We start from the raw sequence: 274,056 nt of genomic DNA on the forward strand, positions 1-274,056 counted from the left end.
CTCCATACTTCAGCTTAAGGCTAGTGCTCTACCACTTGAGCCACAGCACTTCCAGTTTTCTGGTGGTTTATTGGAGATAAGAGTTTCACAAGGGGCTGGGAAGGTGGCTCAGTGGTAAAGTGCTTGCCTTGCATGCATGAGGCCCTGGGTTCAATTCCTCAGCACCACATAAGCAGAAAAATCTGGAAGTGGCGCTGTGGCTCAAGTGATAGAGCACTAGCCTTGAGCTGAAGAGCTGAGGGACAGTGCCCAGGCCCAGAGTTTAGGCCCCATGACCGGCAAAAATAAAAAAATAAAATAAAATAAAAAAAGAGCCAGTCACCAGTGGCTCATGCCTATAATCCTAGCTACTCAGGAGACTGAGATCTGAATGTTGGAGGCTTGAAGCTAGCCCATGCAGATAAATCTGACATACTCTTTGGGGCTGGGAAGGTGGCTCAGTGGTAGGGCGCTTGCCTTGCAGGCCTGAGGCCCTGGGTTCGATTCCTCAGCTACCACATAAGCAAAAAGAAAAAAGCCAGAAGTGGCGCTGTGGCTCAAGTGGTAGAGCGCTAGCCTTGAGCTGAAGAGCTGAGGGACAGCGCCCAGGCCCAGAATTCAGGCCCCATGACCAGACCCCCCCTCAAAGAAAAGAGTTTCACAGTTTTACCTGCCTGGGCTGGCTTTGAACCATAATCCTCAGATCTCACCCTCTTGACTAGCTAGGATTACAGGCGTGAGCCACAAGCACCCAGCAAGTTGTATATTTTGTATAAAGTTAAAAACTAAGTCAGAGCCAGGCACTAGTGGCTAAAATCTTTAATCCTAGCTACTCAGGAGTCTGAGATCTGAGGATCACAGTTTGAAGCCCACCTGGGCAGGAAAGTCCATGAGACTCTTATCTCCAATTAACTATCAGAAAATTCGAATTGGAACTGTGGCTCAAGTTGTAGAGTGCTAGCCTTGAGCAAAAGAGCTGAGACACAGTGCCTAGGCCCTGAGTTTGAGCCCCACAACTGACAAAACAGTAACAACAAGCCAGGTAGATCGCCTGCCTAGCAAGCACAAGGTCGGAGTTTAAGCTCCCCTTGCGCTACAAATTATCCTTGTCATCATTATCATCTTTCCTTTATTACCATCATCCAGTCATAGTGATGATAAACCCAGCAATTAGAGGCTGAATCAGGGGATCAAGAGCACTAGTCATCCTGGGCTACCAAACCAAACATAGTAAAATATAAACCAAGTACAGTGACTTATGACTATAATCCTAGTTACTTAAGAGGCAATCCAGAGGAGCACAATCTAAGGCTAGCAATGAAAAAAATGCAACATCCTATCTGAAAATAACTAAAGCAAACCAAGACTGAGGACATGGCTCAAGCAGCATAACCTTGGTCTAGTAATTGTGAGGCCCTGTGTTCCAACCCCTGTACTGCCACTCCCCCCGCAAGCCCTAAAATATGTTTATGGGTACATACATAGACAGCAAACCTAAAGAAATGCTTAAATAAATTGTGGAGACTGTCATCAAAGTCAAGTGATGACCATACCTTGCAGGGAAGAGGAACATGCCAGGTGAGGGTTTCTAAGCCAACTGAAGTACTGGCATCATTCCACTATAGTACTTAACCTGTGTAATAGCTACACAGGGGTTTACTTTTTAATGGTTCCTTAAGTATAAAAGGAGAAGATTAAAAATGAAAAAGCAGTCAAAAACAAATTTTTTGGGTGGGTCAGTCATGGGACTTGAACTCAGGGCCTGGTTACTGTCCCTGAACTTCTTTGCTCAAGGATAGAACTCTACTACTTTGAGCCACAGAGCACTTCCAGTTTTCTGGTGGTTAATTGGAGGTAAGAGTCTCATGGACTTTTCTGCTCAGGTTGGCTTTGAACTCTGATCCTCAGGTCTCAGCCTCCTGAGTAGCTAGGATTACAATTGTGAGCTACAGGTGCCCAGTTAGTCAACCATTTTATACTCCAGAAAGCCCAGGGTTTTACCTGTTAGCCAACTGAAAGTAATCACAGGTATGTGGCATTATCTGTAAGACTGCCAGAGTTATCAAATACAAATTCAGAACTACTGCAAATAATTTCTGAAAAAAATGACCATTTTTAGGGTTTCTTCATGCAATATTTGAGTCTATGTAACATCCAGAACATATAATAATCAAAACCATCATACATCTGAAATTCACATAAAATTGCTTATGAGCAAGGCACTGGTGGCTCACACTTGTAATCCTAACTACTCGGGACTCAGATCTGATGATCACTGTTTGAAGCAAAAAACACAAAAACACTGGGCATTATGTATTTTATCTGACAGCCCTCATTATTGGGTAAGTCACATAGACAGACACAGGTTACAGCAGTGCAGGGAGTGAGTGCCCAGATAAGGCTCAAGGAAAGGGAATTGGAGGAAGAAGTAAACTATTAAATGAACCTAGCCCTTCTTTGAAAACAACGTACATGAAGTTTATGAGTTCAAAATTATGTATTAACTACATGATGTGTTGAATAATTTCTATCAACATTATCTTTAAAAATATAATTTGATTATTATTAAGGTGTGATACAGAGGGTCACCATTTCATAAGTCAGGTAATGAGTACATTTTTGTTTTTGGATAATATCACCCCTTCCTTCATTTCCCTCAATTACTCCCTCCCCTCCCTGCCCACAAGTTACATAGGTCATTTTCCAGAGTGTATATACTGAATAGCATGATTGCATTTGTTTGCCTTTACTCCCTCCTTGTGTGCTCCTCTTTGTCCCCCCTAAAAAATAAAAAAACAAAGCAAAACCAAACACTACCACCACCACCACCAACAACAACAAATCCATGTTTCTATTTCCTGGCATTCATTTCAATAAATAATATTTTAAATGTTCAGAAAAGTCACCATTGGGCTCCTCCCCTAGGGTAGCCTCCTGTAGTCTGGCCGTGTGGGAATGCCTAGAGTCCTGTATATGTCATCATGTCCAGTAATATTTTACATCTAGGTTCCATATATAAGAAAACATGCATCATTTGTCTCTCTGAGCTTGGCTTACCTCACAGTATGATTTTCTCTAGGTCTATCTATATCCCTGCAAATGACATAATCTTATTCTTTCTAATGGATGATACTACATTTTATTGATCCAGTTGTAGAGCATCTTGGCTATTGTGAATAGTACAGCAATAAACATAGATAAGAGTATCTTTACTGTACCCTGATTTGTAATGATCTGGGTAGATCCCAGGAGTGGTATGACTGGGTTATAAAAAAGTTCTAGAGGGCGCTGGTGGCTCATGACTATAATCCTAGCTATTCAGGAAGCTGAGATCTGAGGATCTAGGTTCAAAGCCAGGAAAGTCTCTTATTAACCACCAGAAAACTGGAAGTGGCACTGTGGCTCAAGTGGTAGAGCGCTTGCCTTGAGCTGAAGAGATCAGGAACAGTGCCCAAGCCCAGAGTTCAAGCCCCATGACTGACCAAAAAAAAGCAAGTTCTATATGTCGATTTAAAGGAATCTCCAAACCATCTTCCAGAGTTGTTTTACTTGGTTACATTCCCATCAACAGTGCAATAGGTTTCCTTTCCCCCCACATGACCATCAGCATTTGTTACTGTTCAAAATCCATTATGTTGGCCGATCTAACTAGGGTGAGATGAAATCTCAAGATGGTTTTGTTTTGCATTTCCTTTATGGCCAGGGTTGTTGAGTATTTTCTCATGTGTTTATTGGCCATTCTTACTTCTGAGAAGTGTCTTTCAAGCTCCTTTGCCAATTTATTGATTCTATCACCATTATTTTTCAGCAATATCAGCAAATGTTTAAAGGCGTCATCAGTGCATCTCTTAATCTATCTCCCACTTTCTTTTCTTTTCCTTCTTTCTTCTTTCTCTTCTTTCTTCCGTCTCTTCTTTCTTCCTTCCCTTCCTTTCTTTCTCCCTCCTTCCCTCCCTCCCTCCCTCTCTCTCCCTTCCTTCCATCTTCCCTCCCTCCCTCCCTCCCCTCCCTCCTTCCCACCCTCCCTCCCTCCCTCCCTTCCTTCCTTCCTTCCTTCCTTCCTTCCTCTCTCCTTTCTTTCTTTCTTTCTTTCTTTCTTTCTTTCTTTCTTTCTTTCTTTCTTTCTTTCTTTCTTTCTTTCTTTCTTTCTTTCTTTCTTTCTTTCTTTCTTTCTTTCTTTCTTTCTTCTTGAACTCAGAGCCTGGGCACTGTCCCTGAGCTTCTTTTGCTCAAGGCTAGACACATTTCGGCTTTTTCTATTTATGTGGTACTGAGGAATTGAACCGAATGCTTCATGTATGCCAGGCAAGCACTCAGCCACATTCCCAGCCCTTGAGAATGCTCTTTCTACATATAATAATGATTTTCTGATTGGGAGGCAATGATTAAGAGTGAAGTTGCAAGTAGGTTCATTTGTGTGTGTGTATGTGTGTGTGTGTGTGTGTGTGTGTATGTGTTTACTGGAGCCTGAACTCAGGACCACGTGCTTTTGCTTAGCATTTTCACTCAAGGCTGGCATGCACTATCATTTAAACCATAACTCCACTGCCAGCTTTCTGATGATTATTTGGAGATAAGAGTCTCACAGACTTTACTGACCAGGCTGGCTTTGAATCTCAATAGTTAGGATTACAGGTATGAGCCACCAGGCTAAATAGATTGATTTTGTTGTATCCTTTTCTTCTACAAATATTCTCTGACAATCTACCATGTTCCAGGAACTGGCCTAAGACTTTAGGATAGCATAATGGATAACCTAGATATACAGGCTCCTCCTATAGACCCTCAGAGACTATAAAATTAAGGTGATAGACATAGATATAACACTTGAGAGCATTAGCTATCAATAGTGGTATCTGCTGTTTTCTGCCTAGCATCTCTCCTTTTGAGAAACTACACTTCTTTGTTGTTTTATTTGGTTAGAATTGACATGGAGGCCCATTACCGCCATTGATGACTGATTCAAGATTGATTATACAACCTAATGAGAACTGACAAACCAAAGAAGCAGACATTAGCTGGTGTCAAAGCTCTCCACTTCTGCTTCTGCAAGAGGCAATGACAGTAGGGTCTTGGATGTTCAGGTCTGCTTGGACATAAAAATAATGAAGCTTGCCAAGCTCATGCCTATAATACTAGCTACTCAGGAGAGCTAGGAAATTAAGATTTAAAGCCAGCCTGAGTAGAAAAGTTTGTGAAACTCTTATCTCCAATTAAACACCAAAAAGCAAAAGTGGAGGTTGGCTTAAATAGGGGAGCATTAATCATGAGCAAAAAAAAAACCTCACGGACAGTGCCCACTCCTTGAGTTCAAGCCCTAGGACTGGCATACACAAAGTTGATATAAATTGTGCCATAATTTGTATATCGTTTTATATTTCACCACTGTGATTCAATAAGACCTCAAAGTTTACTCATATTTATACATACAGATGAGATCTTCATCATTTTTTTTTTTTGGTCCAGTCGTGGGGCCTGAACTCTGGGCCTGGGCGCTGTCCCTCAGCTCTTCAGCTCAAGGCTAGCTCTCTACCACTTGAGCCACAGTGCCACTCCTGGCTTTTTTCTTTTTGCTTATGGGGTGCTGAGGAATCGAACCCAGGGCCTCAGGCATGCAAGGCAAGCGCTCTACCACTGAGACAACTTCCCAGCCCCCCCCCCCTTTTTTTTTGCTGGTCATGCGGCCTGAACTCTGGGCCTGGGTGCTGTCCCTCAGCTCTGCAGTTCAAGGCTAGTGCTCTACCACTTTGAGCCCCCGCACCACTTCCAGCTTTTTCTGTTTTTGTGGTGTCAAGGAATTGAACCCAGGACCTCATGCATGTGAGCAAACACTCTACCACTGAGCCACCTTCCCAGCCCTGGTAATCTTGAAGTAGGATTCTAGTGTGTGTGTGTGTGTGTGTGTGTGTGTGTGTGTGTGTGTTAGTACTGGGGCTTAAACTCAGAGTCTGGATTTTGCCCCTTAGCTTTTTAGCTTAAGGCTAGGGGTTAACTGGAGATAAGAATCTCATAGCCTGTCCTGACTGGACTAGCTTTGAAATGCAGTCCTCAGATCTCAGCCTCCTGAATAGCTAAGATCACTAGCATGAGTCACTGGCACCAGACCAGGATTCTATTTAGATTATACAACATTGGTTGCCAAGTTTTAAGAGGGGCCAAAGCAAAGTCCAGTTAAATTCAGAAAACATGCTTGGGAAACTGTACTAAACATTATATGGGATAGCCAGATATGTTCATGGGAAGCTTTTGCTCACAGCGTGAAACTGAGTTATCCTAGAGAGCATTAATAACTATCAGGTTCAGGATACACAGTTAATGTGGCAGGTTAGATTGATGTTGCTTTCCTCCTATCTTCTTCCTCCTTCTTTGGAAATAGTGTTAACTTTCTCTTCCTTATCAGCTCAGTTTTAACAGTGTTAGGAAAATGCTAGCTGTACTATAGTTCTGGTTATTTTTTTTTTTTTGTAATATAAACTTAGGCAACCCATTAAACTCTGTTATGCCATCCTCATCTAAAAATAAATTAAAAATCCAAACCTGTAAGATAGCCCGATGTGGCATCTGCTGAGTTGTCCCATATAAATAAGGAATAAATTACAGAAAGAACAAGGAATGTGACAGGTGTGGTAAATCAAGGATGGCCTGGACAGAAACTGGTCATGGGTTGATTTCTTTGGAAACAATCAAGGATAGTTTCTTATTTTACAAGACTAAACTTTATTTTTTGGTAAAACATTTTATAGCATAAAATTAGTAGTGTAAGGCCAAATAATAGTTACTACAGTAGGGACTGGGAAGGTGGCTCAGTGGTAGAGCGCTTGCCTTGCATGCCTGAGGCCCTGGGTTCGATTCCTCAGCACCACATAAGCAAAAAGAAAAAAGCCGGAAGTGGCGCTGTGGCTCAAGTGGTAGAGCGCTAGCCTTGAGCTGAAGAGCTGAGGGACAGTGCTCAGGCCCAGAGTTCAGGCCCCACGACCAGACCCCCCCCAAAAAAAAAAGTTACTACAGTGTTTCTGTACTGTCTTCTGCCTGAATAAAATTTTGCCTCAGGATGAGTATTTCTCTAATTTATATGTGACATTTCCTTTGAAGACAGAAAACAGCCCAGTTTAAATGTTCAGAGGAGCCGTCATTTCTCTTTTCATTATCTCATGGTTCTTAAAAGGTGAAGTCTTTCAATCTTTTTAGCTAGATTTTCTTTCTTTCTGTCTTTCTGTCTTTTTTTTTTTGGTCAGTTGTGGATCTTGAGCTCTGGGCCTGGGCGCTGTCCCTCAACCCTTCAGTTCAAGGATAATACTACAGCACTGGAACCACAGCGCCACTTCTGGATTTTTCTGCTTTTGTGGTGCTGAGGAATCGATCCTAGGGCCTCATGCATGCAAGGCAAGCGCTCTACCACGGAGCACCTTCCCAGCCCTCTACTGTTGTTTTTAGTACTAGTACTGGGGCTCAAACTCTTTCACTTGGCTGTTTTGCTCAAGGCTTGTGCTCTACCGCTTGAACCACTCTTCCACTTCAATGTTTTTGCTTGTTAATTGGAAATAGGAGCCATACAAACTTTCCTGCCTTCTAACCACAATACTCAGTTCTCAGTCTGTGAGTAGGTAGGATTACAGGTGTGAGCCACCAATGCTCAGTTTATATGTCATCTCTGTTAGCCAATCCATTTTTGCTCCCCTTTTTAATATTTTGAACAGAGGGTCACAAAAGTTTGCAAATCAGTTATTTAGAAGATATAACCCATTCAGTGGCTGAGTTGATTATTTTTTAGAGGGTAGAACCTATATAGTGAGGCCTAAACCCAAAGATCTAGATATAATGATTGACAACTGATATTTTAATATATCTTTTGTATTCCTTTTAGATATTAAGGCTAATTTTTTTGGGGGGGTGTCATGGGTTTGGGTGCTGTCCCTGTGCTCTACCACTTGAGCCACAGTGCAACTTCCGGTTTTCTGATAGTTTATTGGAGATATGAGTCTCACAGACTTTCCTGCCTGGGCTGGCTTTGAACCATGGTTCTCAGCTCTCAGCCTCCTGAGTAGCTAGGATTACAGGTGTGAGCCACTGGCACCCGTCTGAGGCTAATTTTTTTTAACTTAAGAAAAATAGTTCAGGGCTGGGAAGGTGGCTCAGTGGTAGAGCGCTTGCCTTGCATGCTCAAGGCCCTGGGTTCGATTCCTCAGCACCACATAAGCAAAAAGAAAAAAAAAAAAGCCGGAAGTGGCGCTGTGGCTCAAGTGGTAGAGCACTAGCCTTGAGCTGAAGAGCTGAGGGACAGTGCCCAGGCCCAGAGTTCAGGCCCCACGACCGGACCAAAAAAAAAAAAAAAAGAAAAATAGTTCATTGTGTTATGATCTTCAAGAAGTGAAAATATTTGCTTAAAACATTGGTTTGGCTGGGCCCCTGATGTGAAGTTTTTTATACTAATAGGCACAGGCCTTTGAGGAAGTCCTAAGTAATCAAAGACAAAAATAATTTTGACAACAGATGTATTAACAAGATCCAAGCATGAGGTAATTATTCATACTTGTCTCAGCTATTACCCTGAATAATTAGTCAGTACATAACTATCTCTTTTGGGGGGGGAGGGTCCTTTATGAGCTTACTATCTTTTGAAGGAAAAGAAACCTAATATAACTCTTCTTTGAGTCCTTAGAAGAGTAATTGCAGGCAATAAACTTAATGACTTAAATTGGTTCTATCATCATCTTTGATAGTGTATAGAACAGTTAATAGATTTCTTTCACATCTGGAAACTGTAAATCAATCCTGGTTAGTAAGATGCTGTCTCCTTCCTCACTATTAAACTCATAGCAGCTGCTGGTTGGTATTAATCTCTTCCTAAGAAGCACATGCTATAAACCATTATTCTGGATGAGATCAATGGTAAGTAATCCATTTATGTGATACTTGTCTTATTCTCCCATAAGCCACAAATGATACTTTACAGATGGTCATACAAAGTATAACAACAGTAGAAGAAGATGGAAGAGTGTCTGGATTGGAGAGCAGCCTCTAAACTAGCTGTATGATCTCACCATGTAACAATCTCTCTGACCCTCAGATCTTCATCTGTAAACAGCCATTCTAGTTATTTCACAAGACAGTAATGATGATTTAATTAGATAACATGTAAATATAAATGTGTGTGTGTGTGTGTGTGTGTGTACTGGGGCTTGAACTCAGGGCCTCAAACACTCAGGTTTTTTTTTCCCCCAGCTACACCTCTACTTTCAGATTTTTGCTTGTTAGAGATGAGTCTCGAATTTGTCTGCCTGGGCTGGCTTCAGGTTTTAATTCTAAGGTCTGAGCCATCCGCACTTGGATTACAGATGTTTGAATCAGCAATGTTACCTTCTAAATATATAGAGTTCAATGCAACAAAGTCCACCTGTCTATAGATAAATATCGTATCATCGTACTGTTTATTCACAATACATGTTATATTGCCTCCTTTCAATCTCTGACGTTTTATCCTTTATTCCATATTTTATCTTTGAGTCAGAATTTCGCAATGGGTAGTAGTTTTTGGCCTCTCAAAGACTTTATTTATTTATTTATTTTTGCCAGTCATGGTGCCTGAACTCTGGGCCTGGGCACTGTCCCTCAGCTCTTCAGCTCAAGGCTAGTGCTCTACCACTTGAGCCACAGCACCACTTCCAGCTTTTTCTGCTTATGTGGTGCTGAGGAATCATGCATGCAAGGCAAGCGCACTACCCCTGAGCCATCTTCCCAGCCCCTCAAAGACTTTAATATGAGACAATGGAGAAATTTACAGAAAAGTTTCAGACCTGCAAAATACCCAGAATAATGGCTAGAATCCTAGACTCCAGGGCTGGAACTCAGAACCTTGTACTCTCATTTGGCTTATTTAGCTCCAGGCTGGCATTCTACTACTTGAGCCACAATTCCACTTCCTGCTTTTTGCAGGCTAAGAGTTGTCCCCCAGCTAACTTCAAATCATGACCCCAGATCCTAGCTTTGAGTAGCTAGGATGACAGGCATGAGCCATCAGGGTGGGGCTAGAATCTTAGACATTTTAAAGAGTCTCAAGGTGTTAAATCCTCCCTCTCTTTCTCCCAAAGTCCATTCACTAAAGGCTTGTGTCAGGTTGGCTCTATTAAAGAAGTGGCCTTTGGGTGGGGCTTTATGGGTCTTTGAGTCATTTTTCTTATCCTTGCTTGCTGGCCATGAAAGGTGAGCTCTTCTGCTCTGCCACCCATTCCACTCATAATGTGCTGCTTCATCCAGGCCCCCAAACAAAAAGACAAATTAATTGATCATGGACTGGAACCTCCATACTGTGGATCAAAATAATTTCCATTTCCAAGTTAATTACACCAAGCATTTTATTATTGTCACAGAAAGCCAGAGCTGAAAAAAGATTATAGAGATCATCCAGCAGCTACACACTAACCCACAGAGTTAATGGGTCCAAAGTTACCCAGCTTTCTAATGAAACATCAAAAGCAGAACCCACATTTTCCTTTAGCTCACTGCACTTTCCAACACACCCTGCGGCTTCCGTAATATGGAGAGACAAAGACAAGCACGTTGTGCTATGTTTTTTTTTTTTTTTCTCATTTTATCTGATTCCCTGAGGACCAGGATTTTGTCATTACTGTAGACACAGAAATAAAATGCAATGAAGGGTAAATAATTTTCCCATGATCCTAAGGCTTATCAGAAGTAGTACTGGAAATGAAATACAGTACTCTAATTTTAGGCTCATGACGGTATTCTCATGGGATCTTTTTTTTTTTTTCCTGTCAAAATGCCAAACTGTGAATTAATCAGAAAAGGGGACCCTGTGGAAGCAGAGTTGCTATGGTGGAGTATCTGGTTCACATGTTAATTCAACCGACAATCTCTGGTTCCTTTTCTAGCATGATGTCACAGTATGTTGTGGAATTAAAATTTCCTCCAAAAGAATAGAAGGAAATAAGTAGAATGGGGTGTTCCTGCTTAAGTCCAAAGCCTGTGATGTTAATTAACTCCAGTGTTTTCACATCTCCCCAGATCTGGAAGGTGCAAAAGCAGATTTTTTAACAGTAAAATGAAAGTTCAGGCAGTTTTCTAGCAGCAGTTAAGTTATTCATTATTCATTAAAGTAATAGAGTTTAGCACTTGTATATTTGAGATTTCTTTAAATAATCATTCCTGCTGTTTTATTGCTAGAAATTCCTTAATGTGAAAGATACACATTAGGCCACATGGTAGCTAGGAGGTAACAACATAGGAACAATTTTATAGACTTTGCATCTACTAATGAGACCATTGCTCTGGCTTTCTATAGAATTTATAGTTTAATTTTGATTCTCTGCCAAAGGTTTTTAATTCTATTTGTTTTTCTGTGTTGAGAATGAAATCATTCATTCATGATCAAGCACCTAACACTGTTTTAGGCAGTGTGCTAAACAGAACAATGTTCCTGTTATCATTGAGCAGAGAGTGTTATAAAATGATAAATAAGTCAGTCACTAGTAATCCTCACATCTGTAAATCCCAGCTGCTCTGGAGGCTGTGATCTGAGGATCACAGTTCAAAGTCAGCTCAGGCAGGAAAGCCATGATACTTTTACCTCCAATTAACCACCAAAAAGCCAGAAATGTAGGTGTGGCTCAAGTGGTAGGATGCTAACCTTGAGTAAAATAGCTCAGGGACAGTGCCTAGGTCCTGAGTTCAAGCCTCATTATTGGCATAAAAAAGTGATAAATGCAATAAATTGATTCTCTTATTTGCTGCTGTTAGAGATAAACATACCTCTTATTATAATTTATGTGTCTTTAGAAAAGAAGAATCAATGATGATGGGTGCTGGTGGCTCATGCCTGTAATCCTACCTACTCAAGAGGCTAAGATCTGAAACAAATGTTTGAAGCCAACCCTGGCAGGAATGTCTGTGAAGCTTAATCACCAAAAAGAGAAGCTATGGTTCAATTGGTAGCAAGTTAGCTGCAAAAAAACTTACAGACAGTGCCCAGGCCCTGAGTTCAAGCACCAGGACTGGTGTGTGTGTGTGTGGGGGGGGGGAGACACACACACACACACACACACACACACACAGACACACACATAGAGAATAATCTTAGGTAATGAGAAGTCTCAAATCTCACTTTTAATATGTTTCTAAAATATTTACCATATTTTTGTAACCTTTATCGCTAATAACAGTAGCTCTTATCTGAATGTGCATAGTTGTTTACAAAGCGCTTAATGATTATCATTCTATTAATCTTTCCTAGTTCTGAGGAATAGAAGATGTGCAAATTGTTGCAAGTTGTCCAACTATTACAAATGGGAGGCAAACAGAGTCATTTTGACTCATAGTTTATTGTTCCTTTTTCATTATTTTATTCCTCTAAACTGGGATTTTACTCTCTTCTCGTTTGCTAGATTATAAATGGCTGATCATGTTCCCAAGTAATTTACTAATTATGTCACCTAGCCGAGATCATTCTATCAGCTCTAACAGATCACATTTCTTCACAGTAGCAGAAAAGTGCCTGTTGGCTCCCTAAAATTAATTTCTCTTTCATTCATAGTAATAGAACGTTTAGCCAGGAAAATGGTCACCCCAAGATAAAGTTTATTTCCTAGAATACTTAGAATGTAGGTGTGGCCACGTGATAAATATAGTGATAGGCAGTAGTTAGCTGCTGGGACCCTTCTTTCCAGTGTTCCCCAACTCTCCCTTCTTCCTTGACCCCTTCTCTGTCTGTATACTACCTGGGGCAGAGAATGTCTCCTGGATGATAAGAATTAGGCTTGAACACTAAGATTGGACCAACTCGAAAGCCTGCTCATGTTGTGGTCCTTTCAAGAAAGTGATCCAACAGGCATCCAGTAACATTATTTAAGCTCATTGAAACTGGCTTTTCTGTTATTTATATCCAAAGAGGTAATTAAAAAATTTTGTGCCAGTACCTGGGCCTTGCACTCTTTGGTTTTTTAATTTTTAATTTTTAGTTCATGACTGGCACTCTACAACTTAAGCCATACCTCCAGCCCTCCAAGATAATCTTAATTGAAGTACCTTCCAATGACTTCAGGATTATATCAGTGTAATGTACATCAAGACAGGTATAGTGGTACAGGCTTTTAGTACCAGCTGCTCAGGTGACAGAGGCAGGAAGACTGGTTAAGCTCCAAAGTTTGAGAGTATAAAAAAGAAAAAGTAGATCACATTTTTTGACAGGTGGTGCCAACTTAACAATGTTGTAACTCAGTTTAACCCATTACTTTATTGTCCTACCTTATTTTCAGAACATTGAAGGATGATTTTGGATAGATGAAATGAATGTGTTGAAATTCTAATGAGGACAGTTTTTCTGGAAAGTTGTTCTTTCTTGTTTTTTTTTTTTCCCCCTGTCCTTCCTACCTCTCTTCCTTTCCCTTCTTCCGTCCTTACTCCCTTGCTTTCTTGGGAAAAGAACACACAACATCTATTAGGAAGTAATAGATTTCCTTTGTGGATTTCTTATGCCATTTCACTTCTCTGATTCTTAGATTGATTCTGTAACCAATCCTTCAGTTCTATGTTTTCCCTGGCTTGTGAAAGGTGGACATGTATGAAGGCATGGTTTGCTTTTCCATCTTAGTTTTAAATTTTATTTGACAGATAAAATTGTACATGTTTCTGGTGTGCTAAATTGAGCTGAGATCGATATTATTTCATAAATATTTTTGTGATGAGAATACAATACATTGTTACTAATGACAGTCACTGGGCTGTACAATGAATCTCTAAATTTACTCCTATCTAACGTTTTGTTTCTTTTGATCAATATCTTCCCAATCCTCCTCCAGCCTCTGCTATTCATGACTCTACTCTTTGCTTCTATGAGTCTGACTTTTTAGATTCCATATTTCAGTGAGATCGTGTGGCCTTTGTTTGTCTGTGATTGCTTATTTCACTTACTGTCCTCCTGGTCCAGCCACATTGTCACAAATATGAACACTTAGCAGTAAATCCCCCAATCTAATCTGCAGTCCTTCTCAGTGGTGCTGCTCGCATTTGTAACTTCAAATAGTTAACTTTTCAAATTAGATCTCCAGCCTCTGTGTTTTGGCCTCCATTTCCACTTGCACCAGGAGGTGCCATGACCACCTACATGCCAAAACCTAATGCAGAAAACCTAACATCCAAAACCACATGTCCCAGAAATTTTCTGTTCTTGCCTAAAAAGATCATTTCAGCCTCTCCATTTCAAAACATTGAAGTCATCTTTATCTTTGACTTTTCCCTTTCTACCATATTTATCCCACAACCACTGTGTAGTTTTCCTTTTCCTTTTCCTTCCTTCCTTCCTTCCTTCCTTCCTTCCTTCCTTCCTTCCTTCCTTCCTTCCTTCCTTCCTTCCTTCCTTCCTTCCTTCCTTCCTTCCTTCCTTCCTTTCACTTGCTTGCTTGCTTGCTTTCAGTTCTGGTACTGGGGCTAGAACTCAGGGCCTGGGACCTGTCCCTTAGCTGTTCACTCAAGGCTGGTACTCTACTACTTGAGCCATGTCTCCCCTTTTGGCTTTTTGGTGGTTAATTGAAGATGAGTCTCATAGAGTTTCCTGCCTGTGCTGGCCTCAAACTGTAATCCTCAGATCTCATCTTTTTGAATACTAGGATTACAGGTGTGAGCCATTAGCATCTGCCTTGGTTTTTTCTTTTGTAATATTTTCTTCAAGGCCTTTGATAAAACCATTCCCAATCTTATGCATGAACTGCCTCTATTTTCTAACTCTTCTCTTTCTTCCCTTTCAGCTCACTTAATATGTGAATTCTGAAATGTTGTTATGTTAAGAACTTTCAAAGACTCCTTTAAAACCCTTGTCCTGATGTGTGTGGCCTCCCAAATTGGCATTTTATGCAGCGCATTAAACCCATCTGTCACTCCTTGTACCAGCCAATGTACTGTACTCATTTCCACCCCAAATGCCACATTCCCATCTTCTTTATAACACCCTTTCACTTTCTAAAATGCCTTATTTCTCCTCCCATGTTGTTTAATCTCCTTCACAGCTAAATTCAAATCCTGTGTCCTCCAAGTGCTAGAATGGGGTATCTTCTCTCCAACCTCCTTTCTCTTCACAGAATCAGACACATTGTTGGCCAACCCTTTAGCAAACCTTCCTCCCAGCCAGGGCAGGAAACACATACAGGTGTTTAACCTTTTCTACATGTGATCTGGTAATTTTACAGATATGCTGACTTGAATTAAGACTGTCTAGAAGTCCCCTCCTCTTTTCCTTTTCCACGGTGACCACTGCCCCCAGAGTTGGAAACTCCAATCTCATTTCTCATTTGCAAGAAACAGACTACAGCTGGCTTGAGAAGCACGGTTCTACAGAGTCTGGAGAAAGGGAAATTTTAAGAGGGACTGCTGGACACCAGTAGCTCACACCTGTAATCCTAGCTACTCAGGAGGCTGAAGTCTGAGGATCGAGGTTTGAAGTCAACCTGGGCAGGAAAGTCTGTGAAACTCTTATCTACAATAAACTATCCCCACGCCCCACGCCCCCCCCCCACAATAAAGCCAGAATTGGTGCTGTGGTCCACTAGTAGACCATTAGTCTTGAGAGAGGAAAAAATAAAAAAAAAAGCCCAGGCCCTAAGCCCTAAGTCAAACCCCAGGACAAGCACAAAAAATAAACAAGAGAGAGCAAGAGAATAAAGGTGGGGGGGGCGGTGGGGGGCAGGGAGACAGAGACAGAGACAGAGATTCTAGCTATAAGGAAAGAAGCTCCTCCAATAAGGGGATGGGGAAGGAGCTGTTGAGGCTTGATCCCAGTGGGAGAATTTGGAGGAGTAGAAACTGATAAAAGGAAACAAGGGAATCGCTTCTGCCTCTCCAGGGCTAGAAGCAAAAGGTTGCTTTGTATCTTCTAGCCCCCCTGATTATGACCTACTTTTAAGGTCAAGTCCTGAGACTACTTGGGAACAACCACAGAATTAGCTTCTCTTTGTTGATGCAAATAGAATGTTTCAGTCAGAATGCTGGCTAGAAATGAGCAATGTGCTTTATGAAGAATTTAATGAAGACATTATTTTCAGAGGTATGGGTACTATTAAGGGATCCAACAAAGTCTGCTGAACTTCCCAGAGATTAGTAATAGGTGAGTCTAGTGCTACTGTGGGTCTGAAGAGACAAAGAAGGGAGCAGTGTCACAAGAGACCTAGATAGCTGGCAACATAGAGACACTCCTTGGCAGTAACTGTGGCCATAGAGTAACAACCTTGGCCAAAGGCTGCACAGGGTGGTGGGAATAAATTTCTGTCTCCTTCCTCCCATTACCAGTAACAATACTTCTGTGGCTATTCCCAGTGTGAAGCCACAGGAAGGGCTTGTTGGAAACGAATGAAGTACTTAGATAACACCTTTCTATGGCACAGGGAATGCCAGAGAAAGAGAAGATGATGGAGCTGAGGTGAGAGTCTGAACTCAGAATACATATCACATTGGGATTATAATAGCAATTATTCTATTCTCTGGACCTTGTGGCACTGCATGTATATGCTTTCGTTTTAGTTTTCAATAAGTATCTCTTGAGTGATTTCTGTAAATACTAGATACTTTAGGATGATATACAAACTAATTAGATATGGTTCCTCTAAGAGCTTAAATCTAGTCTGCAACCTTTGAACACTTAGAACTGCCTACTCTGTATTACTCTTTCCTCTTTTCTCTCCCTCTCTTTCATATTGCTTTGTTTTTGTGGTACTGGGGTTTGGGCCCTGGCCCCATGCTTCCTAAGCAGGCAGAGTCTACTGCTGAGCCACACCAATCAGCCTTGCTGTTTTGCTGGTTATTTTTGAGATAAGGTATCAATTCCTGCCCAGACATGTGTCTGGACATGACCCTATGTTATACTTCCTGTCATAGCTAGCACAACTGATACATAACATCTTGTCCAGCGCTTCGTTGAGAAGGGATCTTAAGAACTTTTCTGCCCAGGTTGGCCTTAAAACATGATTGTCTATGATCCAGCTATAAGTCCAGGTATGAGAACCAGTGCTTGGCTAGCATTTTATCTGTGTGTGTGTGTGTGTGTGTGTGTGTGTGTGTGTGTGTGTGTGTGTGAATTGGACCTTTCTAGATTGTAGGAACAGATTAACATTCCCGTCATTCTATGTGAAGGGAATTCTGTGTCATATTCCATGTAATATGGAATCTTAGTTCAAATACTATGTGGCAAGTCTACTAACACCCCTGTGTCTTATAAACACTGCCTCTAAATTAGATGGGGTTGGTTCTTTGCTGTCTATTCTTAGACTGTCTCCTATTCCTGTAACCCAGCTCTCTCTGCTAGCTGCTGACTCCCTTTGTATGTCTCACTTTCAGATCCCCTGAATGGAAAGTAAATTGGGCCAATTTATCCTTCTCAATTTCTATGAGAGTTCTACAAGCCATTTTGAAGGCTTGTGTGTATGCCAGCAAAAATGATTGGGATTTAAAATATACACTAACAAACACTTTCTCATCAGCTTTAAAAATAATCTCCATTATTTAACGTGGAGCTGCAGTGGCATCAGGATTCTGCTTCCTGTTCCTCAGTTTTAGATGTTCTTGCCCTTATTCCCCAAGCTCTTCAGGCATGTGTTACACACACTCTCCTCTGTTGGAAGTTCTATGGGAAGTGTTGGGTCCTTGAATCCTATCCAGTACTTAGCCACTGTGACTTTTTTATTGGCTGAAGAGACGTCCTTGTGAATTTGAGAGGCATGTACTGTTTCTAGTCCAAGTATCTTTATTATTTTATATTTTCCTTAATACCACACACACACGCACATGCACACGCACACGCACACACACACACATAGTAGGGCTTGAACTCTGAGTTTAGGTGATTCTTTGAGCTTTTTTGCTCAAGGCTAGTACTCTACCCCTTGAGCCACAGCTCTACTTCTAGCTTTTTAGTGTTAATTGGAAATAAGTGTCTCATGTACTTTCCTGCCTAGGCTGGCTTTGAGCCACAATCCTCAGATCCCCCTGAGTTGCTAGGATTACAAAGACCTGGATTCTTGTGTTGTTTTTTTTTTTTTATTCTGGGAACAATATGCAATTTATGAGAGATGAGAGTGCTGTGAATCACAACTCTACCCTCCTCCACCCCCATCCTGGACCTGTAGGTGAAACCTGAAATATTTTATCTAGAATTCTTGATTTGGAAAATTTGTGACAAATCCAGTCTGTACCGAGGAGAGACTCTACATCTTTGTTCACAGAGTGCCTGGGTGCCTCTGAAGACCTAAGCAAAAAATCTGTCATAAGCAAAAAAAATGTCATAAGTGTAGTGACTGTTCTCTTTAGAGGCAGTACCAGCTACATGGCTAGCCTAAATTTCCCACCTAAAAGCAGCTTAGCAGAGTTAAAAACCCTTGAAGGGTTGTGATTATCTTTGTGTGCAGTTTGTAGATTCAAGTTAGGTCTTATGTGGCCAAATCACATGAGACAATTATGACAGCTGTTTTGTATGTTTTTGTTTTTTGCCCATCCTAGAACTTGAACTCAGGGCCTGGGTGCTGATGACAGTTGTTTTGAACATCTGCCATTCATGACTACCCCAAATCTTTTTTTTTTTTTGGTCGGTTATGGGGCTTGAACTCTGGTCCTGGGCACTGTCCCTCAGCTCTTCAGCTCAAGGCCATAGCACCACTTCCAGTTTTCTGGTGGTTAATTGGAGATAAAGAGTCTCACGGACTTTCTTGATCAGGTTGGCTTTGAAACATGATCCTCAGATATCAACCTCCTGAGTAGCTAGGATTAAAGGCATGAACCACTGGCACTGGGCATCTACCCCCAATCTTTTGTACAGTCTTCTATTACTTATCATGGGTCCTCAAAGTAGAAATCCTGCATTCTCAGTGTAGAAGAACAGAAGAAAGAATGCAGGGAATACATTTGCAGGTCCAGATACCAGCCAAGATGGTAGGGTTATAGAACAGATGGACTGAAATAGTAATTAAATGAAGGAGCAGATATCTACATCTGCTGTTGTTCTATATTCTGGGCCAGGCAAACTTTTCCTGACAATGAAGACTTCCCAGAGAGATGCATACCCTGTGCTAAAATGAGAGATTGGGTTGCTGCTACTGGAGAAGAAACATATACATGGTGGCACACATTTGTATCCTAGCACTAGTGAGGCTGAGACAGGAGAATTGTGAGTTCAAAGCCAGCCTGTTCACAGTAAATTTGAAGCCAGTCTGAGCTTTAGAGCAAGACCCTGTTCAAAAAACAAAAGCACACAAACTAAAAAAGAGCCATAGAGCCTGTTGCTGGTGCGTCACACTTGTAATTCTAGCTACTCAGGAGGCTGAGATCTGGAGATTGTGGTTCAAAACCAGCCTGGGTAGGAATGTCCATGAGATTCCTCTCTTTAGTTAACCATCAGAAAACCAGAAGTGGTGCTGTGGCTGTAGCTCAACGTGGTAGACTTCTAGCCTTGAGTAAAAAGAACTCAGCCCTATGAGCAGGAAAAAAATAATGAAATAGATTAATAAGCTAGGAGCCAGTAGCTTACTACTATAATTCTAATCAAGAGGCTGAGATCTGAAGATCACAAAGATCAAAACTAGCCTAGACAGGAAAGTTGGTGAGACTCTTACCTCCAATTAACCACTCAAAACCTGAAAATAGAGCTATGGCTCAAGTGGTGGGCACGAGCCTTGAGAAAAAAAGCTAAGGGACAGTGGTCCAGACTCTGAGTTAAAGTCCTAATACCCCACCCCTCCACACACTTACACAGCTTAATTTAGTTGAGCTACTTGTTGAAGAAAAATAAGCTAAATGTATAGTAAATTAACTGATGATGGTATATTAATTGACTTTTTTTTTTTCTTCCTCTGGTTCAGAGGCTTGAACTCTGGGCCTGAGCACTGTTGCTGAGCTATTTTTGCTCGACTAAAACTCTACCACTTGAGCCACAGCTCCACTTCTGGCTTTTTTGGTGCTCACTTGGAGATAAGTCTCACGGACTTTCCTTCCTGGGCTGGCTTTGAACAATGTTCCTCAGATCTCAGCCTCCTGAGTAACTAGGATTACAGGCATGAGTCACTGGCACCTGGCAACTGACATGCTTAATGTTTATATTAAAAGTTTCCAAGTAAGTGTGAGTGTCACTGCAATTATTTAACAAACCCAGGAAGGGAGAGGCCAAAGCTCTGGCAGAAACTTTGAGTTCTTTCAAAATTGCATCAAGGAAAAGAAATGCATTTTCACCAAAAAGCCAATTTAGAGGTAATTTACCCGATAAATATAGAGCAGAATCTTTCCAAAGCAGATGTAAAGATCAGTCATGCATGTGAAGAACTAAACTCCTATAAAATCGAAACCAAAATTCTTTCAGAACAATTCAGGAGAACTGCTGGCTATTATTAAAGCTAGTCTATTCCATGTAAAAGAAAGGCTCATGGTAATCAATCAGGAATTCTTTTGGCTGAGAGAAACCTTGATAATTTAAGGAGAGAAAAATGCATGCATTTAGATGTTTGGAAAAGGATCCTTAAGTTCCTGACAATTCCTAGGGAACCCTCTGGATGACAGATCCCTAAGGAAGAAAGAACATCCAACTGTAATACCATGGAAATCCCATATACAATGTCCTATATGGATTATATGCTTACTATTCCCCCTCCCACCCCCCCCCCCCCCAATCTGTTTAGAGTCACTGGAAAAGGATCCATCTCTCAGTTCAATCCCACCTTGATTTGGATCCCCACAGAAACAAGAGAGACTTTGTTCCCATTTGTCACCGGAACTGGGAGTCACCATTTCAGGTTGTCCTTTCCACATCTTCAATCAGGGGTCAGAGGGGCAGAAAAGCCCTAAGACACCATCTATTGTGTTCTAATCCTTTACTAAAAGTTCCTCAACAAAAGTTCCTCAATGTGGTGTGCTGGAGTGAGCACAGGAGCTGATAAGAGCCGATTATGCACTCCACTAATTATGCACCTCCACTTTGAGCATCCGCACATGAGTAGTTTGAAATGCACCTTGGTGGGAGAATTTACTACACCATAAAACACTGTGCAAGCCGGGCATCTGGGCTCATGTCCATAATCCTACCTACTTAGTAGGCTGAGATCTGAGGATTATGGTTCAGAGCTAGCCTGGCCAGGAAAGTTCATGAGACTCTTATCTCCAATTGGCCACCAGAAAACCAGAAGTGGCACAGTGGCTCAAGTGGTAGAGCACTAACCTTGAGCTGAAGAGCTGGGGGACAGTGCCCAGGCCCAGAGTTCAAGCTCCATGATAGACCAACACACACACACACACACACACACACACACACACACACACACACACACACAGACAAACCAACAACAACAACAAAAACACTATGCAAATCAGAGCTTCTCTGTAGAGAGCTCACACAAGCCACCAAGCGTCACTTTATCAGCACACCTTGTCCCTGGGCAAAGCAGAGCAGAGACCTGCCTCTGGCATGCTTTTTATTTTTGTTTTGTAGGACTTTGAAACCTTTTAGGAGAAAAGAAAAAGTTTTGATAATTATTCATTTCTTTACATAGAGGCTCATCAACGCTAGCAATATGTAATAAGTTGGTTTTTCAGGGCTGGGAAGGTGGTAGAGTGCTTGCCTTGCATGCATGAAGCCCTGGGTTCCATTCCTCAGTACCACATACACAGAAAAAGCTGGAAGTGGCACTGTGGCTCAAATGGTAGAGTCCTAGCCTTGAGCAAAAAGGAGCTCAGGGACAGTGCCCAGGCCCTGAGTTCAAGCCCCAGGATTGGCAAATTAATAATAATAATAATTGGTTTTGCAGTGAGGCATGCAGGCCAAGGATTTGAGCTTTGGTAGGTGTCCACAGAAAGCACAAGATGGAATAGTATGGGGGTTCTCCTTGGGTGTCATGGCTCCCCACATCCTTCTCTCTGGTTATCAAGTGATACTACTTTGTAACTGATAAGCTTTGGGTTTCTGTACTTTATTTGCATGCAACTCTGTAAGGTATGAATCCAACAGGAAAGGAAGATGATAGGAAGGTGAAAAAAGAACTCTGAGGGCTGAGTGGCAGAGCACATGCAAAGCATGCCCAAGGCCCTGGGTTCGATCCCCAGTGTGCTTATACAGGCTTATACATTGTGCTTATACCCACCCACCCACATACACACACGCACACACATCACACACACGAAGTTTGATATTCTGCCACTTGGCCAGTCGTATGTATGTTCTTCACAACATTACAAAAGCATTTGCTCCTGGAGTTCAAATTCCAGTTGACTTATAAATGCCTGGAATCAGTTATTGTCAATTCAGGGGAAATAGACCAGTAATGCCAGGACCAGTGAAGACGGAAACCTTGACTTCACTCCCTCCACTTAACAAAGAATTATGTGTTTCATACAGTATATATTACATATTCACCTAATCATCTGTTTCAAAAATGCTTAGAAATAAGTGGAGAAAATAAGAGTAAATTTAAGAGTTTTTCTTCAATAATAACCGTTATTATTAATAACCCAGTTATTTAGGAACATTAATATTAATAACTTAATGTTTTTCAAGGGTGTTCACGTCAAAACTCTCCCTAACTTTTCTTGTTTTTTAATTTTTTTTTTCTGTTTGTAGAGCTGAACTCAAGGCCTAAGTGCTGTCCCTGAGCTCTTTTGCTCAAGGCTAGCACTCTACCACTTTGAGCCACAGCTCTACTTCCAGTTTTCTCGTGGTCAATTGGCAATAACAGTTTCATAGACTTTCCTGCCCTGGCTGGCTTCGAACTATGATCTCAGCTTCTTGAGTAGCTAGGATTACAGGCATGAGCCTTCAGCTCCTGGCTCTCCTAAACTTTTCAAGTGAAGATTTTTCATTTGTTACATTCATAAAATATATTTAAAATAAAAAATCTAGGTGATTTGGCAAATAACCATGTATTTATCACTTACATTAAAAAATGTTATTCAGCCTTTTTTTTTTTTTTTTGCTAGTCCTGGAGCTTGAACTCAAGGCCTGGGCACTGTCCCTGACCTTCTTTTTGCTCAAGGCTAGTGCTCTATTACTTGAGCCACAGCACCACTTCTGATCTTGTCTGTTTATGTGGTACTAAGGAGTCGAACCCAGGGCTTCATGCATGCTAGGCAAGCATTCTACCACTAAGCCACATTTCCAGCCTTAATCAGCTATATTTGGTTCAAATGTTTTCTCGGTGCTAGTGGCTCACACCTGTAATCCTAGCTAATCAGAAGGCTGATGTTTGAGAATTGAGGTTTGAAGCTAGCCTGGGTAGGAAAGTACATGAGATTTGTCTCTCCAATTAACTACCAAAAAAGCTAGAAGTGAAATTGTGGCTCAAGTGGTAAGGCACCAGCTTTGAGAAACAAAACTAAAGGACAGCCAGGCTCTGGTGGTTTACACCTGTAATCCCAGCTACTCAGGAGGCTGAGATCTTAGGATCCTGGTTCAAAGCCAGCCTAGGCAGGAAAGTCCGTGAGACTCTTATCTCCAGTAAACCACTCAGATAACCAGAAATGGCACAGTGGCTCAAGTGGTAGAGCGCCTAACTTGAGCTGAAGAGCTGAGGGACAGTGCTCAGGCCCAGAGTTCAAGTTCCATGACCAACAAAAACAACAACAAACAAACAAACAAAACTGAAAGACAGTGCCCAGCCTGAGTTCAAGCCCTGGGACAGGCACAAACAGAAATGAAAAGAAATATAATGTATTTGCTACACAGGAGGTAGAGATAAAAAAAGGTTTTGAAAACCAACCTCAGCAGAAAATCTGGGGTAGCATGTGTCTCTTATTCCAGTTATGTGGGAAGCATAAATAGGGGGTCAAAGTCTATGTCAGCGTGGGCAAAAAGAGAAGCTATGTTGAAAATAAGTAGAGCACAAAGGGCTGAGGCATATCTCAAGCATTAGAGAGAGCATCTACTTAGCAAATGTGAAGACCTGAATTTGATCTAAACTCTAAAAAAAATTACAAACATATTTGAAGTTCTCTTTTGTGCTTCCAATTAAAGTTCTTTCCCCTTCTTTTGTCCCCTGGGGGTAATTTTTATTCTAAAGGTCTTTTTTTAGAAAAATGATTTTACTGAGATTGTGATTACATAAATTTCACAGTACTGTAGGATAGTGATACTTAGTTAAAGTCACAAACCCATTTTAAACCTTCACAAGGCAAACTGTCATTATTTTGGTCTATAAAGTTTGTGAATTCTACAAGCTTTGACAGTACAACTATTTCTTCTATGTTGGGTGATAGGTACATTTCTTTTCTTTTGCTTAGTGTTAGCTGTTCCCTCGTTCCCTCTCCTTTCCTCCCTCCCATTCCTGCCCTTGAGTTGCTTAGCTCATTTTCATCAATGCCCAGTGCAGCTGATGTGGCCCCCTGTTGTATTTTTTCCCATTTCCCTCTGATTCTGTGCCCTCCTCCTAGCTTTCCTCAAATGTGTGTGTGCACATGCACACACACACACACACACACACACACACACACACACACACTATATATGAGGGCAAGAACATGGAGTCATTTAGAAATTATATCACAAATTAAGTAGATATCCTTTGTTTCTTGAGTCCTGTTTGCTTTGTCATATCTCCTTGCATTTTGGATTTAATATCCATATATCAGGGAGACCATGTACCATTTGTCTCTCTGATCTTGGCTTACTTTGCTCAAAATGATTTGCTCTCGTTCCATCCATTTCTCTGCAAATGCCATTTCGTCCTTTCTAATGGCTGCATAGTATTCCATTGTATATAGGCACTTCAATTTTTGGATCCATTCATCTATAGTGGGGCATCTGGGTTGTTTCCATATCTTGGCTATTGTAAATAGTGCATGGAGTTACATGTGTCCTTGTATCCTGGTTCCTGTAGCTCAGGGTAGATGCCTAGGAGTTGTATGGTTGGGTCATAGAGGAAATCTGTATTTAGCTTTCTGCAGTACCTCTAGACTGCTTTCCAAAGTGGTTGTATTAGTGTACATTCCCACTGGCAATGCAATAGGGTTCTTCTTTCTCTGCATCCCCTCCAGCATTTGTCGTTTGTTGAATTTAGGATATGTGCCATTCTGCTGGGGTAAGGTGGTATGTCAGGGTTGTTTTTATTTGCATTTCCTTTATGGCCAGGGATGATGAACATTTCCTTATGTGTTTCTTTGCCATTTTTATCTCTTCTTCTGAGAAGTTTGTCTTTAGTTCCTTTGCCCAGTTAATAATTGGTTTGTTAGATTTGGGAGGGATTAGTTTCTTGAGTTCCCTTATTATAATGGATATTAGGCCTTTGATATGTTGCTGGTAAATACTTTTTTCCAATTGGTTGGTTGTCTTTCTAGTTTGGCAACTATGTCTTTAGCTGTGCAGAAACTTTTCATTTTAAGGTAGTCCCATTTGTCAAGTCTTTCTCCAATTTGTTGTGACTCTGTTCAGGAAGTTCCTGCTTGTGCCTATAAGTTTGAGTGTCTCTTCTACTCTGTCCTGCAGTAGTTTCAGAGTTTCAGGTTTGATGTTAAGGTCTTTAATCCATTTTGAGTTGATGTTAATGCATAGTGACAGGCTGGGGTCCACTTTTAGTTTTCTGCGTGTGGCCACCCAGTTTTCCCAGCACCAATAGTCGAAGAGGCTATGTTTATTCCACTGTATGTCTTCAGCTCCTCTGTCAAATATCAGTTGACTATAGGTATGTGATTTTGTTTCTGGATCTTCTAGTCTGTTCCACTGGTCTGTGGGTCTGTTCTTGTTCCAATACCAAGCTGTCTTTGTTATTATGGCTCTAAAGTAGAGCTTGAAATCTGGTATTGTGATCCCTCCTGTGTTGTTTCTTTTGCCTAGAATAGCTTTGGCTATTCGAGATCTTTTGTTGTTTCATATGAATTTTTGGATTGTTTTCTCTATTTCAGTAAAGAATGTCATTGGGATTTTGATGGGAATTGCATTGAATTTATATATCATTTTTGGCAGAATGGCCATTTTCACTATATTAATTCTGCCTATCCAAGAACATGGAAGGTCTTTCCATTTCCTGGTATCCTCTTTGATTTCTTTCTTTAGGTTTTTATAGTTTTCACTAAATAGTTCCTTTACATCTTTGGTTAATTCCTAGATATTTTCCTTTTGGGGGGGTTATTGTGAATGGGGTTGTTTCCCTGATTTCCCTTTCTGCTTGCACACTGTTGGTATACAGAAAGGCAACTAATTTTTTTGGTTAATGTTGTATCCTATTACTTTGCAAAAGTGGTTTATAAGTTCTAGGAGTTTGGGAGTCGAGTTTTTGGGCTAAGGTATAATATCATGTCATCTGCAAATAGGAGTAGTTTAATTTCTTCCTTCCCTGCATGGATCCCTTTCATGTCCTTTTCTTGCCTTATTGCTCTGGCTAAGGATTCCAGAACTATATTGAAGAGGAGTAGAGAGAGTGGGCATCCTTGCCTTGTTCCTGTTTTTAGGAGAATTGGTTGTAGTTTTTCCCTGTTTAGTATAATATTGGCTTTTTGTCTGTCATATATGGCTTTTATTGTTTTAAGGAATATTCCTTTTATTCCTATTTTCTTTTAACATGAATGGGTGTTGTATTTTATCAAAAGCCTTTTCTACATCAATGGAGATAATCATGTGGTTCTTAACATTGGATCTGTTGATGTAATGGATTGCATTAATTGATTTTCATATGTTAAACCATCCCTGCATCTCTGGGATGAAGCTACTTAATCATAATGTATGATTTTTTGATATGTTTCTGGATTCTGTTGGCTAATATTTTATTGAGGAGCTTTGTATCTGTGTTCATCAAAGAGAATGGTCTAAAGTTCTTTTAGATAGTTTTCACCCACATCTTTATACTTCTATGTATACTTCTAGGCAATTGTGCTCTCCCTAAATGATACCTAGCATTATGTGTGTTTATGTGTTTTGTTGTGTTTTTAAGATTTTATGTAAATGATGACACATATATATCATTGTGCAATTTGTTTTTATCACCTGAACTAAACGTTTTCCAAGAATTATCCATGTTGATAGTTAGCTCTAGATTATATAATTATATAGTTTAAGTGCTGTTTCCTGTTTCATTGTACAAGTATACTTTCATGTAGTCACCTTTGTGTGTGTGCATATACGTGTGTGTGTGGTACTAGGGCTTGAATTCAGGGCCTTGTATATGCTTGCCTAGCACCCTACAAAATGAGTTATGACCCCAGGTATTTTGCTTGAATTTTGATTTTGAGACAATCCTGCTAACTTTGCCTGGGCTGGCTTTTAACATGAAGTCCTCCTTTCTCTGCCTTCTGTGTAGGTGAAATTATAGTTTCTCATGTCCCATCTATTCTGTTTGTCCAGATATTCCCTTTTCTGCTTTTTTCCTCCATAATAGGAGCACATAAAAGGCACAAAGGGAAATAATTTATATTTTCTTAAATATTGTAAAAATGGCTTGTTAAAAACTTTAGTTAGCCGGATGCCAGTGGCTCACACCTGTAATCCTAGCTACTCAGGAGGCTGAGATCTGAGGATCATGGTTCAAAGCCAACACAGGCAAGAAAGTCCATGAGACTCTAATCTCCAAATAACCACCAGGAAACCGGAAGTAGTGCTGTGCCTCAAGCTGTAGAGCACTTGCCTTGAGCTGAAGAGCTGAGGGATAGTGCCCAGGTCCAGAGTTCAAGCCCCACAACTGAAACAAACAAACAAACAAACAAACAAAACCAACACAAAACGCAAAAAAAAAAACCACCCCAAAACTTTAGTTAGCTGGGTGCTCATGGCTCACACCGTACTCCTAGCTACTCAAGAGGCTGCAATCCGAGACTCATGGTTCAAAGTCAGCCCAGGCAGCAAAGTCTATGAGACTCTTACCTCTAATTAACCACCAGAAAAACTGGAAGTGGAGCTGTGGCTTAAAGTGGTAGAGTGCTAGCTTTGAACAAAAAGAACTCAGGGACAGAGTCTAGGCTGATTTCAAGCCCCATAGCTGAAAAAAAATTAGTTATTTGCCAATTCTGCTCTAGATTTTAATTTGACTGACAAATCTATGACAGGGAATAAACAAGAAAGAAGCTTAGTTTGGAATTAAATTTAAAATGATCATGTTCAATTGCTGCCTAAATGAGTATTAAATTGAAAACTCAGTAAAATACAGCTTTATAAATTATCTTTGACAACAAATGTACAAATCATCCACAGTAATAAGGTCCACTGTGTTCCTACGTGCTATCAAACTCTCTTGAGAAAGCCAGGTGCTGATGCCTGTAATCCCAGCTTCTGAGTAGGTCAAAATCTGAGGATTGTGGTTCAAAGCCAGCCTGTGCAGGAAAGCTTGAAAATAACTACCAAAAGCCAGAAGTAGAGTTATGACTTGAGTGGTAGCTTTGGGCAAAAAAGCTCAGGGACAGAACCTAAGCCCTGAGTTCAAGCTATAGAATTGACATTAAAAAAGCAAAAACAAAACAAAACAAAAATTTTTCTCAGAAGAGAATTTAAAAGTCTGTTTACCTATGAAAAGGCACCAAGAATACACAAGCTTGTGGGGAGGCCACCAAAAGATACTCCAGCCTCATTCTGGAGATGAAGTCTCATGGCTGTGCAAGGAAGGATCACCAATTGTCTTTGGGAAGGGTCATACACCTTCACTTTGTTTCATGTATGTGAAATCAACAAATGACTTAGTGAAATGGTATCTTCACCTCTATAGTAAATGATGATGTAGTAAAATGAAATTGTTCTCATGGATCATTCCCCCACTTACTATTCGTCAAAGCTCATATTGGGAGAAGTGTAGTGTTGCCGGGAGATAAATCATATAGCCATACTCTATATAAAACAGCAAAAGTGGAAACAAAGCACTAAGGGACCAGAGGTCTTGGGCATGTCTGATTTGTTGAGGGAGTCAGGGGACAATGACATGGCAGCAGTGGATAAGGACCTGTTGCTTCTTCTCTGGGTGTGACATGAAGAGTGGCCAGAAATAGAAGAGACGATGAACACCAGTTTTACTCACTTTATTCCTTGTATAGCTTCCTGATGGAAGATTAGCTCAGCCAATAATTTTGGAGCTTTTCTTTGTGATGTTCCAACATGGATTTGTTTTTAATCAGTGCACCATTTCCTCCTGAAAACAGAAAATTAAGACCAGGGTGGGCCAACATTCATAATGGCACAGATGTGAAAGCATGTTTTTAGCATTTTTGAGAAGTATTTAATGAATTTAAGAATGGAACTAGTAACCATATGAATTAATCACACTTTAATTTCATTTGAAGGACTGAAAGCTAGAGCTTTGGAAGTACTGGAAATATAATAAACAAAAATGCATGCAACCATGCAAAAGCAGCCCCTACACAGCAGGAAAGGAAGAAACGAACTGAGAGATAGAGAGAAAGGATTCAAACCTATGCTTGCTATCCAGACAACAGAATGGCATCATGTAGAGACCATGTACACATCTAGTTTTTTGGCTAATGGTAACTATTGGCATAAAGATTAAAAAAAAAGATAAAAACACGGGACAGGTGGCAATTATTCATGCCTATAATCACAGCTACTCAGTCTGAGAATAGTAATTTGAACCAGCGTAGGCAGACAAATCCTTGAGACTTTTATCTTCAGTCAACCAATAAAAGCCAGAAGTGAAAGTATGGCTCAAGTGGCAGAGCACCAGCCATTAGAGGAAAAAGCTGAGCAAGAACAGGAGGCCTGGAATTCAAGCTCCAATACTGGTACATTAGTTACATTAGGGACAGAGGCAAGAGAAGGAAATAGAAAGCGATAGATATGCAGCAGCAGTAAAAGTAATGAATGGCAGAAGCCAGGGTAGCCACTGACACTAAGAAACATATAATCTGAGAGTGAAAATGTTGGTTCGGAGACAAGATTACTCTAGGAGCTCTGAACAACTGGAAATGTTTTCTGCTTTATGTTGCTATAATAAAATACTTGAGGCTGGTAAAATGTAACAAAAAGAGATGTATTTGGTTCATGATTATAGAGACTGGAATGTTCAAAAATCCTGCCATTAGCATCTGGCTGAATCACAGCATGGAGGATGGAGTCAGGTTATGGGATTGTGTATGGGAGCACTTACAAGAGAAAACAGAGAGCCAGGTTCATTGTTTTATAACAACTCTCTCTCTGAGCTGAGCTAGTGCACTCCTCTTAGACTTAATTCAATCTGATATGTCAGCTTGATTCCTCCTTTAGGACAATCAACACTCATGTTATTGGTCCCTGTCTCTTAAAGGTCCTCTTATCTTTCAATAGTGTTACATCGGGGACCAAGCATCTAGTGCATGAACCTTTTGAGAACAAACCATATCAAAAGCATAACAAGAACAATCAGATGCCTGTATATGCAATAACTTTATAAGGTCATCATTATGCAGTTTCATTCTTTTTATTTTTTGTGGGATCAAGGTTTAAACCCAGGGCTTGTGCTTGCAAGACAGGCATTTACCCATGTACATGTACCCATGTAAGCCATGCCCCCTGCCCTTTATGATTTAGAGATATTTTTGCTTTTAGCCAGGTTGGCCTTGGACTATAATCTTCTTACCTCCACTTCTTTTATAGCTGGGATTTTACAAATGTGCCGTACCTTGCCCAGCCCAGTTATGTACCTTTGAAAGCATGTTTTGGCTTTGTTGGGAGGAGGTGGCATTTAGAGATAGGCTAACACTTTTTTTTTTTTTTTTTTACAGTATTAAGGACTGAACCCAGGGCCTTGTTCTTAGCACATTCTCTATCACTTGAGCCTTTTGAATGTATTCTGTTTTTTTTTTTTTTTAATAAAGAAGCAACTTTATTGAGAAGGTTCCTACACTGACCGGCCAGGGCTGCAGCACAGGCTCAGGAGCTGATACTGCCTGTATTTTGTTTTGAGGACAGGGTCTTACTAGCTTTCTTCAGAACTCATGGCCTCAAACTCATAATCTGTCTGCCTCTACCTCCTCAGGAAGGATCACCTCTCTCTCTCTCTCTCTCTCTTTCTCTCTCTCTTCTTTCCTTCTTTCTTTTCTTCCCTCCCTCCCTCCCTCCCTCCCTCCCTCCCTCCCTCCCTCCCTCCCTCCCTCTCTCCTTTCTTTCTTTCTTTCTTTCTTTCTTTCTTTCTTTCTTTCTTTCTTTCTTTCTTTCTTTCTTTCTTTCTTTCTTTCTTTCTTCTTTCTTTCTTTCTTTCTTTCTTTCTCTCTCTCTCCCTTCCTTCCTTCCTTTCTTTCTTTCGGTTGTGGGGCTTGAACTCTGGGCCTGGGTGCTCTTCAGCTCAAGGCAAAATACTCTACCACTTGAGCCACATCACTACTTCTGGCTTTCTGGTGGTTAATTAGAGCTAAGAATCTCATGGACTTTCCTGCCCAGAACGGATTTGAACCTCAATCTGTAGATCTCAGCCTCCTGAATAGCTAGTATTACAGGTATGAGCCACTGGCACCCAGTTCATATTTCTTTAATAATGTACATAGTACTGTTAGACTGTGTCTTACTGAAGGCACACAAAAGTACATATAACTCAGCCTTTTCTTAGAAAGGGGCAAGACGTGAGATATGAAAGATCAATGGGGATTCTCTGATGGATGCCAGATGGAGCCCATACAGAGATGTATTTAAAGCCACCATAAATATGTCCACGAAAAATACACAAGGGAAACCCTAATTCTGGCCCAATACTAATTGACAAAATAATGTTTTTTAAAGAAAATGCTAATATTTGAGTTCTGTACTTTTTGAAATGCCTTTGGTATTTCAAAGCAAGACTTGGCATTAAAAGCTTCCTTATGCCTGGTAAGAAAATGTCAACAAATTCCAAAATTGCATAAGTTGCTGGCTTTTTCCAAGAGCTCAATTCAGAGCAAAATCTATTCTTTGGATCATTTTAGCAGGCTGATGTAACTGGGTTATTTTAGCCAGGCAACTCTTCCTTTGCTGGAGTAGCTGCCAATGAATTAAGGTGCATTATCGAGCATAAGAATACTAATGGGGCTGGGAAGGTGACTCAGTGGTAGAGCACTTGCCTTGCATGCCTGAGGCCCTGGGTTCGATTCCTCAGCACCACATAAGCAAAAAGAAAAAAAGCCGGAAGTGGCGCTGTGGTTCAAGTGGTAGAGCGCTAGCCTTGAACTGAAGAGCTGAGGGACAGCGCCCAGGCCCAGAGTTCAGGCCCCACTACCGGACCAAAAAAAAAAAAAAAAAGAATACTAAGAGTGGGCTAGTTAGTCTTATGCTAACTCTTCAAGGCTCCCCAAATTAAAGTTCATTCATTGGAAACTCAAAAGATTTCAAAATGACACATGAATTCCTGCTCGTTTCTTTAAAGAACACAATCTTAATGTGTTCATAGGCAAAGCTTTATATTTTCCACTAATCCTATCAGCCTCTGTCATCACTGATTCAAGATTAGTCTGGAAGCACAGAAAAGCAAAATCATTTTATTAATAGACAATTGTAGAGCTATTCCAAAGGAATAGGTCAGTGTCTTTCACCTCACATTTTAATTTCTACTCAATATATCAAAGTAAAAAGATAAAGTACATACCACTCAGGATGTTTTCAGCTACAAATTTTAAAGCCTTAGAAATTATTTAAATAAGACAATTTGTGATTTTATATGATAAAAAGTCTCAAGGATTGGTTAGATCAGAATCAATGATGTCATCAAGGATGCAGATAATTTCCATCCTTCTGCTCTATCATCATCTTGTATTCCTCTACCTAACTCCTCACATGGACCCAAGATTACAGAAGGCATCAGCTCTAAATATCACCAACTGTAGTTGCAATGGCATCTAATAGCAAAAAAAGAAACGATTGCTTATGAGTTTTTCTCTTTCCTTCTCTTCTCTCAGTGGTTGTTGGTAAATATAATTGTAAAAAGTCTGTAATATATTTCAATGGAAAATTAATGTCTCCTTTTAAGGGCAATCCCCCTCCCACCAGTATCTCAACAGACTTGACATTTCATATTATTGGCTAGAATTATATTATACATCCATGTCAGAGCCAATCACGGACAAGGAGATTGGACTTCACTGTTTACCTTCGATCAGGTCTCAACTTTGCACTGTTGACATTTTGTGTGGGATAATTCTTTGTTGTGGGGGACTGAATATGTTGAAAAGCATCTCTGGCCTTTCCTACTAACAATGTTTTCCTTTAAGTAGGGACATTTGGATGTCTCCAGAAAGAATGTCTCCAGAAAGAGTGAGATCAGGTTTCTCCTCCTTCCACCTCCCAGTTCTTCTGGGGCTTAAACTTAGGGTCTGTGTTTAGTAGACAGGCATGCTACTACTTGAGCCATGCTTCCAGCTCTTTTTGTGTTATTTTTCAGATAGGGTCATTGAAACAGACTCCAATCTCTAACTTCTAAGGCCTCCCTTGCGTCTAGGATGACAGGCACATTCCTCCATATTAAGCTTGTTTGTTGAGATGGGGTCTTATTAACCTTGTCTAGCCTCCTAATCTCCGTTTCCTAAGTAGTTGGGAATTCAGGTATGAATTACCTCAGCCTGCACAGGTTTCTAACCAGGACAAAAAGGGAAAGACTGCACTCTACCCCTTGCATTTTATTTCTGTCTTTTAACAGACAGACGAGGGATTTTTCAGGAGATTGTCCTGGGAATTGAATTCAGGGCCTCACACTTGCTAGGTACTCTTACCTCTTGAGCCATGTCTCCAGTTGCTTTTTGTATGGGTTATTTTCTAGATGAGGTGTTGGTTTATACCCAGGCTAGCCTGGACCACAATCCTCTTATTTGCATTACTCACTTCACTGGGGATGACAGGGGCATACTACTATGTTGTTATTGAGGAAGACTTGTATGAGGTTTGAAGCTCACTTTGGTCTTAAACCATAATTCTGGTCTCTATCTCCTTAGTAGCTAAGATCCAGCTAGGAAGTTGTTAAGGCATATAAAAATGTAAAATGAGTTACCTGGCATTAAGGCAGTCAGCAAGCATAAGGTTTCTGGTTGCCAGGGCAACGGATATGGTTACCAGGATCCCTGATAAGACTGGAGCTGCCCACAAGCTACACGTTCTTAATCTTCAAAGAAAGGTCTGAGATTTATCAAATGATCCTTCAAGTAAGATCCACCAAAAGGGGGCCAATTAAGATGCTGATAAAATTCCTGGGGAAAGATGAGCTGGCATCAGATCAATAACCAGGAGGTTCGGTTATCAAACAGAACCCCAATTTAGTGCACATGCATGGGGAGCAAAGTGACCCTGTGATGACCTCTTAGCCTATGGTGCTCATGACCTTGGTTTATTTGCTCTCCATAAGAAGCCTGCACATTAGCAGTCAAGGCAAATCTGGGCATGCACAGATAAACGTCAAGTGCTTAAACTGTATCTGTCAATCGACTTCTCCATCAAAAGTCTTACTAAACAGAATCACCTACACCTAGTCCTGAATTGAATAAAACACTAAAGCATTGATTATCTGAAATCTTGCTTGACCTCTCTGCTCCCCTATAGTGTATCTCACTTTGTACTTTAATAAACTTTCTAACATTTTCATTATACTTCTCATCTTGCTTGAATTCATCTCATTGAATGAAAAGCTGAGTCGCCAGTAACATTACTCAGTAAATGTCTCTGTATGCGAAGTAATAATATATCTTTGAGATCAGGAGGTGATCTGGAAAGTTTAATCAAGGATAATTTGTGCTGAAGCACCAAATCGTGACTGGCTGGTAGGCTGAGTTCAGATGTTCCTCCTTTGTGTCATTTCTTGAATGCCATGTCTTAGGTTATGACCTTATTTCTTTCTAATATACAAGACTTTCTATCCTGGTTATTTTTACTAGACATCCATTGGGAAATAACATTTGTGTTCTGGGTTAAATCTTTTAACCAGAAAAGGCACCAATGTTTTAATTAACTCAACAGTTGTTTACTGAGTGCCTGTCAAGTTCTGGAAACGGGTTCTATGAAGGAAAAATGACCAGGCTGAGATGCTATACATTGGATAATCAGGGTAGACTCTCTGAGGAGGTGACCTTGTAGCTGTGATGGGAAAAATGGACAGAGGGAGATTTAGAAAGAGACATGTGGTAGGCCACTGGAAACAGTTTCAATTCTGAGGAGGTGGTTGAAGAATTGAAGAGTCTGGGGAAGGTGTATGTGAGGAAGGAGCAGGGAGTTAAGTTTGTATTTCTGTCCTTGGAATGAAGCTGTTTTATTCCTTCTGTACAATAGTGATTACAAACATCTGCAAACCTGAATCTCCCTTTCTGAGAGGTTTTCCCTTTACTTCGTGTGTGTGTGTGTGTGTGTGTGTGTGTGTGTGTGTGTGTGTGTGTGTGTGTGTGTGTGTGTGTGTGTGTATGTATGTCTTGGGTCGTGGGGCCTGAACTCTGGGCCTGGGTGCTGTCCCTCAGCTCTTCAGTTCAAGGCTAGAGCTCTACCACTTGAGCCACAGCGCCACTTCCAGCTTTTTTTGTTTATGTGGTGCTGAGGAATCGAACCCAGGGCTTCATGCATGCAAGGCAAGCACTCTATCACTGAGCCGCCTTCCCAGCCCTCCTTCTACTTCTTAAAACTACATTGGTATTTTGGCTTTTAGTTTCTTTGGAATAATTCCTAGAGCTCTCGGCACTTTAAGAAGCCCCAGCCAGTGGCTTATACTTGTAATCCTAGCTACTGAAGAGACTGAGATCTGAGGATTGGGGTTCAAAGGCAGCCCAAGCAGGAAAGTCCCTGAGATTTTTATCTTTGATTCACCACCAAAAAACTGGAAGTGGCCCAAAGTGGTAAATTACTAGCTTTGAGTGAAAAAGCTTAGGAACATCGCCAAGGCCCTAGGTTCAAGCCCCACAACTGATGGAAAGAATAAAAAGGAGCCCCAATCTCTGGCTTAAGATCACATGACTGGTTTCAGGCGCCAGGATCTATGGCCTTATCCGAACCATCTCTGGTTCTTACTTTACTGGCTATGGAGAACCATCAGGGAAGATCTTACTAGGAAGACTGAGAACAAGATCATCTTCAATTTTTCCTCTCCCTTTCAAAAACTTTTATCTCTGGCAACTGCAGGGCATTAAATGGTTCTAAGCATAGATTGTTGTTCTTGCAGGAAAACTTTTATAGCAGTTAAAAATGTATCATTCAGCTGCTACTCACTGTGTAGTTCTAGAATATCAAACACTGAATTTGGTATTGGGATACAGGGATGAATAGAACTCTGTCCCCTTCCTTTGGAGCTGCCATCCTCAAGGTTATAATAACTAATCGCTGGGCATGGTAGCTCATGTACACAATCCCAGCTACTTGGGAGGACTGGTGTTTGAGGCTGGGCAAAATGAACATGAGACTCTTTCATAAAGACAAACCAAAAGCAAAAGGACTAGAGGTATGGCTCAAGTGATACTGAGTATAGAAAAAAAAAGCCTGGATAGGCCATGGGCCATTGACCCTGGAAGACTTGCATATGAACAGTGGTGGACTGAATGGACTATAGAGTTGTGTACAGATTGGCCACCCAGAGGGGCTAAGCTCTTGCAGGCTGTGTGGAAGATCTGATTAGCTCTGAGGGTTGATATGGCATATAGCTTTCTCCTGAGGACACCTTATAAACACAACTCACCCTAGGTAGTACCATCCCCTTCTGTCTACCATGAGCTCTGCTTATCTCTTCAATAAATCTTTGCTGTTATACTTCTCCCATGGACTCATTCTTTGAGACCAGAGGGACAAAAGACCCAATCCAAGTGTTGCAGTTTTTCAATATCAAGGCTCTAGGTTTAGTTTTTAGTAATGCACACATACACACACACACAGAGCAAGAAGCAAAAATTACCCCCCACACACACACAAATCCAGTCCATTTAGTGATATGAAAGTATCAGTTTTGGAAAGAACATAATTTGGGGAGACTGTATAGAATGACTAGGGAAACTTTGACTCAAGGCATGTGCTCCCAGATGAAGGTAAAATTGAATCAAAAACTGTACTCACCAAACAGATGTACTTAAGTTTTTCAGTTTGCCTCCCTTTATACCTTTCCTCCCTCCCATGTCCTTCCTAAATAATTTGTGGAAACTCCAGTGCTCTGAGAAGATCCTTAAGCTAACACGTCAGGTAGTTTGGATAGCTAATTAGGTTCAGGGAATGGAGAGGAAGCTTCCAAGCTTTGTGATGAAGCAGAGATTGCCTTACTTGGTAGAGGTGTTAAGCAAATGCATTGACTTGTTTCTGCTGTGCTATACTTGAGCTCATTTAAAAAGCATTTACATGATGGGAACATTAGGAATAAACATTGTTCCTTATTTCTACAATTCTAGTCAAAAGTCAAACAGTAAGAAAGAACTTGGAGATCACTGTGGCCTATTAGAATGTACCCTTGTGTGTGTGTTTAGTTTTTGCTATTTAGCCCAGACAGGCCTCATACTTGATCCTCTTGCCTCTGTCTCCTGACTACTGGCATTATGGATGTGTACCAACATGCTGGCTCCAATGTAAATATTGATAAGAATATAAAGTTTGTGGCCTAAATCTTGCACAGAATTCTGCAGCAAAAAGGACATCACCTTTTTCATGTGTTATCAAGAAGTAAGGTGTAGGGCTGGACATCAGTGGCTCACCAGCTACTCTGGAGCTGAGATTGAAGATTGCATTTCAAAGCCACCCTGTGAAGTCTGTGTGATTTTTGCCTCCAATAAACTACCAAAAGGCCAGAGGTCGAGGTGTAGCTTAAGTGGTAAGGCTTTAGCCTTGTGTGAAAAAGCTCAGGCCCTAACTTCAAGCTCCAATACACACACACACACACACACACACACACACACACACACACACACACAGAGTGAAAAAGTGAGTCACATGAAAATTGCCATGGTTTATTGTGGTGATAGAGGAAAGGCCATCTTTTGAATGTTGCTGAATGGGCAAAGGGCACTGATGATAATGACATCTTCATAGGGCTAGGTTGCCTGGGAGCTTCATTAGGTTTGCCATGACATTTTACTGAAGGATGCTGTCAATCATCCCTCCACATGTTCCTTATTGCCCTTTATAAGGCATGATTACCATATAGCAAGTGGACTTTAAAAAGAAATTTAAAAATATTTTAAATATAGCAATATGTACTTTTCGAGGAGATTCTTAGCTTTTAGCAGATTTTCATAGAGGCTCAAGATTAAAAAAAACCCACCTAAGAATGACTTTGTTTTTCTGGCATTTTCCCGGTTTCATACTTATATTTATATCCCTCACTCATATTTATATCCCTCATATTTATATCTCCATTATGAGATATGCCCATATTGGCTATCTGGTGACTTGGTCCTATGGTTCCTTTTTTAGTTCTTCTATTTGTTTGAGTGATATTTTTACTCCTCATGGTTGAACAGCTCCTACCCAGACTCCTACACAGCACAGCATACCACTGTGCTTCATGTAGGCAAAAATCAAAGCTTGAAGCATTGGCGTTGCAGAAGTATGACTTCTCTATCTTATCTTTTTATGTTTTATTTTTTTGTTGGTTGTGGGGCCTGAACTCTGGGTTTGGGCACTGTCTCTCAGCTCAAGGCTAGCACTCTACCACTTTGAGCCACAGTGCCACTTCCAGCTTTTTCTGCTTATGTGGTACTGAGAAAACGAACCCAGGGCCTCATGCATACAAGGTAAGCACTCTACCACTGAGCCACAATCCCAGCCCCTCTACTTTTTTTGACACAAAGTTTCCATATAGGACTCAGGCTGGCCTTGAGGTCTTGATCCTTCTCTCTTTCCTCCACCTCCTGAGTATCTGGCACATCTGGCTTCAAGGTTATTTTATTCTTTTGCTAGTACTGGGCCTTAAACTCAGGAGCCTGGGTTCCTGCTTAGTTAGCTTTTGCTGCCCAAGGCTGGCCCTCTATGACTTGAGCCACATCTGTGCTTTGGGCTGTTGGATGGTTAATTTGAAATCAGTGTCTCTTGATTTTGCCTACCAGGGCTGACTTCCCACTACAATCTTCCAGCTCTCAGCCTTCTGAGTAGTTAGGGTTATAAGCATGTACCATCTACATCAAACTATAACTTCTAATTTCTTTATACTGGCAAGAAAGGAAGAAATGTTATGTTCCAGAATAGGAGAATGCAGTAAAATTTCTATGTCCACGTAAGGTAATTTCTTAGAGCTGTTGCAATGATTATGAAGCTTATGCAGCTGTATGAAAATACTTAAGGCATATAAAAACAGGATGCAAAATTATGCGCACATAATGATTACATTATAAAATAAGATTCTATGGAGAAAAATGCAAGAAAATACACCAAATGCTAAGCATAGTTGTTAGGGCAAAGAATTAAAAAAATTGCCATGTGACTTTTGTTATTGTCTAATGTGGTTAAATTTATAATGAAAATAACGATTTTAAAGAATAAGGATAAGGCCCTCTCATTTGAATATATGGTAATAAAAGGTTATTTTATAACATCATTAACAATCCAACAGGCTGCTAGAGACGACAGCTTGATCTCGTGAACCTTAAGAGATTCCTTTTTTGATAGGCACTCAGGCCATAATTTGTTTGGAAAAGAATGACCCGCCTCTCACAATGCCTACATTTTACAAATCAGAACTGTGAGACTCAGCTTTTCCAAGCCAGTGTCAGAACCACCAGACGAGAGCTCAAATAAAATAGGATATCTAAGTAGTTAATTTCATCCACAGTGTGCGATTCATCTATGAGTATTGTTACACTTTTGTGTTTGTTGACAGAACGGGGGACGGGGGGGGGGGGGGGGGGGGGGCTGGGTACCAACTTGCTTTTTGGCTACCCTGGGGGTTACAGTCCCTGGTCCTATGGTTCCACCACTAGGGGGCGGGCTGGCGCTCTTTCCTACTCTCCTTCCACTTCCCCTGTTCGCTCTCCGAGCTTCCGGCAGGGGGCGCCGCAGCCCCCTCATCCCGTGACCCCACCCCCTGGGCAACCGTCGATTGGGCCGGCGCGTGACGTCACGCCGTTTTAGCCAAACAAATGGGTTTCAGGGCGAGCGTTGGGCTCCGCCGCGCCGCGCCGCGCCGAGCGCTCCGTCCGCCTCAGCTGTGGGGAACGAGTCGGGCCTGCCACCGCCGCCGCCGCCGCCGCGTCGGGCTGGTGCAGCCCGGGGCCAGGCCCCAGCCGGGCCAGGAGCTCAGGTGGGTCGGGTTCGGGTTGGGGTAGGACCTGGAGGGCTGCGAGGCCCTGCCGGCCGAGGCCACCGTGGCCGCTCCCCGCCCCCTCCGCCGCGGCGGCCGGCGCTCCTGGGGTTCGGGGCGGGTGGGGGCGGGGGCCGCCGGCGGGTCCCGGGCGCGGAGCGCCCGCCGCGCGCGGCTTCGGAGCCGGCACCGCGCGGCCCGCGCGGCCCCCCGGGCGCTCCCTGCCCGCGCGCCGGCTCGGCCGCCGGGCGCCCCGCGGGCCGCCGAGGTCGTGGAGGAGGGGAAGGCGTCGGAGGGCGGGAGCGGGGTGTCGGGGTGTCCCCGAGGCCGGGGAATCGCGGATAGGCCGTGAGCAGCCCCGGACCGGCGGGCTGAGGCGGTGCGGCCGCGGCGCCTCGCGCGCGCCCACCTGGGCTCGGCCGCCGCGTCCTTCCCTTGCCCCGGCGCAGGTGAGCGGGCGCCCGCCCGCCCGCCCTTCACCTTCCCCGGGGCTCGGCGGCTTCCCCGGAGTCCGGGTGCCGCCAGTGGACTGCGGGCTCGGCCCTGGCGGGCGATGAAGTCATAGGACTGCGGGTCCGCGTGTGTGTGACGTCAGGGGTCTTCAGGGACGGGGCCGTGATGTCATAATAGGCCCCAAGCCGGGACCTTCGTGGTCGCTAGAGCCAGGAGAACGGGGTAGGGGGAGAGGGGGGTTCAGACGTGTATCAATCAACCCACGCCTGGAATCGCCGCGGATTTGAACCGAAAGTTGCTCGGTGATCGGCGTTTTCCCATGTTAAATGTGGTGGTTAGGTGCTTGGACTTCCCACTTCATCCTTAGCAATCGTTAGGATCGTTGATAGGGAAAAACAGAAGGCCAAATAGGTGTTTTGGGAGGGAGGGATGCATGGAGGTGTTGGGCGTAAGTGCCTCTCAGGTCTGGAAGCTCAACGCCTAGTGGAATGGTTTGTGATGAGAATCGCTGGGGGGAAAAAAAATAGGACCAGTTGGAGTGCTGACAATTCAGTTTGCCTTCCTTTCGGGGCCAGCTGTCTGCTCGCATTTTTATGAGGGAGTGGCAAGTCGTCGGAGGAGTATATCTCATTTATTTATTTATTTTTTTGTGGCTCATTTATTTATATCTCATTTATTTTTCCGGGGCTTGAACTCAGAACACGGGCACTGTCCCTTAGCTTTTTGCACTCAAGGCTAGGGCTCTCCCACTTGAGCCGCATCTCCACTTCCGGCTTTTTGATGTTGAATTGGAGATAAGAGTTTGCTCTACTTTATTGCCCTGGCCTTCAGAATAGCTAGAATTACCGGCATTGAGCCACTGGCATCCTGCTGGGAGAGCATATCTTAAATGAACTATTTTTTTTTTTAATAAAAATAGGCTAACTTTGAATTCATCCAAAATTCTTCTTAAATAATCACCTGATATTCGAAGTTATCTAGGTTGTTTCTGCCTCTCCTCCCATGTTACCATGGATAATTGAAGGTTTTCAGTAGTTTCAGCTCAGCAACAAGCCTTTTTCTTGCTTTCTTAGTAAGACTGGACTAAAACAATATAATAACATATCCCAGGAGTGCCTGTCTCGACAGGCAACTAAAATTTTGTCTGTAATGCTTTCAAATATTTTTTTTTCTTTTTCTTGTTTTTTGGCTGGTCATTGAACTCTGGGCTTGGTCGCTGTCCTGTGCTCTTCAGCTCAAGGCGAGAGCTCTGCTGCTTAAGCCACAGCACCACTTCCGGTTTATTGGAGATGAGTCTTTGGACTTTCCTGTCAGGGCTGTCTTAGATCCTCAGATCTCAGCCTCCTGAGTAGCTAGGATTACAGGCATGGCTTGAACTCAAGGTCTTGGTGCTGTCCCTAGCTTTTTTACTCGGGGCTAGCACTCTTATCACAGCTCCCATTTTGGCTTTTTTGAGGGTAATTGGAGCCGAGTCTCAAGGACTTTCCGGCTAAGGCTGGCTTAGAACCGTGATCCTCAGATCCAGCCTCCAGAGTAGCTAGGATTATAGGTTAGGAGCCACCACTAGGCTGGAGTTTACACAATTTTAAACAGAGTTATCTATGCATATTGTTTTTCCTCTAAAGCATTCCAGAGTACACCTGAACAGAAGCTAGTCACTTGCAAAAACAACTCCTCTGACATTCCAGCATAGCAAGGCTTTTGTTAACTTTGCTATTTAGAATTTGAGCCTGGGGGCTGGGATGTAGCTCAGTGGCAAAGCCCTAGCCTAGCTAGTACGTGACCTAGGTCTATCCTCATTACTCCAAAAGAAGGGAAGATGAAAAAAATGCATTTTAAAAAAAAGCTGGCTTAAAATGGAGGCATAATTTCAATTAGTGTTTTCAGCAGGAAGCTTGGATAGAAGCTTGATTTTTTTCTTTTCCTTACTGACCTTGACTTGTAATAGATTTTTTCCTCTTAACGCTTCCTCCTCTCCATTTGCTCTTCAGAGATTTCTAAATAAAGTACTACTTGTCTAGATTTTGCTTCATGCAAGTGCAAATGGAAATAAAAGCAAATATTCAGGAAATAAAAGCAAAAATTACTTTTACTTTCATTGGATTTATTTTGGAGGGTAGTGATGCTGAGGTTTGAACATAGGGCATCAAATATGAAGCCAGAACTCTACACTTAGTAATATCCCTAATCCTGTACTGTTGGATTTGACTGGAAGTTCAGAAGACAGAGCTTTGGAATAAATCTTTGATTTATCAGGGATTTGATCCTCACTAAAACCTTGGGAATTCACAGCTATCGTTTATACAACAAACTGTTAGATTTTTTTTTCTTTTAAAGAAATCAGTGATGATATAGGGACAGTGATAAAATTTGATCCCTTGGATCTTCAGAGACTGGTAGCCAAATTGACATAAAAGTGCTGATATGGGAAGGTATCCATTAAGATGAAGATGGTCTCAGGTATTATGTAATGAATTGAAGGTATTAAAAAAATACCTGTGTAAGTGTTTACCAAGTGGTGGCCTTCTGAAGTAGGTTCCAAGGTACCATAGAACTTGTGTACTAATATAGATGGGAAGGGAAAGTCAATCTGAGTTGAAAAGCCTATAAATGATCATAATGAAATGCCTGCTCCTTGGCAAGTTCTTTTCCTCTCTAGTTTGCTTATAGTTAATAAGTTAACTAAGTAAATATTTGCTTTACAGAATGAATGTCTTATTGTATTCTGATATGATTGAAAAACAGTGACAGGTATTTTAAAAAAGACAGCTTATGTGTATATGATTGAAAAACAGTGACAGGTATTTTAAAAAGACAGTTTATGTGTATCTTGTATAACAAACCATAACATTTTTTTGTCTGTCGTGGGGCTTGAACTCTGGGCCTGGGCACTCTCCCTCAGCTCTTCAGCTCAAGACGAGAGCTCTACCGCTTGAGCCACAGCACCACTTCCAGTTTTATAGTGGTTTATTGGAGATGAGTGTCTCATGGACTTTCCTGCCCGGGATGGTTTTGAACCATAATCCTCAGATCTCAGCCTCCTGTACCTAGGATTACAGGCATGGGCCACTGGCGCCCAGCTCAAACCATAACTCTTATGGAACATTTTTATAGTCTGTTTTTACTTTTGGCAGGAGGCTTTTCACCCACGCTTTGCAGTTATGGGTCTAGGAAGCAGTTTTTACTTAAAAATGGTCTTATGGAAATTTGAGATTAAGATATTTTGTCTTTTTATTCACTTACAGCATTTGAAGGGACTAAATCAGCAAGTAGCTAGTGAGATAGCATCTTTCTGATGGATAAAGGCAAATGTTACGGAGAGTGAGAGTGAAATGTTTTAGAAATTGTTTAGGATTTGTATGTTGGGTTAATTATTAAGATACACATGTAAAATTTAAAACCTCATTGTTTTACTATACTACCTTGTTTTCTGAACTTATGTTCAGCCAGTTTACTTTCTATGGTTTTGATATTCTGGTAGATTTTAGTATTTGTTGGTGAGAAAACAGAGACTTCATTTCGTGTTACTGTCCAAAATTTGCAGCTGTTTAGACCTAGATACTTGGGGGAAGCCGCTGTGGTATAATGAATGCCTTCTTTGTAGCTTGTGTGTAAAGGGAAAATTCAGCAAGTACATAATCTTCAGTCTTTTGTAAGCAGCAACACAGAAAAAAGCATTACCTTCAAATGCCTTGAATTCCTATTCTTACCTTTGCCTAATTTTCTTCTCCCCTTTAGCTTATAATTATGATATTTTTCGAAGTCTAGGAATATAGTAGTAATTAAAATGTAGGTGTTTCTCAGTGTTAATTTCTCCTTTTATTTACAGTTTTATTTTCTAGATACTTCTTTGAGAAGGCACTAGATCTTAAATATTCAACTTCAGCTTTTTGTGTTTTCTATCTAGCACAATGTAAGTGTTAACCATGAAGCTAAGCATTGTGTGTGATCATAACATCAGACACAAGTTCTCTTCATCCAACAAAGTGGTTAAATATAATTATGCCAGAGACTGTAACACATGGATGAAATGTGTGTTGCAAGTAACATCCCTGTGTCATAGAGAGGGCTTTGGGTCTGAGAGGCTTGAATTAAGTCACGAAAGTGCATCCTTGTGTTACACCACATTGGCCATGTGTTTATCTAAAGGCTAGTTTAAGCGGAATGTTGGAAACTCCAGTAAAAAGAATAGAGAATAGATTATAATGGTCCAGGACAGACAAAAGACCTCAGCTCCACACATTTGAATTATCTAGAATGAATAGAGCTTAGTGAGCAAGTATTTTCTTGGAGGCAAGAAAAAGTGCTCAAGGCCACAAGTCGTCTTGTGTAGGCAGGCTAAAATTAGAGATCCAGAGAAGTGGGACAATCAGAGATCTATTCTTTTCACTCTCAGGCAAGTACATACCCTCAGTTAATCCTTTTTTATAGACTTGGGAAATAACATGAACCTTTCACACCATTCTCCTCTAGTCTTTACTTGCTTTTTCTAATGTTTCATAGTAAAAAATTTCAAATTGTAATTTTAAGATAGTCTGTAAAATATTTTGCTGAATTCCTCTATCTCATGCTTTTGTTATATTTCAGTGTAAGCATACTTTATACCTATATACTTCAGCATGGTTATCACTGTCTCTTTTTTTAGGTGAAATTTATATGTAGTAAAATGTACAAATCTTACACAGTTCCTTGTTTGAGCAAGTTCACACATGTATGCAGCCTGTACTTCTGTAAAGGTAATAGAACATTATCATCACCACAGAAAGCTTCATTCTTTTTTTTTTTTTTTTCTTTGCCAGTCTGGGGGCTTGAACTTAAGGCCTAGGCACTGTCTCTGAGCTTCTTTGCTCAAGGCTAGTACTCTACCACTATGCCACAGTGCCACTTCTGGATTTTTCTGTGTATGTGGTACTGAGGAATCAAATCCAGGGCCTTTTCATACATGCTATGCAAGCACTCTTACCACTAAGCCACATTTCTAGCCCCACAAAGTTTCTTTATGCACTTACTTTTGCTTTTTAATCTCCTGAAGCATTACATCCACCAGTTCTTATGAACTACCTATTTCAAGGACCTACATTTATTAGCAGCAGCACGTTTAGGTGATGTAATGCTAGGTATAAGAATAAAAAGAAAAGATGAGTTCAGTGCCAGTGGCCCATCCCTGCTACTCAGGAGGCTGAGGTCTGAAGATTGTGATTCCAATCCAGATTGGGCAGGAAAGTCCTTGAGATTCTTTAAAATTTTATTTTATTGTAAGGATGCTGCACAGAGGCTTGAGATTCTTATCTCCAATTAATCACCAAAAATTCAGAAGTGGAACTCTGGCTCAAGTGGTAGAACACTAGCTTTGAGTAAAATTCAGGCCCTGAGTTCAAGCCACAGGACACCCCCTCCCCACCACACACACACTCAAAGTGAAAAAAAGAAAAGATGAACATTAAGAGGTTGTTAGGAGGTGGGGGGAATAGTGTCCTTGTGTAAAAGGCTTGAGAAAAACGTTGAGTCTTTATCATGTGAGAGAGTAGCAAGAGGTACTGTTTATGAAGAATGACTGAATACTCCATCACCTTGATCTTAAACTTCCAGCACAGAACAGTAAATGACAGTTGTTTATAAGTGACCTGGGTCACTCATAGTAGTCTGAATGAAAAAAGACAGAAAATGATACATCAGAGGTGGATATGTTGCTGTAACAGATAGCTAAAAATATGGAAACAGCTTTGGACCTGGGTAATGGGTAGAAGCTGACATAGTTGTGGAGAAGATGCTCTGAGAGGAACCCTAAGGATAATACTAGTGAGGGCTCCGAAAAGAGCCGTGAAGAATTGTAATGAATAGATTGTTGGAAAAAATTTTAAGGGCCATGCTCATGACATCTCAGATGGAAATGAGGAACCTGTTGTTGGAAACTAGAGGGAAGGCAATCCTTGCAATCCTTGTAAAGTGGCAGAGAACTTTTGTTGAATTGTGCTCATGTCTATGCTTTGTGGAAAGTAAAAATTGTGAACAATGAAGTAGGTACATTAGACATAAATAGTTGGCAGAAATACCCAGCAAAATGTCAATAGTGCTTATAACTGCTCAGATCAGTAAAAGGAGAATTGAGAAAAGAAGACAATTTATAATCAAAAGGGACTGAGAACTTAAGGATTTCAAAACATTCTCAGCTGTCACATACTAGGAAGAGTGAAAGGTATGTTCAGGCAAAAACATCTAAGGTGTATCCTGGTGAACTTTGAATAAGGAGATTAGTGTGGGTAGTTGGACACCAGGTACTATTCATCAAGACAATAACTGCAGTGGTATGTGGGAAATCTTTAGGGCCGCCCTGCCCATCACAGGCCTCAAATGCCAGAGCCATGGAGACAGAAGGATTTCATTGTGATTTCTTACTTTGCAGTGTATCACCCTTTAGCCATCCTGACTGTGGCTGTGGTGGACCCATGTTACACTGGCCTCTTCCCTGGAGGTTATAGATCTTAACTTCGGCCTTGTCTATATGGTGTGATCTCCAGGGAAGAGTGGATAAACTGTCTTTTTTTTTTTTTTTTGGGTCTGGTCATGGGGCCTGAACTCTGGGCCTGGGCACTGCCCCTCAGCTCTTCAGCTCAAGGCTAGTGCTGTACCACTTGAGCCCCAGCGCCACTTCCGGCTTTTTTTTTTTCTTTTTTGCTTATGTGGTGCTGAGGAATCGAACCCAGGGCCTCATGTATGCAAGGCAAGTACTCTACCACTGAGCCACCTTCTTTGCCCCGATAAACTGTCATAGATTACTACTGCCACCTAGATTTCAAAGGATGCTCTGGAGAGCTTTTGAGTCCAAACAGAGATCTGTCTCTGGGATAGGCCACCATAGAGAACCTCCCCTAGGAGAATGAACAGTGGAGCCTGAAGAACCACCCGCTAACAACTTCAGCTTATAAAGGCTGCAGGCATATGGCTAGTGAGATGTGCCACTTGGGCTGTGCCAGCAAAACCACAGGAATGAAGCTATCTGGATCCTGGGAGCTGGAACCCCCAGCATTGTGTGTCTGAAAGGCATTAAACTAAATCAGAAAAGGTTGTTTTCTGGTGAGACCTATTTCTCCTGCTTTTCGCTTTTGGAATTGTCCCTGACTAACTGTTGTATTTGGAAGTGTATAACTTGCTTGATTTCACAGGCTCATGTCTGGAGGGGAATTTATCTCAGGTTGAATGGATGAATCATATCTTTGATCCTCCTATCTGATTTAGGTGTAGAATCTGTACTTTAAACTTGAGTTGTTGCTGCAATGAGTTAGATTCTTTGGGACTTTTGAAGGATTGGATGCATTTGGAGTGTGGGAGGACATGAAGCCGTACTGGACTAAGGAGTCAGAGAAAAGAACTATTTCTTTGCCTTTTTAAAAGGCTAGTTAGAAGTTTTGTTATAAAGAAACAGTAGTAGATGGGTGGTTGGTATCAGAGTTTGAAGGGAATCTGAATATTTTGTACTAGTTACAATTTTGTGGAAGTACAATTTTTTTGAGAAGCAAATCTTTCAGTTAAATCTTTATCTTGTTTGTATCCTTTATTCTAATTTGTTCTACTCCAGTAGAAGCCTTCTTTATTTTTGGTGTTCTTTTGTTTATTTTTTCATCTTTGTTGGAAGTTTTCTCTTCCAGAGCTAGACTAAATTGTGTTATTGGCCATTTTTGTTCGTTATGATTCAGCCATTATCTTTTACGCTTCTTAGTTATAATTTTTGTCCAGATCTTGCTTAGATCTATACAACAAGCAAATAACTCCTTAGATTTCAAACTATTAACTTCTTTTGTATATATCCCTTGAGGGGTCAAGAATCTGCAGCAAAAACATTTGTAGCATAGGATTTTTGAGAGGAAAATATATGAACTTTGGACTGAATATAAGATTAAATGAACTTGTAAGAATGACAGTGGAGAACGTCCCTCAAGGGGCAAGCATAGACCCAGGACCAGCGTTGTTGAATCAGTACTTGAGACAAGTTTACTACCTTGGATAGCATTGTCATGTTTAGTTTTGTCTGCTTCTGTATCTGAAGCAGGTATATCTGTTTGCCCACACTGAGGTCCTGTACAAAAATGAGTCTGTAGTACACTCAGCTTGTGAAAAATTGAATTAATTTCATTAATTTCCCCCAGACTCCCTTATTGTGACAGACAGGTAAAGTTAAAGTCTTCTATAATTTTGTTTCATCTGTCCAATTGTCTATGAGCTAGAAGCTAGTGAGATTAACTATCACTGAAACAAAACCAAGTCATTTACTGGCTAGCAGTGAGATGTTCACAGGTGAACTGTGACATAGTACTTGCGTGATCAGACCTCACTTTTGCTTCCTTCCTTTGTTTAATAAGCTTACTTTTATGCTGCTGTTCCTTTTGTGGTAATAGTGTGTGTGTCGTTGCTCAAGTCCTGTGTCCTCATACTTCATTCAGAGGGGAAGAAGAGTTCTATAGAAGCTATAGGATAGGGCTCTTAAACATTTTTGTTCCATAGACTCTTTGGCCATCTGAGACCTGTGGGATCTCTTTTCTGAGAGACATTTTAAAAATTAAATACAGAGTTATGCTGCACACATATACCCACACCCACACATTAATTGTGAGATAGTATTATGTGTTGCTTTATAGCATATGTGGAGGCTCACATCTGTAATCCTAGCTATTCAGAAGGCTGAGATTGGGAAGATTCTGGTTCATGGCCAACTGGGCAAAAAGTTCATGAGAATCTTTCTCACCCAGTAGCTAGGCACAGTGGTATATCCCTGTTGTCCCAGTTACACTGGGAGACTGATCAGAAGGATCACGGTTCCAGGCCAGCCCAGGCATAAAAAAGTTAACAGTGGCAAGGCAGTGGTGGCTCATGCCTGTAATCCTAGCTCCACAGGAGACTGAGACTGAGGATTGCAGTTTTGAAACCAACCCAGGCAGTAAAGTCTATGAGACTGTTATCACCAATTAAACACCAAAAAGCTATAAGTGGAGCTGTCGCTCAAGTGGTGGAGCACTAGCCTTGAGTACAAAAGCTCAGGGTTAGAGCTCAGCTCAAGCCCCAGCACTGGCATGTGCCCATTCTTCTCCCCTCTCCCCCAAGCAAAAAAAAAAAAAAGTTATCTTATCTTGAGGGTAGAAGCTGGGTATGGTGATTTGTGTCTGTCATTCCAGTTACATCAGGAAGTATAAAATAAATTGTGGCCCAGGCCTGGGAAAATACTGGAACCCTATCTCAAAAGAAGTAGCACAAAAATGTCATTATGTCTTGGTAGTAGATCCTTCCTAGCAAGCATAAGATACTGAGTTCAAACTCTAGCATTGTCAAAACAAGCAAAAAACCAGTTGTTGTGAGTAATAATTTCTAAATGATAATGAGCATGTTTACTATCTGGAAGTATCTACAACCAATAATCTGTGATATGAAAATACCTGTGATTTCTACTGATGACAGAATGACAGATACAGATAATACTGAAGTTTGTTACTTGAATTCATAGTTGAAGCAAATCCTAAATTTCAGTTGGAGGTTAGTGAAAGTAATCACGTAGGTTTTTTGTTGTTTTTCCTCATATGCCTTTATAGACATCCAGAATTCCACCATAAAGTCCTTAGAGGATCTGTGAGCTAGAATAGAGTTGCCCTTCTCAGATGCCCAAGAGCTATCTTCTTGTGTTTCATTGACTTTAGGTTATATTCGCATTTCTGAACCAACCACTAACACCAGAGAAAAAAAATGTGCTTTTTTTTTTTTAGATCTGAGCTTGTGGAGCTTGGGGTCATTCAAACCCCAAAAGTACAATGGGAGATACATGGAATTCTAAGGAGAAGTCAAGGGCCAGTGGATGCTATTAGAAAATATCAAATGAGGGGCTGGGAAGGTGGCTCAGTGGTAAGAGTGATTGCCTTGCATGCATGAGGCCCTGGGTTTGATTCCTCAGCACCACATAAGCAAAAAGAAAAAAAAAGCCGGAAGCGGCGCTGTGAAAAACCGGGCGCTCCTAGCTACTCAGGAGGCTGAGATCTGAGGATCACGGTTCAAAGCCAGCCCGGGCAGGAGAGACCGTGAGACTCCTATCTCCAATAAACCACCACAAAACCGGAAGTGGCGCTGTAGCTCAAGTGGTAGAGCGCTCGCTTTGAGCTGAAGAGCTGAGGGACAGCGCCCAGGCCCAGAGTTCAAGCCCCACGACTGACAAAAAAAAAGAAAATATCAAATGTACACTATGTCATCTTTAGTCCATTTTTTTTCCTTTACTATAGTCAACCAGTTGTTAAATTTTAAATCTTTTCCTGAAATGTTTATTTTTGGTACTGAGGTTTGAACTCAAGACCTATTGTTTTCAAGGTAGGTGCTCTACCACTTGAGCCATTCCCCTAGCCCTTTAGTGAATCCTTGATTTGTTCATTTTCTATATAATTTCTCTCTTAATATCCTGAGCCTATGTTGTACACTATCTGGCTTAGTTTATTGGATTGCAGAAAAAAGTTATTAAAATTTCAAGTTTTTCATCCTTTTAGTGTTTTTGAGTGTCTTTGAGACTCCTTCAACAGTCCTAGGTATAATTAGGTGATATCTTCAGCCTTACCTTTGCCCATTGTATTTCTCCAAATTGTTTTCTGTAAGAAGCCTGCTTCACAAAATGTCTGTGGACTCTTCAGGCCCTCTCTACCTTTTCCTTTGTATCCCTAGGGCATTTAGCCATGCACATTGCATATTGGCACTTTTAGATATATCTATATATTTGATTGCTAATTTTTTTATTTGTATTAGCCATATTCCAAACTTTTTATCTGTGTCCCTAAGTGGTACAGAATTGAAGATTAAGGCATATATTTAAAGACTTCTTTTTTCTTTAAAAAAAAAATTATTTACTTATTTTTTGGTCGGTCGTGGGGCCTGAACTCTGGGCCTGGGTGCTGTCCCTCAGCTCTTCAGCTCAAGGCTAGCACTCTTACCACTTGAGCCACAGCACCACTTCTGGTTTTTTCCTTTATGCTTATATGGTGCTGAGAAATCGAACCCAGGGCCTCATGCATGCAAGGCAAGCACCCTACCACTGAGCCACCTTCCCAGTCCCTGTCTTTTCTTTATAGTGCTGGAAATCGAACTCAGGGCCTTATGCATGCTAGAGAGTGCGGTTTTAGAATTAAAAAAATTTTTTTTTGTTTAAAATTGTTTGGTTCTGTAGAAACACTCTTGGGAATACAGAAGAGAATTATTGAATATCTGTAGTTTTTGAAGATAAAATTTGAATTTGATAAGGATGTCTCAAAGGACACATTTGTCTTATTATCCTAGAGCCAGGAAAGGCAGTCTTGTTTCCAAAGTAGGGCAAGAGATTTTATTTCAAGTCCAGTCATCAGGATTATTCTCTGGAGGTTCACAACCCTTTAGCCATAGGGAATATGTTTCTGTAGGTCTGGCTGTCACCTTTCCTAAATGAGGAGGTTGGAAATCAGGATCTATTAGCTCTTTTGGTAAGTATTGAAATGTATCCCAAGAATAAGTCCAAAGAGCGCCTCTGTGTGTGTCTGTCTGTCTGTCCATGTCCCCGTGTGTGTGTGTGTGTGTGTGTGTGTGTCCATCCGTGTGTCCGTGTATCTGTGTATCCCTGTGTTCCTGTTTCCCCATGTCCTGGGGGGGTTTGAACTCAGGGCCTGATCACTGGCCTTGAGTTTTTTGCTCGTTTCCCCCCCCCCCCCCCCCCCCCCCAATTTGGGCACAGATCTACTTCCAGCTTTTTTGTGGTTAATTGGAGATGAGAGTCTCAAAGACTGCTGCCTAGGCTGTGGCTTCTAATTGCAATCTTCAGATTTTAGCCACCTGAGAGGCTGGGATTACAGGCATGAGCTACCTGGCCTTTTTTATTCTTTTTTTTCCCCAACATTTATTCTTTTCTTCAACATTTTATTTGCCTACATCTTATTTAATATAATAATGATTAGCTTGATAAAATAGTATATCAGTACTCTGTGTGTGTGTGTGTGTATGTATGTATGTGTGTATGTGTTTATAGGCATGCACTCATGCACTGGTATTGGGACTTGAAATCAGAGTCTAGGTGCTGTCCCTTGGCTTTTTCACTCAAGGCTTAAGCCATAGCTCCACTTGGGCCTTTTGATGGTTAATTGGAGATAAGATTCTCTCACAACCTTTCCTGCCCAGGCTAGCTTCTGTCATTCTCAGATCTCAGCCTCCTGAGAAGCTAGGATTATAAGCAGCTATCAATTTGTGTGTGGAATTTTAAGGCTTGTTATTTTTTTTTTTTTAAGGCTTGTTATTTATATGACAGACTATGCTAATATACTCTTCACTTCAGTTACTTTTTTTCTTAGCAGGTTTACAGATATTATTTATATTCTTGAGCATATAGCAGTCTTTAAGAGTTTATTATTTTTATCCTTTATCCTTTATTATTACTGTGTCACTCCCCTCTTTGCTAAATATGAGTTGATTGTATAAGTTGAATTTGTTAAAGGCAAAATAAATGCTAACTACTGGAGACATCACATTTTTGTTTGATTAGCTAGCGGGTTATAATTTTTTCTCTAATTAAAATGTAAATTAGGGGTTGGGAATGTGGCTTAGCGGTAGAGTGCTTGCCTAGCATGCATGAAGCCCTGGGTTTGATTCCTCAGTACCACATAAACACAGAAAGCTGGAAGTGGCACTGTGGCTCAAATGATAGTACTATCCTTGAGCAAAAGCAGCTCAGGGACAGTGCTCAGGCCCTGAGTTCAAGCCCCAGGACTGGCCAAAAAAAAAAAAAAAAAAAAAAGTAAATTACGTTGCAGTATATTTAAAATAGCTAATAGTTAATAAATAAACAGTAAAAGAGTTAATAAAATAGTTAATAACTAAAATAGCATATAGTATAAAATACTTTAAAGTTTTTAGTGTGAAAGATTTAGAAGTTTATTGGTACTGGGTTTTGGCTTTGTCCCTTCCCTCTCACTTGATTTGCTTGCTTGGTGCTCTGCCATTTGAGCCATACTTATTGCCCTGCTTTTTTTGCTGGTTATTTTAGAGATGGAGTTTTGCAGACTTTTTTTGCTTTGATTGACTTCAAACTGTGATCTTTGGATCTCAGCCTCCTGAGTCGCTAGGTATCCTCATTGGCACCTGACTTACAACTTTAAAAACAATGTGAAGATCTTGTTAAGTGAAAAATCATGTTGATATTTTTTATTTATTAATCTAGAAGATGAATTATAAAAATTTTCTCTTTGAGAGACAATCTCTGAATTATGATCTCAGTTACTTAAGGATACTTTATATATTGTCAAAATCATCTTAGTTTGGTTTTTATTTTGTGTATCTTTCTTTACCTTATGTATCCTGCTTGAATATTAATTGTCCTATTGTAAAATGTAAAGAATGAAGAGTTGTGAAGCTTAAGAATTCTTTTTTTTTTCTTTTTTGGATCGGTTGTGGGGCCTGAACTCTGGGCCTGGGCGCTGTCCCTCAGCTCTTCCACTCAAGGCTAGTGCTCTACCACTTGAGCCATAGCACCACTTCCCGCTTTTTTCTTTTTTTTTTGCTTATGTGGTGCTGAGGAATCGAACCCAGGGCCTCATGCATGCAAGGCAAGCGCTCTACCACTGAGCCACCTTCCCAGCCCTTAAGAATTCTTTTATGAGTAATTAATGGGATTCTACCCCCTCCTCCTTTTAAGGGGTTCATTCTCCTTTATAAGATATAACTAGCCAGTTCTGATAGCCTCTCTTCCAATCTGAGTGATCCCAGCATTTAGGAGGCTGAGACAAGGAGAGGATGAAAGCTTCGTAGAGTTCATGATCATCCTGGGCTACATAGACCGCTCTTGTCTCAAAAAAAGATAAGATTAATTTTGTTGGATAACATAAAATATTACTTTTGTTTTGGTAAAGGTCTGAGTATTTTCAAGTATACTTGCTAAACTAAACATCTAAAACTTTCTGAGGTTTAATGGCTCTGCTTAAATATATGTAATCCCTTGACATAATCTAGTTTGAATTCTAAAGTTTTGGACTTTTGAATAAATCTAAAATGACATTTTGGAGAAACTAGAAAAAAAATCTTTTGACTTCCCACCTTTCTACTTGTGGAGCATTTTAGTCTTACAGGTTCTTGAAGAGTCAGCAGAACTTCAACGTATTGTTCTTGGCAGCCAGAACCTTAGCTTTATTCCCTTTTAGGAAAAAACCACATGAAGTTTTCGTTAGTGAACCTCAATGTAATTACTTAGTTTTGTTTAAGCAGTCAGTCATTTGTATTGTATCATTGTACTGTAGACATCTTATTCAAAGAAATAAAGCTTAGTTTTATTTCCCTGTGCATTGTATTTGCTTCCATACTGTTACCGTTCACTCATCAAATGGTAATTGTGTGCTTACTTTGAGCCTTTATTTGCATGTAGTCTGTTGAACTGAAATGCTTTATTATAGAATAACACTGTATGGAAAGTACAGTCTTTGCCCATAAGAATATTTACTTTGAAAGGAATAATGTTACCATTTGTGTCTACAGTTCTAAAGGACATGTAGAACAAAAATTTCACATTGCTTAGAATTTTTGAAGGGCTAGTAATTTTGTGTGTTATTCTCCAACCCTGTTTGAAATGATTTCACTTTGCTTATTATTTAGTTTATTTTTTGACTTTTAGTACTAGCCCAAGGCTTCATACTTACTTGATGAGTGCTCCTATCACTGAACTATAACTTCTGCTTAGCAATTTGATATTTATGGTACTGTCAACTGGAAGGTATAAATGGTATCTTCTTTATGGGTTTTAGTATATGACTATTGATAGTTTAAGAGGTTATTTATATTTGAGATAGTTCAATACTGGAGGTCTCTACTTTATGATCAAGGTGGTCATGTTCTGGTGTTGGTGCCAGAAAACAGGGTTTGCTGTTCAGTGATTGTGTGCTTAGCATTTGCAGGGCCCTGGGCTTGGTTATAGCAAAACAAAAGTAGCAGCTACAAAGAAAAATCTGAAAATATATGTTTGTTTCTGAGGTAAAGGATTTTAAAAATGCATATTTAGAATACTGAATAAATCCTGAATATTTATGCCTGTAATTAGAGTCATTACATGGAACTAGGGGATATAAAATTGTATATTGCTATTCTATGCAAAAATGAGCCGAGACTTAAATGTTGTAGTTAAGAGTAGTTTTGTTTTGTTTTGTTTTGGAGTCAGGGGTCTTTCTCTGTGGCCCAAGCTAGCCTCAAGCTCCAGATACTTCTGCCTCAGCCTTCTTAGTGCTGGGCATATACTATCATAATTGGTTCAAGAATAAATTTCGAGTAATTCTTGTTAATTGAAAAAGATAGTAGGGTTTATAAATGTATAGTTTGAAATATTCTTGTATAGAAAACTGGCTAAGATTAGTTTTGATACATATTTCAGGTATCACTTGAGTATCTTATCTGTTTTACAAGCTTGAAGTTATTTTGAATTGTAACTCTAGAATATATACTTCTTTTACAAAAAAATGAACCTTTGTACTTGATTCTTTCAATCAGAGAAAAGACTGTTGGCCTATTTGATTTAGTTAGTTGTTCTACACTTAGAATAGATAATAAGAAACTAAAAGATACACAGTACCTACTTAGAGCAGAAAGATGTGCTTTTTTTTTTTTTTTTTTTTTTTTGGTCAGTCGTGGAGCCTGAACTCGGCCTGGGCGCTGTCACTCAGCTCTTCAGCTCAAGGCTAGTGCTCTACCACTTTGAGCCACAGCGCCACTTCTGGCTTTTTTTGCTTATGTGGTGTTGAGGAATCGAACCCAGGGTCTCATGCATGCAAGGCAAGCACTCTACACTGAGCCACCTTCACAGCCCAGATGTGCTCTTTTTGATTATTTTCTTGCCCTTCTAAAGAACTGAGTTATCAGCTCCTTGCTTCTCTTTTTACCTTCCCAACGTTTTATTTTTACTCTTATTATTTTCATAATAACTAGTTGATCTTAGGAGTAATTCAGTGTAAGATCATCTTGAATCTATGGTCTAATGTACATTTGTTTTTTGAGTAGGTAATGTGTCACATAATTCAAAATGTAGTTTGAAGTTTCCTTTTGTCTTTTGGAACATTTTAGAAACAACTAATGTTACTTGCTCCCTATTCTTTCTGTATGTATTCTGTTCTCCCATTTTATTTTTTATTTTTCCCCATCAGAATGTTTTATTTCTATTTTTTAAAAATCATCTTCCTCTGAGAGTATCAGCAGAACTCTTTGTCAGTATTCAGTCCTTCTGTTCTCTGCACAGAACAATAGCTGGCTGAGTGGGCAGCAACTCATAGAGAAAGAAATGGAGTACTTGGTATGGTTTACTGGCACCTCATGGGAAAGGGTCACTGTGTTCATTGTCCATAGAGTGCCTTATCAAGGCCTCTTCTCCAGGCTCAGTGTGACTCTGGGACTTGTCCTCATCTTCAGAAAATGCCTTGTTTTTTTCCTCACCACTGACGATTGTTACCTTGGTTCTGGGGCTTGAACTTAGGGCATGACATTGTCCTTGAGGTTTTAAAAATTTTTTTATTTCCCCACCTCAAGGCCAGGGCTCAACCATTTGATCCATAACTCTACTTCTGACTTTTTGGTGGTCAGTTGGAGATAAGAGTTTTATAAACTTTCCTACCTGGGCTGGCTTTGAACTACAATCTTCAGATCGCAGCATCCTAAGTAGCTAGGATTACAGTCCTCAGCCATTGGTGCCACAGCTGCCTGTCATTATTTTTAAAAAGTAAATATGGACATATACTCCACATATGAATATTGTTCTTGCTTCCACTTAATAGTTATATTTGGTAGGTATATTAAGAATATACTTATATGGTGGGCACTGGTGGCACATGTACACATGCACACATACATATATATATATATATATATGTATATATATATATATATGTATATATATACACACACCAAATGTGTACATGTGTCACACCTGTCAGTGGCTTGAACAGCCAAGTGTTTTTCATGTAAAGATTCAGATAGGTACACTAGAGCTCATACAGCACTTATAACATTGCTTTTTTTTTCACATGCATTTTAAATTGAGGCATAATGAACATAGAAAATGCACAAGTATTAAATGGATAGTTCAGTAACTTTTGGCAGTTGTATGAATATACTCAAAAGTCTTAACGCCAAAGTCAAGATAGCTAAGCAGTCTATTCTCTTTCCCTACCTTCACTTTTCTGATTGTTTGGGCTGTTTTTCCCTCCCTCCCTCCCCTCCTCCTCCTCCCCCTCCCCCCTTTCTCCCTCCTCCTTCATTGTAAAGGTGATGTACCAGAGTAGTTAGTTATATAAGTCAGGTAATGAGTACATTCTTTTCCTACAGTGTCACCTCTTTCCTATTTTCTCCCAGTTTTTCCCTCCTGACCCCCCTTCCCCACAAGTTGTACAGTTCTTTTTCAACATAGTGTCTAGTATCACTCCTGCATTTATTCATTCTTCGTCCCACCATTTCTGTGCTTCCCCTTAACCTTCCTCAAAGCAGATAAACCTACATACAAGACAAAAGGTACAGAAATCCAGTGAAAAACAGTGACAAAGGAGTAAGAAAATCCACAAAAAACAAAAAGCAGAATAACAGAATTACTTGGGTTCTTTATCTTAATTTTACATGTGTTGTTGAGTCCTCATTGACCCACCTATCTGGATCTCTAGCTAACCCACTTAGAGCAGAATGCAAGAAGGAACAAAGGTCAACTTTGTGTGTGTGGGGGGGGGGGGGGAGAGGAAAGAGATACAGGATGACAAAAGGTAGTGCTAGTTTTTTGCCTGGTAGAACATTTAGGTTAAGGAAGTACTTCCAATGTCCTAATATGGTGAAAATGCCTTGAAAACACAAGACATAGTTTGGTAATGTAATGTTAAGTCAGATGATGCACATGCATTGATTTTTCGTTTTATTTAGATCAATTCTAAAAGGATAGTGATGGGCTAGGTGTAAAGTAACCCTTGTAGTAAATGAAGAGGAAGACAAGAGTTTCAAGAATTATCTGAAATAAGCTGAACTTGAGGGTGTGCCTTTAGTTCCAGGTACTCAGGGGGCTGAGATGAGAGGATTGCTCAAATTCAGGAGTTTGCCATCCCTGTGACAAAACAAAAAAATTAAAATTAGAGCATGAAGTTAAATTTAGCATTAGTTTTTCTTTGGTTTTCTATTTTCTCACAAATTCCTTAACATGTAGAAACATGTCTTTAGTTAATCTTTTGTTGCTGCTGCTGTTGCTGCTGCTGCTGCTGCTGCTGATTACTATTACTATAATATCTGTAGCCCAGGCTGGCCTCAATGGTTTTCCTGCCTCAGTTTCTTGAGTGCTAGTTAATTAGCTACCATGCCCAGCTCTAATAAAGTGTCTTTTAACCTAATGGTGAAAAAGAAAGTAATGAAAACAGTAATTTGGTTCCTTTTGTACAGCTTTTTTTTGTGGTTCTTATAATTCTCTTTTTAGTCTAAATTGGTTCAGATAAATTACATAAATTATATTTTGCTAAAGCTAACTTTTAGTAGACTATCAGGTTCTTCAAATGTTATTTTTATACTGGGTGTGTAATATACACCTATAGTCCCAGCAAGTGGGAGGCTAATGCAGGAAGATTCCAGCCCAGGGTACGTAACATCTCTCTCCTCTTTCCCTACCCTTTCCTCTATCCCCCTCCCTCTCTCCTCCATTCTGCCCTTTCTACCTTCTTTCTCCCTTATGCCTTTCTCCCTCCTCCATCCTTTCCCCCTTCCCCACCTTTGTTTTACCACTTGAGCTACACTTTCAGCCTGGAATATTTGCTGGTTAATTGCAGACAGTGTCTTGGCTTTTTCTGCTTAGGCTGTTTTTGAACTTTGCTCCTCAGATCTTAGCATAGCTAGGTTTATAGGCTTGAGCTCTGTCGCTGGCTGTATGCATTTTTTTTTTTTTTTTTTTGTCAGACCTGGGGCTTGAACTCAGGGCCTGGGCACTGTTCTTGAGCTGCTTTTGCTTAAGGCTAGTACTCTACCACTTTAGCCATAGTGCTACTTCCAGCCTTTTCTATGTGGTACTGGGGAATCGAACCCAGGGCTTTATGCATGCTAAGCAAGCACTCTACCACTAAGCCACATTCCCAACTCTGTATGCATGTTTTTCTTATACCAGATAGTAAAGTCTTAGCAAGTAGAGAGACTTTTTAGCTTCCATGGCACATGGTATAGCATGTACTTTGTGTGTTAATCCTGATTTATTTCTAAGCGAACTGAATTTTGGAAAAATGAGAAAAATTACTTCCGATAGCAATGTTTTGGCCCTCTGGATGGGAATGGGGCATTAGATTTAATATAATACCATGTTTAGTTCTTTTGAAATTGTCAGAAGAAAACTCCAAACAAGCTATGAGCAAAAATGAGCAATGAGCCTCTGTGTATGTACCAGTTCGTGTGACACCAACATTTGCCATTCTTGTTTGCATCTTTTGAAAAATTAAGAAGCAAATTCTAGATATCGTCATTTAGTTGTCATCTAAAACTCAAATATATTCAAGCAGAGGTATCATTTATAAGTAACCTTTTTTATTCATATAGAAATACTTATATTTTGCAAATGTTTGACTTTTTAACTTGTCAAAAGAAGTTTTAAACACAAAAGTAGATGGGATCCATGTCGTAAACTAGCAGTTATGAGCTTTCCACTTGTGTGGGAGGAAAAATAATCAGTTCATTCTCTTATTTGTTTTATCTATTCCCCTCCCATATCCCTCCTTTATATTTTCAAGCAAATCCCAGAGTAGATACTATTGTATTTACAGTGTTATTTGTTATTTTATTTATTTTTTCCTCTTTTCAGTACAAGGGCTTGAACTCAGGGCTTTTCATTCTTCCTTGGCTTTTTTTGCTCAAGGCCTGCACTGTACTACCCAAGTTAGCTTTTTTCAGTTTTTTTCTATGGTTAATTGGAGATTAGATTCTCACAGATTTGTCTGCCTGGGCTGGCTTTGAACTATGATCCTCACATCTCAGCCTCGTTAAATAGCTAAGATTATCTACATGAACCACTGATGCCCAGCAAACACTATGTATGTGTTTTTTACTCTTTAATATATATCTATATATGTATAAAAAGCAACCTTAAGTATAGGTCCCTATTCATTCCTTTATGTTATTGGGGTGGTGTTCAAATAACCATATGTAAGATAGTAGTTTTCTTTTGGTAATACTTTTGAGTCAGGATCCATATAAGGTTTCTACCTTGTAGGTAGGTGATTGGTAATAACCTTTAAGTTCCTTTAAATTTGTAAGTTTCATCTCATTTCTTTTTTCTCTTTTCCTTAGTAATTTAAAAAATTTTTAAGAATATGTATTTTGTCTTTTGAATTTCTGAGTCTTGGGGCTGGGGGTTTAGCCCAGCGGAAGGGCGCCCGCCTGGCGCGCACAAGGCCCTGGGTTCGGTCTTCAGCCCTGGGGGGGGAAAAAAAGAAAGAATTTCTCAGAGTCTAGTTTTTTTTTTTTAAAGGTGATCTTTATTTTTTTTTGGCAATTCTAGGAGATGAACTTAGGGCTTGGCACATGCTAGCTAGTTAAGTGCCACTCAACTACATCCTTGGCCTTCAGAGTCTGGGTTTTAATGATTATATCCCCTCCTTCCTTTCTCCCCCTCCCCCCCCCCCTCGCCATTATATGTTTCCTCTTTCCTATTCTTTTCCTTTCTTGAAGGGTGTCACTATATAAACTGACCTCAGACTTGCTGTCCTAGGACCTCTCCTGCTTCTGTCTCCCAAGACATGGGCTACCATAAGCTACCTCTCAGTATGTTTTTATGTGTTTTGTATTTCCTGTAAGTTAGTGATTGAATGTAGAGGTGTTCATTTTAGAATTTTAGAGTGAATGTATGTACAAGATAAAATTTAAAAATGGTTCAAAAGGCTTTATATTGAAAAGTCATTTTTCTACACTATACCTTAGGTATTCCCTATAGGATATTATTCTGTCTAGGATAAGTGATTTAGTTCTATTAAGCTTTTAATCACCTTTGGCCATACCAAATAATTGTAATTCTGAAACTACAGAGGTAATTCTTTGCAAATTTAAAACTTTTATTTAAATATAAAAGCATGGCCTTTTATATAAAGCAGAATTATAAGGTAAAATGATAATTCAAAGTTGTAAACCAGATTCCTTGGCACTGTAGGGATTTGTCTACCTGTAAATCAAGGGCAGTACTTTTTTTTTATTGTGAAAATACTGTACAGAGGGATTACAATTACATGGGCAAGATAATGAGTACATTTCTTATCAAGCATTGTAGCCTTCTCCTTTGTTTCCCCTTCCCACCCCCCCCCCCCACCGAAGTTGTGAAGTTCGTTTTCGACATAACAACTTGTACATCTCATTGTTGCAATGGGTCCACCTGTATCCCTATTTAAACGATTTGTTTTTCCCCTTCCCCTCCACAAATTATACCGACATCAAATACAGTGAAAGCAGGGGTTATACCATGGGGGAGGGACATACAAAGCAAAAAAGAAATAATCTTATAAATGTGTTAGAAATAATCACCTGAAAGAAAAAAACATTTGAATACATATCTTAGGGTTCATTTCCCTAACATCAACTTATCTGACCTTTTCTGCTTGACTCAGACATATACTAGATATTACAAATAAGGGAAAACATGGGACCTATGTTTCTTTGGGCCTGGCTGGCTTCACTTAATATTTTTTCCAAGCCTTTTCATTTCCTAACAAATGGGGCAATGTCATTCTTTCTGATGGAGGCATAGAATTCCATTGTGTATATATACCACATTTTCTTGATCCATTCATCTACTGAGGGGCATCTGGGTTGGTTCCATATCTTAGCTATAGTAAATAATGCTGCAATAAACATAGTCGTGCTGGTAGCTTTAGTGTGGTCTTGTTTGTGAACATTTGGGTAAATGCCCAAAAGTGAATTGCTGGGTCATAGGGGAGTTCTATGTGGAGTCTTCTGAGGAACCTCCATACTGCTTTCCAAAGTAGTTGAACAAGTTTACACTCCCACCAACAATGCAGTAAGGTTCCTTTCTGTCCACATCCCCTCCAGAATCTGTTGTTGTTAGAGGTCTTGATTATAGCCATTCTAACTGGGGTGAGGTGGTATCTCAATGTTGTTTTGATTTGCATTTCTTTTATGGCTATGAGGTTGAGCATTTCTTCATGTGTCTTATTAGCCATCCTTCTTTCCTCTTCAGAGAAATTTCTCTTTAAGTCTTTAGCTCACTTATTTATTGGGCAGTTGTTTCTTTGAAGATTTGTTGTTGGGGGATTTAATTTTTTGAGTTCCAGGTATATTTTAGATATGAGACCCTTGTCCCTTGTATGGCTAGTGAAGATCTTCTCCCAATCCGTGGGCTTTTTATTGATCTTGCTAGCTATGTCCTTTGCCATGCAGAAGCTCTGCAATTTCATGCAATCCCATTTGTCCAACCTTTCTTTGATTTGTTGTGTTTCTGGGTCTCTATTAAGAAAATTTCGGCTTGTGCCAAGACCTAGTCTCCTAATCCATCCTGTAATGTTTTCAGAGTGTCTGCTTTGACTCTGAGGTGTTTGATCCATTTGGAGTTGATTCTGGTGCAGAGTGATATATAAAGATCTAGCTTTAGTTTTCTACAAGTAGTTAACCAATTTTGCCAGCACCATTTACTGAAGAGGCAGTCTTTCTTCCATTCTATTTTTTTAGCTCCCTTATCGAAGATTAGAGGGCTATAGGTCTGTAGGTTCATTTCTGGGTTTTCAATTCTATTCCATTGGTCCTGAGGTCTGTTCTTGTGCCAGTACCAAGCTGTTTTGATTACTATGGATTTATTTGGTATTGATATTCCTCCAGCAGTGTTCTTTCTGTTGAGGATCGTTTTTGCTATTCGGGGTCTTTTATTGTTCCATATGAATTTTTGGATTGAAGGGCAGTACTTTTATTATGTCCTTTGGCATGTCTTGAATGAGAAAGCACCTAACACTGTATGGGAGAGGAACATGAGTGTTAGTTCTCTACTAGCATGACTATAACTAAATAAGCTTATTGGACTTAGCACGGGCTCATCCCTTCACATCTTTTCAATAAAAAAGCAGTCAAACTTCATTGGGTGTGAGATGCAAAGCAGTATGCTTTGGAAGGTAATAGCTGTTTTAAAGTTTACTCTTTAAAAAATACTCGAGGGCTGGGTATGTGGCTTAGTGGTAGAATGCTTGCCTAGCATTCATGAAGCTCTGGGTTCGATTCCTCAGCACCACATAAACAGAAAAAGCTGGCAATGGTGCTTTGGCTTAAGTGGTAGATAGAGTGTTAGCCTTGAGCAAAAGAAGCTCAGGGACAGTGCCCAGACCCTGAGTTCAAACCCTAGGACTGGCAAAAACAAAATAACCCCCCCTAAAACCTCAGAATATAAGATATTCTGTATTTTGTGCTCTTCAAAAGAGGAGATACACAAGAATGCTTTGATATCAGTAGGGATATCAGTCTCATTTGATATCAGTCTCATTTCAAAATACTTTTAAGACATTTCTTTTGTTATTTTGTGTATGTTGGTGTGAGTCTGCCCCAACCTTCTTCCCTCACTGGTGATTTTTTTTTTGTTGGTCGTGAGTGCTAAACTCTGGGTCTGGGCGCTGTCCTTCGAGGCAATTCAGCTCAAGGCTAGTGCCCTACCACTGGAGCCACAGTACCACTTCTGGTTTTTTTCTGCTTATGTGGTGTTGAGGAATCAAATACAGGGCCTCACACATGCAAGGCAAGCACTCTGCCACTGAGCCAACTTCCCAACCCTGGTGATTGGTTTTGAACAGTAGACGTTACACTCTAGTTTGTGATATTTCTACCCTTGGTCTATATTTCAACAAAAAGGCCATGATTGTGGTGACATATCTGTTTAATAGCTTTAAATGTCCTGCTGTATAAAGCAGCTATAAGAATGGGTACCAAACTGGGTGTCACTGGCTCATGCTTTGTAAACCTAGCTACTTAAGAGGCTGAGATCTGAGGACTGTGGTTTGAAGCCTGTCCAGGCAGGAAAGTCAGTGAGACTTTAATCTTCAATTAAGCACTAAAAAAGCTGTTAGTGGAGCTGTGGCTTAAGTGGTAGGGTTCAGCCTTTGGCAAAAATAAGCTCAGGGACAGTGCCCAGGCACTCAGTTCAAGGACCAGAAAAACAATTTTTACCAAATGACTTTAGGAAGATATTTGAACCTAAAGTCTGTAAGTTTGTTTTAGAAGGACTTGTAAACAATTTAAAAATTATTATTAAAATAGCTTTAGGAAAGATTAGTTCTATAGGTTTTGTATGTGTAACTGCCAGTAGCTTGAACTCAGGGCCTTGTACTGTCTACCCACCCATGCCTCTAGTTCTGAAAGAGCCAATTCTGATTTAAAACTTCAGAAAAAATTCAGAATATTTCTTTATACAGATAGCGCTCATTATAATGCTTCCAGTATTTTAGTTAACACTTTATATCTATTTGTGTTAACATAAAATGTGATTATTGTTGTCATTATTATTAGATATCAGAGAATTTTCTCTTCACTTCTTTCCCTCCCTCTCTTCCTTCAGGATTTTAATGTGCAGGTAAAGTTGAGAGCAGTTGCCTAAGGGAGGAGTCATAGGTTATTGGTGTGGCCTTCTGAATGAATATTGGTGCCATTTGAAGAGAAAATATAGAAAGGGACTTGTGTGCAATTTCTGATTGGAGTTGGCAGTTAGAAATAGGTTCTGATGCTCAGTGCAAAGTTTGTGCTAAAGATGAAATGTAGAGGAACTACTACCAGCTTGATGGTACTTGAAGTTACTAATTATTAGGGTCAGGTGAAATTGCCTTTGGAGAGCTAGCATAATAAAGATAGGACCTTTAATCCTGGAAACCTTGAAATGTTTGGTGGAAGAGGAGAAGAACAAGAGGAGTGTCCAGTTGCAAAGGAGGGGCTGGGAAGGTGGCTCAGTGGTAGAGTGCTTGCCCCTCATGCATAAGGTGCTGGGCTCAATTCCTCAACACCACATAAACAGAAAAGACTGGAAGTGGCACCGTGACTCAAGTGGTAGAGTGCTAGCCTTGAGCTGAAGAGCTCAGGGACAGCACCCAGGCCTAGAGTTCACACCCCATGACCGACCCCCCCCCCCCAAAAAAAAAAAAAAAAAAGCGATATTTCAAAGCCAGAGGAGAAGGGGCAGGTGATAGGACTCAGACATGCCTGTCATATGATTGGTGCTCGATTTATTAGTATTTAAAACCCAATAAATTCTGTGCATATTACACTGGGCTGGCTTGAGGTGTGCATATACAAAATAGCAATAATTTTAATAACTAAGTAAATCTCATTCTGTTAAATATGAAAGTAAGTGTCTCAGGAAATCTCATTTCTCACATCTGCTGTTTCTTAGTGTGATCTAGAGTTTAAAGTTTCTCAGTATTAAGCTGTGTGCTGGTAGTTCACATCTGTACTTCTGGCCACTCAGGAGGCCAAGATCTGAGGATTGTGGTCCAAGCCAGCCCAGGTAGGAAAGTCCATGCAGTTCTTAACCTCCAATTGTGGCAAAAAGCCAAAAGTGAAGCTGTAGCTCAAGTAGTAGAATGCTAATCTTCAGCAAAAAAGCTCAGGGACAGCACACAAGCCCTGAATGCAAAGCCAGGACTAACACACACACACACACACACACACACACACACACATACATGAAAAAAACCAGTATTGTAAAACATTTGTAAACTCAACTACTTCATCTAGTGTCCAGTCAACAAACATATTTATATGTGCATGTGGTTGATTACTGTAGAGGATTGAATAAACACAATGATTTGTGTTGTAATCAGCAATTTTTAGGCAAGGATAAGGGTATTCTGTGGGACTCTGGGACCATAGTAATCATTCACACCTCATAAAGTCGGTACAGACTTTATCCTTGTCAATCTAGTTCATGTATTTTTGAGTTCTAGTTACAGGTAGCTATTCAGACATGCCACATACTGTTTTAAAATGCATGTGCATCTGATTTGTCATATCTTCTTTAATTACAATTTATTTATAATTTCCTTATTATCTAATACTCCTTCACAGGACTTTGTAGGTATAATTACTATTACTTTAACTACCATCTTTATTAAAATATAATTTATGTCCACATAATTTATCCACTTAAATGTACATCTGAGTGCTACTCAGAGTTGTATAATTCTCAGGCTAACCAATTTTAGAACATGTGACTAAGTCATGAGAGTATCATTTGGCTATCATGAAGATAGGAAAAATAATCCCTATACTCATGACACTGTCTTCAACCCTCAATCTCTAGTGCTAGGTGACAACTACTAAATATTTCTATCTGTATATATTATGTATATGCCTTAGATATTCATACAAGTGTTTTATATAGTTATATATCTTTTCTTTTTTTCTGGTCATGGGCCTTGAATTCAGGGCCTGAGCACTGTCCCTGAGAGTGTCTATGCTCAAGGCTAGAGTTCTACCACTTGAGCCAAGCGCCAATTCTGGCCTTTTCTGTTTATGTGAGGAACCCAGGGCTCATACATGCTAGACAAGTGCTTTACCACTAAGCCACATTCCCACATTCATCTTTTTTTCATAGATATGTTTAAAAGCTATTTTTTTTTTTTTTACTAAATAGATTTTTTCCCTCATTGGTTGTGAGGCTTGAACTCACGGCTGAGCATTGTCCCTGAGTTCTTTTGCTCAAAGCTTACCACTTTGAGCCACAGCATCACTTCCAGTTTTCTGGTAGTTAATTGGTATCTCATGGACTTTCCTGTCTGGGTTGGCTTTGAACCATGATCCTCATATCTCGGTATGAACCACCTGCGCCTGGTAGATATGCTTTTATATATATATATTATATAAATGCTTATATATAGTTTATATAAATATGTTGTGTGTGCACATGTATGTGCTGGTTCTGGGGCTTGAAGGGCTGGGTACTGCCCCTGCGCTTTTGTGCTCAAGACTGGTGTTCTGCCATTTGAACCACAGCTCTAGTTCCGGCTTTTTGGTAGTTAATTGGAGATAAAAGTCTCAAAGACTTCTGGGCACTGGTGGCTCACGCCTATAATCCTAGCTACTCAGAAGGCTGAAATCTGAGGATCACAGTTCAAAGCCAGCCTGGGTAGGAAAATCTGTGAGATTCTTATCTCCAATAAACCACTCAGAACACCTGAAGTGGCCCAGTGGCTCAAGTGGTAGTGTACTAGCCTTGAGCTGAAGAGCTGAGGGACAGCGTCCAGGCCCAGAGTTCAAGCCCCATGACCAACAAAAAAAAAAGGTCTCATAGACTTTCCTGCCCCAGGCTGGCTTTGAACTTTGATCCTTAAACCTCAGCTTCTTGATTAACTAGAATTATCTTTTATATAATATGCCCTCAGTCTTTCATTTAGAATAATGTTATCAAGGTTTATTCATATTGTAGCATGCATCAGTACTACAGTTTTTTATGACTGAATAATATTCCATTGTATGCCTGAACCACAATTTGTTTATTCTCTCAGAAGATGGAACCCAGGGCATGATGTATGCATGAATCTTACCAACTCCTTTAATTTATAAATTGGGTTTTCTTTGTATAATTGAATTATAAGCATTCTTTATATATATTGCATATGAGTATGTCATAAAGTATATGTTTGGAAACTTTCATTTTCATTTGTGGGTTTTATTCCCTCTTTTTAAAAAAAAATTTTGTTACTGTATTGTTATTGTATATACAGAGGGGTTACAGTTACATGAGTCAGGTAATAAATAAAATTCTTTTTGAACCATGTCTCCCCTTCCCTCACTCTTTCCCAGTTTTTTCCCTACCATTCTTACCCTTCATTTTTTACATAGTGTCTAGTGAGTACCTCTGTTGTATTTGTTCACCCATTCCACCTTTTCTGTGTCTCCTCTTACCTCCCAAAGACAAATAAGACAAAAGGAAAAGGCAACAAAAACTGCAATAACCACCACTACAACAAAAAAACTACCACTTGGTTTTGTTTCTTGGAGTTTTGTTTCAGATTTCATCAGACAATATTTATTTTTTGTCAGATGTGGGGCCTGAACTCTGGGCCTGGGCACTGTCCCTCAGCTCTTCAGCTCAAGGCTAGCACTCTACTACTTTTGCCACAGCGCCACTTCCGGCTTTTTCTGCTTGTGTGGTGCTGAGGAATAGAACCCAAGGTCTCATGCATGCAAGGCAAGGAAGCACTCTACCACTGAGCCACCTTCCCAGCCCCCAGACATTATTTTATATGATCATATGCACATAGCAATCGATCCTTTGTTAAGAAACTATTTTTTATTCATTTGTGGTGTTTGTTTTCTCCCCTCTTTTTTCTTGATTAAAATTGTTACAGTGAAGTCCAGTGGCCTTTTTTCTTCTGTTCTTGTATTTTTCTGTGACATATCTAAGAAGCCATTGCCTGGTCCACAGTCATAATAAATACACGTTTCTAGGAGGTTTACATTTTAGCTCTCATATGTAGTGTGTGTGCGTATATGTGTACATATATATATATATATATATGCCTTTTCTCTTGCTTTCTGTGTGTGTGTGTGTGCACGCGTGCACGCACGAATATGTGCGTGTCCATCCATTCTGTGGCTTGAACTCAGGGTCTGGGCGCTATTCCAGAGCTTTTTTGCTTAAGTCTGAAATCTGGACTTGAACTTGGTTCTGACAGTGCTCATTGGCAGGCACCCTACCACTTGAGCCAGCCATGCCTCCAGCTCTTAAAGGATTCTTGTGTTTTCCTTTGGCAGTACTTGGATTTGTGCTCAGAGGCCCTTGCTTGGTAGGCAGGCTCTCTGCCACTTGAGCCACATTCCCAGCAATAACCATTTTTCTGACTTTCCTGTCATAGCTGGGTGAAGTTTTATCCTTTCTCTCTACATTCCACATTTGAGGATTGTGAGATAATATTTGTCTTGGAGTGTTTTTCATTGTTGGAATAGTAGAGCCTAGATAACTTGATGAAGAAAAAAATGTTTGAGATTTTAGAACCATGGTTCATAGTCAATTCAGACAGCCAAATCCAAGAGACTCTTGTCCCCAAATAACCAGCACAAAGCACAAATGGTGGAGTGCCAGCCATGATTAGAGAAAAAAAAAAAAAAAAAGCAAGGGCTTAAAGCCTGGGTTCAAGTCTCAGTACAAGCAAAACTAAAAAGTGTTTACTTAGGTTATAGTACTGCAAGTTCTGATTAGGACTTCATGATGGATGACATTAGAGCATGTATATCAGGGTTTTGACTTGTTATAGCAGCTTACTCCTAAAGAACTACCTTAATCTTTCTGAGAAAGAGCCCTCCAATAACCTAAAGACTCCCATTAGGGCCCGCTACCTCCTAACCTGCAATACCAGGGATCAAACTTCTAACACATGGACCCTTGATGTATATACTCAACCTATATCTAAATCATAGTAACGTTCAGTAATTATTGTGTATGATTTTGGAAAAATCACCCTGAAACTTGAGTTGTTTGAAAAGAAAATACAGTAAAAAAAACCTGCCAACTGGACTGGGTATATGTGGCTTAGTGGTAGAGTGCTTGCCTAACATGCATGAGGCTCTGGGTTTGATTGCTTAGTTTCATATAAACAGAAAAAGCCAGAAATGGTACTGTGGCTCGAGTGGTAGAGTACTAGCCTTTAGCAGGTAAAAAAAAAAAGTGCCCAGGCTGAATTCAAGCCCAGGGCTGGTAAAAAAATTAAAAAAAAGTAAGTAAATTAAAAAAAACAACAACCTGCCAGCAATTATTTGAAGTCCTTGTAACCAAGATCCAGTGTTGAATCCAGTTTTTGAGTAAACACTAGTGAGTACTTGCTGAATGCTTCTAGGAAAGTCGAGTATATGCTTAAGCATGCATGAGACCTTCAATCTGATCTCGTTTTACCTCTGTTACTTTGGGTGGGAGTTACCATAATTGGTTTTATTACTAGAATAAATTGGGTGCAGGAGATCATAAACCTAGAATCACCTTTTGTGATTCTTCTAAAATAAAAAAATGGACTGAGAAGCCGGGCGCTGGTGGCTCACGCCTGTAATCCTAGCTACTCAGGAGGCTGAGATCTGAGGATCGTGGTTCAAAGCCAGCCCGGGCAGGAGAGACCGTGAGACTCCTATCTCCAATAAACCACCAGAAAACCGGAAGTGGCGCTGTAGCTCAAGTGGTAGAGTGCTCGCCTTGAGCTGAAGAGCTGAAGGACAGCGCCCAGGCCCGGAGTTCAAGCCCCACGGCCGACTAAAAAAAATGGACTGAGAAACCTTATTTAAAAAATTAATATTTTTATTATGTAGTATACGAAGGGATTTTAATTCCATAATTCAGATTATGAATACAATGTCATCACCTTCCAAAGTTTTCCCTCATTTTTCTAACATCTCTACCCTCAAGTTACTTAGTTCATTTTTTACATATAATGTGGTTTGGATATGATTGTATTTGCTCACGCCTGTCCTCTCTCCATTAGTGTGTTCTTCTCATCTTCCCCTACCCCCCCAGAACATGTTTCCGCTGCCTGGTATTAATTTTTTTTTAATTTAATTTTTTTTTGTGAACATACATGGGCAGGATAATGCATACATTAATTTTGATAAAAACCTGAATTCATTAGTTGTTCAAAGGACTTACATCATTGGACTCCTCCCCTAAGTATAACAGCCTAAAGTCAATTTGTTGTATGTATATATAAATCTAACAAGCCTTATTTTTTAAAAACTTAGTTTGAGCAGCAGATTCACCTAACTCAGGTATCAGAACACGTGACTGTAATCTCAGTATTCTGAGGCAAGAGTATACTAAGTTTGAGATTGAGGTCTCAGCATGGGCTGCATAGTTCAAGATTAGCCTTTGTTATCTTAAAACAGTAACAACAACAACAACAAAAACACCCACAAAAGTCGCTGCAGCTGAAATGTGATTTAAAATAATTTTTTTGGTTGGTTGTAGGGCTTGTACTCAGGGCCTGGGTGTAGTCCCTGGGCCTCTCAGTTCTCAAGGCTAGCACTCTACTACTTGAGCCATAGTGCCACTTCCAGTTTTTGAGTATAAAATATGAATCTTTAAAGTATCAGTAATAAGCAGGGTGCGGGTGGGTTATGCCTGTAGTCCTAGCTACTTGGAATGTTAAGATTTGTTAATTGTCCTTTGAAAGCAGCCAGGCACAGAAAAGCAGGAGTTGTGGCTTGTGTGGCAGAGTGCTAGCCAAGCAAGTAAGTCCCCAAGTTTGAGGCCCTGAGTTCAAACCCAACAGTACCTCCAACTCCTCAAAAGATATTTTAGGGGGAAGGAAGGAGTAACACTGTTACTTCATTAACTAATCCCTCTGTATATCAATACAGTATTATTAAAAAAAAACATTTTCACTGAGTTTAGTAGTGGCGTTTCTCCTAACATGAATTTTATCCTCTACTTAAATCAGTGAAGCCTTAGATTTAAAGACTTAGGTATATGACTTCATTAATTTGATTTGTAAAATCATAGTTATCATTGTTAAAGCTATTTTTTCATACCTCTAACATTTTTTTGAAGCTTATCAATAAAGCATTAACCAAACTGATTAGTTTAGGCTGCAAACATTAAATAAAATACTGCTGAAAGGAAATGCCACATTTTTTTTTTTTTTGTTTTTGTTTTTGTTTTTGTTTTTTGGGTCCGGTCATGGGGCCTGAACTCTGGACCTGGGCGCTGTCCCTCAGCTCTTCAGCTCAAGGCTAGTGCTCTACCACTTGAGCCACAGCACCACTTCCGGCTTTTTTCTTTTTGCTTATGTGGTGCTGAGGAATAGAACCCAGGGCCTCATGCATGCAAGGCAAGCGCTCTACGACTGAGCCACTTTTCCAGCCCAGGAAATGCCACATTTTAAACCTATGTAGTCTAGTACTGTAGCTGGGTGAAGTTTCACATTCTAGATAAAAGGCCTGTATATGTATGTAATACGTAGTCCTTTTTTCCCATTTGAAAAACAATTTGAGGCTATATTATATGTTGAAAGTAAGCTATAAAGTTGAGTTATATGAACACTAAGCTTTCAAAATAATTGCTTAATGTTGTGGATTTTATTATAATTAGGAAAATGGAGTTAGGAAAACCATATTGGAAAATGATTTTTTTCCTAAGGAATAAAAGCAGTAGAATATATGCCACAAATAAGACATTAGGTTTTATGTTGCTGTTTGTTGCCTTCATTCACTTTCTACTTACATTAAATGATGTTTGTGTAGCCGTTTTCTCTATAGTTTCTCTAAGAGTTGCTGGTCCTAGGGCTTGAACTCAGGGTATGAGTGCTGTCTCTGAGGTTTTGTTGTTGTTGTTATTTTTGCTTAAGGCTAATACTCTACTACTTGAACCTCAGCTCCACTTCTAGCTTTTTGGTGGCTAATTAGAAATAAGAGCCTCACAGACTTTCCTGTCCGGGCTGGCCTGGAATCTTGGCCCTCAGATCTTAGCCCTCCTGAGTAGGATTATAGGAGTGAGTCACCAGCACCTGGCTGCCTATGTATTTTTAAAGGTTTCTACTATAGTTGTTTCTGCACAGCAGCCTTTTGGAAATTACAAGGTATCAGATGTAACATTCAGTACATATATTTTAAGTTTGCAGATTATATGAAGAAATTACATATAGTCTTTCAAATCTTGGTGGTTAAAAAAAGGACCATATTACTGGGTGCTGGTGGCTCACACTTGTAATCCTAGCTATTCAGGAGGCTGAGATCTGGTTTGAAGCCCACCCAGGCAGGAAAGTCTTATGATACTATTATTTTCAATTAACCACCAAAAAGGTAGAAGTGGAGCCATGGCTCAAATGTAGAGCACACCAGTCTTGAGCAAAAAACTTAGCTGGAACAACTCTCAGGCCCTGGGTTCAGTCCTCAGGACTGGCACAGAAAAATAGAAGGGCTATATTTAGATCTTTGTAAAACATGACTTTCTTATGAATACTGCTTTCAAATAGTGAAAAGTTTTATCATGAGGAGAAAGAGAACTTAGTATTGGCATTAGGAATATTTTTCCTATATCCTGTTAGTTAGCTAAATTCCAAGATTGTTTAATATTGTATCCACCCCATTTCATTTGACTCCAACCTTTGCTCTCATGAAAGTTAGACTAATTGCTCTGAATTACTATGTATGTTTTTTTCTACAGCAGGAAGATACTCTTAATAACCTTACCATTGTTCTTTTAAACAGCTTGCTGTATGTCTAAGAATAAAAGGGTGTGACAGAAGAGTGACCAAAAAATGGTTCTTTTTTTCCACCCTTACTGTTTAGCAGATCTGTTTTCTACTTCTATTCCTTTGTGTTCCTGGATTATTTACCATATTTTTTGCGTATTGGTCCTAGTCAACTAGAATATGTTTGCATTTGTCACTTTTTTCATGTCTGCAGTTGAGCACTTGTTTATAAATTTATTTGCTTTTTAAAATTCTTCTGAAACAGAATGTTTTCCTAAATTACAGCTTTTTGGCAGAGAGCAAATCTCACCATAAATCACAAATCCATAGGAACATTTTTTTCCTTAAAATCTGCTTCTTTTTATTTATTTTTTATTTATCTTTTTTAAAGTCACAAACACCTTTTTAAAATTTATTTATTTATTTATTTTTTGTCAGTTGTGAGGCTTGAACTCTGTGCCTGGGTGCTGTCCTTCAGCTGTTCAGCTCAAGGCTAGCATTCTACCACTTGAGCCACACCACCACTTCTGGCCTTTTCTGTCTATGTAGTGCAGAGAAATCGAACCCAGGGTCTCATGCATGTGAGGCAAGCATTTACCACTGAGCTCCCTTCCAAGCCCCACAAACATCTTCACAATGGTAGTCATTATTATCTTAATCTACATTGCTTATGAAAAGAACTGTATTACCAAAAAGTCTGTTTCTACAGAGACATTGATTTAGGTGAAAGAGACAGCAAGTTTGTTTTTTTTTTTCTTAAAGTGCCCAAATTCCTATGATTCAAAATTTCAGATAATCATAATAAGCAAAAAAAAAAAAAAAAAAAAATCCATCAACATTAAATAGTCAAGGTTATCTTGCTCCCAAAGAGCCCTTAGTTTCTGTGACAAGGGAAAAATTTTGCTAGGAAATAGGTGAATTAAAATCCAGGAATAATGCTCTAAATCTTCATCTGGTTCTTCAATATATTGTAACCAACTGCTCTTTATTATTTATTTATTTGTTTGTTTGTTTGTTTTTTGTCGGTTGTAGGGCTTGAACTCTGGGGTAGGGTGCTGTCCCTGCACTCTTCAGCTCAAAGTGAGCGCTCTACCTTTCCTTCACCGGCTGGCTTTGAACCACAATCCTCAGATCTCAGCCTTCTGAGTAGCTAGGATTACAGGTGTGAGCCTACTGACGCCTGGCTATTTTTATTGATTGATTTTGCGGGGGGAGGGCAAGGAATGCTGTTATTGGGACTTGAACTCAGGGCCTGGGAGCTGCCCTTGAACTTTTTTTTACTCAAGACCACTTGAGTACTACACAGCTCTATCACAGCTCCACTTCTAGCTTTTTGGTGGTTAATTGGAGATAGGAATCTCGAGTCTCACAGACTTTTCCACCTGGACAGGCTTCAAACTACAATCCTCAGATCTCAGCCTCTTGAGTAGGTACGAGTACAGTATTAAGCCATTAGCACCTCCTGGATACTATGTTTTAAATTACTGAGCTTTTGTCTTGACAAGAAGGGAAACTATATTTGTGCTACACTAATTGATTCTACCAAGTGATAGAGAAGGAGAAAGGAAATATAATGCAGAAATCATAAAACTTTCCATATTGCTTTAGGAGGTTAGCTCTGGATTTCTCTTTGTTTCCTTTAAAAGAACTGATACTTAATGACATATATGGCAATCTCATATGGCTGTAAGCCCAAATGAAGAATCAGAGAAACAAGTATTTTGCCTAGAATTGCAAGTATATCTTGTAAGACGCCAAAGCCAGTTTTTTTTTTTTTTTTTGCACTATACGTATCATCTTCTTTAAGTGGCTTACTTTTAGAGTTAGATTGTCCTTCAGGAGATCCACTGAATAAAATATTTAATGTATGGGGTAAATCAGAACTTACTGATACTTAAGGCACACCCAAGTATAAAAAGTGAGTTCTTACAGAATTCACTGATAAAAAGCTTTACACTGCTTTAATAAATTTGCATATCATCAAGTTATTATTTCTTAGCTTGATTAAAAGTACAATACTACTGTAGTATATTTGCTTGCATACCGTTAAGGTTATTTTATAGTAAGTATAATTTATAGTATAATTTCTTCATTTATAGCTAATGGAATAGAAGTGTAAGCCAGAACTGTTTTCTTAGCTTGAGGTATAATTTTCTGTACCATATCATAAGTGTTAAATGTTAATAAGTTTGAAGGTCAGAATAAAATTGTAGTTTAAGGGGCTGGGGAGGTGGCTCAGTGGTTGAGTGCTTGCTTAGCACTACATAAGCAGAAAAAAAAGCCAGAAGTGGAGCTGTGGCTCAAGTGGTAGAGCTGCTAACCTTGAGCTGAAGAGCTGAGGGACAGTGCCCACGCCCAGAGTTCAGGCAGGCCCCACGACCAAGGGGAAAAAAAAAATTGGACTTTAATCCTCACCAATGGATTGAGGGTGAAGATATCTTCTGGCAAGAATATCGGTTCCTCTTTAGTTGTTACTCACTTCATTCCTCATTTTTATGTACTGGGATTCTTTGCTAGGCAGATTCTGTTACTTGAGATACATTGTCATTCATCTTTATCTGTGAAAAGATTCTGTGGGGTTATACCAATACTTCTATAAATGCTCCACAGTGATTATTCTTTGGGGTCCTGGTATTTGCATGATATGGTTACAAACAGTATGTTTTTCCTAATCTTTTATGAAATTTAGCATTTCCTTCTAACTACATCAGTATTAGAAATACCTGTGTCATTGTTGTCAATAGAAATTATGGATAATTTCTTAACAAATATGTTTGTCGCAGACTTCTTGAAAATATGTTGGTAACATTTTGCAGATTATAGCATTTAATAAGTTGTGATTAGGACTTTTGTAACAGTACATTTTAAGGGGAAAAAGTGTGGTGGCTCATGCCTTTAATCATAGTACTGGTAACTGAGTTGGGAGTATTGCCAGTTCTAGAGCAACATGGGCTATATAGTGACACTCCTGTGTGCGTGAATGATTTTTGCTTTATATACTGCCAAAGGTTTTAGCTTTACAAAAAAATGTTAAATAGATCAGGTTGGTTCTGGTTGATGGGGGAAAAAAACAACAACTTCTGGACATTTTTATGAGGGGTTGGGGGACTATGTGTAGATGGGGGCCTGAAGTTATATCACATTCCTGAAATACTGAGTAAGCTAGATGGAAGCAAAATGTGATGATAAAATTTTTGTTTTCATTTCTTTTTAGTTATTTTTTTACTAATTTTCATTTGGATATATGTATGTGTGTGTGCATATATGTGTGTGTATATATGTATATATACATGTTTTGCAAGAATTATGTTTGTAAGTAGTTGCATTGAGGGGATGTAGGAAAACACCTATTATTTGAGGTTATCTGCTGTTGATTTTCCTAAGCAGAAGGACTAGCTTGCCAAGAACAAAAATTACCCACACAACACATGTTCTCCCCAAAATATTTCTGAAACAGAAGGTCTGTTGGGAGGCTGACTGCATTACCTTAAAAATACCAGAGCATTTGCTGCTGAGATTTTTTTGTGTGCCTGTGACTTGTTTTCTCCCTTCCCACTCTCTTCCCCCTCCTTCATGTCTTCTCTCCCCTCCTTTTTTTTTTTCCTCTCTCTTCTTTTTTGAGACTTAGTATTCCTGTGTCAAGCTGGCCTTGAATTCTTGTGTCTAGCCCATGCTGGCTTCAAATTGATCCTCCTGTTTGGGATTATAGGTAAGTACCTTTATGCAGGCCTAAATGAGATAAACTATGTGTGGGGAGGTGGGGGGGTGGTAGTGCTGGGGATCAGTCCAGGGTATAGTGCATGCTAGGTAAGCACTCTTACAATTAAGCTGCCTTTCTCTCCCCCCTTTGCCCCCATGCTTGACATGTAGTAATTCATAGATTAGCTGGCTGTAAAGTAGGAAATCCTAACAAAATTCAGCTTAATTGGAAAGCTAGACTGCTGGAGTTCTCAAATGGAGCTTGTTATTCCATTTGTAATGCATTTGTCTTTAGTTTGGGTAGGGTGGGATTTGCATTCTTGAGTTTCTAGATCCTTATCAGTCAGTATTAGGAGTGATTGTTTTTAATAGTCGTTATGACAGTTATTCCCAGGGGGAGATTTAGTCACTGAAAGAAAAATTGTCTGAACCCTTGGAAATAGATTGGGAAAACTCAGGATAGAAAAAGCAAACTATTTCAAAAACTACCTAACTGGGGAGGAGGATGCTATTTGAATGGATGGAGGTAGCAAGAAAACAGATGAGGTTCTTGCAGTCAGTAAACTTTATAAAAGTCATGAGAGATTGTTAGTAATCTAAGATACTGCAGTGTAAATATGAAGTTTTGAGTAAGATTAAGTTGGTAACAGCCATTAACCTGGAAAAATGTTCTCTGTATAAATTGGCAAAATTTAATTTGACTTTGAGAAACAAGTAAATTCTGCTAGCATATTGTTTTTGTTGTGAGTTTGAGAGAAAAGTAGCATTTCATGTCATGGGAGTATTTTACTGGTGTTAGTTTGTAGGTGAAGACTGTTCATATACCTACAGGGCATATTAACACCAGACTTTACTAATTGAAAATGGAAACGAAGTCATTTCCATTATTAGTCATAATGAAGATGTGAAAGGTGAACTTTACCTTCATGTTTGCCTACCCTGCATCAATTTGAAGTGTAATAGGAATCTTTTTTAGATTTAAGGTTTCTTCATGCCTGCCTGCCTGCAAAACCCTGTTTGGTTTTCCTTCAATCCAGAAATGATCCTATAACAAATTCAAATAAATCACATTTAAGGAAATAAGTGAAAACATGTGTAGTTCCTTTGGCTGGACTATATATAATATGTCTGCATCTTGGCTTATTTCTCTGTGCTAAAACAAATTCCTTGTTAAACAGTCTGTAATATACCCATCACTGTTATCTAATCCAGAGGGGAACAGATGTGACAGAGCTGTGTTTTGTAAACTTTTATCATGATAATTTTTCTAGCTATAGCCTTAAACTATATGAAGATGAAAGCTAAAAACAAATGGTATCTCAGTTAAAATTAAGTATTGCATATTGCAATTTAAATTTATGCACTAACAACTTTAGTGTTAGAATTGATAAAGGTATGAAAAATTGATTGCTGCCACTTTAGGTTAAAGGCACATTTTAGAGTTTCTCATAATGCTAAGTAGAAACAGTTACCTTGTAGAGGAAAAACTGAAATTAACTTGAGTTTATACTGTAGTATAAGCCTGTAGGTTTAAACTTCTGAGGTTGAGGTAATCATCTTTTCCTGAAGTCAGGTTTTGTGTCACATGACAGCTGGGTATCACATGCAGCTACAGATCCTTGTCCAACCAGAGAAGAATGTGGGCAAGACTGGAATATAGTGAGAATAATAGGAAAGTTTAGGAAAGAAATATAGCAGAGGAAGATTATGTGGTATAATGTCATGGGATCAGATGGCACTTCAGTTTATTTTCAGCCATCTTCCTAGTACAGTCATGAATTTTTTTTTGTTGGTTTGTTTTGATCAGTTGTGGGGCTTGAACTTAAGGCCTGAGCACTTAGTCCCTGAGCTTTTCTGCTCAAGGCTCTACCACTTTGAGCTGTAGCTCCACTTCGATTTTCTGGTGGTTTATTATCTCACAGATTTGTCTGCCCAGGCTGGCTTGGAACTTTGATCCTCAGATCTCAACCTCCTGAACAGCTAGAATTATAGGCGTGAGCCACCAGTACCTGGCTGAGCTTTAGGTTTAAGTAGAAGAAGAATTAGAGGTGGGTACAGAAGTATGCAGTTTGCCAGGGTGCTGGTGGCTCACACCTGTAATCCTAGCTACTCAGGAGGCTGAGATCTGAGGATTGCAGTTCAAAGCCAGCCCAGGCAGAAAAGTCCCTGTGAGACTCTTATCTCCAGTTTTAACCACTCAAAAACCAGAAGTGGCACTGTGGCCCAAAGTGGTAGAGCACTAGCTTTGAGTGAAAGAGCTCAAGAACAACACCCACACCCTGAGTTCTGAGTTCAAGTCCCACAACTGACAAAAAAAAGTAGCAGTTTAAGTGTTCTAGTTACTGCTGTGGTCTAGTCATGATCACAGTTCTGATTCTCTTGTTTTCTGGGCAAGTTATTTTGTAATCTCTTAGGGTGGAAAAAAGAGATGCTTTCTTTAGCTCCAAGGTGCAGTTATTGGTAATTATCCTTACTTGGGGGTTACCTATCTTGAAAGCTCTGCTGTTCTAAGGAGTAGTTTTATTTTTTTTATTTTTTTTTTGGGTCTGGTCATGGGGCTTGAACTCTGGGCCTGGGTGCTGTCCCTCAGCTCTTTAGCTCAAGGCTAGCGCTCTACTACTTGAGCCACCTTCCCAGCCCCTAAGGAATAATATAAATACTTTGTCATAAAGGTATCAGGGATCAGGCCTATCTGTTGTGGTACCCAGGGTGATCATAAAGTGATTGGAGAGAACAACTTAGAAAAAAATGACAAACAGAAAATGTGATGCTAGACAAAAACTACCTCTCACAAGTATACTTTCTCTAAGGTGAGAAACAACAGCATTAGTCTTTGGGGTTTGAGTAATCATTGAGATTGCTTGTGGGAAATTCCTATTCCTAGATCTGCACTCTATAGGACTGAGGTTACCTGTGAGTCAAGGACGTTTTATTTATTTATTTTTTATGCAGGTAATGGGGCTTGAATCAAAGCCTCCCTCTTGCCTTGGTTTTTTTGCTCAAGACTGAAACTGCCACTTGAGCCATGCCTCCAGTTCCAGGAAGTTTTAATTACAGTATTTTTTTCTCAGGCACCTTTTGATCTCATTATTTTAGGTTCCTTTTATACTTTTGATAACACATGCTACTGCTCTATCTCATCTCTTTCTGCTATAATTGTCTATGTATTTGCACAAGGAGTTTCAATTCACCATTCATACCAATATACATGATTTAAAAACAATATTTTTTTTTTTGCTGATACTAGGTCTTAAGCTCAGAATTTTGCATTCTCAATCAGCCTTTTTGCTCAATCTGGCACTGAGCAACACCTCCAGTCTGGCATGTTTGCTAGTTAATTATCAATTGACTGTCTTCCTGGGATGGCTTTAAACTGCCAACCTCCAAGTCTGTCGGCCTCCTGAGTAGCTGGGACTACAGGCTTGAGCCATTGGTCACCAGCTTCAGGGTGATCTGAGAATCACCTTTTGGAGCCACCTTCAGCAGATAAATCTGTGAGACTCCTATCTTTAGTTAACCTGCACAAAGCTGCAACTGGAGGCATGGCTCAAGTGATAGAATGCCTGCCATGAGTGAAAAAAAGTGTTCAAGAACATTATGCCCTGAATTCAAGCCCTAGTCCCAAAATATTAAATGCATGTAATTTATTCTGTACTTCTATAAGATATTTTTAGAAGCAACAATGAAAAGTAAGCATCTCTCATCTCCTTATCTACATTCAGTTCCTGTGCTTAGGCATGAATTAGAAGTTGTACATCTTTATTATGCATTGTTAGTTTATTTCATAGATTAAAATTAGCAAATGTTCACAGTACATTTAAAAACCACCTTCAGAGGCATCCAATTTTGACTCACATGGATCCTTAAGCAGAGACTATAGGAGAGTATACATGTTTTTTTCATCTCTTTCTTGTCTTTTATGCTAGATGTCCAGCAGTTATTGACAGTTTCTGGTGAGAAACATTTTTTTTTTTCTTTACCAAGGCCATTTGAATATTTGCAACATAATTTGTGGGCCACCCAGAATTATCAGTGCATGCAAATAGCTGTGGGAAACCAACAAGAAGCATACAGAAGTCTTATATATTTGTCCCCTGTCACGTAGCAAAAATGATTTCTCCAGTTTCTTACTCTTACAGAATAGGAATCTGAAAACCCCACTTAGAGTTCTAAATCTGTAAGTTGAGCTTATCAAGTAGTCATAAGCACCATTGGGCTTAACAACTAATAATGAATATCATTGATGGATGACCTAACTGGGCAAATTTAGTTTGGACAGTTATTAGAATCTTTGCATTTTTCCTGTGATCTTATTCCCAGGAGAAGCCTCTTACAATTTCCTATGCTTAGAAGTGAGGGCCTGTCAGTGTTTTGGGAAGGGTTTTAGTGGGTGAGGCTAAGGTCTGGTTTTTATCCTAAGCTTGGCTCACATTATCATGATCAGAAATTGTGAAATTTGCTGGTGGCTATGCCTGTAATCCTAGCTACTCAGGAGGCTGATATCTGAAGGATTGTGGTTCAAAGCCAACTTGTACAGAAAAGTAAAATGCTGGACTGGCGGCATGGTTCAAAGTGGTAGAAAGCTGGGAAAGTAGCTCAGTGGTAGAGTGCTTGCCTTGCATGCATGAGGCCCTAGGTTCAATTCCCCAGCACCATATAAGCAAAAAGAAAGAAAGCCAGAAGTAGTGCTGTGGCTCAAGTTGTAGACCCCTAGCCTTGAGCTAAAGAGCTGAGGGACAGTGCCCAGGCCCAGAGTTCAGGCCCCACGACCGGACGCCCCCCCCCCCCCCCAAAAAAAAAAAAAAGTGGTGGAAGGCTACAAAAGTAGAGCAAGAGTTCAAGCCCTAGGACTGACACACAAAAGTAATTGTTTAGTTTTTTTTTTTTTTGGGTCCGGTCATGGGGCCTGAACTCTGGGCCTGGGCGCTGTCCCTCAGCTCTTCAGCACAAGGCTAGTGCTCTACCACTTGAGCCACATCGCTACTTCCGGCTTTTTTCTTTTTGCTTATGTGGTGCTGAGGAATCGAACCCAGGGCCTGGAGCATGCAAGGCAAGTGCTCTACCACTGAGCCACCTTCCCAGCCCTTGTTTAGTTTTTTTAACGACAAAATATGATACTGAAATTTGTACAAACTTAACTGATGTTAAAAATCTAGGTGTTAAAAATGAAAGTAGGGGCTGGGAAGGTGGCTCAGTGGTAGAGCACTTGCCTTGCATGCATGAGGCCCTGGGTTCGATTCCTCAGCACCACATAAGCAAAAAGAAAAAAGCTGGAAGTGGGGCTGAGGCTCAAGTGGTAGAGCATTAGTCTACAGCTGAAGAGCTGAGGGACAGCACCCAGGCCCAGAGTTCAGGCCCCACGACCGACAAAAAAAAAAACAAAGAAAAATGAAAGTAATAAAAACAAAACTCATCACTTTTTAATGTTTCATCACATTTGGTTATTTTGGATGGTAAAATTACTTATATCTATTTTATTCATAGGGAAAAATACTCTAATAATGTTACTGTGCATCTCTTCTGAACTCTGGATTCCGGGACATTATTTGGTAGCTTGAAGCAGTCATGGTAAGATATTTACACCACATAAATCAGCAAATACTATAACTACAGACTTAACAGATAACTGGCATGTGAGTTTTTATATGCATAGGGATCACAAGAACGAAAAGCAAATGCCTAATAGCTCCATCTGATTTGGAAGCTTGATCTGCCCTTCTTCATCTGGGAGTGGGAAGTGGGGAAATATAGGAATTTTTTGAGTAAGAATAATTGTTTTTTAGGGAAGATTAATGGGTCCAGAGGATAAATAGTAGACTGACTGGACAAGCTTTGCTTGAATTCTGCGTGTAGTGACATTCCAATGTCCTTCCTTGTAAGTTACTCTTAACAATTTGATAAATTATAGGGAGGGGGTTTATACAATTTCTTTATTTCTGGAAGAAATTGATTTAGTCATATAAAGAAACTTGAGATACCAAGTGAGAACATATACCTTTGTTTTGAGACTGCTTTTTTTTTTTTTTTTTAAATTTTACAGTATTCAGTATGTCAAAGGACCAGGTAACTGATAGACAGTTAGCTGTCTAGCTAAATGCAATAGAGGAAATGATCTAGGAATTTGGGCCATATTTCAAAGTTATAATCCTTCCTACCCCCCCCCCCCCTTTTTTTTTTTGCCAGTCATGGGGCTTGAACTCTGGGCCCTCCCTCAGATCTTCAGCTCAAGGCTAGCACTCTATCACTTGAACCACAGCACCACTGCCGGTTTTTTCTGCTTATGTAGTGCTGAGGAATTGAACCCAGGGCCTCATGCATGTAAGGCAAGCAGTCTACCACTACTTGCCTTTAAATCCCTACTACTTCTGTTCGGGGAATGTTCCATGATGCTTGCTTTAGTTACCATTCTGTATTCTAGGGTCTTCATGTATTTTCTTTCTTTCTTTTTTTTTGTCGGTCATGGGGACTGAACTCTGGGCCTGGGCACTGTCCCTCAGCTCTTCAGCTCAAGGCTAGCACCCTACCACTTGAGCCACAGCGCCACTTCTGGCTTTTTCTACTTATGTGGTGCTGAAGAATCGAACCCAGGGCCTCATGTATGCCAGGCAAGCATTCTACCACTGAGCCAACCTCCCAGCCTCTCATTCATGTATTTTCTAGCTTCCAACAATTTCTGTCCAGTTTTCTTTGTCTTATTTGCTAGCGCTTAAGATAATGTCTTTTAAAATAAAGTCTGTGTGAATGATAAACACAGACCTGTATGTTTACCATCTTGAAGTCCCAATACTGGGAATTGAACTCAGGGTCTGGGTGCTGTCCCTTAGCTTTTTCACTGAAGGCTGGCACTCTACCACTTAAGCCACAGCTGTACTTCTGGCTTTTTTTTGAAGATTAATTGGAGATAAGAGTTTGTCCTGCCTAGGTTGGCTTTAAGCAGCATCAGATATCAGCCTCCTAAGTAGCTAGAATTATAGATGTGAGTCAACTGGTATTCAGAAGTCTAGAATAGACTTTCTAAATAGAAACAGATAAATAATGTCAACAACTTAAGTAGGTTCAAATAGGCTTGGCCAATCTCCAATTGATTTGTAAGTCAGGAAAAGGTTTTACTCAGGGAAGGTAGTGTTTCATTTTCATAAAAAAAGAGTAACCATCTATAGATTTGAACCAGATGACCTGTGAGTTTGAGAATATGAGTTTTGCCCTTTTTTTTCTGTTGTAGTTTGTTTTGTTTTAATGTGTGGAATAACAAAGTGGCTTCAGTTTATGGACTTTGATCTTGAGGAGAAGTAGAATAATGATACTTTATTGTCCCAGATTCTTTAACAGTTTAATTATCTATCAGTAGCTGGGTTTGATGGCATGGTCATTTGTTATATCTTGATCTCTAGTATGAGTTTTCTAGTTTGCTTGGGATTTGATGTGATTGTATTGGTGATCTATATTCTTTTTTTTTTAATTTTAATTTTAATTTTTTGTGAACATACTGTACAGAGGGGTTACAATTACATGGGCAAGATGATGCGTACATTTCTTATGGTGATCTATATTCTTAATTTCATAGGCTACCTCATAGTCCACTAAATGATGTTTTCCTGTTTACCAATTGTTACCTATAAGGCCAGTGATGAAAGATTACAAGATGTCAATTTAAGCAGAAAAAAATTATCTGTAATCCTCCAGGAAAGGGGATTAGGATGGATTCATGGATTCTTCTTTTGAGAAATGCAGTTTTTCATCCCCCTTTCTCCCCGCTCTCCCCCCCCCCCCCCCCCCCACTGAAGTCTGAACTCATGGCCTTATATATGCTAAGACTATACATTCCATTACTCAGATTACTAAACTACACCCCTACCTTTTATTTTTTTATTTTTTTTATTTTTATTTTTTTTAATTTTATTTTATTTTATTTGAGAACATACTGTACAGAGGGGTTACAATTACATGGGCAGGATAATGCATACATTTCTTACCAAGCATTGCAGCCTCCTCCTTTGTTTACCCTTCACCTCCCTTCCCAGCCTCCCCCCTCCCTCCCACCCAATCATACCCCCCCCCCCCCCACGACATTGTAAAGCTGGTTTTGACATGACATTTTGTACTTCTCATTGTTGCAACAGGTCCACCTGAATCCTTAAACGACTTGTTTGTCCCCATCTCCTCCACATGTTATACTGACATCAAATATAGTGAAAGCGGGGGTTACACTGTGGGGGAGGGACATACAAAGCAACAAAGAAATAATCTTATAAATGCGTTAGAAACACATGCATGAAAGAAACAAAAACATTAAAATACATATTTGAGGTTTCGTTTTCCTAACATCACATTATCTGACTTTTTCCGCTTGACTCATACCTATACTAGATATTGCAAATAAGGGAAACCATGGGACCTATGTTTCTTTGGGCCTGGCTTACTTCACTTAATATAATTTTTTCCAAGCCTTTCCATTTCCTAACAAATGGGGAAATGTCATTCTTTCTGATGGAGGCATAGAATTCCATTGTGTATATATACCACATCTTCTTGATCCATTCATCTACTGAGGGGCATCTGGGTTGGTTCCATGTCTTAGCTATGGTAAATAATGCTGCAATAAACATAGTTGTGCTGGTAGCTTTAGTGTGGCCTTGTTTGTGATCATTTGGGTAAATGCCCAAAAGTCACCCCTACCTTTTATGTGTTGCCCTCCCCCCCACTCCACAGTCCTGGGGCTTGAACTTCAGGCTGGGCTCTGTCCTCAAGCCTCTCTACCTAGGCTTTGTGCTCTACCACTTGAGCCACAGTGCCACTTCTGGCTTTTTCTGAGTAGTTTATTGGAGATAAGAGTCTCATGGACTTTTCTACCCAGGGTGGCTTAAATCGTGATCCTCAGATCTCAGTCTCCTGAGTAGCTGGGATTACAGGCACAAGCCACTGGTGCCAGACTATGTATATTTTATAAAAGGATGTGTATATTTAAGACAATGACAGTTGTGACTAAAGGAAATGAGTAGCTGACATTGGATGTGTGATAGGTGTTTTGGTTAAGCTTATGGTTCAAAGTTGACATGATTGTAATATTTCTAAAGACAGTGTACAGGAATATCCAACCGTTAAATTTTATTAAATCATTTATACAAAATAGGCTTCTTTTTCACTCTCTCTGTCTTCATGTTTTATTTTCAAGAGATTTGTTTGTTTTTCCCAGTTCATGTGGTGAGACCTAGTCTTGACTCTACAGAGGCAAGTTGTTTTGTTTTTAGGCCTGTATAATTTCTAGTACTTAATTTAGGAAGAAGTAATCCAAGAAGAGATGTCATGAGGGTTGGGCTAAGTCTTCAATATAAGTATTTGTTTAGGACTAATATCCCATGGTGTCTGCAACAGGATTTTTTTTCTGAAATTTATTCATTTGGAAAATATGCCAAGAGTACATTGTTAAATCATTTTGGCTATTTAACAAATCATCTTAAGACATGACTGTGTCAGATTCATCTAAATCCTGAGATCATTGCACTTTTCATAATCCCTCCCTCTTAAACCTGTACTTGGTTTAGTGGGCATTTGAAATGGGAAGTCTATAAAGGAGGGTCCTTGTGGTTTGGGGAGAATTATAGTAGGTTTTTTTGGTGGTTTGTTTTTTTCCCCGTCCTGGGACTTGAACTCAGGGCCTTGGTGCTGTCCCTGAGCTTTAGTGTTCAAGGCTAGCATTCTATTATTTCCAGCTACTCTTCCAGCTTTTTTGGTGCTTAATTGGAGATAACAGCCTCAAAGACTTTCCGCCCATGCTGACTTCAAACCATGATTTTCAGATCTCAGCCTCTTGAGTAGCTAGGATTACAGATGTGAGCCATTAGTGCTGGCATATGTTTTAAAAATGCCCACTTAGGCCCTGACTTTGTGAAAGTGATAGTGATTGCCTGCTTTACGTAGATGGTAATTCAGTCAGCTGTAGAATGGTTGGGATAACTGATAGCTACTCTTGTCCTCTTGTTGTCTTGAAATGAAAAATGGTTAAGATGAATTTTTGATCAAATTTAATCAGCATGTGCTTTTTATCTGTCTACATTTCTTTTTTTTTTTTTTAAACAAACTTTAAGCCAGGCATGGTGGCATACGCTTAAAATTCCAGTACTTGTGAGTCAGAAGTGGGATGATCATGAATTTGGGGAGAGGGCAGCCTAGACTACATAGGGAAGAACCTGTCGTAAGTGGGGAAATAAAGGTTTAAGTTGGGAAAGCTTATCATTTTTAATGTATAGTCATAGTCTTTGTTAAAACTTTTGTAAAAACTGGGATGCTGTTGAGGTGGCAGATGGCTGTGATAAAATAGGAACATGTTACCTCTAAAAAGAAACCAGTGTAGATTAAGTCATAATTAAAAATACCTATGATTCACTAAAATATTTTTCTTGGATTAACTGTTAATGTTATGATAGTTCTCTTTTTATTCATCTTTTGACAAAACTAAAGAATAAAAAATAGACAAAGGTAATGACCAAGAGTTTCTTTGAAATTTCTTCAGAGATCTTCAGAATGTGAACTGCAAATAATCTTAAAAATATAAGACAGCTACTTACATAAGCAAAACTGATTAAGGACTTTTTGCTTTCTCTTCAATAGAGGCTGGATGTGTGGCTAAAGAGGAAGAGGGCTTAGAAAGTTTCAAAGCCTTGGAGTTCAAATTCCCAGTAGTCTTCCCCTCTCCCAAGGATTATATTTAACAGAAATAACCATCCCTTACCACCAGTGTTTTCCCTATTTAACAGTCCATATGAACTTTGAACTTTGTACCAGGCTTCTTTCACTTTGCATGATGTTTTTAAGGTTCATGCATGTATCTTGTATCTGTGTTTCAATTTCTTCTTTTTAGTACTTTTTTTCCTGTGTTGCTTTGACTTGCCTGGAACTTCGAAATCCTCCTGCTTCAGCCTCCTGAGCAGCTATGACTGTAGCGGTTTCTGGTATGACTGAATAATTTCCACTGTGTATATATGCCATAATTTGTTTTATCTATTTATCTATTCATAGAAATCAAATTGTTTTCACCTTTTGGCTATTCCTGAAGAGTGTTACTATAAAATTTTGTGTTTGAGTTCTTTTGAATATCTACCTTGGAGGGAAATTGCTGAAGCATGCAATAATTCCTATATTTTTCCCCCAGTCCTGGGACTTGAATTCTGGACCTAGGCGTTGTCCCTGAGCCTTTTTGTGCTCAAGATTAGCTCTATCACTTGAGCCACAGTACCACTTCTTTTTTTTCTGAGTAGTTTATTGGAGATGAGTGTCGCATAGACTTTCCTGTCTGGGCTGGCTTGGAACTGGGATCCTCAAATCTCAGCCTCCTGAGTAGCTAGGATTACAGGTATGAGCCATGTGCCACTGGCGCCTGGCTATGTAATAATTCTTTAATGTTAATTTTTAATGTTAATCTTGTGTCTTGTAAGGTTGTTGATTATTATTAGACCAACTAATTTTTTCTGGTGGTTCTAGAGCTGGAACTCAGAGCCTGTGTGCTTTCTTTGGTGTGCGTGTGTGTGCATATGTGTGTGTGTGTGTGTATTTTATTTTGCTCAGGACTAGTGTTCTACCACTTGAGCCACCACTCTATTTTTGACTTTTTGTGTTTAATTGGAGATAAGAGTCTCATGGAATTTCCTGTCAGGGCTGTCTTTGAACCATTATCCTTAGATCTCAGGTCCCGACTAGCTAGATAACAAACATAAGACAGCAGTGACTGGTACATTTGTTTGTATATTTGTTTATTTAGGCTCTAGAGCTCAAAATCTTGAGTTTAGGGTCTGAATAATATCCCTGAGCTTTTTTGTTTAAGGCTAACACTCTACCACTTGAATGACATCTCCATTTTTGGCTTTTTGGTGATTAAATGGAGATAGGAGTCTCACCCTTAACTGCCTGGGCTGTCTTTGAACTGTAGGTCTCAGCCTCCTAAGTAGCTGTTATTACAGGAGTGAGCCACCAGCTCTAGGCTTAGTACCTTTATTTGTGGCTCTATATAGCATTTAAAAAATATTTTTCTACTGACTATCCTATTTTGTGTAAGTTTCTAGTAGATTCCTTTTGTTAAAGAATATTTCTCTTGGGCTGGGAAGGTGGCTCAGTGGTAGAGCGCTTGCCTTGCATGCCTGAGGCCCTGGGTTCGATTCCTCAGCACCACATAAGCAAAAAGAAAAAAAGCCGTAAGTGGCGCTGTGGCTCAAGTGGTAGAGCGCTCGCCTTGAGCTGAAGAGCTGAGGGACAGCGCCCAGGCCCAGAGTTCAGGCCCCACTACCGGACCCCCCCCCAAAAAAAAAAAAGAATATTTCTCTTTTATTTGCTTAGAATTTTTATGAGGAATTTGTGCTGAGTGTCCCTCAAAGTTCATGTCATACATTTAGATGTCTTATAAAGCGGACCTTTAGGATGTGATAAGGCCTTTTGAACACTCTGTCCTCAATGGTGAATTGATAATGTTTTTGGTTGGCAGTGGTGATTATGTGACAGTTCTTTCATTATAGAAAAAGGAGAATAAGCAGGCACAGGAAAGCCGAGAAAGTGACTTCAAATTTGAAAAGATTGCTTTTATTAAGTGATTACACTCCTGAAGAGGTAAGGCACAGGCAATTTGGAAAGTCCATCTGACAGAAATTTAGACTGGAGGAGTGGCTCTAGGGATAGCTTGCCAGCCCAAGCAAGCAAGCCAGAAATGTATTTAGCAAAGCAAAAGAGAAAGATACATTCCAATAGACCAAATGTGAGGATTAAGAAGAACAACCCCTAGCCCTTCTATCATCAGGTATATTTATGATGGAAGCAAAGCAAAGGACAGTACACATTCAGACAAGAATTCAGATCCATAGACAGAGGCACTGAGTTTTAACATTAAAATCATTTTTTGGTGAAAAGTTTGTACTGTGTCTCCTTTGTTTTGGACACTTAGTGTCATTGGACACTTCTGTCATTTTTGGTTTTACTTTGTTTTGACATTATCAGTTGGGCTTGGAGATACTGGATTTTGGTCCTATTTACTACCAGAGTCATTGTGACATAGATGTCTTTTCTTCTTGAGCATCCCTTTAGCAAAGGATGACTTTAACCAGATTCTCCTTTCAAGACAGGCTTTCTTCATAAATGAAGTATTTTTCTTTTGTAAACATTTCTGTGCTCAGAATTGTTTGTCATAATTTTTTCTGTATGTTAATTTTGTTGACCAAAAAAGGCACAGAAGGTTAAAAACTCAATATTTCATCGTAGTGCATAACAAGCTAACCAAACTGGACATAGAGGATAAATTTTAAGAACAAACCATTGCACTTAATGTTTCTGTCATTTTCTTCAATCAGATTTCTATCTTCCAAGTAAGGCTGAGGTATACATAGTAAGTATACTGGCAAAAATTATGAGGCAAACAAGAATAGTGCCAAAGTTAACAGATACCTCAAATTAAAAAGTATCATATAGTAACCATTTATCAAATTAGAGCATCAGGAGAAAATTACTTCTAAATCATAATCATTTTAGGGCACATTAGTTTTTTTTGTTATGTTTACCAGATTCTCAAGATACAGTATTTTTAAAAATTTATTTTTTATTATCTTTTAAATAGTTGTACAAAGAAGTTCCCATTCTACAAAACAGTATATGAGTACAAGGTGTCTGACAACATTGTCACTCATCTCTTTTTTTTTTTCTTTTTTTTTTTGGGTCCGGTCGTGGAGCCTGAACTCTGGGCCTGGGCGCTGTCACTCAGCTCTTCAGCTCAAGGCTAGTGCTCTACCACTTGAGCCACAACGCCACTTCCAGCTTTTTTCTTTTTGCTTATGTGGTGCTGAGGAATCGAACCCACGGCCTCATGCATGCAAGGCAAGCGCTCTACCACTAAGCCACCTTCTCAGCCCTCACCCATCTCTCTTAACCCATCCCTTCTCTCACTTTTTTTCTTTGAGATTAGGTGATTACATAAATTTCACATATTTCACAGTTTTGTGGAATAGTGATAGTTAGAGTCATAAACACATTTTAACTTTCACAAGGCAAATTGTCATTATCATGGGCTATACAGTTTGTGAATTGTATGCGCTTTGACAATACAAGTTACCACATCAAGTGATGTTTACATTTCTTTCCTTTTCCTTTTGCTTAGAAGATATAGTATTTTTTTAATATTGGGTGCAACTGTTCAACGAGGGGTTATAAGACCTTAGACAAAGAAAGGCTTGCATACTACTAGTCAAGTTTCTCTTTAATACTTTGCTTAGTTTTCACTTTTGATTCCTATACTTCACTTCTCACTTTCCCTCATCCATCCTGTCTCATGTTCCCCATTTGAATCCTTCATTTTAGGGGTTGCTGGAGAGTGAAAGTCTGACTACCTGCCTATATTATCATTATTTTGGGAATCAGTTCCTCAGAAAAGGTATATTCTGTTATCTTTCTCCCCTACTTCCACCCATTGAGGATGCCCTAAGAGGATATTATAGACTTGGTGGTTATAGGCAACAGAAATTGATTTGTCACAATCCTGAGGCTGAGAATTTCCAGGTCAGGTCATTAGATTTGGAGTCTAGTGAAAGCTTCTTTCCAAGTGCTTAGATGGTAATTTTCTTAAAAAGAAAAAGGGGGTAACCAATATTTGCCTTCATTGGCTCCCAGCCAATTTTTCTTTGCAACCAAACTTGCACAGGGATCTTCTGGATTCCACTTCCCTACTCCAACCCCTGAGTCCTAGGGCTGGAACTTAGGGTCTGGATGCTGGCCTTGAGCTTTTTTTGACCAAGGCTAGCATTCTTGAGCCACAGCTCCACTTCTGGTTTATTTGGTAATTTAGTAGAGATAAGAGTCTGACTTTCCTGCTTTGGCTAGCTTTGAACTGAAATCCTTAGCTCTTATCCTCCTGAGTAGGTTTGGCTTATAAGCGTGATCCACCATTGCCCAGTTTTCTAATACACATGTTTTGCTTTGTTTTGTTTTTTGGTGGTGGTGGTACTAGGGTTTGAACTCAGGGTTTCAGAGTTTTGTGCTTGCCAAGCAGGCACTTCACCACTTGAGCCATACCTCCAACCCCTAATATGTTTCTAACCAGTCTGAAAAAACCTGTTTCCTCTGGAAAATCTGTAAATACTCAGTTCTGTGATGAAGTAGAGCTGTATATGTTAGAATACAGTCCAACATGTTTTCTTTGTTCTTCTTTCTCTTTTTGTATTTTCTTGTAAGATAAATAATTTTAAATCGTATTATTCATAGTCAAGAAACATCCTCTTTTATGTTTATACACTCCATAATTGTTCTGCTGCTTCTCCCACCTCACTCTTTTGTTTCTCCCCTTTATCCCTCCCCTACTTTTTGTTTCTTGTTTTTCCCATGTCAATTTTTTTTAAAAAAACTGTAGAATGTTTTGAAGTTCCAGTGAAGTGGCAAATTATCTCTGTTCATAGGGTGTTTGTTGCCATGGTAACAACGCACCAGCTTATGGAAGCTGGGCAGGATGCAGGTTCATTGCTTTTAGAAGGATCTAAAGCCAAAAACCTTTTTGCAGATTTCACAATGTGGCTTGTTCAAGATATATCTAAACATCCTTAGCTTATAACAAGGCACAGCTATCATATATTGCACTGAATAATTTCTGATCCAGTATAGTATTTTGTAAATTTGAGAAATATGTGAACATTATCCAAAAAGAAGCTTACTGAGCTCTTAAATATAGCTATGATTTTCTAGTTTGTTTTTTTTTTGTTAGGTATATTGTGTAGTTAAATATGTGTGGAACTATAAAGAGCAAATAAACATAGTGAGTGGTCTGGCTATGACATCTGTCTTTCCATTGATTTCCAGAGTTGATTAAACTGATCGGGCTGTCTAGATGTATGTTTCCTTCTTCCTTCACCACTGCAAGTGTATCCCTCTCTAAGTTATGTGTTCCTTCTCCAATAGAGAAAGGCTGTTCTTTAGTCCAAGGTATGTGAGCAGCTGGGTTCCTCTAACTGGAAGCTCCAAATAAGTGTTCAAGAAATATATAGTACAACTGGACATGTTGCTACATGCCTACAATTCAGGCGCTTGGGTAGACCAAGGCAGGAGAATTTTGAGATTGTGGCCAGGCTAAGCTAGATTGTGAGACCCTGTAAGTTACTGTCTGTCTGTCTGTCTGTCTGTCTTCTATCTCCCATCTATCTATATGGAGATACAAAAACCATTTAGATGCTAACACCCATTCTGCATATTCTTTTGTGGATTTCCTTCTCTTGGTGTACTGGGGATTGAACTTAAGGCCTGGAGCTTGGCAAGCCTTTTCTACTTCAGCAATATCTTCAGCCCTTCCTCCCCTTAAAGACAGGGTCTCTATTCCTGGCTGACATATCCTCCAGTGGTTCAGTCTCCCAATTGCTGGTATTATGAACCAGTACACTTGGCTGTGTATGTCATTTTTAAAAGATACTCTGATACTTTTCTTTATTTGAACTGCCGTTGAAACCTTTGTTCGTACATTGGCTTTCATTTTATCTTCATTAAACTAGGAGTTCTAATGCCTTGAAGTTAATCTGTAAGGTATTTTCCTAATGAATGAACTAAGAGTATCCTATTTGGCTTTCTTGGAGTGTTTAATACACATTTCTCTCACTGTACATTCCATTAACAGTAGAAATAATGAAAGTAATTGCTACTTTCCTTAAAGTGTTACCTAAAACACTGAAAGTTTTGTTTTGTTTTTGGTGCTGGTACTAGGGCTTGAATTCACTGCTTAGATGCTGTTCCTTAGCATTTATGCCAAGGCTGATGTTCTTGCTACTTGAGCCACCATTCCACTTCGCAGCTTTTTGGTAGTTAATTGGAGGTCACAGTCTTAAGGACTTTTCTCAGCCTTTTGAGTAGCTCAGCTAAGTATGGATTTTTAAAGAGTCTCCTTGAGTGTGAAGCTAAGGTTGTTACCTCTTCATAAGATCCCAGGCAGTACAGGTTAGCTTCTATTTTGCTTCTCAGTAATGTTATTTGATAACCACTGAAAACAACTTTTAGGATAAAAAGCTTTCTTGGATTCTCTTTTACCTTGGAGGAAAGCATTGTTTCATACATGATACATATTGGTAAACTATTTTTTGCCAATGCTTTTATAGTGAGAACTTGGTATACTCAAATTGTATAACTTAACAGTGTTATGTTTTGAATTTTAGTATATCAGAAAATGATCTTTGATGCAGTGGCTACATTTGTGACTTGAAGTAAGTTTTATTTAGTGAGTTTTTCTTTTTCTGCATAATAGTTAAAGAACACTGTAAGCGGTACTAATCATGGTGACATGAGAACCACTACAGGGTAGATATTCTGGAGAAAGAGGGATTACCTCACACTGAACTTGCAGATGCAAATGCTTTTTGGAACAAAAAAGCAGGTCTTATGAGATGTTTGTGAAAAACAGTATTGTATATTTAAAACATTGCTTACAGCTCAAGTGCTATTATATTTAGAGATGTGGGGTGTGTGTGTGTACCCTCATCTGTCTGTCTACTTGTATCCAATTGGCTGTTGGAAAAACAAGTTCCTTTCCCTGACTAAGGAGTAAGATCCTGTTTTGGGAGTGTGGAAAGGAAAATATTGCATCATGAGACATAAATTCCAGCAGTTAGTTAACCATGATACCGTTAACTCATTTGGTCTAATAGTCCTTTCCTTTAATAAGATTGGTAATAGGAAAGAAGGGATAGTCTCACTAAAAATAGTGTGTGAGGGAATTTTGTATCATATCTCATTACTTGCCTTTTACTTCCACCTTCTTGGCTTTGTTTCTTGGTGTGCTATAATTTTGCTATTATTCTAGCACTGAATTAGTATCAGCAGATTTTCCTTTATGATTTTGTCAGTTATTGAGGTACTAAGGGTATTGGGTGTGAACTGCAAATACTTCAAGTAATTTAAAGCCAGAAAGTTAGGTGGGTTTTCTACTGAGTAATTATTAATGAAGTGTGTTTGGGCTCTGTCTTTGTCTCTGTGTCTCTGTCTCTTTACCTACACAGAAAACAAAACAAAACAAAACATGGTAAATAGGGCATAGTATAATTATGGTTTTTTTTTTAAAGATCAATATTTTAAACTTTTTCTTGGTGTTTTATAGTTTGGGTGTGTAGAATCTGTTTATCATAAATTTTACTAGTGCTGATGCTGCTTTGGCTTTTTGTTGTTGTTGTTTGCTTTGTAACTATGTAAACATGACCTTAGACAGCTATGTGGGGAAATTTTATAGCCTTTCTCACTGGAACTTAGTGTGTGTGTACTTTAGTATTTAAAGGATATGCTTTGGGGCTTTGAAAGTGAGAGGGTAGTTGCTTACTCCCAGCTGAATGAATACCTTTATGTCTAGATTGTTCTGTCCTAGAAGTTATTAATAAAATGAAATTTTTTTTTTTGTTATTTTTTGGGTCGGTCATGGGGCTTGAACTCTGGGCTTGGGTGCTGTCCCTCAGCTCTTAAGCTCAAGGCAAGCGCTCTACCGCTTGAGCCAGAGCCACAGTGCTACTTCCCGTTTTCTGGTGGTTTATTGGAGATAGGAGTCTCATGGTCTTTCCTGCCCGGGCTAGCTTTGAACCGCGATCCTCAGATCTCAGCCTCCTGAGTAGCTAGGATTACAGGTGTAAGCCACTGGTGCCAGGCACGAAAATTGTGTTTAGTTAGTATTAAATAACTATTGTGGAAGTTTGGTGAGTAGAATTTTCTTTAAAATTTCTAAAAAATAATATTGCATAGGCATGTTTTTAGGTAAGTAGAATGCTGGGGGAAAAAGCAATTATTCAAGTCAAGTGGCTTTTCAATTGGCAGAAAATTAGTGATTGATCATGTCCTAGACAACATCTATTCTCTGTTTCTCTACCTCTGTAAAAACGGCCCAAGTAATCAGGAAATGAAAGGTATTCAAGTATTGATTAGTCAGATTGTCCATAGTCCTACGTCCTTACCTTTGATGTTGATTCACCCTAAGGAATACTTGCCTTGTACAAGATACTGGACTGAGTGCTTTGTATAGAATACAGAAAAGAGTATCCGTCACTCCAGAGGTGAAGACAGGGTGTCTAACAAGGGAAGAGGCACATTTCTGAGAATTGAAAGGAGACACATCGAACCACTGGGTACTATTGGCAGAATGTGCATTTTAATTATCTCAGTAGTTGAGAAATTGAGGCAGTCTACCTAGATCATCATTTCAAAACAAAGCAAAACAATTGGAGTCTTTGAAGGAAATGGTGGCTGTTAACCACTGTTGTCTTACAAGTTTTTTTTGTTTTTGATTTCTTATGTGTTTATTTCCATTTCTTTTCATCATATTTTGAATTTACCTTCTAATTTACTTCCTGTTCAATTTTTTTTTTGGTCAGTCATGGGGCTTGAATTGTGGGCCTGGACACTGTCCCTCAGCTCTTCAGCCCAAGGCTATGCTCTACCATTGAGGCATAGCACCACTTCCGGTTTTCTGGTGGTTTATTGGAGATAAGAATCGCACTGACTTTCCTACCCAGGCTGGCTTTGAACCATGATCCTCAGATCTCAGCCTCCTTAGTATCAGCTAGGATTTATATCTCTGCTTCTGAGTATCAGCTAGGATTTATAAGCGTGAGCTACCTGGTGCCCAGCTCTCCTGTTCAATTTTTACTGAGGACTGTAGAGTGAAGAACTTACGGTAAATGACCTTTGTCTGAACCAGGAAGGAGTGTGACTATGTGAGATTGCCTAGAGCTTAGAGGGGAGGGACTTAGGATGAGTTTTTGCAGAGCTGCCCCACCCAGAGACCCTTGGAATTCCTTACCTCACTCCAGTCCACAAGCTGCCCATTACTTTGTGTACATAATGAATGAACATTTTCAAGGCTTATTCATCCAATGTTTTACAAATGCTTCTCTGTACTTCTTTTTCTGAAAACCAATAATTATGCAAGAATTTAGCTATGTGCAGAAATAGTAGAATGGTAACTCCAACTTGGCAATCAAACAGCTTCACCTCACAGTCACGTCTTTTTGATCTTTATTTCTAGTCATTTCTTCCACATTTTGAAGGAAATCCTTTCTTCATATTATTTACTGTAAAAATATTTCAGAATGTATCTAAGAAATGATGGCTTCAAAATGTATACACAACCACATAAATGGTGTTTGTTGAATGACTTCTGTTCCCTTGTCTCTTTTTTTTGTGTGTGTGTGGTCCTAGTGCTTGAGCTCTGGGCCTGAGTGCTGTCCCTGGGCTCCTTTTGCTCAAGGTTAGCACTCTACCACTTGAGCCACACCACCACTGATGACTTTTTCTGTGATTAATTGGAGATAAGAATCTCATGGAGGGGCTGGGAAGGTGGCTCAGTGGTAGAGCGCTTGCCTTGCATGCCTGAGGCCCTGGGTTCGATTCCTCAGCACCACATAAGCAAAAAAGCCAGAGGTGGTGCTGTGGCTCAAGTGGTAGAGCGCTAGCCTTGAGCTGAAAAGCTGAGGGACAGCGCCCAGGCTCAGAGTTCAGGCCCCATGACTGGACACCCCCCCCCCCCAAAAAAAAAAAAAAAGAATCATGGACTTTCCTGCCCCGGCTGGCTTCAAACCTGGATCTTAAGAGCTCAGCCTCCTGAATAACTAGGATTATAGGCATGAGCCACTGGTGCCTAGCTGACCTTACGTCCTTTTTAACATAGACTCTCCATGTTTTTCTTGTTTGAAAGAATCTAGGGTTTTTTATTTTTAAAATCAGAACCTATTAGGAAGTAAAATTTAGAGTATTCGGTGGCTTTTACTATATTTTGTTTGAATGAATATTTCCTATGACATTGATAGCAGTGATTAATAGTAAATGATTCGGTGTTGAGATTTTTGCAATATGAATCTATAAAGACTAGCTGGTTATTGTCAAATGACTTCAAACTCCATAGTTCATCTAGTGAGGAAGTTGTTTAGAATTACTTATTTTTAGTTATTTCCCAGCTAGAAATAATTCCAGTTTAGTTTTCATTTAAGTGTATACTATGTACTTCTCTACTTGGTTAATACTATAAATAGCTGCTTGCTTAAGATTGTCTCCTTTCGCCTCCTGTCCACTCCCCTCCTTAGTGCTGAGGATTAAACCCAGTAGGCAGGTGCTCCACCACTTGAGCCATTCCTTTAGCTTTTATCGCTTTTTACCTTTTCTGCCTTTTTATTTCACTCAGTGTAATGATCTTCAATTCCATCCAAGTCCTTTTTTGATTAAGTTTTTTCCTCCCAAGATAGGGCCTTGTATTTTTGCCTAGGGCTTACCAACAGACAATGATCCTCATATACCTGGGATGACAAGTGCCTATCACCATGCTTGGCTAATTGATTGAGATGCGTTCTCAATGATGTTTTTGCTCAGGCTGTCTTGAACTGTGTGATCTTCCTGATCTCTGCCCTCTTAAGTAGAATATAGGCATTGAGCTATCATGTCCAATTTTCTTATATGTTTTATTGAGGCCTTGACTACTATCTGGTTCACCATCTTAAGCTGGTTGCTTTAAATAAAATACTTAGGGAGGTGACTAGAGTTCAAAACGAAAGTATCCTCACAAACATTAGTAGAAAACTATGGAGAAGGCCCTAGAAGCTACCAAGTCGCAAAAATGCAGCAAGTATAAAGTAAAACTAAATGGACTAGAAAACTAATACTAAACTAGAAAACTAAATAATACTATATTCCCAGTTTCCCTTCTACAACAAACTTTGGGTAGAGTTGGTTCAGTTTAGAAACCGAGGGTTCAGTACACACATACTTTAGACTCTGTCACTCCAATTCTAAATCAAGTCTGTAAATGATTTTTTAAATAAGCACATAAATTTCTGAGCAGGGCTACAAGCTGATGTAGCAGTATGCTAGGCTGAAAGAAGTTCTTTCTTGGAAACTTAAAGCTATAGGAAATGATCCGTGAAGTTTCCTATGTAAAATAGTGACATTCTGTCCACTTTTCTCTTTTGTACCGTTGTCTGAACATCACTGTGTACTTTATATTTTTTTCCCAGGCAATCTCAATTTCAGATATTCTCTCTCATCTTTCAACAGACTTCATTTTTAATTTTGATGATAAAAAGTCTTGAAGTCAATACTTTGTAACATGAATCCATGGACCTTTATAAGCTTTGGAGGCTGGTTAGTGTTAGGAATTTTTTGAAATGATGTGCAGATACGTGTCGTTTTCTCAGGGGCTGCTCATTTTCTTTCATCAGTATTTCAAAGAACTTGATAACTACAGAAAGGTTATGTAACCACTGTATTCTGAATAAATGAGTAAGTTAGGAGACTGTCCAGCAGTATATTATCAGAGCAGTGAGCTATTGAATTCTTTGAATCATTCGTTGGACTATCTTGGATTACGTAAAGTTCATATAAAAATAACTTTAATTTTTTCTTTTATTTGATCTTAAAACATCAAACTTTAACCTGTAGAGTTTTCATTTTTTTAATTATTCAGGGCTGGATTGTTGCCTCCCTTTGCAGCCCCCACTTCATCAGTTGAACGAGACTGATTTTGGAGAAAAGGCTTTAAAGAGGAAATGAATGAGTTAAAATCAGGCTGGTCTTAGTCTAATCTTGCTCCTAAAAATTTAGACACATAAGAATAAAATGTGCTCAAGGGAAAGAATAGGTAGGGACACTGAAAAGGCAGTCATCTGAAAGTCAGGCAGACAGACCTGAGGAGCAACCATCCCCTCAGATATCTTCAGTCTTAACCACAAGAAATACATGTTCTGTTGTTTTAAGCTACCCCGTTTGTGGTGTTTTGTTATGAAGTCCTAGCAAACTATACGCTTATAACACAGTAGCAGTTTGAGGACTAATACAAAGTATAACAGGTTAAATGCCTCTCATTGCCTCACTGTAGTTTTTGGGAATGATGTAGTATTGTATAGCTTCAAGCGATCCATTATCTGAAAGATTTAGTGGGAGACAGAAAATCTAGATAGATAATAATATTTATCTTATTTGTACTGGTATTACTCTTTATTAGTTTAATAATTTAGTTTACTATTTTTCTCTGGTGTTGTAGCGTCATTTCTGTTCTCTAGCATTTCTTTTTTTGGGGGAGAGGGGTCCGGTCTTGGGGCATGAACTCTGGGCCTGGGTGCTGTCCCTCAGCTCTTTAGCTCAAGGCTAGCGCTCTACCACTTGAGCCACAGCACCACTTCTGGCTTTTTTCTTTTTGCTTATGTGGTGCTGAGGAATCGAACCCAGGGCCTCAGGCATGCAAGGCAAGTGCTCTACCACTGAGCCACCTTCCCAGCCGCATCTAGCATTTCTTATTTTGTGGAACTAGTTTTCTTTTTTTTAATATATTTTATATTGTAAAGATTCTGTACAGAGGGGTTACAGTTACATGAGTAAGGTAATGAGTATATTTCCTATTGAGCATTGTAACCCCTCCTTTGTTTATCCCCTACCATCCCTTCCCTCCCCATCTTCCCAACTCCTCCCTCCCTAATTTTCTTAAATAAATCCAAACTGAGCTAACCTTAAACCAGTATCACTATGTTCTTTTCTCTGTGTGTATGTGTTCTGTGTAGTCATTCTAGTCTTAGACCTGAAATGTCATCTCTTTTCAGATGTGTGTTCCAGACTACTATATTCAATTCTTTTTTTTTTTTGGTCGGGCGTCTGGCTTGAACTCTGGGCCTGGGCACTGTCCCTCAGCTCTTCAGCTCAAGGCCAGCGTTCTACCACTTGAGCTACAGCGCCACTTCCGGTTTTCTGGTGGTTTATTGGAGATAGGAGTCTCACGGTCTCTCCTGCCCGGGCTGGCTTTGAACCGCGATCCTCAGATCTCAGCCTCAGATTACAGGCATGAGCCACCAGTGCCCGGCTATATTCAATTTTTGAAATTTCCCTTTTTCTTTTTGGTTTTAGACTGGGACTCCAACTTAGTATTGGACGTTTTTGCTCATTGGCTGGAGGTCTAACACTGGAGCCACAGCTCCAGTGTTTTTTTTCAAAAAGTCAAATTTAAATGTGAGTGCTTCTAATGATGTCTGCTTCTATTCCTTAGTTGTTATCAGTATCTGGAGAATTTTAGATTAGGAAACAAATGAAATAAATGTATTTCTCAAGTTTGCCTTGAGTCAGTGTAGTCTGAGTTAAGGTCCTCCCTTCTTCAGAGACTCACACACACGCTTGCTGGCAGTTACTTTTTTTTTTTTTTTTTTTTGCCAGTCCTAGGGCTTGAACTCAGCCTGGGCACTGTTCCTGAGTTTCTTTTGCTCAAGGCAAGCTCTAGCTCTACCACTTGAGCTACAGCACCACTTCTGGCCTTTTCTGTTTATGTGTTACTGAGGAATCAAGCCCAGGGCTTCATGCATGCTAGGCAATCATTCTGTCACTAAGCCACATTCCCAGCCCAAGTTAAATATTTGATAATGAAAGAGATTAATTTCAAGTAAGGTATCAAAGTGAGCCATCCAAAATTGAACCTTTAGTCTCAGTTCTGCGTTTTTTTCCACTGTTAAAATCTCTTGATCTCCTCTTTTAATTTGGGGATAAGCACGTCAACTGCTGCTTTCCTTATTGCTTATAGTATGGTAGGTTGAGGATGTAAACATTGACTTCTGACTGTATTCATCTATGCTCATGATATGCTTTCTTGTGATCTTTAAAAAAATTGTAATGGTTGTATCCAGAAGGGTTATAGTTATATAAATCAGATAATGAGTACATTTCTTTTTGAACACTGTCACCCCATTTCTCATTTTCTCCCAGTTTTTCCCCTCCTTTCTTGTGATATTGAAGGCTCCCTCTGCTTTGGTTTCCTCATCTAAGATTGGAGATAAGAGTAGTGTGCTCATGTAACTGTAACCTGTCTGTACAGTATCTTTACAATAAAAATATATATTTAAAATAAAGAGTAGTGTGCAGTTCTTTGTAGGTAATGTGAACTTAAAACATTGCCTGGCACATAGTAAGCATTTTAGAAATGTTGAGTTATTCTACTCGCACTTGAACGCTTAACTCTAGCTCTATATTCGTTTCTTAGCTATAAAAACAACTTGAGTAACAAAACTTTGACCATAAAATTTGGTATGCTTACCTTTCTGCTTGTAGCAGGAAAAATTAGCAAACTCCTTGCAGACTGATTGGGCAAGATACACTTAGGCATAAAACTCTTCACACTATGTCTCAGCAACTTCCCTTCTGGAAGTCTTTTCTAAGAACAAGACCTTTAGATACAATATTCATGAAGAGAGTAACATTATAATGTCCAAGATTGGAGGGAATAGTTAACTTCTGGCACTTAAACAGATGATGTGTTTAAAATATGATATAGTCACCTGGAAAATATGACTGGTGCTCAAAAAATTCAACTTGGTTAATGTACAATAAGATTACAACCATGTAAAGTAATATATGGTTAACATCCAGGATTTTTCCTTGGATAGGATTTAATTAAATGTTCTTTTGATCCTGGTTTTTTTTTTTGTCTTCAGATTTTGGTTATATGTAAAACTGGTTCTAAAGGCACAACTTTTACCCTAAAATTAGGAGTTTTATATACCTTGTTATAAGATAAAGCCTTTGATACACGTCTCTAGGAATTTTAGTAGAGTCAAATTCTATAGACTGAGATGGCCTTGGTTTTACACAGATGAAGACAGTCTATCTATTCTAAAATTATTTCCTCTAGTTTTATTTGAGAGCTAAGACAAAGCACATATATAGAATATAGTTTCTAGATAAGATTACAGTTTGGACTCCTTGCTGCCTAATTGTTTTAAAGACAAAGTCCTGAACTGTGTGGTCCATTAAAATTTTTTTTAATTATGAAAATACCGTACAGAGGGGTTAAAATTACATGAGCAAGGTAATGAGTACATTTCTTATCCAAGCATTTTTGCCTCCTCCTTTGTTTCCCCTTACCATCCCTTCCCATCTTCCCCTCTCCCCATATGGTCCATTTTTAACCTCACTAGTTAAATTTGCTTCCTAAGCTCTAAAAGTAGGTTTCAAAAGCAGGAGCCTTTTCAACTTTTGGCCACAAGCCTGATAGCTTTAGTAGTAGCAATTCTGAATGGGATTCTTGGACCAGCGTATGATAGCAATTATTGAACAGCTGTGCATGTAGTCAAGATTTTGAGACTTTCTTTGGTAAACACATTGGGTCTATCTCTGAATAGCCCCTAGCAAGGCATACAAAAGCAGTATTTCTAATCTGGCTCAATATATTTTGAATATTTCGTTTTCCCATCAGGTTTACCATCAACCTGCCTTTGTTTTCGGGAATGAACTTTGTTTTTATGATACAGGGTTTATACTAGAGACAACTTTGAAGCAAGCAAAGCAGGTACTGCTTTTAAATTTCATTGTGAATTCTGAGGTGGAAGTTGTTCTTAAATCTATACATGTTTCCAAAGACCATTCTTCCCTACTACTGAGTAGTAGGAACATAAAGGATTTTTATATTATGTGCTATTAACCACCCAACCCTCCTGATACAATTCCAGGAGACGGCTTTAGAGAATTTTTTTGAGAATATTCTTTTTTTTTTGGGAGGAGTATCTAGTCGTGGGGCCTGAACTCTGGGCCTGGGCGCTGTCCCTCAGCTCTTCAGCTCAAAGCTAGCGCTCGACCACTTGAGCCACAGCACCACTTCCGGCTTTTTTCTTTGTGCTTATGTGGTGCTGAGGAAGCAAGCACTCTACCACTGAGCCACCTTCCCAGCCCTTTTTTTTTTTTTTTAAGGGAGGTGGGGTCGGTTGTGGGGCTTGAACTCAGGGCCTGAGTCTGTCCCTGAACTTTTTGCTCAAGGCTAGCCTAGCACTGTACCACTTTGGGCCACAGCTTTGTTTCAGGTTTTTGAGTTGTTAATTGAAGAAAAGAGGCGCACAGCCACTTCTCTGCCTGGGCTGGCTTTGAACTTTGATCCTTAGATCCCAGCCCTCCTGAGTAGCTAGGATTATAGGCATGAGTTACCGGCACCTCATGAGAATATTCTTTTATAGCTCTGTGTGGTGACAGACTAGAGAGTGGCTGAGAATTTTTTGAGCCTAGGAGCTCAAGGTCAGTCTTTGTCTTCCAAAAAACAAAGAAAAAAAGGAGATGTAAACTCTGTCTGAAAATTTCATCCTCTAATACTAATTTTGGAACTCAGTTTGAGTAAAAATACCACAGGGTTGTTTACTGTTGTTTGTTTTTATAACAGGAGTTGGATGTGTTCTCTCAGTACTTAAATTCTAAGCCTTAGAGGAATATTGGGGGTGTGTGGGGGGGAGGTGTTAGAATCTTTCTAACAGAATGTCTTTATCCTTTTATTTTTGGAGGTACTAGCATTTGAATTTAGGATATTGTCATTGTAAGGCAGGCATTGTACTGTTATGTTTTGTGCTGGTTATTTTTGAGGTAGGATCTTTTCCAATCTCAGCCTGCCCCATAGCTGGGGCCACAGACTGCCTTCTGCCCCTTTTTTATTAAGGACTGAAGACCACACAGTGGCAAATTAGAAACTTGACATTGATCTTTTTAAAATAGTTTTTTATTAAGTAATTATATAAATTTCACACTATTGTGGGGTAGTGATATTTAAAGTCACAAACACATTTTAACCATCACAAAGCAAATTGTCAGACATTAATCTTTTTTATGTTATGATTTGCTACTAGTACCAAGAAAATTTCATTTCTTTTCCCCTGTTCAAATCAAGCACTATCATTTGGGTTCTTGACCATCAATCTTAGCCCTCTATATGCAGGAGTTATTATGTAATAGCTCAGGTCTGTAATCCCAGCACTCAGGATACTGAGGCAGGAGAATCAAGGCCCAGCTGGACCATATAGTTCTGAGCCCACTTGAGCTATCTCAAAAAACCAAACAACAAAACCCCTAACAAACAAAAATGGGCTGGAACTGTAGCTCAGTGGTAGAGGACAAGGACCTGAGTTTGATCCCCAAACACCCACATACACACAAAATTACTCTTGACTCTTTAGGCTTAGCTGTTTAACCTAAGCCTAACCTTTTTTAAAGCATAATTTCACTTCTATGACTTTATTTGTGGATTCTATAATCTCTTTTAAGGTAGATTTTTTTTTAACCTTTTGAGCTATCATTAGTCATACCTAGAAAGGATGCTGTAATTAGTGAAAGCAAGATTTGGTCATTAGTGGAGTGATGTTGTTCAGGCTTTAATTGATTCATTGTTAATCACACCATATTCCTGGAAAGGATACAAGGTGATAAGTATAATGGAGACTTTCCCTCACTGTGTAGGTCACCAGGGATCTCTACTACCAGCTACCACTATTCCTCATTGTACCTTGCTGAAGACTCTTCCATTGAGCCTGCCTTTTATGTACATTTTCTGGTTATCAGAGTAATATGTGTTCAAATTAGAAAAGTTTCTCTAGATACACTTTCATTCATTGAAGTATTGGTAATGTCTATCTTCTTTTCCTATTTCTCTGGTTATATCTGTTTTGCAGGAAGCCCTGAAGTCCCCACATTTTTTGTGAAATTGAACTTAATCTGCCTCTGCTGTTCCAAATCTACCCAGCTACCTTATTGCCATCCACTAAGAAGAATCATTCCTCCTACAGTTGCTGAAGCCATAAAATGAGGGTCCATCCTTACTTGAAACTTGTCCTTTATCCTCTGATTTTTTGTTTTGTTTTTGTGCTGCTTCTGGGGCTTGACCTCAGGGTGCTGTCCTGAGCTTTTTTGCTCAAGGCCATTGCTCTACCACTTGAGCCACAGCTCCACTTCCAGCCTTTTTAGTACTTAATTGAAGAGTCTCAGACTTTCCTGCCCAGTCAGCTTTGAACTGTGATCCTCAGATCTGTTTCCTGACTAGCTAGGATTGCAAGAATGAGCATTGGCTCTTGGCTTATCCTTCAGTTTTAATGACTAGTAAGAAGTCTTGCTTGTCTATCATCTCTTTACGCAACACTATAAACTCATACTGTTTCTCTTATACCTACATTTCCTCTTAGAATTTTGTATGTCTTATTTTAGGACTTAGTTTAGTTTTAGGACTTAGCTTAGGAGATTAGAGCTTCTCAGACCTGTTCCTATACCCTCAAAACTGAGCTATGCAGGGTGCTTGTAATCCTAGCTACTCAGGAGACTGAGATCTGAGGATCATGATTCGAAGCCAGCCCAGGCAGGAAAGTCCATGAGACTCTTATTTCCAATTAATCACCAGAAAACCAGAGTGGTGCTGTGACTCAAAGTAGTAGAGTAGTGCCAGCCTTGAGCAAAAAAGCTCAAGGACAGTGCCCAGGCCCTGAGTTCAAGCCTCATGACTGACAAAACAAAAACAATATAACCTGAGCTAGGTGCTAGGACTTATTCCCTACATGTACATTTTTTCTTGATCTTTTTTTCCTCATGTACCCTCATAGCACCTGTTCTGCTCTTACAAGATATTTTATTGTTTTATTTAGTTTTTTTGTCATAAAGCAGTGATTATAACTGCAGCATAAGTATCTAGCCCAGATTGGTTAGTAAATTTCTTTATTTTCTCTGTGTGTGTGTGTGTGTGTGTGCGTGTGTGTGTGTGTGTGTGCGTGTGTGTGTGTGTGTGCGTGTGTGTGTGTGTGTGCGCGCGTGTGCGCGCGCGCGTGCGTGCGCGCGCGTGTTCATTAGTCACTGGGATTTGAGCTCAGGGCCTAGTGCTGCCCTTTGTTTTTATTCAAGGCTGGTGCCTGCCACTTGAGTCATACGTCCACTTCTAGCTTTTTGCTGGTTAACTGGCTATTAGAGTCTTACCTACACTTCTGCCCAGGCTAGCTTTAAACTTCAGTCCTCAGATCTCAGTCTCCTGAGTTGGGTGCCTGGCTTGGTTAGTAAACAAAAAATGGGCTGAAGGAAATGGACATTTGGAGGTGGAGTTTTGAAAAAATATTATGGTCTTTGTCTCTTCAAAACTATTATATGGCCTTTTCCTACCTGGTCCCATTGTAGTCGTTCTGTGAACAACTTTCCAAAAGCAAGAAATGTGGTAGGCAAACTAGGTAAAGCTGAAGGATTGGCTGGGTGGACTCCAGAACTTTGCCTTGAAATGATAGAAGGTAGGCTTTCCTGCATCTTAACAACTGTGTAGTGGAAATGATGATAAGTCATACTATGGATGAATAGGAGGGAACGTTTTAGTGATTTTGGTGACTGGATGTAGAGGTCAGGGAGGAAGAACATAAATGACTCAAGTTTCTGGTTTGATGGATTAGGTACTTGAAGCTGTCATCAATTTATTGGGTTGATTTTGAGATTCTTATTATGTCTATTAGGCATAAGGCTAGGAAGTTTGGAAGAGAATGCCACTAGAAATGTGGGATGGGGAGTTATTAGCCTTAGTGAGTTAGAAGTAGAGAAGTGATTACTTAGGGTAGAGCCTAAAAATGCCAGCTGTGATGGCACATATCTGGATCCCCCAGGAAGATGAGGAAGGAAGATCTCAGGTTTGAGACCAGGTTGGACTACATATCAAGACTACATCAAAAATATAAAATTGAAAAGCAGGCATGGTAGCTTGAAGCCAGCTAGGCAAGAAACTTATGAGACTCCCTCATTTCAATAAACAAGAGGCTAGACATGGTGGTACATTCCCATCATTACAGGAAGATCACAGTCTTAACATTGGGAGTTTGAAGTAAAGTGGCAGTCTATCAACAAAAAGGCCATAGACTATGCTGGGAGTGGGACTTGATTAGAGTGAACTTTTAAAATATTATTATAAATGCTGAGGTCCAGCTCAGTGGTAGATTACTTGCCTAGCATGAGTAAGGCCCAAGTTTTACAAAAACAAAAGACAGAAAACCCAAATGAACAAACAAAAGAGCGTGATGAAGAGTGTGTCAACTTATGCTCAGTGGGTAAGTCCCTGGAGAAAAATCTGACCCAGTCTCTGAAATAACAGAGCTGGAAGTGTGGTTAAAGTGGTAGAGCACCAGCAGAGCAAGTCAAGTAAGCCCTGAGTTCAAACCCTGGTACCTTAAAGTTGGCAACCATGGAAACCGATCTGGATTTTTCTGCTTTTAGCTGTCTAGTGGGTAGGTGTGCAAGTATCACCATGTGGTTTACACTGTTGGAGACTTTTAAGTTTTTATTTTATAGAATTTTGCAGCAAACACCTTTAGTACCCTACATCATATCCTCTCAGCTCAGCGTTTTATTGTTTCTCTATACTCCATCAACACCTATTTTCTGCCTTTAAGGCCTTCATGATGCCAACCAAGGGGCAGAAAAGTTAACCTCCCTCTCCTTACCAGCTTCAAGCAACCCTTGAACCTTGCACCTCCTTAAGAGCACTCCATCTCACTGTGCCCTAACCCTCTAATTATGTGTCCTTACTAGGCTTTCCCTCTCTGTTGTACCTTTGCTTTCCTCACTTTTTTTCCTGGGATGTTTTCCTGATTCATCTAGCTAGAACGTTTTGCACAGTAACTGTTAATTAGTCTAGCTGACTTTACAGGTTAAATGCATACAAAAGCCTTCCTAACTGCTTCTCTTGATGTCTTTGTCAATAACAAAACCTAAAATAATGTGTGGGGGATGAAGGCAAAGGGAACATATTGTGCAATGCAAAATAGCACACATATTGCAGTTTAAATTTAATTTATTCACAGACACTCTGATGAGATAATTATGTGAGAATTTTGTTTTCAACATCCATTTCTTCCATTTCACTTATAGAGGTGTTGAAAGAATATAAAAAATCAGAAAATAGTTGACACAAAGAGACAGTGAGTCAGAGTTCCTCTTTTGTTCATTTATATGTCATATTGAAGACTTCTGGGTGGTTCTTTTTGGAGGACTAAATTATAGAATATGATAGAAAGGTATTAAAAATGCTACAACACAGAAAGGGGAAGATCTCTATAAATGGTTAGGATATAAATTCCAAAGGTCAGAAAGATCCTAATATCTACTTCAGGGATTATCTTTTAAAGGACATTTCATATTCTTAAATGCAGGATTCAGTTCTCCTTACCATATAACCAGATCGGTATTTCTTCTCTTAGCTGAGACTGGACTCTAATTCTAGAAGGGTAAGCTTGAACTAAACAATCGCTTTCATACTTGACAGTCAATGCTGATACCTGAAGACAGTTACATAGAGGGAGCTACACTGCAGGCGTTCAGTAAATGTTGTTCACCACTCAGCAAAGAACATGCTGTGCCACTGTCTCAGTGAGCCAGTGTAGGGAAACATACCATGCTCATTAACATCTTCAGCTGCTGGTTCCTCATTCTTCTGACCTGTGACTTCATCCCATTTTTTTAAAGTTATTTATTTGGTGCCAGTCCTAAGACTTCAACTCATGGTCTGGGCGCTGTCCCTGAGCTTTATTGCTCAAGGATGGCACTCTTAACACTTTAGCCACAGCCCCACTTCTTGATCATTTGTTGCTTAACTGTAGAGTCTCACAGTCTTAACCATCCTGAGCTGAGTCAGATCTCAGCCTACTGAGTAGATAGGATTACAGGCATGAGCCATGAGCTCCCCGATTCTTTTTAAAATTTTTTATTTTTTTAAAGCATACACTATCATAGTGGTATTTCCATGCATGCATACCATGTTCCTTCATCAACTTCACCCCTCTTACCACACTCTTGTCTTCCTCTCTCCTTTCCCTTTTTAAAAACAATTCCAGGGGCTGGCCTTGCATGCATGAGGCCCTGGTTTCGATTCCTTAGCACCACTTGCACAGAAAAAGCTGGAAGTGGTGCTGTGGCTCAAGTGGTAGAGTGCTTGCCTTGAGCTGAAGAGCTGAGGGACAGCACCCAGGCCCAGAGTTCAGGCTCCACAACTGACCCCCAAAAAAGTTATTTTAGAGGTGATATACAGAGGTGATAAACATTTACATGAGTCAGGTAATAAGTACATTTCCTTTCATACAGTGTCATCTGTTCCCTCATTCTCTCCCATTCCCTCCTTCCCATCTCCACCCACAAGTTGTATAGTTCACTTTCATCAGTCTTGTCTTCCTGTCTCTCCACTTTTAAAAGCAATTCCAGCAGGTTTCCAGGTTTCATTGTTCTATTGCATACATGTATACTTTTGTATATAAAGTTTTGGGGTTTTTTTTGGTCTGGTCGTGGGGCCTGAACCCTGGGTATCTTTCAACTCCCAAGTTATAACATTTCAGCTCAGATCCAGGGAAGAAGGGACTGGCCCTAGGTAAGCTAATCATTGATAGGATGGGGACTAAAACCCATGTCTGTGATGTAATCATCTTATGTCTCATTTCTAGAGTGGCTTCCATCCCCAGTCCTGGCCAGGGGAAAAAACAAGGCACTGTTTTTCTGAAGTCATGTAAATTGTTTTTAGAATTAGGATTATAGATTCTATTTTACATTTAAGATAGTTGCAGTAGGCCAGGTATGGTGGCTCATTCCTATGAGTCTCAGACATTTTGTAAGTATAGGAGGATTCCAGTTCAAGGCCCAAAAGGGGTATGGGGTATGGGTAGTAGTGATTGAGGCCCTATATTAAAGAATAAACTGGGTGCGGTGGTTCCCATTTGACCAGGAGGCAAAGTCTGAGGCAGGAGACCCTATCTGAAAAATAAAGCAAAAAAGGGCTAGAGGCATAGCTCAAGTGAGGGAGTGTTTGTTAAGCTCTAGGTTCTGAGTTAAATTCCCGGTCCTATTCCAACAAAAAATAAAGGCGGGAAATTTGATAGGTGCTTATACGCATAGTTGAACAACACATATAATCAAATAAGTGAAAAGTTAGACATCAGAACAGTCAATAGTATTGGAATAATTTAGGAAGAAATATAATAATAGGTAATCAAATAGGTAATCAAAATGCTAGTATGATCATGACCTGGAAAGGTTAAGTGCTTAACCATGTAAGGCTGGGTGTGTGGGTACATATAATACTAGCAGCCAGGAGGCCGAGGCAGGAGGATCATGGATTCTGTGCTCGGCTGAGCTTACACAATGAGACCCTATTTCAAAACACAAAATAAAACATAAAATCTGCTATGGTTTATGGAAGAGTTTCTTTTATACTATTGTCTGTACTGTGCCAAGTACTTACTGATGAAGTGTTCTAAGTAAGATGAACTTTGTTTAAATGAGTAAGTTTATGTATAGGATACTTGTCAGTTTATAAAACTCAGCCAAAGTCAATTTATTTTCAAGTTGATAACGATGTAAAGTGTTTATTTTGCTTTTGTTATATATACTTCATCTGTACCTTAAAAACTAGCTAAGTGAGAGTGTTGCTGATTTAGTAGGAGTCTAGAAAGCTGGTGGCTTAACTTAAACTTGTCTTAAAAAAAAATCAAAAACCTTTCAATCAAATAATGTATTTCTCTCCCATAGGGCCTCTGTTATGCACCTAAAGCCATATTGGAAGCTCCAGAAGAAAGAACGTCCTCTGGAAGTCAGCAGGGACACTCTAAGAACTCCTTTGAGTCACCAAAAGGCTGCCAATGATGAAAAAGACAAAGGTGGCTACATGAAGCCTAGTGTCTTTCCTTCAGCCTCTCTTGGCAAAGCATCATTTCGAACACCATTTGGGGTCCTTTCTCCAAATGTTCTGTGCAGCATGAGTGGGAAGAGTCCTGTAGAGAACAGCTTGAACGTTAAACCGAGAAAGAATGCACCGTCTGCAACAATCCACCAGGGAGAAGGAGGGGAAGGGCCACTTGACATCTGGGCTGTTGTGAAACCTGGAAACACAAAGGAGAAAATTGCCTTCTTTGCAGCCCACCAGTATAGCAATAGGACAGGATCTATGAAAATAAAAAGCTCCTGGGATATTGATGGGAGAGCTACTAAAAGAAGGAAAAAATCAGGGGATCTTAAAAAAGCCAAGATACAGTTAGAAAGGATGAGGGATGTCAACAGCAAGTGCTACCAACCAGAGCCATTTGCCTGTGGCATTGAGCACTGTTCTGTGCATTATGTGAGTGACAGTGGGGATGGCATCTATACTGGGCGGCCTCTGTCTGTCATACAGATGGTTGCCTTCCTTGAGCAAAGAGCCAGTGCCCTACTAGCCAGCTGTACAAAGAACTGCAGCAGTTCTCCTGCCATTGTGAGGTTTTCTGGCCAATCCAGAGGTGTGGCCGCTGTCCCTGAGCCCTTCTCTTCCCCAGGAGCTTGTGAAGAACCCACAGAAAGAGGAAATCCTGAGATTATTGAGCCACAGAGTGAACCAGTGCGTGTCCTTGACATGGTAGCTAGGCTGGAGTCTGAGTGCCTGAAGCGGCAGAGCCAGCGTGAGCCTGGGAGCCTGTCTCGGAATAATAGTTTCCGTCGAAACGTAGGCAGGGTGTTGCTTGCAAATGGCACTCAGGCTGATGAAGGGAAAGTCAAGCAAGGCACCTTGGAGGTACCTGACACTCAGGTGAATCCTGTGCAGTCTGTGGACTGTGGACCCTCGAGAGCTGCCCATTCTCTTATTGGAGACCCAGCCTGGGATGGTGTTCCTCAGGGCTGTCCCACATCATTGCCAGCAGGTGTGACTTTCCACCCGGACAATGCAGAATTAGAGCCAGCTCAACAAACCCCAATGAAAACCAGCAGTAGGTATGATGTGGAAATGACAGATGAACTTGATGGACTGCCTTTTTCTTCTCACACCTGTCTCCAAGTCACTGAATTGCCCACAGATGCTATCGATTGTACAAGTAGAGAGCTTGTGCCGCTTACTAGCCAAAATCCTGATCAGAGAACAAAAGAATCTTTGTGCATTAGCATCACTGTGTCCAAAGTGGAGAAAGACCAGCCTTCTCTTTTCAACACCTGTGAAGAGCCACCTCCAGGGATGTTGTTTTTTTTGCCACCTGGTCAGCACCAGTTAGACTGTTCCCAGGTGAATGAAAGCACAGCCCGAGAATCTTCAGAAACACTGCAGCTTGAAGATGCTACTGGTAGTTCCAGGAAATCTGATCCAAAAGGTGAATCCGTGGAGCCCTTCGTACCTCCAGGCTCTGCAGGAGAAAGTACAGAACTGGTGCTTGAGGCATCTAGTTGGAAGAAGCAGGTGTCTCATGACTTTCTGGAGACTAGGTTTAAAATCCAGCAGCTTCTGGAGCCTCAGCAGTACATGGCATGTCTGCCCCACCACATTATGGTAAAAATTTTCAGGTTACTTCCCACCAGGAGTTTAGTGGCTCTTAAGTGTACTTGCTGCTATTTCAAGTTTATCATTGAATACTACAATATCAGACCAGCTGATTCTCGCTGGGTTCGAGATCCACGCTATAGAGAGGATCCTTGCAAGCAGTGCAAGAAAAAATATGTGAAAGGGGATGTGTCTCTGTGCCGGTGGCATCCCAAACCCTATTGCCAGGCATTGCCCTATGGGCCTGGGTACTGGATGTGCTGCCATCGGTCTCAGAAGGGCTTTCCCGGCTGCAAGCTAGGGCTTCACGACAATCACTGGGTCCCTGCCTGCCACAGCTTTAATCGAGCAATCCATAAGAAAGCAAGAGGGAGTGAAACAGAAGAGGAATACTGAAGTCTATGTAAGAGGCAATGGAAAGCCAATTTTACAAATGCTAAATACATAAACCATTCAAGTGAGTGTTGCCTCTCAGTCCCCAGTTGAGGGGAATCTGTACTTGCTCCATCAGGACTGCCAAACTCTTACCAGCTGTGCAAGAAAACTGGTCTCATAGTTTTACAGTAAGAGCCTCACACTTGATCCAGGGTGGGATCCCAGTAGCTTGGCTCGCTCAGCTGTGAATAAGTTATGCCTGTTTTTCCCATCAAATCTATCCTCAAAGGATGAAGACTTGCCATGTCAAGTATGTTCCGAGGAGCTCACTGCAGGCAATCTCTAAGCAGGGACTCCGGAAGTGTTTTTAGCACTGGTACCTTATTTGAAGTAAGTGAAAAGGAAATCAAGACCCTTGGATGCAAAGTATGCCTAAGAAGTAAAAGCCAGGCACCTTATCTTAGACCTTGTATGCGTGATCCTGTGAGATTGATGTTTGTGGTTGGAGATGGATTTCATGCCCTGTGGTGTTTACAGTGTATATAATGGTTGTGTTTTCCTAGGGCTATGAAAGTGCACATTAAACCTGAGCGCCTTTACCTTTAGATGAGTGCTTTGGCCCCTCTGTAAATAACGCGATTAAAATCCAGTTGTATATGATGGACAACTGACTAAACATAATCACCACAATGCAGCTAGGGTAGTGTTGCGGCTATAATTGTGTTTTTATTGTCTCGCCTCAAAATTTGTATATCCTATATAAAATATGAATGTTTTCCAAATAAACTATGAATGTTTCCTGTATAATATATGAATGTTTCATAGTTAAGAGGTTAACCTGTTCAAAGGATACCAAATAATGGTTTAATTGAACAATCTTAAAATCAACATAGAGAACAATCCTTTGTTATATTTTAGTGATCCAGCAAGAATGAGAGAATATATAGTCAGATTATAACATCCTTGTCTACTTTTATCCTTTTTGTCTGGTTTCAAAAAGTTTTTTTTTTAACTTCAATAAAAATATGCATCTTAAATGGGACCTGAGTTTTGCAAAGTTTTTTTTTTTTTAATGTAATGTTGAGGAAAATTTCTGTGGATTATGAGAATTTTTTGAGTTGAGAGGAATAGGAATAAAAAGCTTTCTACTGCCACAGAAAAGCTTAAAATTTTGCTGGCTTGTAACACTTGAGTTTGAAGTCTGACAGTACCTCTCATGTTTTCTGTTTGGTGAGGAAATATCTTAGATACACTCATTTAATTGTTTAAGAAGTCATTAAATATTTATTTGGATTTATGGTTATGTAATATTTGGTGGTGTTGGAAGGTAAGGTACTTGGGGCTCAGAATCCTTCTGTGAATGGGAGATCTAACAACTGGGTTGGCTCAAAATCAATGTCTGCCAGAAACCCTTGTAAGCTTGTTAGCTTTGTAAGCTGCAGGCTGTGAAGGACATATGGTGAGTGCAGAGTAAGAGACTAATGAAGGCCTTAATGGTCCTAAAGGATAAGCAGGACAGGGCCAGATTCAGGTGGATCCAGACTGACTGTGGTTGAGGCAGATGGGAGGCAGTGCCATTTCCAAACTGGAATTTATCTTGCTTTCTTTGTGCTTAGCAGTATTTGTTCCCTCCTCAAAAAGGAGTTTTAGAACTGATGCTGAGTGAGTCTTCTAGTAACAAGCTCATGCCATGCTTTGCCACTCTGATCTTGTAGGATCATGGGATTTGTTTGTGACACAGATAAAAAGAGGCTAACTATATAATTTGTGCAACAAATTTGTCATGATTTATAATTTGGGATTGGAAAGGAATGACACACATAAAGGACTGAGTTGAGCAGGGCATGTAAAGCATCCCAGAAATGTTACCTGTCATTGTTGGTGTGGCTGTCATTCTCCATGTGCCCAGGGTGGAAGCTCAAAGTAAACAACTTGGCTAGTTTTCATGAGTCAGCCACTCTGATCCTGTTTTCTTGGGTGACCAAAGCTGTCAATTGGTGGGGTGGTAGGGCCCACCGAAAAGAGCACAGGGCACGTAAGCATGGCCAGTCCTGTGTGGTATGCTGTACTTGGAGCCCTCAGAAACCACTAAAAACCCATTTGGAACTTTGTGTCAGGACCTGGTTTCCAGCAGTGGCTGTGTGAATTAAGAGGTTTGCAGCTGAGAGCACCAGAGGGCAACTCTTGGCTGGGCTTCATTTCTAGATAAGTGTTGCTGCTTGCCTTGAAGACTTCAGTACTCCCTTGTGCTAAGTTGGTGGAGAATAGCCCATTATTCTTGCCACAATGCTGTTACTCCCTTGCATTGCTGTAGATCAGACAAGCAACAACATTGAGTGCAAGTGTTCTAACCTTTCCACCCTAGCCAAAGAAAACAAAACTTCCCTCTTCAATTTTTTCTTATAGATAAATCTGGCTGCTAGCTTTTTTTTTCTACTATCTCTCATTTAAGTTCTCAATTGTTTGAAAGAACTAGAGAACACTAAGAATCAGCATCCCTTTTTGTTTCTAGGGCAATTTAACTCTTCCCCGCCCTCCAGATAAGACAGACCAGAGACCCAAGGGAGGGTGTGGATTGGAAAGGAATGATAGGCCAAGATGAAAATGAAGCCCTGAAACGCATGCCTCTAATCTCAGCACTCAGGCTGAGTAAGGATGGTGAATTCAAGATCAGCCTGGGCTGATGGACTGTCAACATGAAGGGTGCTGGCTGGCTGGACTGCTGTGGAATATACCAGTTGTCTAGCTTCCATGTGAAACTTAAGTGGGGGGGAGGGGCTTGGAGGAGCTTTTCCTCTGGCCACAGGTGGTTCACTTCCTAGGCTTTTTCTAATCACCTAGTGGATTGGTCAGCACCTCCTTATCAACTTTTTTGGATTGACTGGCTTTAATCTTTATTTGGATATTTTCTTTTTTGGGGGGTGGGGGGAGGTCCGGTCGGGGGCCTGAACTCTGGGCCTGGGTGCTGTCCCTCAGCTCTTCAGCTCAAGGATAGCGTTCTACCACTTGAGCCACAGCACCACTTGTGGATTTTTTTTTTTCTGCTTATGTGGTGCTGAGGAATCGAACCGAGGGCCTCAGGCATGCAAGGCAAGCGCTCTACCACTGAGCCATTTTCCCAGCCCTATTTGGATATTTTCTATGGTTGTAATTGCTGTCATTTTTTCTTAAAGGTGATTTTTTTTTTCTTCCTCCACAGCCTGCTTCACAATCAAAGTCATTGGCACCAAACCTTTTTATAAATTGCAACCAGTAAGAGTTGGTGTTAGCTGACTATCAGGTGCCATATTTTGTACAAATTAACTTCACTGTGCAGTGGAAGCACAGATGGAATCAGATTGTTTATAGCCTCCCATTTCCTTAGGTTCAAATAGTGAGTGTTGCAATCTCTTGTAAGCTGAAGTGCCTCTGGGAAATGTCAGTCCCTTCTACTGGCATGCACACCACTCCCAGATCTTTGGCTATAGCTGTTTGCACAGCCTCATGGGAAGAGCAAACATTGTGGTTATGCACCCTTGGGTGATGTGCTTAAGTGTATTTGTGCCAAACTGGTTGAAGCAGAACCAGAAGCAGCCCTCACATCCTAGGTGGTTGGTTTGCTCGCGTTAGTTGAAAGAGCAGAACCATTGTAGTTGGGAAGGGAAAAAGAGCTGAGACAGAAATAGACCATTAAGTGATGCTCCCTTCTTAAAAGTAAAACCTTCCTTTCTCAATTTAGCAGAGCATGGGCCTTGGAGGAAATTCATTTCATGACAGATTACCTTTTTATTGGGAGGAGGAGAGTTGCTGCTTACCATTGAACCAAGGTGATGCTGTGAGGCCCAGGATGACTGAACTCTGTCCTGCCACAACTTCCCACGTGCTGGGATTATAAATATGAGTCTGTATTTACTCTGCTAAGCAGTCATGGTTGGCTACTAGTCAGCTTCAGGTTCAACTTAATTCTGTACTCAGCAGGCTCTGAGTAGCCAAGTGCTCACCATAGAACCAAGTGAACTCAAGAAAGGTTCGTTCTAAGAGTGTAGGTATAGGGTGAGCTTGCAGGACCCAAAGCAAGAGCCACCTGCTGCCTGTCCTACCAGCTCCCTACCCTGGCAGTCACATCATGGCACTGCATGTCTAAGGGCTCTTCTAATAGGAAGATAAAGGTTCAAGACTCACCCTAGAGTTGTTACTTCAATGGAAGTAAAATGAGTCCCCAGCTGACTCAGGTACAAGCGAGGTTGGGAGCCATAACTTTTGTAAAAATTGAACTCAGGCTGAGTATGGTGCCTGGGCTGAGGCAGCCCCTGGTGCTGGGGAGGACCATGAGGGAGAAGGAATACTCTGTTGCTGAGCCCACCAGCAGTGGCCCTGGCAATGAGGCTGTATGAGAGGGGAGCAGTAGACTTGAGAGACACCATAAAAAAGCATGTCTGGCAATGTCAAGCAGGACTGGAGAGGAGCTGGGATTTTGTATTCGATTTAGGCTTTTCTTCCTTTGCAGGTCCCTAAGGGCTGCTGCAAAGGTCTCTTCTCTGCTTGAGAAGAAGGAACTGTTGCTTAGATCTTGGTAACTGGGAGGCCCCTGCTGGGAGCTGCGCTACTCAGCACAGGCTGCTAGCTTCAAAATTACCAAGCACTTTGAAGTTGGATATGCTGTGAAATATTTACATACTAGATAGCCATTTTCTTTCAATGTGGAAAAAACGCTGAAATAATACTGTGGGATATATTGAATTAAAAATACACAATTCATTTTTTAACCTTGCACATGTGGGCTGGTTGACTGCAATTCTAGATCCAATGTTCCATGCACAGGTGAATTGTTGAAAGGACATTGTTGGATCTAGAATGGCACCAAGATCCTGTATTTTTAACAAGATCCCAGGTGACGCTGGTGCTGCAGTTTAAGGATCACACCAGGTACAGGAAGGTTCTGGAGAAATGTAGGAACAGAGTCTTGGACCTAGGGGCGTCTGTAGAAGCTGAAGGTCTTAGCAGGGCTCTTCTTAAAGGCCATTGAGGGAGTTAATAGAACTCACAGTGGTCCTGTACCAGGAAATACGCAACTGCTGCTCCTGCTAGGGACACAACCCGGTCTTCCTTATGCGGAAGTAACTGCTGAAGACACACTAATGTATGTCCTCCATCTACTACTTTCAAAAACTTACATTAAGAGCCACATAAATTTCAGCAGTCTTCCTCATACTTGGGAAAATAAGCTACTAGTAAAGAGGGTAGCAAAGTATCATGTCTTACATTAAATACCACATGCAAAGATGAAGAGCATAAGGAACAGTGACAGGAATCTGACCTAGACGTGTTGATTTCCTAGCTGTAAGGACCTGTGTCCCCGAGGATTTGTCACTCAAATGGCTCTAGCCCCCCTCCTCCCATCAACTTAGTGTCCTTAATTGTCCTGCCAATTTCTCACATTTCTTATGAGTATGGGTGAAAATCAGTGTTGGAACTCAGGGCTTCATGCTTGCTTGGCTTGATTACTCAATGATCTACTTATTTGGACTGTATGTCCAGCCTGACATTTTGCTTGTTTTTTCCTACTGCAGATAAGAGTCTCTGGGATTTTGCTCCCCAGGCTGGCTTCAATGGTGTGAGCCACCATTTTTCACTTTCTAAAGGGAGCCAAAGTCTCCATCACTCCTATCCCTAGTACTGTATCTCACACTTCTTCCTACAACAAAAGGCACAGCAGTCAATGTGGCTTTTGTTATTTTACGCTTTCTTTTTTCTTTTATTGAGAATTGTTCCTGCTGTTTCAGGTAAGTGAATTAAGTATGCCACTTCTAACTCTAAGCAAAATAACCTTTTTCTAGGGTAGTTCTGGGACTTGAACTAAGGGCCTAGGTGCTGTCCCTTACTTAGTTCAAGGCTAGTATTTTACCACTTGAGTCACAGCTCCACTTCTAGCCTTTTGGTAGTTACTTGGAGATAGAGTTTCATGGACTTTCTCGCCCACCAGGCTGGTTTTGAGCCTTGATCCTCAGATCTTGGCCTCCTGAATAGCTAGGATTACAGATGTAAGCCCCTAGTGCTCTGTTCTGTTCTCTAACAACCAAAAGGCTAGAAGTGGAGCTGTGTTTCAAGTGGTAGAGTTCAAGCCCCAGTATTGGCACCAAAAAAGACATACATATTAGCAAAGTACTGTTAAAAAGATTTATTGCAATAATACAATTAAAAGTTTAGAAAATGTATGACTCAAATTGGTTTGGAAGTGACAGAACAAGGGGAATTCCCTCAACATCACACCACAGATACTCTGCAGGTTTAAAAGTAGGATACCAAATGCCCTTTCTTCCTGAAGTATTCTAACCCTGCCCACCATACCCAGTGGGGTGACATACTGTTTTCTCCTTTGTTACAACTGCAAAACTTTCCTTAGTTTTATTCCATTACATAAAAATGTAAGACATTTAATGCAACCTGTAAGATGCCTGTGGGATGTTACAAGTATTCTCTTGTTTGGATCATTTTAAACTGAAAACACCAAGTTCTATGGCTTTTTTTTTTTTTTTTTTTAAGAAAAACTCAGTCTTTTTTTTTTTTAAGAAAGCTGTTTATATATGATTCTGGCACCTAAAGGAGAGATTTTAATGAGCAGCAATAAGTAGAAAAACACAGTGGTTGAAATACACACTCAAGAGTATTTACAGGGTGGATCCAGTGCAAAATGATGAAACCCAAATATTGGCTTATATTCAAAACCATTAAAGGCTTTGATTGCTTAACCAGATATAAAGTGCCTTTATCTGATATCAACACCAGCATGTACTTCTCCAGCAATCCCTAAACGTCCTGCATCCTTGTGTTGTTACTCCAGCCATCAGTTTGTGGTCTCGTTGAGTCCTCTTCTTTAGCTTCACCTCATATTTGTTCATTCTATGTTATCCATTCTATGAATTTCAGCCAACAACCATGAGGCTAAGCACTTAGGAGAACGCTGTTTGCCCACAAGGGGAAGCATGTCTCCTCCCTAAGTGGGACACTCACAAAGCCTAGACTGTGGGCCTCCTGCAACTCCACCCCAAACTAGCAACACCAAAAATCTCCAAGGCAAAGGCCATAGAGCACCTCAGACCTCTGGAGGCAAGGTACCAACTATAATAATTACAATAAGAGAAGCAGCTAGGGCATGGCAAACCTCTGAATGATGCATCTGAGGTATAATCATGCTAATCACACTAGGAAGATAGGTAATAATGTTGGGAGTTTTTCTAGAATTTCTTTTTGAATTACATAGGATTTTTTTGCAGTTATTAAAAATAAAAAATATTTACATATTTTATACATAATGCCTCTCATAGTTTTCTGTAAGATTGTCACTAAGAGAATGACAAGACATGGTGGTTGAAAATAACCTCTCGGTGAAGGAAAGTTATATATAAAGTTCCCCAGGACAGGGTGGAATAGGCCCAGCTGTAAAGATGCTCTGCATTCTGCCCAAGGAGTGTAGAGCAGGAGCAGCCTGTAGCAAACAGAGGAAGGGCTTTCCTGTAAACACCTGCCACCTACTGAATCCCCCAGGGAGAACAGGGCAGGCCACTTAGTTACATGGCTTTGACTCCAGTCCAGGTGGCATTTAGTTCACACAAGGGAGTACCTACTCACAGAAATAAGTTCCTGTTCAAAATGCACATAGGGTGGATAGCAGAAAATGATGCAGGGAAGAATGACCTTGATTTTGATTCTCCTCAGAATACAGGAAATAGGACATTATTGCAGCTAGTGTTTCTTCCGTTTGTGGGTGTGGATTCTACAGAAAAAGACATTGGTTTCTTTGGTGTGTGGGGGGAGGAAAACAGGAATGTGATGAGCTATGACAGAGTGGAACAAATGAAATGCTTTAAACTACTACTCCCCTCAAAAAAAGACCACCCTCTGCAATGAGACCCAGCTCTTGGCTCTAAAACCCTAAGATGACCAAATTATAAAGAAATCAAGTATTTCAAATTGCTGCTGGCTCTCTACAAAAAACAATGGCAGAAAAATAAACTTAGTTTTTGCCTTTCAAGTCATCATCATCATCATCATCACAAATCACTTCCTGTGGCTCAACCAACCTAAAGAGCTAACTTAGTGTGAGGAAGAGACAGCATCATAGGACAACATAGGGTGGGGTCTGTGGAGCCTGGTGCAGGGCCCCACAGGTCCTCCTCCCGCCAGTGCTGCGTAGGCTGAGGGACCACTGTACCTCTGCCCTATCATCCATCACGGGCCACTGCCTGACAAGCAGAAATGCTCATCTCCCTGCTTTAAACAACTGACAGTGGTTAACCTCTGTGTTGCAGGCACTACCGTTAACTACGCGGATGAGGTTCCTAACAGCAGCAGAGCTGTCATGATGCGAATCTGGCCGTTTTGATCCATGCTCACTAACGGTGTCCAGTGTAAGCTTTGAACCAGGAGGTCACTGAGGCTGCAGCGGAGGATATCATCCCACCTGCACTGCTGCTCGAGATGGGTGGGGACACCTGGGAGCTCTGGCTCTGGGAGACTTCCACTGGTTGGGATGGGATGTCACAAAAGCGGGGGCTTGGCAGGTTCTCCCAGTCTGTGCCCAGGTCCGTTTCCTCATCACTTATATGCTCGTCTCCACTCTCATCTGACTCTCCAGCCACTCCAGGATCCACAAACTCCATGGACTCCTCAAGGTCTGCTTGCACCTCAAAGGGTCCTGACCTGTGTGCAGACAGAAGGGCCCATGTTAAGATGACCACAGGCTGTTTCACTTAACCAGAGGCCAAATGCTGTCTTCCCAAGACCCACCCTCTACTCAAAGGGACCAAGCTACCCAGAGCCAGCAATGCACAGTCTCCTGAGGTGCTGCGCACACTGGCGATCTATAACTGAGCTTACTTTACCCCAAATAACATCTGCCATCCAAATTGGGACTAAAATTACAATACAGTATTTTTGCTCAAGTCTACCTATTTGTGAAGACTGACACAAAACCCATCCAGTCTATGCTGGTGGTCCAAGGAGGACTTCCTGTTTTAAATAAGTGTGGTACCCATGCAGTATCATGCAGCATTCCAATGTGACAAAACTAGCTACATGATATATATACTATGGTATACTATTTAGTGTAGCACATGATAAGTGGTATACAAAAACATGTTCCTTGCTTTTCCCAGGGAAGCTCTAAATCATAAACTCTTAAGACCGAAGAGGATGACCAAGCACACTATCAAAACTTCCTTAAACTGTTGTCAATGGCAGGCTCCTGCACGTCTTAAAATATCAAGTTGTAATTGTGTGTTTGTGTGTGTGTGCACGCACACATGCCAATCCTGAGACTTGAATCAGGGCCTGGGCCCTGTCCTCGATGTTTTTTGCTCAAAGCTAGTGCTTTTCCATTTGAGCCACACTTCCACTTATGGCATTTGGGTAGTTAACTGGAGATGAGTCTACAGACTTTCTTGCCTGGGCTGGCCTCAAACTGCAAATCCTCGGATTCCAGACTCCTGAGTAACAAGATTAGAAGCACACTTCACTAGCACTTGACTTCAGTATGCAATTTTTAGGGGCATGTTTGGTACATAGAATAAAATAGGACTAGTCAGTATATTCATCTGCAGCAACTGCACGTTTTTGTACTGTATTTTAGGAGAACTCATTTCTCAACGATCCCAAGAACCCATTCTCAGGCCTCACCTTATGCCAGTCCCTCAGCACCAGTGTGTGACCACACAACAAATCTCACACAGGCTGTGCTAGACAGTCCTGGCTGGCCTCCAACTCTCCTCTAGCCTCCTGCCTTAGCCCTTGTGCAGGAATTACTGGTGTGTTCCACTACACCTAGCTCAGTCTTTTCCTTGTCCCCTTTCAAAGACTTATCAGCTCTGGCTTTGGGAGAGCAGGCAGCTGCCCCTCCATGTACTTCCCCCACAGGGGGAGCCCTAGATCTGGCTAACAGGTGGGACCAAGTCCTTGCAGCAATTCCTCCTATCTCCTTACTATGATCCCCAAGATAAGCACGTCTAGCCCTGGTTCATTTCAAGTTTCACTGATAAAAGTTTGGAGAAAATAACAGACAGAAATGAGAAATGACCTGTTATATAGTTATCTGTGCTCAAAGTTCTTTTGGTCTTTAGAATAAAAGGGCCTGTACTGGCCCCAAGTATACTTCACAGATGTGCAACCTCAAGGACCGCCCAGTTCTCCAGACATTATTAAGTAAATGGGAAGATGGACCCACAAGGTTTTCTTCTGGATATCCAATGAGCAGTTCACATTTTCAAGGAGCCCCTGGAGCATGACTCCCAAGTTCTTTAGGTCTTAGCCTTCCCACAGGCCATTATTTTGACAGGTCAGAGGGAGTAGGGCTCTTCTCTTCAAGCTCTCTGCCAAACTAATGAACACTGCAGCCTACATCATAGCTCTGAGGCCCCCTTCTGTTCCTGTTATGTTGCTTCTCTCCTTTTCCTTTTCCTTGGTTTACTGCAAAGCCATCTTGTCAGATCCTCACCACCTAGCTCCACTCCCCAGTAGGATCCTGCCCACCCCATCTCAGGCTGAGGGCCACTAACTCACTTCAGCTCCTCATGCCCCTAGGCAGGGGTCACTAGGGCTGCATGACAGCAGCAAATAACCTCTTCCCATTCCCACTGCTGCTCCCTAGTTCTTATCCTACCCATTGGCAGTTTTCATTTGAGTGGGTCTTCCTCTCTCCTTTTATCACAGGCCCACTGCAGCTGCTGCTCCCTTTGCAGTTCAAGGAGCCACAAAATAGCCTGCACTCCAGGCTGCGCTCCTGACTCTCCCAGGCTTCCACTCAGGCCTACTTGGCTTTTTCCCTCCTTCCTTACAGCTCTGGACCAGGCATGGAGCAAGCACTCAATTATGTTACTTAAAATGAAAACCAACAAAGGAAGATTCCTAAAGCAGCAGTTTTTTAAAAAATTATTATTACAATTTTGGTTTCTGTATTTCTGAGACCCTCCTTACAGAGAGAGGCCCTTGGGTCTTTCTCCACCCAGTACCCCTCTCCCTCTCATTACTTCTAGTGCGCACTGAGCTAGAGACTGCACACCCAACCAACCAGTGAGAGAATTCTTTCTCCCTTAATGGCCTGGGATATAATATTGTTTCTCAGGATCTGCATGGTGGAAAAGTGTCTACAGGAACTACAAAATGGGAAACCCCAAAGCCTTCACCTGTGTGTGGAGATCCTAATGAGGGGCAAATAGACACTGTAGCCAGGTATAATATCAGGAGATGCCTGCCCGGGCAATATTCCCCAGTGCAGAGCCCAAGTGGAATTGACAGACAACATCAGATAAACCCCAAGTCAAAGTACTATTGAAGGGAAGAGACCAAATCAGGCAATGTGATACACATCAGAAATCCCAGCTAATACAAAAGTGGAGGAAGGATTGCCAGTTCAAGGTCAGCCTGAGAAAAGTTAGAGAGAACTTACCTCAAAAACAAAAAAAGGCTGGGAGGGTAGCTGAAGTGGTAGAGTGCCCTCCCTAGCCCGAAGTCCTGGATTCAATCCCAAGTACCTCAAAGGTGAGGGGGTGGGAGTGTATTTCGCGTTTAAAGAGAATATTCTGACAGAGAGACTGACTCGAATATCCTGCACATGTGCATGGAAATGTCACAGTGAAATCCCCACTCGTGTACCTAATATAAGCAAAATGTAACTGAAGTTTAATAGGCCATCTGCTGACAATCACAAATGTGGATATCAGGTTTCAGTATCAATGTTTATTAAATTTGCTAAGCTTGATAACTACTATGATTAAGAAAATACTTTTAGGAAATATATAACAGGGTACTTAGGAGTGGAGTCATAAATTATGTAATTTATCCTCATAAGGTTCAACAAAACAAATCTATGTGGATATATGTCTATGTGTGCATTTACAGAAGGAACTGAGATACTGAGCAAGTGATAAGCAAAAAGGGTGAAGTATTAACAACAGGTGACTCAGGGTAAAGGGTATGTCAGTCTTTACAGTGTTAACTAGAATGAGATTCTCACCAGATGTGATGGCACAACTGAACTTGGGACACAGAAGCAGGAAGATCATGGTTGGAAGCTAGCCTAGGCAAAGTTTGTGTTAAGTCCTATCTTAAAAAATAAAGCTGAAAGAACTAGAGGTGTGGCTCAAGTGGCAAAGCACTGGCTCCACTGGCAATTCTGCTTGTATGAATAGAAACATGAGGTCCCACACAGATTCCCTTCTGTGCCCTCTGCCTTGACTCTAAGGTGGCTGTGACAAAGGTTTTGAAGTTCTACTTCCTGATCTGCAGGCCCCACGACTGGACAAAAAACAAAAAGCCTATCTGTTGTGTGTGTGTATGTGTTTTGTTTTTTGTTTTTGTTGGCCACAGGGCTTGAAATCTGGGCCTGGGCGCTGTCCCTAAGCTCTTCAGCTCAAGGTAAGGGCTCTACTACTTGAGCTCAAGTGTGGTTAATTGGAGATAAGAATCTCATGGACTTTCCTGCCTGGGCTGGCTTTGAATGGTGATCCTCAGATCTCTTCTGTTGTTTTTCAACTTTGTGTTAAAGTTTGTGGCAATTTTTGCTAGAGACATTCAGTTTTTATACAGTAAAATGAGTAATTCCTTGATTTATGGTTTCTGGGTTTTGTGACTTGCTTGGAAATTCTCACCCAACCCTATGGTTCTAGAACATTGTCTTTTCTCTTACTTTATATTTTTAAAATACTTTGTATTGTCTGTAACTAATTTTTCTGTATGGAATATGATATGGATCCAACTCTTTCCCCCACATGAATACCAACTGGCCCAACATTACTCAACTGTGATTAGCCAAGTCAACATGACACCTCTAGCATAGATTTCTGCAAATACATGATTTTTTTCAGGGATTCTTTATACTTTGTCAATTTTCTAATACTTTTCTAGTTGCCCTCTCGAATCTGCATGCAAACAGCTAACAATTTTATTGCAGCTGTTGAGACAGGGAGGGTCTCTAATCCAAGCTGGCCTCAAATTCCCAATCTTCTTGTCTCTGCCCTGTTAAAATTAACTATCCATACTATACTTTGAATAGAGCCACGGCCATCCTTCATTATCATTTTTGAAGTGGAAATGCCCTTTGAAGTGGAAATTCCCTTAGTATGTGTCATTTAATGCACGTGAATAAAGATACTTAGATCTTAGTTGGAAAAAAAAATACATGTAATATACCCAACCAACTGAACATCATAGTTAAGGGTCGCCTACCTTAAACATACTTAGAACACCTACTTTAGCTGACAGTTGTGGTAACACAAGCCCGTTTTTCTCTGTAGTCCTTCTGAAACATGTAAATACATTACCATGTTCTATCTGTGCAGAGACGTATGCATGTATTGCTAAGCACAAGGACCAAACGGGAAGAAACTAGAGCAGCTGTACATGAATGGTGCCAAAGATGAGTCATGCTGTGATGTGTTAAAAAGAATCCATAATGGATACTGGTGCAGTGGCATAGAGGCATGGCTCAAGTGGTCGAGTATAAGGCCCTGATTTGGACCAAACAAAACTAAAGAAGAATCCACTGAGGAGATCACAGATGAAATTATTAGTCTTTGTTGCTTCTCATTTGTTTTAAAGGGAGTGGATTTCAAATCAGTTCACTACATAAACTTCTAATCCCTTGCTCTCTAACACATGGTGAGCAGATTTGCCTAGTGATAGAAAGAAATTTGTGAAGAACTGATATGGTAGGCAAGGAACATGCAGGCACAAAAGAAAATGTACATGAGACACAGAAGACACTAAGTAGGCAAGAGGAAAACAGATATGGATGATAAGAAATGGCCTTCGGTGTTCAGGGAGAGCAAGAGGCAGCTAGACTCCAGGAACATTTGGGTGTTTCTATAGTACTTTACGTGTTAGACATGCTTGAGACTAATTTTCTTGCAGGTATAAAAGTTCAAATATGATTAGTCACTGTTTCCTTCAACACAGAACGGCACAACTGTGGAAAATTTGGGATAGGGTAATGGAGCCTCTGTGGGAAAACACAACACTCCATAGGAGCAATAATAAAAAACAACATTTAGGAGAAAGCAGGTGACCCTCAGCTTACCTGCCAAGGTGTTCAGAGCTCGAACTGACCAGATACATTAGATTCCTGAGAGTATGCAGTGGTTGTAATTGATCTAAGTTGACATGCTAGAAAAAGCAAGATTTGATGAATACTTTCAAATATGTAACAAGTTAAAAGCTAGTTTACATCACATTTTTCCATACCTGAGAAAAACAAAGGTAAAGGATATTTGTATTCAATTTCTTCACTGCTCGAGTAAATTTCTGTTTGCTGAGATTTTCTCCACAAAATTCACTGTAAAACACATGGTTTGTAAAGTTTTACTTATTTTCTTTTCAGAAATTCTATGTTAAAATGTTCATCTTTTTTAATAGGGCAATATCTGAGACAGCCTTGCTATGTTGTAGCACATAGCTAGTCTTGAACTCAAAATAATCTTGCCTTCGCCTCCCAATTGCTAGGATTACAGACATGCTTGCTACCAGCTTTAGGCTCTGAGGCAGAATTCTACCAGCACACTGCTGAAATGTTGAATTTAAAATTACAACTATTTGTAACTCCTGACTAATCCTACCTGTAGAGTTTATTCTAGGGGAGGGGAAGGGAAATAACAAAATGCTGAAATAAGGATACAGATTGACCAATGCATTGTAACAATGAAATGTACAAGACACTATATTGGAAACAAACTTTACAACTTGGGGAGGTAGGAGGGAGAAGTTGGGGAGGTGGGGCGGGAAGGGATGGTAGGGGAAAAACAGAGGAGGTAACAATTCTTGATAGGAAATGTACTCACTACATTACTCATATAACTGTAACTCCTCTGTATAGTATTTTTACAATAAAAAACAAAAATTTATTCTACAGACATCTTTGCACAATAAAGAACTGATGAAGGTGTAAAATCAGTCCTTGAAGCATTAACAAGGGGTGGGTAAGATTATTTCAACCCAGTGATATATAAAGAGGGAAAAGTTTACATTTGTTTGAAATGCAAAGATAGCTGGATTGGCGGAGGAACTATGTGTATGTATCTCTTTTTTTTTCAACTTTAAATATCAAGGTTTTTATTTTTTTAAAAAACTTATAATTCATTCAGTTCTTATACACTAGAATCTGTTATACTCTATATGAATATCCATATTTTTTTCCCCTCTCCTCCAGCATGAATTCTCTTGGTCTCAAGTTTTACATGCAACTGTAAGATAATGAAATGAATCAAAATTCATATATTGAAATTAATCTTTTTGTTACACCTCTTTGGGCTTGATAATATTAAAATTCTTGATTCTCATGAACTGAAATCAAGGAGAATGCAACACTGTGCTTGGTGAAGATGTCACTTTACACTCCATGACTTGCCTGTTGCACAGCTTTCTGGGAAGGTTGACATCAAGTATGTGGGACAGAATGTTGGCGAGCTGAGTGGCATAGCACAGGGCAGCACTGATTGTGTAGGCTGGGTTACTGTTCTCCATGTCTGAAAAGGAAGACAACCGTCATGCTCAAAGTGCCCCTGCCTTCAACAAGAATAAGGGAGTCAAGATTTGTTTCATTTCTATTTTCATCATTTCATTACTGATAGTAAAATTTACTCCTTTCTCTTTGGCCAGACATAATTGGTCCACTGTTTTTACTGAGCAGAATGTATCATAAATGAATCTAAACAGGTGAAGCAGGCTTAAACAGACCAAATATGAACCAACTGGACATGATAATGCCCAACTTAAGTCAGCCGTGGTGACAAACACCAGTTATAGAAGCACTTGGGAGGTGAAGGCAGGATGATCTCAAATTCAAGGACAGACTAGGCATCATAGCAACATCCTCCCCAAAAACCAAAGGCGGGGAGTTATAGGCTCTACAGCAGGGAGCTTATTACATGGCAAAGCCTGGAGTCTACCACCAGTACCACAAAGAAAAATACACATATGTAAGTAAATGCTCTCAGAGACCCTTGCTGACAGATAGTTGTCCGGAAGAGAGGATTTATAGATGGCTGCCTGGCACTGACAGGCATGCTCCCCTAGTTTCAGCTTGGATTGATGGAGTGGTTTTTCACAACTGTGCAGAAGTGAAGGTGTGCTAAATGCCACTGAACTGTTCAGTTATACACACACACACACACACACACACACACACACACACACACACACACACACACACACACACACACACACACACACACACACACACACACACAAGTTCTCTAAGAATATTTTGCTCTCACCAGGCCCCTGGGTCGTTTTCTTCTCTTCCACCCAATTGTAGTAGGCAGAGTAGTCTCCATTGTTAGGGAGGCTAATCCAAGGCCCTGTAATGCTAATGCTGGTGTCGCCATTGTGATCATCACAGACCCATCGACCAGAAAGGTAAGTGGTCCTCCGGGCTTCAGCAAGCTTGCTCACAGTGCTGGAGGTCATGGCGCTGTCATTCTCTGAAGATACATCCGCAGGATCTCTAACCATCAAGAGATACACAGAGAGGATTTGCAAGGGGCAACAACACTTTTGCCAGACAGGTGAGAACACTGAAAAGTTGCCCATGGACAAAAGAACTGATTGGAATATGTGGACATGTGGGTACTATCACAATGATTATCAAACCTGTTGTGGCACAGAAGCTCATTCAGCATGGAGAAAGTGGCACCCAGAGCCAGATTCTCAGGATACATGGCTTTGGACACCTGGTTTACACGGTTAAAAATTCATATCCTCAGTCACACCTGTAATTCTAGGTTCTCAGGCGGCTGAGATCTAAGGCAAATCAAAGCTAGACTAGGCAGGAAAGTCTGTGAAACTTTTTTTTTCATACCAGTCCTAGGACTTGAACTTAGGACCTGGATACTGTCCCTAAGCTTCTCTGGCTCAAGACTAGTGCTCTCCCACTTAAGCCATAGCAGCAACACTTCCAGCCTTTTCTGAGTAGTTTATTGCAGATAAGTTTCAGGCCTTTTTTTCTCAGGCTGGCTTTTAGCCATGATCCTCAGATCTCAGCCACCTGAGTAGCTAGGATTACAGGTGTGAGCCACTAGTGTCCAGCTTGAGACCCTTATCTTCAATTACACTCTCTCTCTCCCTCTCCCTCTCTCCCTCTCTCCCCCCTCCCCCCCCCTCTCTGCTGGAAGTGGGAGCTGTAGCTCAACTGGTAGAACTTCAGCCTTAAGCAAAAAAGAAAAAGGACAACCCCAGGCCCTGAGTTTAAGCCCCTGGTACCAGCACCCAAAACAAAATGAATGCTGTTGATAATTTTAAATGATTAGAAATTTAAACTGCCAATCAGACAGACCTATGCCAGTTAATATCATCTACATACCTTAGAGGAGGGCTGCTCTCAAAGTTTCCAGGGATAAGCTAAGCAATAAATACCAATTTCTATTCTTTAAAAATATTTTGTGAGAAATAAGCCATCACGTTACTATAACATTTTTTAATTTTTTACAGTACTTGTGAACTTTCCCCCCAGGCTCACCTTAAACTCTAACCCCCTCAGGTGTGAGCCACTGTACTTAAGCAGAGCAAATTCTTTTTTTCTTTTTTTTTGGTCAGGTGTGGGGCTTGAACTGAGAGCGTGGGCTGTCCCTGAGCTCTTTTGCTCAAGGATACAGCTCTACCACTATGAGCCTTAGCTCCACTTCTGGTTTTTGAGTGGTTAACTGGAGATAAGAGTCTCACAGGGACTTTTCTGCCTGGGCTGGCTTTGAACTGCAATCCTCAGATCTCAGTCTCCTGAGCAGTTAGGATTATAGGGGTGAGCCACTGGCACCTGGCTTAGCATGGCACATTTCTATGAAAAAAAAACCTTTTAAATTTCAAAACTGTAAAAATTAACACTGTTTTACATTTTCAAGAATCTATTTAATATCTAAGTCTTTTGGTTGTTCTTCCAATTGAAAACTGCCCCCAAAATCAAGCAGCTGGTTTTTAGCTTGCAGCTCATTTTCACGAGTGCTTCTTTGAGCCAACTCCCAGTGTGCAGCAAGAGGGCTTTATGCACACTTCCTGGCAGCAAGACATGTATTCAAGATTTGATCAGCCGCTTTTACTTTGTACTGAGGACACTGAATCAAAGTCAGTTAAAGGAAAAACCTGCCAGTCACAGTGGACTATAATAACTACTACTCTGCTTTGGTGTCCCTGCCTGCTTTGTGTCAAACACCAGAGGGTTTACTACCCTAGCTTCTGAGCCTCTAGTACTAGTGTCCACGAAGTGAAATAGAAACTTCTAAACAACTTCAATGTGGTAGAGCATGCCCACAATCCCAGCACTCAAGAGTGCGGCAGAAGGGATGTAGGTTTGAGGCCAGCTACACAGTGAGACTTTAATGAACAAACAACACAAAATAACTAGATTACAGGATAGGACAAAAATCCCTCATGAGCAGCCATGGAAGGTACCAATGCTGAGGGGACAGAACAGTGGACAGATACATTGTTTGTGTTTGTGTGTAAGACAGAAAGTGCTGGAAAAGCGGTGGGAAGTAGGCAGCCAGAGAGGGATTTCTGAGTTTGCACTCTGCCCTGCCAGTGGTTCACATCACAACCTACTGGGTGACACATACAGGTCTGCGAGTTGAGGTACCATGCTAATTCCAAGCTCAATCTCTCCCCACCCTGGGGGAGAGAACTAGGGCTTGAACTGAGGGCCTGAGTGCTGTCCTTGAGCCTCTTTGTACCCAAGGCTAGTACTCACTCTACCACTTTTGAGCTACAGCACCACTTCCGGCATTTTCTGAGTAGTTTACTAGAGATAAAAGAGTCTCAAAGACTTTCCTGCTCAAGCTGGCTTTGAACTGCAATCCTCAGATCTCAGCCTCCTGAGTAGGATTACAGGTATAAGTCACTGGCAACTAGAAGGTCAACTTTTATCTCTCTCACATGCAAAAGAACAAGAAATCTTATTATAGGGATAATGTAACTATAACGAACAGCAAGGTGAGGACACCCAGTCTTGTCTATCCAGATTCCCAAGGATTCTTAAGACTAAAATCACAGTACTCTGTCTCAAAAGCAGCTAATATGATAAATGTCATTATTGGGAAGAGGCTAAGACAACACCTGCTGCCCCCCATCTAAGAGACTCTAAATACTAGATGTTTTCTTATATATTAGCTCATGATCATTCTGTGTGGTAGGCATTTTTCCATCTCCACTTAACAGACAAGTAATAAGATTTGTAAGTTCAAGGGCTGGGAAGGTGACTCAGTGGTAGAGCGCTTGCCTTGCATGCATGAGGCCCTGGGTTCGATTCCTCAGCACCACATAAACAAAAAGAAAAAAGCCGGAAGTGGTGCTGTGGCTCAAGTGGTAGAGCGCGAGCCTTGAGCTGAAGAGCTGAGGGGCAGCGCGCAGGCCCAGAGTTCAGACCCCATGACCGGGCCCCCCCCCCAAAAAAAAAAAAAAAAAAAGATTTGTAAGTTCAAGACTGTGTCTCACAGAAGACAACTAATTAGTAACCTAGCTGGATACTGTGACATGACCCAGCAAATAGTGTCAATCAGTGAGTCACCCAGAAGCTCTATGACAGACTTGTCCACAGGACAGGGGGCCCCACCCCTAATCCTGGCTGCCAACCCAACTTTACGCAGAGTGTACTGTTTGCTGAAGCAGATAAGACTTAAGTTTCATTACCAGGAAAACCAATGACCCTAGAATGAGGCCAATAAATGAAGTGCTGACGCACTTGAGAAACAGCACTTGGAACTTGACCCATTCTTAAAGTGGGAAGCCTTGCTTACTGTACCTCACACCAGTCTTTACTTCATCGATTGGAAAAATGACAGAAGTGAGCTCCAATATATGGGATCGCCGAAGTTTTGCCAGATGCTCATAATTACTTCTTAAGTCAATGGACTTTTTTTCTACCAGGTCACTAAGTCTGCGATTGTGCCTTTGAATCTTCTCCTTTTTCTCTTGGTGCCTTTGTGCTCGACTGTAAAGCTTCTGATTCTTTTCCTTGTTTTTGAGAAGGCCTTCAGAATCTAAGATAAACAAATCATAACCAACAATTAACTGCACACAGCTTGTGTGTACTGTAGATGCCCACAAGAACTGAGTGCTCCCCCCAGCACTGACACTGAAAGCAAACAACTCAGTAAGGGTCCGTCTTCCAGTTCTAACACCAGCTTACTTTCCAAAAAGCTCATTAATTTTCACAATCCCTGAGTTCTTTGTAGTAGCTCACATGGATTTGTCCAAGCCATGATCAAGTTAGATTTTTCTTTTAAGGACAGTTTCTAAATTGATACCATAATTACTCTTAAGGTCGCTGAACATCATCTCAGTCACCCCATCAGCAACGAGAGCTGACTAGGAACTCAGAAACATCTTTTTCTCTCTCCCATCTCCTCATAAATGAAAAATGCTCTTGCTGTAGTCTACTTTTGCTTCTTGGAATAAGCAAAGAGGCTGCAGCACAGATCACTCTACAACTACGTACAACTTTTCACTGTCTATGCCTTTTCAATCTTTAGTTTTTATTATTATAAAGGTGATGTACAGTTACATAACTAATGAGTACATTTCTTTTTGCACGATGTTACTCCTTCCCTCTCTCCCAGTTTTTCCCTTCTATCCTCACTCACTAGTTGTATAGTTCATTTTCAACATTGTGTCTAGTGAGTACATTGATGTATCTGTTCATCCTTTGTCCCTCCATTTTGCTGCTATAAAACCTTAAATGATGGGGCTGGGAAGGTGGCTCAGTGGTAGAGCGCTTGCCTTGCATGCCTGAGGCCCTGGGTTCAATTCCTCAGTACCACATAAGCAAAAAGAAAAAAGCTGGAAGTGGCTCTGTGGCTCAAGTGGTAGAGCGCTAGCCTTGAGCTGAAGAGCTGAGGGACAGCACCCAGACCCAGAGTTCAGGCCCGACGACCGGACCCAAAAAAAAAAAAAACCTTAAATGAGAAGATTCTGGAGAAAAAACTCATCAGGCTCTACCATTTATAATTTGTGCCCTTTTTCTGAACATGTATTTCAGTAACATAGTTAAAAAATACTACTGGGTAGCAAACTTATTATGCATGCGCTTTAAACTTTAGAACTGTTTCCAATACTATGAGGTGGGAATGAGATTGTATTTGCCTTCTAAAAAACAGGGATGGCAGGTGGGCCATCCAGAGCAGTGCTGCTATAGTGGGGCTTGTCAATCTGCAAACTGTTACCTGTCAAGACCAGAGTAGTACAAACCAGAGTAAGCCAAAACTTTTTCTTCAACATGGCAAAAGCACATTACCATGATACTCAAAGATTATAGGATTTTCTGTCTAGATTTTATCAGTATTGGTAACTCCCATCATTTGCTAGGGGTAGAAACTACTGTTACCGGGTCAACCTCTTTTTTTTTGGTCAGACACGAGGCTTGAACTCGTTGTCCCTATGCTCTTTTGTTCAAGTCTACCACTTTGAGCAACAGCTCCACTTCCCTTTTTTCTGGTGGTTAACTGGAGATAAAGAGTCTTACAGATGTACCTGCCTGAGCTGGATTTGAACTGTGATCCTCAGATCTCAGCTGCTGAGTAGCTAGAATTATAGACATGAGCCACCAGTGCCCAGTTAGGGTCTACCACTTTAAGACCTCTCTCTCTCTCTCTCCCCCTCCCTCCCTCCCTCATCTTTTGGATCTTTATTATTATTTTTTTTTTTTTACTTTCTGTGGGTGCTTTTGTTTTGGGGTTTAGGACCTGTTCAAAATTGCAGATCAAAGCTTTAAATGCGCTTGACAGAGAATGTGCATGCTCAGCACATTCTGCAAGTTCAGAGGGTTCACAAATGCCAGTGGCACACCCTCACTGAACACCATGGGAATGTGTGGAAGGAGGGTGAACCAATGTTAAGTAAAACCCTTTGCTGCTGCTGAAGCCAAGTCTTCAGGAGAACACAGGCAAAACTCCATGGCTCCTGGAGGCCTGCAGTTCTGAGCACCTGCAGGCCTACTTCTCCAACTTGCTCATCCTGTGCAACTCCATACAAACACCTCATTAGGACGATTTCAAAGGAAGCTCTTACACCATTACATACCACTATTAAATACTTGCTTCTAAAGGCAACCAGGGGACAAGAAAGGCATCGCAAGGCATGACAATGACTCACTATAAACCTCAACTATGGTCTTTAGAAATACATGTTTCTAAGATGTCTAATTTCAATTTTTTACAACTGCCTATGATAAGTATAAAGTATTTAAAGATAATAGAAAATGTATATAGATTAAAACAGGTAGGTGATTCACTAAAAAGAAGGTCAGTATTCTGTGCTTTTGGCAAAAATTAATAATTATTACAAGTGACTCCCAATTGAGAATGTGCTTCCTGTTAGCTAAGACAAATGGGAGCAAATATTCCTCACTTTCTTTTCCATGGTGTCAAGATCAAACCAAGGGCTTCATACATGCAAAACACACGTTCTAAGCTAAGCTATATCCTCAGCCATTTCTAACGTTAAAACTGGTGGCTCACGCCTGTAATCCTAACTACTCAGGAGTCTGAGATCTGAGGATTACGGTTCAAAGCCAGCCCGGGCAGGGAAGTCCCTGAGACTCTTATCTCCAATAAACCACTAGAAAACCAGAAATAGCGCTGTGGCTCAAGTGGTAGAGCACTCACCTGGAGCTGAAGAGTGCAGGGACAGTGCCCAAGCCCAGAGTTCAAGCTCCACGATCGACCAAAAAAAACAAAAAACAAAAACAAAACAAAACTGAGGGCTCAGAATGTGGCTTAGTGGTAAAGTGCTTGCCTTAGCATGCATGAAACCCTGGGTTTGATTCCTCAGTACCACATAGACAAAAAGCTGGAAGTGGTGGTGTGGCTCAAGTGGTAAAGTGCCAGCCTTGAGCACCAAGGAGCTCAGGGACAATGCCCAGTCCCTGAATTCAAGCCCCCGGACTAGCAACAAAAAAAAAAGAGAGAGAGAGAGAGAAAGGAAACAAGTTATTGAAGGCTGCTATAAATGTATTTATTTAAATCCATTACATAACTATTTTTACAAGGACAAAGAAAGCCAATACAGGTTGAACATCCCTGATAAGAAAATCTGAATCCTGAAATGCTCCCAAATCCAGAATTTCTGGAGTGTCAACATGCTATCAAAAGTAGAAAATTCCACACCTAACCTCAAATGTAACATGCTAAAAATACATTATATAATTGCTTCCAGGCTATATGTATAAAGTTGTTTTTGAAAAACAAGTGAGTTGGACTGGGAAGGTGGCTCAGTGGTAGAGTGCTTGTCTTGCATGCATGAGGCCCTGGGTTCCATTCCTCAACACCACATAAGCAGAAAAAGACGGAAGTGGCTCAGTGGTAAAGCACTAGCCTTGAGCTGAAGAGTTGAGGGACAGTGCCCAGGCCCAGAGTTCAGGCCCCACAACCGACAAAAAAAAAAAAAAAAATGAAAAAAGTGAGTCGGCATTTCATCTACATGCAAATATTCTAAAATGTTTTTAAAAATCCAAAATCTAAAAGACTACTAGTTACAAGTATTTAATATTTTCAACCTGAAGTAAACTCCAAATCACTGTAGCTCCAACTTCATCTGGTTTTCACTGCTTTATTTTATTAATCCCATGAGCTGGGCACTGGTGGCTCATGCCTGTAATCCTAGCCACTTAGAAGGCTGAAGTCTGAGCATCCTAGTTTGAAGCCAGCCCAGGCAGGAAAGGCTGTGAGACTCTTATCTCCAATTAGCCACCAAAAAGCCAGAACTAGACCTGTAGCTCAAGGGGTAGAGAGTCAGATTTTAGTAAAAAAAGTCAGGGACTAGGCCCAGTCCCTGAGTTCAAACTTCAGTGTACACACACACACATATACTCTCTCTCTCTCTCTCTCTCTCTCTCTCTCTCTCTCTCTCTCTCTCTCTCTCTCTCTCTCTCGGAGTTCCCAGGAGTTTTTTGTCAGGGTTGGCAGGAAGGGGGCAAGTTACTTACTCTTCTTCATTTCTTCATTTCCTTTACATATTGTTTGCTTCAGCTGTTCAATCCTCATCTTGCAAGACATTATTTTCCATCTCTGAAAAATGTAAGCCATAAATGTCATAGATATTGGTGTCATGATCAAGTAGTAATATCTACTCCAGATCACTGTTCATTTTCAGAAAAAAAAAGGAAGAAAAGATTTGATAATTATGTTTGTTATAGGTGGTAGACTCCAAAAAGAAAACTTTTTTTTCTAGCTCAATGGAGTAGGTTGCTAGGAAATTAAGGGAGGAAAAAAAACCTTTCATAGCTCTTTTCCATGAGTTAATTAAGCACAGAGAAAAATGTTGAAGGACAGTCTCTAAATTTGCTCGGTCCAATACTAGACATACAAGGTTATTTAAAACTTGACTAAATGGACACAAAATTAGTTCCTTATACTACACCTGAATGTCAAATGGTCAACACCATCCATGGCTAGTTTGGCAATGTAGATACAGAACATTGGGATCATCACCAAGTCTTTTTTTTTTTTTTTTTTGTCCAGTCGTGGGGCCTGAAATCTGGGCCTGGGCGCTGTCCCTCAGCTCTTCAGCTCAAGGCTAGCGCTCTACCACTTGAACCACAGCGCCACTTCCGGCTTTTTTCTTTTTGCTTATGTGGTGCTGAGGAATCGAACCCAGGGCCTCAGGCATGCAAGGCAAGCGCTCTACCACTGAGCCACCTTCCCAGCCCCCATCACCAACTCTTATAGTTATGCTATTCTACATTCTTAATGCTCAACATCACTACAGTATCTCACTTCATAGAGTAAACACTAACTGCACAGTAATAAAATTTCCTACTCAAGCTGGTGGGTTTGTTTTGAACCAGTAGTGGGGCTTCAGCTCAGGGCCTTGTGTTCTTGCTTGATTTTTTCTGCTCAAGGCTAGTGGCTCTATCACTTGAGCCACATCTCCACTTTCGGCTTTTTGATGGTTAACTAGAGAAAGAGTCTCACAGATTTGTCTGCCCCAAATTGACTTAGATTTCATTTTCCAGAGTACCTCGGATTACAGATATGAGCTACCAGTATCCAGCCAAAAGTATTTTTTGCTTTTGTTTTTTGGTACATAATCAAATAATTATTTTCTGAAACACCTTGAGAAATTATATGAATCATAAAATTGTTTTTGCCTATTACCAGGGAATGGTAAAACCAGGTACCAGCTGGAATGGTAAAATCAGCTACCCCTAAAATGACTAAAGGATGGACAGGAATGAATTAAAACATGGTTATTCCTTAATCCTCTGTAACTGTAGATAAGGATTGGTAGGGAAGCGACTTCTCCTAGAACCACATCAATTTAAGGACAGACCTAGAGGGTGTGATGGGTTTAGAAAAAAAAAAAAAAAAGAAAATTAAATACCCTTAAAGGTGTTTAAGCATCAACATTCAAATTTTTTGATAAATAGACAACATTACAGGGATTTCAAAAAAAATTAATAGAACACATTTTTCTCATAATATCTACAGCATAAGCAAAATTTATTTTCATTACAAATATGGGTAACAAAAAAGTATACATTCTTGCGGTTGAGAAAAAAAAGTAGAAAATATGACTGTTTGCCTGACTCCTGTATATTCAGGAGGGGTAATGGCTCTGTGTACATGCCATGTGCGAGATAGAACACAGGTCCTAGTTAGTGAATGCTAACAAGCACTTTTCTACCATGCTACAATCCCTGCAGCCCCCAGATCAGCCTCCAAGAGTAATCTCTTAAAACTGAAGTTTGATGTGTATGGTTTTAGATTTTTAGAGTATAAATGCCTAAGTAGAATCTAAATTTACCTTAGCCCATTTGTTTTATTTTTCTGTTAAAAATTATTATAGACATTCTTTCCTTTTAGACCATGTATTTTAAAACTCATCAAAAGAAATTTTAATTGACATAGTATTTGTGCATATTTGTGGGCTTTCATGTAAGATTTCAACACCCTTTTTTTGGTTATGGGGCTTGAACTCTGGACCTGGGCGCTATCCCTCAGCTCTTCAGCTCAAGGTGAGCACTCTACCCCTTGAGCCAAAGTGCCACTTCCGGTTTTCTGATGGTTTATTGGAGATAAGAGTCTCATGGACTTTCCTTGCCGAGGCTTTGAATTGTGATCCCCAGATCTCAGCCTCCTGAGCAGCTAGAATTACAGGTGTGAGCCACTAGCTCCTGGCTTCAACACATTCTTTTTAACAGCTAGGCAGCACTATGGGTTTTTATCTCCTCCTGATTGATGGCCATATCACATACTATGTGAATTATAATACATGCATAGGATATATATAATATTTACATATTATGTAAATGGCTATGTATGCTTACAGATTCATTTCACCACCAGGACTGCAGGTAAGTCAGCTTCTCTCACCATAAAGTTCCGCATTCATAGGCATTTCTTCAGGAGGAAAATTGTTGGACAAACTGTATGTGCCTTTACCATGTTTTTCTTTGTTGTTGTTGCTTATTTTGGGTTTTTTTGGCACTGTTTTCTTCGTGTGTGTGTGTGTGTGTGTGTGTGTGTGTGTACACTGGTCCTTGGGCTTGAATTCAAGGCCTGAGAGTGGATATAAAGAGTCTCATTAACTTATTAACTTTCCTTCCTGGGATGGCTTATTTTGGGTTTTTTTGGCACTGTTTTCTTCGTGTGTGTGTGTGTGTGTGTGTGTGTGTGTGTGTGTGTGTGTGTGTGTGTGTGTGTGTGTGTGTGTGTGTGTGTGTGTGTGTGTGTGTGTGTGTGTGTGTGTGTGTGTGTGTGTGTGTGTGTGTGTGTGTGTGTACACTGGTCCTTGGGCCTGAATTCAAGGCCTGAGAGCAGATATAAAGAGTCTTATTAACTTTCCTTCCTGGGATGGCTTTGAACTGGGATCCTCAGATCTCAGCCTGCTAGTAGGGGTAAGCCATCAGTGCCTGCTGATTATGGGTTTTTAACTGAGGCCCTGTGTAGCTAGATAAGTGCTCAACCACTTACACCTGGAACAAGCCTTATATGAGCTCTATAAAAACAGCCACCACCAAACTGTCCCTAAATAGAATGAATTGATGGATAATCCCATCAACAAGGAATATAAGTGTTAAGTGCTGCCAAGCTCTTTTGTTTTCATCTTTATATTTATTTTTTCAGTTTAACTGTAAATTTTTAGCATCTTTAATATAAAAACAAACTTTTATGTCATCTTTCGAAATGCTCTAGAATATTCTTTCTTTCAATATTTTATGCATTTAGATTCAACTATTAAGCCATATGGAGTATTTTTTTAATAAATAATTATTGCCAAAAAAGTCATTCCTTTGTATTCCTATGCCAATACCAGACTTCCTAATTATCTTTTATGATGGCTCCATAGTTTAATTGCCTATACCCTGGTTTTGGTACTTCAGTGAAATATTTGAGAAGGCCACAACTCAAAATGATTTTTCACATTCTCCCAACATAAAATCCTGTAGCTTCAAGCATTAAAGAACATTAACATAAATAATCCTTTGAACTCACCAATTGATCTGTTATCCATTTTCCTTCCACAGCCTTTAATACTCTGTATGGGAAAGAGATATAGAAAATAACCAAGAGTAGGAAATCAGTTTCTAAATTTTATTTTTTGTTTTATTTTTGAGAGTAAGGCGGGCTATCTTGTGCATAGACTCTTCGTGGATTCCTGGGCTCAATTGATCCTTCCAGCCCTACCTCTTACGGCTAGACTACAGCTATCAAAACAAACCCCTCTTGCGCAATTAATTGATATTTTTTCAATGTTAAAAAAAAAGAAGACCAAGCTGGGTGCTGGTGGCTCATGCCTGTAATCCTAGCTACTCAGGAGGCCGAGGTCTGGGGATCACAGTTCAGAGCCAGCCTGGGCAAGTAAGTCCATGAAACTCTTCTTTTTTTTTTTCCCAGCAGGTGGAAAACTCATTTATTAACAGAGAACAGCCCTTTTTAAAGCCAAAAAGGGCGGATTTTAAAGCCAAAAAGGGCGGGTCCATGAAACTCTTATCTCAAATAAACCACCAGCAAACCAGAAGTGGCGCTGTAGCTCCAGGGGTATAGTGCTAGCCTTGAGCTGAAGAGCTCAGGGACAGCGCTCAGGCCCCAGAGTTCAAGTCCCACAACCGACAAAAAAAAAAAGACCACGTTAAACTTAATAACTTACTAATCCACATATCTATATAACCTAACAGCAGATTAGCCCACATGGTGACAGACAAGTTCCCCAAATTAAAAAGCAAACTAAAAAAACTCACTCTTTCTGAAATTCTTCTTGCTTGCTTTTAAGTTGGCTTAACCGTTCTTTCTTGTCAATAAACCTAGAAGAAAAAAAAATACTGGTTATTTAAATATTTTCTCGAACCCAGTGAGACCATTTAAATTCCCAAGAGCTCATCATTTCTGCACTCTGAAAATGTCTCTCAAAGTAAACATACACCTCCTCCAAAGGGAATTCACTCGGGGAATTCAGTTATTTTAAGACTACAAATCTTCAACCTTCCTTTCTTTCTATAGATTTTTCCCTGGCACCCATCACCCAGATTACTTTGTAAAACATGCACCTCAGAATACTAACATGAATTTGAATACAAGAACATCGAGGATTCCAATATAAATAACTTCAATTGCTGAGCTTAATTGAATCCTGCCCTCTCGTATAAATCAAGTCATAATTTTTAGGGTGTCATTTTTTTTTCACTAATTTGTCATGGGTTACTGAAAGGTGATAAATTACTTTAAAGTTATCAGAAGAAAGAGGTACCACAGTGCTGATAATTTTTTTTTAATTGGTTGTGGGGCTTGAACTCAGGGGCTAGATGCTGTCCCTCAGCTCTTCAGCTCAAGGCTACCACTCTACCACTTGAGCCACAGCACCACTTCCCGTTTTCTGGTGGTTTATTGGAGATAAGAGTCTCATGGACTTTCCTGACCAGGCTGGCTTTGAACCTCAGCCTCCTGAGTAGCTAGGATTACAGGCGTGAGCCATGGGTGCCCAGCTAGTGCTGATAATTTTCTTGTTGTTTGTTAAACTTCTACACCCCCCCCCATTGTCTTCCTGATATTTTTAGTTTAGTTTGCTTGCTTTCTTCTTTCCTCTTCCCCTCCCCACTGGAATAACATGATTCTCACTATATGGCCCAGGCAAGTCCTAAACACAGGACCCTTGTGCCTCAGCCTCTTAGGTCCTGGGATTACAGGTGTGAATCACCATGCCTGGCTCAATCCTATTTTATTTATTTGTTTGGTTGTTTATATATTTATTTTTGCCAGTCCTAGGGCTTGAACTCAGGGCCTGGGCACTGTTCTTAAGCTTCTTTTGCTCTAGCACTTTACCACTTGAGCCACACAGTGCCACTTCTGGCTTTTTCTGTTTACAAAGTATTGAGGAATCGAACCTAGGGCTTCATGGCATGCTACGCAGGCACTCTACCACTAAGCCACATTCCAAGCCCCTCACTCCTCTTTTTAAGGTTGATTTTAACTGGCACATAAAAAATATAAAAATTATACTCTCTCACACACATGGTTAACACATGTATAGCATAAAAATCAGTTAAGCATATCTTTACATTTACCATTTTTATGGTGAAAACATCCAAACTCCTATCTTTGTGGACCACACTTTTCATAACTGCCACCTATAATTATTCTCTATACAGTACCATAACAGAACTTCTAAACTGTACCTTAGTATCTTCCCTCTTTATTCTCCCAACCTCTGGTATCCACTATTCTAAATTACTTCTACTAGACCACTGTGTTTTTGTGTGTGCCAGTACTAAGGCTCTCAAGGCCTGGACATTATCCCTTAACTTTTTTGTTCAAGTCTAGCTCTCTACCACTTGAGCCTCAGCTCTACTTCTGGCTTCTTAGTTAATTAGACCTAAATTCCACAGACTTTCCTTCCCAGACTGGCTTAAAACCACAGTCCTCAGATCTTAGCTTCCTGAGAAGCTAGGATTATAGGTGTGAACCACCATTTTTTTTTAAGACCCTGCAAGTACATGGTAAATCTTTCTTTGTCTGGCCCATTTCCCTTGACATAATGATCTGCAGTTCTACCTACATTGCAAATGTTCCTCTTTTGTAATATAAGCCAATAAATCCATTTATCTCCCTCTAAGCATTGTTTCACTTGCAGATTAAAAATTTTGATACAGGTATTTTCATTATCATTCAGTTTGAAGCTAGTAAGTGTCCATGAGATTTCTTCTTTGTTGCATAAAATTTGAAGTATAATTGTTTAGTTTCCACACTATATGGAAATTTATAGATAATGTGTTACTCTCTTCGACTTTAATTCTGATGTAGTCATATAATACTCTGAGATTTCAGTGTTTTGATTTGAGACTGTTTCAAGACCTTGGTTTTGGTCTGTCTCTGAAAATTCCATTAGCACTTGAAAGAATGTGCATTATACATCTACTGAGTGCAATGGTATCACAGCTTCTAGACCTGTGCTGTTCCACCAGCCACACATGACTACTGAGCATCTGAAATACGGCCTGTTGCATTACCAGGGTTTGGGGAATGAGGGAGTATGACTAATATCATGAACTGATTATGAACTGAGCAAACAGTGGCTCACTATTTTCAAGGGGAGGATAATGCCACAGGGCACAAGAACATGGTATGGTGTCCAAGATTACACTTTTGATGTCCTCTAAATTCCTAGCATAGAATAATATGTTAAGAAAACAAATAGAGACACACAGCTGCAAAAATAATATTGCCAAAGAAGTCTCTCTTAAGACACTGTTTCTACAATCTTAGTGTTTGAAACACATCAAGAGACCGATTTGTAAATGGAGGGATAACATGACCTGATAATGATCTTCACTGAGAATGTACAGTAATATTAAACAAAAAGGCAAATCACTTCATGTATCACAAGGTAGTATTAAAAATCAGTAGAGAAATAAAAAGCAAGCCAAACAGTATTATGTGACATAATTACGAAGTTATAAAATGACACCACTCACATTTAAACTTGCAACTCACCTCCTTACATGCACTAACCACATTTCAAGAGCATACTTACCTAATTGGAGTAGCATGGCCACAGAATATGTCTACCATTGTAGAAAGTCCTACTGAATAACACTACAGTGTCCAGTAAGGTGGCAACTACATGAAACAGGACTGGAAAACCCAGAAACCAATCCAGAATGAGACAGGCACAGGGATTCATTAATTATCAGGCACTTGCCTTGTGCCTAAAATGCAAGCATGATCCAGGATACCGAACTAGACATTCTTCTGCAGTGGTGCATTCTTGGACATATCGCTTGTTATATGCTTCAATTTCCTTGTATTAGAAATGACGTAAGTGTGGTATTTACTTCAGCCCCGGCAACATGGTGATTCTGATAAGCTAAAGGAAATGACAAACCCACAAGACTCTCAGACCAGGCAGAAGACTGGGGTGGGAGCAAAAATCTTCAATGCTCTCCTTTCAGATCTGAAATAAAAATGTGACTTTGCACTAAGACAAACTGAAATGAGCGCCAACTCTGTCCAGCTGATTCTACTGTGCCAGCTGATTCTCATGGGCTTTGTTAGCAAAAACAATAGAAACACACAAACAAAAAGCCCTTAAGAACAAATACATGGATGACAGCGGGAATAATAAGCCAAAGATAACAGTTCTTAGTGGATCTTGTTAGCCTTCATGAAAGAAATTAAAAACAGGTAGTACTAACAAAGTTGAACAGCAGAGGATACTCAGGAATCTGGGTAGGTCAGAATGTTACTTGCTCACTCCAGACACTCATCCATTCTCCACATTCCCCATCCCAACATTCATCCTACCATCCTGTGCTTTCTCAATATGTCTCCCAGCAAGAAGTAGGAAGATAAATAGACAGTTACCACCTTCAGACTTCCATCCATGTTTTATCTTAAAATAGGTTGGGGGAAGTGGGTGGATCCGTGTCATAAAGCATTTCCATCCCAGAATAGACTGGCTCATCTCATTCTTTAATAGGTATACAGAATTTCACTGAACGGCCACCACTGCAAAATTTTGATAATTATCTTTAAATTTCCTCTAAAATATTTTCTATGATTCATAAGGCCACCAACAGTGGGTGACAGAACCCACCTTCTGAATCCCCCACAAACCAAACATTTTATGTTTCTTCTAGGTCTCTGTTAGTCTTACTATCCTCTCATCATTTTTTTAAAGAGGGGTAGAGGTTGGTGATGGGCTTAAACTCAGGGCCCTCTAGGGTATCTCTCAGCTGTTTTGCTCACAGTTGGCACTCTACGACTTGAGCTATACCTCCAGTTCTTTTTGTGCTTTCTTTGTTGTTTTGTTTTTACTGGTTAATTTGTAAGAATCCCTTATATTTGTTTGCCCCAGCTGAACCTTGATCCTCTGAGCTCAGCCTCCTAAGTACCTAAGATCACAGGTGTGAGCCACTGGCGCCAGATCATCTCTCTATTTGTCCATTTGGACATCTTTTCATCTTTTATTGATACATTTCATTTGCTGTTTCTTTATGTTCTTCATCTTTTTTTTTTGGGGGGGGGGGGGGGAGGATGGGTTTTTTTTTTTTGTATGTTGGTCGTGGTACCTGAACTCTGGGCTGTCCCTCAGCTCTTCAGCTCAAGGCTAGCGCTCTACCACTTGAGCCACAGCGCCACTTCTGGCTTTTTCTGCTTATGTGGTGCTGAGGAATGGAACCCAGGGCTTCATGAATATGAGACAAGCACTCTACCACCTTCCCAGCCCCCTTTTTTTTTTAGTTTTTTTTTTTTAATGACTGTTTATTAAAGAATTTGACCATTTTTTTTTCCTTTAATACATCTTGAAATTATTCTTTCTCAATTTGTGTTCTTACTGTTTAGCTTTAGAGAATTTCTAAGCTTTTATGCAGGTACATTTACTGTATTACTCTTTTTTGTTGCTGTTGTTTTTAAATGATTCTAGGCCAGGTGCTGGTGGCTCATGCCTGTAATCGTAGCTATTCAAGAGGCTGAGATCTGAGGATCATGGTTCGAAGCCAGCTCTGGCAGAAAAGGCTATGACACTCTTATCTCCAATTAACCATCAGAAAACAAGTGGCGCCATGGCTCAAGTGGCTCAAGTGATATCCATAAGTGAAAAAGCTTAGGCCCTGGGGCTGGGAAGCTGGCTCAGTAGAGTGCTTGTCTTGCATGCATGAGACCCTGGGTTTGATTCCTCAGCACCATATACGCAAAAAAGCCGGAAGTGGGGCTGAGGCTCAAGTGGTAGAGCACTAGCTTTGAGCTTAGAGGCAGCACCCAGGCTCAGAGTTTGGGCCCCATGACTGACAAAAAAAAAGAAAGAGAGAGAGACAGAGAGAGACAGGAAGGAAGGAAGGAAGGAAGGAAGGAAGGAAGGAAGGAAGGAAGGAAGGAAGGAAGGAAGGAAGGAAGGAAGGAAGGAAGGAAGGAGAAAAAGCTTAGGCCCTGAGTTCAAACCCTATTGGAGGGGGGAAGATGGAGAGAGGGAGGGAGGGAAAGAGGAGGGGGAGAGGGAGAGGGAGAGAAGAGAGAGGAGAGAAGAAGAAGAAGAAGAGGAGGAGGAGAGAGAGTCTGTGTGTCTAGTTGTGCTTTCTGTAAGAAATCTGACGGTCATATTTTCTCTTCCAAAATATGTTTTCTAAAGCCAGGCATGGCAACACACCTGGATTTGGGGCCGTACAGCAAGACATTGCCCCATGCTAAAATGTCTTCCAGACTTACCAAGGTTTCTGTTTGTTTTTGAGAGTCATGCTATACAACTCACGCTTGCCATGAACTTACAATCATCCTGCCTCAGCCTCCCAACTACTGGGATTTCAAGTGTACCCTGCCTTTCCTCACTTCTGCGACTTAGCATTTGTTTTCTTTCCTCTAAATGCTTACTCCCTTAAATTGACTTTGTTGTTTCCTAAATTCTTCCATACTTTTGTTACTTTTTTTTCCCAATGAAAAAATAGGATGGGGGAGGGGACAGGAATGTCTCAGGTGGTTGCCTAGCAAGTGTTAGGTCCTGAGTTTATCCCCAGTGACACCTCTCCTTCCTCCTCTCATCCTCCCCTCCCCCCCCAACATACAAGTAGAGACAGAGGATGTAGCTCAGTGGCAGGGCACTAGCCTAGCATGCTAAAATTCCTTGGACTCAAATCCAAAAAATAAAATAGTACTGGGCTGTCTAAGGGGGTAGAAGCAATAAGAAGGAGGGAGAAAAGAGAGAAGGAGGGGGAAAGAGAGAAGGGCCAGAGACAAATAGGCAGACACTCTGGACAAAAATGACTCCTAATAGCTGATTTTACACCAGGTACTATATTAGACATTTAGCAGTTAGTTATTTACCTTAATCTCACTAACTGCTGGATGGTTATAGTACTATTCTTACCATTTTTCAAGTGAGTAAACAGAGACTGAGAGTCTCAAGTTGGTTTGTTCAATGTCACAGAGCCAGAATGTAATCATTACTTGAAAAACGTATTTTACACTAAAAAGAATGGAGCAACATAGACCAGGAAGGGGAGGAGAGGGAAAGAAGGTGTACTTGTAGATACCCACAGGAGAGATCCACAGCAGACAGAGAGAGAGAGAAATCTGGAAAGACAGGAAGGATGAAGATCCAAAGAGAGAGTCCGTAGTGAGAGCAGGCAGAGGGAGGTGGATCCAGAGACATGGCTCATGTTGTGAGGCCACTGCTTTAATAGTGGCCTCCTTCCCTACTCTACTAGTTCCACTATGGCCCCACCATTGAGGATTCGCACATGAGGACCAGCACCATGGCTGGTATCCCGGTCTGGATGACCTTCCTGGATACTCTGGGCCAAGTAGAGTTCAAGGCCATGAAGGAGCAGGCATGTGAAGGTTCAAAGTTAACAACCAATAGTGTTTCCATCAAGCAGCCAAACTCTTCATGCAGAGTCAAGGACCACTATGACTTCCTGTCCTGCTGGATTGGGAACAAGGCGGACCTGGAGGGCCAGCTCCAGACTCCCCCATCTGAAGCATGCATCTTCGGTTCCTCCCACCAAGTGGCTTACTTCCAGACCTGAGCCAACCTGTCTCAACATCGATGAGCCTTGGAGCAGCTGGTATGAGCCAATGGAAATAACAAAAGTAACAGCTCCTACACAGCCCACCCTGTGCCCAGGAGGGAGGACTGGAGTTGCCTTTGTGTCTAGCTACAGGTAAGACAGCTACCAGCCAAGCTCTTGGGACCCAATTCTTCACAGCTTTCTGTGTGGCCTTTGGCCCAGGCTGAGCCTCAGTTTCCAACTCTGCCTTTCCCAGGACACACTCCACTACCTTACTCCTGGCCTCCTCTGTGCCATTGTCATGGGTGCTCTCTGCCAACTCCTTCTTTCCCCTACCCCAGTCACAGGAGATGTTTATAGTCAAATAAGACAGGCAAAGAAAAAACAAGTTTTTAGCAAAAAGAAAACATAGAAAGTTAATAGAAAATGAAACCAAACATTATATAAGGCTGCTCCCTTGTCAGATAAGAATGATGCTGCTGGTCTATAAGGATTAGGGAGAATTTGAAAGCATCAAGTTCAGATGCTTATAAGCATATAACACAAACAAGTGTCCCTTTTCTTTATTCAATGAGTGGTTTTGCATCTTACTATGTATAGTATACTGGCCCATGTAAAGAGATGGGGGCAGGGACCCCCTGGGAAGGTGGCTCAGTGATACAGTGCTTGTCTTGCATGCATAAGGTCCTGTGTTTGATTCTTCAGCACCACATAAGCAGAAAAAGCCAGAAGTGGCATGTGGCTCAAGTGGTAGAGCGCTCGCCTTGAGCTGAAGAGCTGAGGGACAGTGCCCAGGCTCAGAGTTCAGGCACCACGACTGCCATAACCCCTCCCCCCCTCAAAAAAAAAAGAGAGATGGGGAATAAACAGTCTTAACACTGCTTCTGTGAATAAAAGGAGTATGCTATAAAGTTACTTTAGACAACTTGTTCTAAAGGCACTCTTTACAAATGAAAATAGAAAATTTAAGTTTTGTTTTCAAGATAGTAAGCACAAAAATAAAAATATTATGATATGATTTCATCTTGGCATAGAAAACAAAGTATTGAAGACTAGACCCCATCTATATTAGAGATGTCTCTACTGATTTTTCTTTATATTTCTGTAATATTTAAGCTAAACATCTTTAAATGGCAAGAGTCATATTTAGATTTACTTTCTAAAAAGAACACATCCTACTTTAGGGGTTCATTAGTATAAAAATTCAAAATATTGCCAGGCACTGGTGGCTCACACCTATTAATCCTAGCAACTCAGTAGGCTGAGATTTAAGGATCACAGTTCAAAGCCAGGCCAAGCAGGAAAATCCGTGAAACTCTTATCTCTAATAAACCAGCAAAAAAGCCAGAAGTGGTGCTGCTGTGACTCAAGTAGCAGACTTTATATAAAAAAAAAAGTCAGGAGAAGCACTCAGGTCCTGAGTTCAAGTCCAGGATCAGCACACATGTATACCACCCTCTCCCACCAACTTCAAAACATTTGAATTTAAAGTACCTGAATACCCTAAATAGAAATGCCTTCAAAATTTTAGTAAGACATAAATTGAACTGGAGATTCTATGCCCTAAGTAGAGAACCCACTGAAGTAAACATGATTACTGTGCTGACTTGAGATAGGTCAGCCTCAAAGGAACTCATGAGCATTAGGAGAACCAGATTTTTAACTTTGAGACCCAAATACAAGTTCAATTGAAAAATTTTTTTAAAGGACTTGAGCTAGAAACTTACCTGGCTCAGAATAGACAACCAATCTTCCTTAAAACACATTCATTAAATTTCCCACAATCCTGATCTCTAAAGCATCCTGCTTTTTTTTTTTTGGCAATTTCAAAAAGAAATCCCTATGCTCTGAGATAACGTCAGCCCTGCTCTGTCTCACTCACTTGGGTAACATTTAAGATCGCAATAAGTATCCATTTCATCATCCTATCAATTTAGTAACTTCCCTGTCAGGAGTAAGCCCAGGGTTACATTTCATATTTTACTTTCCATGGAGTGTTATATGGCTTTGGTGTTTGGTTTTTTATTGTTCTTTTTTAATTTAAATTTTATTTTTAAGTAACCCAAGTGGTTGATGCTGCAATTTGAACTCAGGGCCTTATTACTTACGAGGCAGGTTAGGTGTTTTTGGTTTCATTTTTTTCCAGAGGGATCTTGTGATTTTTCCAGAGGGATCTTGTGTTTTTACCTGGTACCAGCCTTGGATCAAGATCTTTCTATACTCAGACTCCTGAGTGGCTGGGATTACAGACAAGAACTACTGCATCTAGCTGAGTTAAGTGTTTATGTGGTACTGAGGAATCGAACCTAGGGCTTCATGCATGCTAGGCAAGCACTCTACCACTAAGCCACATTCCCAGCCTGGATTAGGTGTTTAAATAGAGACTTTGGATTATGAAAAATCTTTTGGATTATGATGGAGCTTGAAAATATGCAGTACAGATATCCTGAGCATGAAAGAGAATCTTTTAAGAATTGGACCTAGAGATTTTTAGAATCTGGCAAAGTGGTACATGGAGCTCCCTGCAGGTGTACTAGCTCTATGGGCTCAATCCCAATCTATAGAACACATAGTTCACTAGAGTATATAACACTCCACTATATATCCTAATCTGTGTAAAAAAAAAAAAATGGGATGATATTTTTTACTGCTATCATTACACATTCGCGATATAAATATAATTCATATCTGGAAGTGAAGAGAACTAGCACAGCCCAAGAGTAAGTCAGCCATAACAACTTGAAGCCAAAGTAATTAAGTTCATAAATCATGGTGTTGAAGAACAAAGGAGATAGCAAATATGTAGGATTTTTCTTAATAAACTGAAAAGTTATGTTAAACATGTCCAGTGATGATGACTAAAAACAAAAGCTCTATTTTCTTAGCAAATCATCGTTTGTGGGTGAGACATTGTTAACAAGTTGCAGGGTATGAGAGTTAAGATCCTGCCTGAAGGCCATAATCAAGCAGTAGAAAGGTGGATATTTTCTAAAGATAAGGTATCCAGCTACCTGTAGGACTTTTGTCCTGCTGAGTGAACTCAAGAGCAGTTTTCTTTTTCATTTCAATCAAGTAAATCTGTTTAGTTTTCTTGTATCTGAATATCTAGAATACCCAACGCATTTATTCACATGCAACAAAAAGGATTAGTAACACCAGGCATCAGGGGCTCATACCTGTAATCCTAGCTACTCAGGAAGCTAAGATCTGAGGATATCAGTTTGAAGCTAGCCCAAGCAGGAAAGTCCACCAGACATGGAGATGTGGCTCAAATAGCAAAGCACCAGCTTTGTGGGAAAAAGCTAAGAGAGAGTATCCAGGCCCTGAGTTTAAGCCCTAGAACTGGCAACACACACACATACACTCTCTCTCTCTCTCTCTCTCTCTCTCTCAATAAAATGCAGGCTCCTTCCTGTTGAGCCAGTAACCTAGCATCCCAGAGACAACAGACTTTTGTAGGCTAGCGAATGATGACCAAAGAGATATTAGATTGTGAAAATAAATACCTGAGAAATACTTTTCAAAGTAGTTTGTGCCTTCCCCTTGAAATCTACAGTAACATCTGAATTTCTTCCTCATCCTTGATTCCAGTTATCAAATTGTGCTGTGCCTGCATTTATTTCCTGATCAAAGTATAATCATGTACTTTTGGTGTACTGTTGTTTTGTGACAGTCCTAGACTTGAACTCAGGGCCTGGGCACTGTCCTTGAGTTTTTTTGCTCACAGCCAGAGCTCTACCTCTTGAGCCATGGGTTCCACTTCCAGCTTTTTGGTAATTAATTGAAGGTAAAAGTCTCATGGATATTCTTGCCCTGGCTAGCTTCAAAACCATGATTCTTAGATCTCAGCCTCCTGAACAGCTAGGATTATGGGTGTGAGCCACTAGCACCAGGATAATAATGTACTTTTAAAAGTCATTCCATGAAAGTAATTCTGCTTCATTCCTAATATGTATTTTCAAAAATCCATATTCAGATGGTCAAAGAATGTCTTTTTCCCCCCAGCTTATTCTAGAAAATCACTAGTTTCTAAACTAGATTTCCCTTGTCGTCTTCAAATCATGTTTCCAAACTCTTTCCTGCACCTGTCACATAAACTGGTAACCAGTTTTTTCCCAATTATGAGTGGAAAGATTACTCAACCTACTAGCTACCTATTGCATAATGGGACTATTTTTGGAGTTAGGTAAATATATAATCCAGAAGATTTGCTTCTTTATAAATGATCTATAACTTTAAAATATCCAGCAGTCCAAGCTCCAAAGAAAATTGTGTTGGTGGTATTGGTTTCTATCATTCCTCCCCTCCATTCCTTAAGGAAGTTGTAGAGGTTAAAGAGTGGGTGAAAAGCAGAGAAAGGTGGGTATTGCTTGTGATAACAGGCATGGTGATAGCTGAGAAAAACAGGGTGTGGGTGAGGATAACAAAGTTACCCCGCTGAACCAAGTAAGATATTTTTCAAGTACTCTACCAGTTAAATGCATACTGTCCATAAAGTACATAAGGACTCAGTCTTTCTTAGGAGTCCAAGTAAGACCTTCTAAGGACCTAAATATTATGAAACTTATTGTTTTAATATATAGTTTTCCTTAAATTGCTAAGCTAGTAAAGCCCATATTTTCAGTTAGCCTATGACATTCAGTTAGTCTATCACATTCCACATCCACAAAAGCACTGCTAAGTTATTCGCTAATTTACTGAAAATCGGCAGTTAAACATGGACTTTCAAACTGTACTGTAAGACTTCACAGTTTATTTCCAAGTGAATTTCCAGTCGGTAAGGGGCTTTTCTTGATGTTAAGAGGGAAAGAGTTTGAAAGAAGAACCATAATACCAAAGTTGTCATGAATAATGAGGACAGTACAAAGCTCACAACCAACCTCTGGCCCATGCAGTCTGTGTAAATCTTTGAGAGCCAAAAACTGTCTTTCTCCTCTGTAACTTGTAAGAATATTTTATGCATACAACGATCTTCAGGGAGAACTCATTATAAATTGTTTGGCTACTCAGCCAAGCATGGTGACTCAATCTTGGAACATTAACTAGTTGGGAGGCAAAGATCAGGTGATTGGAGGCAAGTTCAGACAAAAAAGTTCATGAGACTTCATCTCAACCATGATGGTGAGTTCCTGTTATCCTAGCTATTGAAGCAGCACAATGGCTGGGTATAACAGAGCATGCCTATTATCCTTAGTAACATGGAGAAGCACAAGGAAGAGGATAGCAACTCAGGCTAGCCAGACACAAATCAAGACTCTACCCTAAAAATGACCAAAGCAAAAGGGGGCTGGAGGCAGAGCCTACGTGGTAGTGTGTTTACTTGGCAAGCTGGAGGCCCTGAGTTGAATTCCCAGTACTATTAAAAGAAAAAAAATAATTTGGCCATTAAGACAGTAGTCCTGAGTTTGAAGAGATTCTTTTATCCTATCAGACCCTGAACAATGTTCTGAAAACTAGCAAGCCCTCTTTTTAAGGCCCAGACAGTTAAGCAGAGGGAAAGATAGAGAGTGAAGTAAAGTTAGCTGAGCAGAACACAGTGGAAGGCCTGGGAAATCAGGCCTGGGAAATCAATTTTTAGTTCTACATTGTGAATGGTTGAGGTATTTATTTGCTCTCCGGTTTTTTCCCACCATAAAATACACATCTTCTTCTGAAAATTCACCTTACTGCTCACATTTAACAGAGATTTTTTTAATGTAAGATTTGGTTGGCTGGTCAGTTGCAGTGCTGGGGATGAAACTCAGGGCATCACACATATTAGGTAAATGCTCTACTACTGAGCCCCATCTCCAACCCTAAGTTTTGAAAGTAGTATTGACTTTGCATTCCTTCAATAGCATGCCTAAGCCTAGCACTGGTAGCTCACACCTATAATCCTAGCTACTCTGAGACTCAGATATGAGGATCAGTTTGAAGCCAGCCCAGGCAGAAAAGTCTTATCTTCAATCAATCAGTAAAAAGATGGAAGTTGAGGTGTGGCTCAAGTGGCAGAAAACTTGAGGGTCTGAGTTCAAGCCCCAGTCAAACAAAACAACACACACACACACACACACACACACACACACACACACACACATACACACACACAAAATGCGTGGAGGCTACCCTGTTGCTGAGCTAGTGATGTGATAGAACAAAAGGACAAGTCATGCTTTCATGGAACTACATCTTGAAAGCAAGTTATTTTCCTCAAGTAAACAACATTACATACCAAGTCTGGTATCACACACATTAAAAAAAAATAGTGTTGGGGGCAAGAGGTAAGAGACTACACTGGTGAGAAAAGTCAGGGAGAGGCTCACTCACTGAGAAAGTGACATTTATGTTCAGAGGAGAGATAATTGTGTCAATAAAGGGGAAAGATGTTAAAAGCAAAAAGAATGGTCCAGTGGTAGAAAAGTTTCATATTGAGAATTTGAAAGACAGTGTGTCACTGGGGAGTGAGCATAGCCCGAGTCTATTTTTTTGTATGTCTGTGTGCTGGTACCAGAGCTTGAACTCAAGGCCTGGTGTTCTTGCTCAGCTTTCTTTTTGCTAGTTAACTGTAGATCATAGTCTCACTGACTTTTCTGCCTGAGCTGGTTTTGAACTGCTGTACTAGCCTCCAGAATACTTAGCACTACAGGTGTGAACTACTAGCACCTGGCTTTTCAGTATATTTTGGAGTGTTTAATATAGGCTACACAACATGTGACGCAAGCTCTTACATAATCACTACTAGAAGCCGGCTGCCAGTGGCTCACACCTGTAATCCTAGCTACTCAGGAGGCTGAGATCTGAGGATCACAGTTCAAAGCCAGCCTGGGCAGGAAAGTCTGTGAGACTCTTAGTTCTAATTAACCACCAGAAAACTGGAAGTGATGCTGTGGTTCAAGTGGCAGAGTGCTGGTCTTGAGCTAAAGAGTTGAGGGACAGTGCCCAGGCCCAGAGTCCAAGCCCCACAACCAAAAAACAAAACAAAAACAAAAACATAATCACTACTAGAAACTTCCCAAGTTAGATAGCCATCATTTTCAAAGAGAAATAATAAGCAGAAGAGAGCTGAAGAAATTTGTTGAAAGGGACTGGGAAGGTGGCTCAGTGGTAGAGCACTTGCCTTGCATGCATGAGGCCCTGGGTTCGATTCCTCAGCACCACATAAGCAAAAAGAAAAAAGCCGGAAGTGGCGCTGTGGCTCAAGTGGTAGAGCGCTAGCCTTGAGCTGAAGAGCTCAAGCGCCCAGGCCCAGAGATCAGGCCCCACGACCGGACCCCAAAAAAAAAAAAAAAAAAAAAAAAAGAAATTTGTTGAAAACCACATCAGCAAGTTGTTGAACTTGGGGATCAAGTCAATGGAGCATGAATCCAGAGCACATGCTTCTTTGTTTAACTATTTTGGGGGTGCACTACTGGATTTTGAACTGAGAACCTCACTCTGCTTGTTTGGCTGGTGCTATCACTTCAGTCACACCCCCAGCCCTGCTTTTGGATGGTTACTTTGGTGACAAAGTCTCCCAGACTGTTCTGTTCTACCTGTTCTGGCTTTAAACACCACTCCTTCACAAGCTCAGTCTTCTGAGTAGCTAGGATTGCAAGTGTGACCCACTAGTACCGGACTCCACACTCACATTTTAAATTCAGCCTTACAGGTAAAGTCAAAGGAAAGCCTCAAGAGACTTCACTTGGCCGGGCCAAAAGATTAGATGTAATTTTTTTAATGAAATGGAAAGTTATTGAAAGGTTTAAATAAAAGACTGAAGACTATGTGATTGCCTTTTTTTTCTGTCTGCTGTGTGAGGGACAAAGATGGGGCAGGGAGGCGGGGGAGGTAGGGGGACATCTTATAGGGTCCTAGATTACAAGAAGCCAGAGTCAAGATATAACTTGGTGTCAGAATGAATTAGACTGGCTGATGATTTGGATAAAATAAATAAGGGGGGGAAAAGGAATATCTAAGATAATCCCTAGGTTACTAGCTTTGGTAACCAGTGATAGATACTATCATGATAGATATTTAAATGGTTTAAAATTGGCTAGACTAAGTGTGCAAAGGAGGAACAGATTCATTCAATTATTCCTTCTATTATATGAGGATGTAACAGTGTAGAAAACAGTTAAGAAGGTCTTGCCCTCATAAAACTTCTACTTCTGGAGTGGGAGGATAAATAGTTGATAAATAAATCTATAAAGCATCAGATGGTGATAAATGCTATTTAAGTAGGAAAGAGGTTACAGGTTTAACTGGGGAGTTTGAAAAACTCTCTTTGGGGCTGGGAAGGTGGCTCAGTGGTAGTGGGCTTCTCTCACATGCATGAGGCCCTGGGTTCGATTCCTTAGCACCACATAAGCAGAAAAAAGCCAGAAGTGGCACTGTGGCTCAAGTGATAGGATGCTAGCCTTGAGCTGAAGAGCTGAGGGGCAGTGCCCAGACCCAGAGTTCAGGCCCCACAACCCACAAAAGAAAAGGAAAAGGAAAAGACTCCAAGCTTGAGCAGAAGCCTAAGGAAACAGAGGAGATTGTTTCTAAGGGGGGGGGGGGGCGGGGGAGGGTTGGGAGAAAAGGGTTTTTTACAATTAGTAAGACTGCAAAGACACTGAGGTGGAAGTGTTCTGGGACTGATAAGACAGCCAAGGTGAATAGCTGAATGAGTAAGGAAAATCTAACAAATCATCAGCTCAGAGGAATAACAGATAATGCATAAGTTTGGCTTTTATACTTTGGGTAGGAGAAAAGTGCTGGAAGATCTCCACAGAAGAACGGAAGTATGGCAGTACTCTAACTGCAATTTGGAAATTTAACAGAGGAGCAAAGGTGGAAGTAGCAACCCCAAACCATGAACTTCTGGTGGGTGGGGCCAGATGATGGTGAAAGGATCCAATTTAGACTAGGTTTTGAAGAGTACATGGGATTTATTGATGAGATTGGACACGGCACAGTGACTTAAAAGGAGTCAAGGAGAACTGAGGGGTTTTTTTGAGTGAACAAGGGAAGGATGGTATTTGTCATTTACTGAGTTGGGATGAACTGTGAAGAACCAATCTAAGAAAAAATTATGTGTTGTTAGTCTTGTTGAAATGGAGATACCAATTACAAATTCAAGGATAGATACTGAACAGTCAGTCGTCTTTGGAGTTCAGAGAGATAAGGGTTGGATATACAAATCTGAAATTCTTTTATATGATACTTAAATTATTGGAATAAATCTAGGAGAAAATGTAAAGGATCCAGAATTGAATCCTTGATAAACTCCCTCAAACATTTCCATCTCTTATCCAATGTTGTTTAAAACTGGCTTAATTTTTTTGTTGCTGTTGTTGGTTGTGGGTCTTGAACCTGGGACTTAGGGCCAGTCCCTGAACTATTTTGCTCAAGGCTAGTGCTCTACTGTACTGAGCCACAGCAGCACTTCTGGGTTTTGGGTGGTTACTTAGAAAAAAAGAGTCAAGGACTTTTCTGCCTCTGGGTGATCCTTAGATCTCGGGCTTCTAAGTAGCCAGGATTACAGGTGTGAGCCACTGGCACCCAGTTATACAGATCTCCTCAAAAGAACTCCATCTATGATCACAAGAATAACAGGAACTCAAAACATTTCCAAATCTGTAAGTTTATAGTCTGAGAGTTAAATGCATGTGTATATGTATCTTGGCTGCATGAATTTTAATTCTGAGTTCTATGTTCATCTGTGTTAGGTACTTACTGTGCAATTTCCTAAAAGTAAACTTGGAATAATAGCACACTGGATTGTTGTAAAATAATACCTGAACTTTTCTGATAAAGAAAAAATTAGCTACTTTACTATCAGTGAAACAAAAATTCCAAGTGGAATACTCTGAATGCCTAACTGCAATTCTCTTAACAGGTTGCAGACTCAATCTGAATTTCAAAACAAAGCCAAAACACATCCTCGAATCCCTAAGGACTCCGAAATAATCTTCGGAGGTAGGGAAGGAACAGAAATGAGCAATCAAGACAGCCTCGTTCACGAGGCCCATCTGTGACAGACTGCCAGGGCCCCAATTCCTCGTAACTAGTTATTTGAGGGTCTCCTGGCCCCTTTCTGGAGAGTATGAATGTACTTTCGAAGGCAGAGAAAGGTTAAACTGAGCTTCTGAGCCGGAGTACAGCAAAGAACTAGCATTCCAACTCTTACAGCAGCAACAGGGGAGGCTCCCTAGAAAGTCACTATCCCTCGTACCCAGGGTCACAGCAGAGGGGTCAAACTCCCACCCGGCGGGCCCTGGGAGGAACAGCGACCTTCCCTCGGCTGGCCCGCCGTTCCCTGCCCGCCGGACCCTGCCCTCGCAGGCAGCAGGGCGCCGGCGCGGAGCGGCTCGGACCCCCGCGCCCGTCCGCAGCCGCCTGGCCCGAGGATACAGGAAAGAAACAATGGGCCCCGGCGGCCGCCGTACCTCTCCTGGTCGCGGCCGTCGAAGTAAACGAAATCGCCGTTCTGGACACACTTGGCGCAGGTCAGCCGCCGGCGGGTGGTGTTGCAGAGCGGACACCGCTCGACGGCCACGTAGAGCCCCTCCGCGTCGTCCACCGAGTCCACCAGGTCGCGGGAGAGGGACCGGGGCCCGAAGCCAGGGGCCTCTGGCGCCTGGGCTCCCTTCCCACTGGGAGACGCCATGATGGCTGGAGAGCGGAGCCAGTCACGTGGGATTTTGTTTTCAACCAGGTGCATCCTGGGTGCGGGGGGGGGGCGGAGGGGGCGTGGAGAAACCTGAGGGCGAGGCCCGGGGAGGAGAGGGGCGGGTTTGAAGCGGTTCGGGGGCGGAGCCCTGAGGTGGTGATGGGCGGGGCCTATCGCGTGGGCGTGGCCTCTGGAGGCGCGAGGGCGGGGTCCGGGAGGAGCCTGGTGTGGCTCTTGGCATCACAGCGGGGGAAATCCTAGGTCCCGGGAGCTCGCCAAACCGAATATCCCCTGCCAGATCAGGCCGCGGCTTCCTGGTCCACGCCTGCAGGCCAAAAATAGTAATACGATGCCCTCAGGCTTCTAAAGGAAAAATAAATGGGTACAGACTAAGAATTTATTTTCTCACGCTAAGATGCTTTTAGGTTTGGCTCTAGCTAGGAGACACCGTTGGATGGGAAGCTGGGTCCTGGAAGTCAGCTGCAGTTTGGCTTCCAGCTGTGTGGTTTGGATCAAATTAACCTTCTCTATGCCGTTTTTCTTGATTAGGAATATAATGTGCTCTACCAACCTAATCATCAAGAAATTTAAATAGATTTAATAGTAATCTAAGCCACGCGCTGGAGGCTCAGGCCTGTAATCCTACTCAGGAGGTTGAGATCTGAGGATCATCGCTGTTCAAAGCCAGCCCGGGTAGGAAAACGTCCAGGAAACTCTTATCTCCAATTAACCACTAGAAAACAGGAAGTGGCACTGTGGCTCAGAGTGCTAACCTTGAGCAAAAAGAGCTCAGGGACAGTTCCTACCGACAAAAATAAACAAATGTAATCCAATAGCAATCCTAATTCTAATAGGTTTAATAGGAATCTAATTTCTTACCTGTAACTCAATGAGAGCCCAAACTAACCAGCAAATCAAAGTTATGATTTCCAAAAACTGATGTTTATTTTGGTTTTCTTTGGACAGGGTCTTCCTAAATATAGTCCTTGAGTTTGGCATTCTCCTACCTCTGCCTCCCAAGTGCTGAGATTACAGGTATGTAACCACCGTGGCCAGCTCTCAAAACTCAATAATCTGTCACTTCCTTGCCCTGGGCTACACTTTAAGAATATTTGAACTAAGTACATGATTAGGATTTCCCTTAAAGTGTCTGGACAGACAAAGGGGTGGGTGAGAAAAATTCTATCACAGTAATTAGTTTTGCATATACCTGTAAAGGAGGGGAAAAGAGAAATGGGTTTGTAGGTCAGTGATTCTCAAGCATTACTTCAGTAGGCCAGATGCTAGATGAATGTGCTCTTTTTTTTCTAGCTGGGATTTCTCACACAGCTGTCTCAGGTGCTAAGCGGTGTTCACTGCCACACACTATAAAAATCTATCTACTTTGGTGAAGGACATAATCAGGGATTTTGAGAGTTTGAGTTTGGTGATGGTGGTACTAGGGTTTGAACTCGGGGCCTTGAGCTTGCTAGTCAGGAGCTCTGTACTTGAACCACACCTCCAAGCCTCTTTGCTTTAGTCCTTTTTCCAGATAGGTCTGGAGATCCTCCTACCAACATCTCCTTCATAGATTGATTTGTAGGTGTGTGCCAGCATGTCTCCTTGTTTATTAGAATGGGGTCTTGATAACTTTTTGCCTTGGCTGGCCTCAGGTGTAATCACCCATTTTCAGCCTCCAGAGTAACTAGGATTACAGGCATGTGACATGTTGTCTGGGCTCAAAAGGATTGGTTTGTTTGTTCAAAAGGTTTCAGATACTGCATTTGTATTCCCACCAGGATCCTTCACAGTGCCTGATAATTAATGATTAGGATTATCCACCCAATAGATTATATTTTTTACATATATATTTGCCAGTATTTGGGTTCAGGGTCTCTTGTTGCTCAGTTGGTGTTACCACTCAAGCTATGCCTCCAGCCCTTTTTTTTTTTTTTTGCTGATTATTTTAGAGATGTAGTCTCAAACTTTTCTGCCTGGACTGGCCTTGAATTGCAATCTTCAGGATCTCAGTCTCCTGAATAGTTAGGATTATAAGCATTAGCCACTGAAACCCAGTTCTTCAGAATTTTAAAAAGGTAAGAGACACACACACTTCTATCTTACTAGCCTACCAACACTGTTCAGCTTATACAGTTACTTGACATTTTGATATGCGATCAACCTTTGGTTTTTGTGGATATATGGTTCCAAGGAAACTGCCATGGGAGATGTTCAGATGCATAGAGTTCAGTGCTTGATTCATCTTCCCCCCATACCACCATCAACTTCCACTAACGAAATGCTGCCTTTCAACAAATGTAAGATTTTTCACTTCATTGCTTTAGTGCATTCACTTTTGCCTTGCTTTCTTTGGGCTCTCCTTCTTTGGGGGAAGACAGATTTTTCATAAAGTTAATGGCAGAGAACCACTCAACAGGTTAATACAATGATTTGAGCACAAGTGTTAACACAGGACAGATGAGACCTTCTCCACATTAACTGAGCCATGTAATACATGTGTGTGAATTAAAATTCTTTGTTTTTGAAACAAGACACTGTTAGTACATGCTTGCAATCCTAGCTTCTTAGAAAGTTGTGATCTAGAGGGTCACAGTTCAAAACTATCCTGGGTAGAAAAGTCTGCTAGATACCATCTCCAAAGGAACGAGCAAAAATCCATGTTAGAGTCTGGTGCTCAAGTGATAGAATATCTGCTGAGCAAGCAAGCCAAGTGAACACACACAAGGCCCTGGTATCAGCAAAAAACTTTTTAAAAGTTTTTTTAAATTTATTTTTCTTAAACTGAAATTAGTCTAAACCTTCTGTAGTAAATGGGTAAATAAGGCAAGCTTCCTGTACTGCTGGGCATTTTCAGAGAACATGTTGATGTATTACATTAGAACAAGAATCCAGCACTGATGCCAAACTATTGTTCTAATGAGGCCTAAAATCTTTCAAATTCTGAAATAAGTTTACTTGTTTCATTCTTTAAAATAACATACAAGAGTCACTTGGAATAAGGAATTTTCATTTCTTAGGCAAGCTGACTCAAACAGAAGTATCTTATAGTAATTAGGTCAAAATATACTAGGCTGTCTACAGTGAAATGTAGCGGAGTCCAGTATAATATGAACTATTGAATGATATTCTCAGGCCTTTTATTTTTTATTTTTATTTTTTTCTGGTTATGGGGCTTGGGCACTGTTCATGAGCTCTTTTGCTCAAGGCTAGCACTCTACCACTTTTAACCACAGCTCCCCTTCCTGTTTTCTGGTGGCTAATTGGAGATAAGAGTCGCATAGACTTTCCTTCTCCTGGCTGGCTTTGAACCGAGATCCTCAGATCTCAGCCATCAGCACCTGGCTTGCTCAGGCCTTTTAGAATAGGGTAGATGTTTTCAAATGCTTCATAGATCTCAGAACGCTCTTTGGCACCTATAAATAAATACAAGTTTATATCATTTTAATATAAAAACAATACAAAATTTTCTTATCACTAAGATTTCATGTCACTAAAAGAATTTGGCAGGGGTGGGGGGCTCTATACTGGAGTTTGAACTTAGGGGCTTGTACTTGCTGGGCAGGCATTCTTCATTTGTGCCATGCCCTCAGCCCCAAACTTGTTATTTTTCAGTAAGTTCTTACACTTTTCAGGCTGGCCTCAGACCATGATCCTCCTACGTTTCCCACATAGCAGGGATTACACAACTTGTGGCTTGAGATGAGATCTTCACATTTTTTTTTACCCAGTCTGGCCTCAAACTCTGATCCTCCTAATCTCTCTGCCCCCCAAACAGCGGACTTACAACATGAGGTGCCACACTTGGCTTTTGTATGTGTGTATGAGACAGGTGAGACCTGGAACTCTCAGTCCTTCTGCCTTAGCCTCCGTAGCACTGGGATTATAGGCATGCACCATCATACCTAGCTTTCCAGTGTGTTTTAATAGGATGATATCCCTAGTTGTATCTGAGAAGTGGCAGTTGTTCCCAATAAAGACTAGTGACTTTAGCCATGTTACCCTCCCCCCACACACACACCCTTGAGCAGGAGCTTTTAGAACTTCCACTGTGTTAGCTTTAGCCACATAGAGCTCAGTAGAACTACAGAATGTGTCATAAACATGACCCCAAGTGACCCTGATCAACACCTGTGGCCACTGAGCTACCCACAGAATGCACTTCCTTTGATGTGAACTGGGTTCACCACTAGTTAACATCTCATTTCCTTAACACTGACACATTTCTACAAAAGCACAGCTATTCTAGAGGGGTTTTTTTTAAATGGTAACATGTGGGAAAGGATTTGAGAAGGAAACTATGTCATTGTCATCCTTAAAGTCTTAGGTTTTGAGGAATCTTTAATTAGGACATAATTGCATAGAGCTTACACGGGGGTAAAACATGAATTAAGACAGCCCCTATTCTTGAGAACTATCAGTCAGTCTTTCTTCACTTCCAAAGTGCAGAGGGCTTCTGAGAGCCAGGAAACTATTCACTGACATTTGTGTGGGTAAGAAGCAGCAAAGAAGGAAGGAGGTTAGTGAGAATACAAAACCTTACCTTTTTAGACAAAGAGAAATGGGAAACAGCTGAATTCATAAGTTCTCCCTTTAGAGCTACAGAGTTGGACAAGAAAGCTTCATAAAAATTGCAGGAAATCTGCAAAGTGGTCATCTGCTCTAACTCCAGCACTCATGAACGGGGAGCTACCAAAAGAAGGAGCCATAGAGTTGTGAAACAGCTAGGAATGGGGATTCAGAGTCAAGTATCAGCTGTAATCAATTTTTCTTATAGGAAAATAACTGGTAGCAAGAATGTGGAGATGTAGAAATGTAAAACGGTTTTGCTCCTGTGGAAAAGAGTTGGGTGGATCCTCAAAAAAAGTTAACGAATTACTACATGACCCAGCAATTCTGCTAGGTAAACACTTCTTAAAACTAAAAACAGGAACTCAAATAGTACAGACTTACACTACAACATTAGTCACAACAAGCTAAGTTTGGAAACAATCTACATGTCCACCAATGCACAAAGACAGAAAAATTTGTAGCAGCTATAGAATAGAACTTAACTTTGGTAATAATATTTGTAGTAGCTATAGCAATAGAATATTACTCAGCCATTAAAAAGAGTGATAATACAGATGCATGCTACCATGTGGATGAATCTGAAAAACACAGTCAGTGAAACAAGTCAAACACAAAAAGTCCTATGTATTCCATTTCTATGAACTGCTCCTAAATAAGCAAATCTAACTGAAACGTAGTTACAAGGAGCTGGGGGGTGGAGAGCAGAGATAGGAAGATGGTTAATGATACATTAATGATACATCTTTATTTTGGGGCTAAGAAAATATTTTACAACTAGGCAGGAATAGAAGTACATCCACATAACACTATGAATGACCTGTTCCTTATAAAATGGTTAAATTTATGTTCTGAATTTAAGTTAAAGAATCCAAGAGTAAGTACTTACTTATAAGGTTTGTTTGCTTTGAGAGGTAATGAAAGTACAGCTGTGGTCCTCCAGCCTGAAAGATGAGGGCTGGGGGTGGGGAAATACTGACAGGTGAGAGAAAGTCTATACCTGTGGATGGGTAGGAAAAGGCCCTCAAGTCTCAGCAGATTTTGGTTTCAGCACTAAAGTTTTTGTTTCTGCAGAAACTGATTTTGAGCTGGGTGCCAGTGGCACATACCTGTAATCCTAACTACTCAGGAAGCTGAGATCTGAGGATCATGGTTCAAATCCAGCTTGGCTGGGAAAGTCAATAAGACTCTAGTCTCCAACTAACTACCAAAAAAAACCAGAAATGGAGCTGTGGCTCAAGTGGTACAGTGCTAGCCTTGAGCTAAGGACAGTACCCAGGCCTGGAGTTCAAGCTCTGGTGCCAGCATGCATGTGTGTGCACACACCCACACACACTAAGAGAATCTCAATTAGGCTATAGCCTCACTTATTAATACTCAGTTAAGTCCTGTTGTGGTGCCAGACTCCCGTTAGATGACTGGTGCTTCTTAAGCAAAGCTTGCCATTATTTCTCTGCAGGTTGGAATGATGGCCACTTTGGGGAATAAACATAGTTCCTAACCTTGGTGAGTGAGGTGGAAATGCGGTAGCCCAATGCACTGGAGGAAGGACTGGCTGTGAAATCAAATGCTGCCATGCCAGCTCTACCACAAAACAGCTCTGAAACAATAGACATATTACCCAACCTTTGAGTTTCAGTTTCCTTATCCATAAAATAAGGACAAAATAAGGCTGGTGCCACACCTCTGCTTTCAGTTTTTTGGTGGTTAATTGGAGATAAGAGTCTCACAGATTCTCCTGCCCTAGCTGTCTTCCAACCGCCAGCCTCAGATCTCAGCCTCTTGGGTAGCTAGAGTTACAGGCTTGAGCCACTGCAGCCCAGCTAGAGAGCTTTGTTATTTTATTTCAGGTAAGGAAGAAAGCTGATCTCAATTAAGGATACTTAAACCTACGACACAAACATGGACTGAACTTGGCCATGTGCACTTTAAAAAATAAGACTGATTTGTAACAATACACAGCATTTATGTCAAAGTGTCCTTCCAGAGAACTTGAAAAGATTGTTCCCTTAAGTAGGGTAATATCTATCTCTAGTACTATAATATTCAATTAGCCCTGCGGGCTTTATCCCCTTCCCCTAGAACATGTAAAAATAAACCACTTCAGTCACTCAGGGGTCTTAATTACTCTAGACTCTATGTTGGGGGCATATGAGGAAATTAGTTTTGCTCTGTTGAAAATATCCTTGGATTCCAGACAGGCTTTTTTGCATTTTGAAGACATATCAGTTATTTCTTAGAGAAAAGAAGCAAATTACCTTACTGAAAGTTATAAAATCATTTTGCATATTCTACTCTGCTAGGTACTGAGTTGATGACTATCCATTTTTCTCAAATTACTTCAGGTAGTTAGAAAAATCTATTTTTAGATGAGATGAAATTGTGAGAAATTGTAAAGGTTCTTTGGAAGAAACAGCATTCAAGCCAGGTACTGGTGGCTCACACCTATGATCCTAGATACTCAGGGAGCTGATATCAGAGGATCATGGTTTGAAGCCAGCCCACATAGGAAAGTTCTAGAAACTCCCCCACCCTTTTTTTTCTGCCAGTCCTGGGGCTTGAACTTAGGGCCTAGGCTCTGTCCCTAAGCTTCTTTGCTCAAGGCAAGCACTCTACCACTTGAGCCACAGAGCTACTTCCAGGTTTTTCTGTTTATGTGGTACTAAGGAATTGAACCCAGGTCTGTAGTGTGCTAGGCAAGCACTCTACCATTAAGCCACATTCCCAGGCCCCCTTGAAATGCCTGTCTCCCATAAACCAGCAAAATGTCAGACTGGTGTGACTCAGTAGTAGAGTGCCAACCATATGTAAGAAAGCCAAGCAAATGGGGCTGGGAAGGTGGCTCAGTGGTAGAGCGCTTGCCTTGCATGCCTGAGACCCTGGGTTCGATTCCTCAGCACCACATAAGCAAAAAGAAAAAAGCCAGAAGTGGCACTGTGGCTCAAGTGGTAGAGCACTAGCCTTGAGCTGAAGAGCTGAGGGACAGCGCTCAGGCCCAGAGTTCAGGCCCCACAACCGGACTCAAAAAAAAAAAAGAAAGAAAGCCAAGCAAGAGCTCAAGGCACTGAGTTCAAGCCTTGGTACAGACACAAAGAAAAGAAAGAAAATTAAAAAAAAAGTCAAGAAGAGCCAGGAAGTTAAAAGTGAAGCAATGATGGGAAAATGGCCTTCTTATTATACAGGGAAAAATCACACTAGGCTTATAATAGTATGGTCCCAGCAGAACTGGAAATCAGGCCCACATATAAAAACGTAGGTCAAAAGGCAGCATCATAAGCCAAGTGCCCAGTGGCTTGTACTCGTAGCCACTCAGGAGGCTGAGATCTGAGGAACATGGTTCAAAGCCAGCCTGGGCAGAAAAGTTTCTGTGAGACTCCAACCACTCAAAAACCAGAAGTGGCACTGTGGCTCAAGTGGTAGATTGCTAGCTTTGAGCACAAAGAAGCTCAGAGACAGCACCCAGGCCCTGAGTTCAAGCCCCACAACTGACCAAAAAAAAAAAGGGCAGCATCATGAATTAATAAGAAGGGAAGAATAATAGTGTCAAGTTGGCTGGCTACTCGGAGGATGAGAGATCAAGTTGGCTCAGGCCATATAAATTTAGCCCTTATTTTGGTAGAAAAGAGTAAAATAGCAAATAGTTAATAAAATGACATAGAAAAGTCTCAATCATTTCCCTTCAAGGTTAAAAAAAACTTTTATAAACATAGTAAAAAGTAAGCCATCCGGAAAAAGTCACAAATATAGAAAAGAATAATTATGATTATGGTACTTCCATATAAATCTCTATGGAAAAAAGTAATAAAAACTACATAGACAAAAGATAAGTTATGTGCATACTCTTTATAAGAGATAAAATGCTATTTATTGACTATGTTGTAAAGGGATTGATTTATATCTATATCTATATTTATATCTATACCAGTGAGTTTAAATCAGAGAGATCAGTTTCACTTGTCTAAACTTTTCTTTTTGTCAAATTTAATTGCTGCTGAGGGTTGGGTAAGAGGTATTTAGATACACTGATGAAAGGAACATATGATTCTTTTACAGAATTTGGCAATTTATACTAAGAACCTTGAAAACAGTCACAGCCTTAAACAAAAGTTTCATTTCTGAGCATCCACACTCATTCTCCAGAAATAAAAATAGCCAAATGTTTGTGCTATTTTTAAGTAGCAAGCAAAAATGAAAAGTACCTATCTGACAATGGAAGAGTAAGTGTGTCTCGTATTACTGGAACAGGATCAGGAAACATAGGGCCCCTGGCCAAAGCCAGCCTGAAGATTGTTGCTGTGATCCAGTAATGATTTTTATTTATTTTTATTTAATTGTATTGAACTCAGGGCCTGGGTGCTATCCCCTCAAGGCTAGTGCTCTACCACTTGAGCCACAGTGCAACTTCTGGCTTTTTCTGAGTGGTTTATTGGAAATAAGCATTCACATACTTTCTTGCCCAGGCTAGCTTTGAACTGTAATCCTCAGATCTCAACCTTCTCACTAGCTAGGATTACAGGCATACGCCACCAGTGCTCAGCTTGATTTTTATATTTTTAATTGGCTGGTGGGGGGGGGATAGGGTGGGAATTTCAGAGATATTATATGATATACAGTATATAGTCATTCTTCTTTGGAAGGTCTATAGCTGCTTTTATACCACACTGACAAAGTTCAGCGATCTCAACAGAGACCCCAGGGCACACAAAGTCTAAGTCATGGCACTACTTGCCACTTCATGGATAAGTTGTCAGCCCCTCTTAGAACATTGTGTAGCCCTGAAAAACATCTCTGCAGAGTTTGTAACAGAGTTAGGCTATATACATTATAACAGGCCATAAAAGGGCAAGATGTAAAGATGACTCTATACATATATATATATGTATATACATATACACATATACAAAAATATGACATAAAGTGGCATAAAAAATGAAAGTAAATCCCACTGTTTTTGAATTAGGACTTATGGGTAATGTTATATTCATTTCTCCTTTTCACTTTTCCAGTGTTGCATAATAGTAAGAATTATAGCAAACAAAACTATTTAAAAGCAAAAGCAAAGCATGCACATAGCTATTAAATGTCATGAAAATCAGATAACCTTAGAACTTACCTGTCAACACAACTTTTCCAGATACAAAGATAAGCAACACAATTCGTGGCTTTACCATTCTATAAATAAGGCCAGGAAATAGTTCAGGTTCATAACTGTTAAAACACAAAAGGAGAATGTTTTAAATAGCTCTATTCATCTGCTTTCTCAAAACATTCAAGAATGTGTGTGTGCATGTGTGTGTGTGTGTGAGAGAGAGAGAGAGAGAGAGAGAGAGAGAAAGAGAGAGAGAGAGAGAGAGGGAGAGAGAGAGAGAGAGAGAGAGAGAGAGAGAGAGAGAGAGAGAGAATCTGTGTATGTGCACATTCAGGACAATACCCTCCGAATATAGAAATACATAGGTTTGGTTTTATGAAACAGTCTATGTAGCTCAGTCTTGAACTTGCTGTGTAGCCCAAGCTGGCATCATACTTTATCCTTCTGTCTCTGCCTACCATGGACTAGGATTACAGACATGTACCACCATGCCCAATACATCTTGTATATTAAAGTTGTATGTCATAACTATTGCAGATGCTAGGCAAGTACTTTCTTATACCAGCCTACATTCTTAGCCCTAAGCATAGGCACAGACAGCAGCCAAGAACAGAATTAATTTTGTTTTTGTTTTTTTAATTTTTGTTTTCAAGACATCCTAGGTAGAAATTGAGGTAACAGGGTATTAGATTTAATGTATTAGATCTCATTGGTTACATGCCCTCTATCTTTCAGCAAAATAGGTGTGTAATAGCGCATAAACCTTTTTTTTCTTGATTTTCCAAGTTCCAATAGCATGCAAGTACATTTATTTTATTTTATTCTGCCAGTTCTGGTGCTTGAACTCAGGGTCTGGGCACTGTCCCTGAGCTTCTTTTGCTTAAGGCTAGTGCTCTACCACTTGAGCCACAGCTCCACTTCCAGCTTTTTGTGTTTATATGGTACTAAGGAATTGAACCCAAAGGTTACATGCATGCTAGACACCCACTCTACCACTAAACCACATTCCCAGCCCCTCTACATGCATTTTAGCATGATAAAACTTAAGAAAAAGTCGGGTGCCGGTGGCTCACGCCTGTAATCTTAGCTACTCAGGAGGCTGAAATCTGAGGATCTTGGTTCAAAGCTAGCCCTGGCAAGAAAGTCTGTGAAACTCTTATCTCCAATTAATCACCAGAAAACTGGAAGTGGCACTGTGGCTCAAGTGGTAGAGAGCTGGCCTTGAGCAGAAGAGCTCAGGGACAACGCCCAGGCCCAGAGTTCAAGTCCCATGACTGAGAAAAAAAGAAAAGAAAAACAAAACCACCTTTAAAAAAAAAAGGGTTCTGAGATTTTGAAGCATTTGAAATCATCTATCCTATTCTAAAAGGTTTTAAAAAGGTCTGAGCAAGGACTGGGAACGTGGCTTACTGGCAGAGTGCTTGCTTAGCATGCATGATGAAGCCCTGGGTTTAATTCCTCAGTACCACATAAACAGAATAAGCTGGAAGTGGTACTGTGGCTCAAGTGTAGAGTGCTAGCCTTGACCAAAAAAGCTCAGGGACAGCGCCCACGCTCTGAGTTCAAGCTCCAGGACTGAAAAAAAAAAAGTCAGAATGTAAAAGGACAGTTGGTGGAATGATGCAGCTATTCTCAAAATAAGGCTAATGGAGAACGGACTGCACAAGGGGAAGCTCAGATCATGCAGATCATGCAGGGAAGCTACATTCAGGCTTGCAAGGAGTAAGATCCTCACTGCAGCAGATGTCAAACCTCTGGTTCCCAGAAAGTGTATCCTGGTAATGAGAGGCTATGAAGGATATGGAGTGGTGGCCATGCTCCTGTGCTCCTGGAATACCACATTGTCTTTGCCTTCCAGTAGAAAGCTTGCTACTTCAAGATCCAGGGCAGACCCTGGAAAACCTTCACAATGAGGAGAGCTAGGCCAAGAAAATGAAGGCTGTGGACTGAGGGCTCACAGTCTTCAAACTCAGGCAGAGCCCTTCATATATTTAGTAAGAGTTGGTTCTAAAAATGGTGGGCTGGCGGCCCATGACTTCAGAGTCTAGAGGGTTCCAAAGTTTCACACACTCTCAAAAGTGAGGGCTTTCTCTGGGAACTAGTTCCTCACAGGTATATACTTAGTGACTCAGGATGCCGAGATCTGAGGATCTCAGTTTGAAGCCAGCCTAGGCAGGAAAATTGGTGAGACTCTTATCTCCACTAAACTATCAAAAAAAAAAAACAAACCCCAAAAACAAAACTGGAGTGGAACACACACACACACACACACACACACACACACACACACACACACACACACACCCTGTCCCAAAAACAAAACTGGAGTGGAACACACACACACACACACACACACACACACACTCACACCCTGTCCCAAAAACAAAACTGGAGTGGAACACACACACACACACACACACACACACACACACACACACACACACACACACACACACACACACACACACACACACACACACACACACACACACACACACACACACACACACACACACACACACACCCTGTCCCAATGGAACAAAACGGGACAACTAGATAGCTTTGGGCCTGAGTAGGTCATAGCCCCTCTTCTATCATAATTCCAGGCCTTTCTTAGTGCACAGCTGTCAGCCCTGTCCTACTTACTTAGCCCAATCCTACTCCCTATCACTTCTTGCTAAGGCCATTACTAAAGCCAGAGTGTTTATTTTATAAGCCTAGAGATCAGTGGGTTTTGACATGTGGGCCTCAAGCCAACATACTGGCTTTACCTGTGAGCTTTTTAGTTGAGTGATTATGGATGCTCTACCACTTGAACCACATCACCAGCCCGCCTGTGATCTTTGTAGGACTGCAGTGAAGTGGTGACGTAGCCCAGTAAGGAGTGTGTGTTTCCTATATTGGTCACTCGGACAACATAGCAGTTTGAACCCCTGTTTCCAAAGACTGGGACCACACAATAACCTTGGAGGACTCAGGCTCTGTCTCTTAACCCTTTTGCCACTGTGCCTCCATTATCTTTTTTGTAAGTTATCACTTTTCCAAAAGATAACCTGTATAAGCAGCCCGTAGTGTAACTGCAATACCTTAGTAAAAGCAAATTCCACCTAGATAGCTGTCATACCTGCTGAACTGCCGATGGGTTAGAACTAAACCCTCCAGCCTGATGGGAAATCTCACATCACAGCTTCCAACCATGTTCTGAATTTTGAAGTCAAGGAACCTGGCAGGAAACCCAAGCTTCTGCACCACACGAGCGTACTTTCTTGCTGCAAGTCGAGACTGCTCTTCGCTGGGGAGGGGCAAACATAGTTGATTAAAGATGTCCTAATCACTATATTCTTTTCTAGTTTGTGTTGTATTCACATGAGACACATTTGTGGGTATGTGCGCATGTATGTGCATGTGTATTCCAGTAACTGAGTTTGAATTCAGGGCTGAGTCTGCTGGTACTCTACTACCTGAGCCATGTCCCCTGCTTGACTGATTAACTGGAGATAGTCTCATGGACTTTGCTCCCTGGTTGACTTCAAACCATAATGCTCAAGATCTTAGCGTCCTGAATAACTAAGATTATAGGTGCAAACCACTGGTGCCCAGCTACATTGAACATTTTTTTTACTAGTTTTATTATTTGTACCATGTCCATTTTGCAATGTATCTATCTATGAAACCACAGGCTCTGTGAGAAGGACTTAGCTTCCATACCTTTATCCCCAGCATGTTGTCAAAGGTCTAGTATAATGTACAATTGTTAAACTGGTTCTTAAATTACCGTGATTTGTCTTATTTTGTGTGGGCGATACTGAGTTGGAACTCAGGGCTTTCCCTTTCCCAGGAAGATGCTCTACATCCCTGCTTTGTCACCTTTCCCTACTTTTGCTTGTGTTAAAATTTTCTTTGACTAGAATCGTTCTGCTGGTTTTCAAAACATGGCTGTAGGCCTTTAGCAGCACCTGAAAACTACTTAGAAAGGCTAAGACCCAAGTCCCATCTTGGATTTGCTGGTGTGAGGACCAGCAATTCAGGGCCAACAAGCCCTCTAGGCGCTTGAGATGCTCACTCAAGTTTAGAAACACCATCTATCTGGTCTAAAAGTGTGTATGGTATTTACATGGGAATGATAATAAAAAAATAAGGAAAATTTCATACAAAAAAGCGTGAGAATGAAGGATGTACTACTAATCAACTGACATACACATATTTTTATGGGACAAATTATGCATCCTCCCTCCCCCACAAGAAATTCCCAAGTATAGCTGGGTGCTGGTGGCTCACGCCTGTAATCTTAGCTACTCAGGAGTCTGAGATTTGAGGATCACAAATCAAAGCCAGCCTAGGTAGGAAAACCTGAGAGACTCTTATCTCCAAGAAACTACCCCCAAAAAGCTAGAAGTAGAGCTGTGTCTCAAGTAGTAGAACACTTAGCCTTGAACAAAAAAGCTCAGGTATAGCACCCAGGTCCTGAATTCAATCCCCAGGACCAGAAAAAAAAACTCTCTGAAGATAAATATTAAAGTTCTTTAAGATTTGTTAAATTTTGCTCAGGCTGCTATCCAACTCACACTCAGAATAAGAATACACAAACTCTAACTTTGTAGTATGTTCTTCAAATGTTTCTTACCCCAAACCTCAATTCATAGGGGGAAGTCCTGAGATTTGGGGGCTCATTTCTCACTTGATACTTTCCATCTGTTACTGTCAAAACACAACAGTGAGCCGGATAGAAGTGATACTTGAGCGGATTTTGTGACCTCTGCCCTCCTTCATAGGTTGTCCCATTTTGAGCTGCAAATCAGAGGATTCTGAGAGAACATCCTTGCCTGGACCAAAGGGAATGTGTGCATGTGTGCCTGTGTGTGCGTGCACGCCAGTCCTACCTAGGGCTTGAACTCAGGGCTTGGGTGCTGTTCTTGAGTTTTGTTATTCAGGCTACTGCTCTACCACTTGAACCACAACTCTACTTCTAGCTTTTTTGGTGCTTACTCACAGACTTTCCTGCCCAGGCTGGCTTCAAACCATGGTCCTAGGATGATAGGCATTAGCCACAGGTGCCTAGCAATAAATAGCTTTTTGATGCTGTAGTGGTGGTGTGATTTGGTCTTAGTATGCAGCCCAAGCTGACCTTGAACTCATGATCTTACATTGAAATAAAATCCTAGAAGCCGGGCGCCGGTGGCTCATGCCTGTAATCCTAGCTACTCAGGAGGCGGAGATCTGAGGATCGCAGGTCAAAGCCAGCCCAGGCAGGAAAGTCCATGAGACTCTTATCTCCAATAAACCACTAGAAAACCGGAAGTGGCACAGATGCTCAAGTGGTAGAGTGCTAGCCTTAAGCTGAAGAGCTGAGGAACAGTGCCCCAGGCCCAGAGTTCAAGCCCCATGACCAACAAAAAAAAAGAAAGGAAGGAAGGAAGAAAATTCTAAACCAGAGTCATCCAATTAAATTAAATTAAATTTAGGGCTGGGAAGGTGGCTCAGTGGTAGAGCGCTTGCCTTGCATGCCTGAGGCCCTGGGTTCGATTCCTCAGCACCACATAAGCAAAAAGAAAAAAGCCGGAAGTGGCACTGTGGCTCAAGTGGTAGAGCGATAGCCTTGAGCTGAAGAGCTGAGGGACAGCGCCCAGGCCCAGAGTTCAGGTCCCACGACTGGACCCAACAAAAAAAAAAAAATTAAATTTAAATTTCAGTCCTTTGTATTAGCCATCTTTTCAGTGTTCAGTAGCCACAAGTGGCAACCCCACTGGACTGCAGTTACAGAGCATTATCATTCAGAGAAAGCTCTAGATTAATCAAAATGTCAATTATACTTCCCCAATACAAAGCAGGACTTACGAATAAGACCACCAAACATATGGAAGCCATATTTATATAATTTTGTGCCAGGGAAATAGCTTCCTAGCATGAAACATAGAAACCATAAAGGAAAAAAAATGGATAGACTATACACAGACATTTAAACTGTGTTTTAAAAAGTCAGCATAAAACATAAATAGTAATCTGGGAAAATATTTACAGTATAGAATGGTAAAAAAAATACTTAAATGCAAAACCTATTAACAAAAGACAAATAACCTCTATGGAATATTGAGCAAAAGACATAGTAAGCAATTTACATGCCTATGAAGGTGTACTGAATCTCACTAGCAATTGAGGAAATGTACATTGAAACAATGTAACTTTTGCCAACCACTTTAGCAGATATAAATGGGTATATTGACAGCCAGGGTGCACAGGAGAAAATGGATGCTTGGCATATCTCTAGGAGAGAAGCAATTGGCCTAGCATTTCAGAAGGATGACTTGCTGTCAATTTTCCAGAACTTATAAGGAGAGCAGCACTCCCGCTAGCTTTATCAGGAAATAACACACATCGGCTTAGTGCTACCTCTGCAGGAGATCCAGAAAAGACAAGGCTTTTCAGATGCCTCCTGAGCTAATGCTTCAGAAATGTCTACTAGAAATTCCTACTCACTCATCTACAATGAGGAAAGTCCACGAGAATGACGTATTCCTTTAGGCTCAGAACATCCCTTGTCATTACTATAGTTTTCTAAAAACAATACACCTTGACAACTTGTGGATGGAGACAAGAGGAAAAAACTGGGAGAGTGTGAGGAAAAGGGTTACATTATTCAAAAAAAGAAATGTACTCTTTACCTGACTTAGCTAACTGTAACCTAGCACCTTTATATTAACAATAAAAAATAAAATTTAAACTAAGAAAGATAAAAATAAAGCAAGTACAGTAAACAATGCATCTTGCAAACAAGTTCTGATAACTTAGTTAACTTTCTTTAGAAGGGAAGACCGTAAAGAATATGAGTATATTCAATATGACAAGACTGAAAGTGCTTTTATCTCAAAATCGGGCATTTCATTGAAGGAACTTTGCCAAACGTATTTTATGCCTAACACATCTAAATTATAAACGTATGTAAACATATATGGATCATATGCATATATGCACAAACAAATCAACTGAAATATGGTGTATATAAGGGAGAATTCCAATGATATAACTTCTTTGAACGACTAATGCACAGTTTAACAAAATGAGTACTAAAGCTGGGCTCTGGAGACTCATGCCTGTAATCCTAGCTGTACCGGAGTCTGAGATCTGAGGATCACAGTTCAAAGCCAGCCTGGGCAGGAAAGGCCATGAAACTCTTATCTCCAATAAACCACCAGAAAACCGCAAGAATGCTCACCATGAGCTGAAGAGCTGAGACAGCGCTCAGGCCCAGAAGTCAACCCCATGACTGACCAAAAAAAAAAGAGTACTGAGAAGCTGAAACTTGTGCTGTCACAAAGTGGGTCAAGGAGAGGGAGGGTAGACGAATGGAGAGAGGAAGGATGTATAAATGTGGTCATGATATCTAATGTAGATATGAAAATGAAAATAGGTTGGAAGAGATGGGGAGAATTAGAGATGGGGTGCATTGTACTCAAAAACTCACAAGTGGAAACCTTTGTACAACTAAAGATACTAAAGATTGAAGTTAAAAGAAAACCACTTTTATTTCTACGTTTACCCAAATGCTATGCTTCCTCACTTGACATAGTGAGCTGTCCCTCTGAGAAGCGGGTGATGGGTTTCTCCTACCTTTTGGCTCCGGTGCAGACCATTTTCCCAGAACTAAATATGAGGGCTGTTGTCCTAGGTTCTCGGATCCTCATTATCACAGCAGCAAACCTCTGTACACAGAAGCCCAGAGGAGAATTAGTCTCTGCTAACAGCTAACACTAGCCCAGCTGGAAAGCTGGGCTGCACATGAAAATAATCTTGAAGAAACTGAGATTGGATGGGAGAGAAGCTAATAAATGTCTGGGTGTGTCCCTCTCCCCCCAAAAGAATTTGATTTTAAAATGTACTTTAAAATCCAGGTGCAAAATAGTAATATTAATAGGTAAAATTCCAGGTCCTATCTATAAGGGTGTGCTATCGGTTTTCTCTCATTTATCTTCATGACAGTATTGAGTATTTTCCTTAGTGCACATGGAAACAAGTAGTTCTTTAACTCCCCATGTCACACAGGAAATGGCAGATAGGATGTAAAACCATAACTAATCAGACTTGCATTGACACATGTCCTTCTTTCCCAGAATCTTTGAAAAAACAGTCATGATAAGTACATCTGAGTCTGGCATGGTGGCGCAGAGTTGTAATCCCAGTTCTAGGGAGGCTGAGGCAGGAGGATTAAAATTTTGAGGCCAGCCTGGACCACACAGCCAGACTCTGTCTCAGAAACTAACAAAACTGCTTGGCACCAGTGGCTCACATCTATAATCCTAGCTACTCAGGAGGCCAAGATCTGAGGAACAGCCCCGGCAGAAAAGCCCCGATGAGACTCCAATTAATCTCCAATTAACTACTCAAAAACCAGAAATGGAGCCTAGCTCAAAGTGGTAGAGTGCTAGCCTTGAGCAAAAGAGCTCAGGGTCAGCTCCCAGGCCCTATGTTCAAGCCCCATGACTGACAAAACAACAACAAACACAAAACCCTAACAAAACCAAAACAAACCAAGAGCTAGGTATGATGTCTCACCCCTATAATTCCAGCTATTTGGGAGGATCAAAATTCAAGGCCAGCCCTGGCAAAAAGTAGCTTGAGAGACCTCTTTCCCCATCTCAACCAATAAAAGTTAGACCTTGTGACATATGAGAAAAATAAAAGGAAATTGGAGTCCAGACAGACCAGGTATAAATGTTAAGACTAAAATAACTGAAACAAAGCATGGCTCAAGTACCCATTAGGCAATCCAAACCAGAAAAGAGCATGTAGAATGAAGGATAGGTATGCTGACAATAGACGAAAAGGTACAAGGATGGTTGGTTACAGAGCAGATGTATGAGTCTGCTTTCCAGGTGGTGCTAATGCATAGGAGTTGAGACCTGCTGGCCCACAACATTGACACATCCTTAAATCACCTGCTCATCCCCCTGCTCCTACACAGATACCTTCCTTTAACTCTTCTCCCCCTAGGAAGCTGGGGATGAGTTCCATGCAAAGCTCCATCTTTTGGGCTGGGGCTACTTCTCCAGATCATAGACACTTTAACATATCAGGCAATTTCAGATGTGAAGTGTTAACTGAGAGTCTCCCTCAGCTAGCTCCAAGATTTTGTGCTTGTTAGGCAAAGAGTACTACATAGAACAGACCAAGGCCTCTTAAGTGATTTTCAGGTGTTTACTAAAAGCTAGCCCTCTCATCTGCTATACATTTTGTTAAATCCTTAAGCTAGCTTGAGTGCCAAGCCAGAATGTTTTTAGCTGTTAGGTTCAGACAGGTCCCCAAATTCTCTTTCACCACAAAACGGAGAGGAAAACAGTAGACAATGGGGAATACAAATGTGCTTAAGGTGCAGATGGTTCAATAATGTGATCACTTACTGTTGTAAGTTAAGAATTTTACCTTGTGGGCTGGGAAGGTGGCTCAGAGGTAGAGCGCTTGCCTTGCATGCATGAGGCCCTGGGTTCGACTCCTCAGCACCACATAAGAAAAAAGAAAAAAGCCAGAAGTGGTGCTGTGGCTCAAGTGGTAGAGCGCTAGCCTTGAGCTGAAGAGCTGAGGGACAGCGCCCAGGCCCAGAGTTTAGGCCCCACGCCGAACCTGCCCCCCCCAGAAAAAAAGAATTTTACCTTGTTACTTTATTTCTGCCCATACCATAGCCAGCAATATGTAACAGAAAAAGATACCATTCAGGTAATGTGAAATCTGGATGTCAGCAAGGACATCGTCACAACATCAAAAACAAATCCTTAAACTCTTCAGTAGTTGATCCTTACAAGGTCTCTGCTTTCTATTAGGGTGGATTTTCTCATTAGACTCCCTTGTACAGACCCTGGAAAATCATTCTGAGTTGATGAGGTTAACCAATCCAATTCTCTTAGGTAAACAGGGCATCAAAAACAGGTCACCTGCCTTTGGCAAGGCAAAGATTAGAGCTTACTAAACTTTGAGGACAGGAAATCCCAGAGTCTTACATTAGTAACTGAAAGTGTGGACTTTACACCTTCAACAATTTTGCTTTCTCAAATAAGAGAATCTATAAATGGAAAAACACACAAGTGTCAGCTTACTGCGACATTTAGAAAGAAATATTTCCATTAATAAAATAGAATTGCAAGAGAGCTAGTGTCCCAAATAGCTGAAATTAGATGGACGGAAATATATTTTTGAAAATCAAGGACAAGATCTTAATTTTAGGAACTGTTCCATTACTGCTTTATTCAAAACAGACAGTGAGATTATTTTATAACTTCTAAAGAGAAAGGGAGATAATCTTTGTGTGTGTGTATGGGGGGGGGGGGGAATGCCAATCGTGGGGCTTGAACTGGTCTGGGCATGTTCCTGAGCTTCTTTGTTCAGGGCTAGCTTCTACCAGTTGAGCCACAGTTCCACATCCAGCTTTTGGTGGTGAATTGGAGATAGGAGTCTCAGGGATTTTCCTGGCTGGGATGGCTTCCAGCTTTGATCCTTAGACCTCAGCCTCCTGAGTAGCTAGGATTACAGGTGTGAGCCACTAGTGCCCGGTAATCATCACCTTTTTGAGTTGCCAAAGATTTCCATTAAAAAAAAAATTTTTTTTAGAGCCAGGTGTCAAGTGGGTCAAATCTGTAATCCTGTGTACTCGGGAGTTTGGAATCTGAGGATATGTCTGAAGACAGCCCAGGAAAAAAAGTCCAAGATATTTCATTTCCAATTTACCAGCAAAATGTTGCATTGAAGGCATAGCTCAAGTGATAGAGCTCCAACATGAGCAGAAAAGCCTGGAAACAATGAAGTGAGAGTGAGACCCTCAGTTCTTGCCCTGCCACCAACAAAAAGAATTTTTTTTTCTTTTTTCTTTTTTGTTGGTCATAGGGTTTAAACTCTAGGCCTGGGCTCTGTCCCTCAGCTCTTCAGCTCAAGGCTAGAGCTCTACCACTTGAGCCACAGCGCCACTTCCGGTTTTCTGGTGGTTTATTGGAGGTAAGAGTCTCACAGACCGTCCTGCCCAGGCTAGCTCTGAACTGTAATCTACAGATCTTAGCCTCCAGAGTAGCTAGGATTACAGGCATGAGCCACCAACACTTGGCTCTTTTCTTTTTTTCTTAAGAAAAAAAAAGGTCACCCCCACAATCATATGAAAGAAATCAAATATATAGAGAAGGTAATGGTTGAAAGGAATACTGAGCAGTCTTACCTTTGGGTTATATTCTGCATTTTTGGCATGCAAAGCTATTTTCTTCAAATCCAATTTACAAGCCAGATTTACAGTGGAAACTATGTTCCTGAAGAAATTAAGTTCACTTTAGACATTATATCAGATATAAACCTAAAATGGCAAAATAACTTATTAACCTCCTCATTGCTAAAGCCACACCTTAGCAACTTCTTAGGGATAGAATTCTCTATATATTTCAATGTAAAATATGTAGTAACATGGTCCCTAGTAAGTATAAAATCCCAAAGTACTAAAACAGCATTTTCTAAATTTTCATTATATAAAATTAAGTCTCCAAACTTCTTTAAAAACAATGTCTCAAAGTGGAAACTGCGATGCCAAACCAATTTGCAAATTGAATTCAATTTCACATTTTTACATCTTCTGTGTTTATCCTATCCTAACCACAATTTTCAGTAACTGAAGTCTTTTGGCATAAATAATGCAATCCCTCAAGAATGTGTCTATTAATCTTATACTCCCTCTTTGGGAAACAAAAATAAAGTGTTTCGTGTTATAGATAACCAAACCATCCAAGGCCTGAATCTATTAAGAACTGATAAAGAACAATGAGCTCTGAAATTCGCTTCCCTAGACTAGTATCCTGGAACTGTCGTGTTTATGAATATATGACCTGTACCCAGAAGCATCATTGAATTTAAAAACAAACATGCTTACTGTAGTTGAGGTACAATTCCAGAACTTTCGGACACAGGGTTCATTGGAGCCATCGGAGATATGGAGGCCAGAAGAGAGGCATCATCAGAGTTTTGTTTCTCTGCAGAGGGTTGGGCCCAGTCAGCATCACTTGACAGACTGCTGCCATTTAAGCCTGGCCCAGCATCCTCTTCACTGGGCAATGGTAGCCCATTTTGTGGACTTGGGATTTTGCAATTTTCCTCAACTTCTTGTTTGCATTCCACAGTTGTCTGGTCTTTGTTTGCTTGGGTGAGTTCATCTGGTAGGAAGCTAAGATCCACAGATGAGAAATCACTGGATGGTTCTTTGGTTTCTCTAAGATGTGAGTTAAATTCATTTCCTGGATTGGGTGGATTGGCTCCATACACATCATAAGGTATGGCTGAGTTGAACAGAGGAGACATGGGCAGGGCAAGGTCATCCTAGACAAAACATGATGAAACAGAACATTACACCAAAGAGATATCACTATGGAGAGAAGACAACATGTGTTTCTACAGAGTATTTTTAAGACTATTAAAATGTTATAGTACACTTAACAGAAACAGAAAAATACACCTTAAAATGAAGGAAAAACATTTATCACCATTTTTTTTCTTACCAGGGTTAGAACCATAATAAGTTGCCATTTTCCAAATCCAAATTGGTACTAGAAGCAATTGAATGACTATTTTCTAAATGTGTACACTCTAAATTGTGTACAAAACTCAATGTACTAAAGTTGCAAACTTCAGAAGTCTTAATTTATATAAGTTCTTTTGGGGGTGAGGGACTGGCACTGGGGCTTCAACTCAAGGCCTTAAGTTCTCACTTGTCTTTTTGACTCAAGGGTAATGCTCTAACGGCTTGAGCCATGCCTCTAGTTCTGGTTATTTGGGACTCTTCTGCCTAGGCTAACTTCAAACTTTGATCCTCAGATCTCAGCCTCCTGAGTAGCTAGGATTATAGGGATACGCCACCAGTGCCCACCTTAAATAAGTTTTAAAATTTTAATTAAGTTTAGTTCTTACTCTTGGGTATGGAATCCAAGACTTTGTGCTTAGACAAATACCTTACTACTACTACCCTCAATCTTTCTACTTTCATTTTGGTTCTGAGATAATTACTTGCTAACTTTGCTTAGGCTGACCTTAAAATTGTGATCCTCTTGCCAACAGAATAGGTGTTTTTGTTTTTATTTTTATTGGTTGTCGGGCCTGAACTCTGGGCCTGGGTGCTGTCCCTCAGCTCTTCAGCTCAAAGCTAGTGCCACTTGAGCCACAGTGCCACTTCCAGCTTTTTTACTTATGTGATGCTGAGGAATCGAACCCAGGGCTTCATGTCTGCAAGGCAAGCACTCTATCACTGAGCCACCTGCCCAGCCCTAAATTCCTGTTTTAAAGAATATAATATGTGAAGCTTAAGATACAGCATCAAGTACTAATCAACACTCACTAAGACTTGGCATTATTTTTCTAATTAAAGGAGAGGTAAGAAAATATTCAAGTAACAAGAATTTACAATAGGAAAAAAGAGCCTCAGGGATTTAAATGCTAAAAATAGTTTAAATCAGTGTATTGTGTTTCCAATCCAAGGAAGGCTGCTCAATGATCATTTCCCAGCCACTGAGTGAATTAGCATGCACCTGAAGGAAGTAGCTGATGTTAAAAAAAAAAATCATGTGCTTTATTACCAATAAAATTCTATTACCTTGGTTCTCATAAGCTGCAGGCCTAAATCCTAGATGTTGAGCCCTGTGTATAGGATAATCTGGCCCATTAGATTGTGCCTCTGACAGCTGAGTGCACATACGGTGTTTCATGCTCTAGGTGGAAAAGCTACCTCAGCTAACAGTCTGACTGGACCCTACTGAACTGCTCTGTTATTACAAATCCAGCAGGTGGCAGGGGTGACCAGCTATTCAAAGAAAATACTTGGAGACATGAAGCTAGTCTCTTGAAATAGGACTTTTGACCTCTCTTTTGTTCAGAATGCTATCATTAGCCCACGTCTCTCCTGGGCCCACCCACAGAGTGGGAGGTGGGGACAATGGGCTCCAGTTCCTCACAGCTTTCCTTGCAATGTCTTGTCTTGCTGGAGAGGCTCTCATCAGCCAATTGGCACTAAGCAACAATCCCAGCCTTCCTTCCTTCTCCCATCATGGCATATTCTCTGGGGGATGAAATACTCACTCAATGGCACTAAACTTTAACAAGGACTTGAAGGAAATGGTGTGATGTTGAATAATGTTTGGTGGTGATGGAACCTCGCCAGCCCCCTTTTCCAGTTCACCTGCAGAACCTACTAGAAGTGAGTCTATGGCTTCCTTAGCCCCACAGCTGAAGAAATTGTTCCCCAGCTTTTATGGAACCATTACTGTGGAGTTCCCAGAACCTTTCCTGCCAGGGTTCACTGCTGGATGGAGTGCTGTGGAATGTCACCATCTCCACCTCAGTGCTGATTCTTGCCAACAAATAAATAAGTACATAAATAAAACTATTGTCTACTGGTTGAAAGCCAGACAAATCTGTGAAGACTTTATCTCTGATTACACAGCAAAAGGCTGGAATTAGAGATGTGGCTCAAGTGGTAGAGTAGGAGCAAGTAAAAGGGAAGTCTTGAGTTCAAGCCCCAGTACCCACACACAAAGCAAACAAAAATTAATCTTTTCACCAACATAAACTTCTCTTTGACTTCAAGATCTCTTCCTCTCTTTTCTGTAAGACTTAACTATAATTTTTTTTAAATCTTAAGAATGGAAAGGATGGTATTGATCAGGGCAGATTGTACTTATAAATTGACAGGTTGAATTGGAACTCCTTTGTAGAACACATTTTAAGATGGATTGCACAAGGAAAAAATTCTTAAGAAGGAGCAAAGTGTCTCATATACTAGGAAGGCTGAGGCAGGAAGATGGCTTGAGTCTAGGTTAGGGACTAGCCACTGCCATAAACACTACAAGAGAAAAAAAAATTCCTAACCAATGAAAGACACCAAGGGTGTAACTGAGGTTTGTACGGGGCCTTGTACTGGCCCAGACAGGCCTCTGCCCCTTGAGCCACATCCCCAGCCCTTTTGGTGTTCCTTGTGTTTAGAATAGAGTATCGCATTTGTGCCCTGGCTGAACTGGACTTTGATCCTCTCAATCTCAGCCTCCAGAGTAGCTAGGGTAACAGGAATAAGCCATTCCCGCTCAGCTCCAATTCACATTTGTTCATATGAACACCACAATCCCCAACTCTTCCAGGTGACATGCTCAAACCTGTCCTTGTCCGTCAGAGGCGGACATCCCTTCAATGTCCAACACCAGGGCTACTTGGAATAGGAGACAACTTTGCCCCCCACAAAGCAGCAACTGTAAGAGAGAACGAAGGCCAAGCCGTATGGCCCACAGGCCTTGTGGCTCAGCCACAGGCCCAGGCCCCCGATGCTAGGAGGTCTTGCGGCCCAGCCACAGGCCCAGGCCCCTGATGCTAGGACAGCAGCACAGGTTCCAGGCTCACCTGGACAGCGGCGCAGCGGTCCAGGTAGAACTCGAGGTACGCCTCCTCCTCCATGGGTGGAGGTTCTTCTGTCGGGGAGCTGGGGGAGCCAGGTACTACAGAGCCTTTTTATCAGCCCAGCTGCATGTGAGGTGGGTGGGGCAGAATCCACGCCCCCAGACCCGGGGATTGAAGGGCTGCAGAGCTGGGCCCAGGGCAGGGGAGCCACCCAGTGCAATCACCACAGTGCCCACACCTGAGCAGCACCTAGGCCTGCAAAGGCCCTTCTCTTCAGTGCTTGCAGATGCTGACTTTGCCTCCAGAAGAAGCCCCGCGTGCAAGTGGTATAAAGTGAGTGCAGTGGACAGTGAGGAAAAATCGAAGATTCTTTGTCTTTTGCCTAGGAAAGCCGCAGAATTTGAGGCACCTAAGCTAATCAGGTTGAAGGTGTGTGTGTGTGTGTGTGTGTGTGAGAGAGAGAGAGAGAGAGAGAGAGAGAGAATCCTGATAACCCAGGGCCTAGCCACTGTCCTGCAGCTTTTTGGCTCAAGGCTGACACTCTATCGCTTGCTTGAACCCCTGTTCCACTTGCAGCTTTTTTTGGTGGTTAATTGGAAATAAGCATCTCATAGATTTTCCTGAGATCCTCAGATCTCAGCCTCCTGGATAGCTAGGATTATAGGCATGAGCCACCAGCAACCAACAGGTGTAGTATTTTTTATCATTATTTTTCACCTTCAAACCTGGGAATTTTTTTTTGTTAATCACAGAAAAATTACTTAAGGCCACACCCAGAATGACCTGTGTTGCTCTGCATTTATGATTCAGGCCACACAAGAAAGTAACACAAACCCAAATAGTCAGAGAGGGTTTCTCTTGCTTGAAATAATCATTTCAATTTTTAGTGCCTCAGCTTTTGTAAAAACTTAATGGTCTATAAATATAATTGACACTTGGAGTAAGAGATTTCAAAATGTTCATGGAGACATCCACATAAGATACATCTTTCCTACTTGACTATTGTTTCTAAGAACAGAAATGCTGGTTATTCATCTTTGCATCTCTACCATGCCCATCCTTTCAGTAACACTTGGTGGATGAAACTGCCCTCAGAAAGGAACATGGGAGAAACACTATAGTAGAGAGACATGCTCTAAGAATCAGATCACAAAAGAAATCTCATTTCTAATCAAGAAAGAAGCTATAAGTGGTGACTCACACCTACAATCTGAGGGAGTTAGCATAAATTGGGAGGACTGTGGTCCAAAGAAATCCAAGCAAAAAATTTGTGATACCCTCATCTTACCAGTAAATATCAGGGCAAGGTCGTGGCCCTTCGTCCCAGCTATACAGAGACACAAATAGGAAGATTAAAGTTCAAGCTAGGGGAGAGAGAGAGAGAGAGAGAGAGAGAGAGAGAGAGAGAGAGAGAGAGAGAGAGAGAGAGAGAGAGAGAGCTTACTTGAAAAATAACAAAAGCAAAAAGGGCATAGTTCAAGTAGTATAGTGTTTTGAAAGCACCAGGTCCTGAGTTCAAACTCAGTACTGCTCTACTCCCTCCCAAAAGAATAAAAAGAAACGTTTTGATAAAGCTAGAATTTTATATAATAATATGTAATTTCATGATTAAAATGAATTAAGATATCCTATGAAAAAAATGTTTAGCACAGCCCCTGCCTAGTAGCTTCATAACAATTGGATCTTAATTATGCCATTAGACTGATGTGAACTGAATTGTGCTCCCCCTAAAAATCAGAGGTCAAAACCCTAATCCATCATGACTGGTATTGTAAGAAGAGAAGGCTTGGACATCCAGAGACATTGAGATTGTGCATATGTAGCACTAAAGGATGTGGAAGTGCTCAACAAGAAGGCAGTTAAGGAGAGAACCCTCAGAAGATATCAACCCTGTTGACATCTGGATTCTGTACATTCAACCTCCAGAACTGTGAATCAAGATGTCATTATTGTTTAAGTCACCCAGTGTGGTATTTTCTCATGGCAGTCTAAGCTGACTGAATCAGATTTAAAATGTGTCTCATGACCCATGGTAGGCACAATACTGAAAGAGCCCACAAATCCCCCACCCTGCTATGTACACATCTTCTCCCAGCGATTTAAACACTAACCTAGGAGGTCCTGCGATTTTTTTGCAGACGTAATTAAGGCTCAGTTGTTGTTAGAAAAAGAGATTATCCTGGTGAAGCCTGACCTAATCCACGGAGCCCTAAGGAAATGGCTGTTTGGGAGGGAGATTTCAAGCAGGAAGTAGATTTGTCAAGAGAAAGATTCTTCACTGCTGGCTTTGGAAATGGGTGGAGCGTGTGAGCAATCTCTAGGAACTGGGAGTGAACCACATTTGACTGCTAGCAAGGGAAGACAGATTTCAATCCTACAGTGACAAGAAACTAAATTTAAATTATGAAGAAACTTTGGAAATGGATTCTTCCCAGAGCTTCCAGAAAGATCAATCTGTGGGCATGTTTTGTTGCTGAGGTTGTCATTTGGCTCATGGCAATTGTACAAAATACTGGGCTTCACTGTGACATTTTCAAACATAAAAAGTTTATGCTCTGATCATATTTAGCCCACATTCCCACACTTATACCCTTCTCTTTGTTCTTCTTCCTTTTCTTTGTAATGTCTTTTTTTCATATCGTCCTCTTTTTCCAGATTCCACATATAGAGCAAATATGTGGTTTATTTTGCTTAACCTGATGGCCTCCAGTTTCATTTCCCTGCATATGACAGGATTTTATTCTTCTTTATAGCTGAATAACACTCGATTGGGTATTTATACCACATTTGTTTTTCCATTTGTTTCTTGATGGACACCAAGAATGATTCCAAACTTGCCTATCATAAATAGTGCCACAATAAATGCGGGTATGTAGGCATCTTTATTGTATGCTGCTTTTTGTTTCACCAGCACTGTTTTGTTTTGCTTTGAGTTAGTGGTGTTGGGTTTTGAACTGAGGGCTTTGTGCTTGCTAGAAAGGTGCTCCACTGCTTAAGCTATTCCTCCATCCCTTTTTGCTCTGGTTAGTTTTGAAATTTGCCTGGATTTCAATTCTCCCATTTATACTCTCCCTAAGGCCCTATATAGCAAGATGATAACAATGTCCTATCATGCCTATTATTTTCTGTTGAGATAGAATCTCTCAGTATTTGTGTATGTGTGTGTGTGTGTGTGTGTGTGTGTGTGTGTGTGTGTGTGTGCCCAGGCTAGTCTGTCAGGAATCTCAGTTTTCCCAATTTGTGTTTCCAAGTAACTAATGTTACAGGTATAAACTACTGGCATCTGGAGGTACTGGGATTTTGAACTCTTAGCCTGAAGCTTGCTAGGCATCTAAACTACCAGTTGAACCATGCCTCTAGCCATGTATGGCTCTTTTTTTTTTTCCAGACCTGGGGCTTGAACTCAGGGCCTAGTAGCTGTCCCTGAGCTTCCTTGGCTCAAGGCTAGTGCTCTACCACTTGAGCCACAGTGCCACTTCCAGCCTTTTCTGTATATGTGGTGATGAGGAATCAAACCTAGGGCTTCATCCATGGGAGGCAAGCATTCTGCCACTAAGCCACATCCCAGCCCCCATGTATACTTCTTTTGACACCTTTGGATATGTGCCTTTGGATATGGTAGCTCTAGTTTTAGTCGTTTTCTGGGAGAAGGGTCCGTTGTACTGATTTCCGTAGTGGCTGCACTAATTTGTATTACTGCCAACTGTATATATGCTCCACTTCCATCCCACCCTCATCAGTATTTACTGTTGCTTGTTTTATTGATGTTTTAACCTTCTGACTGGGTGAGATGAAACTTCAATGTCATTTTGAATTGCATGCCACTAATCTGATGGCTAAAGATGTTGAACACTGTTTCATGCAATTAGAAAGGCCAATCTTTGATTTTTAGCTTTGTAAGGCCCTTGGTCTATGAACTTGGTGACCCTATCCCAGACTTTGGGCCTAGACAACCATGAGCTTACCCATTGGTGGTGCTTTAAGCTGCTAAATGTGTGGTAATTTGTTGTTCAGCAATAGCAAAAGAATAAGTAGAGACAGATTTGCAGCGATCTGTCATGCAAACAACCAAGCAAAGGAATAGATGTTAACTATAAGTAACTCTGAGTAAAAACTTGGCACACTGGTGTTTCTCCTACTATTTCCATTTTTATAACTGTAAGCTTAAAATTATTCCCAAGCAAAAAGTTTCTTTGTGGGTGTTTTCTGTTATTTTTGTGTGTGTTGATCCAAAAACCTTATTCTTTTCTACGTATTCAAAGTTAATATGGTTTAGTTGAACAATAGCCAATAGCTAGCTTTTTTTTTTTCCGACTGTGTCCCAAGCACTATCCTAAGTGCTTCTCATATAGTAACTCATTTAAGTGTCATGACAGACCTAGGAGGTATGTTTCCCTCCCTCCTCCACCTGCAGAATCCCAGAATCCCTATGCCTGCTAAGCAAGCATTCTACCACTAAACAACACCCTGAGCCAGTAAATAGGCTTGCTTTTACCCTCATGGTTGAATGTGCTGAGCTTCAGAGAGATTAAATGACTTGTCCTAGGTGATGGGGCTCCTATTCAAAATATCTGCTTCTGAGACATGCTGTGTAGAGTTCCTCATCCAATGGCACATATGCCATTTCATACTCCGACTATGAACCAAGCACCACTGTCTCACATCATTAATCCTAGCTACTCAGGAGGCTGAGATTTGAGGATTGCAGTATAAAGCCAGCACAGGCAGGAAAATTTCCTTAGACACTTATCCCCAAATCAAAACATCAACAAAAAGATCAGTCCCAGAAGTAGAGATGTAGCTCAAGTGGCAGAGCCCAAGCCTTGAATGGAAAAAACTAAAAGTGGCTCCTAGGCCCTGTGTTTAAGCCTTAGTACTGGAACAAAATTAAAAAAAATCCAGAATGTGCTTGTTACCAGTTTTGATCAGGAATTTATAATATTTCCTATTTTGGCAAAAAGAAGAAAAAGACAATTTAAAAAGCATCCAAAAATTTTCCATTATTCCATCTTAAAATAATATTGTAAAGATAAAATGAGTGAATGTAAATTTTTGCCACACACACACATATATAAAGTATTAGTAATTTTTCTTTTATTTATTGTTAACAAATTTAAGTGAATATTTTTTTTGTAGGTCATGGGGCTTGAATCCTGGGCCTGGATACTGTCCCTGCACTCTTCAGCTCAAGGTGAGTGCTCTACCACTTGAGCCACAGCACCACTTCTGGTTTTCTGGTAGTTAATTGGAGATAAGAGTCTCACAGACTTTCCTGCATGGGTTGGCAGATCTCAGCCTCCTGAGTAGCTAGGATAATAGGCATGAGCCTCCAACACTAAGTGAATAATGTTGACTCAGGTATAGCATGTCTATGGACCTTTCAGAGGGGTCAGCTCTATGCAAAGTGGGCCTTTAGCTCATAAGAAAACCCTTGCTTCATGATAGAAAATAAGATGTGTGATATCTCCCATTAAATATGTTTTAAAATAAAACGAAGCATTGATTGTTTTGTAGACAGTTAATCTAATTTACCAATTTCTGCTTGAGAATTAAAAATCATTTTGGAACCAACAGCTTTCTCCCATCTCTCCAACAGTTGTAAAAGGCTTGTCCTGAGTCCTGGGCCTCAACCTCTCCAGTGCCTCTCCAGTGGTAATAGATCCTCAATCAAATAGGGGCAGTAACTTCTGTTCCACAGAAGTGCAGGGTAATGGGGGCTGGGAAGGTGGCTCAGTGGTAGAGCGCTTGCCTTGTATGCATGAAGCCCTGGGTTCCATTCCTCAGCACCACATAAGCAGAAAAAAAAAGCAGAAAGTAGTGCTGTGGCTCAAGTGGTAGAGTGCTAGCCTTGAGGTGAAGAGCTGAGGGACAGCGCCCAGGCCCAGAGTTCAGGCCCCAAGACTGGACCCTCCCCCCCCTCTTCCCCCCCCCCCCCCCCGAAAAAAAAAAACTAGAAGAGAGGATTTTGACTATTTTGTCAGAAAGAAAGAATAAATGTTTGAAGAGAGATATATGCCCATGACCCTGATTTGATCATTATACATTTGTATACATAGATCAAAGCACTACATTATATTTGATAAATGCACACAATTAGGTGTCAAAAATAAAACAAAGGACCACAAAAAAGAAAAACAGAGACGGAGCTCTTCAGGATTGAAAAAAAATGTTGAGAAAGACTTTTTCACTAGGGGGCACTCTTTCCTGTCCATGAACAGAATACCTTCTGGTCTGGGAGCAGTTTTTGGGTCCAGGACAGCAAGAGGTACAATGCATACCTTAGTTTTCTGTTTGTTTGTTTGTTTTGTTTTGTTTAGATGGATATTTCTACATGGTAGAAGACCAAAAGGTGTTTCCAGAAGCATAGGATTACTGTATCTGTCAATGCATTTTATACAAGGAGGGCCAATTGACAGGAACTAAACTGAAAACCCCTGTGGCACCATCAGTACTCCCAGCACCTCAATGGGTACTAGTGTGAGGAGCAACTTTGCTGCCTAGGAAATAACTGAAAAGCAAGACTCTGCAACAGGCCATGCTACAGATCGGGGGGGGGGGGGGTGGTGGTGGGGAAGAGGTGGGCATTTTTTAATCTGGATTCAATTTTGCTCATTGCAGTCCTCTCTTTTTCTTACAAGCCTGAGACATGGTTGTGATTAATGTCTGTATTGAGCCAACAGTTTCCAGACAGGAATTTTATAACCCAAGAATACTGAGCATTGCACAAAGGTTTTCTCTAGATCAGAATTCAATGAATTCTTGTCCTTGAAATCAAAATAACCTCCAGTAATTCCTTCTTTTTCTTTTTGGTAGACATGGAGGTGCACAAAGATGCTGGCATGTAGGAAGGAGTCAAGGCTCAGTCTCTACATCCCCGCACCCCCCCCCCAGTCTTTTGAAAATCCTGAGTCATAATGGCACCTAGTTCATCCCTAATACTGCCATACCTTAGCTGTTACATTCTGGCTGTTAAGAAGACTTGCCATATTTTAACTTCATGTAAAACTAAAGGCAAGAATTAAAATTTCCCAAGTTCCTTTTTCCTTTTTTTGAGGAAGCCTTATTATTATTTTTTTCTGACCATCTCTCGTCAGAGTTCCTACAATAAAGAATGCACGATTTTTAAAAGTGTCTTGTAATGGAGTAGTGCTATTTATAAGCATGGGGTTTGGCAGTTGTTACATGAAGAGAGCAGCAGATCAGCCAGCATGCATTCTGGGTAGGAGAGAGTTGTTTTACCACTTCTAACACTTCCGTGGAAGTCTGATCCCAGATAAGAGCCACCTGCCCTGGCAGATTGGGTTTTATGTTTGTTTGGGGATATATGGAGAATGATTTCAGCTCCTGTTTGTACTTAGTGCACACATCACTGAAAAATGAATCTTTAGGAGGCTGATGTGCTGTTTAATGTAGAGCACTGGCCCAGAGAGACTCTAGATTTGATTCTCAGCACTGTGGGAAAAAATTCTTTGTACATGCCTAAACTTGCATGCTGTATAATTAGAGAGGAGCTGAGAGTGACGTTCTTCACACAGGCTTTTCTCTGTAAGAATTCATATTTAAAAGTATAGTTTGAATAGACATTCTCTAGAATCTTGAAGCACATCTGTATTTGCTCATTTATTTAGTGCCAGTTCTGGGGCTTTAACTCAGGACCTTGGCATTGTCCCTTAAATGCTCAAGGCTGACACTTTATCACATCTGTACTCCTGGCTTTTTGCTGGCTAATTAGAGATAGAGTCTAACGGACTTTCTAGCTCAGGCTGGCTTTGAGATCTCAGCCTCAGATCTCAGCCTCCTGAGTAGCTATGATTGTAGGTATAAGCTACTGGTACCCGACAGCAGCCCTCAATTTTTTTTTAAGAGTTTTGGTCATGGGGCTTGAACTCTGGGCCTGGGCTCTGTCCCTCAGCTCTTCAGCTCAAGGTACATACTCTACCACTTGAGCCACAGCACCACGTCCAGTTTTCTGGTCATTTATTGGAGTCTCATATATTTTTCTGCCTGGGCTTTCTTGTGATCCTCAAATCTCAGCCTCCTGAGCAGCTAGGATTACAGGTGTGAGCCACTGGCAGCAGCCCTCAGTTCTAACAGTGAAAATCAGAAGTCAGGGCTGGGACAGTGATAGAGTGCTTGCCTCACATGCATGAGGCCCTGGATTCGATTCCTCAGTACCACATAAGGAGAAAAGCTGGAAGTGGCACTGTGGCTCAAGTGGTAGGACACTAGCCTTGAGCTGAAGAGTTAGGCCCCCATGGCCGACAAATAAATAAATAAATAAATAAATGACTGACATTTGAGTGAACCAGGCATCAAGCACACTGGCACACTGTAAGGCAGTGTTGGTAGTGGGTTATGATGTGTGTAAGGAAGAAATAGTTCTACCACTAAAGGATTCCACCACTCTCTAGAGGCAGCAACCTTTCAAGATTCTGCTATGTCATAAGTGTGGATTCAACTAGCCTATGCTTTTCTTTTGGGTTAGTTGGGGAGTGACCTATGCTGGGAGCAGGCAGTCCCTGTGACTCTTGATTTCTGCCCTGTCTCAGGGATCCTGGGGTCCCACGATGCAGCTGCCCTGAGAGGAAAGGTAAGCTCAGGGCATCCTGTGGGCATCTTGTGGACATACCCAATGCTCCATTCTCTGTAGCCGAGTGGTCACTGTGGATTTTCCTTACTGGTCTCTCAGGAGGCTGAGGCGAGGACATGAACTCACATGCGAAAATGAACTAGGTCCATCATATTACCTCTGATGGGAATCTAGGTTAGGACAAACATGGAGAATTCAAGCTGGTTACCAGTAGCTTACAGTTTATCCCGAGTGTGTCCTATGAAGAAAGGCTGGGAGGCCATAGTAAACCATGAATAAGGAAGGGATGCAGGTCAATGAGGAAAAGAGAGTAAAACAGATTCATGGAAACAAATGGAAATCTCAAGGAATGTTGAGAAATGCAAAAAAAAAAATGAAAAACTTGCTTAATAGTACCAGGTAAAAGTAGATTACAAATGTTCTCCAGCTCAATGAATTTGGAACCTCATTTGACAAAGTTTAGGAGAGTCTATTCGTATCAACCAAACACCCATATAAACAGAGAAAGACGACCAGGGTTAAGCCAGATCTTACTGTATACAAAGTGTTTGTGGATTCTTTATTGTATTTTCTAGTATATACTCCAACCCACTCTAAAAATATGCATTTTATTGTCAGCTACTTGTGCTGACAAGGGGTAAAGAAAATGAATCAAATGTCTGTTTGCCCAGTATGATAGCCACTAGTCATACTAAGCATTTAAAATGTGGCCAGTATATTGATTTACAGGGAGAAGACCTTGAAGAGAGCTAAGTGGGCTGCAGTTGAGTAGAGGTGGGTGAGAAAAGCATAAACATATGAACTGGGTTTTAGAAGGCCCCTGGCAACTTTTTAGTTCTGATTCAGTCCTGGAGTAGAATCCCAAGAGAAAGACTGGTTGGAACCAATGCCCTCTCTTACGGGAACAGGGTACACTAGGCGTGGGAGAGGAGCAGTCGCTAGGAAGTGAATCCAGGACTAGATGTAGGTAAGAGGAGGACAGATGGACTACCAGGACCAGGAACTTTCCAGGAAGGAGTCTGGGAGTTGTAGGGCAGCCTGGAGGGCTGAATAAGTTACTTTGCAGGAAATTTTTAAGACATGAAAAATTGAAGGCCAAGTTGTGAAATAGGAAAGGGATTGTAAAGTGATGCAGTGTTCCCTGCTGCACATTACTCATTCACCACCTGAATTTTGGGGTTTGATCCCCAAACCCTGGTCATGAGAGTCCACAGCATAAGAGGGTATAGGACAGTAACTGGGGAGTGACTGCTCACTCCAGTTGTGTGATGGAAGTCATGATCATGAACAGTCTCCAGTACAGCTGTGCAGGCACCCAGCTTGAGCTGGTTCTTAACTGAGCCCCATGTGGGTGGGACTGGATGGGTGAAGGGTCACCCATTCTGCCTGGATCATAAGATTCTGGCCACACCTCCTCCTATTTTGTCATGTTTCTTTCTGACCAATGGGATACTAGAACTGAGGCCACACCCACATTACATTTCTGCCTAGTAACACTGGTATTCTCTTCTATTGGCTTACACCACTACCAGCAGTTGAGGGGAGGTAGAGGTGTTTCATGGAGATAAGAGATACAGTGGGAAGTAGACAGTTTGTGGTGATTTTAATTGTAGAGATGGTTTCAGAGAGCCTGGGCATGTAGCCCCTGTATCTTTCTTCTCCCAATGCTGTAAGTCTGAGCAAACAAGATGAAAACTATGAGCTGCAGAGAAGAAAATACTCTAAAACTGTAGGTGCAGAGGAATTGTCCTGGTAGACTAGCAGAATCTAAGAAAAAGAAGAAAATTATAAAGGGAGGTAACCCCCAAGACAAACACTGTTGGGGACCATAAATCAACTGAGGATGAGACCAAAGACCATGCTGACCCCAAGCTTCTCCCTCCATTGGGCACTGTCAAATCTGCCGGGGTCAAGGGTGTCATGTCCCAATAATACCCAGACCTGGGAAGGCACTATGAATACCCCGTGCTTTCCTTGGATTCCTGCAGAGTATGAGACCAGAAGCTCTGCAGTGAGATCCAACAGCTGAAGCATAAAAAGACCTGCAGGGCCAACTAACTCAAGAAGATGGCCTGTGTGCAGGGAGCACTGGAAACAGAGCTGGAGCTCCACAAGCTATCAATACAGATATTGGTTTTAGAAAAATTCGATTTGCAATCTGCCCTGGCAAACATGCAGCAGGTGTCCTGTGAAAGAGATCTAGAAGGTCTTGCAAGCTGCCTGTAGACTTCACAGCAGTGGGTCACAGAGCTGGAGATGACATTGTCTGCAGTCAGTGCCATGAAGAATGAGACCAACAAGAACAACCTAGCTTATTAAAGCCCTCCTGAGTAACGTGAAGCTGCAACTCCAGGCAAAGGCCAGAAGCTACAATGACCTGAAGGAAAACAGCACTGAGCTGCAGGAGTGGCTAGATGTGCTCCTGACACAGAAGGCCAACATGAGATCAAAATGTACAAGTGTTAACAAGCACTAGAGGAGGGCTGGGAAGGTGGCTCAGTGGTAGAGCGCTTGCCTTGCATGCCTGAGGCCCTGGGTTCGATTCCTCAGCACCACATAAGCAAAAAGAAAAAAGCCGGAAGTGGCGCTATGGCTCAAGTGGTAGAGCGCTAGCCTTGAGCTGAAGAGCTGAGAGACAGCGCTCAGGCCCAGAGTTCAGGCCCCACGGCTGGACCCAAAAAAAAAAAACAAAAACAAGCACTAGAGGAGAAGCCAGAGATGGAAAGACAACTAGACAGCATGAAAGAATTGGTGACGGGATTAAAGTTGGAGAGACAGCTTTGCAGAGGACCTGAAGGTAGGGATCTCTATATGGAAGGACAAGGTCCTGGAGCAGATGAGCCAACTGAGAGGGGAGAAAGAGCCAGGGGTGAGACAGGTGTTGGATAGCAGAGCTGCTGCCCTCACACTCCCTGCAGGACCATCTCAGGCTGAGCAGCAGCTGCAGGCTGCAGGCCGAGCAGCTGCAGAAGGATCTAAAGAACCTGGAGGACCAACTTTAAGTCTCAGTACAGGAAAACCAGAGCTCAGTCTCCAGAACCTAGAGCAGCAAGAGCAGTTGTGGATACTGGAGAAGGAGGCCGAAGCATAGAATCAGCATGCTGAGGATCTGCACAAGGTCCTCGAGACAACGAAAAGGGAACATGAGACCGTGTGATGCACACTCACGCACAGCTGAGAGCTGAAAGATCAGCTGGCCCAGCGGCAAGATGCCTTCCACAGGCTGAGTGGTGAAAAGGAGGAGTTTGCCAGCATCCTGCACCCAGAGCAGCAGGCAAAGAAACATCTGCAGGAGAACCTGGACCAGCTAACGGAGAAGTTAGGAGTACTGAAAGAGATGGGAGAGTTCAAGAGCCAAATGGTACAGAATCTGCAAGACCTGCGTGACCAGTACGTGGCCCAGCTGCAGGAGCTCAGAGCCACCTGTGAAGAGCACATGGCCTCCAGTGAGCAGCTGACCTCAGAGGAGGAGGCCCTGCTGCAGCAGCATCTGCTGAGGTAGACTCAGCTGCTGGAGCAGGCGCAGAGCAAGTTGGGGGACCAGAAGATACTCTGAAGTGCCTGGAAGCAGCCAGACATCAGAATGAGCAGTTGTGGGCTCAGCTGAACTTGGTGACTTTCCCTAGGGAAAGGCAAAGGAATGAAGAAGTAACTCCCTGTAGTGTGACTGTCCCGAGGATTCTTGTTTTTAATCTCCAGGCATTATTCATTGCTGAATCAAAGAAGGCAAAGCTCAGATCGCAGCTGCAGAAGCTGCAGGCTTTCTGTGGTTTCCTGGCTAACCTGGCATCCCAGTGCCAGATAAAGCTGGAGTGCCAGGCCCTTGTCCCCAAGAGCCGGAACCATGGCATGTCTGGACACGCAGGCCACTAAAAGAAGCTGAAAATCTGCTTCATCCATGACCTGCCCAACAAGGTAGACTAACAGAATCAAGTGGATGACCTCCCAGGTCAATGCAGACAGCTGTCAGAACACAGGACTGCCACTGAGGAGTCTGCTGTATTCTGTGCAGAGCAGTCCTGGATGAGCTGTATCAGGAGAAAGATGATCATGTCAGCCAGCAGCCCAGGAATAGAATGAGAAGAAGAGGAGCTGCGGGAACTGCAGCTTTACCTTACAGGTAAAGGCACAGAGTGCCAGCACAAGATGCTGGCAGCTTCCCAGATCCCTGCTGCTTGAGAACACCTCAGACCTGTTGGGTCCCCACAAGAGGTGGGGAGGAGCTGCAAGCTTTTGAAGAGAGCAACATGATGACAACATGGAGGCTGCTGAAACCAAGGTGCCTTGGCCCTTTGAGAACACCATTAACATTCCTCCCTGATATCCAGCCCCATCAACAGCTTGCAGGCTTGAGCCATGAGCCCTGTCTCCCTTTCTTCTACAAAACTCATGCAAATGATGAGTTTGGGATAATATCTAAAGACCTGGGCTACTAGCCTCTAAGACGTATTTTGGAGCATGACAGCTAGGTGGCATTCTCTAATTATAATGGGGTAGGGGCTGGGAAGGGTAACTGTAGGGCAAGCTGCTGTGAGTCAGCACACCTACCCAGTTCCTGAGCAAAGCCCAGGATCCCTGTGGCCACTGAGTCACTCTTTTGACTGCCCCTCCCCTCCCCCCTCTCTTCTCTTTGCAGAAGCTCCTCAGGGCTGAGAAGTCCAGTGTGAATAAGCAAATATAATTGCCGTGATGACAAATCAGTAAATGATGTTCTTTACCAAAAGGAATTCTGTGCTTACTCAGAAGGGCACTGGGTGGGAATCTCCAACTGTGCTTCTTGTAAGTCCTAGGGTGTGACTGCCGGTAGAAATGTCTTTTAAAAGACCAGGACAGGACTCTCCACCTTCTGGGGAGACCTGAGCACTTTTACTGCTCCCCTCCCTACATTTCCAAACTGAACTCTGACTTTCATTTCAAGAACACTGTCATCCTTCCTTGCCATGGGTCTACCCATCCATTATTCTGTGTCAGACACTATTTTATTTGGTACTGGTACGGGGGTTTGAACTCAGGGTCTGTTGCTCTTGCTCAGCCTTTTTTTTAAACTGAAGGCTGGCACTCTACTACTTGAGCCACTTCTCCACTTCTGGCATTTTTTTTCTAATTAATTGGAAGTAAGAGTCTTTGAGTTTGTCTGCTCAGGCTGAGTTCAAACCTTGATCCTCAGATCGCAGCCTCCTGTGTAGCTAGGATTATAGATGTGAGGCACAAGTACCACTTGGAGCACATATGCCACTTTTAAGCAATTTATGATATGGTTAGGAAGATAGGTAACAATAATACACACCAATAACAATATTAGGTATTGATTGATGATTTCCTGTTTCCAAGTACTTCTCAAAGTCCTTACTTTTTTTTTTAAATTAAAGCAATGCCATGAACAAACAGGATTATCTTCTCTATTTTGAAGATGAGGAAACAGGCCTGTGGAAGTTGGGCAACTTAAAAAGCTAAGCTTTGCTTACACACAGATCACAAAGTGAATTCAAGAAGTGTCTTGGCAGGCTACAGGAGGGAATGATAGCTTTCTGGGGCTACACAGCAGAGCCTTCACAGAGGAGGCAGCAATGGAGTGATAAAGAATAAAATAGGATGAATTATGGTTCTTTAAAAGACATGTCCACTTATAATTTATGGATGTGACATGGAAGTGGTGCTGTAGCTCAAGTGATATGTCCTGGAAAAAAAGATAGAAGTTGGGCATGGGGGCTCACACCTGTAATACCAGTTACTCAGGAGGCAGAGATGTGGTGGGTCAGGGTTTGAAAGGTTAGTGAGTCCCCTTCTCAACCAATGAGCCAGGCATTGTAGTTCAATCTTGTTAAGGTAGGAGGATTGCAGTTCAGGCCAGCCAATAACAAAAGGCAAGGCCCTATTAGAAAAATAATGAAGTAAAAAGGGGAGGAGGTAGGGTGGGGCTCCTGTGGTAGACTACCTACCTAGCTTGCTTAAGGCTCAGAGTTGAAATGTTAGTACCACTGGGGGTTGGGGGGGGAAGATTCCCAAGATGAGTTCAACATGAGCCTTAGGATAGGCCCTAAATCCAGTCCCAGCTGTCCTTACATAAGAAAGGCACAGATTTGCAACACTATAAAGAGAAGGCCACCTGAAGCAGAAGCAGAGATTGGCAGCCCCAGTCCAAGGATCACCGGAACTTGGGGGAGTAGCATGGACCCTATTCTTCAGAGTATCCAGAAAGAGGTAACTGATATTCTCATTTAGACTCATGGCCTCCCGAATCATGAGAAGTGACTCATGCAATGTGTGGTAATGGTTGTGGCAACTAATATAGAGGATGTATGAGAGGGACAAGGAAACCCAGCACAGACACACTGAAATGGAACTGTAGGAGGACTTGTGCTTCCTGGCTGAGGATTGCCTATGCAGAAGGATCCTGGCAGGAAATGGGCTGTTTAAAGATGGAGCTCCTGTTTTACAGGGCTTGGATAGAAAAAAAAAAAAAGATATCTAGATTTTATTTGATGAGTCACCAGGTATTTGATGAGTTGTATATTTAGAAAATTAAGGTGGCCTTGAGCTAGCTGAAGGTAATATGAGACTGAGTTAAGGCAGGGATAGTAGGAAAATATCTTGTAGGAATCCAAGAGTCTTGGCAATCAATAGATTCTCAATCGGACTTGATAAGTAGCTTGATTCATAATTTACCTGTTATTGTTGTCCTGTGTTTGTCTTCCAGGCAGCCTAATACTCTGTATGAGCCACCCCAAGGCATTTGGCTGCCTGTCAAGGTGGATTATTAATTTCTGGCTTCCTGGAAGTCAGAGTGTGCTCTGTGCTAAGCGTTTTTCTGAATCTTAGGAAATATGGTCTTCTCTGCCCCAGTTCTTCTGTGTGTGCCATCACCTTTAGAAACTTTCTGCCCCCCACAGTGACCTTGGCCCTGCCCTGACTCAGCCAGGGCATGGCAGGAAGCAGGGATTCATGCTGGCCTCTTTTCAGTCCTATGATAGATTTTTTTTTTTTTAAACAGTAGATGCTATGTGTGGTGGTGTAGTGTCATTGATTAAATGGTGACATCCCAACCGAACGCAAACCTTGGAATCATTTAAGAAGTTGCATATTCTCCTGGCGTAGGGACCCTTTAATATGGTCTGAGCCTTCATGCCTCATTAACATAACGTTCTGCAGCTTGGTTTACTCAAACTCCATGGTCCCTCATGGCTCTGATTTTCTGTTATGAGACTAGTGGAAGTCAGGGAATAAGAAATGGTATTTTCCCAGGAATTACACCAGGTAGCATGTGAGGTGTTCTACTTTTTTTTTGTCTTGTTTATTCTTCACCCCAGAAGTTTGAGGTGGGTACTATTACCCTCATTTAACACAAAATGATCAAATCCTGGCAGAGATGCCAGGATCCATTCATTCTGTGATCCTAAGATATCCCAGCTACCTCGCTGCCTCCTGCCCACAGATGTTTGTTTTGTTCTGTTTTGTTTTTCAGGGATGTTAAAGGCCAGCATTTGGGCTTTGGCATATGGGCAGGAAATGCCTGGTGTGTGTTGGGCTTTGGCTTTTTTCCATTATTTTGCACCATCATGTTCTCTGTGGCCCTTCTGCCAGCATGGGGCACTGACTTGCCACTTTCTGGACATCATCTGAGGACTATCCAGGCTGATAAACTTGTTTTCTTGCCTAAAGGCACAAAAATTGAGTAAAGTAGCAAGTTTATTGAAAGCAAAAGTAGAGTATAGCCAGGGGCCAAGTAGCTCATGCTTCTAATTCTAATTACTCAGGAAGCTGAGATCTCAGGGTGGAGGTTTGAAGCCAGCCAGGCCAAGAAAGTCTGGAAGATACTCATTTCCCATTAACCACCAAAAAGCTGGAGGAGGAGCTGTGACTCAGGTGTTAGAGTGCTAGCCTTGAGCAAAAAAGTGAAGGGACAATGCCTGGCCCTGAGTTGAAGCCTTAGTACTGGAACACATATACAAAAAAAATAGAGTAGACTTTCTACAGAGAGGGGTCTTGTAGTGGGAAATCCATTGAAGTCCTCCAAGAAGTAGCCTTTGTGCTTTATTAATTCCCTTTTTACCCCTGGATACAATTAGTCAGTGAGGGTCCATGTATAGCTAAGTTCCCTCATTGGTCTCTGCCACTGGGCATGAGCATGGAAGTTAAGACTGGTCATACCTGATCATGAACAAGGCTTTGTCTCAACTACTGAGGATTTTAAGTGGGAACCCAGGGAATTATAGGAAGAAGCAGGAGCTCAAGGTATTATGGGAACAAGAAGTACATGATAGGCCACATGTTGTTTGCCACGTGTCTGCTGTTTTCTGTGCCTACCAATTTAACATGTTGTCTGCCACGTGTCCACCATTTTCTATCCCTACCTACTTAACAGTTCGACTTTCTTTCCTTCACCTTTATTTACCTTGGTATTGCATTGGTTTGAGAGAAAGGAAATGGCTTTGGACACAGTAGAGAATGGGACTGCCTGAAGAACCTGTGATTGAGGGCCTCAGTTCACACCTTCTCATCTCCAACCCAAGCCATTATCCTCAGGACCCCAAGCCTACTGTCCTGAAGCCTTTGCCCATTCTGTTTTAGTGCCACCTCATCTGGCTTAATCCCAGAACTCACTTCTCCCTTTGTCTGTAACCTCAGATCTCAGTTTACCTCCTCCATTAAGCTTTTCTCTACTGACTTTGCTTTTCTAAATGTAAACAGCCAGTTTGCTGGTGTGGCCATCATCTTCAGCCCTTATATTGTCTCTTCAGTTGATTACAGCTTCTTAGAAGAGGAGCATGTGGTCCTTTGACCCCCAACTGGCCCTACACAGTGATTTAGTCTCTTTTGGGTCCATGCAGTCAGAAAAGAGTAGAATTTAAGGGCCATCATTCTGCTTACAAGAAAACTATATAGGTCTGGGAAGGGGGCTCAGTGGTATAGCGCTTGCCTTGCATGCATGAGGCCCTGGGTTCCATTCCTCAGCACCACATAAGCAGAAAAAAAAATAGCCGGAAGTGGCGCTGTAGCTCATGTGGTAGAGCGCTAGCCTTGAGCTGAAGAGCTGAGGGACAGTGCCTAGGCCCAGAGTTCAGGCCCCACGACCGGCCCCCACCCACTCCAAAAAAAAAGAAAAGAAAGAAAACTAAACTTCTAGAAGGAAGTATATATACCAAAGTTGGGGCATGGATATTTCTGGGTGGTAAACTTATTGGTGGATTTCCTTTCTTTGAACTTCTGCTATTTTCCGGTTTTCTACAATGAACATTTACATTTTTCTAAAAAAGGGTGTTTTACAAAACTGTATGTTTCTTTTCTAGGAAAAACAGTGCCATTTTCACCATCTCAATGCCTCTAGAGAGACCATGGACGTAAAAATCAATCTGTAAGCTCTTACATGTTCTGCTCCAGACTCACGGAGAAATTCTTCAAACTTAGTGCTTTGGGGTTTCCATCTAGAAACTTGGCCATGTGATTAAAAAAGTTCTTTATTCTCTTTTGCTTCCAGAGCCACTGGACATTGAACATAAAAGTGCTTCAAAATTACTCGAAAGGATCTGATAAAAGATTATAAACTTAGGTCATAGATAACACAAGTTATTTCTTCATTTATCCCAGTCTCTATGTGATTCACTTTGGTAAATCACTTTTGTGGGGAACTCGTTTAAAGTTTATTAACCTCAAAATTACCATCACAGACGCTGGGAGCTGTAATCCTAGCTACTTAGGAAGCTGGGATCTGAGTGTCACAGTTTAAAGCCAGCCCAGACAAGAAAGTCCATGAGATTCTTATTTCCAATTAACCACCTAAAAACTCGAAGTGGTGCTGTGGCTCAAAGTGGTAGAGCACCTGGGCCCTGAATTCAAGCCACACAACTAACAATGGCAACAGCAACAAAAAGTTCCATCATAGTAGTTTCAAAGTTACCAGCCCAGTGCTGGTGGTTTGGGCCTAAAATTCTAGCTACTCAGGAGGCCAAGATATGAGAATCAAGGTACAAAACCTGCTCAGGAAGGAAAGTCTGTAAGACTCTTATATTACCACCAAAAAACAGGAAGTGAAGGTGTGTGGCTCAAGTGTTAGAATGAAAATAGCTCAAATGAAATAAAAAAAAAAGGGACACTGTGCAGGCCTTGAGTTCACTCCCCAGAACTGACACTCACACACACACACACACATACACACACACACACACACACACACACACACATTCAAACACAATTATTATCTAGCCCAGTGCTGGTGGCTGATACCTGTAATCTTAGCTACTCAGGAGGCTGAGATTTGAGGATCACAGTTCAAGAAAGTCCATGAGACTCTAATCACCGGTTACCTATGGTGCTGTGGTTCAAGGTGGTAGAGCACTAGCTTTGAACAAAAATGCTTAGAGACAGTACCCAGGCCCGGATTTCAAGCCCCATGACCGACAAAACAAGCAACCATTCAAAGAGCATTAGGAAATACATATTTCTGATGCAAACTGTTCTTCTTGGACAGTATACAGAGAAGTAGCATAGTTCTGTGCTTGGGGCTCAGTATCCCTTGCTAGATGCTTGACTATGGCCCAAATGCTTCAAGTCTCTGAGCCTCAGTCTTCCCATTTGCAAAATGAGGCTATTGAAAGGAACTGCCTAAGGAGAAAATGCCTGAAAGTTTTTCAGTGTCTAGCTCTACTGGAGGTTTTATAAAGTCATAGATACACTTTAAAATACAGATTATCTCACTCCATGAATTAAAAAAAAACAACATCCCTTCAGTTTCCCTGCACTGTGTTTGGAATAAAGTAGAAATTTGTGATCATGGAATTTAAAAGAAAGAAACACAAAACCTCTTCCTCTTCACTTTCCAAATGACATCTCTGGGCTCTGAAAAATGCTGTATCATTGCTCCAGTGGCAAATTGTGTTAGGAATGTCATTTCCCATTTTTCTACCTTTGCAATTCCTTTCCAAACTACCTTTGAGTGGGACACCCCTTCCTTCATCTGCTAAGATGGTTTTTGTCTAAATGCACACACCATATCACTTTAGCCTGACATTCTTCCTTGCCCTATATTTCCCTTTCCACTGCTCCCTTGAGAAGCACAAGGCCGTTCATTCCCATTAAGGGCTAAGATATGCAGCCTTTCCTAAAGTACACTATGCTTATTGTAATTGCTATCTGAGAGCAATCTGCAGTGGCTCCAGAAAGCAATGGACTTGTTCTTCCCTTCCTTCTGCCTGGTATCTATCTCAGCAATAGCAGGCACAGGGGCCCTGGATCTCTCATTGCTTGGATAACTTTCCTTAAGCAGCCTCTTGGCTGGAGAGGAAAGAGAAATCAGTCCTGATTTAAGTGCAGACATCACATCAGAGACAGGCCAGGGCCTCTTCATTGTCTGAGTCAGCAGCCATTAAACCAGCTCATCCCTTCCTTTACTTCCAGAACTCACAAGCAGCCAAGTCATTATTGCCGCATAGAGAATCAAGAGCAGTACGTTAAAGACAGAGCAGCCTGGATTGTGACGGGGGCTGCTTCCCTCAGGAGGAGACAGTGAGCCTTTTGCCCTCCATCTCTCATTACTGACAGTATTGCCTAAAGGCAAACCAGACACCCATTTGAAGTTATGGGTAGTGTGAGCCAGATGTCAGCCTCCAGCTGTTTCTGACTTCTCCAGCTTGCTGCACTCATTGAGTCTTTGTGATTTAGGAAAGGTGGTCTCCAGTCCCCATCCCTATGCAGTAGAGAACATAGCAACTTTTCAAAAGGCTCCGAGAACTCCTGCTGGTAGCATACAGGAAGGAGCCACTGTCCCTGTCTCTACTTCTTCTAGGGTCTCCACTCAGCCTCTGCTTCCTGTGCATCTTCTTCCTTGACATATCCTATCTATTACTGGGCTTCCCGCCAGCTAGCTTCCTAGGACTGCTGTGATGAAGTAATACCAAGTCACAGGAATGTATTGTCTCATTTTCTCAGGGTTTCTGGAAGCAATTGAGATCAAGGTGGTAGCAGAGCTGTACTGAATCCCATTTTTGGATCCAACTGTTATTCTGTAAACAGTAAAACCACATAAACTGGCTGGGCCCCGGTGGTTCATACTTGTAATCCTAGCTACTCAGGAGGCAAAGATCTGAGGATTCCAGTTCAAAGCCAGCTTAGGCAGAAAAGACCATGAGTCTTTTATCTCTAAGTAACCAGTGAAAACCCAGAAATGGAAACATGCCTCAAGTGGTAGAACATCATCTTTAAGTGAAAAAAGCTAAGGGACAGCACCAAAGCCCAAGTTCAAGCACCAGTACTGCCAACAACACACACACACACACACACACACACACTTCAAAGGGAAGTATACAAAAATTGGGTTTGGATATTTCTGGGTAGAGTTTATTAGTGGCTTTCATTTCTTCTGTGAACTTTTACTTTAGGGCAGGATCTGTTCCAGGCCCTTCCTTTAGCTTCTGGTAGTTCCTTGGCTTGTGGTGATATAATTCTAAACTTCATGTGACATATTCCATGTAAGGGTCTGGGCATAAATTTCCCCTTTCCATGACAACAGTCATATATTGGATTAGAATTCTACCCTACTTCAAGATGGCCTCATATTACTTAACTATGACTAACAGCCCTATTTCCAAGCAAAGCTACATTCTGAGGTACAAATGGATCATGAGGGGACACAATTCAACGCACAATTGTGTGTCTCTGTTTGTGTGTTAGTGTGAGAGGTATTATATTTCATACTTGACAGGTAAAAGGCTGGCAGCTGTACATTCAAATGTCACAGCTCTTCAAGATCCCCAGCCATCTATCCTAAAGGGCTAGGGGAAGCTTTCCATGACATGTCTTCCCTGTAATATATCTTCCCTGTGCTGAATCTTGCCCATGCTGTATCTTCCCTGTAGCATATCTTCTGTGGTGTAGCTTCCCCATGACCTCCTACTGTGTTGTTGGATCTTTCTCACTTTGTAGTTCCTTCCTAGCCAATTCCCCATCTATTCAGTCAGACTCCAAAAGTTACTGTGCATTTCTGATAGAAAATGGTTTAATGATTTTCTTCCTGTAAGCCATCAAGACTCAGCCTCAAGGGCCCCTTAATAACTAAAAGGTCCATAAGAGATATTTCAACAAAGACAGTTCTTGGGCTGAGGAGAGATTTGGTGGTTAGATTTGATAGTAGTGGGTTTTTTTGTCCTCCCTTTTTCAGTAAGTAAAATGATATTATTAATCTAAATGTTTTATGACTAGTTTTTTTTTTATCTCTGGGTACATATAAGACAAAAGATGGGGGAAGTGGGGGAGAGAAGGGATAGTGGGAAAAAAAGGGGGGTAATGATGTTTAACAAGAAATGTACTCATTGCCTTACTCATATAACTGTAACTCCACTTTACAGCATCTTTACAATAAAATAAAAAAATTTAAAAAGACATAAGGCCTCCTATACTAAGGCAGATAAGGCCCAGAAATAGTATCATGTCAGGATGTGCCACACAGGCTGAGGATGGTCAGCTGATCACATCTCCTTCCACTGAAAGGCACTGATTTCTGCCAGGAAAGGGGGTAGATTTAGAATCTTCTACAGACTAGATTCAGGTTGTCATTATGAGCTCATTAGAGTTGACACGAGGGATGAAACCGACTTGTTCTAGAACTTGGAAGGAGACAGCTTTGTGCTTCTGGTGATTACTTCTATTTCTGATCATGAATAGCTGTTAGTGTTTGGATCTGAGTGGAGTGTCTCAGAGAATGTGATTTCTTTATCAGTCAGAGTAGGTTGGATTTTGCTGTGGTGACAAATGATCCCCAAATCCTGATAGCCAACATCAGAAAAAAATATTTGATGTGGCACCTGTCCTTTCAGGATAAGCTAAAGCTCTGCTCTGTGTCACTTTTACTCAGGCTGACAGAGCAGCCTGTCCTTGTGATACTGCTAGTTTTATGACTGGCTCCTAAACCCTCTGCTTGTGAGGCCTGAACTCTGGACCTGGGCGCTATCCCTCAGCTCTTCAGCTCAAGGTTAGCGTCTACCACTTGAGCCACAGCACCACTTCCAGCTTTTTCTGCTTATGTGGTGCTGAGGAATTAAACCCAGGGCTTCATGCATGCAAGGCAAGCACTCTACCACTGAGCCACTTTCACAGCCCAAGCCTCTGCTTTTAAATGACCCATGTCACTTCACTCACATTTCACTGTCCCAGTGTTATGTCTAATAGGTGGGCAAGATGATTCTCCTACAGGAAAGAGCAGCAGCATTCATCTGGTCCACACTACATACACACCTCCTTTTCATTATTGTTCTTAAGTAGCAGAGTAATGAAGCAAAGGGAAATGGAGACCTTTTCTATTTATCAATTGTTAATGATGTCTCTTTGCTCCTCTTACTATATCTGGCAGAATTCTTATTATGAGACTAAAAAAATAGAAACACATATTTAATGTGATTAACATCAGCATCTTTCTTCTTCAATGCCGGAAAGTAATTAGTTTTAGTAGAAGGCTGCTTAATGGTCAAAATGGAGTCCACGAATGCAGACTAACATGGTCTTGGTAGCCAGATGCTGAACCAAATTATCTAACACACCCTCGTTGCTTTTGTTTGCCTTTAAAGAAAAAGAAAAAGAAAGCTAACAGTATTAGCCTAAAGAAATGTGTCCCTTTTAAGCTTTTTAAAGTCTGTTGTGGCTCTTACATATAATTTTGATAGGAAAATAATCTTTTCATTTTGAAATGCATCAAAGCAGGTATTTTTGAAGAGACCACATGCTGTGATAATTATTCTCTTTGTTCTACTAGTGTAAGCATTTTAACATGTAATATACTGAGTAGAGTTGCAGAGTGCCATTGGGGAAAACATCAGCTTAGAAGATATTAATAGACATTATACTAAAAAAAGATTTGGTAGTTCTAGGGCTCAAGGTGCTCAAGTGCTTAGAGAAACACCATTAGACAAATTTCTTTGATGCAAGAAGAGAGTGAAGCTTTAAAATGCATATTTTAAAGCATGAGCCTTTGTTAAGTAATATTCTTCAGAAGACACCATAGGAAAGGCTAACTCACAGTAAAACTCTTCTAGTCTGTATTCTGTTCCTTCCTGCTTCTGTTCTCCTGGCTCTGTCATAAGCGTTCATCCAAGTTCTATTACAGTAACATTTCAACCTCACCCAACTCCAAGCTTTCAATCCTTTTGTCTATTTCCTTTGTTCTCTCTCTTTCCTTCTTCCTTCTTTCTTTCTTGTCAGTTGTGGGACTTGAATTCTGGGCCTGGGTGCTGACCCTGAGCTCTTCAGCTGGAGGCAAGTGCTTTACCACTTGAGCCACAGTGCCACTTCTGATTTTCTGGTGGTTAATTGGAGATAAAAGTCTTTTGGACTTTTCTGCCTAGGCTGGCTTTGAACCGTGATCCTCAGATCTCAGCCTCTTGAGTAGCTAGGATTACAGGTATGAACTACTGGCACCTGGCTTCCCTTCTCCTCCCCTCCTCTCCCCTTCCCTCCCCTCCCCTCCCCTCCCCTCCCCTCCTCTCCTCTCTCCTCCTCTCCTCTCCTCTCCTCTCCTTTCCATGTGTGTGTGTGTGTGTGTGTGTGTGTGTGTGTGTGTGTACTGTGGCTTGAACTCCGTGTGTGTGTGTGTGTGTGTGTGTGTGTGTGTGTGTGTGTGTGTGTGTGTGTACTGTGGCTTGAACTCAGGACTTTCACACTCTCCCTAGGTTTTTTTCACTCACAGATAGTACTCTACCTCTTAAGCCATGTCTCTAGTTCTAGTATTTTGGTGGTTAATTATAGATAAGAGTTGTGAGAATTTGTCTGCTTGGGCTATCTTCAAACCACAATCCTCAGATCCCAGTCTAATATTATAATGTGAGTCATTGGTGCTTGGCTTCTGTTCACTTCTAATCAGTCGGCCATCTTTCTAAGGCTGCGTGATACATTGCTTTTGTAACAGTTGGTCAGTTATCTCAATTACATAAAATTTTTTCTCTTATTTATACCATTTGGGAAAAGTCTCCTGTGGTTGGGCCTATATTCTGCTTCCACTTAATCTTACTTGTGAAAGTCATATGATCACTCTTAATATCTCACAATTCTACTGCATTTTTCAGTTCAGCTTCTTACTGTCTTCCTGTGATGACTATTTCAAATATTTTCTACTGTTTGAATTTTACAATCACTTCTCTTGCTATGTGTTATCTTATCCTAGCTTCTTCTTCTTTTTTTTTGTCAGTCATGGGGCTTGAACTCTGGGCCTGGACACTGTCCTTGAGCTCTTCAGCTGAAGGCGAGTGCTCTACCACTTCGGTCACAGTGCCACTCTGGTTTTCTGGTGGCTAATTGGAGATAGGAGTCTCATGGACTCCTTCAAAGCCTGCCCAGGCTGGCTTTGAACCATGATCCTCATATTTCAGCCTCCTGAGTAGCTAGGATGGCAGGTATAAGCCACCGGAGCCCAGTATATCCTAGCTTCTTTACAGAGTAAAATTGTGCCTCATGGTTCCAATTCTACAAGGCCCATTCTACCCTCCTGTATCTGCTTGAGTAATGGAGTTGTCTCTGCTGGGCTTACAGACAATTCTACTTGGACATTGACTTATATGCTCTCCCAGTTTAACAAGGGCCTTAAACTATTGATTATAACTCTCTTTTCTCATAAAGGTTCCAGTTTACTCTTTAAATGATCTTTCTCATCAACCATCAGCTTAAGCCAAGAAAGAAGGAAGGAAAATCTCTCCCTTATCCTTCAATCTCTTCTGTTACAACTAATCCTTCCTTTTTATATCCCAAATCCTTGATGTCTCCATTTCTTCTTCCTTTACTCATTCCTTGACTTCTTCCTATTTAGGAAAAACCTATAAGATGTTCTATATATTTTGTAAAGTGCATTTATCTTAAAGGCACAACTTTATGGAGATTTAAACACTCCAGGTAGCTATCACCCAGATCAAGCTGTATGTCAACTCTAGCAATTTTCTCAATGTTCCATAGCTTGATATTTTCAGGATCAAATATTATCTTTATCAAGTATTAAGATGCACTGAATAGTATATGCAGACGGTAACTCTATAGAAATATAATGAGACCTTCCTCATTTCTTTTCAACTACATAATACCATCGTTTATCCTTCTAAAAAAGGACATTTAATCTGCTCTTTGCTATTACAAATAGTGCTTCAATAAATGGTATTATGCATCTGTCATCTTGTATTTCTGTCAATATATATTTGGTACATATGCTTAAAAGTGCAATGACTGAACACATTTGTAAGTTGGCTAGATATTGCTTAATGCCTCTTCAGTTACTGTGCCTGCAGCACTGTGTAAGAGTAACTTTCTAAATAGGTTTGCTAAAAGCACAGGTTAATAAACTTAATTTTTTTGCTTTTTTGCCGATTGTAAACTTAATTTTATATGCACGCCTTTCTTATTTTTGCAGATTACTTGAAATGTAATTGATATGCATTATACTGTCACAATGTGATAAGTTTTGACAAATCGCCATGAAACTATTGTCTTCAAACAAGATAAAAAAATATATGCTGCCAGGCATTGGTGGCTCACACCTGTAATTCTAGCTATTCAGGAAACAGATGAGGATTGTGGTTCAAAGCCAGCCTGGGCAGGAAATCTGTGAGACTCTTATCTCCAATAAACTACTAAGAAAAAGCCAGAAGTGACTCTGTGGATCAAGTGGTAGAACACTAGCCTTGAGTAAAAGAAGCTCAGGAACAGAGCCCAGGCCCAGAGTTTAAGCCCCAGAACTGGCAAAAAAAAATCTCTATCTATCTACCTACCTACTATCTTTTTATCTATGGCTGATACATATACACCTTTAGATATCTGTCTAGATAGATAGATATAGATTGATAGATCTATAGATATATCTATCTAACCCAGTGACCCTTTTGTAACCATCCTTCCTTTCACATCCCTTCTCTGAACATGAGAGTTCTCAAAATTTTTACTTCTTATACATCATATCTCAGTTGTTCAAGAATACTGCCTAACTTGCCAGAGTAGGTTAAAAAGGAAGAATTCAGGATTGTGAACCCAGGTGGGAGGGAAGATTACTCTCAGCATGATAATAAATCCTCCGGATTTCAGCCTCCTCCACAGCTGGGATTACAGGCACCAGCCACCAACACCTAGCCATCACTACAACTTTATCCTGTGAGACAGACATGAAGCCTGAACTCAGAGCTGGGCATTGCCCTTGAGCTTTTTTGCTCAAGACTAATGCTCTATCACTTGAGCCACGGCTCTATTTCTAGCTTTTTGGTGGTTAATTGAAGATAAGATTCTGATGGACTGCCTGCGCTGGCTTTGAATGGGGATCCCCAGATCTCAGTTCCCTGAGTTGCTAAGATTACATACATGAGCTACCACTGCCCAGATCACTATAACCGTTTTTTTGTTTTGCTTTGTTTTGTTTTTTGTTTTTTTGTCAATTGTAGGGCTTGAACTTTGGGCCTGAATGTTGTCCTTGAGCTCTTCAGCTCAAGCCAAGCACTCTACCACTTGGGGCCACAGTATCACTTCAGATTTTCTGGTGGTTAATTGGAGATAAGTCTCCTGGACTTTCCTGCCCCGGCTGGCTTTGAACTGCAATCCTCAGATCTCAGCCTCTTGAGTAGCTGGGATTACAGGCATGAGACACTGGTGCCAGGCTCACTATAACTTTTAAAAAAATGTAGTTTTATTTTTATTAAGGTGCTGTATAGGAAGGGGTTACCATTTCATAATTCAGGTAAGGCATACATTTCTCTTTTGGACAATGTCACTCTTCCTTTGCTTTTCCCCAGTTTCTCCCTCCCTTCCCTGCCCACAAGTTGCATAGTTCATTTTCCACATACTGTATACTATGACACTATGACTTTTGTTTTTCTTTTTTGGTGCCAGTCCTAGGGCTTGAACTCAGGGCCTGGGCACTGTCTCTGAGTTCCATTTTGCTCAAGGCTAGCACTCTACCACTTGAGTCACAGTGCCACTTCTGGCTTTTTCTGTGATCAACTGGAGATAAGATTCTTACAGGCTTTCCTTCCCAGGCTGGCTTTGAACCATGATCCTCAGATCTCAGCCTCCTGAGTACCTAGGATTAAAAGCATGAGCCATCAGTCCCCATCTGACACTGTAAGTTTTAATTAACTTTTCTGCATATCCATGAGACTGTGAGTTTCTTGAGATAAATGTCCTACAAACTTGTGGTCTGATAGAAAGTACTCCATAAATGTTTATTGAATTAATGTGCAATAATACTACAGAACATTGCAGAAATAAAACTTGCAAATTATAGGTAATACTAAAAGTAATATAAAGATCCTATTATAAGTTATAGTATCTTAAAATTAAAATTGAATCACAATGCTCCTCTATCGCCATTTTATATAAGGTATATTAATAGTAATTAATCTTGAAATTTAGTCTACACCTTACAGACTATAATAAAGGCTGTGATATATACCTCTCAGGCACCGTAAGATAATTTAATTTTGCCAGATGGGAGCATCTTTGAGATTATAATTATGTGCAGAGAAGTTAGTAGTGGGCAGTGAAGAGGTACAGATAATGCTGATAATAATGACAATGATAAACTTTAATATCTACACTGAGCCCTGACTTTATGCTCTTCATGAATTAACTCATTTAATTCTCATAATGACACTGTGAGAACGGTCTTATTATCCTCTCTATTCACAGGTAAAACTGAGGCTTCTAAAGTTTAAGTGTCTTGGCCACTGTTATGGATCTCTCTTACTCAGGCACCTTGTACATAGGGCCTGCTGTGATTTGGATGTGGTTTGTCATTCTTGTGTTGGGAGCTTGGCCTCCAGTGTGGTGATGTAAGAGGTAGAGGAGCCTTGAAGAGGTGGAGCCTAGTAGAAGGCATTTAGGTCATTGGGAAGCACACTTTCAGAATGGACTAACTGTAATTCTGATGAGACCTCTCCCTTCCTTGAGAGTAACTCCAGCCTCCGAATCCCTCTGGCTTTCTGACTCACCACATGAATTCTCTCTCGTGCACATGTCCTCCCCATGATGTCATCTGCCATGTTGCAATGAAGCCCAGGGAGCCCTTACCTGAGGCCAAGCAAGTAGTGCTGCCCTGTCTCAACTTCCAACCTCCAAAACTGGGAGCTGAATAAATCTCATTTCTCTATAGAGAACTCAGCCTCTGGTAGTTAGTTCTAATAATAGAAAATGACTATACCGGGTTTATGTTTAATGTCTTTAAGTGCAGATATTCATTTCTAAGTTCTCGTGCATTTTGGTCTGGACCTATCGAAGCTCACCAATCAGGTATACTCTCCAGGGAGTCACTGCATCTAGATCATGTGAATTCAAGACCTCCAAGTATAGTGGTGCCCAATGCTGGGTCATAAGCTATAGTTTCAGAAATAGGCAATGGCAACAGACCAGCATTATCCTGGATACTTCTTGGCGAAGTATCCTTTAAGGTTGTTTATCTAGACTTGTAAGCAATTATATGAACTACTACAACATTAGGATTTAACACTCTCATAGTTGTCCCATATTTCTTTCTTAAAGGAGCCAAGTTGTAATGAGATAATTGAATGCACATATCTGATTGTACAATGTGTAAATACCCATTACATCACCACCATAGTCAAGGTCATTTATGTATCTAAAAAAATCTCATAAAGCTTTCCTAGTGTCAACTTTGGATATATGTGGTAAGAATGCTGGACCTGAGACCTGCCCTCATATGGTTTCAAGTGCAAATTACCAATGGATAGCCTTATTATAAAATACTAGCTTACACATATGTAAGTTTTTACTTTTCTCTGTAGCAAATATATATTGGAGCCAAATTAGGGATTAGAAAACATTATAATTTGTTAGACTAGTATCCTCATTTTTCCCCCAGGAAACTTAGATAGAGCTTCAATAATGTGTCCAAGTTGCATAGAGACACAATTCAAGCCCATGTAAGTCTGTCTCAGATATTTTGTACTTACCTCCAGTGACTTTTATTTTTTTTTTGGAGGGGGGGGGGTCCGGTCATGGGGCCTGAACTCTGGGCCTCGGAGCTGTCCCTCAGCTCTTCAGCTCAAGGCTAGTGCTCTACCACTTGAGCCACAGCGCCACTTCCGGCTTTTTTCTTATGTGGTGCTGAGGAATCGAACCCAGGGCCTCATGCATGCAAGGCAAACGCTTTACCACTGAGCCACCTTCCCAGCCCTTCAGTGACTTTTTTTAAACCTTAACTTTAGAATCCTTTTATTTTGATTCCACCTTCCCCTTAGGTGAGTGGATTTTTATCATCAAGGAGGTTTTTTGGTTTTGTTTTTCTGTGTCATTTTTCAAGGAGAGCTTGCAGTTGCTGTCATGTTGTAGACAGTCTCTTTTTTGTGTTCACCTATGAAGAGCCAATTTTCTGAATATAAATTTTTCCTCACAGAGCTTTCTTAGGCGTTGTTCTCCTGTTTTCTAGAACAAATGAATTTGTGGTGAAGTCTAAAGGCCACCTGATTTCTCTCTTCTGTGTAAGTTTTTTCCTTTTGCTTTGGCCTTTTGTTTTTGGCCTTTTTTTCCCTCCTAAATTGATTCTTTTTCTTTCATTTGATTTTTATCTTGGGTTTGTTGATTCTATGTCACTGTTTCCTGAGATATGTTATTTTTGTCCTGAAATTGAAGTCTTCATTTTGGGATAGTTTTCTCCTAAATGTTTTTGAAAAACTTTTTTTTTTTTTTTTAAAGAATCCATTTTGTTCTATTGTTCTTTGGTGTTCTATAAAGGAATACCAGCCATGTGTGTTAGGCTGCCTTTGACTTCTATCTCTATTATCTTCTATAAGGTTTTCACATCACTGTAATTTTCAATCACTGTAATTTTCAATTTCCTTCAGTTTGTTTGTTTGTTTGTTTTTTTGGTCGGTCGTGGGGCTTGAACTCTGGGCTTGGGCACTATCCCTCAGCTCTTCAGCTCAAGGTGAGCGCTCTACCGCTTGAGCCACAGTGCCACTTCTGGTTTTCTAGTGGTTTATTGGAGATAAGAGTCTCACACACTTTCCTTGCCCAGGCTGGCTTTGAACCATGATCCTCAGATCTCAGCCTCCTGAGTAGCTAGGATTATAGGTGTAAGCCACCGGCGCCCAGCTTTTCCATCAGTTTTAAGTCATATATTACTACTTTTATTTCCTCTGTAGTGTTTTCTTATAGTGTTTTCTTATATTCCATTTTTTTTTTTTTTTTGCCTCTGAGCTCTACTGATCTGTGTTTTACTGTTTTTTTATTTTTTATTTTTTTTTCTATCATGACCTCAAGTCCTGGGCACTGTCCCTGAACTTTAGTACTCAAGGCTAGTGCTCTACCACTTTGAGCTATAGTGCCACTTCTGGTTTTCTGGTGGTAAATTGAAGGTAAGAGTATCATAATCTTTTCCTGCCTGGGCTGACTTTGAACCATGATTCTTTAATCTCAGCCTCCTGAATACCTAAGATTACAGGTGTGAGCCACTAGTGCCTGGCAGTTTTTTGAATTTTTATTGTTTTCTTGTATAATTTTTCTTTCTTATGTACTCTCTGTGTGTGTGTTTTTTTTTTTTTTTTTACTATATTCACTTATTTGCTGCTGCTGCTGCTCCTCCTCCTCCTCCTCTGGTATATCTGAATAGGGATTGGGGTGGTTTAGTTCTGATGTAAATTGGAGGGGATGAGTGAGGAGGAGAGCTAAAGATCAAAGTTAAACAGTCTCTAGGGCTTTCCAGTGAAGGATTTTTACGGGCTACCCTAAACTATCTCTGGAAAAACCCTTTTAACACTCGTATCAGTTGTAAGACTGGGTTGTAAACTAGACGTTATATGGCCATCTCTCCTTCAGCTAGTCCTGCTACTTTGCAGAATTTGGTGTCTCACTATAGGCATGGTGTCTGTGTGGACAGGCCTGTAGTCATTTGCCTTGAGCAAAACTGAGCAAGTTTTGCTCAGCTTGATAAGCTCATAGCCATTTTCAATGGTAACTATTGTGATCACCCTGAGCAATCCTAGACAATTTTCTCTGTGTAATTTCCCAGCATACTATAAATAGACAGAACCATTAAAGTGGTAGGAGGAAGTTCATGACTAGACCCTGGCACTAGGAAAGGGCCTGACTCTTTGATACTGAGATAAACCAGATACATTCCAGCTACAGAGAAGATATTTTTTCCTGACTGCTTTATATGTATGTACCTCTCTTTCCAAGCCAAATTGTGGGGATCTATCTAGTTTTGTTTTAGCCCAGGAACTGTCTCTGTCAAGTCTTCAATAAATTATACTCCTGTGTAACACATGACATCTTGGGGCTGGTTCTTATACACTAGGACTTGGTTGTTTAAAAAAAAAAACACTTCTTCTGTGGTTTCCTCATGTTCCTGGATCTTGATTTTTTTTTTTTCAGTTTTTGTCAGTCATGAGGCTTAAACACAGGGCCTGAGCACTGTCCCTGAGCAGTTTTGCTCAAGGCTAGTGTTGTACCACTTTCAGCCATAGCTCTACTTCAGTTTTCTGGTGGTTTATTGGAGATAAGAGTCTCATGGACTTTCCTGCCTGGGCTGGCTTTGAATCAGGATCCTCAGATCTCAGCCTCCTGAGTAGCTAGGATTACCAGTGTAATTCACCAGTGCCTGGCCTGGATCTTGATCTTCAAGGCAGAGATTTATTTAAAACTTTCACCTTAGAAATACTTGTATCTGCCTGAGAGGTAAGGCTCTTTGTGTTCACTATCTTTTCTGTTTGAATTAGAAAGTACTTGGCAGGCTTTTCTGATAAGGGTTGTCTTACAGTGGTAGTACCTCCCTTTTCCATTGAGGAGAAAGCATCTTACAAAATTATACTGAAATTCCACCTCATCTCAGTCAGAATGGCTATCATCAAGAAAATGAACAATAGCAAATGCTTGGGAGGGTGGAATGGGGGGAAGGGGAGAGGTGGGCTTATCCACTGTTGGTAGAAATGTAAATTAGTACAGCCACAATGGAAATCAGTATGGAGGGTCCTCAAAAAATAAAGTAGAACTATCATATGGTCCTTGTATACTACTCTGGGGGCATACCTGAAGGACTGTTCTAAAGTCATATACCTATGGGAATCAAAGTCATCACACAGTAGAGATGCTTGCACACCCGTGTCTTTCCTGGGAAGTTTGCTCTCACCAAGTTATGGAATTGGCCTAGATGCCCCTCAGCAGATGAATAGATAAGGAAATGTGGTGTAGATACACAATGGAGTTTAATTCAGCCACAGAGAAGAACAAAACTATGTCATTTGTTGGAAAATAGATAGAACTGAGAGAGATCATCTTGTTAGGCAAAATAAGCCCCATTCAGTAAGATAAATATCACATAATATCTTTCATGTGGAATTTAAAATTAAAAAAAGACATGAAAATAGAAGAGAGACTTTTTGAGAAGAGAAAAGAGACCACCAGAAGGGAAGGGGGAAAGAAAGGGATGTGGGTATTGTGAATACACATTATAATGTATATTGTATACATAGATGAAAATATAATAATATAATGGATTTTTTTTTTTTTGGGTCCGGTCATGGGGCCTGAACTCTGGGCCTGGGCGCTGTCCCTCAGCTCTTCAGCTCAAAGCTAGTGCTCTACCACTTGAGCCACAGCGCCATTTCCGGCTTTTTTCTTTTTGCTTATGTGGTGCTGAGGAATTGAACCCAGGGCCTCTGGCATGTAAGGCAAGTGCTCTACCACTGAGCCATCTTCCCAGCCCTATAATGGATCTTTTATGCTGGACTATGGACTTATTTCCACTTAAATCTTATGTAATATGACAATGTAATCCTTCCTTTCCCAGCATTAATGCTAGTCTTTGGTTTGGTACACTCCTCTCCCCTGTTTTTATTTGTATTTATTAACATTACTAAATGTAATGTATTCTGGATGATACCTCCAAATAGAATAAAACATGAAGCTGAGCACCAGTGGCTCACACTTATAATCCAAGAAGGCTGATATCTGGAAGATCAAAGTTTAGGGCCAGCCTGAGCCTTAATTTTTCCTAGAAAAATTTTGCTAGAGTCCAACTCCAAAATAACAAGCAAAGAGTAGGACTGGAGATGTGGCTCAAGCAGTAGAGTACCAGCAGAACAAGCAAGCTGAGTAAGCATGAGGCCCTGAGTTAAAATCCTAGTACTGGCAAAAATAGGTAGGTAGATAGATGATAGATAGATAGATAAATAGATAGATAGATAGATAGATACATACATACATACATACATACATACATAGGTAGGTAGGTAGGCAGGCAGACAGGTAGCAGATAGAATTAGAAACAGAATTTCATGATATAGCTCAAGCTGGTCTTGGACTAATATCCTCCTCCAACCTCAGTCTCCTGAGTACTGGGATTACAAGAGTGCTCTACCAGTCGGGCGCTGGTGGCTCACGCCTGTAATCCTAGCTACTCAGGAGGCTGAGATCTGAGGATCGTGGTTCAAAGCCAGCCCGGGCAGGAAAGACCGTGAGACTCCTATCTCCAATAAACCACCAGAAACCGGAAGTGGCGCTGTAGCTCAAGTGGCAGAGCGCTCGCCTTGAGCTGAAGAGCTGAGGGACAGCGCCCAGGCCCAGAGTTCAAGCCCCACGACCGACAAAAAAAAAAAAAAAAAGAAAAAGAGTGCTCTACCATGCTTAAGAGTCATTTTCCTCTGTTTTTTTTTTGGAATAAAGCACTACTGTGTGCATGGGAGTTTGGTGCAACCTGTTTTGTTTGAATACCATTCTTGTAAGTTACCTATCTAGTGCTTTGTCAGTGCTGATTTCAGGATACTCTCTCCTGTTAATATTATGTCTCAAGAGTTTTGGGCGAACAAGGTGAATGATTGGCTTTTTAGGATTAGGAGAACAGGGTCATCCAGCACTTCTTACTAATACAGTATGTCACAATATGCCAGGGGCTGTTTTGTACCCTACATTCATGAGCAATTTCCTCCTACTGTGATTTGCTAGCATGTACAACTAATAGTAACTACCTTCCACCTTTCATGCCACTATTACCAGTACTACACTAAAGCCATTGACAAAGGATTTTTGTCCCTGAGCCTTTTCTGTCTTTTCTGTGAATGTGATTCTTTTTATTTATTTATTTATTTATTTGGGTCCAGTTGTGGGGCCTGAACTCAGGGCCTGGGTACTGTCCCTCAGCTCTTCAGCTGAAGGCTAGCACTCTACCACTTGAGCCACAGCGCCACTTCCGGCTTTTTTCTTTTTGCTTATGTGGTGCTGAGGAATCAAACCCAGGGCCTCAGGCCTGCAAGGCAAGCGCTCTACCACTGAGCCACCTTCCCAACCCCCTGTGAATGTGATTCTTATCAATTACCTTGAAACTATTGTTCAATAAAATCATGACATGCTTATTTTTTAGAAAGGTCCCTAATAATGAGTGATAATGGTTGCTTCATTCTAGCAGCAGACATCTTTGTTTTATTTTTATTTATTTATTTGTCTGCTGTGGGCCTGAACTCTGGGCCTGGGCATTGTCCTTCAGCTCGTCAGCTAAGGTTAGCACTCTACCACTTGAGCCACAGGGTCACTTCTGGCTTTTTCTGCTTATGTGGTGCTGAGGAATCGAACCCAAGGCCTCATGCCTGCAAGGCAAGCACTCTACCACTGAGCCACTTTCCCAGCCCCTCTGTTTTATTTTGTGACAGACTCTCACTAAGTAGCCCAGGATGGCTTTCCACTTACAATCCTCCTATCCTATCCTCTGAGTGCCGGGAATGCAGGCACATGTCACTATGTCCTGCTAGAAATTTCATTGTTTTTGTGTTGGGGAAGATTATTTTCTTTTTGTTTTGGAATAGAACAGATGATCAGTTTATCTCAGTAGTCTCTGGGCTACACAAAGGATACAATAGTATATGACCATTTGACATTTTGAGGCCGAGAACACCCTGAAAACTAGAGTGTAAACTGATGTACAATTTCAAAGATGAATGATGTTTCCTGTTTTCATCTTTGATTACTTGTGGAAAATCGGTCTATACCCAGGCTGACTTGTCCCAGCATGAAGAGACTCACATTCTGTTTGCTTGGTTTCCTATTCATTTTTTCTTGTATTTGTGTTGTTGTCAATTATAGTGTTCATATGATTGCTTTTATTAATGCTGTCACACTTCAGTGAGCCACTTTTAAGCTACTGTTTCATTTTTATGATCTGTAGATAAAATGTGATGGAATAGTTTCAAAGATGCTGGATCTGCACAGAGATATAAACACCATTTAAATGGTATTAAAAGATGCTTTTTCAGATAAATTATGCTATTAATTGAAAGGAAGCTGAAGCAAGCTAAATCAAAGCAGTCCTTATAACAAATTTACAATTTTAAGAACATAGTGAGTGCTTATTATGCATGAAGTGGGATTCAAAGGAACATTATATTTAATTATACAAGTACATCTCATATTTGTAAGTGTTTGTGTAACTGTTTATTAGGTTTGGCTTAAGGCTTTAAAGTATGGTAAATATCAGACATCAGAAATTCTGGGTCTGCATGAAGATATGTTAACGCTGGTGTTAACATCTGATGCCTAGTGCGTCTGATGGCTCTGGTCTTTCTGTATCTGCTCTGTCCAGTGTGACCGTCAGCGGAGCATGTGCAATATGGTCAGTGTGACTGAACTTTTCATTTTACTTAATGTTGACTTATTTAAATTTAAGTAGTGGAGTACCTATAGAATGGTCAGGAATTAAAGAGCAAGGATAAGCATTTTCCCAACAGTTTATTTATTTATTTATTTTACCAGAGAACTTTAAACTAACAAGAGTACCCATCACCCTGGTCTAATGAAATGGCTTTGATCAGAAATCAAAACAATGAGAGGGGGTGGCTAGCTGCTGACATGCAAATAAAAATGGATTGAAGCCAAGACAACTTGGATGTTTTCCAGGGATGTGTTTTGTTAGCCCTGTGCGTATGTGGGAAGTGTCAGGAAAAGCAGGTGGGGCGGGGCGGGAAGAGGGAAAAAGAGAGAGAGAAAGAAGCAGGGAAGGAAGGAGAGAGGGAAAGGGAAAGAGAATAAGAGAGTAAGAGGTTTTGTGTGTATGTGTGTGTGTGTGTGTGTGTGTGTGTGTGAGAGAGAGAGAGAGAGAGAGAGAGAGAGAGAGAGAGACAGGGAGGGAGGGAGAGGTGAGTATCTTTCGAAGACATGGTCCAACAGGGCTTCCTGGAGTGATAAGGGCTGTGCTAAGAAACCCTGAAAATATCACCAGGTTTGAATCACTAAGTGTTATTACCATGCTTAGACTATATTTTTGATGTTTTTGGCATTTGTACTCAGTGTCCTACACTTCCTAAGCAAGCACTCTATCACTTCTTCCCATCTTAGATGGGATCTTGAACTTTTTGCCAGGTTGTCCTCATACTGTGATCATCCTATCTGTGTCCCCAAGTATCTTGTGTTTAAGGTACTCACCTGACAGTTGTTTTTATTGTGCTAGTCCTGGGGCTTAAAGATAAGGCCTGAGCCATGTTCCTGATTTTTTTTGCTTAAAGCTAGCACTCTACCACTTGAGCCACTACTCCACTCGTAGCTTTCTTGGTGCTCAATTGGAGAAGACTCTCAGGGACTTTCCTGCCTTAGGCTGGCTTCAAACTGAGATACTCAGATCTCAGCATCAGAAGTGTCTAGGATAACAGGTTGAGCCACCACTTTCTGGCTTGATAGGGTTTTGTTTTCTTCCTAATTTTAGATAAATATTTTATTTTAGAGCAGTTGTAGAAAAAAATATAAAGTAGTATAGAGAATTCCTATATATTCCATATCAACCTCTCTTATTAGTATCTTCACCAATATTGACACAGTACTATTGAAGAAGTATACATACTATTCAGATTTTTTTTTTTTACTATTTATTTAATGTTATTGTACTTCCAGAATCCCACCTGGGGCACTCTATTATATTTAGCCTTATGGTCCTTTGGCTGTAGTCCTTGTTTTTGATGGTTGGTCCTATATTGAGCCATGTCTGACATTTTCCCCATGATTGGTGTCTTTGTTTTATTTTTTCATATAGTAATTCATTTTTATCATATTTAATAAAATAGAGATCTGTAACAGACTGAGAACAATCTGATCCTTATCCCAAATAGTTTGAGAAGCATTCTTTTAAACACCTATTATTTCATTATAAAATTTCACTTGCTCCTAGCCGGGTGCGGGTGGCCTCACGCCTGTAATCTTAGCTACTCAGGAGGCTGAGTTCTGAGGATAGCGGTTCAAAGCCAGCCCAGGCAGGAAAGTCTGTGAAACTCTTATCTCCAATAAGCCACCAGAAAACCGGAAGTGGCACTGTAGCTCAAGTGGTAGAGCGCTAGCTTTGAGCTGAAGAGCTGAGGGACAGAGCTCAGGGCCAGAGTTCAAGCCCCATGACCAACCCCCCCTCTCCGCCCCCCAAAAAATTCGCTTGCTCCTAACTGTACCACTGGTTTAACTTTAAATACAGTTCTGTTTTCTGAATCATTAGGCCTGTGGCTTCTAAATATGAACACACTGAAGCATTACCTTTTAAAAGATATCCTTGTTTTGGCTAGCTAAGGGTATTGGTAAATCCTGTTTTTTGCCAAATGAGAGAACACATACATATTCTCAACTCTGAAGTAAATAATAATGTCTCTCAAACAATACTTTTATCCAAAGAGTTCATAAAATTTAAGCCAGAATCACTATACATATATAAACCAGAACAGATTAGTGGCTACTACATTGTTGTTTGTTTTGTCCAATTGCCACGTTTTGGTTTTTCTTTCTTTCCTCTGTTAGTCCGACTAGATAAGTATCTTCCTTTTGTGTGTATGTGTGCCAGTACTGGGGACTTAAATTCAGGTCCTGGGTGCTGTCTCTTAACTTTTTCATACAGGCTGGTGCTCTACCACTTGAGCCATACTTCCACTTCTGGCTTTTGGTGGTTCATTGGAAATAGAATCTCATGGACTTTCATACCTATGCTGGCTTTGGACCATGATCTTTAGATCTCAGCCTCCTGAGTAGCTAGGGTTGTAGGTGTGAGCCATCAGATGCTCCTGGCTTTAGACAAGTATCGAGCACAGAAGGCCAGACTTTCTCTTTCTCTGTCTCTGCCTCTGTGTCTTTGTCTCTGTCTCTCTCTTTCTCCCTGTGTCTCTATCTTTGTGTCTGTCTCTGTCTGCTTGCCTGTCTGTCTGTCTGTCTGTCTATCTGTCTGTCTGTCTGTCTGTCTGTCTGTCTGTCTGTCTGTCTCTCTTTCTTTGCCAGTTCTGGGGCTTGAATTCAGGGCCTGCTGTACCACTTGAGCCCCAGTGTCACTTCTGGTCTTTTCTGTGTAGTTTACTGGAGATGAGAGTCTCATGGACTTTCCTGCCCAGGCTGGCTTTTTGAACCATGTTCCTCAGATCTCAGCCTCCTGAGTAGTTAGGATTACAGGTGTGAGCCACTGGCACCCAAGCTCATCCTTTCTTATTTAATGTCTTCTCTGGTATAACTCATTTGATGATAGACAAAGTTCTCCAAACCTTGTTTCTCTGGGGATTCTCTCTTTGATCCTGTGTCAAAGAGAGAGCCTGCTTGGGGCTTTGATGATAAAAGCTTTGCAAGGCATATATTTCCTCTTGGAACTTGCCTCTGCCAGTTGCAGTGTTTGTGTTAAGTAGTGCCTCCGAACCATTGTAGGCCACTTCCGCTTGTTTATATTTTGTAACTCATAAAAGTGTAGTCTTTTTTTGTTTACTCTCATTGCCTTTCATTTCTGGGTTAGAGCTGATTTACTTTTGAAATGTTTGACTTCATTTTGACAATTTCTTGTCTCCTTCCTGAGGGTACCTACAGACATGAGTTTGAATTATTTCTTTGGTTGTCATCCAATAAATCTGCTGAGTAGCTGTGGAGGTTTTCAAAAACAATTTGCCTTAAGCCTTTGAAGTCCTATTTGGAAAGTATGGTAGGGCTGTCCTCAACCCCTCCTTGACCTCTACTAAGAGTTTCCATCACAGAAGAAGGAAGGAAATTGCATTTCTTTCTACTCACTGATGTTTGTGTTCAAGACGCTGCTTCAATGTGACCATGTTCTCCCATGCTTGCTTGAAAGACACCTGCTCCTCTGTTTATCGTGGGAAATACTGGCGTGTCTCTGAATGGCCTGACACAGGCTCCCTTCCCCTCCCTTTTTCCTGCACAAATTGTCTTTAAGCCATTTTATTTTCTTGCTACAGTTTGACTAAACTCATTTCTGACATGGAACTCTTAAGTTTATATGGATCAATTTCTTTGTTTCTTATTTTAAACAATTCAAGCAAAGGCTAATTACTTATTAGCAGTTCTAACCAAATATGATTTTTTTGGTGATTTTTTTGTTGCTTATTTGTTTATTCATTAACTCATTTACTCATAAATTCGATAAGCCTTTGTAGAAAATCTGCTCTGGGGAAATGTTAGTGATAGGGATACAATAATGAAGGCAGATGGCTCATTGATCCTAAGGAACCTGTTTCATTTGGGAAAAGACACATTAAATACAATCATGAGCTAAGCAATAAAGCTGCTGTCTGGTTGGCTGAATAGAGGATGGTTTAAATACTATAGCATGGGTCTTAGTAGATTATGCCATCTAGGTTTGTGAGAGTACGTTCTGTGATGTTTTCAGGATGACAAGATCATCTAACAGTGCATTTCTCAAAGCCATGTCCTCATTGTTAAGTGATGTATGACAATATGTTACACACATGTTAAAAAGAAGACACTGGTACAATTACAGTTATTCTAGTTTTGGGATCAGGAACTTGAAGGGAAAGGTCACAAAAGCCTCCTTAGAGAAGTGCCTTCCAGACTGAAGGCTAAGAGGAGTTATCTAGCTGAGATGGAGAGAAAGAGCTTTCTACAACGAATCTTTGTGTGGAATGGATTTGAATCTTTTGGCTTTCCTTTAGCCTGGAAGAGCTTATTTATTCCAATGTACTGAAAACTGCTCATGTCAGACAGAAATAAAAACTTGGAAACAAACTGGGTACAAAACCTTTTATATTTTTTAATATTCCCTGGATAAATCCAAAGGCTTTATAATTTTTTTAATTGCCAGTCCTGGGGCTTGGACTCAGGACCTGTGCACTGCCCCTGAGCTTCCTTTGCTTAAGGCAAGCACTCTGCCACTTGAGTCACAGCAACGCTTCTGCATTTTTCTGGTTATGTGATACTAAGGAATTGGACCCAGGGCTTCCTGCATGCTAGGCAAGCACTCTACCACTAAACCACATCCCTAGCCCCCTTTTATATTTTTGTAGTACCAGGGATTGAACCCAAGGCCTTATACCTGTCATGCAAGTACTCTACCACTTGAATCATGCCTCATGTCCTTTTATTTTATATTTTGTTTTTGAGATAGTGCCTTACTATTATAGCCCTGGCTGACCTGGAACTTGTGATCCTTCTACCTCTGCTTCTTCAGTAGCTAGGATTATAGGCATGAACAACTATACTTGGCTATTAGATATTCTTAGGTGATACAGGGAAATAGTTTTGTTTGTGAGATAATTTTTGCCTCTAGAGTTTATTTCTTCTCTTTATTTCAGTTGTTGACTAAGAAAATATTGAAAGTCAGGCAATGGCGGCTCATACCTATGCTCCTAGCTTCTCAAGAGGCAGAAAGTAGAAGGTTGAGGACAGCCAGGGCATAAGCTCAAGACCCCATCTCAATCAATAGCTGCACGTGGCACATGTGTGTATATGTGTATGTCCTGGATTTGTAGGAAGCATAGTTCAGGATGGCTCAGACATACATGCAAGACCCTCTTTGAAACATGACAAAAAGCATAAATGAGCTGGGATCATAGTTCAAGTAGTAGCCTTCCTGCCTAGCAAATGCAAGGTGAGTTTAGGCCCCAGTATGAGAAAAAAAATGAACAAAAACAACCCTACCTAATAGAAACGTTAAATATAGAGAAAGAGATTATGAGTTGCCCTAAAAGATCATAATTTGGAACTTACCAACAATCCTTTCTGAGCATCAAACTCTTCACTCTTACGTGATAAGTAGGATGAGATATAGTTCCGGGCTTCTTCCCACTTCAAGTTTTCACCAAAACTAACTTCCACACTTACCTCTGAGACATAATTTTAGCAGCATTATTACTGGAAATGTTTTGCCCAAAATATATAAAAGAAGGACTTCTATGAATACAGTTTTGAATTACATGAGGCTGTTTGCAAAACTTTTAATTGTCAGTAATTGTCTTATCATTTGTATCAGTTCACCAAATATACTGTGTTTTGAGATAGAAATTTGTGCTCAAGGAGCACACAACCGATGATGTAGTTATTCCACCAAGTGTAGCCAACTACATGTTTAATCATGTATTTGAATTTGTGTTTGAATCCATTGCTGTTTAAGCCCCAAGCTTTAAAACTCTGATTTGGAACTAGACAGCAAAATTAAGTTCAGACGTTAGATTTTTTGTATTGGCATGGGACTTGAACTTAGAGCCTGGGTGCTGTCCCTCAGCCTTTTCACTCTAGGCTGGCACTCTTATCACCTGGGTCATACTTCCATTTCTGGCTCTTTTTTTTTTTTTGGTAGTTAATTGGAGATCAGAGTCTCGCACTTTTCTGCCTGGACTGTTTGAACTGCAATCCTCAGATCTGAGCCTCCTAAGTAGCTAAGATTATAGGCAAGAACTGTCAGTACTCAGTATGGCCATATGTCTATAATGTAATCCTATGGATCACACGTGCCATTGGATAGAATAGGAGGCTTCCTTTAAAGATGAGGATACCGCTGGGCACTGGTGGCTCACGCCTGTAATCCTAGCAACTCAGGATGCTCAGATCTGAGAACTGTGGTTCAAATCCAGCCTGTGCAAGAAAGTCTATGAGACTCTTATCTCCAATTAACCACCAGAAAACTTGAAGTGACAATGTGGCTCAAACTGGTAAAGCACTAGCCTTGAGCAAAAGAGCTCAAGGACAGCACCCTGGCCCTGAGTTTAAACCCCACAACCACCACCAATAACAACAAAAGATGAGGATACAGGAAATAAAAAGCTTACTATTCTCATGTGTTTCAAAGGAATAATAAATCTAACAACGGTTGAGGTAGAAGATGGAACTGAAATACTGTTTTCATCAGTGATTTGCCATATAATTTTAGTTTCACTGTCTGGAAATGAAGAATTCTGCAGTTCACATACAAGCAGGCCTTTTTGAATAGACCAGGGCTTATTTAAGATCCACTTATCTTATTGATATTTCTGGGGCTGGGCTGGAGAGAAGCCAAAATCTGCACTGAAGAGTAATAAAGATCTTAACTGGAGGTTACTCAGAGGGAACAAAATACACCATACAAGCAAGGTTCTCTAAAACTCATCTTCAAACATGTTATTTTCCCTGAGATTTGTTTTCATATACAATTAGTTAGGGCAAGGAGAAGGAACTATAACAAAGAGTCCACAATGATAAAAAAAAAAAAGAAAAAAACCAAAAAGCCAGTAAGTGCTGGTGGTTCGTGCTACTTAAGAGGCTGAGATCTGAGGATCATGTTCAAAGACAGCCCTGACTTTGTTCTCCAATTAACTATTAAAAAGCTGAAAGTGAAGGTATGGCTCAAAGTAGACATTAGTCTTGAGCCTCTCCTCCCAAAAAAGGAGGGGAAGAAAGTGGCCTGTGGGTTTTTTTTGTTCTTTCCCTCCTCCTCTCCCTCCCCTCCCTGCCTCTCTCATACAGACCCCTTTCCCTACCTCTCTCAGTTGATCAAATAGGCAGTTTTCAACTCTCATTCAAGAGCTAGGTTCTGTCTGAAGCAGTGTTCTGCATTGACCTCAACTACATAATAAAAGCAGATGGGGAGGGGAGGCATGACTCAAGTGGTAGAGGATCTACCTTACAAGTTTGAGGTCCTGAGTTTGAATCCCAGTACTGCCCAGAAATAAAAATAAAAATCCAGATGGATTCCAGTCAAAAGCAAAGGAGGAAGAAAGTAAAGGAAGCACAGCTGGGTGCTTAAAGACTCAGGTTCATAAATGCACATGACTGAACCTAATATGGGAGCTTGAAACAGACCACAACTCTTCCCTTTGCTCAAGAGCCAGGCCCTTTTCAATGTGACATTGCAGCTTCTCCTATGAAGAGGTAATACTTCCTCTGTCATGTCCTTCCCTCTCTCCTCCTCTCCAGACCTGGACCTGTGTTTTGTTCAGTCCATAGACTAAACCGTAGGAGATCTTCTACTTTCTTTCTTAGAATCCAGCTTCCATGTGAACAAGAGTCCATGTGAACAAATCTAATCAGCTTCACAGAGGATGAGGGGCCACATGGAGCAGAGCTGAGCCAGCCTCCCTGAGCCCTGTCCACATCAGAGACCCATAGAATTGTGAACTAAGTGGTTCTTGGATACAAGTTGGGTTTTCCTGGGAAGCAGATGCTGAGACAGAAGTTAGGAATGAAAAATACCTTTGAAAGAAAAAAAAAGGGAGGAAACAGTGGAGCCATGAGAGCATGCTATTCCAGACAAATTTCTGTAAGCCCTATTTGGCTTTCCAAAGCAATGATTGCCCGGTAGAGGATGTAGAGGATAAAAGGTATTAGCTTTGCTTTTTTGTTAATCTTTCTTTCTTGTTGCTAGGATCATGACTGAGGCACCTATAACAAAAGACAGATTAGCAAGAGAAATGCCGGCAAATATATTTAATATAAGATTTATGTACTAGAGAAGTTTGGAAGACCCAAAGAAACAAATTATTTGTGTGTCTTTACCTAAGTTTGGCAAAGTAGCGGACAGTCACAGAGAAGTAGGATTAGACAAAGTATATAATAGTATTGAAATGGGTAGGAACCTTAGCAAGGTCAATTGATTATCTTTTGTGGCCCTGTGTCTTCAGAAATAATGACATTCAGGTATAGTGAAGCACCTTCCCATGAGGGTCTTTCATTCAGAGGAAGGTCAGAGGGTTTTTCTCATGGCATATTTCAGGAGAGAAGTTCAAAGAGACCTGCTTCTGATGCTTCCCCTTACACTCAGGTGCTACAAATGGGATAGTGTTCTGGACCCTATCAAGCAATTCTGTATTGGAAAGAAATGGCTGAGCCTGTGCCATTACCTAGCTCAGTCAGATGCTAGGGGCTGCTCTGAGGATGCTCTCAGCCCCAAGTCCTCTCAGAAGAAGGATCTGAGTGGTGCATATTTCTGTCACATTTCTTGTTTATTTTTCTTTTCTTTTCTTTTCTTTTTTTTTTTTTGTGGTACTAGGAATGGGCCTTATGCTTGCTAGGCAACTCTACAGGTTGAACAATGCCCCAGTTTTTTTTTTTTTCTTTCTCTTTTAGCTGGTTTTTGCTTGAACTCTGGGGCTTGCATTTTCCTTTCAAGGCCAGATTTTGCTGGTTAATGGGATATGAATCTTTCAGATTTGTCTACCCTTACTTGAGAGTTTAAAACAAAGAATTCTTCCCCGTGGGGTCAGATTACCTGAGTTTGAAGCCGCCTGCCATTCACTGGCTGCAAGACCTGAGGCCATTCTCAGATTCCTGAGAGTCTCTAAGTATGCCTCCCTTATAATGCTTGCACCTGGGGTTATTTGAGGCTTAATTGAGGTAGGACATGTGAAAGGGATTTTTAAGTGGTTAAGTACTTAACATGTATAAGTTATTTTTAAATAAAATCTAACAAGCTCTTGCTTCAAACCTGATACAATAATGCTCCCCTTGGGACAGTCTGTATAGTAATTAAAGTCAGTTTAGGAACTTGTATGCATTCTTCACATAATTTAAGCTAGTTCCAGCTGGTTTGTAGAATTAATTGGTGACATTTCCTGTGCCAGTGATACCTCTGAAATTTTCTTCTTGCTGTATAAGTAGTGGGACTTATACAGCTTAATAACTTGTGTTTTTTTTAAGATATTGTGAAAAAAGTTATCTTTTGGGATCTAAAATAAAAGGAAATAATTATTATGTAGATGAAAATCATAATATGATACAGGTTGAGTTTTAGTTTGGAGTGTCACAATTTGGTTCGAAAACTTGGATAAAGAAACCAATCCAGAGCCAGGTGCTGGTGGCTCACGCCTGTAATCCTAGCTACTCAGGAGGCTGGGCTATGAGGATCATGGTTCAAAGCCAGCCCAGGCAGGAAAGTCCATGAGACTCTTATCTCCAATAAACCACCAGAAGTGGCTCAAGTGTTACAGCGCTCGCCTTGAACTGAAGAACTCAGGGACAGCACCCAGGCCCAAAGTTCAAGCCCCATGACTGACCAAGAAAAAAAAAAAAAAGAAAGAAACCAACCCAGGAGAGAGTAAGGCCTAAGAGTGATTCTGTGATTATTTTTTTAGGTTCGTTGTAAAACATTGTTTTGCCTGGATATCACATATACTTATTGCAGAGAAATTGAAAGATATAAATTTAAAAAATCCCAAATCCATTCCCTTTGGTACTTAGTTATCTGTTGTATTTTGCATGCAGTTTCCTATTGGGTATGCCAGGTTACCTCAAACATCTTACGACATGCAGATTCTGTGTGTCCAGAATTCAGCCAGGGGATGGTGGATGTGCTATGATGTTGGGGCCTCCACTGGTAAGAGAACCAGCTGGAAGTCACAGACTAGGGGTGCACAGCCTCTGACATAGTCTGTGTACTTAAAGGACTGTCAGTTGAGTCAGGATGGCCTGAAGGCTGATCTTGACTGGCATTTGTACCTAGAGTCTGGGTTATCTATGTTGGGCCTCACAAGGAAATCTGAGCTGAGTTTTGAGAAGCATTATTCCAAAGGAACTTTCAGAGAGCAAGAGTATTCCAGCAGAATGTTAGAAGTTGTCCGAATTGTGTGTGTGTGTGTGTGTGTGTGTGTGTGTATGTGAGTGAGTGTGTGCGTGTATGTGTGCGCTTGCTTTACAATTCAAAGCTGGAATTCTATTGCTTGAGACACATCTCTACTTCCAGCCCTTTGCTGATTAATTGGAAATAAGAAGCTCCAAACTTTTCTGCCCTGGCTGGCTTTGAATCTCAATCCTCAGGTCTCAGCCTCCTGAGTAGCTAGGATTACAGGTGTGAGCCACCAGCACCAGACAAACATTTAGATTTTTACCCATCTTTTAAAAAATATGTAATTGGGCTGGGAAGGTGGCTCAGTGGTAGAGTGCTTGCCTTGCATGCATGAGGCCCTGGGTTCAATTCCTTAGCACCACATAAGCAGAAAAAGCCAGAAGTGGCGCTGTGGTTCAAGTGGTAGAGCACTAGCCTTGAGCTGAAGGGCTGAGGGACAGCGCCCAGGCCCAGAGCTCAGATCCCATGACTGGCAAAAAAATAAAAAATAAAAAAATAAAAAATATGTAATTAATCATGTTGCTCTCTTGTTTTATTCTTTAGGAATGCATAGAACTTCAGTTGTGATTGGCCACAGTCATCCCACTGATGATAATCAACACTTGCAATGTTTGTTTTTTTTTGTTTTGTTTTGTTTTGTTTTTTGTCAGTCGTGGGGTCTGAACTCTGGGCCTGGGCGCTGTCCCTTAGCTCTTCAGCTCAAGGCTAGTGCTCTACCACTTGAGCCACAGTGCCATTTCTGGCTTTTTTGCTTATGTGGCGCTGAGGAATTGAACCCAAGGCCTCATGCATGCAAGGCAAGCATTCTACCACTGAGCCACCTTCCCAGCCCCAACACTTGCAATGTTTTTAAGTCCAATTGATTGAGATGTGCATGTAGGAAAGTTCACCCTTCTGAGTGGAAAGCTGTATGAATTGCAGTAAATGTATAGTCAGGGGACCACTATCAAGGTGTAGAACAAGTCTGCAAATGGATCTCTTATCTCAAGCCCCTGGTCACTGTTCTGTTTCTGTTTCTCAAGTTTGCCTTTTCTAAATGGCCATGTTAATGCACTTAGACATAGCCAGCCTTTGGAGTCTGATTTCTCTCTCTGAGTACAATGGAAGAGATTTATTCATGTCATTGCTGATAGTAGTGTATGGCTTCTTTTCATGAATTATTGATATACCATTGCATGGGTTTAACCAGTTTTCACCCCTGTAAGACATTGGGTCATTCTTAGCTTGGGGCAATGATACATAAATATGCTAATATTAGGTGCTGGCTGCTTTATAGATGTGGGGCTTGAATTTACATCTGGGTGCTCTCGGTTAGCTTTTATGTTCAAGGCTGGTATTCTACTACTTGAGATATGCCTCCACTTCCAGCTTTTTGCTTAATTGGAGATAGGAATCTCATGGACTTTTCTGCCCAGGGTTGGCTTAGAATCTCAATACTCAGATCTCAGCCTCCTGAGTAGCCATGATTGTGGGCATGAGCCACCTGTGGTATCTCATTGGATTTTATTTGCGCCACTCTGATAGGAGTGTATAACTTTTTTCTTCTATAAACAGTGCAACAATGAATATCTGTATACATACATCTTTTGTGATTAAGTGTGCATATACCTGAATAGTCTTAGATCTAGAATTGGTGGTTCAAATGGGTATGAAAAGTAATCTGATCAAGTATTACTCAAATACCCTTCTTAGATGGTGGTGCCACACGTATCACTTCTTAACAATCTCAGTATGTGTTTTTAACATGAAATTTTAGATTACTTCTGTGAATCTGCTTTCCATTGTTTGGGTTGTGTTGGGGAGGACTGAAGTAAAATGTTTAGAGAAGAGCCTGCCTTAGTCTCATAATGGATATTAGTCACCACTACTAATGACTCTGTTACACCGTTGCCTGTCTCCCTCTGATTAACATATTCTAGAGTGCTTTTCTCCACAGGGCTCAAAGGTGGAATTTAGTTAATCCTCATAAATCTCCCTCCAATTCTAGCCAGAAATTCAGGCACTCAGGTTGTTTTTGTTTGTTTGTTTGTTGATGGATAGATTGTATTTTTCAGAGCAATTTTAGGTTCATGGCAAAGTCAGTGGAAAGTACAGAGTCCCCAAATCCCCACTATCCCCACATCCATTGGGCTCCCTGCTACATATCCACATGTCCCACCAGAATTGTGCATTTGTCACAACTGACGAATCAACACAGACACCTCATTATCTCTTGATAGATGTGGAATGACATATATCATTGTAGCACTACACAGAGCACTTTCACTGCCCTAAAAACCTTTCCTGCTTACCTCAGCCTCCCCCAACCTCTGATCTTTTTACTTTTGTACTGTCTCCATGGTTTTGCCTCTTTAGAGAATGTCACATCGTACTGTCCATAGCATTTTGAGACTGACTTTTTTTCTTTCAGTAAAACACTTTTAAGTTTCTTCCTTGTCCTGCCATGGCTTGAGAGTTCATTTCTTTTTAGAACCAAATAATATTCTATTATCTAGATATGTGGCATCTTATTTATTCATTCACCTAATGTGTTAGTCAGCTTTCTGTTATGGCAGTAAGGCAATACATTTAAAAAGGAAAGATTTATTTTTGACTCCTTTTAGGGGGTGGGGGGCTAAATCCCTAACAGCATCAGATGCATAGTAGGCTGTGTATTCATAGGTGATGATTAAATCAAATAAATGAGTGGGTAAATAGCTGGGGTTCTGTATCATTGAGATATTGGCAAGATCTTAAGGCAGCCATGGCTAAGAGAAGTTGGTGTTGGTTCTGGCTGTTTCTCTTCTCTCCTTGTCTTTAGGCTTATCACTTGTGCCAAGTGATGACTGCATTGCCTTCTCCTGTCAGCAACATAAGCCCTCGTTGCAAAGAATCCTGGGTTCTTCTGTCTGAAATTGCTCAAAGTGCAAACAGCGTATCCAAAAATTGTCATCTCATGGCTGTAGTTATGAAGAACGTGGGTCTTATTCTGTGAAATCCTGCTATAGTTGCCAGGAAATGCCTCTGCATGGTGCCACCCAGTGCCTTTGTAAGTGCCTGGGCCTTTGAAGTGCTTTAAGAAGAAGAGAATGACTCCAATCTCAGACTTCCATGGAGGACTCTGCGTCCCCTTCTCTCTGCTCAGGAGACATTCTCTTCATTGTCACCTTAGTTTGTGACTGGCTGGGTGGGAAATAAAAGACATTGTTTTGCTGGGGTGGTTATTTATCCAAGCCTGGTGTGTTTGTACATGTATATGCACATGCATATTTTTCACTAGGTAGTCAGATAATAGCATATACTCATATATTAGAATACACATACTAATTGATTAAGTCTCATTATTATTACTTAGGGTAAACAATTTGTGTCTAAACAATACATGTCTAAAACAGTATAAAGCAGATGAGATATATAATGTCCAATATATACATGAACAATGTTCAACCTGAGAAATTATTTGGGCAAATCAATCAAAACCACGATATCATATCACTTCACACTCATTAGAATGGCTATTAGTAGAAAAGAAAAGAAATGCAAAAAAAAGTGTTGGCAAGATGTGGACAAATTAGAAGCCTTGTACATTACTTGCAGGAATGAAAAATACTTTGGCTACTGTTAAAAACATTATGAAGGTTTCTCAAATTAAATATAGAACTACTAGAATATATTAACACTCCACTTCTGGGTATACTCCAAATAATTGAAATCAAGAACTCAGATAGATATTAAATATACTTATGTTCATAGCAACATTATTTATGGTAGCTAAAAGGTACAATCCACCTAAGTGTTCATCGAGGGATGGAAAGTCTAAATAAAACATAGGAAATACATACATCAGAATATTATTCAGCTTTCAAAGGAGATACAAATCCTGATATATGGGAGAAGGAAAATGGGAGAAAAATGAGGGAGGGGATAACAATGTTCCAAAAGAAATGTACTCAGTACCTTACATATGTAACTGTAACCCCTCTGTACATCACCTTGACAATACAATTAAATTAAAAAATTTTTAAAATCCTGACAACATGGACGAACCTGTAAGATATTATACTAAGTGAAGAAATTACTTACTAAAGCACAAAGATTGTATGATTTCATTTATATGAGGTACCCCGAATGGAGAGAGAAACTAGAATAACAATTACTAAAGTATTATATTGCTGTGACAATAATCAGCTTTGGTCCACTGTCTCAGGGGTCTTAGCCCATGGTGGTTTGGCCCTGTTGCTTTGGGCCTCTGATGAAACAGAAGATCTTATCTCAAGAATGTGATTGAACAAAGTGGCTAAGAAGCAGAACAAAGTGGCTAAGAAGCAGAACAAGAGAAAGAGGGTCTCTATGTCTCTCCAGGCCCTGAGTTCAAGCCTCAGGATCAGCACACACACAAAATAAAATAAGAAGTGATCAAAATGGAGGTGGGTGCTCTAGCTTAGGCCTGCAACCCTAGCTACTTAGGAAGTGGTAAGAGGGAGCATTTTGGTTTGAGGCTAGTCCAGGCCAATGGGAAAGTAAGTTTATGAGACCCCAGTCTCAACCAATAAAAAGCTAGTTCTGAAGGGACACATTTGTCATCTCAGCTATTCTAAAAGTGAATAGGAGGGTCATAGTTTATGCAAGATTCAAAGGAAAAAAAGAATAAAAAGGGCTGCAAGTATGACTCAAGAGTGCCTGCCACATGTACTACCTGATTTATGTAACTGTAACTGTAACCGCTCTGTACAGCTTTATAACAACTTTAAAAAAGAAGGCACAGAAGGTGTGACACTGATCAAGATGCATAGTCTGCATCAATGGAAATGTTTAAATTGAAATTCATTTGTACAATGATTTGAAGATAATTTAAAAAAGGGAAAATAAAGAGAAGATATGAAATTGACTCAATATGGAAGTCCAAAAATAATTGTTGTGGCCGCTGTTTGTTATCAGACAAAATAATCATCTTTATAATAATGGCCTTCCAAAATGTAAAACTGAACATTAAACACTCTGCATACTCTGTAAAAAAAATTAGAAAATTTAGATTTATACTTGCATAATTGTGTCTTCTGATTTATAGTCCATCCCTGTACAAGCTGACCTAATTTTTATGTATTTTATACTTATTAATGTTTACCTTTTCAAGTGTTAAATTGTTTATTTCATCTTGATTATCAAGTGTTAGCAGTGATCAACTATTAAATGCAAACATATCTAGGAAACTATCATAAGTTACCCATAATTTCACTTTTCTTTTTTTTTTTTTTTTTTTGTTTAGCCATGGAAAGAATTTATCAGTTAGAATTACTACTTTATGGAAGTGATTTTTTTTTCTGGATACAAGGACCAGTACTATAATGCCCCAGTTGTTTTTTCTTAATTCCTTAATCTTTTTTTCACTCACAAGGTTACTGGAATATAACTGGATTAATAAACATATCTGGTTCTAAAATGAAAAAATGTAGTTGAGATAAAGCAATGACTGGAAAAAAGACTAGAGTGATGATACAAAAATGTCAAAAAAGAAGCCAAGAGACTAAGATCACTAAAGTTTACATAGGAATAAATGTGCATCAGAAATTATTTGTTATATTTTGGAAGATGTAAAGAAAGTCTTGCTCTTTGTTTGTTTTTACTGCTTTGCTTGTGATCATGTTACAAATCCTGATATAGTCATTAACTATCTCCACCTTAATATCTGAAAGTCTCATAAAATCAACTCAAGTTTTGTTTTGTCTTGTGCCGTTCCTGGGGTTTGAACTAAGGGCCTGGGCACTGTTCCTGAGCTTTTTTGCTCAAGGCTAACACTCTACCACTTGAGCTACAGCTCCACTTCCAGCTTTTTGGTGATTCATTGGAGATAAGAGTCTCATGGAAGCCCGATGCCAATGGCTCATACCTGTAATCCTAGCTACTCAGGAGACTGAGATCTGAGGATTGTGGTTCAAAGCCAGCCTGGGTAGGAAAGTCCATGAGACTCTTATCTCCAATAAACTACTCAGAAAAAGCTAGACGGAGCACTATGGCTCTAGTGGTAGAGCGCTAGCTTTGAGTACAAAGAGGCTCAGGGACAATGCCAACACCCAAAGTTCAAGCCCTAAGACCAGCAAAAAGAAAGTCTCAATGAGGGCTGGGAAGGTGGCTCAATGATAGAGTGTTTGCTTTGCATGCATGAGGCCCTGGGTTCGATTCCTCAGCACCACATAAGCAGAAAAAGCCGGAAGTGGTGCTATAGTTCAAATGGTAGAGCGCTAGCCTTGAGCTGAAGAGCTGAGGGACAGCACCCAGGCCTAGAGTTCAGGCCCCATGACCAAAAAAAAAGAAAGTCTCAATGGACTTTCCTGTCAAGGCTGACTTTGAACTGAGATCCCCAGCTCTCAATTTTGTAAGTAGCTAGGATTACAGGTGTGAGTCACTGGTACCCAGCAGCAGGTTCTTCTGTATAAAAGGCATCTATGTTGTGAATGTAATGCATCATAAAGCTAAATTAAGTATCTTCCATACTTGTAGGAAGAGAGGTTAAAATGTTAGGTTGTATGTAGGTTTATATATATGTATACATATACATATATATAGTATGTATTGTATATATATGTATAAGTATATTATGTCATACATTAGAATATATTATATAATCCTATAAGTATGTATGACACATATCAAAATAAGAATATTAATGCAAAAAGGCACATACATTTCTATCTAATTTATCTCCACATTTAAAATCAAAGTGAAGAAGCAATAAATACATACTTGCATTCGTCAAGCTCTTTTCTAAGTATTTAATGTGTATTATTTTACTCCTTTCAACACAACAATGAGAGTTTCCATAATTATTTCTAATTACAGCTGAGGAAATAAAGACAGAGAAGAGTCAAGGAACTTGCTTAATGTCACCCAATAAGTCATGAAGGCAAATCAAATTCAGGCCTACTAGAGAGACTGTCTTCTTAATCTCTGCCCCTCTGATCCTACAAGTGACTGGTACAAATGTCACAGCAGCATGTAAGACCTTAGTAAGAAAATGCTTGCATTTCCCCCCCAGGGACAATGAGACAGCTGAGTGAAGGTAGTTCACTACTACATAGCTCTTGCCTTCCCTCTTTGACAAGCTCTGACCTTTGAGAAGGCCCGAGGCCTCTGAATAGTAAGGAATAGATTTGTTCAAATTGCCTGGGATTGGACTCACAGACTGTTAAACATGGATGTGTGCCCAACATGAGCACACTCCAGGATAAGTTTAATTTTTAAATTACAATGTGAGCATTTAATTTTGTATTGGCTGATACACAGTAAATGAAGCAAGCAGATGCCAGCTGGTTTCCACAGAGACACAAAACTTGAAAGTCATCACAGTCATTTCTTCCTCCCACTCGCTGAAGTATATAGGTGATCAGCCCTGACATGTCATTTGAATACATCCATCCTTGGAGGACATGTGAGGCAGGAAAGAGAGAGCAGTGTGGGAACCAGGAAATGCTATGGAAATTTTCCATGAGGAGATATGGTCATTTCTGTGTTATGCTGTGATTTCAGCGTTTCTCATCCTGATCAATGAGGCATGGGGGAACTGAGTCCTGCCATCATATTGTATGGTACCTTACCTTACATAAGCCAGTCTTGGTGAAACAGACAGCTCTCTGTGCATTGTGATAATGTTGAGAGGTGGCAGGAACTGAGAAATTGAAAGGTCCTGCACTGAGTTGTTATGCTTTTGAGAACATGACTAACAGTAGGAAACAAGAACTGGTAATTGTTTGTAAAAATTATATGCTGCCAGGCACCTGTAATCCTAGCTACTGAGGAGGCTGAGATCTGAGGATCACGGTTCAAAGCCAGCCCAGGCAGGAAAGTCCATGAAACTCTTATCTCCAATAAAACACTAGAAAACCGGAAGTGGCGCTTTGGCTCAAGTGGTAGAGCACTCACCTTGAGCTGAAATGCTGAGGGATAGTGCCCAAGCCCAGAGTTCAAACCCCACGACCAAAAAAAAAAAAAAAAAAAAAAAAAAAAAATATATATATATATATATATATATATATATATATATATATATGCTTATTTCTTCTGCAAAGAACACACAACTAACGCATTCAAATCCAAGTTTTACAGGTAAAATGTAGCAGAATTTGGTATGAAATGGAGAAGAGCAAATGACAAAACGGTTCTGTTTAGAGGCCAGTAACACTCAGGGACCAGTTGTTTAGAACAAGGAATCAACCAGTGGCTTAGGAGGTCTTCCCTTTTACTTTCCAATTCTCAAATGACTGTTATAGATGATGGATACCTCTTCCCATGTTATAGTAAGAAATCTTAGGAAAGACAGCTCTCTGTTTCAAGCATAAAAAAGAAAGTTATAACTGGGTAGATCCAATGTTTCATTTCTGTTGTTTTTGTTATCGTTAAGTACGAAAACACTGAGAAATGTTGGAATTGATACTGGCACTTTAAAACTAAATTTTTAAATATAGGTGTGGAATTGCTTGTTAACTATGAAAAAGCCTGGGTTTCAGGACACAAAGTACTTATGACCCTAAGACTCACATGCTAACTGCTTTTGTTCTGTGTTTAAGTGCTGTCATCAGGAAAGGGTGGAGGTTTCATTCTCTGTGTGAACATCTAAATTACTTTCCCATAAGTGACTTTCTCATAAGTACAGGTCACAAGCAGCCATTTAATGATGCTGAGTGCGTGAGCCAACTATTGGTGATTTCTTGGCATGGATATCATTGGAAATCTGTTCCCATCTACCATAAGGGCAGATCTTATATCTATATGAGCGCAGAAAGAAGATTTTCAAAGCATTTAGGTTGCTGGCTTGTGAGTAAAAATGTTATTGGGAAAAGAAAATATGTGGTCGATTAAATACCTTCCTACTTAGGAAAGTTTGGTATTTCTCCAAGTTTTCAATTGTCATCAAGTTTCTTTGCTATCTTCACACCATTACTTTAGGCCATGAAAATGGTGTTTCTGTGTATGTGTATAGATGTGGAAAGTATGCTAACATTTACACCACATTCAGCTATTTTCTAGCATGGGATGATGATACAGACACTTGATTTGATTTAATTTGATTTTAAGTCAGTCTTGGAGCTTGAACCCAGGGCCTGGGCACTGCCCCTGAGCTTCTTTTGCTCAAACCTAGCACTCTATCACTTAAGCCACAGCACCCACTTCTAGCAGTTTCTGTTTATGTGGTACTGAGGAATGGAACCCAGGGCTTCATGTACTAGGCAAGCACTCGTCACTAAGCCACATTCCCATCCCCCAGACACTTGTTTTTCAGAGTTGCAACTATATATTTTATAACTCTAGCTTAAGAGACTCAACTCTCAGCTCAGGCCTACCAATCTCTGTCACTCAATGAGGAGTGAGAGGTGTTCCAATGAGGAGTGAGAGGTGTTCCTTCAGCTTTCTTCTTTCTACGAAAATGGTAAGTACTTGTGAGATCCATACATGAAAAGCACTACAGGGGTCACACAAAAAGAAGAGTCTCAAAAGGTAGCAGTTTTAGAAAGGATTTACTTTAGTATAACAGGATAAAGTAAGGAGAAACACAAAAAGAGAACATTTCCTGCTCTCCACCCGGTAAATAAGAATTAAGGACTAAATATGGTGCCTCCTATCTGTAGATTTGGTACTTTCTAAGCAAGGAACAATATGGGTCCATGTCTAATAACCACTAATCCTGAAAGATTTTTCTTTTTCTTCTTTTTAAAATTTTCTCGAGGCTGGGAAGGTGGCTCAGTGGTAGAATGCTTGCCTTGCATGCCTGAGGCCCTGGGTTCGATTCCTCAGCACCACATAAGCAAAAAGAAAAAAAGCCGGAAGTGGCGCTGTGGCTCAAGTGGTAGAGCGCTAGCCTTGAGCTGAAGAGCTGAGGGACAGCGCCCAGACCCAGAGTTCAGGCCCCACGACTGGACCCAAAAAAAATTTTTTTTCTTTTCTTGATCTATTTCACATGGCTATGACTTTATGGTTTTATTTTATACTATTCATTAGTCAAGAGGGATTAAATCTATCTTGTCAACTGATTTGTTTTAAACAATGACTCTTGGATGACTACTCTTTGTTGAGTTAATCGTTTCAGGTTGTGACCGGCTGCCAATAACAATATACCTTATTAAAGCTGACTTCGATTTGGTTAACTTTGTTGAAAAACTCTACCTTTGTTCACACAGGTGGTAGAAACTGCCCTGATAATGACCTAATACTGGGTGTACTTTAGAATTTAGCTTTTATATACTTTATTCTCAATAAATACTTAGCTCGGTCGAGATCATTGGAAGTGAGGTGTTTTCTTTAATAGTTTTTATCCAACTACTGGAGATTGAAAAAAGTATCTCTGTGTTGACTAGGTCTGAGTTACAATAATCATGCAGATAATACTATAAATAATCACTTCTCCTAAAGAGATAACTATTGACCCAAATAATGTGTATTATCCAGCTTAGATTGGACACATAACTAGAATTTCTACAATATAGGGTCTCCAAGTAAGTCAGAACTTTCAGTAATCAATGAAAAATTTTTAATCCTATATATTAAATAGGGCATCTTATACCAAAAGAGTTTACTGCTTATCTGATTTTAACTAATTGCTAAATCTGGCAATCCTAAAATGCATGTGAAGTCTGTGTTTACATTATGATAAATAATAGAATTTATAACAAAAGGTAACCAAAAGGTAATTCTTAAAGTGGGAAAAATAAATAAGCAATAAGGACTTCTGATAGTGTGGAAAACTAGTCAGCCTAAACTGCTGTCTTGAACCTATCATAGATAAAATAAGGTATGTTTTTCCTAAGTATTGCTGAGCTGGCAAGACTGCAAGCAACTTTAGAAGCCAAAAATCAAAGGGAAAGTGAGAATCTGAGTTGTAAATTGGGCAGTTTTTGTTTTTCTTTTCCTCCAAGGACAACTAAATCCTAGTGACCTTGAGCTTCAGAAATGGCAGGCTGCTGGCATGGGGGCAGGAGATGAAATCCAGGGCCCATAATTGGTAGAAAGCCCAGTAGGAGCCACTTGCTAGTATCTTGAGCCTAAAAGCTTAAATCTTTAGTTTAAGAGTAAACATGACATACTTCACAAAATAATCATTGAAAAACAACAATAATAATTTGTCTGTTTCTAGCTGTATACTGGAGAGAAAGGGCAAAAAATCTCCCCTTCCCTGAGAATTCACATTCACAAGCCAGTCTTCATGACAGTTTGTAGCAAAAAGTTATACTACCTATATATCTTGAAAATCTCAGGTCAAAAATTAATTGCATCAAATCCTTAGCTTAAATCCTTGCAAAGGAAACATCTCTTTATCAGACATGGGGTTCAAGTCCATAATCACAGTAATGGGAAGTAGTAATCAGGAGGATTGTGGTTTGAGGCCTGGTGGGTTATGCCCATAATCCCAGTAATTTGGGAGGCAATGATCACAAGGATTTTAGTTTGAGGCCAGCTTGGGCAAAAAGGTAGTGAAATCTTCGTCTCAACCTCTTAGCTGAGTGTAGTAATACATACTTGTGGTCTCATCTAGGTTGGAAGGCATAAGTAGGAGTGCTATAGTTGAGTTGGACCAGGCATAAACATGAAATAATATTTAAAAAAATAGCTAAATAGCTTGATGCTGGTAGTTGACACCTCCAGCTACTCAGGAAGCTGAGAGCTGAGAATCCCAGTTCACAGCTAGCCTGGGCAGGAAAGTCCATGAGACTCTTACCTTCAATTAATCAACTAAAAAGCTAGAAGTGAGTTGTGGCTCAAGTGGTAGAGAACTAGCCTTGAGCATAAAAACACAGGGAAGTATCCAGACCCTGAGTTCAAGCTGCAGGACCAACATTAAAAAAGACAAAAACTAAAGAAAAAAGGATGGCCGTGTGTCTCAAGTGGTACAGAAACTGCTCAGCAAGCACAAGGCTCTGAGTTCAAACCCTAGTGTCTTCATCCAAAAGCTAACCAAACCACCTTTTTAACCCAAATCTGAGCAAATTGTCTATTGAAAAGATCATTACAAATATAAAGTTGTGAAACAAACAATATCCCCCCAAACACAAAGGGACCAAAGTATCATGTCAGGAGCCAACATAAACAATAGACTATATCACTGGATTTATAAGTACTGTATGAGTGATATTACCAGACATAATTTTATTCTATTCTTTTTGTGTATGTGTATGTCAGAGCCTGTGCACTGTCTCTGAGCTTTTTTTGCTCAAGGCTAGCACTCAGCCATTTGAGCCAGGTCTCCACTTCTGGCCTTTTGGTGGTAAATTGGAGAAAAGAGTTTCATGGGGTTGGCTTGGAACCACAAGCCTTAGCTTTCTACCTCCTGAGTAGCAGGGATTGCAGGTGTGAGGCACTGGTGTTTGGCTTCTATTCTTTTCACTTTCTCTTCTCTTTTTGTGTATATATATATTGGCACTGGGGCTTGAACTCAGAGTGTCACACTCTCACTTGGCTTTTGAGATCAAAGCTAGTGCTCTGCCACTCGAGCTGTATCTCTACTTCCAGCCTTTTGCTAGTTAGCTAGACAAAAGCATCTCAAAGATTTTTCTGCCTAGATTGGCTTTGAACCATGACCCTCAGATCTCAGGTAGCTAGGATTACAGATGAGCCACCAGCACCTGGCTATATTTATAATTCTTTATACTCGACTGTATAGTATTTCAAATATACCTCAGTAATATCTTATAATTTAAACTTGGATCCAAAAGTATAGTCTTTTCTCAGCAAAGAAAAAGCGATTCCATAGCATGACAGCCAGTGATGAGGACCTGGAGGGCCCTGGAGATGTCCTAGATAGAAGCGATGGAATCAGTGGCTGCGGAGACAGCAGGATTGGGGAGGTCATACTAGGTGGGAAGTGGTGACAGTTGGTCATGGGATGTGGGAGAGAGGCAACCAAATAACTCCCATTGTCTGGCTTGCTTTACTGAGTGGGTGGCGGGCCCAATCTCAGAGAAAGGGAATGTAGGAGAAGCAACAGGTCTGACTGGGGTATGGTGCAACAGTTCAGTTTCAGACACGTGCAGTCTGAGATCCTTACAGGAAGAAATGCTCACTACACAACCCGATATTCAGGCTTGGAGTTGAAGATGAGGGATGGAAATATTAAATTTGGGTATCAATAGCATTTGGGAGAAGCCATGATACTAAAAGGTTGTCTCGTTTTAGAAATAAATACAGATAGATACTGTGGCTAATCATTAAAATACATTCTAATGGAAGAAGAGCTCAGGTATGGAAAGGATCACATCCAAGTAAAATATTAATCCTGATTTTTGCTTTTTGCATTTGAGACTTTTACAAAGAGTAAGCTACTGCCAAAATATTATATGTTGTTGATCTGGAATGTACTGCCCTAACTACTAATGTCAGATCCCTCTTAGAAAACCAGGCTGCTGTCGATAACCCAGGAAATGCTCAGATCCGCCTATTAATGAGATGCAATTTCTAGACAGGTTCAGTCAGGCTCCTGGGAGAGAGGCCTGGGCATCCTAATTTTGAAGAGCTCAGGTTGCTAACTGGCCAGGCACAGGACCGCAGCTGTCATTTGGCTTCACCGAACCATCTGCTTCTGCCTCACTATTGTGCTCTACTGAGACTGCACTTAAGTTACTTGTTTGTCTCAATGGAGATAAGTATAGTATCCCCATAGGGGTAGTTGTAAGGATTACGTAAATTAGTTTATGCCAAGTACTTACAAGAGTATCTTGTATTCTAGTGTAAGTGTTCATTGAAAGTGAGTTACTATAATGTGTTAATAAGGATAACAGACATATTAATAAGAATAGAGATGGTGCTCACAAGGGTCCCGGAGTTACCATTTCTGCCACTGCTTTTACTAACTAAATTATTCTAATGATGTGTCTGTGTATGCGTGTGTGCATCAAACTGGGACTTAAACTTAGGATCTCTAGTGTTCACTTGGCTTTTTCACTCAAGTCTAGGGCTCTACCACTTGATGCATACCTCCATCTAGTTCTAGCTTTTTGGTGGTTAATTAGAGATAAGTGTCATGACTTTCCTGCCCAGGCTATCTTCTAACCAAGATCCTCAGATCTCAGCCTCCTGAATAGCTAACATTACAGGAATGAGCCATTGTAGTGCAGCTTTCTAATAAGTATTTTTTAGTTTTTTTAAACTAGTATACATTGGTTATGGGGGGGATTACACTGTAAGATTTCTACTCATATATACAATATATTCTAATCAATCTCATCCCCTCTATCACTCTTCCTTTCCCCCCTTTCCTCTCTTCCTAAAACAATTTTAACAGGTTTTATTGCTCTATTTGCAGACATGCAAACTATCTACAATGATCATCTTTATTCACCCTTCTTGTTAGCCTAACCCAGTCCCCCTAATCTCTCCCCCAACAGAGCCTCTTCCTTTTTCCCCATCTAATGATATTTGTGTATGTGCACAGGTGCATAGATGCATGTATGTATGTATGGCTGTGTGTCTGTATTCTAGTACCAAGCTTGAACTCAACTCCTGCTTTTGCTCAGCTTTCTTGCTCGCAGCTAGCATTCTACCACACAAGTTATACCTTCAGGCCAGAATTTTGATAGTTAATTGGGGATAGAATCTCACAGACTTTTCTGCCTAGGTTGGCTTTGAACCTTGATCCTCCTGAGTACAGGTATGAATCACCAGTGCCCAGCTAATGATATTTTAAAAAGAATAAAATTCTTTGTCCAGATTGTCACTTCAGTCTTCCCAGCCTTCCTTTACTCTTGTATTCTTTGCCACAGGGCTTTTATCCTGTAGCTACTGGAGATAGATAGCCTGTTATATGCCTCAAATGACTTGTGACAATTTTGGCATTCAGTGAGGGGTAAATTCTTATTAAAATAACTCTCTAAGTGTCTCAACAAACCTGACCATACCCAGAATTTCTGGTACTTTCAGAGACAATATTGCCATAGTTAAGAAACTTGTTCTTAGCAAAGTCATTTTGTTGGACTTCAGGTCTATGCATGCCCTGAAGATTTACTTCTGTGGATTTTCTGAGTTCCAAATGTCATATTACACCCAGCTCTTTGAAGTTCAAATTCCCTGAATTGTTGTAATGCACACAGATTATTACCTAAACAGACTCATAAAAAATAAAAGAACAAATCTAGCCAACTTTATAATCACCTCATACTAGCCATGTATGTGGGGTGTTTTATGAAGATTGTGTTGGCTCATTTTGATAGTTAACATTTCTTTCTATAGAAAGTAAATCAGAGCTGGGTACTGGTGGCTCACGCCTATAATCCTAGCTACTCAGGAGGCTGAGATCTGAGAATCGTGTTTCCTCCTTTGAAGCCAGGAAAGTTCCTGTGAGACTCCTTTTTTTGGGGGGGGGGGTCGGGTCCAGTCGTGGGGCCTGAACTCTGGGCCTGGGCGCTGTCCCTCAGCTCCTCAGCTCAAGGCTAGCACTCTGTGACTTGAGCCACAGCTCCACTTCAGGCTTTTTTCTTATGTGGTGCTGAGAAATCGAACCCAGGGCCTGGAGCATGTGAGGCAAGTGCTCTACCACTGAGCTACCTTCCCAGCCCATCCTGTGAGACTCTTATCTCCAGTCAATCACTCAAAAACCAGAAGTGGAGCTGTGACTTAAAGTGATAGAGGGCTACTTTGAGCAGAAGAGCTCAGGGACTATGCACAGGCCCTCAGTTCAAGTCCCAAGACTGATAAAAAAAAGTTCAATCTGTACTCCTAATTTGATGCTAGTTAATTATTTCTAAAGTATTACTAAAGCACAGTTATGGAGCTAAGCGAAAACTGCCAAGCGCAGGAGGGTGTGAAATGATGCAACATTCAACTTTCAACTCTTAGAAACAAAACCGAACCTCAACCCAGCTATTCATTAGGGAAAATACAAGTTAAAGCCTTGAGGAAATACCACTGTATCCTTGCTAGAATGGTTAAAATCAGAAAACCTGACAATCTAATTTTCAAAAATTTACTTTATTGTTATTATAGAGGGGATATACAGGGGGATTATATTTACATGAGTCAGGTGATTTTTTTGTACAGTGTGACAATCTAATTGTTGACAAAGATATAGAGGAAACAGAACTATTGTATTGCTGCTAGAACCATTTTGGAAAACAGCTTGACAGGTTTTGGAGGTGGTTTTTCACATTTTTGCCAGTACTGGGGTTTGAACTCAGGGCATTGTGCTTAACCTGCTGGTATTCTTCCACTTGAGCCACACTCAAGATGCTTATTTTGGAGATGGAATCTCATAGACTTTTCTGCTCAGGCTAGCTTTAAATCTTAATCTTCAGGTCTCAGTCTTATGAGTAGCTAGAATTACAAGTGTGAACCAACCAGTACTTGGCTTGATAATTTTATACAAAGCTCAACATAAACTCTTATTTGACCCAGAAATCTCACTTTTGCTCACCCAAGAGAAATGAAAATTTATGTTCCCACCAAAATACTTATTTATAGCAAGTATATATACACATACATATATGTAAATATGTATATATATGTATACATATATATATATAATTATCCCAAGCTAGAACTATCCAGATGGCTTTTAATGGATGAATAAATAAATGATCTGTGGCATATCCAAGTGGAAGACTGACTAGTACCCTCCCCGCATCCCAGGCACCACAAGATACCCATGTCCTCATACTGGGAGCCTGGGAATGTTTCCCTATATGACAACAAAGAAAAATACTCCAACAGTTATTAAGCATCTTGAGATGAAGAAAGGCATGTGTATCCTTATTAGAGAAACAGATTCAAAACAGAACTAAAAGGAAGCACTGACCACATAGGCAGAGAGTAGAGTGATGTAGCCACAAGCTAAGGAATATATGAGGCTACCAGGAGATAGAAAAGGCAAGCAGTAGATTAACCCTGAAAGCCTCCAAAGACTTTGTCAACACATTGATTTGGGCCTAATTAAGACTGATATTGGACTTGTGGCCTCCAGAACTGTACGAGAGAAACAAATATTCCCTTATTTTAAGGCACCACATTCATGGTAATCTGTCATATTAACCAGATAAGCTAATAACCCACATAGACAGAAGAATACTACTCAGTGATCAAAAAGGATGAGAATCAGTATACATAACACTATGAATGTATCTCAAATACACTGTGCTCTGTGCACGAATCCAGACTCACAAGGTTATGGGTTGTATAATTTCATTTGTATAGCCTTCTAGAAAAGACAAAACAAGGACAGAGATCAGATCACTTAGTGGACAAAGGTTGGCATTGATTCCCGAAGGACCAATCTCAAGAATTTGGGAAGGATTAAGGGAAGAGAGAGCTATTCTGAATCTTGCTCATCATGGTGGTTTGTACACAATTTGACAAAAGTCATAAAAGTATATACTCAAGAGAGTAAAATTTTATTGGCATGTACATTTAAAAATAAAATATTAAAAATAGCATAAGCTTTAGCAGCCAGGAAAAATATGGAAGTGTTAAACTTCAAAGGTCACATAACACAAGTCCCTGGCCCAAAGAGGCGATGGTTTTCAGCTCAGACTTGAGGCCACCAGAGAAGTTAACCCTTTGTCAGCTGACAGCATTATAACTAAAGAGCAAAGCTGAGAACATTTTTTTGTGGGACACTGCAGAGAGAATACAAATACCTCAGACTGGAAAGAAGGGAGGAGGAGAGAGAGGAAGGGAAGGATGAAAGGGAGAAGAGAGGAGGGGGAAAAAGAGAAGATAAGAGAGAAAAGGAGAAGAGGGGAAGGGAGGAGAGAGGAGGATATGATGGGAGGAGAGAGTTAAAAAGGAGAGTATCATTTCTGGAGCACCTGTTAAGGCAGGCCTGAATTAGTATGATGAATTGAGGAGAATAAGCTTCTTCAAAATCTGTCCTTAAGAGTTCTGGTACCAGGGATTGAACTCAGGGCTTGAGTGCTGTCCTTAAGCTTCTTTTGCTCAAGTGAGCTGTGCCTGAACTTCTCTTTTTCTATTACTTGAATCACACCTCCACGTCTGGTGGTTAATTGAAGACAGGAACCTCATGGACTTCCCTTCACTGGGCTGGCTACAAACTGCGATCCTCAGCTCTTAGCCTCCTGAGTAGCTGGGATTGCATCTGTGAACCAGTGGTGCTCAGCCAGGATAAAATTTAAATAACCCCTGATTGAGAATTCTGCAGAAGGCCCTGGGTTCGAGAAAGGGATCTTGTGAGGGCTTTCCCTCTGAGTGGAAGTGGGGTTTCCCTGCAACAGTGGTCATTGGAGGTGTATAGCAGTCTCCTTCCATGTGCCAATTCCTCCATTGTCTACGAGTCTTGGTTGTGCTCACCAGGCAACAAGTTGAGTGAAGTCTGGTCTTGTTGCCCTACAGGGTTGTTAAGAAGAAGCAGGTTAAGCATCAGAAGATGATGTAAAAATGATCATTGAGTGTCCAAATATTGTAAATATTTGAAAGTATTGAGTGACAGGTTGAGGAGAGTTCTGCTTTCGGCAAGAGTTTGATGTCCCCTGATGGCAGTTCATACACAGAGGTCTTCTTGGGGACAATTTGAAGTCCTCTGGCTAGCTGAGACTTCTGGGACAGAAGCAGGAATCTGTAGGCCAGTTGATACTTATCTTGATGGCCTAATACAGAGAGATTGGACAGGAATGTATCATGGGCCCAGGGACCTCCTTCCACCTCTGCACTTCTTAAGATTTGCCCAGTCCTCATCTTCACAGTCCTCTGGAAAAGACAAGACTTTTAGCAGGCTCCTATTTGTAGATTGGGCAAGATAGATAATGGAACCCAATGAAAAATTGTGTTATGTTTGAAGTGATCGCATTACAGGATGAGCTTGTATTCTGAGGTATTTAGATTTTTTTTTTAAATTCCAAAACCTGTATCTCAAGTTGGGCATAGTGGCACAGGCCTGCAATCCCAGTAATCAGGAGGCTGAGGTGGGAGGATTGTGAGTTCTAGGCCATTCTGAGCTCTATAGTAAGACCTTGTCTCAAAAATAAATGAGTAAAATCACACAAAACCTCTATCTTGGGATTCATTATATTTGACAGCAAGTTGAAAGCAGATTGATTGATTGTGAAGTCACTCTGAGGAGAAAGTTGTCATCTTCAACTGTGGTCCTGAGTCCCAGACTCATCTATCAATTGAATTGTAGTTGGATTTGGCCAATGAGAAGCTGTGGGAGACAGAAGATGTGCACTGACTCATCCCAAACTGGTAGATTCATTCTAATCTCTTGAGCCCTTAAGTAAAGAGCTTCTATGGGCTAGGAGCATGGCTCAAGTGGTAGATCTCCTGCCTTGGGATCTTGAGGGCCTGAGTTCAAATCCTAGTAATCTACCTAACGATAGATAGGTAGACAGATACATATATAATGTAATATATATATATATATACAGAAGGGGGATCTGAGAGAACTGAGCCATGGCTAGCTTTGAAAATAGAGGAGGAGAGCCATGGGCTAGCCTCTAGAATCCATCTTGTTGGTACTCAATTTGATTCTTGCATAGTGCTAAATTCTGCCAGCAATGAGCTTGAGAACAGACTCATCCTAAGAGCCTCCAAAACAAGAATGTAGCTCAGACAGCACCTTGCTTTGACTTTTTGAGACTGTAAGTGAAGAACCCAGCTGAGCCACACGGCACTTGCAGGTCTCTCCTATGGACAGCAGTCCCTGGGGTTCGGTAATATCAGTTTTCCCTGTTGTCCCTCCAACCTGAGGATCCTAAGAGCTTCCTGTTAGACATGTTGCTAATGGCTGGGATTCCTACCATTCATCAAGAGTCATCTCAGTCTCTTCTAACTCCCAGGATAGTAATTCAGTGTAGAAAATCCCCTCTACCTTAAATCATGTGAGTGAGCTCAACACCCTGATTTGACTCTACATGATGAATATAAGATAATACAAACCTTGCGGTGTCTTGGTAAATTGGAAAAGGAATCAATCATCCAGTCATTCAGCAAACATCTGTTGAGCCTCTAGATCACACTGGTGGTAGACAAGGAAGACAAGGTCTTTGTCTTAAATGAGATTCACATTCCAATCTAGCATGCAGTATTTTAATTAGTAGTTAAAACAATTACAAAAGGGAAGAACAAGGACCTATGAGGACATAAAGCAGAGAGTTCTTAAACTGACCTAGGAATAAGGGAAGGCCATAAAGACTGTATGTAGGGTTAAGTTCTTAAATTGACCTAGGAATAAGGGAAGGCCATAAAGACTGTATGTAGGGTTAACCACATCATGCAAAAATGTAAGTAGTAAGGCTAGGAAAAGGGAAGGATTTGTTGGAAAATAAGAGCAAAAGGAGCCTGTTTGATCCTGCTTGAAATTCTAATTGTTTCATTAAAAAGTGTTTCCCTAGGTTCTGAATCTCATGCAAATCTCCAGGGGTACGTTATGAATAAATACAAGGAGTTGGCTGGGCTACATTAAGTTCATAGGCTTAAACAGTGTCTGGGTTTTGTCCATCGAGAAGGAATGATCAAGGAAAAGTTAAGAACACCTTCAAGGATTCTAAAGTTATGCTGGATTGCCTAATCCAGCACCTGTTCCCCATTGCCTCCCACCTGCCCACCAGAGGCTCATGCACAGGCTTGTTCCCATCTCAGAGTAGCTGGGGCAGGCCTGCAGCACAGGTGTGGTCAAGCACACTTGAGAAGGACTTTCTAGAGGAGAGTCTTCTTTTCCAGGTAAAGAAGCCAGTCCTGATTTACATGGCTGTCCTTCCCCTTCCTGCCCCAAACTGGATAGCTTAACCTGACATGGTCATCTTGTGGTCAAGTAGCAGCAAAGGTAAATACCTTCATGGTAAAGTGTGGAAGGGCTTTTCCTAAATCCTGCTACTCCTTAGAAGTCTTAAACTAACACGGCTGTCTAAATTATCTGTATACATTAAAAAGAAGACAGAACTTTTTCTCTTATTGTACCTGTCAATTTAAAATAAATGACAATACAAATGAGGTTCTGAGGGCAGTCTACTGCCTCAAAAACTACAGAAATAGACACACAGACTGACAACTTAGCCTAGCAGAAACCTCTGTAGGAGTCAGTTCCAGTGAGGATTGATTGTTGGATTGATAAACTAATGGAAACTCAGTATGACTCTTCTGAGAGCTCAAAATGCCAGGGAACCAGTTACAGAGATCTTTCCATCTGCCTGAGAGTTTGACCTCAAGTTACTGTGATAAGTATTAGAAAAAATTCCCTTGTCCCCCTGTCAGGGGGGAGAGAAAAGGAGCCCTTTTGAACTACATCCAGGGGATTTTCTTCTTAGCAGGATCTGTCTCAGGAGAAGTGGTACCAGAACCTAGCTAGGTAGAGAAGGGAAATGTATTCTCCAGGTCCTCTGACTTTTCTGTCCACCTACAGGGTGAGGGAAACTGAGAAGCACAGGAAAGCTCATGATCCAGGGGGTCTGGCTCATCAAAGGACTGACACTTGCTTTTGTGTTGTAATGTTCTGTTCCCATCTCTTCCCCCACTATACCACTGACACCTGTTTTGTTTGCAGTTTCTTTACCAGTGGTGAATCATGTCTACGTATTTGTAAATGCCAGTCCTGCTACAAGTAGTACCATTTAAAGAGACTAGACAAACATCAGAACCACATTGAGCTATAGCAGGGTTGTTAGAATTACCAGACCAGCATAATTAATATGCTCAGAGCTTCAATGGTAAAAGTAGATAAATTGCAAGAATAAGTGAATAATGTATGCAGAGAGATAGGAATTCTTTAAAAATGAGAAAGAATTGCTAGAGATCAAAGACAATGTAACTGAAATGGAAAGTGTCTCAGATGGACTCATGAGGAGATGGGACATGGTGGAAGAAAGAATGGTCAAGATTGAGGCTAACACAATGGAAGCTTTTAACAGAATAAATAAAGGCTGGGAAAGGGGAGAAAAGATTATCCAAGAATGAAAGGTATAACATACACATACTAGGACTATTAGAAGGAGAAGAAAAATCATATTAGCAATAATGACTGAGAACATCTGAAATTAGTATTGGACACTAAGCAACAAATCAGAAAACATCAAACAACATAAAAGTCAAAGGAAAACAAATACAAATATCTTCCTCAAAACACAAAACCCACAGGCCTGTAACTAGACATATATTCAAGTTTCCAACAAAGATAAAGAAAAAATCTTAAAAGAAGAGAGAAGCAACGATGATTATATATAACTTCTCGGAAGCCATGCAAATTGAGAAGAGAGTGAAATATTTTAAATGATTGAGAGTCAACAGAATCAAACTAGTCAAAACAATATAGTAATGGCAAGTATATAGACAGAGAGATCACAAATAGATCAAATAATTTAACTTAAATATGGGCAAAGACGTCTTACCAATGAATATACACAGATGGGACATATGAAAGATATCCAACGTTGCATGTCATTGGGAATTGCAAAGTAGGATGACAAGAGATTATACAATTGGCCGGGCACTGGTGGCTCACTCCTGTAATCCTAGCTTCTCAGGAAGCTGAGATCTGAGGGTCGTGGTTCAAAGCCAGCCTGGGCAGGAACGTTCATGAGACTCTTATCTCCAATAAAACCACTAGAAAACCAGAAGTGGCACTGTGGCACAAGTGGTAGAGTGCTCGCTTTGAGCTGAAGAGCCCAGGGACAGCGCCCAAGCCCAGAGTTCAAACCCCATGAATGACAAAAAAAAAAAAAAAAAAAAAGATATACAACTGTTAAAAATTACCAAATTCCAAAATATTGACACCACCAATGCTGGCAAGTTTGTGGAATAGCAGGAACTTTCATTTATTGCAGTAGAGGATGCAAAATGGTCTAACCACTTTGGAAGTTAGTCTAGCAGTTGTTTACAAAACTAAACATACTTTTTACCATATGATCTGGCATTCACAGGTCCTTATGAATTGTTTATTTTTGAAATTTCTCCCTTAATAACACAAAGTAAATATCACATATTTATCCAGATGAGCTGAAAACTTATAGACAGAAGCCTGTACACAGATAATTATAGTATTTATATTCATAATTTCCAAAACTCAGATATAACTAAAATTATCCTTCAGTAGTTGAGTGGGTCTGCAGTCCATCCCAACAATGGAATACTATTCAGTGCTACAAAGAAATGAGCTAGGTCATACACTGTTGACTCACACCTGCAATCTCTAGCTACTCTGGACACAGATCCAGAGACTCTTGGCTGAAACCCACTCCAAACAGAAAAGTCTGTGAGACTCTTCCTCCAATTAACCAGCAAAAAGCCAGATGTGCCTCAAGTAGTAGAGCACCAACTGTGTACAAAGAAGTTGAGCAAGTATGAAGTCCTACTTCAGGCCCTGATGTAGGCAAAATTAAATGGATTAACTAAAAAAATTAAAATATTTTTAAAATAGAAAAGTGCTATTAAGCTATGAAAAGACATGGAGGAGACGAATTCATATTGTTAAGTGATAGAAATCAATCTGAACAGGCTACCTACTGTGATTTCAAGTAGGTAGCATTCTTGAAAAAGCAAAATTAGGGAGACAGTAAAAAAGACCAGTGCTTTCTAAGGGTTGTGGGGAGAGAGGGATGAATAGACAGAGTACAGAGAATTATAGTACAATAGTGAACAATAGTGAAACTATTGTTTATGATTTAGTGAAACTATTGTTGATGATTCTACAACTTGTAAATTTGTCAAAACCTTTAGAATGAACGTGCGTGAGCCCTAATTCTAACAATGGACTTTGAGCAACAATGATATATTAATAAAGGTTCATTGATTTTAACAAATGTACTATTTATTGTTATTATTATTGAAAGAGTCCCACTATGTAGCTTGACTCTCAATTCTTAGCCTTCCTCATGCACTACATGTCTGGCTTATTTTGGATTGGATACTGGTGGCTCATGCTTGTAATACTAGCTACTCAGGAGGTTGAGATTTGAAGATCATGGCTCAAAGCTAGTCCAGGTAAGAAAAGTCTGCAAAGCTCTTATCTCCAATTAACTATCAAAAAGCTAAACGTGGAAGCATAGTTCATGTGGTAGAGTGCTAGCCTTGAGCAAAAAAGCTCAGGGACAGTGCCCAGGCCCTCAGTTCAAGTCCTAGGACTGACACAAAAAGGAAGGGAGGAAGGAAGAAAGGAAAAAGAAAAGAAAATAGAAAAAATACAAAAGGGAAAAGGAAAGGAAGGAAGAAAGAGAGAAAGAGAAAGGAAGGAAGAAAAAGAAAAGAACCATTTTGGTATAAGATGCTGAAAATCAGGAAGACTGTATATGGACAGGGATAGTGGGTATGTGGGAACTCCGCACTTTCACTCAATTTTTCTGTGCCCTCCAGAGCTTCTCTGAAGAATAGTTTTTTAATTTTGGTCTGGTCGTGGGGCCTGAACTCTAGGCCTGGGCGCTGTCCCTCAGCTCTTCAGCTCAAGGCTAGTGCTCTACCACTTGAGCCACAGTACCACTTCCAGCTTTTCTTTTTTTTTTCTGCTTATGTGGTGCTGAGGAATTGAACCCAGGGCCTCATGCATGCAAGGCAAGCGCTCTACCACTGAGCCACCTTCCCAGCCCTAGTTTTTTAATTTTAAAAATTCCAAATGCTATTTTAGTGGCAAGCCAGTGTAGGAAGTGATGTTTTCACCCATCATTGAAAACCCAGGCCAAGCTATATGAGTTTTCAGGGATCCACACTGGGAGCTGACCTTATTGGACTTGTATACCAAATCAGGTGTCTAGTGTAGTATCTTTTTCATGCACTATTGAGAAATGTACAGAGTAAAAAAAAAATACTTTTCTTGCTACAATAAATAATGTACCCAGTTGTTGATCTAACAATCAAAATTCATATAATTTAAGATGAGAAAATATTTATTTAAAGAAAATATTTATTTAAAGACGTTCAAGCTAGGCATTGTGGCAACTGCCTCTAATCCCAGCATCATGGAGGCCGAAGCAAGGAGATCATGAGTTTGAGGCCAGCCTCAAGGCTGGCTACATAAGTTATCCTTGTCTCAAAAATAAATACAAATGAAGATGTTTACCTCAGTGTTGTGCATAGCAATTTTTTTAAAAAGGAGTTATATAGAAAAGTTATGTAAAACCAAATGCATTCACTATTCCACAATGAAGAATATTAGTGGGTACCTATTTTTTTTCTCATGCAAAAATGTTCATACCATGCTATTGCAGGAAAATAGCAAGTTTTAAAACCTGCTAGGTGCATGCAGTTGACTCATACTTGTTATCTTAGTTATTTAGGAGGCTGGGATCTAGAGAACTGCAGTTCAAAGCTAGCTAGGTCAGAGTCTCTGACTCCGATTAACCAGCAAACAATCAGGATGGAGGTGTGGCTCAAGTGGTAGAGTATGGTGACCTCTAGCACTGTAAGCTAAAAGCGAGAAAGCAGAGTCAACAGGAGGCCTTGAGTTTAAGGGTTGGTATTAGTACAAAAATAACATGAAACAAAAATATCCCCCCCACACACAAAAAGCATGCACATCTTTGCATACTCTCATGTAGCAGTCCTAGATACTAGGATTTGGAATATTTGCTAGTTCCCAGTGTATTGCCTCTTAGCTCCACATTCATGCTTCATTGTTTGCTTTACAAAGAGCCAAACTCTTTATACGTTTGCTTTTGCCAGTTGGCACATGTATTGAAATTTATCAGTGCAGGGATCTAGAGTTGCACTGTAAAAGGAGGGGTTTCTTCCTGGACAAATATGCTGTCTTGGCAGGAGGCTCCTGTGATCAGAAGCTTGCTCAACACTCTGACCTGTCAGTTGGTTTTCTAGCAGAATGCCCCTATGATCCACCCTGGGACAGCTTTCTCTAGCATCTTGATAACAGATGTAAGCAAGTTTTGACAGCACAGTGGCACAGCCACTTCTCTGCCAGCTGTTAAGGTGTTATAGCTGCTTCAACAAGGTCTGGCCCTGTGCCCTATGGGATATGAGGATTCTTACTTGAGTTATATGGCTGTTCCTTCTACCTGCTATTCTTATGGGGTTTTAAAGATTTTCTTTATCTACTAATTGACTCTGACTTTCTGTTCTTCTGTTATAGTGTATTTTTTTTTCTGGCACTGGGGCTTGAACTTAGAACTTCCTGGCTTCTGGCTTGCTTGGTTTGCTTGCTTAGCTGGTACTTAACCAACTTGAAGCATGCCTGCAGCCTGGTTGTTTACTGGTTAATGGGAGGAGTCTCATGGACTTTTCTGCCAGGGCTGGTCTTGAGCCTCAGTGTTCCAGATCTCTTCTTGTTGAGTAGCTAGGATTACAGGTGTGAGCCACCTGTGCCTGGAAAGTTAGCACTCTTTATATTAAACTCTTCTTGCTCAACACAAAGCAAAACAAAACACTTAGACAAAAAAAATCTTAAGGGCTGGGAAGGTGGCTCAGTGGTAGAGTGCTTGGCTCACATAACTGAGGCCCTGGGTTTGATTCCTCAGCACCACATAAGCAGAAAAATCCAGAAGTAGTGCTGTGGCTCAAGTGGTAGAGCGCTAGCCTTGAGCTGAAGATCTGAGGGAAAGAGGCCAGGTCCAGAGTTCAGGCCCCATGACTGACCAAAAAAAAAAAAATCTTAAAACCTTGCTTTCCTCATGCAACTTCCTTTTATAATTTGGTGTCTAAATTTACTTTGAATCTATTTTGCTGTGTGTATGTGTGCGTGGATTTGTTGTATATATATATGCAGATAATACCACATTATACACACACACACACACACAGAGACCTATACATAAATACACACACACACAAGAAAATCACGCAGTTTAGGGAGTTTTTCAATACTTTGAGTGCTTACATAGCATTTCACACGGGACATATACTTTGATTAGTTAAAATCCACCCCACCCCTCCTTGGTTTGGGTCACTTAGGTTATTTCCAATGGTATGCTGTTATAAACAGTGCTCTACAGAGCCTCTAAGTATCTGATAGCTCGCGCTTACTCCTCCACATTCCTTTTCTATTCTTCTCCCTAGAGCTCCACTCTAAGGATTATATTTGACTTCAGCGCACAGCAAGTGAGAGGCAAGGACAAGGGTGTCAGAGTCTTAGTCCTGGGTTTTCCCCTGTGAGATCTCCAAGAGATGGATGTGGTCCTACACTGAAGGATTTTGTTCTCAAGGTGGCTACTTCTACATAGTCCTCTATCCTCCTCTGTATACAGGAATAATTCCAGAGCTCTCACCCAAGAATTAGTGCATATTAGATAAAATGCTCTACCACTGGGCTTCACCATTACTCTATCTTTTCCTTTTCTTCTGGGCCTAAAGAAAGGTGGTGACAGTTCTCTATGGCTGCTAGTACCCCTGTGGGTATCCTCCTTGCCATTTTCCCACAACTCCTCTACACCTTTGTGAAACAATGCACTTGAATTATCCTATTAGAATGTGACCGTTTCTCTCTGACTGATAGAGCTTTTGTATATTAGTGCTTATATGTATTTTAATTATCTTCAAATAAATTCATAGATGGAGAATTTGCCAAGACATTGGCAGGCTTATTTAATTAATTAATTTAGGTGAGTCCTGGAGCTTGAATTCAGGACCTGGGCACTGTCCTTGAGCTTTTTTGCTCTACCACTTGAGCCACAGTGGCACTTCCAGTAAGAGAGAAAGACTCTCAACATGATTTGTGTGTGTGTATTTGTGTGTGTGTGTGTGTATGAGTACCAGTACTGGGGTTGGGTTCTCTCCCTTTGTGTGTGTGTGTGTGTGTGTGTGTGTGTGTGTGTGTACCAGTACTAGGGTCTGTGTGTGTGTGTACCAGTACTGGGGTCTGTGTGTGTGTGTCTGTGTGTGGGTGTGTGTGAAAGTACCAGTACTGAGGTTGGGTTCTCTCCCTCAGTTTTTTCGCTGGCACTCTACTACTTGAGCCATACCTCCACTTCTGGCTTTTTGTGGTTAATTGCAGATAAGAGTCACACAGACATTCCTGCTTGGGCTGGCTTTGAACTGTGATTCTCAGATCTAAGCCTTCTGAGTAGCTAGGATTACAGACATGAGCCACCAAAGCCCGGTTGAATAGGCATCTTTTTAAAATGTATGATGCATATTTTGGCATTTATTTTAGATGGAGAGTCTATTATCTTGATTTTATAGAGAATTTCCCTATACAGAATGGATAATCCAACCAGATGAGAATATATGTAAAGATTTAATGTGGAGGGGTTGGAGGTGTGGCTTAGGTGTTAGAATAACAACAAATGAGCAAATAGTGTCAGGTAATGAGTTCCAGTCTCAGTCTGGGACAGGAAAAGGATTTATTGTGGAGAAAGAAATTGAGAAAAAATAGAACCCACCATTTACTTTGATCCTTATTAAAGCTCTAGGGTCTTCCAAATGTCTGGGCTTTTAAACCAACTTATTTTGTAAAGGAGAACTATTATTACTAGTAAGATGCATTAGAAAGTGGACGAAAGTGACAAAAAACCCAGTCAGCTGAGGCTGCTTTCTAGAGCAGAATAAATCAGCCTTCTACATGTCAGCTGTGATCTGGGCTTTCTGACTTATCAACCATCAAAGTCCTAATGCAAGCAGCCACATCCTTAAATTTGTTTTCCCTTTTTGATTGAATGCATACTCACTTGATGGTGATTTCTGCATATGAACTTTTTTTTGGAGATGATACGATACTTAAGTCAAATATAGCTATACTGAATATTTTCTGCAAACTCAAGGAGGAGGACGAGGAATATTATATGTTTATATGAGAATTAGGTATATTTGTAAGTCAAATCTATTCGCAATTTAATATGCTAAATCAAGTCCATCTGACTTTATCTGGCCATGTTCTCCTGCTAGAAGTATGATAAAAGTCCAGGAAGTGCTGGAGCAGGAGTGGGCAAGCATCTGAGCAAGTTGATGCAGTGCCTCGTATGTCCTTGCCGCTGTGTCCTCCTCACGTTGATGTTGGAGGTGCACATCAAGAAGGGCTGAATAGGCTCAGTACTGGTAGTATCTACGCAGGAGTACTATCTACGCAGGAGGCTGAGATCTGAGGATCATGGCTTGATCCCAGCCCAGGCATAAAATTCCACAAGACTCGTATCTCTAATTAACTAGCAAAGAGCAGAAGTGAACGTGTGGTTCAAGTGGTAAAGCATCAGCTTTGAGTGAAAAAGCCAAATGAGAAGCACAAGACCTTAAGTTGAAGTCCCAGTACTGGCACAGAAAAGAAGGAAGGAAGAGAGAGAGAGAGAGAGAGAGAGAGAGAGAGAGAAAGAGAGAGACAGAGACAGAGACAGAGAGACAGAGAGACAGACAGAGACAGAGACAGAGACAGAGAGACAGAACAAAAGAAGGAAAGAAAGGAAGAAAGAAAGGAAGGAAGGAAGGAAGGAAGAAAGGTGAGAAGGTAGGAAGGGAGGGAGGGAGGGAGGAGGAAAGCAAGAAGGAAAGTCAGTCCTTTTCTTTTCTTTCTTCTTCACTGACACTGGTCAGTGACTTCATAAGAAGTTTTCATAGAAGTCCAGCCCTAAGTGTAAAGGGGTTTTCAAAGGATCATGACAAGGCTTACCACAAAGATAATGGATCATTGTCCACAGTGTCTGGAATGTCACTGGCACTCAGCAAGTATTGATTAAAGGAATAAATAAAGCCTCATCCTGAGCATAGTAAGCAGAATGAGCGGAAAAATAGCAATAGCCAATACAGAACTCTTAATGTGATGGGCATTGTTCTAATTGCTATACCTACATCAACTCATTCAATCCCTGAAATGGCTATAGGAAGTATGTAATGAACCCAGCGAAGGCAGATTCCTGTATTCTGATTCAAAAGCCTGCAGACTGAATTACTTCATATTGTAGCCCAATCATGCAATCAAGGGTGCTTTTAACTTCCTAGAGAAAGAGCTGGGCCTTTTGATGGCCTTGGATATTGCATGTGGTTTCAGAACAGATTTCACCAGTGACATTAATCTATGATACTTAAGAGCACTTACAAATCCTGGGCAACATCCTGGTATATGGCCAGCCCTCTGGCATTCCTATTTGGCACATTTTGCAGGACTGGTCATGTGATAAAGACAGCTAACAGCAACAATTGCTGGGTGATGAATGGCTAGAAGTAGGGCAGCTCGAAGCATGACAGGGGAAAAGGAATGCAATCAGGAAATGCTGACCTGGAACTTGGAGCGAGTAAGTGAGGCTGTGATGGATGGATGGCAGCAGCTGCACGTATAGCACATTGGCATGCGCAGTCTGCAAATGCGTTGCTTCATTTGAATCGAAATGGGCAGCTCAAGGGGCAGAGAGACAAACAGTGACCAAAGCCACATACCAAAATACAAACCTTTCATTAATCTCTCCATCTACGCTTATACTTTCCAATAAGTTGAACAACAACTCATAGCTGTGTAGAATCATATTTCTTTCTTTTTGTGCCGATATTAGGGCTTGAACTCAGGGGCTAGGCACTGTCCCTTAGCTTTTTTACGCAAGGCTGGCACTCTACCATTTGAGTCATTCCTCCACTTCTAGATTTTTGGTGACTTTTCCTGCCTGGGCTTGCTTCAAACTTTAATCTTAATATCTAGCCACTGGCACTCGACAGCATCATTTTTCAATATGATAAAGAGCCATGATATAATATTCAATGCTTAGCCTACAAAACTAGGAAAATTGAAGGGAGAGGTTGAGAGGGATAGAGGGGAGAGAAGGATGAAAGGAATGATGTCAATCATGATCCATTGTACTTGTAAACTGAATAGTAACCCTTTTATACAACTACTTAATGATAATAAAATATCTATTTGTTATATAATAAATTATATAATACATTTTATATATATATATATATATATATATATATATATATATATATATATATGTACTGTGATATAGGCCTCTGAGTCCAGGCATTATGAGACTTCTGATAAAAACAGGAGGAAGCAGTTGCAAACTAAGATTAGTGCATGTATCTGAGCCTATGGTCCTGTTTAATTGTTTTTGTTTGTTTGTTTGTTGTAGTGGTGGTGGGGCTTGAACTCTGGGCTTGGGCACTGTTCCTGTGTTATTCAGCTCAAGGCTAGTGCTCTACCACTTGAGCTACAATACCACTTCCGGTTTTTCTGGTGGTTTATTCGAGATAAGAGTCTCACAGACTTTCCTGCCCCAGCTGGCTTTGAACTGCGATCCTTGTATCTCAGCCTCCTGAGTAGCTAGGATTACAGGCATGAGCCACCAGTGGCCAGCTCTGTTTAATTGTTTTGACAGACATGCCAGCTCTGGAAATTACGGAGGTGCTCATGTGTATGAGCAGAGTATTGTTGGTTCTCCTTTATCTCACATCTCAAAGTCAAGGGCTCCTGTTATTTTCCTGCTGTCTATTTTGCTTATAGCTGTGGCATCTCAGCCTGGGTTGCCTAAGATACAGCTTCTTGGTGTCATGAGACCATGTGGTTATGTAACATTGGGTTATCAACATTGGACCTACTTGCCCAAGTTGCCAAGAAAGGCACTTCATAGGTCTATACATTTTTTTTTTAATCCAAACTTTAAAGGAGACTTAGAATGGATGATTAATGTGAGAGAAAAATAAGAATGTGATTCAATTTTAAGATTCTTAAGGATTGTCATAAAGTCAATCTCTGAAACAAAATTGTTATTCAAGTCACATCCTCTTCATATGTATGAAAGCAATTCTAGATCTAAATGCAGAAGATTTTTTTTCTTTCTTAATTTCCTTTCTAAATAAGGTCCCATGAGTTTCTAGATGATTTACAGTGGGACTAGTAATTTATATAATCGTCTGATTCAAGACCTAAGACCTAGAAGAAATGTCAGAGATAAGCTAGTAAAACCCCTTGATTTAGAGAGCATAACTGAGTAAAGGGTTAAGTGACTCCTCAAACATTGTCCATCTGAGGAGTGGCAAAACCCAGCGTTAAAGAGAACATCTTTTCCCTAATTCCAGTTGATGTCTCCTGGTTACTTTCTGTCCTTATGGAGGAGACTGACATGCATGCCTGGCTTGCTTTACCTCCATTTCCTTCCTGTTTCCCTCCAGGGCTCTCTGCCTGTAAGCCTAAACTCTGCTCTGACCTGCCCCTCAGGAAATTCCAGTTCATTTAATCAGTGTAGAAGTCTATACTTTGACCTCCAGCAGCCTCCTAATTGTGTAAGTTTTCAAATCCTTCAGAATCTGAACTAGGGAGAGGAATGCTAATAGGGGTATTACCTCAAGACTCCATCCAGCACCTTAATCAGTCTCCTTCTACATCCCAGCTTCCTTCTACTGCATGTCAATGCTCCCTGCAGCCTTTCAGAAGGAAGACAGCAGTGGTTATCATGATATTGGAGTATATGCAGGATGTGCCGTCGTTCATTCTTTCTTTCTGGTGTGTGTGTGTGTGTGTGTGTGTGTGTGTGTGTGTGTGTGTGTGTGTGTGTGTGTGTGTGTGTGTGTGTGTTTGTGTGTGTGTGTGTGCTGGTCCTGGGCCTTGAACTCAGGGTCTAGGCACTGTCACTTAGCTTTTTTGCCTACTTGGGCCACAGCTCTATTGTGTGTGTGTGTGTGTGTGTATGGGTGGGTGTGTGGGTGTGTGCTGGTCCTGGGCCTTGAACTCAGGGTCCAGGCACTATCACTTAGCTTTTTTGCCTACTTGGGCCACAGCTCTATTTCCTGCTTTTGGCTGATTAACTGGAGATAAGCGAATTACAGGCTTTTCTTCCCTGACTAGCTTTGAAGAATGATCCTCAGATCTCAGCCTCTTGAATAGCTAGGATTACACCCAGCTTTATTTAGCATAACTTTAAAAACTTAAAAATTTTCCCCCAGTCCTGGCCCTTGAACTTAAGGCCTGAGAGCTGTCCCTGAGGTTCTTTTTTGCTCAAGGCTAGTACTACCACTTGAGCCAAAGCATACTTGGGCCTTTTTCTATTTATGTGGTGCTGAAGAATTGAACCCAGGGCTTCATGTTAGGAAAGCACTCTACTACTAAGCCACATTCCCAGCCCAGAATTTTTTTTTGGTCATGGGGCTTGAACTCTGGGCCTGGGTGCTGTCCCTCCATTCTTCAGCTCAAGGCTAGTGCTCTACTACTTGAGCTATAGCACTACTTCCAGTTTTTCTGGTGGTTTATTGGAGATAAGAGTCTCACAGACTTTCCTGCCCCAGATAGCTTTGAAACCATGATCCTCAAATCTCAGCCTCCTGAGTAGCTAGGATTACAGGTGTGAGCCATCAGTGTCTGGCTCAGGAAATATTTATATACAGAATATATATATGTATATATATATATATATCATTGGCTACATAGCCATTTTAAATTGTATATTGTGGTGACATAAGGTACATTCATGACACTGTGGAGCAATCATGACTTCCTATTTCCAGAACTTTCATCCAGCTAGCAACCTCACTCCTATTAAGTGGTAGCTCTCCATTCCCTTTTCCCATTGTCCCTGACAACCTTGTTTCTGCTTTCGTCTCTATGAGTTCATCTGTTCTGATTATTTCACTTAGTGGTGTTATGTAATATATCATCTCTGTTTGGTTTCTTTCCCTAGGCCATGTTTTCAAGTATCTCCTAGATTGTAACTCAATTCAGCATTTTATTCTTTTTGTGGATGAATACTATTCCATTTCCTGAATGTACTACATTTTGTCATTTCACTTCTTCTACCTTTGGGTGAATATGTAATGTTAAATTCTTTTTTTTTTTTTTTTTTGTCGGTCATGGGGCTTGAACTCTGGGCCTGGGCGCTGTCCCTCAGTTCTTCAGCTCAAGGCGAGCGCTCTACCACTTGAGCTACAGCGCCACTTCCGGTTTTCTGGTGGTTTATTGGAGATAGGAGCCTCACGGTCTCTCCTGCCCGGGCTGGCTTTGAACCATGATCCTCAGATCTCAGCCTCTTGAGTAGCTAGGATTACAGGCGTGAGCCACCAGCGCCTGGCTGTAATGTTAGATTCTTATATAAAGGCTTTAATCCCATCCCTGGGGGAGAAGCCATGATCTACTCACCCCTTAAAGGCCCTACCACTTGATAACTTGCATTGAGGACTGAGTTTCAACATGAACTTTGGAGAGGACACAAGCACTCAAACCATATCAACTCTATACAACAGTTAACTCCAAATGAGTCAAAGACTTAAGTATAAGAGACAAAAAAAGAAAACTCAGGAGAAAACATAAGGACAAATCTTCATGACTGCATTTACCAATGGTTTCTTATATGGGAGACTAAAGCATAAGTAACAAAAGAAAAACTAGGTTACTTGAACGCCACCAAAATTGAAAAGTGGTATACATGGCAGTATACTAATCAAAGAGTGCAAAGACAATCCATAGTGTGGGAGAAAAAACATGAAAATCATACACCTAAAAAGAGCCCAGTGTTCAGGATGAAAAGAACTCTTATGCCTCAACAACCAAGGAAAAAATCCCAAAAGTGAGCGAAGGACTAACATGTACATTTCTTCAGAGATAATAGAGAAATGGCCAAGAAAAACATGAAAAGATGCTTAATGTCATTAAACATAAGAAAAATACCAATCAGAACTATGTTGAGATCCAATTTTATACCATTAAAGTGGATATTTTTTTTTTTTTGTCGGTCGTGGGGCTTGAACTCTGGGTCTGGGCACTGTCCCTCAGCTCTTCAGCTCAAGGCGAGCACTCTACCACTTGAGCTACAGCGCCACTTTCGGTTTTCTGGTGGTTTATTGGAGATAGGAGTCTCACGGTCTCTTGTGCCCGGGCTGGCTTTGAACCGTGATTCTCAGATCTCAGCCTCCTGAGTAGCTAGGATTACAGGCGTGAGCCACCAGCGCCCGGCCTTAAGGTGGATATTATTAAAGGAAAACAAACCCAGAAAATGTTACTGAGGATATAGAGAAATTAAAGCCCTTATGCATTTCTGTGAGGGATGTAAAACTATAAATCCAGCGTGGAAAGCATTGTTCAGTGCCTCGAAAAGTTAAACACAGAAGTACTGTATGATATAGCTTCTGAGTCTCTACCTCCAAAGGATTGAAATCAAGGATTTTTGAGTCCTTGATTTATGACTTTTTTTTTTTTTTTTGCTTATGTGGTGCTGAGGAATCAAACCCAGGGCCTCATACATTGCAAGGCAAGCGCTCTAGCTCTACCACTGAGCCACCTTCCCAGCCCCTTTGAGTCCTTGATTTATATGTAGATGAAGTTTCATGGAGCATTTGGCTTTTTTGCTCTTCTTCCTACTCTTTTGCATTTTCTACACTCCTGGTGGGGATTGAACCACTGCCAGGGAAGTGCTCTATCACATACCCAGCTGGACACAGGCTATCTTTATTTTGATCTTTGTTTTCTTTAAGCAATGTTTTATAGTTTTCAATGTATGATGTCTTTTATCTTCCTGATTTAAATTTATTTTTAATTATTTTATTCTTTTTGGTGCTATTAAAAACAAATGTTCTTTTTGATTGATTAGTGCTAATGTATGGAAATATAGCTACTTTTTTTTTGGGAGGGGGGGCTGGTCCTAAGGCTTGAACTCAGGGACTGTGCGGTGTCCCTGAGCCTCTCTGTGCTCAAGGCTAGCACTCTACCACTTGAGCCACAGCTCCACTTCTGGCTTTTTTTTTTTTTCCGAACAGTTTATTGGAGATAATGGCCCTATGGACCTTCCTGCCCCAGCTGGCTTTGAACTGCAATCCTCAGATCTTAGCCTCCTGAGTAGTTAGCATTACAGGTGTGAGCTACAGACACCCAGAGATATAGCTACTTTTTAATGTTGATTTCGTGTCCTGCAAGTTCACTGAATTCAGTTATTATTTTTAGTTTTTTGTGGATTTTATAAGATTTTCTGTTTATAAGTTTATGTCATCTGTGTACAGAGAGAGCTTGTCTTCTTTTCCATTTTGGACTACTATCTTCATGACCACTGTTGAGGTGGGGAGAGATGTATATCAAAGGTAAGAAAAATATCATGCAGCTCTCCTACCATGTTTTTGTGGCCCTTTTCCTATTTCAGCACATGTCTTTGACTATCTTTCAGTAGTCTGTGAAAGTTGATTTTAAAGGGTTTTCCTAGCTCTCTTGTGTTTCTGTGGAGGAATGACTCCTCAATTTCCTATTCTACCATTTTTACTAACTTCACAACAGCATAATAGACTCAAGATTAATCATGTTGTTGATTGTATCAGAAATTCATTCTTTCTTATTGCTAAGTAGTGTTCTATTGTATTAATACATCACACATTGTATTTCCATATTCAGTGATGGATAGTCATTGTTTCCAGTTTACTTGAGTTTGTGTGTTTACAGGTTTTGATATTAAAAAACAGTACTGTAAGCATTTGTGAAGATATACGTGCTCATTTATCTTTCATTTACTTACCAATGAGATTGTGCATTGTATATGATTATAGGTTGTTCCCTTCAAAGTCTTATCTTGAAGCCCTGATTACTTTATAATGTGATTATAATTGGAGCAAAGACCTTAAAAACATCTTTATGGGATGGTATGTCTATTCTTTATGAGGAAAGATTAGGACAAAGAAAGAGACACCAAGAGTATGCATGCACAAGGAAAGAAACAGGAAAATAAACCAAAAAGGTGACTGCTTGTATGTCAAGGAAAGAGGCTTTAGAATAAACCAAGATTGTTGATATTTTGAGCTTAGACGTCTAGCCTACAAAAATGTGAGAAAATAAATTTCTATTTATTTATCAGCTAACCTATGCTATCTTGTGATGGCCACCCTACTATATTTAATATATGTTTAGCGTTACAAAAATTATCAATTTATTTTCTGAAGTGATTGTACACTTTTCATTCTCACCGATAATGTATGATGCCCCCTTGCATGACAGCTCTTTGTATGCTTGTAGACATTTAGTATGGGCAGAAAATTTAACACTAGCCAGTAAGATTTAATTGTGTCCTAAATTTCTTTAGTGACTTAATAACATTAAGCATCTTTTATTTTTATGTGCCACTCAATTTGGTTTTGTGATTTTCTGATGGTTAGTGATATTTCTGAATGCTTTTCACTTGCAAAGAACCTGTTCAAGTATTTTGCTCGTTGTGGCTCAAACCCATAATCTTAGCTATTCAGGAGGCTTAGATCTGACAACCCAGGTTTGAAGCCAGCCTGGGCAGTAAAGTCTATGAGGCTCTTATCTCCAATTAACCACTAAAAAGCTTATAGTAGAGCTGTAGCTCAGGTGGTAGAGCACCAGCTTTGAACAAAAAAGCTAGCCAGGCACTGGTGGTTCATGCCTGTAATCCTAGCTACTCAGGAGGCCGAGATCAGAGGATTGCAGTTCAAAGCCAGTCTGGACAGGAAAGTCCATGAGACCCTTATCTCCAATTAACCTCCAGGAAACCAGAAGTGGTGTAATGGTGCTGTGGCTCAAATAATAGAGTGCTTGCCTTGAGCTGAAGAGCTCAGGGTCAGTGCCCAGGCCCAGAGTTCAAGCCCCACAACTGGAAAAAAAAAAAAAAAGCTAAGGAATATCACCCAGGTCCTGAGTTCTAGCTTCAGTATTGGCGCAAGTGTGTGTGCGCGCACACACACACACACACATTTGTTTTTAGATATCACCTTTCTTTCCTGACAAGCTAATGAACTGAAGGACTAATGAACTGGCTTTCTATGCATACTGATTATTCCTTGGTTAATATTTAAAACCACAGCTGTTTCTGCAAATCCTGCTGTTCTTCGTTGCTGACCTAGAAAAATCATAGAATTGATTGGTAAGAAATTAACACAAGACCAGTGATGTATTTAAAGCATTGTTTGCAAGTAGCACCCATGGAGGTTTTGTGGGAGGTCATTGTCCTATTCAAGCTGTTTCACCAATGAAATGAGATGAATCTTAATCTTGGATTCTTGAGTTCTACTCAGTGGTTGGTGCCGTTAGCCAAGTCCATCTGGAGGCAGATCTTCGCACAATCACAGATGTCATTATCAAGGCACAATAGAAAATAAGAACGATTCACAGTACTTAGAAGACCGAGGTCTCATTGAGTAGTGAGATTTGATGAAAGCCAGCGATTTGAAAACCAGAGTTCACTTTTGTTGTCCAGGCAAAAGTCAAGTGTAAGTATGCAAGTGTAAATCTTGGTCACTTGAAGAAACGAATGTCCGAAACAAAAAGATAATGAGCAATTGCAATTGAACGTGAAAATACTTGGGTTTGGATTTGATGGTGCCTATGATCCCTTGGAGAATGAGCCTAAAATTCCCATAGTGCTTGAGAGAATTTACAAACAAATAAGTAAATCACCAAGGTGCCTATTATTGAGATCACCCCTAGAAAATACTGGAAAACATGACTAAAGAGTGAGAATGAGCTGAAGTGTGTGATATTCTGCTCTTACCTTTCAAACTGCCAAGGAAGCATGGCTCTGTCCTCAAAGGCATCTAAGCCTCCTCCCTACCTCAAAGATGATATCTGGGTGTAAAGGTGAGAAAAATGAAGGGGAAGGCCTATTTTCAGATATTTGTTCCTGGAATAGGGAAGAAATTTGAGTGTCATCAAGTTTACATTTTGTAAGGTAGGGATAGATTCTGTCAGACATACGTAAGAGCCACTGTAAAGAAAACAGTGTTTTCAATGTTCCCAGATTGGTAGTGGAGTGCACAACTATCTCAGGTTGCCCAGGACAAAAGCTGAGATGGTCTCAGGTACATTGGCATAACCTGGCTATCCCATTGATGATCAAATGAAACAATGGTCAAATCTCCTTGCTGGTGGAAATCTCTGACTCCAATCAGAAGAGTACATCTTTCTGTTGGTCAGTGACTTGAGAAATGCCAAACGACCAGATGGAAGTCCCAACTTTATATTCAGATAGGAATATGTTTGCCTCCTGGTGGAAAATTATCTCTTTTAGAGCCTAGACTTCTAAACCTGCAGATATCAGAAGCAATTTTTTTTATATGTATCTGTACTCATTGGAGGAGCCCCTCCTACTTCTTGGTTTCTGCAACTATGTGTCCTGTCTACACCTTGGTAGCTGATGGGGAACATCTTTTGCATCTCCTAGGACAGCACTCTAGTTTTGCAAGACATTGTCTCTGTCTCTCACTTGTTACCCAAGCCAGGCTATGATTGTATAGCCAACCATTCTATAATGCCAGAGACTTCTGGCAAATCCCGGAGCTGTACCCCATGGCTTTGCTCTTTTTGCTGGGAAATGAGTTCTCTCCTCAGAGGCCATATTGTCAGAAAAGCAATGTGGGTGAGGAGACTAAAGTCCAGAGATGGTCTTCTAGAAACAGTCAATGGTGTTACATATGATAAAGAGGTTCTTCCAGATAAACTCTGAGACACTGTCCTGACGTTAGCTGCAGAGATGTCATAGGTTACTTTAGGAAATGCATTTCAGGATGCATTTGCTAGTGTAGAAGCAGATTGTGGTAGTATGGAAGGGAGTGAGTAGTAAGAAGACCCACTCAGGTAAGTGCTTCATACCCCAACAATCAAACAACATCTAGAAACTTGGCTCTGTAGGGAATGAGATAGCCAGAATTGTCTGGACGTTGAGGGATTTTGCCATTTAAGTGGAGAGAGCCCTCATTGTATGAGACAGAGAGGGGCGGGGGAGAAAGGGGAAAGGGAGGAGAGAGAAATATTGATTGAAGACACAGGCAGAAAGGGCACTGCTGATGGAGTGAGGTCTCTCAGGAGGCCAAGAGGGCTGACAGCCAGAGCTCTGTGTCATGAGACTTGGCATCCAGAGAAATTATACTGAAGCCTGCACAGAATACTGATTTGTAACCCAGCTGGGAATCGACTTACTTTGTCCTCATAAATCTAAAATTTCTCAAACAATATACAGAAGTAACAAAATGTTTTTTTAAATTGTTGAACCAGGTCAAGAGAAATTGTTAAGTTGAAGACATGGTAAGAAGTAAATGGAACAAAGCCCTCAAAGGATAATCTCAGGGTTGTCATCCTAAAGGGAGGAACATTACTGGGCAAGTACTAGCTAGAATCTAAGAGCTATTGCTGAGGGGCTGTATACTAGTCATTGAGTAGATGCATGGTTTATATCAGCACCATTCTAGACAGTAGGAAAAAAATTAAATAGATGTTTATCTTAAAACACCTGTGTTGTGCACATCGCATGTGCACTTGGTTGGATTTGATTTGTTGCTATCGATTTGCCTTCACCAGGTCCAATTCTTAAATTGTTATCTGGATAGCAGTGTGATGCTTTATGCTGATAGACTTACATTCTCTTGCCTGATTACCAAGATGTTCAGGACATCATGTAACCTATAATGGTACTGGCTAGAGTGAGGTCTGGTAGGGAGTGGTGGGGGAAGGGAAGGAGTTATTTATTTATTTATTCATACGTGACAACACTAAACAGCTTGAATATGAATAAAATTTTGTGTTTTGGCCTTATTGAGGAGCTAAGATGAATTAACTGATTATGATCTAATCTACCAAATAACGCTGGTGAAGTGAAGACTAAAGAATTACAAAGTAACTTTCTGATATCTTAAGCAAGTTACTAAAAATGTCTACTATCAGTGAATAAATAAATATTCATAAGAGGATCCCAAAAGTGAAGGAACAGGGAAAATAAGACCTGTGTGAAACTAAATTAGAAAAAGGAGAAGACTGAAAGGATGAGGTTACAAAACTAAATATTTACAAAAAATTGTGATCAATCCAAATGATGCAAGAAAAGGTAAAAACCACACTAATTTCTTTGTGTGTACATATATATATATATATATATATATATGCACACACATACACACACATATATATATCTGTTTCTACAACTTTTTTGGCTTTTCCTTCAATATTTAGTGATTAAAAACATTGATCATACAGAAGCATTGACAAACAGTGCACTGTACACCTGTATACTTATCACTTAAACTCAACAAGTGCTGATATTTTTCCATATTCACTATCATCTATCTACAGTGTCATTTGAAAATTTGAAAGTTACAGATTGCAGTTTACTCCTAAATACTTTAATACACATTTCTTTTTTTAAAAAGGCATTCCATATCCTCTCAGGATTGTATGAACAATGTAGAAACTCCTTTCTGCTTAAACATTTCTTGAAGTTTAGAAAAGCAGAAGACAGTTTCTGTTATGTATCTATTACTGGATGTCAAACCATTCCAAATTTACAAGTTATTTTCATTTTTGTGGGCTCACCATTGTGTGGGATTAGAAATCCAAGCAAGTTTGAGTGATTCTTCTACTTCATGTGGTAGTAACAGAAGCTGCTTGGTATTTAATTTATGGTGTGGATGGCCTGGGGTCCAAGAAGACTTCATCCATTTATCTGGCATCTTAGTGGGGACCATTTGTTAGAAGGATGGGTCTAGCTAGGCCCTCTTCTCTGCCCTCTCCTCTTAGGGTCTCTCTCCAGGATTTCTTACATGCAGCTCAAGGTTTAAGATCAGTGGTTGTAAAAGACAGTAAATGGATTTGCCTGGGCCTAAAATTAGGCACAATATTACTTCTGCCACATTCTATAGGTCACCGCTATCACAGAACCTTCCCAAATTCAAGAAGAGGGGACATAGAGCCCATCTCTTTATCCTGGGATTGTTAAATAATTTGTGGTATTCTTTAATCTGCCATGAAAACACTTGAATACCATAGGATTGAAAAGGCTATATTTCAAAGAGGCATAGTATATACCTCTATGTATCACATACTTCACTAAAGCTATGGGCTACTTTTAGCCTTTAAGCTGGAGAAGTTTTAAAGAACCTTCTGAATTCATTATTTGGACAAAGGTGGACTTGGAATATTCCCTTCCAGTTCTATGAGTTGCTTCCAATGTACGTTCATCTCTGTTATCCCTGATACAGTAAAGTCAGGAGCTATAACGTGTTAGTCAGTTGCTACTTAAATCTCTACCTGACTCTGGCTTCTGGAGAATCCACCCTAGACAAGACACGGATAGACAAGTTTCTCCCTATCTGCGTATAACCGTGTCTTTAAATCTGTTCTAAAACTTTGCAAAAATAGTATTGCTTCATACTGTTACATACTAAATCAAGTGTCCTATAAATTGCATTTTTGTTAAATGTGTGTGGTATATACAGAGAGAGAGAGAGAGAGAGAGAGACAGAGACAGAGAAAGGGGGAGCAGGCTGAGGAGAAGCAGTAGGCAGATGCTAAGGAGTTTGTGTCTTTAGGTAACATTATTGTGTCTTGCAGTTTCCAATATAGTTCAAGAAAGTTTAATTTTTGATTGTTACAAGATATAAGTCAGATGCTCATCCTTTTTAGCAAGTTGATATGGGTTTCAGTGATATTGGAGGATAGTAACTAATTATATCTTAGATTAATATGTTAATTATAGCTAATTATTCTACATTACAAAATTTAGAGGGTAGGCCTTAATTCTTAATAGGATATGCAGTGTGTAACATTTCTAGTAAATCTTTTTGTTTTGATATGAATAATTAGAAGGCTAATAAAGAAGGAAGACTGCAACCACTTCCCTTTCAAAAGTTAGAGAGTTCAATCACTGGGAAAAGCTGAGGTAGCTGATACATTTATAACTTTGTGTCAAACTAAGCAACACAGAAGTGCTCCCTGATTATAAGAGGTAGTGTATTAGGGCAAATGTATCCCTAAACTCCAAGTATCTAAATATTGTTCTTTATAAAATGATATTTTGACTTTCCTGGTGCCAGGAAAATGATAGAAATTTTTATTCTAATCTGAAAAATCTGCTCCAGTACTAACCGAAGAAATTGCACGGTTATTTGTAGGGCACTCAAGAGCTCTTAAACTCCATTACAGAAAAGATCCATTTCCGTTTCCTATTAGGACAGTAATCGGCTTCACTTTCCAACAAAGCTGCATCTCCTGGCAGTAAGACGGAAGACAGCCAGTAGTAGTTCAGAGACAGATTGCTCTGCGGACCTTGAAGCTGCCAAGGGCTGTGTAATCCCGAGGAGAATGGCGAGGGGGGCAGGCGTAGGCCGATGTCTTGGGTTCACCTACAAGAGAGAATGCAGTTTTTTGGAGAATATGGTGTCTGGAGATAGAGCTCTGGGCGGCTGCTACCTGTTCACTTTTCACCGGGGAAGGTGCCCTGGGAAGTTGAGACAAACGTAATTAGCACACAAATGTATCAGACACGTACTTTCAATCAGCTGATAGCAAAGAAATCGTCTGTCGGGCTGAGGGCTGTTGTTCCCCTCTCTTACCAGGGTGTCGTAGGTGGTGGTAAGCCCACGCGTCCCGTGTCTCTCTATCCGCGCTCCCGAAGCCTCGGGATCACTTTGGGCTCTGCGAACATTTGGGGAGAGCCGGGAGTGTTGTCTGGATGTCAGGCGTTCCGTGAGAGATGAGCGAGGAGTAAGTAAGGAGAGTCAGCACACATCACCTGCCAGCCCCGGCGGAGAGCAAACCCCAGCGGGGATGCGGGCCAATCCCCCCCTTCCCACCGCAGGTTCTTAATGAATAACCACGTCATCGTATTTGCATACCATTTATTGGGGTCGGTTTCTAATTCCTCTTCATTTGTAGCTAGGATTGCCCGGAGGAGGAGAGGGAG

At 40.8% G+C, this 274,056-nt stretch overlaps 3 protein-coding genes across 5 annotated transcripts; 1 reads left to right on the forward strand and 2 right to left on the reverse strand.

Moving 5' to 3' along the window:
• The first annotated feature begins 39,901 nt into the window (after positions 1–39,901).
• Positions 39,902–114,780, forward strand: Fbxo34 (F-box protein 34). Of its 3 annotated transcripts, XM_042682506.1 has the most exons (3): positions 39,962–40,043; positions 82,832–82,915; positions 111,614–114,780. In XM_042682506.1, exon 3 carries the CDS (start codon positions 111,624–111,626, stop codon positions 113,757–113,759), a length of 2,136 nt encoding a protein of 711 aa, XP_042538440.1. In that variant the 5' UTR covers positions 39,962–40,043; positions 82,832–82,915; positions 111,614–111,623; the 3' UTR covers positions 113,760–114,780. The 3 variants fall into 3 exon arrangements, with proteins under 3 accessions (XP_042538442.1, XP_042538440.1, XP_042538441.1); XM_042682508.1 differs by lacking the exon at positions 82,832–82,915 and having other exon boundaries at positions 39,902–40,043; XM_042682507.1 differs by lacking the exons at positions 39,962–40,043; positions 82,832–82,915 and adding an exon at positions 88,275–88,296.
• Positions 114,781–119,880: 5,100 nt separating this feature from the next.
• On the reverse strand, positions 119,881–159,320 carry Atg14 (autophagy related 14). The gene is made up of 10 exons (XM_042682509.1): positions 159,069–159,320; positions 141,925–141,987; positions 141,179–141,221; positions 137,668–137,749; positions 133,489–133,726; positions 129,977–130,206; positions 129,109–129,226; positions 127,950–128,040; positions 127,786–127,871; positions 119,881–122,417 (listed from the first exon to the last, which is right to left on the reverse strand). The coding sequence occupies exons 1-10, from the start codon at positions 159,287–159,289 to the stop codon at positions 122,111–122,113; spliced, it is 1,479 nt and encodes a 492-aa protein (XP_042538443.1). The 5' UTR covers positions 159,290–159,320; the 3' UTR covers positions 119,881–122,110.
• A 3,296-nt stretch (positions 159,321–162,616) lies between these two features.
• Positions 162,617–184,391, reverse strand: Tbpl2 (TATA-box binding protein like 2). The gene is made up of 7 exons (XM_042682514.1): positions 184,338–184,391; positions 180,835–181,277; positions 180,136–180,223; positions 176,553–176,644; positions 172,072–172,239; positions 168,972–169,066; positions 162,617–162,705 (listed from the first exon to the last, which is right to left on the reverse strand). The coding sequence occupies exons 1-7, from the start codon at positions 184,389–184,391 to the stop codon at positions 162,617–162,619; spliced, it is 1,029 nt and encodes a 342-aa protein (XP_042538448.1).
• Positions 184,392–274,056: the final 89,665 nt, after the last annotated feature.

The sequence above is a fragment of the Dipodomys spectabilis genome, unplaced genomic scaffold (assembly GCF_019054845.1).
Source record: "Dipodomys spectabilis isolate Male_0828 unplaced genomic scaffold, ASM1905484v1 ptg000073l, whole genome shotgun sequence".
Lineage (NCBI taxonomy): Eukaryota > Metazoa > Chordata > Mammalia > Rodentia > Heteromyidae > Dipodomys > Dipodomys spectabilis.

Coding starts and splice junctions, on each gene's coding strand:
- Fbxo34 (XM_042682508.1), top strand. CDS start 111,624: ATGCACCTAAAGCCATATTGGAAGCTCCAGAAGAAAGAACGTCCTCTG.
- Atg14 (XM_042682509.1), bottom strand. CDS start 159,289: ATGGCGTCTCCCAGTGGGAAGGGAGCCCAGGCGCCAGAGGCCCCTGGC. Junction 133,727..137,667: donor AAATGAAGAAATGAAGAAGA/GTAAGTAACTTG, acceptor TGTTTATCTTAG/ATTCTGAAGGCCTTCTCAAA. Junction 130,207..133,488: donor GAAGTAAAGACTGGTGTGAG/GTACAGTAAGCA, acceptor CTTGATGGTTAG/AGATCCTGCGGATGTATCTT.
- Tbpl2 (XM_042682514.1), bottom strand. CDS start 184,391: ATGGAGGAGGAGGCGTACCTCGAGTTCTACCTGGACCGCTGCGCCGCT. Junction 180,224..180,834: donor GGAATTGTACCTCAACTACA/GTAAGCATGTTT, acceptor TAATTTCTTCAG/GAACATAGTTTCCACTGTAA. Junction 169,067..172,071: donor ACCCATCGGCAGTTCAGCAG/GTATGACAGCTA, acceptor GTGTTTTAACAG/TTATGAACCTGAACTATTTC.